Source organism: Elgaria multicarinata, chromosome 7 (genome assembly GCF_023053635.1).
Source record: "Elgaria multicarinata webbii isolate HBS135686 ecotype San Diego chromosome 7, rElgMul1.1.pri, whole genome shotgun sequence".
Lineage (NCBI taxonomy): Eukaryota > Metazoa > Chordata > Lepidosauria > Squamata > Anguidae > Elgaria > Elgaria multicarinata.
The window spans coordinates 43,168,055-43,456,412 of NC_086177.1; the positions used below are offsets into that span (position 1 = coordinate 43,168,055).

The following is a 288,358-nucleotide window of genomic DNA, read 5'->3' on the forward strand; positions in this document are numbered from 1 at the left end:
TTTGAGTTCTGTTTTCTTTTCTCTGGATCCACTTCCAGCTGTTTATCCGCCTGACTGCAAGCGTTCAACAGAACCTTGGTCCTGATCCTGGGGGCTTTATTGTCGTCCATCACTAACCCTTATTTATTTACTTATTTATTTATTGTATTTCTATACTGCCCAATAGCCAAAGTTCTCTGGGCAGTTCGCAACAATTAAAACCATAAAATCCAACATAGAATACACTATAAAGGTTTAAAACTACAGCATAAAATAAAACCCAAAATAAACCTAGCAGCTATGCAAAGATTTAAAATGCAGTAAGAGATTTAAAAAAGAAATAAAGAAAATGAAAGATTAAAATGCTTGGAAAAATAAGGTTTTACCTGATGCCAAAAAGAGCCTCTCTAGGAAGCTCATTCCATGATCCAAGCTCAATTGAGCTGGCACATCCCTGGCAGGCAACTGTTTTCCTGTATAATATTGCCAGGATTCGATCATTTTTGTCTGTCTCTTCCGCCAAGACGCTTGTTCATGCACTGGTTATTTCACGGTTGGACTACTGCAACCTTCTTCTCTCTGGCCTTCCTTCTTCTCACATCTGTCCGTTGGTTTCTGTTCACCACTCCACTGCAAAGATCATCTTCTTGGCTCGCCGCTCTGACCATGTTACTCCACTTCTGAAATCTCTTCATTGGCTTCCAATGAATCCAATATAAACTTCTCCTGTTAACCTTCAAAGCTTTTCACGGTCTAGCTCCTTCCTATCTCTCCTCTCTCATCTCACACTATTGCCCCGCTCGTGCTCTTCGCTCCTCTGATGCCATGTTTCTCACCTGCCCAAGGGCCTCTACTTCCCTTGCTCGGCTCCGTCCATTTTCTTCTGCTGCCCCTTACGCCTGGAACGCTCTTCCAGAACATTTGAGAACTACAAGTTCAATCGCAGCTTTTAAAGCTCAACTAAAAACTTTTCTTTTTCCTAAAGCTTTTAAAACTTGATGTTGTGCAGACCTTTATACTGTTAGTTTTACCCTACCCTGTGCCTGCTTACCCTACCTTGTGCCTGTTTGCATTCTCTTCCCCTCCTTATTGTTTTACTAGGATTTTATTAGATTGTAAGCCTATGCGGCAGAGTCTTGCTATTTACTGTTTTATTCTGTACAGCACCATGTACATTGATGGTGCTATATAAATAAATAAATAATAATAATAATAATAATAATAATAATAATAATAATGGTGTTAAGGTTTTCCTGATTCCAGAGCTACCAGTGATGTAGGAATACTGCCTGATTCTTGCCTATGTAATAACTTTATGTGCTTTATTTAGGGCTTCCCTTGAGACTGATCCAGAAACTTCAGCTAGTGCAGAACTTGATGGTCAGATTTTGAGAGTGGCAGCCTATCACAAGCATGTTACACCTTTGCTCAAAGAACAGCACGGGTTGTCACTATAGATGTCTCCGTGCCAGGCTTTTATCCCGCAATCAAGATTGGTTACTCAAGGATGTCTGTGGGTCTTTACATGACATTGTCAACCTTCAGGGCCTCTCCCATGCTTTGTGACCATTTCTGTGGCTTTATTTGTAACGGGGGAAATGTATTATTTTAAAATGCCAGTTTGAATCGCTCTGTGTAATTATGGAGTTTTGCTATAACTGCAGTTGTGCCACAGTGCCATCTAGTGGCTGTACAGTGAAATATATAGAAAATGCAGAGAAAGGAAATGCCCTCTGCCGGGGGAGGAGGGGGAAGCGCATGTAAAGAGTCCGGGAGCAGAAACCCCAGTAAAGTTGCAGGATAAAAAGCCCAAAGTTCAAGGTGATGTTATTGATATATAAGGCTTTAAACAACTTGGGTCCAGTTACCTGAAGGAGCGCCCTCTCTCATATCATACTGCCCATTCATTGAAATCTACAGATCAGGCTTCCTGGCTGTTCTGTCATCTGCATATGTACATTTGATGGCAACCAGGGGGAAGGACCCTTTTAGCTGAAGTGCCTCACCATTGGAATTCTCAGCCCACTGCTCTTTCATAGAATCATAGAATAGTAGAGTTGGAAGGGGCCTATAAGGCCATCGAGTCAGGTACCAGCCCTGATGTTGTTTCAGTGCCTCTTAAAAACAGTTTTGTTTAAGCATGAGCCAGGGTAATAATTCAAGCACTGCTGTAGCTTGTTATATTGTCCGAACCAGGGTGGCACGGGTTATAAAAAAAATAATAAGAAATGAAAGATATATTATGTGATAAACAATCCATGATTTGCTATAGGATTATTTGAGGATTTAACCCTCAAACAACCCCTGCTGTCCAGCTTTGTATATGGCTTGTACTGATGTAGCTGTGGCTGATTCAAAGGAATAGGTTGAGTTATTTTGAGCTTGCTTACTTAGAAAAAAAATCCACTAGCAAAAACTGTAGGACTCGTCTCTAATTAAATATGTTCAGGATCCCAACATAATGCAGTGAATCAAGCAAAAGCCCCAGTGTCCAATGTCCAAATCTTTCCACACAATCTCCTAGCAGCTGCCAAACAAAGATTGTCTCTCCACCAGCCCTGGTCCAGAGGGAATAAAAGCTAATTAAAGTGAGTGTATTAATATTACACGGAAAGCGCAGTATGGATGAGTCTGACGTTGATCAGTTGCAGGCTTTTGGCCCCATAAGTCTCAACTGTTATGAAAATGGAATACGCTTCTGCTGCTGCTTTGTTTTAAACAACTATAGTATCAGATCATATAAGCCAAATACCTCATTTAAGAGCCTGCCTTCTTACAAGGCAGGCAAGCTTGTAATTCAGGTTTCTAAACCAAATACTGATTCTGAAGTGATTTGAGTTTTCTATTGTTCCCTTTGCCCGTTATAAATATTGACACTTTCTAGCATATTGACAATACCATACAAAGAGGAAGTGTAGCCTTTCATTCTTTGAGCACTAACTCTGAACAGGGGACTGTCAGCACACCAGGAAGAATATTGCACTGCTGGTCGAATGATTTATGCAAAAGACAGTTATATGTGCCCGCAGAAATGCGTCATCTCTGTAGCTCAAGTCTTCTTATTTGTATAAATCGTCTGATCACAACAGCTCTGCAGTGTGGTGCTCCAAAACATGTCAATAAAAACTGTGACACTGCATAACCCAAAAGCAAAAAAAAGTCTTTCTTATCTTCATCAATAGTATTTGATTGATTTGGAAGCATTAGACCACTGTATGTTGAAGCTAAGAAAGTATTTTTTGTTTTTGGGTTATGTATATACTCCATTAGTAAATGCATGCTTGTTTGGTGTAGGTTTTTATTTTTTTAACTTGCTGTACTTTTTCTGGTGTGTAGTGAATCTGTACCTTAATAGTGGGCGTTTACCCTGCAGTGAGAATTATGTGGCTTGCAAATTTTTGCTTTTTTACTTGGGAATGGGATCACATAACCTTGACAGTGCACATTTAGGAAATTTTAGTATTTTTGTAATGAGATGTCTGACAAGAAAAGTAATATCCCCTTAATTTTTTTTTTTAAAAAATGTACAGGAATCACACTACTCCTGAAGGACTCGGTCTAGTCATCAGATTTTTTTTAATCATTATGTATTTATTCATTTTAAACTGCCCAGTTACCAAAATTCTCTGGCCAGTGTACAGTACATTAAAACATACACAAACATTAAAACAACAGCAGCAAATTATTACAACATCAGAAAACCAAGATAAAACCAGCAGCAGAATAGAGTAATAAAAGCACCAAAAACAGTGCTAATTGCATGAAGGTGGCATCATGGAATTACTGCAATCCTCTGTTTGATAGAGGATCCCTACCACTTTTTTAACCCATGAAGAACCATAATATTATCATGCCCTGCTAATGTCCCTGTAGTGAGGTTATGGATCCATTGTAACTGTGAGTGCAAGGTTTCAGATCCATTCAGACCCATTGTTCTGTAACTGGTCATTTATACAAGACCGCAAAGACAAGTACCACCACCTAGTGAACTATTTTCTTCTCAAATGTTGGAAGATAGGGAATATGTGGAAGTTTGGTTATACTAAAAATGTTTTTCTTGGAAAATACATTTATCAGACCTGTCATTGCCCTTAAACAAGAACTGAATGTGAAAAGCTTCATACAGGAAGAGAACTCAAGAAATCCTGAAGCTGCTCAAGAGCCAATTAATTTTCTAAAGAAGATGCAATTTTTCTGTCTCCCAGGAGATGGCATCCAACTTCTAGAAAAATAAGTCTTGCTGAAATTGTCTTGTAAATTCCACAATGGTCAAAATTTGAGGGAAAATCCACCATTGAACAGTGACCATTCTTTTCTTTTTTAATATAAATCCTTAAATTTCACAATCTATCAAATTAATGATCGGCAATAAACAAGCACATACAGTAGGAAAATGAAATGTCAATTGTGCTGTTTTGCCTCTGAAATGTAAGTGGATCAAGTTCAGTGTTGCATCAGTGCTTTTTAGGCAGTCATGAAATTCTTTTAAGGCATTCATTAAAAGTATACTTTGGAAACACTTTGGTTGACAATGTTTACTACAAGAAGATGAAAAGTAATACTTACGACAATTGTATTTTAACTTTTTCAGAGGTTTTGCTCCATTTACCAGTCTAAACATTTGAACTTCTAGTTTTGGAAGCTGTTTTGAACAATTTATTTTCCTGACTTCACAGACAATTAGGACACAATCCTAGGCATGTTTAGACATTTAAAATAAAAGTCCTACAACTCCTAGCATGCATGTTGGGAGTTGTAGGGCTTTTTTCTGCCTCAACATGCCCGGGATTGTGCCCTTAGAGAGAGAGCCTTGCAGGAGCTACACTACTGCTTTATAATGGTTTATACTGATTATAACAGTAGTGACAACTGTTTAGGCCCAGGACACACTACATATACAGTTTTCAAAATGTTTTCAAAGTATTATATCCTGCTTGGTGTAGATCTGGCCCCTAGATTTCATCTGAGGGACCATAGCGACCTTTTCAGCCATCCTCACAATGATGAGGCCTTGCTATCCTTGCAGATGCCTGAGGTGGTGAAACGTTCACATACAGGCTTCTATTCATGATGGGTTCCTCATATTCTGGAACCCTGTGCAGCTGTTGGAGAAACCTGTGCATCTTCAGGGCTGGGGTCAAAGGGGCAGCCCACTGGCTTTTTCCTAGCTGTTTTGCCCCTTCATGTGAGTACCATGTGAAGGTACGTGCATTGCCTTAGACTGGCTTCTCACTATTTTTGTGCTCTTATTAGGTATAGGTCAAACAGACAAAAGTCTGACCAATATCTAATGAGAACTCAGAAATAGTGAGAAACTATTCTGCTACACAAGACAGCCTGTGTACCTTGCCAAGCAGAAAGCAATGTAATACACAAGTTTTCAACAGGACTTATAGTTCTTGGTGATTAAGTATATGCAGGGCTACCATGTCCAAGAAATGTAGTCTGCAGGAAGAAAACAAACAAAGCAAGTTAGGGCTACCATCTTTTAACCTGGCAAATAATGTGCAGTTCAGGCATTTGACTTGGGACATGATAGGCAATTGATTTAAGGGAGGGGAAGGAAGGAAGCAAGCAAGCAAGCAAGCAAGCAAGCAAGCAAGCTAGGAAGCTTAGTTTTTTAATGGGAAGAGCCTGGGAGGAGGAAAGACTGGAGGAAGGCACATCTCTCAGATAGACAGACAGACAGACAGACAGACAGATATCTTGGGGTGGGGATTCTTGAAGGATGTTCTGTGGCAATAAATTTGGACAAAGTAGTAAGGGGGTAATTGTGGGAAAATAGGAAGTGCTAAATAGACTGGAAATTGATTCAGCGGAGAGCTTTTGTGAGGGAAGGAGGGAAGGAAAGGACTTCAACCGATGGAGTGAAAATCAGGAGTAGGTGCACTTCATTAGCGAATATTTCTTTAAGAAGTCATTTTAGGGCTTAAGCGTGATAGAAGGCAAAAGGGCAGAAACACTTTGAAAATGCAGTCATTTAACTTGAATTTATTGGATTTGGAAAAAATACATGTAAATAAATTGACACGATTATTTCTTTTGAGCTTATTTCGTAAGTTTCATGGTTTTACAAATGTTTAAACTTGTCCTTTTGGAGAAAAACGGTGGTGGGGACAAAGATCAAATGCTTTCATTTGATCATTCAAATGCTTTGAATGCTATCAAAGATCAAAGATGCTTTCAAGATGCAGCAGAACAGCCATCTGTCAGGGATGCTTCAAGGTAGATTCCTGCATTAAGCAAGGGGTTGGACTCGATGGCCTTATAGGCCCCTTCCAACTCTACTATTCTATGATTCTATGATCAGCGGATGTATAAAATATCTTTTTTTTCCCCCTTCTGTACAAATGACAGTTGGGGATCTGAGGGTGGTTGGACCCAAGCCAAGGAAGGGGTAAATATTAGATCCTTAGCTAAAATTAGGACCTGGATGCATAACTGGATTTGAGGCATATGATGTCATACGGTTGGTCAAGAGGCTCATAGCAAAACAGAAGCAGGAATGAGGTGAAGGATCAGCATGAAGTTTGGCCCAAAGAACTCCTTGCTTATAAGCTTCACTTCCTTTCTAGGCACAGTAGTTATTCAGAAATGGCTTCAGTATGGAAGCCCACTGGCTGTACTGGTATCTTCCTCCTCACTTGGCAAAGTACCAACAGACAGGGTGGAACTTCTTCTCAAGTCAAAAACAGTTTCCACAGAAGAATTAGCCATTTTTATATCCCTTCTCCTGCATACCCAAAGCCTACACATGTGATTCTTCTATAGATCAAACATAGGAAGCTGCCTTATATAGTCAGGCCATTTGTCCATCTAACTCTGTATTGCCAATACTGACTGGCAGTGGCTCTCCATGTTTTTAGGCTGGATTCTTTCTCAGCCCTACCTGGATTGATCCTGGGATCTTCTGCACACAAAGAAGGTGCTCTACGACTAAGCTATGTCCCCTGCCCTGAGGGAGGGTCAACTACAGCTGGCCTACATGGTAGGGAAAGGAATGACAAGAAAACTTCTACCAACAGTTAAAGTATGCTGAGTAGTATTACTTTTTTATTTACTTACTTATTTATCCATCCAGATATTTATATATCACTTTTCAAGGCCACAAAACAGCACACAATATATTAAAGGACAATCCAATCCAACCTTTAAAAACTATGATAATAAACACACAATTATGTATCTAAAACTGCAATGAATTTATGATGGCTGCATCCATAGTTTATGAAGCTGTGGGATGCCGTGGCTGCATATTCCTCCTTTGCGCCTCCCCTTTGTTCTTCCATCATGTATTGACTTTGGCGCAGAAATCCCGGTGGGCATTAAGCTAGAGTTCCTTCTAAACCAGAAAACACTGGTTCAGAAGGAACCTAATCAGAGAACACTGGTTTAATTATCCTGGGTTGTTAACTGACATTAAGGCCACAGCTAGACCTAAGGTTTATCCTGGGATCATCCAGGGTTCACCACTGCCTGAACACTGAATCCCCTGTGTGTCACCTAGATGAACAGGTTTGACCCCTGGACGATCCAGGGATAAACCTTAGGTCTAGCTATGGCCTAAGTCAAGATTTCCTCGATTCAGATGTAACAGGGAACTCCGGCTAATGCAAGCCAAGGTCTCCTCATAAGGCGAACTCCTGTCATGCACCAATGAGAGGGGATGGTGCATGAGGGGAGGAGCGGAGGGGAAGAGTGAGGATGCATGCGTATCTATAGAACTTGAAGGTGTAGGGCAGGTAAGTTGGATTGAGTACAGTTAAACAGAAGCGTATTGGTGTCAAAGAAAGTTGGAAACTGGTCTGGGAGGTAATAATGATTCTATTTATACGGTGGCCTCATCATCAGCTGACACTCATGGTGCTTTTTAAACAATAAAATATTCAGAGCACTTACATATAATACTAAAATCACTTCAGATATTTATTTATTTATTGCATTTTTATACCGCCCAATAGCTGAAGTTCAATATTGAAACATGTTGTTAAGTGGTCCTTGTTTCTCTAAGGAAAGAGTATTTCAGAACAGCACTGAAGGATTTAATTTCCTCTGGATAAGAGAGAGAGGACTGGAGTTTTATGGCAGCTTTATAATATCTGTTTATCTACAAATATAGAAAAACGGGGGATTCCTACAGCAGAAAGTACCACAGATAAGCCTGCAAGATGTTTCACTTTTAGCCAATTCCAGTTAAATGCACCCCTCACCTGCCTTCTGTGCCTACCACTCAAATGCTACTCACTTTCTCTCTACTCTTCACATTAGCTGCAGGGTATATCACCACCTAAAGAGAAATCTCCAGACATCAGGGAATGGCTGATTTTTATTGTTTGTTCTTTTGTTAACAGGGCCCCTTGAATTAAGACAACCAGCCAAACCCACAACATTATTTTTAAAGGGGAAATCAGCTGTGAATCCCTAATAGCACCTAGGAAATGTTTCAGGTAAATTTGAAAGGCAAGATAAAAAATAAAACAAAAACTAAAGTGAATGGTGACAAAGCAAATTCCACATTGTATTATGTATTTATTACATTTTTATACTGCCCAATAGCCAAGTTCACAGTTACACAATTGTAGGATATGTGACCTGTTCAGACAAAATGCTAAGCCAGTGTGGTTAAGCATTTTAAGCTAAACATAATGGCTTAGCATGTCGTGTGAACCATTCCTAACTATGGTGGCTATATAAGATTTAGTGGCTTAATCATGGCTTAGTGTGTTGTCTGAACAGAACCTATCCACACACAAATACCAACCAGTGGTATGTCACCCTCTGTCCTATTTGTTTATTTGTTACATTTATACCCTGCCTTTTTTCCAAGAAGCCAAAAGCAGTGAACATGACCCTACTCTTCATTTTATCCTCACAACAGCCCTGTGAGGTAGGCTAGGCTGAGAGTCTGTGACTCATCCAGTGAGCTTCATGGCCAAGTGGGTACAACACTTCAACCATTAAAGCACACTAGTTTACACCTTGAGGCAAAGCTGTAGGGCCCCAAAACAAAAGATAGCATCTGAGCATGTTGAGATCCCAGGTCCACATCTCAAATGCCCTTAAACAAGATGCTTTAATATCTCAAGTCAAGGACTTAGCCCTAGAATTGAAAAGAGGTTCTCCAGTGAGGGAAAAGCTTGGCTACAAATTGAGGGTAGGATCTATGAACTGACACACGGAGGGAATGGGCAATGTCACCAGCTCTTAGTCACAGTTCATTTAAGTTTAGCCTTCAGGCCACCACTTGGCAGATGCAACATAACCACTCAAAAGAGACTCCTAAATAAATCCTGGAGCCTCTTGACAGCATATTTCCCAGGCTGAACTCTTAGCCTTCTTTTGTTCCATTATGTCCAAGACAATGAGTGTGAAGGAGGCCGTGGTGAAGGACAGTGCTGAGACAGCCACCAAGCACAAACAAGCAAACAACAAAACAGCCAGGTGAGGGCCAAAGACAATACCCTGCACTCAACTCAGGATCCTCAGTTCACACAATTCAGATGAAATTCCTGAATGCACATGTGAAATGGATGAGGAATGGATGACAGCAAAGAGAGAGAGAGACGAGACGAGACGAGACAGAGAGAGTAATAGCAAGTCAACATAATTGAAAGAGAGAGAAAAAAATATAATTTTTTTTACAGAAAAAAAAGTCCTACAACTCCTAGCTGGTAGTGCTGGGAGTTGTAGGACTTTTTTCTGTCTAAACTTACATAGGATTGCATCCTAAATGTTTCTTTAATCACCATCGCTGCCGTCCCAGATTGAAAACTGCAGTCCCGCCAAAGCCTGCATATGCAAGAGCAGACAAGACGAGGAGTTTGTGCATGTTTTTATGGAATTACCCTCAGTCTGTGGTTGTCAGCTGCAACACGGGGCAGTCGGCAAGAGGCCTGGCCATTATCAAGTCGGATTCATTTCAAGAGTGAAAGCATTTACCTATTTTTTGAGCCTTCTTGCTACTCTATAGATTCCTCACACGATCTGTTATTCTGAGAAACATTCATTTCTATCTGTCTGGAATTTCTGTATCAGAAGGAGGAGGAGGAGGAGGAGGAGGAGGAGGCGGCAGAGGAAGAGGCCACCTCAAATGTGATCTCAACAGTTATTTTTTCCTGTCTCAACTTCTACTTCATGGCAGAAAGAAATGTATCCTGCTTGTGGGTCCCTGGCTGACAGCTGGTTGGCCACTGTGTGAACAGAGCGCTGGGCTAGATGGCCCCTTGGTCTGATCCAGCATGGCTCTTCTTATGTTCTTGTGTTCTTATCCTTTCAGCATGCTGAAGTGTGGTAAACTCAGCATTTTTTACAAGTATGCAGTGATCTGAACTATGTTGGAAAGGGTTATGCCAGCCTCCGCCAGCTGGTGCCCACTTTCTGTTTTGGTCAGCAATGCTTATCCTTCCCAGCCAGCATAGCTACTGGTCATGCTGGCCAGGAATACTGGGACATATAAAGGACACCAGGTTGGGGAAGGCTGATTTCTTCTTGGGATTCTCTCCTGGTGTAAACAAAGATGCATAATGAGACAGTGATAGAGGGTCAAACTACCCTTGAGATGGGAGTTCTGTGATTGGAAATTCCTGAATATCTTTATTTAGGATCAGGGTCACAGCCTAGCTGGGAAGCGGTTTGACAAGGTAGCATATCCTCATCTGTATACCCTCCCAGCAGCCTCAGCTGAAGGCATTGGAGATCGTCACAAGCTGTCTGGGGTTTGGACTCTTTGCCCTGGAATTTAGAAATCCATTCAGTATCTTTCTAACACGAGCAACCGTGAGGACACTGATGCCAAACAGCTACGGCAATGCTAGTAGGAAGGAAGACTTTCTGTCATTCAAGGACCAAGGTAACTCAACCACCACCTACGGAAAGAGGAAGAGAAGCATGTTGGAAGTTGGGAACTCCCTACTGAGAAATACAGAGGCAGCTGTATGCACTGAGTGATAACTGGACCAGTGAACATTAACTCATAAAGTATGATACTTCCCCAGTGCACATAACCATGATTTGATGACCAGGTTTCCAAGACTGATTATTATCCCCTTGCTCATCCACAGCCATCTTGTGTTGAGTTGGGTTCGGGTTCTACCAGGTCCAAGTAATCAATCAGCTTCTTTTGGTTATCAAGATGAAACAAAGATAACAGATGTGCAAAAAGATAACAGTTTATTGATGGAAAATGGATGCAAGATATTTAAGTTACCACCTCCTTCCAGCTAATCAAGCTTTCATAGCTGGGTGTCTGTTGCTTCCCTCCCCCCAGGATAGATAGAAGCTGTCCTTCTGAGCCACAGCAGGAGCTGACAGGCTGCATCCCTCCCCCCTCTCAGAAGAAGCAGGTTCACAAAGCATTTAAACTTGGGAAATTAATTGCGTTTTCTAGTGCCTCGTAAGGAGTGAAAACCTCCCAGGTCATCCTGAGATAAGACTGTATGAGAAAAGGATGGCATAACTATGAGAGGCCCATCCAGGGAATGTGCCCTGTTCTTATCAGCTAAAGCCTGCTAAAATGTACTCACTGTGTTCAACTACGCAAGACTCTTAGCAGCATTTTCTAACTCTGTGAAGTCCATATTTCTGCTCACTAACAAACTCACTACATATCTGTTGGGGATAGTCTAGTTTTAGATTTCCTGCATCTGGCAGGGGTTTGGACCACAAGTCTACAGACAACCCACCCACCCTCAGCTCTGTGATTCCCTTTGCTCCTGTGGCACAATAAAAATCAAAACTCCTGTTAGCCATAGAGAGGGAAACATACAGGTTTCACAGCTTAAGAACGCATGAAGGTCCACATCTCAGTCATGGAAGGTCCACATCTCACAAGCAGTGAACAGATTTCTACAGGTTTTAGAAGCTTGAAAGAGCCACGGATGGCCCAAGACATTTTGCTGCTCTCCCATCTACCAAAGTCAACGGCATAGTACCAAAGCCAGCCAAGATATTTTGGTAAATGAGGCAAAAAAATCCCATAAATATCTCTCCCTGTCACGGCAGTAGAAATACAATAAAACCAAAGTAAATGACTAACAATTTTCTGTGATTTCATAACACTCAAAATATGCTGCCTGAGACAACTGCCTCACTCTGCCTTATGATAGGGCCAGTTCTGAAAAGAGCTATGGAGGAAAGGATTGGATACAAGAAAATATGGTGGGAAAGGAAAAATTAACCCCTTCCTTCCAGCAGTTTCCCCAATCCAACACCCTCCTCCCACAAGTTAGAAGCCAAAACATCTGGCAGGCCCCAGGTTGCCCACCCCTGCTGTCAACTATATGTGGTTCACCAAGAATGTATAATCAATCCATATCTGATCCACTATTTCCCTTTGGCCTGGTTCAGGCAACACACTAAACCATGCTGCTTAACCACAAAATGGTTAAGAGAACGCATTCCATTAACCATTTTGTGGTTAAGCAGCATGATTTATTATTATTATTATTATTTATTTATATAGCACCATCCGTGTTACCTGAACCAGGCCACAGATGTCTGGACAGCATCGTCCTGAGGGAAATACTGATGATGGAGAATGTAGCAATAATAACTGTCAAGTGCATTTTATAGCCAGATTTCTTTTGTCTTCAGAGGAAATCAGCATGAGCAATTCAAATACTGTTTGCTGCATCTTGCATTTCAAGGGTTGATAGGGGGATGATAAAGTTATTGATAGGCAGATCTCCTTTACAGTTCTTCAACTATGAAAGCTTTGACATTTATCTTTCAAACTAAAAAAAAAAAAATGTGTGAGATATGAATGTTCCTTGACAAGACAAATATTTATGTTTAATAGTACTGACAGCCTTATTAACTGTGAATAGCATTATACAGACTTAATCAATGCTTATCAGTAATTTAGGGGTACCAACCACTAGTTAGTTTCTAGAGAAACGTTTCTGGAGAAAATCCTAGCCAAAGTTTATAGCACATTCGCCTTCTCATGGCTTTGATATAGGACAGGCTCCTTTTTTTAGAGCTTCCATTAAACTCCTTAAAACCTAGTTACTGTGTTTTCCAAGTAGTCCATCACATCGGCAGGCCAACTTCCAGCCTAGGCAAGAGAATCAAATCAACTCCAACCAACCAGAAAAAAGCTGAAAATGATCAGTTGGTTTAAAAAAAAAAAAAAAAAAAATCAAACTAGCTCACCAAGCCTTCCTTATCAAGATCCTAAGAGTAATTCACCAAAGCAGTTTATAGGGTGGTGGGAAGACCCTGGGGCTAAAGTATTTCTGTGGAGCTGGGGGGTGGGTTTCCCAGGGAGGGAAATTCAAACTGACCAATATCCTGGGAAGACCTGATCCCACATACTCCAAGTGTTTTCTACACCAGAAGGAAAGTCTCCAGATGTTTCAGCTTCCAGAAGTCTGTGCCAGCATGGCCAGTGATCAAGAAGATTGAGAGTGGAAGTCCAAAATATCTGGAAATCTATGCTCTGAGCAACCTGACTTTGCAGTACTTCTAACTTACAAGCTGAGTAATGGGGAAGGGGTAGGTGAAGCTAGAGAGTCAGCCTGGAATGTATAGAGATGTAAATTTGCATGTTGAAGTTGCCCATGTTCTTTGTTCAGACATATTTCTAGAAAGATGAGTGGGGGCAGGCAAAAAGGATGAGTGAAGCTTAGTTCAACACTTATGAAAAGACAGAATTCCACCCACCCACCCACTTGACAGCAGAAGGCTAGCACAGGTGGTAAACGTCAGGCAGTGTGGCACACACAGCTCTGTTCTGAGTACCTCGCTGCCACTTGCTGCCTGCTTGCTGAGCGCTCAAACAATTTAGAAGCAGCAGTGCTGCTGGTATGTGTCACTTGCACAGGGCATGTGCCTGCACAATCCCTGCTGGAGTATGTGGTCTGGGCTGGCTGCCACCCTGCCTGCCTGCCTGCTTGCTTGCTTGCTCACAGTTTTTCCCAGTGGGGTTGTTTGTGATGCGTTGGGAAAAGATGACTAGGCGAAATAACCAGCCCAGGCCAGCAACAAGCAACCATTGCCATTGTCGAGGACACCAGTTTAGGAGAATGGGAAAGCCCAGAAGGAATGGCTTGGAGTAGTGCCAGTGCTGCTGCCATTTACCAGCATTTGCTGCCTGAGGCAACTGCCTCACTCTGCTTAATGATGGAGGTGTGCCTATAACAGTCATGTCCAACTTCTTTATTCTAAGCCTTCAGGTCAGGATGTGTGTGTCTGCATGTGGAGGGGAGTGGGTGTGTATGCATGTGCTGTGTATTTGTGTGCATGAGTGTGTGTAGATGCGTGCATGAGCGACCCCTCATACAAGATGCCCACTGGTGTTCTAAGGGATCATTTTATTTCCAGACATTACTCGAGCCGCTAGACCAGGGGCATCAAAATTCAATTTCAGAAAAACTTTCAGGAGCCACATTCTGGTTGAGGGTGGGGAGGCAAAGGGGTTGGGGACCAAAAATACAACAAGCCCCTGGAATATTTTAGCTTAAATCTCTTACTGTGACTAACTTCATTTTAGGAAAGGCATTTCAATTTTTTAGAATGGGGAAAACCCTATGCAAAAGCTGGGAATGCACTGAATGGTTCGGCACAAGGAAAATGCTAGAAGACCGGATTGGGACCCCAGGTAGGCCAAATTTGGCCCACAGGCCTGATGTTCAACACTCCTGCACTACACTTATTCAGTGCTCTTATTGGGTCTATAATAACCATTTGCATTACCTTTATCGGGATGGAACACACACCTTCACTTAGTCATCCCTTTGGGTGGGGTGCTGCCTGAACAACAATGGTGCTTCCTGGCAAAACCCGCAATTGGCAGTGCCCTTTGCTTTTCCAGAGCGTGCACAAAATGGCAAAACAATGACATTTCTGTGACTGTGACACATGGCATCCCAGTTGTTGTTTTGGCCAGTGAGAGCTTTGGCTATTGGGCGGTATAAAAATGTAATAAATAAATAAATAAATTTCCATTACAGTTGAAACTGAGGAATTATTTTTACCACACCTTACCTTTTATGATTGTCTTGGCTATTGCTTTAGAAGCCTACAGGTTGAACCATAATTAGGCTAAAACTGGAGTCGGGGGCAGGCTTGTAAATTTTATCAAGATCACCTCCATGATACCTCACACACCCCTCAAATTCAAGAACTCTTCTTAACCTTAAGGGCCCTGCATTCAGACCTTGCATGTGGGCCAATAGCTAGCATTTCCTATATGATTAATACACTGTGAAACAATACTATTTTTTTCAGATTTTAAACTGTGGCCACAAAAACATTGTTCTCAACAAACCAGATTTTGGCAGCAAACAGTATATTATTACGGGTCCTTTTTTCTTATTGCATCTTTGGGGTCAGTTGGCTGAAAGTTCAGATGGACATATGATCGAATATTAAAATTAAGGGGAGCATGTGCCCTCTTTTACAGAGCACAGTCCTCTCTATATAAAGTGCTGCTAGAGGACTGTCCTGTACTTGAAGGTGTCCATTATTTGAAAGGCTGTTCTGTCCACCTCTGGTTCAAAAATAAAGAAGCATAAGCACTGTTGTCCATCAACAGCCCCTGGGCAGCAGACTGAAGAGGCAGGCACACCGGCCACCCAGCCACAGCCCTCCACACTATGGTGAGATGTACTTTCCTACTTAAACTATAATAATTCTTTCTAAATTTCCATATTCAGATCTAAATTATCATATGCAAATGTTATGCAAATCTGTGTCCTCTTTTATCCTCTTTTTTTTTTTTTGATGATGCATTTCCACTTTTTTTTAATTTTATTTTGGGGGGCAATTCATAAGTGGCTACTGTATTAGCTGGGCAGTGCTAAACTGAAAATAGTGGTAACCTTGATGAGAAATGGCCATTTTGAAAGAGGTTTCTGAGTTTCTGCAGAACGCTATTATCAATTGTCTTTGCACCGTACAAACTGAAAGAGTGACTGTGCATTTCAGATCTCAGACAGTGCACTAGTTTCCGCTATGTTTTATCCAATGTCTATAAAGAGCGGAAAGGGTTGGCCAAGTCCCACTGATTTGAAGTGAACAGGATTTAGAAGTGTCAAGGTTGGATCATGCCCATGATCATGCCCATGATTTGTAGTGGACTGTATAAACACAGGTGTGGACTGATACAGATCATGAATCTCACACCGGAACTATCATTCCTTCCCATGAGCTATGCACAAACACATTCAATATCCCTGGCACAAATAAGAAGGATAACAAACATTTACCTGATATGCAGCAACTCTTCCCTGTGTTCTTTTCTTGTAAGCAAACAAGATCTGTATTTCAAAGGACTATCTTCTCACACGTGGAAATGCTTATTTCCTAAGAACTGAAGCTGTGCCAGGAAATATTAGAGGAGCCTGCCTTCATCGTTTTAAAAGCAAATTGCTTCAGCGTTTACTTGTATCTAACCGTCAGCTTCCTGGTGCGTCTTTCTACCCATCTTTCACAAGTTCATCCGTTTTCCCACAGAGTGGAAATGACTGAAATATAGCAGCACATCTGAGCACGGGGTGCATTTAGCAATGCCAGCTTGACTAACAAGTAAACATAAACGGTGTGCTTCAGTGCTTTGGGGCTATTTGTTAAAGGTTTCCAGGATGAAACCTCACTTTTGGAATGAACTGCTGGTATCAGCGTGAAAGCCAAGGTTCTTGACAACGACAATATTGATAGGACAAATAACAGAAGGGGAGATTCCCCCTTTAAAATGAACTTGAGATTCGCTGCATTCCATTAATTTATGGCACAGTGGTGCTAGGAGGGCTGCCATTCCTCTGGTGGATTGGGCTTTTTCATTATAAATACTGACATTTAAACATCTCAGCAGCATTCTTTAATCATCATATTGAGCTGAGACCTATATATTTTTTTCAGCTGGAGAGGAAACTCATATGCATCCTTTTAGAAAACACTTAATCATTTTTCATTGCTGTGAAGCCATACACTAATATTATCACCCAGGCTGTATTTTAAAACATTTTAAAAAATCATTTAATAGAGAAGGTTTTCTTCTTTATACCGTAGTATTGGGTTTTCATCTGTGCTAAGCAATCCTAGTATGTGTGAGGTTTGGCTTTATATGTGTGTGTGTGCGTGTAGGTAGGTAGGAAAAACGGATACATGAATTCATGTAGGCAAATGTTGCTTTGCACCTGCATGATGTAATACTTTTAAACAGGACCAGCTCTAAGCCATATGAGTTCCTGGTTTGGGGCCCAGCATGCTCACACTAGGAATGTAGTTGTCCACACCAGAAGGCACTGCCCTGCATTCATACTTTTTCTGAAGGTCGCCATACTTTCTTAACTATGGTTAGAGGATTAGCAATGAAAATACTCTGATTTTAGGGTATTTTTATCCCACCTTTCTTCCTTCATAGAACTCGATGCAGCATACATGGAGTTCCTAAGTAATCTCTTATCTTGGTACTAAGCAGATCCAGACTTATGTAGCAAGCTGGCTGTATCATGTGCTCTCAGACCATGCCTCAGGACAAATGCCCTATTTGCCCAATGGGTGGGTCAGCCCTGTTTTCAAAAAATGGTTGGGAATCTCAAGGAGTACATTTGCTATCGAGGATGTAAGCTGAAATCTTCATTTGGGCTGAAAAAACAAAGAATTAATTTGTGACATTATTCAAACCAGTGGTGGAGCATGCCTTTTCTGTAATTCATGATGTCATAGTTCACTTTTTCTTTTGTATAATAAATGCTGTTATTTGGTTTCGGTTATCCTGTTGTTCTAATTTTTATTTTTATCATTGTTGCACAGCTTTGTTGCTCTTTATCTTCCAAGAAATATCCAAGACTCTCTCAAAATATATAGGAAGCAAGAACATTAAAAAAACTAATAATATATAACAGGTTTATATTAAATGCTGCCCAAGAAATCTCAGCACTTTTTTAATTTAAAAAATAAATAAATCCTGATGGCCTACAAGAGCGTCTTCCAGTCTTCTAGTAAGGGATGCACATAACTTCAAAGCGAAAAAGAAACAACAAAACTTTTGCACTTTGTAGTCTAGCATATCTACTCAAGAAACAGCCTGTAAACAAAAAGAAATAAAGCTTCTAGAAAGCTTACTTTTGAAAGAACAGGGGAAAAATTAACAGCCTAGAAGTAGAAGGCAGTGTTACGAAATCCATACCACTCTCCCTTTGCCTTCCTAAACCTTTGTTAATACAATTGGTTCAAGGCCATTTTCTTTCAAATGGCCCCAAATATATGACATCAACCTTTGTTTCATGCAACTGATGGGAAAGTTTTGACAGCAAGAGTACTGAATTCTTCAACCAAGAAGTTCCCTTTATAGAACCAACTCAGAGAATATTTATACACACTTAAGATACGATAAGCCCTAAATTCCTACATGAGAGCTACTATTAATACAGATCTTAGCTTTTTCTTACAAATTTCTCTTCTTCCCAAGCCATTGTTTTCAGGTGCCTGCTTTCATGTACATTACTCTGACATGACTAGGTGAAATATAGCTGCAGGCAAGCAAGCAAGCCAGAAAAATCTAGGTATTTTTCATTCTCACAGAAATTGCCTTTAGTGGCAAAAAAGAAAATGAGAAGATGACAATGCATCCTGCTAATTCTATCAAGAAGAGAACAGCTTTATAGGTGCCTCTGTCCAGATCAAGTACCTCTGGTATTTGACTATAACTGCTAGTCTTATATAAAATGTTACTTTGATAGTAAGAACTGCCTATTCCACTTACGGAAGGAAGTCTCTCTTGATTGCATCAGGCACTCAGCAACATTTCATGGACAACCCAAATTCATTCTAGATATAGATTTCGTTTGTGTTTAAGGCTATATCAGAAGAGACTTGACTTTCTATAGACCCTGGCTGTCACCCCAAAAGTGCCTCAGATATTTGAGGATTTGAAAAGCTCTATCATAGCAACTTAACATGTGGCCAATGCACCACCTGACAATAATTACTGGGCCAAACTAGTCATGGCAAAGAAGATCCACAATCAGATCAGCTGACTACTTCAGAGCAGTTTGGGAATGTGGCTACTAATTTGAATAAGAAAGCATCGCTGAGGGAAATAGGATTAATCCTTTGTTATTAGCTCTAGTGAGTGGGGGAAAAGACAGTTGTTCCTTAATCCAGGATGGCCCTGTTTAGACAACATGCCAAGCCATGATGGTTAAACATTTTGAGCTAACCAAGATGCCTTAGTGTATCGCGTGAACAGCATTTTCCCTAACCACAGTGACTACTTAATAACCACGGTTTAAGCATGCTCACTAACCACTTGCTGAAAAAGGGTTAGCAGCCCTAACCATGGCTTAGCGTGTTGTCTGAACAGACCTGAGGCAAGGAAGGAGTTGATATATATCATTAGCCTTTGGGAATGGTATAGCTGCTCCAGATCTACATTTCCTCAACCCTGAACCACAGTGAAAGTAAGATGTTGGATTAATGGAAACAAATGCATCTACCGGAAGTATTGAAGACCTTGCTGTGAATGTGATTTCTGATGCCGTTGGCAAATAGACAATGAGCCTTACAGCCTTTCTGCACAAGGCATTTATTCTGAATTTGTGATTCCTCACTCACAGTAGTCTGCAGCTGTTTTACACGTGTTGCCATCTTCCCCGTCCTCTCCTGCACTTTACAATCCATTATATAACTAGGGAAGTCTAGTATTATTGTGAATGCTGGCATGAAACCCTAGTGTATTTGTGCAATTCTGCTATATAACAGTGCTACCAAGCGGTTGTGTAATGGAATGTATAGAAAGGTAGAGGGGGGAAGCCAAAAGCTGATCTTAATCTCACAAAAGATGAACTTGTTAAGAAGCTGATCTTAATTTCACAAAGAATCCAGGAGCAGAAGCCTCAGTAAAATGGTGGGTTAAAATAGGAAAAGGAGGACAGGGCTTCTGTTTTTTTAACAGTTGTATCATTTGTATGCATGCAGCACCTGCTGAAATTTCCTCTTTGTCACAACAGTTAAAGCTGCAGGAGCCCAGCTTTATAACTCCTGCAGCTTTAACTGTTCTGATGAAGAGGGAATTTCACCAGGTGTTCCATGCATTCCAATGACAACTGCGGAAATTCCTTTTTCAATGCAACTGTTAAGGCTAGAGGAGCCCTGTCCTCCTTTTCATATGGTCACCCTAGTTAAAAAGCCTCATGTAGAAAAGTCCTTAGATGGTTGAATGTATTACAATATTTCATCTCTTTTGGGCGTCAGTAGCTGTGGCCCCATACATGAGACAAGTTTTTCTGTGAGGACTATAGAGTGCCTTTCCCAATGGCTGTGCTGACAGGGGATGATGGGAGTTGTATTCCAATACATCTGGAGGCCACCAGGCTGGGGAAGGCTGATCAACATCAGGAGGCTGTGCATTGTTATTTGAACCTGTCCCTTTGCAATGAGGTTTCCTCTGTGCACAATATGCATTTGTATCTAGGTACCATTGTGATTTTCTTTCTGAATGGTTTCCACCCTTTTCCCTGTATGACAGCCAGAGCCAATGAATAATAAGGCTGCATTTCCATGGCATTTGCTTAGCCTCCTGAAAAATCAAACCGGTCATAAAATTTCCATGCGAATCCCACAAAGATAACAGAACACTTTCCTTCAACAATTTATTATTTTCTTCTGACTCATTATAACAACTTCTTTAGTATATAGCTGAAACCCAGCCCTGGCTCTTTTTATGGACCTTGGAACCTAATTCCTAAGGTAGATTGCCATGGATTTGCATAGAAAGCATGCGTGTTTGTTAGTCTAAAAAACACACGTATGTAATGGAGGCCAGAAATATCTTGCATGCTGATTATGTGCAGGAGCTTACTTGAACACCTAATTTTCTGTTATTCACACACACACAGAGTCTTGTTATTTCCATGGAAACTGACATGTTTCTGTAGCAATACCTTTGGAAACACTCACACCAATACAATCCTTTGGATTTCCCCCTCCCCCTTCGCTTTTTATTATATCAAGTTAAACCTGGTGTCCTGTCAAGTTAATACACATCCCAAAAAAAGAAAAGAAGGAACAATGTGCTATAGGGGTCAACTCACTCTTAGGAGGTCTGAAAATAGATGATCAAAAGAATTCAACAAAATTCAAGGTCAGAACAAAAAAGGAGTTAGGCTGAGATTCAGCTTCCAAAAGCTCCATTTAGGTGTACTGACGTAAGTGCAGACTCCTGCAACCTGGTACCTTCCATGTGTTGGACCAATGACCATGCTGGCTGGGAATGATGGGAAGTGAAGTTCAACAGATCTGGAGGGCCACCATGTGGGGGAAGGCTGATTCAGGCAGGATCTACACTACTGGTTTAAAATGGTTTATAACAGTAGTGACAACTGTTGGGGCCCAGGACACACTCCATATGCAGTTTTCAAACAGTTTTCATTGGGCTCATCTACACCTACCAGCTATCCAGGACAGGCAGGCGGGTGGGGGAGGATCCCTGGATTTCCCACTTCTGGGATCATCCACCATCATACACACACTAGCGCAACATCCCAGAAATCAGGAGGGATGCTCCAGCGCTGCGCGTGTTTCTTTAAAGCAGGAGCTGGTTGTGCTACTGCGCAGGTGGGATTCTGCACAAAATGCAAGTAAAAAACAAAACAAAAACACCAAAACTCAGCGCCGAAAAGCACCAGCAGCCATCTTGGGGATGGCGAAACTCCTCCCCCCAACTATGGGCATGGAGCCTTCCCCCATGCAGCTCCATGCCCATTTGCAAAGCCCCACTACTTGTGGGGAGGATTGAGACCTGGGAGCCTGCACCACACCGCCTGCAGTCTTCAGGGTTGTCCCAGGACCGTGGGAAAAACCAGGACAAGTGCCGTCCATTTTATCCCGGGGAAAGTGAGAGGTCGTCCCCGGGATCAGCTGTGCATCATTTGGATGCACAGGGATGTCCTCAAGCTGATCCCGGGGTAAATGGATGGTGTAGACATGCCCAAAGTGTCACCTCCTGCTTGGTCTAGATCAGTGGTTCCCAAAGTGGGCAGTATTGCCCCCCTGGGGGCGGTGGGATTGCATAGGGGGGCGTTAAGAGGCAAAGGGATGGCAGGGGGGCACTGGCAGGGGGCACTAACAGGCAAAGGGGTGGCAGGGGGGGGCGCTCAAGGTGGTTTCTCCAGAAGGTCCTAAAACCCAGGGACCGAGCAGGAAAGAGCGGCAAATTCAGCTGCTCTCCCCACACCGCTCCTGCTCAGAAAGGACTTTCTCACTCACACAGCCGCTCTCTCCTCCTATCTCAAGCCCACAGCGGCCCCACCAGAAGTAGAGGGTGGGGGAAACGCCCACAGGAGGCAGCAGAGCAGGAAAGAGCGGCAAATTCAGCTGCTCTGCCCACTCTTCTCCTGCCTAGGAGGGCCCAGGGCTTCTTTCCTGCTGGAGCCACCGCCGCCAGCTCCCTCGCTCTTTCTGCCAGAGCTGCTCCCTCCTACAAGCTGCCCCGGCAGACCTCTCACGATAGTTGCGGCACAAGGCGGGAGCAGCAGCCGTGTGGCGGAGAGAAAGAAGCATGTGGAGGACGGCAGAGCAGCTGCCAAGAACAACAGTCAGCCGGCAGGCTGAGTGGGGAGCAGGACTGCTTGTGCTGCTGCAAGGTATCACCAGGCTCCCTTCCCCCATCAGGAGTTGCAGATTGGGGCCATCTCCCCTCTGAGCTGCTGCCCTCCTGTCGTAATCAGCCCGGCAGCTTTTGTGAGGCTTGGGGGAGGGGGGGTTGGAGGGGGGGAGAGAGAGAGAGAGAGAGAGAGAGAGAGAGAGAGAGAGAGAGAGAGGCTGTGTGTCTCTGTGTGTGTGCTCCCACCCCCCAAAAAATCTGGACTACAACAGGATTGAGAGAGAAAAGAAAAGGGGGAGGGAGAGAGAATGGCAATTCCCCAGGTCCTTCCTGGCTAAAGAAGATTCAGCAGCACCTTTTTCCAGAATGCTTGCTGAAACCATTCCTATCTGCCCTTGCTTATTTCAGGGTGTCCAACCCCCTTTTTTCAAGCGTTCTTTTGGTAAACATGGTATGTGTGTATCTTGTGTCACCATAAAAACAGAGCTGCAACACAATCCTAAGTATGTCTACTCAGAAGTAAGCCCCACTGAGATCAATAGAACGTACTCTGAGGTAAATGTGCATAGGATTCAGCCTGAAAACCAAGAGAGGGTGAAGAAAAGACAGGAGAAAATGAATTGTAGAAATAAAATAGCAAGGTAACTGTGGGATATTTAACCATATTTAAAGACAGTAAGTACAGTAAAATTAGTGCCCCTCTACTTCAGTCCCATCCAGATTTTCCATAGGAAAACTCTGTACCAGGTGGCAGATAATTATTTTAAAATTTTAATTAAAACACAGTATCCTTTCTTATAACAAAATGTTGCTTACTCCTAAGTAAGTGTGTTCCACTGAAGAAGGAAATCCTATTTGATTCCTGTTTTCATGCTAGTGTGACATGATAAGTTAAAGGCACAATTTTATGCATGTTTAGATAGAAAAAAGTCCTTCAACTCCTAGAATCCCCTCTAAATGGGAAGCACCCGCCCCAGGCTTGCCAAAGGAGGGAGGGAAAAGAGAGTGAACACTTCTGTTTGCAGCCAGCATGGCAGGACACACCAATTGGATTTTGAATAAAGTATTCAATTAATTGTTACTGTTTTGAATTTTATTGTTGTTATCTTCCTTGGTGGGTCATTGAAAACCGCTATTCTGAATAATGATTTTGATAGTGTAGGGTAGGGGGGCGCTGGGCATGAGTTTGTGGAACCAAGGGGGCGGTGACCTGAAAAAGTTTGGGAACCACTGGTCTAGATCTTGCCCTAGTGTGTTGATGGATTTTCACAGATATAGCTGGGAATGGATGAAAGATGATTCCCGCCCCCCCCCCCCCGAAATACACTTTTGGGCATGCACATTTCTTATTCCTTCTGAATACAACTGGTAGTTTAAGATGGTGGAACCAGAACAGGGACCAGAGTCATGTTTATCCCCTAGTAAAGGTAAACTTGAGGACATCTGCCAAAAAACCCTCAAACACTAGCAGAAGCAAGAGCTTTAGGGTGAGGATTTAGTAAGAAAACGATTGAAAATAAATCAGCACAAAACATAATATCATTATGCAAATCTATGGCACAGACCCATTTGCAATACTCAAGGACATCCAAAGAGAAAGATTAGCAGTATACTGGCGACAGCCAAAAGGCAGCACATCTTCACATAATGTAAAATTAACCTCTGCGAAGAGACAAGAACCAATGGGTGGAAATTAGGAAGGGACATATCGGTCAATTTTGGTTGCTCTCAATTTCTCTTTTTTTTTCCAGTCTTAAGTTTGGTTTGCCTCAGACTCTGAGAATTTCTCCAGTTTTTGGTTCATCCTGAACTTTTTTTTTTAAAAAAAAGATGTTTGCATAAGAATTTGCAAGCATTTCTGTGCACATATTTCCCAAAACATGTATTTATTTATTTATTTAAAACATTTCTTGGCAACCTTTCAGGACAGGAGCCCTCCTAGGCAATAAAACACATAATAAAGACAGTAGAAACACAGTATAAGCAGCCACTGCAGCAAACATTCGAAGAAGAAGAAGAAGAAGAAGAAGAAGAAGAAGAAGAAGAAGAAGAAGAAGAAGAAGAAGAAGAAGAAGACACAGACAATGAGAACAAGTGTGGTGTAGTGGACTGTGTTTAGGGAGATCTGGGTTCAAGTCCTCACTCAGCCATGAAGCTCACAGGGTAAATTTGGCCTAGTTACTCACCCTCAGCCTAACCTACCTCTCACAGAGTTGTTGTGAGGATAAAATGGAAAGGAAGAAGACCATGTATTGTAAACCACCTTAGGTTCCTTGCAAGAAGAAATAAGTTGGGATATAAATGCAGTAATAATAGGACAGTCTGATAAAACAGTATGATAAAACATAATGAGGAGAAGGCCAGAGCAAAAGACAGAGTACATTTTCAGGGCCTTCTTAAAAGCCCACAATGACAACCCTCACAGGAGAGCAAATGAGAAAGGTCTCTTGCTGATCTTAAAATATGGGCTGATATGCATTTTTGCCTCATTTATATATTTCAGCAAGTAAGTTTCCTAATATAATGCATTTTAATGTTTTGTACACATGTTTTGATTGGTGAACTCCTTTGCAAAATGTGAAGGAGTGTGAATTTCAAAACTGAGTGTCAGTTCACATAGTGCTTCAACTGTTCCTAGTGGAAATTACAAGGAAACAGATTCTGGCTAAGGGATACGAGTGGCATCCTAATTACAAGGGCCGTTCATCAGTGGAGCAGACTGTTTTGGGAAGTGGTAGGATCTCCTGCTCTGAAAATATTCAAGCAGAGGTTGGACGGCCATCTGTCGGGACCCTGTGTTTGCATCCTGCATTGCAATCCTACATTCGCCATACCAAGCAGAACATTTATCATGCCTCCCCGCTTAGTAGTGTTCCTTCTAAGGTCAAAATCTCCAAATGCTTTAGCCTTTGCTCATTGGGACATTGCTCCATTCTTTGAATTTTGAAGTTGGCTATGGCCAAAGCTAGATGGGGCGAAATCCCAGAATCGTCCCTGTGTGTCCACATGACGCACAGGGGATCCTGGGATCAGGGAGGGACAATTCCTCCCTTGCCCCAGGATCTCGCACTCCCCTTTAGCCCCAGTTTTTCCATGGTCTCGGGAGACCACGGAATGTGTGGCCAGGCGCTGCGGGTTGACCCGGCTCCTCGCGATTCCTTGCGAGGAGCCGGGAGCCACTGCACCCATCGGGGATAGGGTGGGGAGAGCGGGGGAAATAATTTAAATAGGGTGACCATATTTTGGAAACCAAAAAGGAGGACAACATGGTCAGCCCCCAAGGGGGCGTGTCCAGCACCAAGGGGCGTGCCCACCCGAACATAGCCTTGGTCACATGTCTGATTTTACAACACACATTAAAGACAAATCTGTTCTACATAACGTCTTAATGTTAAAATCACTGAAATAAAGAACAAGTGAGAGATTCAATGTACCTGAAATTAACTTCACTCACTCCTACTTTTGTAGGTTTTGCTGTACTTTGAACCTTTTGCTATACTCTGTGTGTTACATTCTCCCCTTCCCTCAAATATCTTTTCTGACTGTATCTCCACTCATTGCAAGCTGCTGCTGTTGTTAACAGGGTTTGCTACTGGCCACCAGATGGCTGGCTTTTTTTAATTTCAATTTTTTTAAAAAAAAAAAAGCTTGCGTGTAATTGTCACAAGTTTCTCTACTCTAACTTTAGGGTGGGTGTTGTGGCAGCGAACACTACTTTGCCCATCCACCCTTCTCACTTATATACATTAGCTTCTCAAGGCTTGTGTGTTGGCACCACTTCGCACATCCAGATTTAGAGCTCCTGTCTACTTCCTGCACAAACATGTGACTCTGAGACCTTCTTCCTAATGCCCTGCGTTTCATGCCAGCACCATGGGGCTAAGTTACAATAGATGTCTCTGGGTTGTCTGTGCAGCCTCTGTTGTCTCTCACTCTAAGTCATTGCAGACAAACCAAAGCCTCCAGCCTCAAACAATCTCTCTCTCTCTCTCTCTCTCTCCCCCCACAAAGTCTCCCAATGGTCCAGCTAGGCTGCACACTTGTGGCTTGGGATATTGCTTATTGCAGGTTATTGCTTGGTCATGTCTGGTGACTCTTATATTATTATTATTATTATTATTATTATTATTATTATTATTATTATTATATCCCGCCTTTTGCCCAATACTTTAAGAACCTCTGCCACCAGCTGCCTCCACCTCCTCTCCTCCTGCACAACTTTGATGCACTCTTAAAACACTCTGCGTGGCAAGCCAGCCTCAGGGTCAAGCTACAGGTGCATCTGGGTTGCCTTCAGCCTCTCTCTGCCTTATACCAGCCAGCCAATATCTCCACCCTCAAATAATCCCCCACCCTCCTCTCTCTCTGCCAAAATCTCCCAACGATCCAGCCAGGCTGTGCACTTGTACCCTGTGGCTGGGGGTAGGGCAACAGCTTATATCTTGGTCGTATCTGGTGACTCTTGTTTTTTTAAAAAAACTTCATTACCAGCCGCCTCTGCCTGCACCAAAACTGGACTCAGAGACACTCTTAAAAAGGCTCTGTGTGGTACAGCAGCCTCTCAGGGCTCAGCTACAGCCATCTCTGAGTTGTGTCTTCAGTCTAACTCTGTCTCTAAGAGATATGCCAGCCAGCCAAAGCCACAAATCTATTTTTCTCTGGAATGCACTTCAAATGTTCTGCATTGCATCCCAGCAGTGCAGTCAGAGCCTAGCTCACAAGTGTACAAAGGGAAGTAGAAGGGAAGTGGTAGCAAAGCAAAGCAATGATATGCCAGGTTCCAACATTTGCAGCAACAGGGCATCCACAAAGAAGAGAGCCTCTATCTCGACTGGCACCTTACTGTTGGTCGTGAGAGTTTTTCTCTAAAGATGACCCTTCATCGCCCATGATGTAGAAATTTGAGAAAAAGGCCTCTGGCCCATTCTGTTTTGCCCTTTGGGCTGCTTTGACTGACCTCTCCTTTCCCACATTTTTATTTGTGGATGCCTTGCCTCTGCTGAGCTCCAGGTACCCGACTGCACACCAAATCTGCAACAGGAAAGATGCCCTGCTTGCCCAGGACTTCTTACTTAAAGACTGGAGATCCCCTTAATGCCAAGCGCTGAAACTGCTCAGTGTGCAACACTCCAAAGAAGAGGTTTGACAACCTGAGTTTGAAGGATATGTCTCCAGCAGTTTTAAAAAAACAATAATGTTAAAATATTGAACTTTTAAAAAAATCCTAAAAAAAATATGGATGAACAGATCTGATTCAAACTTGGCATGGCTAAATCTCTCCTTAGGAGCTATCATGGTGCCAACTTTCAGCCCTTTATCTTTAAAAATGTCATTTTTAAAAAATAATTTTAAAACCTCAAACTTAAAAAAAACCCCTAAAACTTAATGGATGAACAGATCTGTTTCAAACTTGGCATAGCTAAAGTCCTTGTTAAGAGCAATCATGGTGCCAAGTTTCATCTCCTTATCTTTAAAAATAAACATTTAAAATAATAATAATTTTAAATCCTCAAATTTAAAAAAAATTCCTAAAAATCTATGGATAAACGGATCTGTTTCAAATTTGGTATGACTAAAGCTCTACCTAAAACCTATCATGGTGTCGTGTTTCATCTCTTTATCTTTAAAAATGATGATTTTAAAAATAATAACTTTAAAACCTCAGTTTTTAAAAGAGCCTAAAAAATCAATGAATGAACATATCTGTTTAAAATTTGGTATGACTAAAGCCCTACCTATGAGCTACCATCATGCCAAGTTTCATGTCTTTAGCTTTAAAAATGACAGAGTTATAAGCATTTTTGTTAATTCCCATTAGAGCTGCTCTTCGGCTGGGGAAGATTAGAAAAATCCGGATTTCCCCTCCCCCTCCCAGATTTGGCACCAAAAACCCAGGCAAATCCGGACAAATCCGGTCATATGGTCACCCTAAATGCACGAGCGTTCGTGCACTGTTGGCCCTTTAATAAAAAAAAATGGCGGGCGTGACGCCTCTCCTTCTGAGGTTGTCGCGTGTAAACAGAGGAGGGATCTCGTGATAAACACATTACAAGATCTTCCTCCTCCGTTGCGTGCTAACAGGTAGGTCTAGCTAAGGCCCCTATTTCTGTCAGTCTAGCTATCTACACATATTTACCTCAAATCCATGCTATTTATGAATAAATACACACATTTGAGCAATCACTTTCCCTTTACTTTCCCCCAAACTCAGCTCTCTCTCTCTCCCTCTCTCTCTCTCCATTAAATATCATAATACTGTTATTATTGTCCCATTAATACATTGATTCATTGATTTAACAAACCTCCTTTAATTTGAAGCCAGCCCTTGACAGAGATTAATAAATATCATAAATCAGCAAATACAAGATGGACTATGCATCTGGTTTTCTGGTTGCAGGGAGTTAGAAAGTGCACATGCAGTGTAATTGCTCAGGAAGCTTATCCAGGATAAAGGGAATAAGCTGCAGCGCACTTTGATGATTCATTAACAAATGTTTTAGCAGAGGCAAAACTGCCCTGTGCCAGCACTTAGCAGGAGGCATGCATCTTTGTTTGGTGCTTATTCTGCCATGCTAGTGTGGGGTGTGGAGGGGGGCGGGGCAGGGGGAGAATACATTTCCACCACAGGGACTGTGAGCATATGCAGTGCAAATATTTTGACAGTGAATATAAACAGCTTTGCTGCATTTTAAACTACTAAATCAAGGGCACAAACCCCCATGCGTTTGCAGATTACAATCTTCAGTGAAGATGGCCTAGCATCTGTTTTGCATTTGTGATTATTTGTGATTTCATAGTGTACTGTCTGGGTAATTATTATTTTTAAAACCAAAACATTTTTGTGATTTATTTGGTTGTCATGGACACACTGCGGCCATACTTGAAAATGCAGATTGTGGCAATTCAGTAAGAGACTTTGTACCAATGCCTTGTATCAATAAGCAAAGTAATTTAATGAAGATACATAGATATATATCTAATAATCAACTGGGATCATTATGGGCCTATCAGTTTGGAAGCAAAATAGGAAGTGGCTTCTATATAGTTGAGGACCCACCCACCCAGACATGGCGAAGAATGTACATTTCTAAATTACCAGAAAGGGAATTGAAAATAAAAATGTATTGACAAGGCCTAGGAGCTTGAATACTGATGCCAGTTGAACATATAGGAATAGGAAAAACTAAAGTAATGTACTCTAGAGATGGAAATGCTGTGTTCACATTGAAAATGAAAGCTGGGAATTCCTGTCCTTATTGCTATCTTCGTTTGGGTGAAAGGACATGCTGCAGTCCCATCAGCTATGCTAAAATTCTGGATTTCTCCTTTGTGAGTAACTCTAAGGCCTTAGCTAGACCTAAGGTTTGCTCCCGGGCTGTCCTGTGTGTCATTTACATAAACAGGGATGACCCCGGGACGATCCCGGGATAAACCTTAGGTCTAGCTAAGGCTTTACTTCCTGTCCAGGGAAGGTGTGTGTGTCTAAAAATAACTAGAAACTCAGAGCAGCTGTGATTTCTCCAAAAGAGGAAATGTCATCACCAAAAAAATAGGACAGCATTTCACACACAAAAAATTGCAAATGCCCCAGCCCCTTTTCCCCAAACACTGATAACTTTGTGGTTTCCCAGAATTTTTGTGGGTTCCCCCCTCTCCTAAAAGGTTGCAATACCTCTCCTTAGACATAGGTACTAGCTGTAAGAACTTTCAGCTAAAATATGCTGATATTTCAGGTTTTGGGGCCCTGTTCTTTTTGCCTTTGGCCACATGCAACACTGGAATGCAGCTCCCAAGTCCTGCCCAGTAATGGGATTTAAATAGAAATACAGTCCGTCTCACCACAGTAAGGACGAATGGAACCTGAAGTCCTGTATGCATGCCTGCTCAGTCAACGGTCCATGCCCTATTTAGCCTGTTCAGCTTTCTAGGAAATAGAACACCTCTTGGCACACTGTGTTTTTCTAATGAATAGTTTTAATATCATGTTTCATTCTTGTTATCTTTTGTTCATTTTGTCTCTTGTTGTTCACTGCACTGGAATCTCTAGATGTGGAGCATTATACAAAAGTTGTAAATAAATGAATGAATAAACACCTGAATAGGGCTCATTTGCTTCCTCTAATATGGAAGTCAGGTGGTCCCATGACGACTATCAGTATGGAAGCAAAATGGAGCCAACCAAAAATATGGTAGGGGTTTCTGGATACTGAGGGGACACAGAAGTATATCCATTTGCAAATTGAAAGAAAATGGAAGTAAAAAAACTTTCAGTTTATTAGACCTTTGGAATGTTCAGAGGAGTTGGGGGGAAAAAGAAAAATGGAAGGGGGACAGAGCGAATTGGCCTGCTAGAGCCCCTCAGTTTATAATTTCCTACAAGTGGGGATTAAGGCTGAGAAGATGTGCATCATGGGCTTAAATCCACCTTATCCTTTCCTCCTGTTCTTCAGAAACTCCAGCCCCCAACGCTATAGCAGTGAAGTGCTTCGATTTAAAGCTAGCAGCCATTCCAAAGCCGGAGCCCAGGGGGGAGTTTTTGTTGTTGATTTTATATGGGGCCTGTGCTACTCCTCAAAGGAGCTCGGTGTGTCGTACATGATGCCATCCTCTCTCCTCCCCCACCCCGAATTTATCCTCATAACAATCCTGTGAGGTAGGTTAGGTTGAAAGAGTGCAAGTGAGCCAAAGTCACCCGGGAAGTTTCATGGCTTGGGATTTAAATCTGCCTCTTCTTAATCCTAAACTGAAACTTTAGCTGCTACACCTGAAGTGCACGATCTTTGATTCTGAGGTAGGACAGTGAATGTGGAAGTAGCCCAATAGCTCTCTGCTGGAAAAATGCTTCTCTAGCACCGAGGGAAGGGTTGCAAACCCGTGTCTCTGGAAAGGAAGGCGAAAGGAGATTAGCATCACCCCCTATAGCAACAACAACCTCCCCAAAACCGGTATCTATACTTGATTAATGGTTTAATTTGTTTTTAGCTGTGTATATTTATTGTTTTATATTGTATGATTTTATCTGTATGCTGCCCTGAGATACTAGTGATATAGGGTGGGATACAAATGTTTTAAATAAATAAACAAATGCTCTATTAACCCCATAGTGGCTGCGCAGTGGCACTGCATTGTTTAAATGACGCAGCCACCAACTCGCAGCCACATCAGAGTTTTGCCTTCAAAACTGCGCTTTTCTGCGGTGTCTTTTTACCATGTCTTTTCTGTTTGCTCCGATGCCACCACATTGTTTCTCCTATCTGTCAGTGGTGACTTATTTATTTTTTATTTATTTATTACATTTCTATACCGCCCAATAGCCGGAGCTCTCTGGGCGGTTCTACTTTAATGTTGCTTTTTGTGTCTGCCAGAATGTGTATATTATTGTGGTCAGTTTGGGGGCATTCCTAGGGGTGGTTCCCAGTGCAGGGTAAGCCTGGGAATGCAGGGCATTGGGCATTGGGAGCAGGCTTGACAAGCAGGACGGCCTCCAGATATCCTGCACTCCTTCCTGCCACCTGGATTTAGCATTCTCACCTGCAGTACTGATGCTGGGGTTTTGGGGGAGACGCTACAGCAAAGCAACATTGTATAGACACCCCCCAGATGTGTCAGTCTACAATGCCCAGCATTCCTCAGACAGCATGACTCTTGTCTAACACATCTGGAGAGCACCGAGTTGGGGAAGGCTGCCCAACAACACGCTATCCCTCACATCTTACCGCCTCCTGTTGCAACATCTGCCCTTCCATTGACATTAAGACCTTCTTCTTTTTAGGCAAGGCTTTGGGGGAAGGCGATAGCTGCATGTTCTGCAGGATTCTTGATAGTGTTAGAAAACCTTTCTACTCATTTTTAGTCTAGTGTTGCCAATGGAGGCTGGTGGCTCCGATTCCGGTGGGGCTGTGAATCCATCCTGGGTTTCAGTAAAAACCAGCCAGAACTCTAAAGGGCCTATCCAAAGTGCTGAATCAATTTGGGGGATAGGGTTAAGCACTTTGGGTAGCTCCTTTAGAGTTCTGGCTGGTTCTGACTGAAACCCAGAATGGATTCAGAGCCCCACCAAGATTGGAGCCACCAGCCTCTACTGATTGAGGATACTTTACGGTTGGGCATTTTAGATGGTGATGAAGATGATGATCATGATGATGATTGTGATTATGTCTTATTCTATTTATTGTCAATATGTCTCTATTGTAATTGTCCTTGGAGACCTGTTGTCAGACAGAAAACTGGTATATAAACAAGTTTTAAATAGCAGGGTTAATTCATTAGACAGTGAGATGGCTTCACTTATCAGAATTCTTTTTTCATTCCTCTGAAAGAACTCTGAAGCACAACATCAACTCTCAGAGGGTGGCATATAAAATATATGGTTTGCTTGCTTGTAAATCTAACACACACACAAACAAAATCATGTCTTTAAGCACATCCCTTATGCTATGTGGCAAAGAAAAAACAAGACACTCTTGTATGAGCATGAAAGAAGAGGTATTGCAATGATGTCATGTTTGTTGGAGGAGCTGAGCTGTGTTTACCTTCAAGGGCTGCTGCAGCGCGACCTCCCTAGCTGCCTGTGATCTGAATCAGCAACACTGAAGGGCAGAGAGATCCCATCCCTCCAGCCTTGCTACCACCTTCTCTTGGGATTTTCAGATCCCCTCTGATAGAGGTAACACTTCTCTAGTTTAATTAAATTTCCTTCTGCAGTCAACATTTATAACATAAAAAGTTCACAGTTTTATCTTTTGGAAACTTGGCTTGGGAGTTTTAAGCACCCCCTGAAGAATATGCAGGAAAATCCTGCACTGATGGAAGTAATCAAGGATGGACCCCCTGCATCCAGCTCACTGAGCAACAAACTCAATGCAGGTAACAGCCAGAAATTAACTTTTCAATACCTACCATGCCCTTTCTCTTCCCAATATATATTTGAGAGCTCATGCTTCATGGTCCATCACGGGCTGTGTATCAGCTCTTTTGGTTAAGAAGGTGTTGCCAATTGACGCTTTTATTGTGCAATTGCTCTGCCTTATTGATGGATTTTTACTAGGGTTCACACAAGGTCATCTTCCATTTGTAACCTTCCCATTTATTCGTCTCCTTTTTCTTATCAGAGAACCTAAGAAGAACCATGCTGGATCAGATCAAGGGCCCATCTAGTCCAGCATTTTGTTCACACAGTGGCCAACTAGCTGCCCACAGGAAACCCACAAGCAGGACATGCAATGGCACTCTACCAGTCATATTCCCCAGCAACTAGTGTGAAAAGGCACACTGCTTGTGATACCGGAAATAGCATATAGCCATCAGAGCTACTAGATATTGATAGCCTTCTCCTCCAGAAATGTTTCTAACCCCCTTTTAAAGCCATCCAAATTGGTGGCCATCACTATGCTTGTGGTAGCAAATTCCAAAGTTTAACTATGTGCTGTGTGAAGAAGTACTTCCTTTTATCTGTCCTGATGCTCTCAGTTTTGGGGTGACCCCAGATTCTAGTGTGACAGAGGGAGAAAAATGTCCATCAGCCCTAGTAGCCAGCATAATCAATGGTGATTTCTTTGCCAAAAAGGGGCACAAGTTGCCCAGGCCTGGACTAGGAGGACAAAAGTCCTTCTTTAGAAAGATTTTTAAAGCATGGAGTTCAATGTGGGGTTTAATTTATTTTGATGATTAATTTAAATCACCAAAGCTTGTCTTAGGCAGGACAAACAGGGAAGGACTTGGCAAATCAATTTCAAAATAACAAAGCAAAGTTCTCCTTCAGAAAACCTCTTGGGTTTGAATGCAAATTCCACTGAAGTCAATGACACTTCAGCGTGATAAGTGCCCCATGGGTTTAAGGACTTGATTCTTGAAAACCCCATGGACAGCAACTTCCAAGCTAGTTACACTACAGTAGGGTACGTGGGCCTACTAAAGTCTTTCAGATTAAGCTGCTATAGGAACATTTTGTGTGTGTGTGGGGTGTTGTTTGTTTTCTTAGGTGGAGAACATTTATTTCATTACAAGTCAAGGGCTTGCAACAAGAACATGATGGGTGCTCCAATGTGTAAACAAGCTTTCACATGCATTCACTTCACTGGCAGTGCAGCTTCCAAAAATGTGCACGCTGTCAAGACATATGGTTTTCCTAAATATTCAGAGTGCTCAACGAGTCCAAAAAGCGGAAGAAGCCATTTTTAAAAAGAGGGGGCAGAATCAGTGCAATTCTTTGATACTTCTTTCACAATCAGCCCTGCACCGATACTGAATAGCAAAGAGGAGGGAGAGGGTGCATTATCTCCAGTACTTCTGAAAGAGAGGGCTTACAGTTATGCAATGTCATACAGGAAAGGAGCTGCTATAGCACAAAAGTGTGTAGTATCTTCTCCTCTGCACCTCACCGATATTTGGTATTGCATTAGGAAGCAGCAATATTTGGTATTGTATTAGTAGCAATATTTGGTATTGTATTTGGAGGCAGCAAGAGGACAGTCCTCTATTTGAAGAGCTGCCAGAGGACTGCCCTCTATTTTGAAGGTGTCCAGTGTTTTTATATTTAATTCCAGATTAAATATAAAGAACCATCAGAAGGAAGTGCTGGTCCGTGAAGTTGCCCATCAGCAACACTTGGACAGAAGAGTAAATATGCAACCCCTGCTGAGAGGTTGCCGTGTCCTGTGAACACAGCCAGTGAGGGTTATGTGAAGGTTGTTTAACCCTTGCATAACCCTCTGAGGCTGGTTGCGCATAACACGGCAAGCCCTGCCTGGGAGTTGCATGTTCATAATGTCACAGCATGTCATGCAAACTGGCCCAGGACTGTGTCGGTGCAACAGGGTGGCCACTTATGAGTCACCCAAAAATAGGAAATGCATTACAAAAAAAGACAATGGTTTGCATAAAATGTGCATATGCTAACTTATATGTATAGATGCAAATCTAGAAATGATGACTAGGATTTAAATAGAAATACAGTACATCTTCTACATAGAGTGGAAAACGGTTTCCAGGTGACCAGGGTGCCTTGCTCAGCCTGCTCTCCCAATAAGCCCGCTGTGTCATGAGAACCAGGTCATTGCTACATGATGTAATTAGCATGGGAGTGTTAGGTTACTTTCAGAGGTACAGAAAGAATAAATGGCATTCACCAAAGCAGTTATTTTGGATCCTGAAATATTATTGTCATTGAGCTGAATTCAGGAAATAACCCTCTAAATTTTTAAACTATCTAGTAATAATTTGGACTTTATTCTCCTGAAGGTATCCGCTCTTTAAGAGATGTTTCAGCAACATTACTGAAAATAAGATATTCAGGCTTCCTTCCTAGGGGCTGGGGTAGCCTCACCCAGTCTTGTGGTTGTGGTGAATTAAGAGTGGGGGGGGGAGAGAGAGAGACTGTTCTGTATGTTTATAATGCCATGGAGATGTATGAAATTCAACAAGTACTCTCTTGTGAAAATGCCCTTCCTTTATTTCATAGCTGTTGCAGGGTTCTGTTGCAAAATATCCAACGTACAAGCCAGCACACAATCAAACTTGCTTAAATTCCACTAAAATCAATGGCAATTACATGCAGTTAATTCTTTCCGGATTTGGTGGAAATCTAGGGAAATATTTACAGTGTTCATTATTGGGAAGGCCCAGAAGCTGTTTAAAACATTGGCTAGCTGATGCTAGATCTGCTAGGATACCACTTACATTTTGCAGCAGTCGTGTTTGCCTAACACATTACAGAAATTCATGCTCTGTATCCACATACTGCAGCTTCCTTTAGAATGCAAGATCCTGGTAGTGAGTACTATGTAAACTAATGATTCAGCTGAAAACAGGCCTGGCACGAGATCTCTCACTGCTTGTGCTGCTGCTGCATTACATCCCCCTCCTTTACCTTTTTCATAGGTGTCACTGCTGCTGCATTGGCTCTGTAGATAGCTGTGCGGCAGGAAGCCCTGCCGCCCAGTGTTTTCAAGAGTTCATGTGGCCACACAACGAGGCAGGGAGAGGGTGGGTGCCTCTTCCACAGAAGTCCTGCCAGCCACTGTCTTACTGTGGCAAATGCCACCGTGGGAGAGGGCCTGGTGGGGGTATTTGGAGCACCCAATGGGCATGACAGTGAGCCCTCCTGGTGTGGGTGGGAGCAGCACAATTCATTGCTGCTCCCTCTTCATCACCTCATCTAGCCACCTCATGGATGAACTGACCTTTCAGCCAGGACACTCTACCATAGCATTCTACAAGCTGATACCATTCAAGTGTTTTAGACTAAAATTCCCATTAGCCCTAGTTAACATGGCCAAAAGTGAGAGAGTACTGGAACCGTACTCCAAAACATTTATACTGTGGTGGGAAACTTGTGGCCCTCCAGACATCTAGGCCTTTTTCCTGACTCAGGTAGCTCCATCTATTACTATGCATTACTGTACTATTACTTTCATTAAACCCTTTTCTATACAAATAATATTTTGCAAGATTATTCTTGGTTCCGCCCCTGGCTTGTTTTTTCACTCCCTCAAGGGCTTTCCCTTCTCTTCCTGCATCTTTCGCAGAATAGGCCACCTGGTGAGGAAATGAGAAGATAATGGCTGAGTCCAGATTTTGTATTCCACAACTGCAGTGCCACCACTGAAAAGGCCCACTCCTTAGCAGCAGCCCACCTCCATTTGGAAGGGCACCCAGAGGAGGTCTCTGAGAACAAACTTAGGGTCCAGACAGGTATAAATTAGGGTGACCAACTGTCAGGATTTCCCCGGATTTGTCCTGGTTTTTGTTCTTTCCATGGTGTCAGGGAGGATTTTCTATAATTTTCAATAATGTCCTGGAATGACACACCTTCCCCTTTAAGGCTGTCATTAGCATGGCAGGAATGACATGCTTTCTTGAGGCACATCATTCCCCCACCCTGAGCTCCAATTGAGGTCTTAAAGGGGAAAGTGGGTCATTCGTGGACATTATAGAAAAGGCCCCAATTGGAGTGGATGGTAGTGGTGCAGAATGAAATCCTTTCCCCTCCTCCACTCCAATCGGGTTCTTTAAGGTGGCAGGGGAATAACGTACTTTCTGCAGGACTCAGAAAGCTGCTTCCCCCACACACACACTAGGTGTCCTCTTTTTTGGTTTCCCAAATATGGTCACCCTAGTATAAATGGGAGGAGTAATTTGACTCTAAGCCATTTAGGGCTTTGAAAATTAATTCTAACACTTTGAATTGGGCCTGGAACCAGACTAGAAGACAGTGCAGATCACAAAGCACTGCTGTAATATGTTTAGCTTTTTATAGCTTGAGTTTCAGCCTATCCGTATTCAGTCCACCCATTAAGGGCAGACACTGTTTTGTTGAAGTCAAATCAATTTCCGCTACAATAACAAGTCTCTCCCCCTCTCCGCCCACTTTTCTGTAGGTTACATGCTAACAAAGTCAATGCACTTGTTTGCACAATGGCATATTTCCCCTGCCACACATACGGAGGACTTTGCATAATTACCTTCACCAGCACAGCTTGCTGTGTCATGCAAACCTCAGGGGCTTGTTACCATGGTTAACAAGCCACCCCAGTACCCTACAAGTGCTCTACAACCACAGCAACAAGCCACCCTTGCCAGCTTTGCATGACACAGCAAGCCACACTGGCAAGGGTAATTATGCAATTCTTCCCAGCATGCAAATAGCACACACAGCAGGGGAAATAAGCCACCATGGGTTATTTCCTGCTCCCTGCTAATGTGACCCTAGTCAATGGCTCCATATACTGCACAAGTTGTGGAAGGTCTAGGAATGTTGTGTTATCAAAGTTTCTCAGGATCACAGTTAAGCACCCAGCTCTGTGTATGCATATAAGCTAGATATGCATAATAAAGGCTGATGAGTTCACAACAAGCTGAGGCCTGTGGATTTCTTTCACAATAATTCCTTGTGTCTTAACAAAAGACAGCCAGTGTGGTGTAGTGGCTGGGGTGTCGGACTGGGAGTCGGTAGATCCGGGTTCCCAGATCCCAGACTGGGGATCTTCCATCCCCAGTCAGCCATGGAAGTTCACTGGGTGACTTTGGGGTGGTCACAGACTCTCACAGGGTTGTTGTTGTAAGTAAAAAAAAATGGAGAAGAGGAGGATTATGTATGCTGCCTTCGGTTCCTTGGAGGAAAAAAGGAGGGATATAAATGTAGTAAATAAATAAAATAACAAAGGTAATTCATTACTATTGCCCTGTGTCCACCCTGCCACCGTTTTTGTTTATTTTCTACTTCATTCTTCACATTTATCCTCTTTATAGCATTCCCATATAGGTCAGACTGCTGGGATCTGATTTTTTTTTTTTTAAGCTTTTCTCATCTTAGCAGTCCAGACTTATAGCCTGTGGTCTCTCCTGGTCTGCACAGTTGATAGGAACCATCCAGAATTTAGTAAAGCTGTTACATCTACAAAGCCGTCTTCCCAGGCTGATGTTAGGCATAACATAGGGAGTAAAATACTCCCATATTGAAGAGATACCCCCAAAGAAGTCATTTCCCATGTTGAATGGGGAAGATGCCTATCAAGTTGGAGGAGCTAGAGGCTTTCAGATGTTGTTGGACCAACTCCAATCAGCTCCAGTCCAGCAATATCTGAAGGAACAAAGATTCCCCAACCCTACTCTAAACCATGGCATACAAATATGGGCCTATTTATATTTAAACTATGTTAAGACTAAATTGTTCTGAGTGCAAGTATGCCTTTCTAAATGATCTGTAGAGTGCACTGAATTTTGCAGAAAAGCAAAGGACTTTGCAATTACCTATTACAAATTCCCAGTTGAGTTCCCGCTGGCCCAGGATGTCACCAGTCAGTCATATGAATAGTTCTGGACAAGAAGGTGGCCCCCATCATGTGAATGTATTGTTTGTTTTATATATTCAATTATCAGATTGCACCCATCCTTTCATCCAATTAGCTCATGCATGGGGCATTCCCATTTACCTTCACAACAATGCTGTAGTGTAGGTCAGGATAATAACTTGCCCAAGTTGTAGGGCTGTCGCTCAGTGGCAGGGTATATGCTTATTGTGAAGATGGCCCTAGGTTCAACATTTGGAATCCTTAGCTAAAGCAGGGATGGGGAACATGAGGCCCTTCAGATCTTGTTGGATTTTGGACCTGGCCCATGGTGAGGGATGGTGGAAGTTGCAGTACAACAACGTCTTGAGGGCTGCACATTCCCTATCCCTGATTTTTGGGAAAGACCCATTCCTAAGAGCTAAGAGAGCTTTGGCCACTTAAAACAGATAAGGGATGAGAAACGTGTGGCCCTCCAGATGTTGTTGGATTACAACTCCTTTCATCCCTCACCATTGGCCATGCTGACTCAGCCTGGTGGGTGTTGCAGCCCAGCAACATCTGGATGACCAGACGTTCCCTATCAGGAATAGACATTTAGCTAGATCCACCAATGGTATAAAGGAGCTTCATATTTCACTGATTTGCATGGCTCAGTGGAGATTTGAACTCAGATTTCCAAGTCCAGTGCTCTATTCACTGCTGATTGGCTAGTTCAATCTCATATTTCACTTACAGCTGCTGTATGTGAGATTTAATCCAGCAGGTGGCAATTGTTGCTCCTTATGATTTCCTGCTGTCTGTGGCTTTTAAACAGGTCCCTTGTTTATTTCATACTCCCCATGAACTGAAATCTCCTAGACGTTTTCAGTTCCTCCTCAAAGCTTCCTTCTGAAACAAAGCACTTCATGAATCATTCTAGCATTCTATGATGCCACAGGACATGGACGGAAAACATGGGGCATGTAGAAAAGAAAGCATGTGTGTACAGGAGGAGAATAAGGCACACCCTCCCGAATAACCCTTGCTGAAACAAGTGATGCTGTTGCCCTTGTTCATGTAGATGCAGGCAAAGCGAGCTGTTGACACAACCCATGTGTAGGCCATACACTTAACCTAACGCTAAAGCAGACCAAAACAGATCATGTAAATGGTCACATGTTAGCTTTCTTAGACTGGATGATGCGTTGAAATGGGGGAAAGGCATGAATGCTGCTGTGGGGTGGGACGAATAGGAGGGCACCGTCTCTCTGACATGAATGAAAGGAACAGCCCATTCTTCTGGAGGTCAATGGGTTAGCTGTTCGGAGCATCTCGAGATTGTTTTAAGCAATGTGTTCTTGTATGCAAGCCACTTAACCGGAAGGATGAGACAACGAAGGCAGTGTGTGGATGAGAGTTTGTATGCACGGCAACCAGGAGCGCAGGTCACGCCTGCAGCTACCTTGTTTAAATGGCTGCTGTCAAATTCTCATTTTTCAGAGAGGGGCTTTTCAGCTGTCAGGTAGTCCAAAGGTGTTCCTGGTTACCTCTTCCTTCCCCTGTGACCAAGTTTTATTGCATATTCTCTCAGTCTGCAACGTCAGCAAAGCAAACAAAGTGGCATCTATATTTCACTTCCCCCACACATTCTCCTGCTTGCATTTATTTTTGCTTGAACTTGTTATCCCGTCATCTTCTTAATCTCGTTCCACCACACCACTCCTCACTCTCCAGCAATATTGTCTTCCCTTTTGCTTCTGCTTCTGCTCATTGCTCCCCTCCCCCCGCCCTTCCTCCTTTTATTCTTAACCTTCTCTTCTTTTTCTCTTTGGTGTCTTAGCAGGAAGGATATAATACAATCGTTTCTACGCAGTAACAAAAGTAAATATGTAGCGCTGAGGGAGTGCAATGAAGCCGGACAGACCTTTTGCTATATGATACTGAGCCCAGTTTCTAGGCTAGAGAAAGTTTCTTGAATACTAAACAGCATTGCAGCTCTCACTTGGATCATGTTGTGTGTAGAAGCTTACCCCCCCCTTCTGTGTTTTGCGCAGTCCTTTTAATCTGCTCTAGTTTTTGAAATACCTTGCAGACAAGATGCAAGCTATGAAGAGAAAAATGTTCTTAATGTCATTCCTTCTAGATAAGTGCAGCATAGCATTCTTTTCTAAGCAGTCAGAACCCCTGGCAAATACAATTCAGTTATTTATTTATTTATTACATATCCATACTCCCCCATAGCCAAAATTATTATAAACCATCTTCTTACAAAATCCATCCAGATGGCAGCAAAATATTAAGGCAACTCTCTGGACCAGGAAGTGTTCTTGCTTTGAAACCCACCACCACCACAATTCTAAATATTATTATTTAATTTTTGTGAGGGCTAGTTATGAGGATTATGTAAAACAGATGGTTTCATTAGACAGCGACAAGATAATTTATGAGAAGTCATGAGGTAATTCACTAGACCAGGAGGGCTCAAGGCAAGGCCTAGAAATGGTGTCCAGCCTCCACCGTTCTTCCAGGCCGCAGCCATGAGCCCCTACACTGCTCCCAGGGCGCTTATAGTACATATGTGCTATTGTTTGAATTACATGTGGCCTAATCATATGCTAATGATGGGAATAGCAATCATGTTTGTGTGGGGAGCGGCGGTGGGATGAGGGACTAATAATCATCTTCATTTCCAGTGCAAGGGGAGGGATGATCTAAGCCTGCCCTCCCAGCTGTGATATAGTAATCCCCCCACCCATGCTAATTACTTTACCGGGGGGGGGGGTTGTTGTTACTGAGACTGGGGTAATTATCAGCCCACCCCTCCCACGCCTGTTATTTTATTTTTTAAAGCCACCCGCATTATTGCTAATCATGTGGGCAGTGTTGTGTATAGTTCGGCCCACTGAACAATGCTTTTTCTCTGGTGAACAGGACAGCCTCAACTGTCCTTCTTTTCTGCTCCCAGTCCCTGGTAAATCACGATCTCTGCTTTTGTCCCAATACTTGCCTTGTTCACATTTGTAGCTTGAGTTCCAAGACTTGTACTTGTACTGTATTGAATCATTAACTTATAATGCATTAAATTATCCTTACTCGGATCATTTTTTGAAAAAGGATCACTATACTTAAGGAACCGGTGGCAACCCTACACATATCCCCCCAAACCCCTTTTTCTGTTCTTTTTCCTCTTTTTATCTCCCCCCTCTTGTTTTATAGTTCATTCTGTTGTTTAAGTTTTTAACATGTGTTGAATTTGTTGCTACAAATTATGTTAATAGAAAGCTCACAAAACATAACATCAAAAAAGCCAATGATAGTGATACCTGATGCCAGTGGGAAGAGACAGAGCCAAGATTTTTATTTTTTTATTTTAATGTCCCATTAAAACAAAACAAAACAAAACAGGCCACACAGTCACGGCTCAGAGCCCAGCTGCCTACAAGAGAATCGAAGCCGACTGACCCTCTCTTTCCTCTCCTGTAGTCTGAGCAACTGAAAAGAAACTACATTTAAAATAGGTCAAGAGTTCATGATTTTGAAATGCTGCTTCATGGACTATGGGCCACTTGAGGTAAATACACTTTTAAAATAGCATAGCTGTATTTGTATTTGCATACATTTTTGGTAAAAAAAAATACATACCTAAGAAGCCACTTTAAAACACACAGGACTGTTTGAAACAAGTTAAAACTTCACAAACACTGCTGAATACAGCTTTCTGCAAAGAATCCGCCTGTTTTTATGATTCAGGATGAAGGATACAAATGGAATCAAATCTAGATCAATAAAGCAGAGTGTGAAATGTCAGGACTTGGCCTGGGTCAAAGTTTGCATTTTCATGGAGGAGTTTGTTTAAACAACATCTCTTGTCTTTACCCTGTTTTTAGAGCAGGCTTTTTTTTTAAAATAGGAGTTGCTCTCATACTTCCGTACGCCTTAGATCCAAGCAAAATTAATTACAGGCACAATGGAACCAAAATGACTAGGAATAATTCCCGATTCCTCAAAATTCACATGAACCCCTACATATATTTTGTAAATCTGTACTGGTTGAGTATTAAATCGGCACAATTTACTTGAAAGGTTGCTAAATCTGAATTGAATCTCTCGGTTAATCTAGTTTGAACTTTAACCTTATAATCAAACCTCAACAAAGAATGTTTGGAGGGGATGACCTCTGTTTTACAAGGTCAAATTCTGCTGAAGTCAATAAGAGCAGGCACAGCAGGGACCAGACATACCCAAACTGTGACCTGGGAACACAGCACCAAGGAAGCTGTTAGTGTAGAGTCCCCTTGAACACAACAATCCAGTCCTTGTATGGAGACAAGCTGACCAATTATAGATGCAGACTGTGCATCTACCTGTTGCACTTCCACCTCACTTCACCTCTGATGATTTGCTAAGGCTACAGACCACAGAAGCTGACCAGACTGGCAACTGAAACTTACTTCAGCACTTGCAAGGGGATAGTGATCCTTAGCACACCTGAGGCAGCAGGCTAGTTTTGGGGCAGAGGTTTTCAGGAGAGGTTCTGTGGCAAAGAGAGTTCTGACTTCTAACAGAGGGAGACAATGTGGACTTCAGAAGGAATCGCCTGGAGGCTGCCACTGGAGCCATCCCCCTCCCAGCATCTGTCGCCTGAGGTGATTGCTTCACTCTGCATAATAGTAGGGCTGGCTCTGAGCAGGGCTGGTAGGCATAGTCATGCTACCCCTCTTTGAGTCAAATGTATGCATTTTTAAAATTTATTATTTATTTATTATTGCATTTATATCCCACCTTTTTTCCTCCAAGGAACCCAAGGCAGCATAATCCTCCTCCTCTCCATTTTATACTCACAACAACAACCCTGAGAGGTGGGTGGAGCTGAGAGTCTGGGCAGAAGTGGGGCCAGTTGGGATGGGCCTATGATTTTGAAGGGGGCCTACTCCGAGTCCCCCTGGGCAAAGCTGCTTGATTTTTCTGTTGTTGATGATGAATTTGCCCAAAGAAAAGCACATAAAGCATTTCTGAATGTGAAGTAGTGATGTCTTATATACATCTTGAATAAAAGTGCTTGCCATTACCTTTTTTTTATAAATCGTTCTGGTTCATATGTATTTAGAACTGATTAAAAATACTTAATGAGCAGTTTGTAATGGGGCCTACATTTCCCATCTGGCCTGGGCCTACTACTAGCTTTGCCCGGCCCTGAGTCTGTGACTAGCCCGGCCCTGAGTCTGTGACTCGGCCATGGAAGTGAGCTTCCATGGCCGAGTGGGGACTAGAACCCAGATCTCCTGACTCTTTAACCACTATACCACACTGGCTCTGAATTGGAGGCACATTGGAACATCTGTCTTGAAATATAGCTTCTCAGCTATTAGAACTACATATTTTGTTTGTTTAAATGAAGCTGAGGTTTTCTGGATGTTCTGACTTGCACGAATACTACATTCTATACTTGCACAGTGTAATCACGGAATTACGGCACGTGCACAGTTTTGCTCATGCTGCAGTCTGAGCAATGGTACAACCAGTCATAAGGGAAGGAAGTGCACATGTACACCAGAGCAAAACAGACAGACAGATGGTGGACATATGCCTCAGTAAGAAAATAGACCAAAGGGAAGATGCATGGAAAAATTACAGAGCTGATTGGTAAGCTGAGGGTTAATGTAGACTTTCCATCCACTTTATTGTTGTGTGTGTTTTTAACATCAGTGTTAATTCAGCAGGGACGTTTGCCTCTTTTAAAAGAAGAATTTCAGAAAATACAAGGCAATTTCCTACCATGCTTACACTGTTTGCCAGATGTTTTCAGTGGAGGCACTGCAGATCAGCTGTGCATGAAATCAGCTAGAACTAAGCACTGACCTCTGCTAAACTAATAAGTGTAGACAAGCCCTTACACTACTACTGCACCTTCCTAATGATCTTTATCTAGTTTATACTATGTATTTCATAGTTTGACTTCAGTGGAGTTGTTGGCAGAAGGCAGGCTGGACTGATTCCTTTCTGTTATACAAAGTTAATCCTGTAATGTTTTCCACAGTTAAATGATACGCTGTAATGTTGTTGCAGAATATAATAATTGGCTCCTTGCTTATAGAATTATAACCTTCTTGAAACTATCATTAAGGTGTGGCAGAGGGGGGGACAGGTAATCATCACCAATCAGCGATAGCACAAAGTGTTTGCCTTCTAAATAAAAAGATTCTCAAAACACGTGGTTCGTGTTAAAAGCTACTCCAGGCCTGGCACCACGTGCTGTATTGCAAGTGAGTTGTTAGATCTTTGGGGGCCTGTTATGTGGCACCCATGGGTGCCATTGTTCATCGTGGGTTAAATAACCCATGCCAAGCTGTTATGTTGTCAAAGCTGGTCAATACAGTTTTGGTCATGAAACTAAAAAAAGATATTGTAGAGCTGGAAAAAGAGCAGAGAAGGGTTGCCTGCTTGTTCACTGGCTCTTTACTTGGCAAGCAAGCAGTTGAGGCCCAGTATTGAGGAAAAGGCGGGATACTACTACTACTGCTACTACTACTACTACTACTAATAATAATAATAATAATAATAATAGCAATGATGAGAAAAAGTAGGAAGAGGAGCAACATCAGCTACTGCCAATGGTTGTGAAAAGATAGACTTCACTAAGGATGTTGCCCAAGCACCCCCAAATACCTGGAGTACTGCATTGGTGGGCAGCAGGCTCCCTTTGAGATGAATAGCAAGCCCCATGGTACACACAGATGAGTCTTCCAACACCTTGTCACTGCTCAGTCACCTCTCTGCTTGGCACCTGCTTCTTGCCTTCTCAAACAAATGCTGCAAAGCAGCAGAGGTGGCCCCAGAGTGCATCACATAAGCAGAGCAATGCATGCACATGGACGATGCTTGCTCGCTTGCGTTGTCTGAGCTGGCTGCCTTTCTCTGCTTGCTCACTCAGTTGGGGGGCCTTTCCCAATGGTGCTGCCTGCGATGCAAACCAGCCCAGGCCCATAATCAGCAAGCATTTTGCCACCAGGTCACTGGCTAAGGAAAAGTTCAGAGGATACACCCCCCCCACTACCTCCCCCCAGCTTCAGCTGCCTGAAGCAGGAACCTCACTCTGCCTAATGGTAGGGCTGGCCATAGATAAAGCTGTTGTGTGAGACAACCCTCTGCTCTCTGTGCTGAATACCAAGCCCATCCAAAATAAAAATCTCTCTCATGTATGATTTAATAGCAGATGACAAGGCTGATCTGCATTCCTGAGAGCTTGGCAGGAGAACAGGAAGGAGTTACTTTCTTCCAGTTGTGTCCTCCTGGGTACTTGGCGCAACACCAACATAGACTTGGGGCCAGGTTACCTAAAGGAGTGTCTCCTCCCATATTTCCCTACATGGATCCTAAGATCTTCATCAGAAGCCCTCCTCCAGGTGCAAAGGGCAAATGAGGTGAGTGAAAGGAAGCCTTTCAGCGGTGGCACTCTGCTTATCAATGCCTTCCCCAGAAAGGCTCACCTGGTGCCCACATCTATGTGATGGTCTTTTTGGCACCAGAAGAAGACCTTTTTATTGTTCTGGGCATTTAACTATGATTTTGTTCTTTAAGATCAACACATTGTTCTATGTTGCTCCTTGTTTTACTTTGGTTTTATTATTTGCTGCATTGTGTTTACTCCTTGATGCTGATTTTATTATATGTTGTTTTATTATCACTGTTTTATTCTTATTTTGTATTTTTATTTACCTGTTACACTATGGAAAGAACTTTGGTTACTGGGTAATCAAAAAATGTAGTCAATCAATAAACAATTAGGTAAGAATGTATATTATTGTGGAGTAGTGATGTTCATCTCCAAAGCTCTTTTAAGCCTTGATGATCTCTTGAATAAACATATTTTGCCTTTTTGGAATAAAGCAGCCTTTATTCCATCTAGCCTTGAGATGTCAGGGGTGATTCACCTTTTCTTTCTAAATTTACACCATCCATCACCTTTTTCAATAGCAATAGCAATTAAAAATGCTGAGAAATGCAGCAACCTGCAGTAATGCAGCGAAGAAATGCAGCAAAAAGACCAGCAGCAGATTAGAGTACAACCATACAAATTATCTTGGAGAAGTTTGGGCATCTCATTATAGGTCTTTGACCATAATCCCGTACATTGATAGGTTGCCTTGAGGCCAATGAGAATTAAAGCAGCTTAATTATGAAACGGATTGTACATTTCCACCATATATATATATATATATATATACTTCAGATTCAAGCCCCAGCACTCAAAAATGTTAGCCAATGTGTCAAAAGATGATATCTATCTAATATGGAAATTAATGTTATGTAGAAAGAAAGAGATGTTTTGTTCAGTTCATATAGTGCTCCAGCAGGTTCTAATGAAAATAGGGATGATTTAGCACTTTAAGGACAATCACTCTGCCCTGAACTTTAGATAGCTGTCTTATTGTTAATGAAGAAATGGGACATCAAACAATCAAAGAGCCAGTGCAAGTAATGAATCAGTGAACATTTCTTTCCTTTTAGCTTGAAAACACTCTACATATTGTTATGTGTGCAATTCACACCGCCTGACCCTTCAGCAATGGGGTAACATACCTTTGCACAAGGGAAATGTTCTCTACAAAAAAGGGGGGAAAAATAAGCATACAAATTCTCTTTGAGTTTCTACAAATTAAAGCTATGATCCATCTATTGAGAATATGCCATTTTCTTTCCTGGTTCCTTACATGAAATAAACATTCTATTCCACACATTAATTCTTGTAGCAAACAAGATTAGGTCAGGAGTTTTTTAAAAAAATATTTTTGTTTATTTGCATTTTTTAAAGAGCAAAGTTATGTCTGTTCTGGTTAAAAGGAATGCTGATTAAATTCCAGGGGAGACTGAAAGAGCAATGTAAATATTTTATAAACAACTACAAGGGCATTATCAGTAAAAAGCAAAAGCCAATGCCTTTTTCAAGAATAATTATTTTTGTAATCATACAAGTGATGTAAGATTTTAATATTAGTTAAAAGCAGTAATGTTGATTGTTTCACTGAGAATTCTCAGCTTTATTGGGCTACAGAAAAAACATGTCTTGTCTAGCTGTTTGACTATAAAATCCAGCTTTTGTTCACACAGTCTATGAAGAATGTTGGTGCCTTTTCTGGGTAGGGCAAATTCACTTTGTAAAAGTATTTCCCTCAGCTTTCTGTCTTATCCCATGATCTCATGATCATTCACTTTAAATATCAGCTGGAAGGTGAATTATGAAATGCCAGCTGACCTAGTTCCCCACCACAGCCTCAAAGAGATTTAATTTTTGATGCAAGGCATTTAGCAAGATTACATCAGGTACACTGGTAACTTGCCTGGCCTGTTAGGCCTTCAGAGTTATTCAGAACTGTTTAAAACAAGTGTATGTTTCTTAAGAGAAATGTCCAACTCACCCACACAAGCTCTATTAAGGGTCAGTCTGTAGTAAGGGACGTAGCTAGGGGGCAGAGGGCCTTTTTGGCTGTAGGGCATTGCTTGTAAACTCCTCCATAGGGGGGGTTCATCTGGGACCTAAGTAATGCCTTTTGAGTGCCAGGCAAAAAAAAACTTTTCTTTTCCCAGTCTTGATGTCATGCTGGATGAATCTTCTGAAGAGAAGCTAGAGCTTCCAGAGACAGACAATGCCAGAGACAGACATGTCAGGAAATCTGGGTGAGCCTGGGACCTCACCGCTAGTCCATCCCTGCAAAGGGGAGCTACTGTAGAGGCAACCACCCAGCCCCTGAAGGAATCACTTGTCTCAAGAGGCAGGCCAAGGAGTACTCAATTATGAAAAAGGACTCCTCAGGAGCAAAGCCCTTCTCCTGAGTTGGACTTTTGCAAGAGGGCCTGTAACGCACTGCAGCTGAGCCTTGGGTGGCGCTCAGAAAGCTCTGGCTATATAAACCTTGGCTGCTGCCTAGCCAGTGGTGGAATAGCATTGTTCATCAGTGTCTATGCCTTGTAGTATGCTTTTTGGACCTTGCCTTGCAACTGACTACAGACCCTTGAATTCCTTGATTCTGCTGCTGTACTGCGTATGGTAACTTTGCTTTGACTTTTGCTTGTATCTGGACCACTTCTGCTTTTGCCTGATCTCATAATGGGCTAGGACATTTGTGCATGACCACTTCCCTCCTTTGTTGCCTTGCCTTTTGAATTGCTCCAATAATTTCCTCTAATGCTGGGTCTGATTCAGCCACAGCAGGACAGTTTTAGCCTCTGATGGATTCCTGCTCCCTTTGCTGGGATTGTGTTTAGTACTGCAATTGTGTGTGTTTTATTGGTTTTGATCCAGAGATGAATTTCCTGCCCCCTTCTTAACCTGTAGGTCAATGGAGAGCATATCCTAAGGGTCAGGGGACTCTCCTGACTAGGATGGAGTATGGCAGGGGGGGCTGAGGGTGAAGGAGGGGTCTCTGGAAGTTGAGTGGTGGTACCTTATAAATTTCATATTTACATTTCTATACCACTCAAAAGCCAAAGAAATGAATACAAGAGAGGATTTGGAAGAGGCTTTAAAAGATAAAAAAATAACTTGGTTAAATTATTGGCAATTAGAACAGTGGACCAAAAAGTGGGTAAGAGAAAATGGAGATTGTAGAGAATTGATGAAGTTTGAGGAATTAATAGTTAAAAAAGAAAATGATAAGGGAAAAAGAACAGCGTCAAAAGGGTTAATGAGTGAAATATATAGAATATTGTTGGAGAAAGGGTCGATGGATAGTTCAGGTAAAATGGTTTGGGAGACAGATTTGAATGTACAAATAGGACAACAGAGCTGGGAGGGACTATGGAAACAAAGAGCATTGAGAAATATGTCAGTAAGAATAAAAGAGAATTACTTTAAAATTATATGGAGGTGGTGCCTAACCCCGGTTAGATTAAATAAGATAAATAATCAGCACTCAGCAAATTGTTGGAGAGGATGTGGGGGAAAAGGAACGTATTTACATATGTGGTGGGAATGCAAATATGTTCAAAAATTGTGGAAGATGGTGTTTTTGGAGATTGAAGAAATTGTGGGAATGAAGATAGAACGAACACCAAAAGTTGCATTACTGTCACTATTTGAAGATTTAAAATGTAAAAAAGAAATTAAGGAATTGATAACGAATTTGCTGACTGCAGCAAGATTGATTGTAGCTAGGAACTGGAAGATTCAAGGGGATTATTGTATTGAAGAATGGTATAAAGAAGTATGGGACATAGCTATTAATGATAATTTGACTTGTAATATTAAATTCAGAAGAGGTATAGCTAAAACAAATGATTTTGAAGGAATCTGGAAACAGTTCCTAATATTTGTGTTTTCTAAGGGTAGTAGGAAACCACCAGCAGAAGAAAGTATGAGATTTTGGAATCAGGAATGAGAGCCCGAGGTGGGGGGTGCACTTATATGTTAAGTTTGATCATGTTATATAGATATGATATTGATGTTATTCAACATTTATGTAGTATGTTGTTTCTTTAATTGTAATGGTGTATGTTTAAGTATTGTAGAAAATAAAAATATTAAAAAAAAAAAAAAAGCCAAAGCTCTTCATGAGTGGATCCCCATTTTCCTTAAGTCTTCTTTGCCACAGCCCACCCCATTCGGAGAGTCCCTTGCTCCTCATAAGAGGATTTTTTGGAGGGTGCTGGGGGGAAATGGGACTGGAAAAGTCACTTTTCACTGACCCCCTTCCAGCCAGCACTTTTCTGGATCCAAGCCATTGTGTTTTTATTCATTGTTGTAAACTGCTCTGGAAATTTTGAATTGAATAGAACGTTTAAAATAAGTAGATAGAGTAGACAGCTAAAATAACCAGGTAGTCCATTTTAGAAGCCAGAGAAGAAAAGGACTGGAGTTACAAGTAGCTAATTTTTTATACCTTCCAATAACTTGATAACATGATAAAATGGATAAACAGTCCCATTATGGCACAGGAGGGAGCATTTATGTTTTTGGCAGAGATACCTAGAACACAGAGCCATTTAAAATTTTGCAGTGATTTGCACTGGGTGTAGAAAGGCAGGCCACTTGAGTGGTGGCTTCATCCCTATAGGATGTCTTCTCAGGAGATGTGTGATTAACCCCCTCATTTTGTGAGTTTTCAGTGCGCCTTAAAGATCTTCTGTGAGTTTTCAGTGTGCCTTAAAGACCTAGGTATTCTGGTTCACTTTCAGCTATGTTATTGGCCTGAAAAGTGTTAAACCTCTGTTGTTGTTGTTGTTTGTATGATATTATACTGGGTGGTTTTTTATTTTCTTTCTATTTTTGTGTTTAATTTGGATTTTTTGGGGTTGTTTTTTTAAATGGTGAACTGCTTGGAAGGGTCTCCAAAATACATAATCAATGGTTTAGCCAGAAATAAAGGAGTTCCTGGGGAATACACTTCCTCTCCTGTCCTCATTATAGTCACACAGAATAATACCATGCAGGGAAATCGTTATATTTTTAGAAATAGCAGAAATATTTCCAACAGTATTAGTCCATTTCTTCTTTTATCTAGTGTATTAGTAAAATTGGCAGCAATTTGAAACCCAAAGTAGTTTTGCTCAATACAAAACTGAATATACATTTCTTATGGTTGATATTTTGTATAAAGCAAGTCATATCCTAATGAAATATTTGGGGTAAAAAAAGTTCTCTATTTGCAACAATCTTGCCATACAGATGATTTGAAGTGTTAAAAAAAGCAGCACCTACGTTGTTTTTAAATGTCTGAAAGTCCAAAGGGGGATTTCTTTCTTTTGCTGCCAACTACTTTTTATTTGTATTGTATCATCAATGTATGTGGTGCTTTGCTTAGGTAAGAAAAAACAAACAAATCCCCAACAAACAAAATGGTAAATCCTCAAAACAAGGATTTCAATCTAAACTTCAGCATTGGAGAATGTGGAAACATATACAATGTAAGAATGGGTATTTCATAACACAATCACCACATTTTGGTTTACTTTTTCCTCTTTTCCGGCTAATACTTTTCTTCTTTACACCTGTACTATCACTTACACTAAAAATAAATTAATAAATCATAGCTACTATAAAGATTTTTCAATTACAAAGCAGCAATGCACTAAATAATATTTCATACCCTTATTTCAGAGGGACCCAATTATGAATTACATATTTTATTTACCAGAGATTAAACTTATCCACTCACACAATACACATTCTACTCACACATACAAACACACTACCGTTTATGCACATTCAGAGACTGAAAAAAAGTCTCATATAATCTCAGCAGGCTGCCCAGTACAAGCCACAGGCACTTAGCTTTGGAGTGTGGGGCAAACGATGAGGGGTGAGGCTGTGGGTTTGCTACCCATGATGTAGACCAGGGGTGCACAACCTTTTTGGCCTTTGGGGGTGGTTGCACCTGTGTGCATATATGATGCACACTATATCTATACACAGTCCCTGGGGTTGGGGCAGGGGAGAGTGCTTCGGGGGTGGCTGAAGGAGAGAGAAGCTAAAGCCTCCTCCACCCCCACCCCCACCCCCACCACCCATCACCCAAAAGCCATTTTGGGCATTTGCTTTTGCACTGCCATTAACAGCATGGAAGCAGCAATTCCAGTCTGGGTTACTGGGAGGTGGAGGAGGTTTTGAGTTTCCTCCCCTTCCCAGTGCCCCAGACTGGAATTGCTGCACCATTAGCAGTGCAGAAGCAGTGGTGCCGATCAACTAGGGAGCGGGGGGTGGGGAGGAATTTAGTGGGGGCATGGAGCATGCACAGGAGGCCTCCAGGGGGCGCATGTAGCCTGAAGAGCACTGATGTAGTGCTGGTGTAGCCAATATTGAGCTGGATGGTCTGACTCAGTATAAAAGCAACTTCCTATGTACATTTTGCTCGTTATCCTCAGAAATGCTAATTGGGAATTAGGATGAATAAAGGATACAAACTGGAACATTTTGGAGAATGCTAGCTTGTGTCTGTGCATGCACAGAGTATGCTACCTTCATAATTACTTCCCTGCTTCTGCTCAGTCGTACCATCTTTCTTCACATGTACGTATGTTGGAATCTCATATTTCTCACAATTATCTGTTCTTCAAACACCATCCTCTTCCTGGGGGTTACCCACCATTGCAAAATGCATTGCGCTATTTAACACTGTAGTATAAAATCCATTTTCCAGTTATACATGTACAGAACCTCTCTTGAACAAATAGCCTAATTCTGTATACATAAGCAAGTTTTTAATGGAATTCTACAACAGCTGAAAATTACCATATAATTTTTCAAACCTATTCGCTCAGGCCCATTATTAAACTTTTAATAAAAACATGAAGTTGAGCTATTATAACAGAAATTGCCCTTCTTTCGTTTGTATTAAATATGGGATCCTGATCATTTTGTAGTATTGGAGACCATTTAAGCACACACAATGCCTGTGTTTATTTCTGTATTTAATATTAAAGCCAAACTGCACATCGAATTAAGAGCCTGTACCTCTTGGCTGGCTACAGAAGGGCCTCCTTTGCACAGGAAAGACTAAATGAACCAAGACAGGGCTGCACCAAGGCCTTTTTTTCTACCTGAGGTGATAGAATGGGAGAGGCCACCATCTTGTCTGCATACAAAAGCTTACCAGATTAACAACTGGATTTTACTTCAACCATGGGGAAGCATCTTCAACCCCACCTGAGGGCAGCAGGCTAGCCTATGTATTATTATTATTTTATTTATTTGTATCCTACCTGTAGTCCAAGGCTGGGCCTCAAGGCGGCGTTACAAAATTTAAAACATATACAGTTAAAACCCATAAATAGAAATATGCAAAAGTTAAAAAAATTTTTAAATACGCTCCAATATTAAAACATTTAAACTACATGACAATTTTAATACAGAGCAGGTTGCATGGTATACACAGTTCTATCCTCCCAGCACCTTGCTGTTGCTGCAGTTCCCTGCCTCTCAGTCTCTGCTGCCCAAGGCAGATGGCCCATTTGGCCTTGGCCCAAGAGGTGGATCTTTGGATCAGTGAGATTGTGCAATTGCAAAAGAGTTCAGAGATCTGAAGTTTCTAGGGAGCAAAATAGAAGTATGTTTGGGCAAAACACACCAAGATCCCATTGTGAAACAGCTGCATACAGCTGATAGTTGGCACTGTGGAGGGGGGTTCATGCAACTCACAAGTACATTTTAAAGTGCACTGACACAAGAGCTGAATTCAAGTATAATGCCAAACCAGGGTTTGTGGAGTGATGTCCAACCCAATGACAACTCATTACGGTGGTTTGAGGGCAGCCACCAAACCAGGGGCTAAAATCAGAGTGGCTTGTAACAGGTCAGATGTCGAATGAATATTTTTCATTTGTATGGATGCTAGAACTTAAAATATTCAACATAATCATAAATATATTTTTTTAAACACTTACTTGAAAATCTAGTGAAAACTGGGGCTGTGCACAGCTTCCAAATTGGCCCCATTCGACCGGCTCTGGATCTGGAGTGAGATTCAGATGTCAGAATTATTTGGACATTGAATGGGCCAAACAGATGGCTTTCGTGGGTGTCCGCTGAGGGTCTGAATCAGTCTGAAGCACTTTGCCTCGCTTTGGTTCCAGCCCTGTTGGCCTCCAGATTTGGGTAATTGCAATATATTGGTTCCAAACATGGAGAACCAGAAGGGTTAACCAAGCTGACCTGCATAACCAGGTCGACATGATGTGGCCTTGATCCAGGAAACCCCCAGTTATTTCATTTGCTGAAGGAAGACAGGAGGCGGTGTGGGATGGTGCATACCATTTGTGAATTTATCAAATGGGTAATAAAAGAAATGAAAGAAAATAAATAAATATCTTCAATAATATTAATAAAAGATGGGAAGGAGAGAGGAATAGTTAAATCTAGCGACAGTTCTGACTAGAGCTGTGCACAATGGTCTCTCAAAATTCTCCATCCTATTTGTGGGCAGAGACAATGGGAGGACAATCTTGCCAAATTTCGAGAAAAGGAAATTCTTCAACAGAGTCTCACAGGTAAAGTTCAGAAGTTGTAGCACAGCTTCTTTCTTTTTTCCTAAGGGTTTTGTTTTAGTTTTTGTGGCAAGTGGCAACAGCATCAGCTGTGTTGGTAGCCTATCCCCTGCCATTTTGCATCCTCCACAATGCAGGTGTGAGGGGAGCAGTATTGTGTCCAGCTCCAGGGAAGAGGTGAAGTTAGCACTGTGCCAAAATTTGCCCCCCAGTTTCCTGAAAGTTTTCTTCTCCCTTGAAAAGGGCTTCAGTTTTCTACTTCCTTCTCATGGAGTTTTGTAATTTATTTTGCATTTATTTTGGTGGTGTTTTTGAGCTTTCCTAATCACTGCAAAGTAGCCAAGGGTGCTGGGTTGTTTTATCTTTCTATTATCCATCTCTCCATTGCTCTGCAGCCTCCCAGGTTGCCTGTGCTTCCTGATCTGAAAAAGCCCGATGGGAAGATTTACCTCTTGATGCCTTCCCCTGGACTTTAATTGAAGTGCAGGAAATCAAGGAGGCTACAGCTTGCTAGAGAGACGGATATACAATGGAAGACAGGTCACTCACAAACATTCCTCGGCCACCTCGTAATAATTTCTCTGAAATTTTCTTCTCTTTTGAATTTCTTTTTGAAAACAATTTCCTTTCTATGAAATTGAATGAGAATAGTTGAAAGAAACGTGGAAGAAATTTTGGGCCTAGCACTAGGTCGGACTCAGTCAATCAAGCTGTTTTGGACTGAAGAATCAACCTAGGCTTACCTGTTCTGTTATTTAATTTGTCTTAAATGATGGGTGTGGAGAATGCTGAATACCTGATTTGCACATTAAAAGCTGGTCATTAATCCCGTATTTTTACTGCACAATTGTCAACAGCTATTATTTCCCAGAGAGTCTGACAGTTCCATGGATAAACTCGAGTTAAGTCCCATTATAAGGTTCTGTGAATAGGCAACAGGACAGTTTGCACAGCAAACCCCAAAGGCTGTTAAATGTGATACTGCATCAATTCACAGCTAAATCAAAGATGAGGGACGTGAAAAGTACGACAGATTCCTGCAAAACAGGAAATGTATCTCATAGAAGACTTGGGTGCAGGGGTGGGGGCATGCAATTAAGCATGCTGAGGAAAATGTATTTTAAACTTCCATTGATCCCTCCCCACTACACACACACATACACACACACACTGGCCCAGTGCTTGAAAAACTGTTAGCTGCATACATATTGAGCTAAGTGGTGAAATATCGTTTTCAGAATGTTTTTTTCAGGAGACTCTGAGGTAAACTCATAGGCGAGGTGACTATTTTATAAACCTTTTATGAAAGTCAGCAGACAAAATAAATATATCCCAAGCACATTTTTCTCAATATCTTTTCCCCCAAACAAAGTGGTGCTTTTTGTGACAGGACACCCTGCTGTCTTTTATCTAAGCTCATTAGGGCTTTAAAGCTGGAATCTAGTAATGCTATGTGGGGGTGGGGGTGGGAGTGGGGGCAGTGGGCGGTAAAGAACACCTAACAACATGTAAAACCAAATAAGGGAGATATTGTACTTAAGCTTAACGTAAGGTTAGCTGTGAAATCCGTTCAAAGCTGCGGTTCTAGATACATTCATTCTGTTGTACTCCTTAGGACTTGCATCCAAGGGGAGTAATTGCCACCCGTCTGGTTATGTACCTTATTCATATTTAATATTGCACCAAATGGTTATTTGTGCACCGTCATTATGGGAAGATACGTGAACTAGATATGCACATAGAATTCATGCATATCACTTTGCAGTAGAGTACTTAGAGAATACAGAATGTTTCATGCCCTGACAGAGATCTTAACTGAAACGCCTTTGCCAAATAAATAAATTATATTTTTGTGCAGCTAAGAAGTTTACTCTCCTTTTGTAGCTTATATCCGGGGCCAGGGCGCATTGAATGTTTACATTACTGGGGGGAGTTGATGAGCTTGCCTCTTCTCATCCCATATCCTAAGCCATGGGTGGGAACTCTACTGAATATCACCTGTTGTGGGGCAAGGTTAAAGCCTTCGCCCCACAGCATTGATCTTCAGGAAGAAGCTTGTATGAATGCACATATTAATGTGTATGCGTGAATGCTTGTGCGAGAGTGTGTATATCTGTATGCCTTCTTCTCTTGACAATTGCTATGTGGATGGGTGTTTTTGTTTTGCTTTTAGCACTGGGCCAATCTACATCTCATGGGTTAGGATGGTGTCTGAACCTAGGACATTTTCCACAGTGTGACTTGTCAACCATGTGTGGCTTATTTTTCTTGAATAAGCCACCTTGGCCATTTCTACACCAGCCCGATAGTCCAGCCTGTTCACGGCCAAGTCCCGGTGTATCCAGGGATTTCCGGGGGAATGAGGAGACAAGCATGGGTTTTCCCAGAGATATATAAACCCTGGGAAAACATGATTTTTCCTGCTGTCTCATGATTGTCCCGGGACCACAGGAGGTATGTGGCCACCTGCCCCTGCTTTGTCCCACCTCCTTGCGAGTAAACTCGAGGCAGGAAACGACCATGGGGCAAGGAGCTCTTCAGGCACTCCATGCCCTTCGTGGGTAGGGGGGGAATTGGGATTTTTTTAAAAACTTAGTTTTGTTGGAGGACAAGTGTGCTCATCTCTACTTTTTTTAAAAAAAAAAAATGGCGGGCGCATCATCCCTCCTTCCTCCCAGGATGTCACATGCCATGTGTGAATTCAGTGGGAGGATCTCGTGAGCAGAATATCATGAGATCCTCCCCTTCCCTTCCGGATGGCCGGGAGGTGTGGAAAGGCCCCTTGAGAACCCATGGTTTGTTGGGATGTTCAGATTGGTTAACAAGCCACACAGCAGAAAGTGTCCTGGGTTCAGACAACAAGGTTCGATAAGACATGAGATGACCTGGCCCATGCAAAAACAAACAAACAAAAAACTCCATATAGCAATTGTCAAGAGAAGAAGGCATACAGATATGTTAACAAACAACCCACAGTTCAAGAACAACCCACACTCAACTAAGGAGTGTGGGTCAGCATGTTTTGTGGTCAGCCCTATTGACTTTGCTGTATTTTGGATACAGAATAAAAAGCAGGAAATAACACTAGAAAAGCAGTATATGGACTACAACATGCGCCCCAACAATTATCAGTCCAATTCCAATACTGATAAAAAGCACTAGTGTAGATCTAGCACTGCTGTGGTCCAAGCAAACACAATGTAAGTTGTTTTTGAATACCTCCCATATGATATTTATTTCCTGTTCTGTTTCACAATCATCTTGGCATGCAGATGGCTGAATGGAAAGAAAGTAAAACTCTGGCTGTGCTGAAATCTCTGACAAAACTTCATTTCTATCAGTAAAGCAAGGATTTAAACATTGTATGTGCAATTACGCACACCCCTCTGTGCATTCACAGACAAAACTGGCAGGGTTTGGCTGAACAGTGGGAACAGGATAATCGTACCCATAATCTTATTAGAGGAAAATAGGTTCACAAATAGTGTTCCACTTTTGTTACCAGCATCAATGGCAGGGAATGGGTTGTGTATACTTTGCAATAATAATTAGTCATTTTAATTGTAAAAGTGTTTTGATGCATTAAAAAAACCTGATTGTCACTATTGAATCAAAATAAAAAGAAGAGACAATCCTTCAAAGGCAAAAGCATTTGAAGACACAAGCAATGTATAGCTGACACACATCAGCTTTTGTTTCTCTGCCTCTCAAAGGAGTCAATTTTTATTCTCTGTAGAAATCTAAATTGTAATCACTGTTAAAGGAAACTGTTGAGTTGCCGTTGCATTGGGAAAACCAACTGTGATGTGTATGAAATGTAATAATATCTTTGTCAACTCTGTTCTTACAGAGCTGTCGATTTGCATAAAAATAGCACTAACCAATGGAAAGCTGTATAGGGTTTTTTCTTAAAAAAAATAAAAAAATCAAACAACCTTTTCTGCCACCCAGCCTCTGTCTGCTGAAAGAGAGTTTTTGGTTTCATGGAGCAAATAAAGCATGAAGCTAAATAATTAAAACCTGGCATTATGGGACAATGTAATTTGTAATTATCTGGAAAGTATTTGTGCATTACTGACAATGCTTATTTTGAACGATTAAACACACACACACACATTTTCCTAACAGAAAAGATAGTCATTTGAAGCATTTAGAAAAATGTGTGCTACCTCTGAAAGGAAAAACCCATACAGAGCACATCTGCTTACTTGAAACTTAATACTGTTATTCTAAGGTTTTGTATAACTCACTTCCTGTCCTTATACTTACACAACAGGATATTTAAATTACAAGGACAGAGGAATGAGGCAAAAGATACCACTTACTGTTATTGATAACAAATATAGAGTGTCTGATTAAATACTCACTTTTATGAGAAAAGTCACTTTCAGAAATAATAAGGGACCACAAGGTTACTCCGTAATTAAACAAACCTCTGCAATTAAAATCAGATTTGCTATATATTAGCTGTTTTATTGTGCTGCTGAAAAAACAGGGAACTTTTTATAGTGGCAACAACTAGTTATGCTACACAGTCAAATCTTATCAACATTTCTGTTAATATTGTCTTTGGGATTTCATATCACAGATTTCAACCTGGTTAGGGTGACCATATGCAAAGGAGGTCAGGGCTCCTATATCTTGAACAGTTGCTTAGAAAATGGAATTTCAGCAGGTGTCCTTTGTATGCATGCAGTCACCTGGTGAAATTCCTTCCTCATCAAAACAGTTAAAGCTGCAGGAGCACTGCTCTCTTTTGTATCTGGTCACTAGAATAAATACATCATGTGTTCATTCTGCATTGATATGGGTTTATGGAAGCATACAATCTACAGAGGGATATGTAAAAGTATATGAATATCCTCTGGATTGAAACCTGGCATCTGTGTGAACAGCTGCTGGCTGCTTCATACATTACCCTGTGTGGGGGGACGGGGGACAAATGGGTCCCTGACCCATGCACATTCATTTGAAGGCTAAAATTGGACCTTGACTTCCAATGTGTGCAGCTTCTTCCATGTGTGTTCACTTACCATGGAGAGAATGTCTGAAATGTGTGAATTACTTCAGTCTAATTGTTGTGGTGAAAGTCCCTAACACTTGTTTATTCCTATACTTAAACGTGAGGAAAGAACAGAAAAACACATGCCTCTTTTAAAGAGTAATATTCTTACACTTCAATTGCTTCTTCACAAGAACATCGCAAGTGTAGTGTCCACCCTTCACTTTCCCAGGATGCTTCTATCCACCTCAGAGAGCGTAGCTATTTGAGCTATACAAAATGCAGCAAAAAGAAGTGTGGGAAACCCCCACATCACCAATTGCTAAGATCATCTTCAAAGGCTGTTTTCTGGATGCTGTGTCCCACAATGGTGTGACATGTGCATACCAGGGAAGGAGCCTTGACTGTAGTGCCCCTCCCATCTCTGGATTGCCATTCCCAGGGAGATCTGCCTAGTATTTATTTTATTACTTATTTATTAATTACATTTCTATACCGCCCAATAGCCGGAGCTCTCTGGGCGGTTCACAAAAATTTAAAATATTCAAAGTATAAAACAACAGTATAAAACCATAATATAAAATACAATATAAAAGCTCAACCAGATAAAAACAGCAGCAATGCAAAATTACAAACTTAAACCACCAAGTTAAAATTTATTTATAGACAGTTAAAATGCTGGGAGAATAAAAAGGTCTTCACCTGGCGTCTAAAAGCATATAATGTAAGTGCCAAGCGAACCTCATTAGGGAGCTCATTCCACAGCCGGGGTGCCACAGCAGAGAAGGCCCTCCTCCTGGTAGCCACCTGCCTCACTTCCTTTGGCAGGGGCTCGCGGAGAAGGACCCCTGAGGTTGACCTTAGGGTCTGGGCAGGTACATATGGGAGGAGGCGTTCCTTCAGATAGCCTGGCCCCAAGCCGTTTAGGGCTTTAAATGTTAATACCAGCACTTTGAATCGGGCCTGTAGCTGGACTCTCAGCCAATGAAGCTGGAAAAGGACTGGCGTGATGTGGTCTCGTCAGACAGTCCCTGTTACTAACCGTGCTGCCCTGTTTTGTACCAGCTGAAGTTTCCGGACCGTTTTCAAAGGCAGCCCCATTGCAGTAATCCAAACGAGAGGTTATCACAGCATGAATAACTATAGCTAGGCTATCTCTGTCCAGATAAGGCGCAGTTGGCATATCAGCCTAAGCTGATAAAAGGTGCTCTTTGCCACAGAGTTCACCTGTGCCTCAAGTGACAGTTCTGAATCCAAGAGCACCCCTAATCTACGGACCCGATCCTTTAGGGAGAGTGCAACCCCATTCAGGACAGGGGAAACATCACCTCGCCGGACAAATTAACCACCTGCTAACAGTACCTCCGTCTTGTCTGGATTGAGTCTCAGTTTATTAGCCCTCATCCAGTTCATTACTGTGCCCTGGCACTGGTTCAGAACAGCCACTGCCTCACCTGGGTTTGATGAAAAGGAAAGGTAGAGCTGGGTATCATCCGCATATTGATTACACTTCAGTCCATATCTCCGGATAACCTCCCCCAGCGGCTTCATGTATATGTTAAACAGCATATGGGATAACATAGAGCCCTGTGGAACCCCATGGTTTAGGAGCCACGGCACAGAGCAATAATCCCCCAGCATCACCTTCTGGAATCGGCCATCCAAGTAGGAGCGGAACCACTGCAACGCAGTACCTCCAACTCCCAGCTCAGACAATCTATCCAGAAGGATACCATGGTCGATGGTATCGAAAGCCACTGAGAGGCCCAGGAGAACCAACAGGGTCACACTCGCCCATCTTTCTCCCGACAGAGGTCATCCCACAGGGCGACCAAGGCAGTTTCCATTCCAAAACCAGGCCTGAAACCCGATTGAAATGGATCTAGATAATCCGTTTCATTCAAGAGTGCCTGGAGTTGTCCTGCAACCACCCGCTCAAGCACCTTGCCCAGGAAAGGGATATTAGCCACCGGCCTGTAGTTGTTAACAGCCTTTGGGTCCAGGTTAGGCTTCTTCAGGAGTGGTCAAATTACCGCCTCTTTTAAAGAGGCCGGCACCACTCCCTCTCTCAAGGAGGCATTTACAACCTCTTGGACCCAGCCGGCGATCCCCTCCTTATTTGATGTAATGAGCCATGAGGGGCAAGGGGCAAGCACACAGGTGATCGACCGGACTTGGCCAAGCACCTTGTCCACATCCTCGGGCCTCACTAACTGAAACTCATCCAAGAAAACTGAACCGGACGGCGCTCTGAACGCCTCTACTAGTGGAGCTGCATTAAGTGTGGTGTCCAATTCATGATGAATCTGAGCGACTTTATCTTCAAAGTGCCGTGCAAATTTGTCACATAGCGTGCTACCGAGGGTTCCACAATCTCTCACCCTGGCCCAGAGTGTAACAGGCCACGAACCTCATGGAAGAGCTCCACTGGATGACACTGAGAAGATGCTGGTGGAAAAGAACTGTCTCTTTGCCACCCTCACTGCCACAGAATAGGCTCGATAGTGAGCTCTAACCTGTGTTCGATCAGACTCAGCACGAGTTTTCCTCCACCTGCGTTCTAGCCGTCTCCCCTCTTGCTTCATTGCCCTCAGCTCAGGTGTATACCAAGGAGCTGACCGGGCTCTGTTCAGAGGGAGAGGGCGCTTGGGCGCGATCGTGTCAACCGCCCAAGTCATCTCTTCATTCCATAGAGCAACCTGGGCTTCAACAGGCGCACTGGCCATACCAGCAGGAAAATCCCCCAGAGCCCTCTGGAATCCATCGGAGTCCATTAGCCTCTGGGGGTGGACCATTTTAATAGGCACCCACCCACCCTTGCAGAGGGGAAAGGCTGCCGAAAGTCTAAACCTCAATAGGAAGTGATCTGACCATGACAAGGGGGTAGATGTTAGTTCCCCCACTTTCAGATCACCATCCTCCTGCCCAGTCGAGAAAACCAAGTCAAGTGTGTGTCCCTTTGCATGTGTTGGGTTGAAGACATGTGACAGCCCCATGGTTGTCATGGCAGCTATGAAGTCCTGAGCCGCCCCGGATACAGGAGCTTCAGCATGGAAGTTGAGATCCCCCAGAGCCATCATCCTGGGGGTCCTCAACACCAGATCCGAGACAACCTCCGTCACCTCAGGCAGGGGACTGTTGGGCAGCGGGATGGATGGTACACCAGCAGAATCCCTAATCTCTCTCAAGTACCCAACACAAAGTACAAACACCAAACCAGCACTCGACTGAACAGGAAGCCTAGAGAGGGAGATTGTATTTCTATAGACCACGGCAAACCCCCCCCCTCCCCAGCCCTCAAGTCGGTACTGGTGCTGCACCCAATACCCAGGAGGGCAAAGCTGGGTGAGAGTAACCCCTCCCAGTTCACCCACCCAGGTCTCCGTGATACATACCACGTCAGCCACCTCATCCATAAACAAATCATGGATGAGGGAGGTTTTATTTTGGACTGACCTGGCGTTCAGCAGAAGCACAACCAAACCCAAGGGCAAGCTGGTAAGGCTGCCAGGAACCATTTGGTTGGGGGAAAAACCAGAAGAGAGGATAGCTGTAAGAAATCTAGCCCCTCTTCTCCTCATCTGGCCTGTCATTCCCCCATCGCCATACCTCCCCTTACCCGTGACCACAGCTGTGTGAGCACCCCCTTGCCCCCCTGAGCTCCCCAGGCATATATTTAAAAATACAAATAGTAAAAAAAAGAAGAAGAAAGAGATAAAATGCCACAACTTGCTGCTGTTAATCTGGTTGTTAACCAAAGGTAGCAGGACTGGTATCTTCTCTCCTCTGCTGCTGCTCATTGCGATGCTAAGTGCAACACTGCTGCTCTTTACTGTATACTTTTAGATGCCAGGTTAAGATCTTCCTCTTCTAACAAGCATTTAATCTTTAGTCTGTTGCTCTGATGATTATCTTTACTGATGGCTCTTCAATATTTTTAATGCTTCAACATTTTAATATGTTGATCTTTTTATTGTTGTATCTATTGCTGTTGCTGTTGTATTTTTATTAGGCGTGGGCAGAGCGGGTCTGCTCCTCCCCAGAATTTGGGGTGGAACTCCATTGAGGGGGTTTACTCTGATTTTCAGAGGGTGGTCCGTCTCTCTGCACCACTGGATTACTCATTGGAAAACTGCTCTCTTTTTGGAGAACCGCTATTATCGTCAATGGGAATTAACAAAAATGCATACATCTCCATCATTTTTAAAGTTAAAGAGATGAAACTTGGCACCCTGGTTGCTCTTAAGTAGGCCTTTAGCCATGCCAAGTTTAAAGCAGTTCCCATTCATCCCTTGATTTTTATGAATCTTTTTAAAAAACATTCCCCATCAAACCATTCCCTCCCCTCCCCTCCCCTCCCCCCAGACACACTCACCAACAAAGTGGGATTGTGGGACGGGGTGAACAAACACTGACTGAGATAGACAGGCTGGGATTTAAAGAAACGTTGGAAAGATAAAGGATTCAAGTAACAAGAACACACACACACACACACACACACTCAATAACAGGCAAGCATGGGGTGGTACTACAAGAAACAATGGTGCTATATAAATAAATAATAATAAATAAAGGCAGACAGACACACAGAGCAAAAAGCAACCCAGCAAAAAAAAAAAAAAAAGGAAGCAGGAGCCGAGCTGCTAGAAATGAAGGAGTCAGTGTAAGCACAGCTAACAAACTGAGAGCTCGCTCTCTTTCTCTCAGAATCTCTCCTCCTTTCTTCCAAACACTTCACGAGGAATGAATTCTAGGACAAGAACAAATTGATTTTATCATTTGAAATCCCTCCCCCTAAGCAACGAGATTGGAGGGGGACAGGGAGGAGACAGGGGCTATTGGTTAGCCACAGATGTCAACCTCAAAACTATCCCCTCTCACCATCTTCCTAATATGGAAGTGTTCAGTTAGTTGTCCATCAACATGAAACAAGCCCTCATGTCGCCTAAAAAACCTTCGGATACCTACGGATCCATTTGGGGCTCTGAACAGTCTCCTAACCGCACTACTGTTTTCCGGATGGCTTTAAAACCGCCTCCTAACCTCACCGTGATTTTGGAGGTCCATTGGACCCCTTGATTTTCAGTGCAGAGCACACATCCCTATTGTTTATTATTGTAAACCAAGGGCATCTGCCAGCTTGATGGCATACAAATTTGATGAATAAACATGTGTGAACTGCTCAGCAGGAATAGACTACCGAATAACTCCTTGTCATAGAAACCAGACATATTAGCAAAGTAATTATTCCACATCCCAGGTATGACTTTCTAAACAGTGAGCAGCAGAAAAGAAAATGGCTAACCAGCTTTAAAGTTTACACCCAATTCCAGTGTTAATTGTTCGATTTCTGAGCAAAATATTGGTGAGGATGATGACTTCTCAGCTGTAAACAGTTTGGATTATACTGATTATTGGGATAGATTCCAATCTGGCTTCAGACATGGTTTAGCAATGGGAATAGCCTCAGTCACCATGGTGGATTAAATGCACTGGGCCATGGTTGGAGGGGAATACAACCGTGCTGGTTTTCCTGGCTTTTGATACCTTCTGAGCCGTTTGCCAAAAGAGGTCTGGAAAGCATGCAGTGGTTTTCTTCATTGTTGAGGGAATGGATGCTGAATGTGGTGCTTTCTATTCTATCTCATGGCCTATCTCGCAGGGTTCCATTTTGACACACACACACACACCATGCTTTTCAACATCTAATCAGGTATGGGCAATATATGGGCCGCATGTTGTCCCCATGGCTGTTTTTGCACCTCACTTTGCTGTTATGGAAGTGGCAGAAAAATATGTCAATTTTGGAAGAAAACAAGGCACAGGGAGCTCACACTTTGTATGGAAACAGAATTGAGCTCCCAGTGGCAAATTCAGCTCTCTCCCAAGGGATATATTATGTTTGAGTACATCTTTACCAGCTTTTAAACAGACTCTGAAACCACTTTTGTTTTTGACTGGGTTTAGATGATATGATAACCCATGATGGGTTAAATAATCCATGGTTGGTTATTTAATCCACCATGGGTTATCACATTGTGTGGCGGGATTTTTTTAATCCACAGTGGTTATTTTTGTTGGCTACAGAGTCATTAGGCAAGAGTGGTCAAAGTGGCCGCTCTACTTGAGCTGGCAGAACTCTATTTCAGCAGCAAGGGATGATGGGATAAAAGTGGGAGGACTGAGAGGAGGAGGGTGGGCGTGGGATGAGTTAGTCAATAAACTGTGGATTAATAATCCACTAACTGTTGCTTATAACTAACTCAAGTTTGGTTAATTCTCTATCGTGTGGGGAGTACTCACAAAATAACCAACTATGAGCTGACTATTAACCCATTGTTTACTATCGTGGCATCCGAATGTGGCCTTTATCTGCTTTTAGTTAAAATGTTGAGCTAGGTATTTTAATCATTTAAACTATTGCTGCTTCTATTTTAAATTGTTGCATTTGTTTTATCTGATTTGTTGTGTTGGCCTGTAAAGTATTTTCAATTCCTGTTTTAGTTTTGTAATTATAAGGATATTATTTTAGTTGTATTTTTGATGTTTATTTCATGCACGTGAGCCTCACTCAGAAAGCTTGCCCTGAAAGAGGGCATAGAAATATTGAAAATAAATAATAATATAATAATAATAATAATAATAATAATAATAATAATTTTATTTCTTACCTGCCGAGGTGGGGAACGCCAGTAAGTATAAATTACACAATTTTCAGTAGGGTGGGATCAGAAATGGTAAAGGCAAGTGTGATTTAGGCCAACATATTTATCTTCATGTCTACTTTAGTTTAGCCCCTATGTGAGTGTTTGCCATTCATTCCTATGAAGAATAGGTATGATGGACATGTGTCCCACTTTTCAGAGGACAGACCATTGTTTGAAAGCATCCTCTATTTGAAGGGCCAGGTTTAAAGTCAAAGAACCATAAAGAGGGAGAGCTAAGAGACCTTAAAGTTGCCCAGCAGCAGACCCAGCAGGTCACCTGGGCGCCTTCCCACTTTGGTGAGATGCATTATATTTCTGTTTTAAGTCATAGTAATTATTTTCAAATTTGCATCTATCCATATACATTAGCGCATGCAAATTGCATGCAACTCTATTCTCCTTTGTCCTCTTCTTTGGCGGTGGGGTGTATATCCTCTTTCTTGATGATGCATCAGTGATCATCCTAAGAATTCCTACTTTGCCTCAGTCTTCTCCCAAAAGCTGGTCTATGACCCCCCTGGAAAAAGTGAAGCAGAAGTTGAGGGTGCAGGATTACAGTTTGAGATTGATAAACAAATGGTCAAAGAACACCTAATTTCCTTGAATGAGTTCAAATCTCCAGGGCTTGATGAACTGCATCCTAGAGTAATGAAGGAGCTAACGGAAGAACTCTCAGAACCTTTGTCTATTATCTTTGCAAAATCATGGAAGACGGGTGAGGTGCCGGACGACTGGAGGAGGGCTAACGTTGTCCCTATCTTCAAAAAGGGCAAAAAGGAGGAACCTGGGAACTACAGACCAGTCAGTCTGACATCCATCCCTGGGAAAATTCTGGAGCAGATTATAAAGAAGTCAATCTGTAAACACCTTGAAATCAATGCAGTGATTACGAGAAGCCAACATGGATTTGTCAGGAACAAATCCTGTCAGACTAATTTGATCTCATGTTTTGATAGGATAACCTCCCTTGTGGACTGTGGGAATGCTGTGGACGTCATATGTCTTGACTTCAGCAAAGCTTTTGACAAAGTGCCCCATGATATTCTGATTAACAAACTAGCTAAAAGTGGGCTAGATGGAACAACTATTAGGTGGATTCACAGTTGGCTACAGAATCGGACTCAAAGAGTACTTATCAATGGAACCTTTTCAAACTGGGGAGAGGCAACGAGTGGGGTACCACAGGGCTCAGTCCTGGGCCCAGTGCTCTTCAACATTTTTATTAATGATCTGGATGAGGAGGTGCAGGGAACGCTGATCAAATTTGCAGATGACACCAAATTGGGTGGGATAGCTAATACCCTGGAAGACAGAAACAAACTTCAAAGTGATCTTGATAGGCTAGAGTGCTGGGCTGAAAACAACAGAATGAAATTTAATAGGGATAAATGCCAAGTTCTACATTTAGGAAATAGAAACCAAATGCACAGTTACAAGATGGGGGATACTTGGCTCAGCAATACTATAAATGAGAAGGATCTTGGAATTGTTGTAGATTGCAAGCTGAATATGAGCCAACAGTGCGATATGGCTGCAAGAAAGGCAAATGTTATTTTGCGCTGCGTTAATAGAAGTATAGCTTCCAAATCACGTGAGGTACTGGTTCCTCTCTATTCGGCCCTGGTTAGGCCTCATCTAGAGTATTGCGTCCAGTTCTGGGCTCCACAATTCAAGAAGGACGCAGACAAGCTGGAGCATGTTTAGACAAGGGCAACCAGGATGATCAGGGATCTGGAAACAAAGCCCTATGAAGAGTGACTGAAAGAACTGGGCATGATTAGCCTGGAGAAGGGAAGATTGAGGGGAGACATGATAGCACTCTTCAAATACTGAAAAGGTTGTCACACAGAGGAGGGCCAGGAGCTCTTCTCGATCCTCCCAGAGTGCAGGACACGGAATAACGGGCTCAAGTTAAAGGAAGCTAGATTCCGGCTGGACATCAGGAAAAACTTCCTGACTGTTAGAGCAGTACGACAATGGAATCAGTTACCTAGGGAGGTTGTGGGCTCTCCCACACTAAAGGCATTCAAGAGGCAGCTGGACAACCATCTGTCAGGGATGCTTTAGGATGGATTCCTGCATTGAGCAGGGGTTGGACTCGATGGCCTTGTAGGCCCCTTCCAACTCTGCTATTCTATGATTCTATGATTCTATGAATAGGTCCATGTTGCACTTAGGGACAATTTGGCCTCTACTTGTAGACACAAAGGAACATTGTGTTGCTTTTTAGTCCCTGAAGTTCCATGTTGCATTGCTTTTAAACTTAGGAGGCTATCTATGGTGTGCTACTTTAGATTATCCAATGGTGTTGTTCTTTTCATATACATGGTCTATTTAAAAAAAAAATATAACTGTGATGCCTATTTCTAAAAATATATATAATTTTGATGTGAGCATGTGCACACACATGAACACATGCTTACATTTCCAGAAGGAAATGAGGTCTGAGTGAGTACAAAGTCTCTCCTGCTATCAGTACTAGGCCAATGCAGCTTAACTAATCCTCAGAAATGAATGTAATGAATCTAAACACCCAGGGAACAATAATACAGTCCACATTATGGTTCAAAAGTATTGTAATATGAATATATGCACATATTGCAATTACAAACAAAGGTAAATAAAACTGAAATAAGGTCCATATAACTTCTTGAAATGAAGATCAATCACTTGTTATGTTAAAACTGCACCTTGGAGCCTTGACCCAGTGGTGAAGCTTGGCCTGGACGTCCCTGAGGCCAAAGTCCAGGGTTCAAAGTCCTGGACCCTGCACTCCATGCAGCCCTCCCCCAAATGATCAGTCAAGGAGTGGCAGGTGATGAGGGAATCAGAGCAACAGAAGCAAGCTCCATTTTATTTCTGTCAGTGCTCTGGCTTAAATATGAGTGTTATTATTATTTTTATCTCCCTTGACATCCAGTTTTGTTGTTGTTCTAATATATCTGGAATGCAGAAGCAGTTGTAAAGCATGGGATGGCAGTGGAGGAGGGAAGATAATAGAAATGTCAATTGTGTGTTTCAAAACTGAAGTATCAATATGGCCATCTAAAGGAAGCCCCCATATGCCCAGTAAGTCCAGGGTCGAAAATTATCTAGCTATACCACTTCCTTGATGAGACACAGGGAGGAGGTTTTGCAGTAATGTATGTGTTTGGCCTGAGTTTGTTTTGATTACAGCTTCCATGATATTCCAGGTATTTCTTTTCCTGGGGCCCAGAGGATTCTGCCTTCCAGGGCCAGATCTACACTATTGCTTTAAAGCACTTTATAACAGTTTTATAGCGCTTTAAAGCAGTTAAAGCGCTTTATAACTGTTATAAAGCGCTTTAAAGCAGTAGTGTAGATCCTGCCCAGGTTAGGGGTCTTTGACATGAAGTATTGTGATGTCCTAGCACAGCTCCTCTGAATCTTTACATTGTGCAAGCAGTTGTGCATTACACTTGAGCAAACGTAATGCACAATCAACAGTATTATATCAACCATATAACCATATTATATCAACCATATAATGTGCAAACTGTTGTGGAACTGTGCTTGCACAAACCTAACTTTAGTTAGATTCTCCTCTTGCGCATGGTCCGGAAACTACTTTCCGCTAGCATAACGTCATTAGCCCTAGCGGAATGTTATAATTGGATACTGCCCACTGTGTAATACGGAGAAGATTGTTGCTAGAGCTGTTGTCCATGTAACCCACCCAGGGGGTCCATGGCACCATTCACATATTCACCATTCATTTCTGGAGTCCACTGACGACGAATTCCTACCAGAAGTAAAATATAACATCACTGTGCACCTGCGTGATTTAGCGACTAGCTTCAGAGATTTCTTCCTTGCACCTAATCCTGAAAACTCATGGATAAAGAATCCTTTTGAATGTGGATGTACATTGATGTACAACTAACAACTCTATCTGCGGAAGAGCAAGATGCACTTGTTGGCGTGACTTGTGATGGTTCATTGAAATCATTTTTCAAAGAATGTAGACTGAACCAATTGTGGGTGAAGGTTTTTCCTGATTATACAAAGTTAGGTGAAAAAGCTTTGAAACATCTAGTTCCCGTTTGTTCCACATATCTTTGTGAACAAACATTTTCGACATTTTGTTATATGAAGAACAAGCATAGAAATTGGATCAATGTTGCTCCAGATTTGAGATCTGGGTACCTCCTGGGTACTCGGTGCAGCACCAGCACCGACTCGAGGGTCGGGGAGGGGGGATTGCTGTGGTCTATAGAAATACAATCTCTTGTTCATTCGAGTGCTGATCTTGAGTGTTTGTACTTTGTGTTGGGTACTTGAGACAGATTAGGGATTCTGCTGGTGTACCGTCCACCCCGCTGCCCAATAGTCTCCCTGCCTGAGCTGACGGAGGTTGTCTCGGACCTGGTGTTGAGAACGCCCAGGATGGTGGTTCTGGGGGATCTCAACTTCCATGCCAAGGCTGCTGTATCAGGAGCGGCTCAGGACTTCATGGCTGCCATGACAACCATGGGGCTGTCTCAACATGTCACTGGCCCAACGCATGTAAAAGGACACATGTTTGATCTGGTTTTCTCAATTGGACAGGAGGATGGTGATCTGGAAGTGGGGGAACTAACATCCACCCCCTTGTCATGGTCAGATCATTTCCTATTGAGGTTTAGACTCTCGGTGGCCTTTCCCCTCTGCAAGGGTGGGAGGCCTATTAAAATGGTCTGCCCCCGGAGGCTAATGGACTCCGATGGATTCCAGAGGGCTCTGGGGGATTTTCCTGCTCCTGTCGAATGCAGAGGTCGCACTGTGGAATGCAGAGATGACTCGGGTGGTTGACACGATCGCGCCCAAGCGCCCTCTCCCACTGAGCAGAGCCCGGTCAGTTCCTTGGTATACACCTGAGCTGAGGGCAATGAAGCAAGAGGGGAGACGGCTAGAACGCAGGTGGAGGAAAACTCGTGCTGGGTCTGATCGAACACGGGTTAGAGCTCACTGTCGAGCCTACTCTGTGACGGTGAGGGTGGTAAAGAGACAGTTCTTTTACACCAGCATTGCATCTTCTCAGTGTCATCCGGCAGAGCTTTTCCGGGAGGTTCATGGCCTGTTACACTCTGGGCCAGGGCGTGAGATAGTTGAACCCTCTGTAGCACGCTGTGACAAGTTTGCACGGCACTTTGAAGATAAAATCGTTCAGATTTGTCATGAATTGGACACCACACTTAATGCAGCTCCACTAGTTCAGAGCACTGTCCAGTTCAGTTTTATTGGATGAGTTTCAGTTAGTGAGGCCCGAGGATGTGGACAAGGTGCTTGGCCAAGTCCAGTCGACCACCTGTGTGCTTGCCCCTTGCCCCTCATGGCTCATAACATCAAATAAGGAGGGGATCGCTGGCTGGGTCCAGGAGGTTGTAAATGCCTCCTTGAGAGAGGGAGTGGTGCCGGCCTCTTTAAAAGAGGCGGTAATTAGACCACTCCTGAAGAAGCCTAACCTGGACCCGGAGGATGTTAACAACTACAGGCCGGTGGCTAATATCCTTTTCCTGGGCAAGGTGCTTGAGCGGGTGGTTGCAGGACAACTCCAGGCACTCTTGAATGAAACAGATTATCTAGATCCATTTCAATCGGGTTTCAGGCCTGGTTTTGGAACGGAAACTGCCTTGGCCACTCTGTGGGATGACCTTTGCCTGGAGAGAGACAGGGGGAGTGCGACCTTGTTGGTTCTCCTGGACCTCTCAGTGACTTTCTATACCATCGACCATGGTATCCTTCTGGATAGGTTGTCTGAGCTGGGAGTTGGAGGTACTGCGTTGCAGTGGTTCTGCTCCTACTTGGATGGCCAATTCCAGAAGGTGGTGCTGGGGGATTATTGCTCTGTGCTGTGGCTCCTAAGCCATGGGGTTCCACAGGGCTCTATCTTATCCCCTATGCTATTTAACATATACATGAAGCCGCTGGGGGAGGTTATCCGGAGATGTGGACTGAGGTGTCATCAATATGCGGATGATACCCAGCTCTACCTTTCCTTTTCATCAAACCCAGGTGAGGCAGTGGCTGTTCTGAACCAATGTCTGGGCACGGTAATGGACTGGATGAGGGCTAACAAACTGAGTCTCATTCCAGACAAGACGGAGGTACTGTTAGCGGGTGGTTCATCTGTCCGGCGAGGTGATGTTTTCCCTGTCCTGGACGGGGTTGCACTCTCCCTAAAGGATCGAGTCCGTAGTTTGGGGGTGCTCTTGGATCCAGAACTATCACTTGAGGCACAGTTGAACTCAGTGGCAAAGAGCACCTTTTATCAGCTTAGGTTTATATACCAACTACGCCCTTATCTGGGCAGAGATAGTCTAGCTACAGTTATCCATGCTCTGATAACCTCTCGTTTGGATTACTGCAATGCGTTATACGTGGGGCTGCCTTTGAAAACAGTCCGGAAGCTTCAACTGGTACAAAACGGGGCAGCTCGTTTACTAACAGGGACTGGCCGGCGAGATCACATTACGCCAGTTCTTTTACAACTTCATTGGCTGCCAGTCCAGGTCCGGGCCCTATTCAAGGTGCTGGTATTGACATTTAAATCCCTAAATGGTTTGGGGCCAGGTTATTTGAAGGAACGCCTCCTCCCATATGTGCCTGCCCGGACCTTAAGATCATCTACAGGGGCCCTTCTCCGTGAGCCCCTGCCAAAGGAAGTGAGGCAGGTGGCTACTAGGAGGAGGGCAATCTCCGCCGTGGCACCCTGGTTGTGGAATGAGCTCCCCAGAGAGGTCTGCCTGGCGCCTACACTGTACTCTTTTCATTGCCAGATGAAGACCTTTTTATTCACTCAGTATTTTAACACTTAATTTTAACTTAAATTTAAATTTTACTGTTCTAACTCTGTATCTTATATCAATTTTGCTGCGTGGTTTTATCCTGGTTGTGCTTTTTATACTGTATTTTATATTTGTGTTTTTAACCTTTTGGTTGTTCTATTATGGTTTTAATTTTTGTGAACCGCCCAGAGAGCTTTGGCTATTGGGCGGTATAAAAATGTAATAAATAAATAAAAATAAATTAAAAGTAGGAAATATTGAACCGGATGTGGAAGGGATTGTTCGGGACACAAAAAGGCATGATTTCTACCATCACAGTTAGGTTTAGTAGCTGCTAGACATGTCATAATTTGTTCAATTGTAAACTAGACATTAGTAAAATTAAATTCGTTTTTATATTCCTAACTAAATCATTGTCATTTTTTGCATGGTAATATCACAAATATCACAAATTTTATGGTCTGTTTTTTAGTATACCTAAAATCCTTTGCTTATTAAGGGCTACCCCTTATTTTCTCCAAAAAAAATGTTTCACACAGGTAGCTACCATAGAGATAACAATTTTTTCAAAAGTAAGGGTTCCATGGCTTGGCATTTGAAAAACAAGGAGTCCACAGTACTTAGCTAATTGGAAACCACTGGTCCAAACCAATCATTTTATTATAAAAAAACCTTTTTTTCTTTAGCTGAAATGAATAAGACATTATACCAATGCTTTTGATGTGTGTGTTGTCAAAATAATACACAGCTACATTGTGCCTGCAAGTCACATCATAAGTTCCAATAATATTTTATAAATAAGTCACTTGGTAGTGGTTTTACATGGTGTTTTGTTTTAACACACAACAAAAAATAAATATCCTTCATAGCAAAATAAATATCCGTCCTTAAACGTCTTCCACTCTCACTGATGCCTCAATAGAAATACTTCTTGTAGTCATGTCAACCATTACACTGTCCTTAGGGACACTGGGAGATCATGAATTAAAAGCAAGTTAAACACTGAATATTAGCGTTATTGAGGTAGATTTTAGTATTTCTCTATGAAAACTTTTGTGCTTAATAGTCAGCTGTCCCACAGAGTTACTCACAGTATAATACATCTTTTCTGCACAGATTTTAAAGGCATACTATAAAGAAAGTAAAGGGGATTAAATTGTAGATTTTAAAAAAAGCTGAAGAGCATGTTCAACTGCTGTGTTTGTGGTATAGTACTAAAATATCTTCAGATCCTCACCACAAGTTTCTTAAAGTTCTGCTGCCTCTAAGTAAGGCCTTTGTTGATATGAGTACTTCACTTGTTACAGAATGCTCAAGTTTATTAGTTTTGGAGTTTAACAGGGGGGGAAATAGCAAAGTGTTCCCAAATTTTGCAGTAGGCACAGCCCATAATAGCCTAGTTTGGCTTACAATGCTAAATGAAAATTACTGTTTAGGGTGGGGAGAATCATATGATATTTATTTACAATAATAGTGTATCTGAACCCTAGTTATTTGCTAGACTACCACACTAATTATTTGTTTCAGCTCCTTTTAGATAGCTTATAGATCCCAGTGCTTTACATAAAATACAGATTATGTATAATTTATGTATATTAGGAGTATAGCCCCTTTGGCATATGCACATTGATAGGGAAAACAATCTATCAAACATTAAAGCAAAAGGAATGAGTGTGTGATTTTTAGAATATTCCGTTACCAATACACTACTGGCCTCTAAATATGCACATATTCATGGGCTGAGATTGCTGGGGATGACAACTAATTTATAATACAAATGTATTCAATATTTTTCCTCTAAATGTAATTTAAGTAATTTAAATAAATGACACATGGAAGCCAAATCCACTTGATAGCATGTGGAAACTATGTGCCAAGTTTGTTTGCCCAGTGGTGGGAAAAGTTATTCTCCATCCTTATCCAAATACTTTTGGAATCAAAAGTGGCAGGAAGATGACTAAAGCACATGTGCAGAACTCTGGTAACCCTTGGCCATGCTTGTATACTGCATGATCAGCAGTGGATGGGACTAGATTTTAAACCACAACAACCAAGAAGCCAACCAACACATTAGGCCACTTTCAAAGTCCACTAAGGAATAACATAGCATACTTATTCAGAGTTGAGCATTGAACATATTTCTGTTAATTGGTTGTTGTTTTGACATACACATGACACACACATGAATTTGTATATATACATACATGAATAGATATGAAATGCATATATGTGAAAATACAGTTTTCTAGCAATTGCACATAGGCTTCAACAAAAGCAGACCAGATATCCAAATAAGCATCCATTTGAAGGTGGCATCTATATGCCACCTGTTCAAATGTTGAAGGCACTATAAAGTCCTCAATCCATTGTATTTTGGAAGTGAGCGTTTATCCTCCCAGTGTTGCAATATCAGTCTTTAGCTGCCAAGAGACCACAGAAAATCCATTTACGCCGACCATTCGTTAATTTTCATAAACAGGTAAGTAATTTAAAAGAGTATGTACCCCAGTGAATACTAAAGTTTGTTCTAGTACAAAAATTATACATATAATAACCTCTTCCCAAAAAGAAGAAACTACGGTGCATTGCTAAAACATATGTTTAAAAGAATTTCTGTGAATTGTAATGGTAGCAGAAAGCCTATGCAAGTTCCACTGCAGTGAACAGAAGTTTATTTATATATTGCATTTCTATTCCGCCCAATAGCCGAAGTTAAGCAAGATGATGCTATACATGCAAGAGTCAGGCATAGGACAATCCCTTTTGCACCTAGCTTGGGAAGCATCTGGGCAGTTTTCAGGGAGTGGGTGAGAAAGAGATAAGCACTGAATATGGGTTGCAATAAAACCATTTTGCCATGTAAGTTTACTTGTGAAGATTCATGACAGAACATATGAAGGGTTGAGATTCTGTGATTCTATGAAGTATGCAGCTCATTGTCCCTCCAACCATTCTACAGCACTCCCTGCCCTTAAATATCTGCCATCTGAGACAGTTGCCAAACTCTGCCTTATGGTAGGGCTGGCTCACTTTACTATCTTTATATATACTCACATGGTCAGAGAACGTCCATAGATTACGTCCATAGAAGAGCAAAGATTACTGCTTTGCATACAAAATGTCCCAAGTTCAGCTGGAAATGGTCAGGTATCAGTTGACTGATGAGACCTCTATCAGAAATCACGAAGATCCACTGCCAGTCAGGGAAAACGATACTGGGGGAGATAAAGGGTCTGAATCAATGTAAGTCAGCTTCATATGTCCATATAACCGTAGCAGAGTTACTCTGAACTTGCGCTGGAAATGAATCATGATGCGTATACGACAGTTTTTGTATTAATGTTTGCTATTGTAAAGATACAACAACATTACTTGGACTTGGCATTTTGGGGATGGTGAATCTTGCAAGAAGCGCCTTAATAGGCCAACTTTAGACTGCCACGCAGTTAGAAATATTAGAGTTTAATAGTTAGCTGTCAATATGAAAGGAAAATAAACTGACCACCAAAGATAGGATTTGTTTCAATACAGAACTTATTGAATTGGTCTCCTCTTTAAAAATAACTGTATTCTGTGGCTTAATTCTTTTCATTACTTAGGCTATGATAGACTATATATGTAGAATTCTATGTGAATTCTTCTAAACCAGCTACTATTGAGATTCTTTCAGTTCAGGCTGAAATTAAGAACAGTTTCCTTGGATTTTCTACCTGCTGAGAATTCATGATGTAATTCATATTGATTCTGCAACATTCCGTTTTTTTTAATGTTTTTATCATATTTATTTTGTAGCCTTCAGTTTTTCTAATGTTTATATCATATATATCCTCCAAACTTCAGTTTTTCTAAAGTTTGCATAAAATAAAAGTACTCATTATTATTATTAAGTGTAATATGGTGGTTAGATTGAGCTTTAGGTTTCAAGTTGCAAAACTTAGGTTAAAATTCCTGCTTGACTATGAAAGACACTAGGTGGCTTTGGGCAAATCACTAAAATTAAGTCTAACCTACCTACTTTGGTTGTTGTTAAGCTGCCACTTTGGGGTACTTGAAAGCATGGTCGAATACAAGTGTAATAAATCATTTTCTGCATTGATTGTCAGTGTAGTAACTGAAACAGAATGCATGTCTAGACCTCCCAGCTTTTCAGGAGGGAGGGGGAGGATCTCCTAGTATTATGCTTGCAAAATCCTCCCCTCAGTCTACACGTGGTGCGCGACATCCCAGGAGGACGTAGGACATTGAGCCCACCATTTTGTTTTTTAATGAAAATGAACGCTCGAACGAAAAAGTGAGTGTGTTTTTTTGCTCCCCTCCTTCCTGCTCCCCCCACCCCCAATGGGCACGGAGCTCCAGAAGAACTCCGTGCCCAGTTCTTGGGTCTTTGCGGTTACTTGCAAGGAGCCGAGACGAAACTGGGACCGCCGGCTACATGTCCCGTGGTCTTGGGACAAGCCTAAGACTGCGGAAAAAACAGGATTAAAGGGTATGCCAATATCCAGGGGAAAGGGAGGGATCATCCCTCCATGCTCCCAGGATCCCCTGTGCATCATGTGGATGCACAGGGATGATCCCGGAGCGATTCCCGGGATATCGGCAGGTCTAGACATGCCCAGAGAGAAAAATCGAAAAGTGTATTTTGAATTATGAGAGAGACAATGCTACCACAGATTTGAATTATTTATTCAATTATTTATTTGTACTTTTATTAAATAGGGAGGCCATGTGTCCTTCTTTACACAGGGTGATTCTTTATTTGAAGACATCCTCTATTTGAAGACCTTTCTGGTCCAAGTCCAGTTTAAAGAACCATCAGAAAGCAGAACAGGGGCCTTGAAACTGCCCATCAAGTGATGGTGGTATTATTATTACTATTATTATTATTATTATTATTATTATTATTATTATTATTATTATTATTGCATTTTTATACCGCCTAACAGCTGAAGCTCCCTGGTAGCAGCTGGACAGCAGGCTCAGCAGGAACATAGTTCATCTGGACAATCTTTCCTACTATGGTGAGATGTATTATATTTCTGTTTAAATCAGAGTAATTACTTTCAACATCTAAATTAGCATATGAAATATGGATATTTTCTTTTTTTCTTTCTTTTAAATTGTTCAGGAACTCAGTTAAAATAATCATCAGCTTGGTAGGCCAAGTGCTGGAAAAGAAAGGTCTTCATGATACAATGTCAGCACATTGTTCTTCAACGAGCTTCACATACATCGTGCACGTGTGTGTGTGTGTGTGTGTGTGTGTGTGTGTATCTTTTTCAGTTGCTGAATATGGATCTGGGAAGGTGAGAGGGGGGGAAATGTATTTTTTCCCCAAAGATTGGATATACTTTCCCCTAATGTTTTAATCCCAAACATTAAAAGCCACAACTTTCTTTTGAAATAAGTTTACTGGTATCGGTTTATGGGTAGTTTGTTGTGAAAGACATATGTTATATAATATTAGCAGCAAAATATTTCAAAGGGGGAAAGTGACATCCATTATGTCTATTTTCACTTGATTCATTTACCCAAAAAATTAGAACACTATCAGGATACGGCACCACAATCCTATACATCTCTACTCAGAAGTAAGTGTTCAGGTAAGTAGGTATAGGTTTGCAGCCATAATCTCTTTAAAAGATCCTAAAATATTTTCTTGTTGCCAGAAGCAATAGCTACATAACAGGCTGGAAATCTAAAAAGGTTAAAAACTTACTTTATGTTTGCCCATTGAAAAGAAAAGGCATTGTTTCCCATTTTCTGGATTTATGCATGACAAGGCACAACAGATTGACCCTAGAGTTTGTAGATGCAAAGAACATCAGTATATAAAGCTATACTGGATAGAAATGAAGGAATTGCCCTTATGCTCATTTTACTGTTGCTCTAATACCTTATGGCCTCAAAAGAATGTTGGTAGAAGGGTAGGAGATTTACTTTTACAACATGATTATAGAATTTCAAACGAGAATCAAGCCATTGTTGCCTCCTTTGATTCTTTTGTACTTTGCATAGAAATCTGCCTTAAGTAAACGTAAGGGGAAAATGAAATTTTAATTTTTAAGGCATGTTTAGATAAAACTTCATAGGAGATTCCGCAAGAACTACCACCTGTAGCAAATTTGGAGATGCACGTCTAAGCTCTATGGAAAACTGATGCTTGCAATCCTGTGCACATTTTCATGGGTGCAAGTTCATTGAAATTAAGGGAGTTTATTTCCAAGTAAACATATATAACATTAAGCTGCAAAGGCCTGAAAATAGTCCTTTTTCACAGTACTTGTTGATATTAAAATGCAATTAAAAATAATAAACACATTTGACAGTATCAAACTAAATAATGTCCATTTCACATACAATGGAAACTAAAACAAATGCATGCACCATATATGTTGTAGTGCAGGTGCACACGCACACGCGCGCGCGCACACACACACACACACACACACACACACACACACACATTGTATGTTTCAGTACCTTTGCCTGCCTTTGAAAATGCTAGATACAGCCTTTTATTCCCAACCGGGTGCTTCTCAGGACTTTTCCTTATCTAAACTTCTACCAATCATTCTTAAGGCTAAGTTATGCAGGCAAGTCTTGGAAGATTTTCATCAAAATGCCATTTTCCTGCACTTGAGAAAGTCTAGTCCCAAACGTTGAAAAAATAATTTATTCGACTATAACAAAGGCAAATAAATGTTTTTCTGCTTGTTGTATTTCATTAGGCAGAATTATTATACATAGTAAACTATAAATAGCAAAACATGTATTGAGCTATTAATATCAGTGACATTCTCATACAGAGTACTGTAATTTAACAAAAGAATTTCAAATTGGAGTACTCCTGCAAGATTTCATTGAAACAGAGAATGGGAAATATAGTGCCTTTAAAGAAGATGGCTCAAATGAGGTTGTGGTATGTTAATTTTTTTTATTTATTTTTTATTCCTATTATAATTTCATGTTATAAAACAAGAAATAGTAGAATACTCCATAGGAATGTAAACAAACAAACAAACAAAACATATGGATTGACATTGTTTAGACCAATTAACTTTATGTTGCTCTGCAAAATACATATAGATTGACATTGTTTGGACCAATTAACTCTATATTGCTCTGCATAATACATATCTTTACTGATATGTATTATGACATAATACATATCAGTAGAAGTCAGTTCTGCTGACTTTGATGGAATTACTCTCAAGTAAATACACATAAGAGTGCAGCCTCCATTCTGTTCAGTGGAAATTTTAATTAAGGATATGTGTCTTTTTCTCAGATTTCTTTTTATCACAAATCCTTTTTAGCAAATTATGGGCCCAAATCTTAAGCAGTCTTTGGTTAAGATAAACTTTTTATTTTATTGCATGTGACGATGTGCTCTGTGATACACATTTTAGAAGACTGCATTATGATATCGGTTGCAATCTTCTACACACTTACCTAAGGATAAATCCCATTGAAGACAATGGGGCTTACTTTTGAGCAGGCATATATAGAATTGCACTGATAGTACTTTTAATTCCAAATGAAATTCTGCATTATGTTCAGATCTTCCAGTCATTTGTCTGACATTTGGTGTGCCATCATGGTTTGTGCTGAAAAGCTGTTACTGCATTTAGTGAACAGAGCATCCAAAATATTTACCGGCTGGCAGAACAAGGCTCAGAAGCAGGCCACAAATGAAAGACATCAGTCATAAAATTCACATAAAGTGGAAAAGTTTGGGAATCCTCTCCACTTTTCATTCCACTAAGGCGTCAATTTTCCACTTATGAAAATTATTAGCCCCATATTATAGTTTTAAATATTGCCCAGGGAACCTAGTGTGCAATGGATGCTTTACATTATAGTATACACTATAAAGTTTAGAGAATTTGCTCACTGCGATGTGGCCAGGAAGAAAATGCTATTCTTGATCTTCACCTGGTGTAAAGCAGGAACTGCAACAGGAGTGTATGATAAAGAGAACAAGTAGCTAGAACCTGGTTTAAAAACACCCATCCTCATCAAAAAAAAACCCATACAGGAATGATGAAACAGCAAAAAACATCCTTTGGAATATAGTTTAACTAGCATTAAAAAAAAAGACATTGAAAATGAATCAGTATTAATGTGCATTGAAATAGGCTGTGTATAAACTGAATTATACAATCCACTCTGTGATTTGGAGTAAAATAAGAATGTCTCAAAATGTATCCTGCTCAGGCTTTCATGCTGAAACTAGCTACAATTGTCAATGACCTTTAACACATTTACTTTCAAATTAGTGCAGATTATGAATCACACACAGCATACATTTTACATGTGTAAATATGTGTGCTTTATTACAAACTTTCCTCCCTTCTTTCTTCTCCTCTTCTTTATCCCAAAGTGCTTTCTGCTTCAAAGTATTTATTTATGAGTTGGGTTGTTACAAATAACTCTCACACCACCACCCCGCCCAGTGTCTCAACTTATTACGGAGTAGATCCTGTTGCAAATGGGAAGAAGTTGGAGAACGGTGACACAGCAGTGTCAGACATAATGTGCACTAAATACCAGAGCACTAGGTAACCGTTTAAACTGCAGCAGTGCTATCCTTGATTATCTGGCAAGCAAAGAACCAAGTTGGAGAGATTTGGACAGTGTGTTCCTTTTAACTGCTCAGTAATCCTGTCTGGGTGGAGAGAGGGGGAAGAGGAATAATGCAATAGGAGGAAGACAGCCTCAACCTTCCTCATAAGGTTTACAGTGCCAATTCTACCTCATCACAAGGGAAGACTAAAACAAAGCCCCAAACTTGCCTCAGTGCTTCCAATGTCTAGCACCAAGATTTAGAAGATTCATTAAAGGTTAGTACTGCAGCTTCAGACTAAGCATATCTCAGCTGCATATTTGGGATGATTAAAGTGAGCTTCTGTGAGCTTTACGAAACACACTGGAAAATATGATGTGAACTTTGAAAGTTATATTTTTTTATAAAGGTATACGACAGATTTGTTCAGAGGCGTTTCAGCTCTTTCCACCATTTTGGAGTGTTGCCCTCTTAAGGCTGCTAGTAAAAATTGGGGGAAGGGCTGAAGTAAGCTTATTAATAGTAAGCTTCTAGTAGGCAACTCAACTTACTACGAATTTGCTACATGGGTTCCACTTGTGTTTAGGAAATTCCACGCAAATTCCATGCAAAACATGCAGCAGCTGCACCACGATGTTGCTTTTTTTCCTCCTGAAAGGAGGAAACGCAGCTTACATGGTCCTCCTCCTCCTCTTATTTATTTATTTATTGCATTTCTATACTGCCCAATAGCCAAAGCTCTCTGGGTGGTTTACAAATTTAAGACAATTCAAAACAAAACAATAGTATAAAACCATAATATAAAATACAATATAAAAGCACAACCAAGATAAAAACAGCAGCAATGCAAAAATACAAATTTAAAACAGCAAAGTTAAAATTAATTTATAGACTGTTAAAATATTGGGAGAATAAAAAGGTCTTCACTTGGCGTCTAAAAGAATATAATGTAGGTGCCAAGTGAACCTCCTTAGGGAGCTCCTTCCACATTCATTTTATCCCCACCACAACCCAGTGGGATGGGTTGGGTTGAGAATCAGTGACTGGCTCAAAGTCACCCTGTGAGCTTTATGGCTGAGTCAGGAATAGAACCTGGATCTCCCAAGTCCCAGCCCAATGCTCTAACTGCTACATCACACTGTCTCTCAGATATTTCTCTCTCTCTCTGTAAACATACTGCAGGCAATTCCAATTATGTAATCACATTTTTAGTTCAAAGTTGAGATACCAGGAGGATAAGTGTGTGTAGTTGATAATACATAATTGTGATAATATATAATATATACCTTTAATAATGTGTGCATATATAAATAGATACCAGTATCACATGAGATGACTACACTCAGGTTACATATCTGTACACATGCTAGAAAGCTGTGGTTGTACAGTATGCACATGTGATTTGGTAGATACAAGTTCAATTGTCAGCATACCTGTGGCAGTCTACACAGTTTGCATGGAACATGTTGAATAAAAAATCATAATAAAAGTGGTCCTTTACAGAACCTGTGCACTTAAAGAAATAATAATAATAATAATAATAATAATAATAATAATAATAATGTGTAAATGGAACAATCGCAAATTGCACAATACATTTTTAATTTAAAATTTGAGATACTTTTGAGGAAGAGGTGTGTGTGTGTGTATATATATATATATATATATATATATATATATATATATATATATAATATTATATGTAATAGCTTCCAGTACTTCCATCTATTTAGTCATTTGGCAAAAGCTGAGATGAATAACAGATCTGCTAATGAATCAGTGCTATTAGTGGAATAATTGTTTTTATGTGACTCATTTTTGGCCATCTAGACTTTCCCTGCATTATACAAGAACTTTGTGCTGATGAGACAATAGTAGACAGTGTGTGCATTTAATATAGAACAGTCCATTCTCCCGGCTGGGGGAATACACCCACCTATACATTGAAGGAGGAAGAGGGAAAAGCCAAAGAAGGGGATTCCCCCAGTCGTACTCCAACCCGGGTCTATAAAAGGATTCCCAGGCGGGCCAAAGGGCGATGGAAAGTTTGGAGCTGGCGGACCCCTCGCTCGGGGCTTGGCGGAGAGGGGTGTAGAGACGCCCCCTCCCTGCTCGCCGGAGTGGAGCTGGCGCAGTGAATCATGTGCAGTCCTTTCCTTATTGCATTCAGCGCATGGTTTCACCTTCAGGTTCTTGTTTGTCTGTGTCCTTCTAAAATCGCATCACCTTAACTGTAGCAAGGTAGGGCATTTGGAAGAGATTTCCAAGGGGCTGATTTCTTTCTCTGGAGGTATCGGGGAAGGAGATCGCGGAAGGAATGGGGAGGAGGGGAGGGCGGCGGAAGAAATGAGAATAATCTTCCTACGCCCGTGGGAAAAACTTCGCGGTTCCAATTAATAGTTAATCTCGCCCAGTAATTGAAGGGACTTTCTCCAGAAACGATCAGTTTGAAATGAAACAATAAAAGGAGGATTATTATTTTTGCTCTCGCTGAGGCGGGTGCTGCTGCTGTGTGAATTGTTGGCGTGTGGATTTCTGGACGATGTGAACCTTTGGGGCATTGTACACTCCGTCGAAGGCGGGGTGGGAGGCGGAAATCTTGAATGTAATGCCTCTCCATTAAGAAAAGGAAAAGAGAGAGCGAGCAAACGGCCTGTCTTCCAAATGAAATGCTTTTGGCTGAGAAGGGTAGCTGATGGTTCTCCAAGCCGGTCCAGCTTGGTAAGGAGCCACTTAAATTATTAAGAGTGTTTTGCAGATTGTATTGATTGAATGCTGAGAGCGAGAGTGTCTCCCGTCCCCCCCCCTCTGCTCTTTAAAAAACAACAACAAAAAACTGTCCTCTGAATTAAAGGACATAGTTGGGTCTTAAGAAAGTTGAGGGCTATAAATGCTAAACATTGTTCACTTAAGGAAGACAGAAAAGGGAGTCCTCGAAGGGCTATAACCATGGATGAGTCTTGCTCATTTGATGTGTGTTGAATGTATACATTGAGGAGGAGGAAGAAGAAGAGGGAGAGAGAGGGAGGGAGGACTGCCTAGCGTGGGGGGGGGGGAGAAGAAGAGAAATAATGCAGACATTTTGTCCTATGAAACCCTCCTCCTCCTCCGCCCCCTCCCAACTCCACCCAGAATTAGCATAATAGTTGCAACCGTCATTTGAATTAAGCTGTTTCGACAAGTTGAAGAAACTTTAGAAGGAATCGGGCAGAGTTAGTTGTGAGCTCTCGGAGTGGAAAGAGTATTATCAAGCACTCTCGCGTGTAAGGTGACGCGAAGATGTTTCATTTTGGTGGTGGTGGTCGCTTGCTCATCGGCTGACCTCTGCAGCCAAACGCTCCAGAAAACCCGACCCCCTTCCCCCCGGCAAATGTCTTGGGCTAGAAACGTTAACGTTTGGGAGCGTTGATCAAACACCCAGCAGTAGATAAGCCTGTTCCAGAGAATGGGCAGTGTGTATGTGTGTGTGTTGGGGGCGCGCGGGTGTCCATGTCGTATTCATTCCATTACGCAGAGAGATGGTTTTAAAAAGGCGTTTGGAATCTCGATGGAGAAACACATATTTGTTGTTGCCTCTGCAAGACTTTTGGAAACCTATTAATTCTGTGTCTTTATTTAATCCAGATGTACCCTTATTCCCCCGCCTTCCTCAATCCACATTTACTACCTTATTGTTGGTTTACATTTGTGTGTGCGCGCGCGCGTGTGTGTAAAAGGCAATTGGTGTAACCTGTGGAATTTGAAATGCAAATAAAAAGCCTGTGGGAGTTGAGGCAGAACAAATCAGCATTTATAAAGTAGGGGAAAGATTTAATGTCTTTGAAAGCATTGGGCGGATTCTCTCTCCCCCCCCCCTTAAAAACAACACAAAGTATTCAATACTGACGTCAGTTCATCTCTCTCTCTCTCTCTCTCTCTCTCTGTGTGTTTATGTATGTATGCGTGTGTGGTTGTTAATGTCTCAAATACGGGTATGCGAAGTGCTTACAGGAAAACAGATTACAAGATTAACATCTGTTAACATGATCGTTTATCTCCAGCCAAAAATAGGTCAGTCCTTTCTTAAGGAAGCACGATTGCTAGGCACATGATTAAATAATGAAATTAGACTAATGAGTCCATAAATTAGATAGAGTTTGGGGGGCTGTTATAATCCAACTGGCTTGCTATAAAAAATGTACTAAACTCAGAGAGTTTCAGAGATCGATGTAAGGTCAAAGCCCTTTTCAACGGAGCCTCACAACTCCTTCTCTCACCTAACCTTCACAGTCCCTTCCTCCTCCTCCTCCTCCTCTCTATGCTTTCCGGCTAATAGTGTATTCCAGTCTCCAGTTCTTGCTTTTCCATCTCCCACTGAAGCAATGCATAAATATTTTCCATCCCAGGGCTATTGGTTAAGGAGATCAACTCCTTCCATGGAAATGGATGTTTGTTTCCTAAACTCTGTGCTTTTTTTTTTTTTTTTTTTTTGGTCATTAAGTGACTCAGTGGCAAAGAAGAATGGGAAACACCGATGCAAAATAGCTCTCTTTTGCCTGCCTCTAGTAGAGACTGGCAGTTTAATCCTCCAATCACCAGCTCTTACTGCTTACTGTGTTTGCATTGGAACTCCACAGTACAGCCTCGGAAGAACTGTGCCCTTGTATTTTTTTTCTACATGCATTTGTCTTTGTTGGGATACATGCCAATATCTGGATAGGTAAATGAATACCTTCGCTCCATCTCCACCCTCCATCTGTTGTGAACCAAAATCCAGTCCTTTGGACCAGAAGAACTCTAATCATGAATAGAGTTATCATAAGGAAGGGGTTTCAAGTATCAAGTTGAGAACTGCTGAAGGCATGGAAGTGTACAATGAGCTATGGGTGTATTTTAACGATGTGGCGGACTTGCTTATCTGAGCAGGGGAAAGGTGGAGAGGAGGGGAAGGAGGAGTGTATCCAAAAATTACATTCATTTTCCCTCCAATAATGTAATTATTTATATCTGTTTGAGTCATTGCTATAAAAGGATTTTTGTTGGGGGGGAGGGTTTCAGAATCACATTGATCTCATAACACAATAGGGAGTTTGAATTCTTCATGGTTTTCAAAGGAGACTGCTTTGTAGCCCCACCCACCCCACCTCAAAGCTTGATTTTCTAGTGGGTAAGGCAATCTACTCTTGATTCTTTCTGCCTGGGCTGTGTTTTTAAGTATGCACACATATAATTTTAAAAAATAAAATAAAAGTTCACTTTAGCAAATGTCAGACTTAACTGTCCTGGCACAACAGAAGAACTGTTGGTCACTATACTCCATGAATGCTATGAATAATGGTCATTTCTACACCACACAATAAGCACATTCACTAAATGAATGGCTGTAATGGCCCCTGCCTATCATGGATCCTGTCCTGTTTTGTACTTAATAAATTCTTCCCTGTGCAATTCCATCTATTTGTCCCTAATATTGATATTTTATAACTCATTCAGGTTTTGTTTCAGGAACATACACTGCCTGTTAGCATATTGATTGTTTGGGGGCAATTAAGATTGCAGTGTTTTCCACGATAAATTGTTGATTTCTTGGATACTTTTATCTTCTATATTTGGATGAAGGGGGTGGGATGGACAATTAAATGACTAAATGCAACCTTTTGTGTAGAAGCCAACTGCCCACTTCACTCTGAAGATGGTCTGAACTATTTCTTGTTACAAAGAAACCCGAGCATGTTCAAAGAGTCCTTTATGCTTTGGCCTTGTGCCACATACTTTATTTCATAGCTGCTTTGCTAAATGAGTTAACAACCAAAGAGTTTTTCATTAACTCACTTGGCAGCCATATATTTAACTTTTTGAAAGAGCATAACTTAAAAGAGGGCAGAACGCCACACTAGGAACATTTAACTATTCAGTTACATGGTTTTAGAACAGATTGTGTGTGTGTGTGTGTGTTTTACCCATTTCCTTCTACCCTTCTTCTTCATCCCAACCTGGGGAAAGTATGTGTGTGTATGAAGGGGGAGAGGCTGTCTATCAATATTTCAGCAGCTTGTTGCCACAAGCAAGCAGAAATTGAATATAGTAATAGTACTATGCCTTGAACTTCAGTGGCATTAGTCCTCTGTATTTTATTAGCTCTGGGTTGCACTCATTGTTAGACATTATGGTGTCAGTAAGATCATTGTTCATATTACAGAACCGTTTATGACAGGGGTGATGTTGTGGTGTGTTCACCAACAGCCCAATCCTATGTACATTTACTTCAAAGTAAGTTAAGGCGACAGTCCCCTGTTCACATGAGAAGGTCCTGCTGAATTCAGTGGGATTTACTCCTGAGTAAATAACTGGGGAAGATCAGGCTGCATAAGCACAACCGCATTTCCCACATCTGTGATGCAAAAAGAAAATCCATGCTGGCTAGAATGTGCATCCAATTTAAAAATATTTCTCCTGATTTTGGTCTTGCATGCACACAGATAGTGCTAGAGAGGTTCAAAGGTGCATTTACAGGCGAATCATATTCATGTTTACTCAGAAGTTAGTTTCTTCCTCGCCACCTCCAATGGGAATTAACATGATTACTCCAAAGTAATTAAATGATTATTCAGAAGTAACCCCTATTGAGTTCAAGGGGACTTACTTCCAGGTCAGTGTGTATAGGATTGAAGTCACTTAGTTCAGTGGAGTTTACTACTGAGTAGACCATGTGTGGGATTGCACTGTCATGGGAATGCCCTTAGACAATATTGGTGCCTGTATTTGGCAAACATGGTGGCATTTGGTTGCACTAACATTGCAATTGTTAAACATAATGGTGTTTGGAGTGCCATTGTAGCGTGGTGTCAGGAGTGGCACTGTGTACTACCCGTTGCGGCAGTGTCAGGTTTTATTCTCTGCCAGGACTACAATTAACTATCCCAGGAGGAGCAGAAAAGAATCAGGATAATGAAATAAAACGGTGTTTACGGGAGATATTTTGAGCGGGGTTTGTAGTTGCTACTGAGATTGGAAAAAGGGCAGAGGATTGTACCTGTGTGGGAAGAGAGCCAAACCTCTATTTTTTTTCTTCTCTCCCCCCTCCCCTCTTCTCAACAGCTTGTTGCTGTGTGTTAGTCCTGAGGAGGGAGGAGACAGCAGCAACGCAAAGAAGGGAGGAGTTTCGCTCTGGCAGGCGGCTCTCTCACACTCAGTTGTTTTCTCCCTCTTTTCATGTAGCCAGAAACGTCACACAGCCATGTAACTGTAATACAAGAAGTGAAAGAGGCAGAGTGAACAGGCAAGGCTCAACTTCTAACCCTTAACAAAGGCAAAAAGGATTTCTCAAGGCGCTACCAAAAAAGAAAAAGCAGGGCGGGTGGGGCGGGGGGAGAGAGAGTGGAGGTGGAGAAAGGCTACAGCCTGTGATAATCAGACGAGGCTCAATTTCTGGAGGACGAGAAGCAGCTCAGGAGGTTATAGCGCTGCCCTATTGGATTATGTGGGGCTCTGGCTGGCGGAGTACACTGGCTCGGAAGGTAATTGCTTTCTATTTTCAACTTCAGTTTGTTATTGTTGAAAAGGAAGGGAGAAAGGGAGTGTTGCAAGGCGTGGCGAGCCCAGCAATCATTGCATAAGTATGAAAAAAGAAAAGGCATTAGGTGCACTAGATTTAGGTGAAAGAGAAATATGTATGGTACATCTCTCTCTATTTCTCTAGGCAGAGATAGAGATATTCCCCCAAACAGTGTGGGGAACCTTTCCCCCACACACCTCAAACATAACTGGAAAGCTTTTCTTGGAAGAAGAGGGTGCACTGGAAGGGGGTTAAAGGAGGAGATCCCTCAAGTCTGGAAAAAACTTTAGTAGAAACCCCGATGTATTTCTTGGGTGTAAGATTAATGCAGCTCAGTTCTGCATAACAAAGGGATGGAACCTGAATTCCTGTTCTCGTATAATCTCTCGTTCTTCTGGGCTTTCTGGGGGGAAAACCCTCACAACCCTCTGTGTATTGACCCGAATTTTGATTAGTGCAACTTTGAGTGGGATGGTGGGGGCAAATTAATGTCCTGCTGCATCTTAATCATTGGGCAGGAAGGTTTTTTGAACAGAAATGCCCTCCAGAGTTCTCTAAAACTTAAAAGAGTTTAAAAGTTGAAACCAGGCCTTATATTGTTAGAGCGGATTTTCTCTGCTGTGTAATCAACAGCTGCATTTAAATATGAAACAAATCCCACAAAAATGTTTTCACAAACTATCAAGTGCCTCAGTCCTCAGAGTGATGTCACTCTGAAATAAAAATATTTTAGCAACTATGTGAATATTATATTTTTCATTTGTGTGTGTGTATGGGAGAAAGGAATCCTGTTTTGCAAGGTTTGCTTCCTTTTCTGTCAATATGACATTTAATTGTATCCTATCAAAAATTCGGAGATGTCATGTTGCTACTTGCATATATATAATTGAATGCTCTCTATCAGGTTGGTAGGGGAAGGAATTTATGCGCAGGTTTTCAGAACTGGAGACTGGGGTTGCATAGGAACACTTGTGGTGTAATTAGTATTACAGCTCAGCTATTCAAGGAGACATCTTTAGTTTCACAAGAGTAACTGCCATAGCCATCTTGAGTAAGCTCTGAGTAATAAAGTCACCTTCATTTCTGTTTGTTCTGCCTTGAGTCATTACTATTAAGCATATCTTCATTTAGGCTTAGACAATATAGAAGATGTATAGAGTAACCGTCTCATTCATTTGCAGGGCCATAATCTTGAAAGACCCCATGGTTAGCCATTCTGGATAATATTCTGCACCAGTAGGGTTTTTTTTTAAAAAAAATATATATACTCAAACGTTTGAGCACCTCATTAGAGTCTATTTAAGGCATGCAGCTCAAGGCTGTTTAAATAAAATCTGAAATGCAAAACTGATGACAAACTGAACATGAATGTGTTTTTAAAGGCTTCTCCAGTTCACACAAAATTAAGAACATAAGAAGAGCCCTGCTGGATGAAATCAAAGGTCTGTCTAGTCGAGCATCCTGTTTCCCACGGTGGCCAGCCAGATGCCTCTGAGTAACCCACAAGGAGGTTCAGAGCAGCTGCCCCTGCTGTTGATTTCCACAACTAGTATTAATTATGCCGTGGTATACTGCATTGGAACATGGAGGTTTCATAGAACCATAACAGGACATAGCTTTTGACAAGACCTATCTTCCATGGATTTGTCTAAATCTCTTTCTGTGATGAAATCCAATGCATATTTAGATAGAAGGAAATCCTACAGTTCCCAGCATTCCCCAGCCAGCCATTTTTTTGTATCTAAACTATTTTTTGTATCTAAACATGCATAGGATTGTGCGCTAAAGCTATCTAACCACCCCAATTCGGGTTCTGCATTGTGAATTGACAATCTTATACTTCAAGAAAAGTGGCGATCATTAAAAAAAATAAGCATGGTTTATTTCCTAAAACCTGTATTAAGTGAGCACAACCTTTTAAATTATGTCACATTTTGTATCGTTAGCTTATTGGAAATATTTTTCATTTACCCTCCCCCCCCCCCAGATATAATAATAGTTTCTATCAGTAGCATAACTTGGTTGTGGTATCAGGTGCAACTTCTATAGGGATGCACAATGAGTCTCTACTGTTGTGGAATGTAGGCATAATTATTTATATGTCTCAAAACTGAAAAAAACATAATTCACATGTTTCAGGGCCAGACGAAAAGCCAGAGATCAACTTCTTGGGAGGCTTTAGTAAAGCAGGCAGGCAGCCATATAGGGTAGCTGTCTCATACTTTTTCATTGGCTCCATGCCTACTGCTTAACACAGTGGGCCTTACTTCTGAGTGAATAAAATGTAGGATTGGGCAGCAGTGCAAATTCACATTGTCATCCTAAGCATGTTTATTCAGATGTTGGTCTTAACAAGATCAACTTACTGCCTGCCAGAGCCTTCCCAGCTTGGTGCCCTCCAGATATATTGGACTATAACCCCCCATAATCACCAGCCATTGGCCGGGGATGGTGGGAATTGTAGTCTAACACATCTGGGGGAGACCAGGCTGGAGAAGTCAGTGTGTTTAAGATTGTAGCCTGAACAATACTGCTGTTGAGGGAGAAGATTATCGGAGACATATTCCTTGGGCTGCTAATGCTGATTCGACTACAGCCATCAGCATCCCTGACACCACGCCTTTTACTAGTAAAGGCTCTGGAGTTGCTTCACTATAGAGTTGCAGGCAACAGGAGCTCCCCCATCCCATGTAAGCACTAAGCATGTGAGGGTTCCAGCAGCAGGGCCCTTGAAGGTATGCAACCTTTCTTGACTCACTCCTCACCTGATAGTTGTCCAGTCTCTTCGCATATGGCTCAGTCTAGGAGTAATAATGGTTTTCTATGTTGTCTTCATTATCTATTGCATGTAACAATGATACTGATGCCGCAGAAAGAATCTTGATATCCTTGGGGAGGTAAGGAATCTTGGTGGAGTTTGGGGAGATAAGGGAGTGAGGGAGGGGAATGTAAGCCTGCCCTAGGCACAAAGCTCCCTAGCTATGGCACACCAACAACCTGTTGCTTGAATCTAGTTTCTAGTTCAGGTACTGTGGTGGTTGCAGTGACATTTGACCAGCCAACCTCTGTGTCAGTGAAATAACATCTAATTTCAAAACAAGAAGCCCAGGTATATCATGCACTGCTGCCAGAAAATTTTAAGACCGATTATTAGGATTAAAGCATTAAAAGAACAGATGAAAACAACTGTGTCATCATTCTAAATCTTTGCTTGTCTTGCTGACTTGAGCTTTCCATTTTAAATTACAATTTGTATTATTTATTTATGTACTTATTTATTTTATTCTCCATTTATATGCCACACACAAAACAACTAAGAGTTACCAGGATGGCTAATAATAACACATAAAAGCATAAAATAAAGAGAAGGTTAACAAGCTAAGTGATGCTAGTATCTTTTTTTTAAATGTTATTTCTGAGATATGAAGGGTGTATACGTGACATTGGAGAAGGTATAAGCTTGTAACAAGATGCAGAAAACTCCTTGTCAAGCCCTTCTATAGTTTGCTTGGATTGGGCTAGATAAAGAGTGCCAATCTTTTACCACAGTCCAGTGAAGTGTAATAATGCAAAAGGTTTCAGGCCTGCTAATTCCTTAGTCTTCCAAATGTACACCGTATGTATGGAATTGCCATGGGACCAACGTAGTTCGCCCCAATGGCCATACTCTGCCCATACCTCCTGACAACTGCATATTCAGTGCAAGAGTTTATAGATGTTTGCATATACTGCTGTAAGCACATAACCTCTCCTTTTGAACACAGGGTCCCTTTTCTGACATTCCCGTGACTATCCAGACACTGGGCCTGTTTGGATGTAAGGAAAGATGAGCAGGACCATGTTCTCTGGCTATTCGTTGTCCAGCATTGCCCTCCAATGACCCCGTATTATTATTATTATTATTATTATTATTATTATTATTATTTATATAGCACCATCAATGTACATGGTGCTGTACAGAGTAAAACAGTAAATAGCAAGACCCTGCCGCATAGGCTTACATTCTAATAAAACCATAATAAAACAATAAGGAGGGGAAGAGAAAGCAAACAGGCACAGGGTAGGGTAAACAGGCACTGGGTAGGGTAAAACTAACAGTATAAAGTCAGAACAAAATCAAGTTTTAAAAGCTTTAGGAAAAAGAAAAGTTTTTAGCTGAGCTTTAAAAGCTGCGGTTGAACTTGTAGTTCTCAAATGTTCTGGAAGAGCGTTCCAGGCATAAGGGGCAGCAGAAGAAAATGGACGAAGCCGAGAAGGGAAGTAGAGACCCTTGGGCAGGCGAGAAACATGGCATCAGAGGAGCGAAGAGCACGAGCGGGGCAGTAGTGTGAGATGAGAGAGGAGAGATAGGAAGGAGCTAGACAGTGAAAAGCTTTGTAGGTCAACAGGAGAAGTTTATATTGGATTCTGAAGTGAATTGAAAGCCAATGAAGAGATTTCAGAAGTGGAGTTACATGGTCAGAGCGGCCATGTAATGGTGGCGTCAGGTGGCAATTTGTGGGTTAATTAACCCACGAATTGCAGGGGCTTTCTCATTCCTGGAACAACAATCCCATGGTTTAACCCACGAACAACCCCAATGCCTCCTATCACAGAAACAACCTACAAATATTGCTTTTGTAGGTTGTTTCAGGAAAGGGGAAGTGCAGTGTGTGTCTCCACAATTCATGGGTTAAATAAACTATGAATTGCTACCATACCCTGCCGTTACGTCTGAACAGGGTCAATGGGCAGTGGGTGGCCAGAGGATATGGGCCTGAACATCCTTCTGTGCATTTGGTATTTGGAATGCTCATGGAGTGGTAAAGAGTGAAACGTTGAGGACTTGATATGGGAAATGTTTCAGAATATGGAACATCTTAAAGTATTTTGTCCAGAAGTGAAGTCTGGGAATTTGCACAGCTTATTGTTTTTACAACATGTTAGCAATGTCCTAGTACAACACAGTCTCTGATACCTTTTGCCCCAGATACTTTAATCAAGTTAAATAATGAAAATAGAAACTTGTAATCAAGGAAAAAAATAACATGTGAAAAGAAAATACTTCAGAAACATATTTCAGTTCATGAAAAGCTTCAGAAAGCATTTTCTGAAGTCCAGGAAACTCAAAGGTGAATGTTTAGAATCAGAAGTAAAGATCTATTCAGATGATCCTCCAAACCAGTTAAAGAGTATCAGTAGATTTGAATACTTGGTTAAACTGTAATAGCATTGAACTATTCAATAGTATTTTATTATTGTACACAACAAAGTTTGTAGTGTATGTGTGTGTGTACGTATATAATGTACTCTCCATTCTCTCCCCTATCCCAATTCTCTCATTTACTTTCTGGTTTAAGCAATCTATATTATGTCGTGAAATCGTCATTGGGCAAATCATGGCTTATGTGAGCCATAATTTATCCAATTTGGACTTCACAACAAACTGTAGTTTCCTCAAACCAGGAAGTGAGTAAGAGTATTTGAACAGGTGAGTGTCGAAGGCAGTGTGTGAGCCCAAAGCTTACTGGGATAGTACAGGCTATAAATAAAATAAGGGTCAAACATGAAACCATAGCTTATGCTATCCATAATTAAGAAGCCACACCATGGTTTGAGCTTTCAGACATAGAGCAGACGAACCCTGATTTAAAGCTGCTTGTCTGCTTTTTGTACACAAGTCTCTTGAGACAGAGCAGAGGTCCCATTTGTGGTTTGTCAGTGATCTGTAAATTCAGACATAACAGCAAACTACAATGTGCACATATCATAGTTTGTGAAACAGCTTCAATTGTAGTTTCAAATTACCCCCCCCCCCACTACCACCACCCATGCTTTGTGGGTAGGCTGGGATTCAACATTAAAACAAATCATAGTTTAATTAAATAAGCCATGTTTTTACTTATGTCTAAATCCAATGATTTTTGTTTATTATGACACGTTCCTGTGTATGATTTATGGACTCCAGATACCTTTAGATTCTTTACCTTGAATGTGATTCTATATTGCTGAATTTTACATTATTGGTAAAGAACGTGATCTAAAGAGGTAATCCTTCTGTTAACTAAGCATTTTCCAACAGTCATGGAAGGGTCTTTTCAGACCTGTTCAGATGCTCAGTAATGAACATGCGAAGCAGCTTTCAAGAGCACACTGGCTAGCCCTCCCCCTAGATGCAGGGGACATCATCTTATTGGCATTTGTTTGAAGCCCCCCATTTCCTGAATGTGCATTGGGCTCCCATAATGAATCAATCAAAGGGGTCTGTATGCGCATATATCTACACATTTACAGCCTCCTTCAGACTGATCATGTGTCAGTGTTTGGGGATCTGGCTTGCCAGTTTGCTCTCAGAAGCTTCTTCACACATACAATACCTATAAGTTCCAAACAATTGAAGAAGGCTTTTAAAAAATTAATACTTATACATTTAGGATTACTGTCTTACATTATTGTATGAACCCATTGTTGTGCTTAATGAAACTACGGTTTCATCTCATTCACTGTTCTGAAGGGAACCCCTTGCTGAAGATTTGACGTGTGTGTGTGTCAGTTGTTGCAGGATTGGGCGTTACTTGAAACATCATACTTGGTGGGGAAGAGAATTCATGTTGTTGAGCTGCGTTAGTCTTAACTCCATCATAAAGAGCTGAAATAGCATCCAGGAAGAAAACGTTTAATTTGTCAATTGTTCTTCTACTAGAAAGTATATTTATGTTTCTACCACAGAATTAATTATCAGGAAAGTAATTAATATTATTATTGTGGTTCTTGTGGTGTTTGTCAAAAAGCTTGATCACATTTTATGGTAGCAGTGTAATGCATTTTGATATCATTGGGTGTGTGCATTTTCACTTAAATTGGGAGCCTGAACTTATTGAATCCTTATTCAATAAATAACTTATTGAATCCAGTATGAGAGCTATTAACCCCTTTTATTCTAATGTATTGTTTTTAAGTGTGGACTAAGTAAGTTCCAGTTTTGTATTCTGAAAGGCGGTGGTTTTGGAAGATTCATGTTCAGTTAATGTAAGTTTAAAAATAGACAGGTCACAGAATCTTTGTGAGAAAGATGCTCTTGTTATCTTTTGAAACTAGACCTATTTTCCTCCTTATGGCAGACTACAATCTTACATTCAGATTAAATTTTGAAGTTGTGGTCCATGGTGGAATCCTGACAGAGTAGGGCCCTACAAATATAAACTGTAAAATACCATTAAAATCTATAGTAGTAATGCAGTGACCCCATGGGCAGAGTATTCCCCCATGTTTTACCTTTAGATAGAACACTTGTATCTTGGAAGACTGGAATTGAGTGAAGTTTGTGAAGAAGGTATATATGTATATGTATAATTCTTTCATTACTTCAGGTATGACTTGTGAGTGTGCCCCAGTATAATTAAAAAATATGTCAGAAGTGGACTTAAGGGCCATGTCTCTTCTGACACTTAACGCACAGAATATCAGTAAGAGCTGGGTATGTTTGTGTGAGAGTGGAGCTGCTTCGATCATTATGGAATGTCTTAATCTCTTTTTGAACACTGATAGCTGAAGAATTGCAATCTTAGTTCCACATTGGAGAAAGAAAATGTTCGACTGCATTCAAAAATTAATGGCAGGATAGCAAAACTGAGCCGAAAGGCCCATTTATTTGAGTTGACATCTTCAGTATAAATATTTGTACCTTCTAGCAGCATTCCTTTTTCAAAGCAGACATCTTGCATATTGTAAATGTTTATACTTTTTCCGTTTAAGGTTAAAGCTGTTATGACTCGCTTACGGCAAAATACTGATCTCTGCTTCAATGGTGTAATAATCTTCATTATTCCACTGGCATGCCAGTTTTGCATTAGTGCAAAAATATTGACCTAGTTCACACATAATGCTAATCCAGAGTATAGGCTGTTGAATTTTTTATTCAATACCCTGGGTTGTCAAGAGGTAAGCATCTTGTGTCGTTTTGCTAGGCTATGGTAAGAAAACCACTAGTAACTCTGCATGCTAGTACTACTGCACCACAAATGCATTTGCAGTAGAGGGAGGGAGGGAATAGGTGAAGGAGGAGGGAAACAAACAATTAAGGAATTGAGAAAACAAACCAGAATTTATTCGATCATCAGTCTTCATTTAATTTTTTTACTCTTAACACTCCTATTCTCCAAGATTATTTTTAAACTAAAATTACTTAATTGGGAATCATTGCAGTTAGCATAGTTTTACAAGGTAAAATGTTAAATGATCTGAGTAATTTTTTTTAATGTAATTAACACTGCTGTAACTTCCATTAGTGTCGTCTCAGAGCAAGTGTATACTTCATTGGGTATTTGACATCCAGCAAGTGTGCTGTCTCACAGTTCAGTGAACCTGGCTTCCTGTTTCAGGCTCAGTAGTCTTTTGGGAGGTGGAGCCTGGTATAATAGTTTCTCTACACACATAATTGCTTAGTTTTGACTACATTTCAGTTGCTTTTTATTGTATGCCTTTAGTTGGAGATCAATAGAGCTACATCAGCCCCGATTACATCCTTGCAATTGCTAGTTTATCCTTGCATTCTTGAAGTTTGATTACAGCAACAGTTGTTTATGCCAACAATGTTGAGATACGTTCATGTGTGCTGAGACGTGCTTAGTACAAGGACAGAAGAAAAAAATCAATCTGTTTAGTAGCTGCCAAATAACTTATTACCCAATAGGTTTGTACCAGTAATGTTTTGTACTATATGATTTGTGGATTTACTGTTTCTTAGCTATGAGGTAATCACTTGAATATTAAGTTTTGCAAGCCAGCTTACTTTCTAGCCTAGCTTAGTCAGTCAGTGTCACAGGGTTCTCCTCTAAAAGTGCAATACAATCTAGGCTGCTTCCAGACAACACTTTTGTGTGTGTATATGTGTGGACGAATGAGGAGGAGGGATTTTTTTTATTGGTTTATCACTGTGTGACAACAACATCAACAATCAGTGTAATGGCCCTGTTCAGACAACATGCTAAAACATAATGGTTAAGCATTTTGAGCTAAAGTTTATGGCTTAGCATGTCATGTGAACCATGGCTTAGTTTGTTGTGCGAACCATTTCTAACCATGGTGGCTACCACGGTTTAAACACACTAACCATTGCTGCGAAAGGCTTAGTGGCCTAACCATGGCTTACTGTGTTGTCTGAAAAGGCCCAATAAAAATAAGGAAATAAATAAACAGCGTTATCTTCACTGTGGCCTTAGCTAGACCTACCTTATAGTCCACGACGGAGGAGGGAAGATCTTGCATTGTGATTAACGCGAGATCCCTCCTCTGTTTACATGTAAGGCGCTACAACCTCAGGAAGAGAGGCGTCATGCTGCCATTTTTTAAGAAAAGAAACAGGAGCGCACAAACAGTCATGCGCAAAGGTAGGTCCTTTTTTAGAAAATAATTTAATTTCCCCGCTCCCCCCTCCCTACCCTATGGGCGCAGCTCCTGGCTCCATGGCAACAGGCCACATGTTCCGTGGTCTCGGGCTCAGCCCAGGACTGCAGAAAAAGCGGGCCCAAAGGGGAGGACAAGATCCTGGGGTAAGGGAGGGATCATCCTTTCCTGATCCCGGGATCCCCTGTGCGTCATATGGACACACAGGGACGATCCCGGGGTTTGCCCCGGGATTTTGCCCGGTCTAGCTAAGGCCTGTGTGAGTGTGTTACATTTTGTTTCTTGATAGTTTATTTCATCAAAGTCTTCTGTTACAAACATGTTACACATTCCTTACCAGGTCTATCCAGAAAGATTTCTTTTGCACAATCACCCTGCCTCATTCATGGAATTTTATGGGTGATGGTGGTTTTTTGATGACATCTTCCATTTGTAAGACACACACGTTTTCCCACTGCTTCTTTCATCTTTTTTCTTACCTTCTAATTGCTAGTGTTAGGAGTTGTTCATCTGGAAGCACCATAAGGTGCAAAAGACATATGCTTAGAACTAAAGAATTCTGAGACTTGTAATTTATTTTGAGTACCAGAAGTAAACAGAAGTCCCTCCTTCCATACAAAAATCTAATACTGGTTATCCCTTCCCTCCCTTCAGCTTTCTTAATCTTGGTAAACCGCCCAGAGAGCTTCAGCTATGGGGTGGTATATAAATGCAATAAATAATAATAATTTCTTCATTTCAGCAGTATAATTTATGGTGCAGGAGAGTCATTTTGTTGATGCTAATGTTGAACAATTGGAAGTAAGAAATACTTGCCAATTGACTGCAAATCTTCCAGAAATCCTAACCTACCTTCTGCCTACCTCTGCGGTAAACTCTCTAAATGTTTACAATAGAGATTATTCTCTTTCCATCTTTTAAAAGTGTACAATCTATTACTTACACAGGGGAGGGAGATCTCTTCATAGAATGTTCTTAAACATACTTTCCCCAATCCAATAGTAACATAAGATGTTCAGGACCTTCAATATGCATCTATAGCTCTGTAAATTCAGGGGCTTTGCAGGCACAATAGAAAGATCTCTGTGAATGTCTGAAACACTTCTTGTCACAGAAACCCTTTCCCCAACTTGGTGCCCTCCATAATTCCCGTCACTCCCCAGCCAGCCATATTCACTGCAAGGACATGGGAGAGGGTGGGAGAAGATGGACTATCCAACTTTTTCTTTCTCTCCAACCATTGCTTGCTTGCCCAAAGAGACAATTCTGTGCTCCCTCCCTTCCCCTATACACTTTCCATTTTCCTTGCTCGTATGATATGGTCACATGAGCAATGTTGCTTAAAAAGTTACCAAATGAAGAGCGGATGCTTTTACTGTGGTTTTTTTAATGATTTGCATTTATTGAAGTCATTCTTGTTTTTAAAGCATTTTGCTAAACTTGCCTTAGAATCAGTACATTCTGGATAAAATTTAAATTAGTAAAATAAATGAGTAGTAGGTAACCTCTGCCCTCTTGATAAATGTGTTGATAATTCTACCACTACAGATCACTGAAAGTTATAAGGAATTCTGTTAATTTCAGAGGATTTGTTTAGGAATAAACCAGTGCATAGGAGCAGAATGGAGCGTTGTGCATAGCTTTTCATTATTGATACAAAAGCAAACTTTAGTTTATCAACTGTAGATATTTATTCTTCCTTGGCTTTCCTTTCATCCTCTATACAGCAGATAAAGCTGCAGTCCTATACCCACCTGGGAGTAAGCCCATTTAAGTCAAGGGGGCTTACTTTTAAGACACATATAGGATTGTCCTATAAGTTATTCCTTCCATGCTGGTGTTGTCAGAGGAAATGTTTTCAAGCACTATGATATGTTTTAAATATTTAAGTGCAGTTTCCAAATTTTCCTAGCTTTTAATCTTGTTCTCATAGTGAAATGGTAACTACAGAGCTTATGCAATTGCAACATAATAGTTTTAAATAGTCCGGCTTATTTCAGATATTTTCTAACAAAGACAAATAATTAACAAACCTGGGAATGTCTAGAAACAGGAAATCTTAAACTTTTAAAATTATCTGGTTATTCTGCATCTACTTCATATATACTGTAGATCATTATAAACCCTAGCTATTATTATTCTGATACGGCTTTTGTGATGTGGTGTCCAATAACTTTATATGTATTATTAAATTACTTTAAGGAATAGCGATACTTCTCTGCATCAAACAGTTCTGAACATCTGTTGGGAAAAGTAAGATATATTATACCATATGGAAGATCCAGCCCAATATATTTATTGGGCTGGATCCAGATTTAGGATGCAATCCTATGCATGTTTAGATGGGAAAAAGTCCTATAACTCCCAACATTCCCCAGCCAGCATGGCTCATTGGGGATTTCTGGGAGTTGTAGGTCATTTCCCCCCCCCCCCTTTCTAAACATGCATAGGATTATATACTTAGTCATTTCAATGGATGTATTCCAAGTATAACTAACTTGTCTCATTGATTTCAGTGGATCTACTCTCAGGATAACTAAGTCTGGACCCAACTCTATGTGTATAATGCACCTTGTAAGGATTTTATGCCCAAATTGATAGAATGAAGGCTAAGAGGCTGCAGCCAAAGCTTTCTTCGGTTACCTGTTTCTTGCTGCCTACCCAATAGTCCTAACAATCGTGCCACTACCCTTCATCCCCTTGGCTTCCCAAATATCAGTGTGTTCTTTTCAGTAAATTTTCCTATCTTAGCCTACACAGACCTCCTTATCCCGTTGATGTGTCTGAGGTATTAATCCCTGCTAATTTTACAACAGTCATTTCTATTATAGAAGGTGTACTGTGAACTTGCTGTTAATGTTCGTTCCCTAAGCAGTTGGAAAGTTTGAGAACACTTTGTGATATTGCATCAGCTCAGGCAGTCGGTTTCAGAGGCCACAGAGCAAAAAAAACAAAACAATCTAGTATAGATGATGAAGGTGGATTGTCACTGTTCCTTCATTGCAGGAAATTGTTTTTGTCAGATCAGATTCCTTGATTTAGCTGCCCTATAATTATTCTTTTGCTTGGCTCATTTAAAAATATGGTATGTAGAGACCATGCTTGTGGCATTAAGTTTCAGGAAGTATTGAGGCACACAGGGTGGTGGGAAAGTATGATGCTGATTTAGGTGTTTACTCATTATGATTTACAACCATTGAAGACTTCCGAATTTATTCCTGTACAAAATGTGGCAAGATCAAAGTGGCATTTTTAAAAGCCACCTTTATCTTTAGTTCTTTTTGCACTTAACACTCTTCCCCTTCCCTGTAACTCCTCAAGAATTTTAAAGGATTTCCCCCTTAGTCTTCCATACAGTAAGATTGTACCCACTCATGCTCTGTGAATAAATTGTTCTTTTCCAAACTCTAATAAAGTTGTGCAATGGATCTGTGGGTTTAACAGTTATCATGTTCCTGGCTGAATGAGTAAGCACCATTTTATATTTTTACCAGATTTTTTTGGGTACAATACTCAAAAGTATTGAATATTGAAATATATGTGGCAAATTTATTCGTATGAACCACTGGCAGAATATGGCATATTTGAGAGCACTAGCACTAAATGAGTGCTCTTACAAGTTGAAACAAGGCCGTTTTGGAAAGCAAGAGAGCAACTTTCCTAAAAGTATGTATTTTTTAAAGTATTGATATTCTGCCTTTCCAACAGAATATTGCTCGAGGTGGCTTGAGCAATAAAAAAAGAAAAGAAAAAAATCAATCCAAATACAAACCAAAAATAGTTTTTAAAATACACCATAAAAATTAAAAACCACAATCCAGAGAAATAAGCACCACTAAAAAAAACCAGAAGACAGGACTACCAATATTTACAAGAAGCAGAAATTAATATCAGCTGATAGGCCAAAAGTCAACCAAATACCATCAAAGAGGGTGTCTTTCTGAGGACAGAACTCCAAATCTGGGTGTAGCCACTGAAAAGGGTCTGTTTCATGTTCCTGCCAAAATGATCTAAAATATTGTTTATATATTATTGAAATGACCTTGTAGTAGTTACATTTTATCTCATTTATAGGACAGAAAATATGATGCGACAGTCCCTGCAGCATGACTCGGCAGCTTCTGCAGATAAATTAAGCCACTGTGGGCTGTCATGTCATGCGAACCAGGTCATTAGGAGTGTTTCATCTTTTGCAAATTGTTCTTAAGATGCAGTAGGATTCAGGGAGAAGGCTATCTGATCACTTCTGGCCACAACTCTGTATGAAGTTACAGAATCATCTGATGAGATATTAGTGGGGTTTGTTTAAGGTGGTTTTTAAAAGGTAAACAACCTCAAAAGTGGGTGGAGTCATGAGCATGTTCCTGGAAAAAGCTACTGCACATCATGAAGCACACGGAAATGCATAGCCTTCATTTGCACATAACAATAAGCTTACTCTGGCTTAGTATGAACGAGCAGCATGCTGGTGTATGCAACCTATTCATTCCTGTTTTGCTCCTTCCATTTGCACATTCATTGGAAGCGGATGGACAGGGCCGGCCATAAAGCGGCGGAGGATGGGAAGATCACTGTTCTCCCCCTCCCAAGGTTCTGCTGCTGCTTGGTCCTGCTGGCCATGCAGGCAGCCAGCAGGACTGAGAAACAGCAGCTGTCCGCTCAGTTGCCCTCACTTCATGCCTCCCCCGGTCACTGCCTTGCCGTGCCCCCCCCCCCCCCCCCGCTGCTGGCTTATTTCTCCTAGTGTGGGTCCACACAGTGCATGTAAGCTCTTTTGCCTTCAGGAGCCACACTGCACCTGTGTGAAGTTGGGCAATCACGAGAAGTCCCAGAAGTTCTCTTGCAATATTTTGCTGGATGCACAGGTGTTACGCAGCTCCCGAAGCCAAAAATACCCTACAGGCAGCATGTGGGCCTGTGCTAGGGAAGTAAGCCAACAAGGAGGCAGAGGACAAGTGAGTGGCTGCTTCTTGGGGAGGGGAGGAGGCTGTGGGGTGTGGGGAGAAGAGGAGGAGGTTGTGTGTGGGGGGGGGAGTAGAAGAGGAGGCCAGGGCAGATCCTGCTTCAAGCGGTGATCTGCCTTGAGCCAGGCTTGTGGCTGGAAGTCCTAATTTTTTTTTTAAGCCATTCCAGCTGCCAGTAAGAAAATTTGTTATTTTTTTTCAAAAAAATTAAAGTGGAGGACTAAGGCACTTTAGTAGGTACCAAGAAAGTTGTCTGGTGCACACTGGTCCTCATGCACACCATGATGCCTATCAGAGAAATGTAAGAATTACCTTTCTGGATCAAATACCCATCTGGTCCAGCATTCTGGAAAACCAGATACTTCTTGGAAAGCTCAGAAGTATAGTATGGTAGCAAAAGCTATCCCATGTCATTTACATCTGGCATCTTTTAATCATAAGTGCTCCTGCTTCTGAACATGGGTGTTGTATTCTGCTTTCATAGCTAAGTGTGATTCACTTATGTATCCAATGTGGATGATTTATAATAATAGTTCAGTTCAGACATGGGAAAGCCATAGTGAGCCTCAGGCTTAAAACACTTTCCTGTTTTCCTCCTTTTGTGCTCTAGAAGAAGGAATTGGAAGCATCCACTTCCAGTTTTAAACTAACCACTGGACTCATGATGTCTAAAATTGGTGGACAAGCTAGGATCTTAAACCATGGTTTGATCCTGGTTTGTTGTGAATAATTATAGTTTAAACAAGCAACCATAATTTATAACTTAGTTTTAAAAATCATAAGAAATTTGCAGTTAGTTTAAAACTAGAAGTGGATACAAAAGAGGAGGAGACGGCAGCGGGCATTGTGCAACCCTGAGACTTGCTGCTGCTCATTCATGTGGTGGGAAACCACATCTGATCCAGGCCAGTGTCTTGGCCTGTCTTCAGTGATGAACTTCATGTGGCCTTAGATTGTGTGCATGCTACTCTAACAAGAAATCTCTCGTGCTTGCTTTGAATAACTGCAGTATTTTAAAAAGATGTGCTTGGAGATGTGAGTTTTTAGCTTACTTTTTGTGTTAGTGAATGGGACATGATAATTAGATTTGCATATGCTTTTTAGATGCTATCATTTATAGAATTCTGTATTATTCTGCAAACCTCAGTCAGTCACATTTTATTGGTATCTCTTTGAATTCAGTTAGATGTTTCATACTTGCTTTCACCTGGTCCCTGGAAAACTGTATGTATAGTAGCTCTCTCCATGGTTGATTAACATCAGTCCCTTGCTGACATTTTAATTAATGGCTATGCTAATATATTTATAAGAAAAGAAGGCATGTGTATTTGCAGATACGTAGGCAAAACCTACAAAGATGGGATGCTAGATTCAGACTAGGTCTTGATTCTAGATGAATTTTAATGCTGTGAGTTAATGTCATGATGTGTAATGCATAATTTATATTGTCATTAACAGGGATGTTAGGGAAGTGTTTTCATGCCAGGTTAAGAAAACAGTGCAGTTAACATTAGCAACTGTAGTCAGAAAATATTTAAACTGGTATTGCTGGAGATGCCAAGGCCAGAGTGATATAATAGAATAATTCATGCCTTTTCTTAATGGGGTAGGTTTAGAAGAATTGATAATATGAAAACTGCTCACAAGGTTCCAGTGATTGGCCCCGCATAAAGCTTTGATTTGAAATTGTTTTCTGGGGTTGACTGTGATGGGAGCGATGCTCCCTGAATTCCTTAACATGAGCAAATATTTAAATCAATCAATCAATATTTACTAACAGCCAACAAAATTCATTGGTAGACTCAATAAGAAATATGCAACATTACTGTCTTTGGATGAATGAGTTCATGTCAAGGATAAAAATGTGGTCTCCATAAACATCTGTTGTTGTTTTTACCATCAGATTGATCAGCAATTTTCTTGGATGTGCACAAGTTATCAGGAAGGCTAGATATAATCCGTGAGAGCTCACTTTCCAGCATTTGGAATATGATACAGAATTTGTTATATGTAGCCCTAGTACAGGTTTCTGTATTCTCTATCTTCATGGAGAAAACAATGGGGGAAAAATGGATGAAAGAATGGAGAAACGGAGTCTGGAATTCCACTAAGTTCCTGGCCCTTCCAGTGGTCCTAAATCCTTCCCCCAGAAATAGCTTTTTTCAGTGAAAGTGAATTAAACAAATATATTTTTCATAAAATATGTACTGTGTACCATATATTTTTAATCCCAGAAATTTGATTTCTATATGGTGTGCTTTTGTTTTACTGGAGTTTTTTGTGTGTGCCAGATGTATGTATACATAAAACATGTTTGAACCTTTTAGAAAATAATACATATATAGCCCCCATGATTTGTAGAAATATCTTTAAAAATATGGTGGTCATTGAAGGCTCATTATGATTTTCAGATTTCATGTTTTCCAAATCCATGTACACTGATAGCACTATATAACTAAAGAATGTAATGATGTTTTGAGCAAATGATGTGAGTTAAATGTAATAAATAATTAATAAATAAACCCAATTGCTAGGAAAATTATTACAAAATATGTAAATCATGTTCTTGTAATTGAAGAGGAAAATTTAACAATAGTTTGTTCATTATCTACTTCTTTTATGTCCTTTGGTGGAAAAAAATCCTTCTCTTTTTCTAAATGATGGGGAAGAGTCTATATGCTTGCTGAAAATTAGGAATCCTGTTTTAAGAAATAGCCTTGGACTGTGTTATGATCTTCAGATATTATACCATGCTTATTTAGTGTTAGCATTTTTGAACAGTAATGGTTCATTTCATGTATTGTGTTTTTCCTACATAGACATTCTGCAAGCTCCACTGATATGTCCTATTATGGGAACAAGTGTTTCTACTAGTTTCTGGGGTTGCTTTCTGAAGTGGTAGTTCCTGTTGCACTAGTGGTAGGTCTCACAGGTACAATTGAACTAGGGCTGTGCAAGGCCCCCCCCCCAACCACTTTGGATGCCGATCTGGACCTTCCGGATCGTGTCTGAACCAGTTCGGGTCAATCTGCTCCCCCGACCCGCTCTGGAACTGGATCTGGAGCAAGATCTGGGGGTCCAGATCAACATTCGGACACCATTTTGCTCCCCTTCCCCACTTACCTGCCTCAGCGGCGCGTGGCGGAGGCAGGTAAGGGGGGACAAAATGGCATCCGAATAAGCCCCCCTCCCCCCTTACCTAGCTCCTCTGTCCGCCGCTGCAGTGGCAGCGGATGACAGAGCCAGGTAAGCCCCCCTTACCTGGTGGTAAGCCCCCCTCCCCACTTACCTGGCTTCGATGCTTTGGAATGGTCCAAATTGATTTGGACCGTTCCGAACTGCTTCGAGTCAATCCAGACCTTCCCCGATCCGCTCCAGAACTGGGTTTAGGAGGTCCAGATCAGCCCACTCCGCTTAGGATTTGGGGATCCGAAACAGAGCGGAGCACACCCCTAAATCGAACTATCAGACATGCAATGGCAAAAATATGCAATGTCTCTCTTGAAGTGGGGATGCTGTTGTGTTTTTTTAAGTGTCAGAGCAATGTGCAACTCTTAGTGTTAAAGATGTGACCCCCCCATATTTTGCCGAATCTTTGTATGCCCAATATTATATGCCCAATATTATCCATAGCATACCTTGAATAGCTCTGAAGTTGCATTTTTCAAATATCCCTATAAAATGTTCTCATTCTTTTTTGGGAGTTTCTACGTTTACGGCAGCATGGCCTGAGATGACCCTGGGGAACTTAACTGTAAGGCTTTTCAAGCTATAAGCTGGTTGACAAGAAGTGTTTTGAAAGTAATGCAGTCGTTGGGAGCTGAAGGAGAAATTAGGTGAAGGGACATAGCTTAGTGGCAGAGACCATGTTTTGTATGCAGAAAATTCCAGGTTCAAACCATAAAATCTCCTGGTAAGGCTGTGAAAGATTCTTGACAAGTCAGTTTATATTCAGTACTGAGTTAGGTGGATCAGTGGTCTGACACAGTAACAAGACAGTTTCTTACACCTAAGTTACAGAGCACCTGTAAATATCTAGCACTTGCACCTCATGAGACACATAATATTTATACTTCCTCCTCCTGTTTGGGAGAAAAATGGGTCCTTTTTGATTGGGCCATTACATCAATATTTGCATAAATGGAAAGACATCAAAAAAGGGACATGACATCATCTTAACTTAGTTGTTTTGCATGCCAGTTGAGAACCCAATGGACACAATTAGAAATGCTTCTTCTTTTGATAAACTGCTCCTGGGATTACAAGAGAAAGTGCAGCTGAATTTAGGCTCAAGTCCTACCTGTTCCAAATTGCTGGGGTCAGCTCTATACTAATCTTGTCAGTTTGTTCTAAGGCAGTTGGAAATAATGCTAATAGGTTGTTTCAAACCAGTCTTTCCATAGACACCAGCCAAAAAGACTCCTGCCTTTTGTTATCCATTTGCAAAGATGCTTTGTTAACAAAGTAAAGAAAGAAAAAGAAAATGAAGAGAGATGTGCCTGGAATTAATCGACTTTTTAAAAAAATCCTCTTTTGGTTGATATAAATGTTTTGTACTGTAGAATGATTGCCAAAACTCCAGTACCTGAACTGCAGTTTTTGTACTTGATTACCAAATATAATGGAAGTATATCAAAGTTCACTTTCAAAATTGATAAGACACTTATAAAGGCAGTAATCTGAGTGTCTTTTTAAAATACTCCTTTTTGTGGCTGCAATCCAAATGCACTTACCTGGAACTGAGTCCCATTGTGTGCCAAGTCATCAGAGATAAAGGGAAGGGAGCTGGTGAAGGAGAAGAGAAACGATTGACCCAGGAATTGAGAAAACAAACTGCAGTTGTTCAATTGTCTGCTATACAAACCCTGGGTAGAGCAGCAAGCGATAAATTAACCATGAATTAAATAAACCAATCAACCAACCATGGGTTAGAATGGTGTGCAAACCAGATTATTGGGTGTCCTGCATTGGCTGTAGCAGTCTCAGTTATAGTGCTGACCACAAGTAATCACCCAGGCTAATGTTCCAGGAGACAGGTTTCTGTTCAAGGGAGTTCAGGAAAAGTCGGAGTGGTCAAACAGACAAAGGGTCAAGCACAGTTAGGTAGACCAGTTCATACACAATCAGTAGCAGAGTCAAGCAGGAATCCAATCTCGTAGCACAGAAGTTCAAGCACAAGGCAGCATCAGGAAACCAGGAGAAGCTGGTGAGACTTTGTTTCCAGCAACAAGCAAGCTCTAACTGCACAAAGGATGCTGAGCAACACCCAGACTCACAAAGGATGCTGAGCAACACCCAGACTCAGTCTACTACGAGTGGGTAACCAAATCAGGCATGGATAGCATAGCATTACCTCTGAATTAATAGCTTTTGTGCCCAAACAAGACAGGCTCATAAACTAGCTTTAAATCAGGGTTTGTTGTTGGCTTACAAATCCTGGCTTGTTTGGGTGAAATAAGCCATGATCCAGGGTTCAGACATAATGGTAAGCTATCCATGCCTGATTAATTTACCTACTCATGTGAGCAGGAGAAGCAAAGCAGGAGTGAAAGGGCTGCACACATGAGCACACAGCTTGTCAGTATTGCAGTTTGATAGGAATCCTGGCTTAAAGTGATGTGTGAATACAGCCATAGACCTACCGTAGTACAAAATGTATAAACAAAATCCTTGTTAAAATTGAAATTGAAACCGGAAGTCACCAAAATTCCCACCGGCCTCCACAAAGTATGCACAACCTTCTCAGTCAGCACGCTGTATTTCATATAGAGGAATCCCATACTCTCTCCTGCTCCCTATTACTTGTTCTTTCATGGGAGAAAAGTAGCTAGCCCCCTAGCCAATTATCCCTATTTAACCTTAATGTATTTTACCATTCTTGTGGATCCTTTTGTTGCTCCTAGCTTGCTACTAGCCTCTGTGTCCCGATTAAGTGCAAACATAATAGTAATAATGGACCATCCCAAAGAATATCTTCAGTGATGTGTGCCCTTATAGAAGGCACTAGCCCTCGGAAATTGCTCATAATACATCTAACTTTATAAAAGGTAAGAGAGGAGGACCACCCCTACAAGCTCCATACAGACATCTGGCCAAACTATGGTTAAGGAAGTTTAACTAGGGTTTGCTATGATGTCTGAATTGAAAAAAAAAAGATAATATTAGCCTCCAAAAACCTCTGCACCTATTAACTGGAATGCTGAGCAAATGGAAAAAGAAATCAAAACAAGTAGCTCTAAAACATGGTTTGGGCTTTAAAGCATAGTTAGTCCAACCTCTGCTTTGGTTTAATGTCATTCAGAGCTCTTTATCCCCAGAGAAACCTATTCCTCTTTCTCAAAATATACTTGATGAATATATTTTATTATCTTGATTCAGAACCAAATTAGCTGAACTGAAGAAATCTCTCAACTAATTTAAATGCTAGTGGAGCTGGGCTTGGGATAATTGTAAGTAATTATGTTTACTTATTAAAGCCACAGTCTTGAGACTACTTACAAGCTTATTAAATCTTGCTGATTCCAGAGTTCAAGTCTAAATGGTGACTTTTAGTTTTAACCTGTATTTAAGATGATTAGAGATTAACAGTCCAACCCACATCATGTTATTTTTTCTTTTCTATCATGATGGTCATGTTCACCATGACTCTGTATGGAGCTGTATGCATTCAAAGCATATGTAGAGAGGAGACGTTTTCATTGCTTGCAGTTATGTAAAGTTGCCTTTGTATCATTTCACACACCTCTTGGTTAAACTCTGAAAATCTATAAACGCTTTCAGAATGTAACTTTGAACTGTCTGTAAATTTTGCAATGAACAAATATACTTCATAGTCCATAGCATTCTATGTTTTTTTTAGTCGCATTTCTAGCACCTTGATGTGTATAATGTGATACCTTAAGTAAAGTCGAGACACAATTAGCAACTTGAAAACAGACATATCTCAAAACATGTCTTCTTTTATATGGTTCTGTTAGTGGCTCATAACTGTTTTCTAAAATAAAATGATATAGTCTTGACAGAAAAAAAAATCACCTTAAATCACCTTAATATCTTAATATATTAAGATTTAAGATAACTAGACTATTTGGGGGAAGACAATAAGTTTTTTCCCCATAGAATGTTTTAGTGTTGCTTAGAAATATGTAGAGAGAAAATCTGTTTTTAGTCATGAAAATTAAAATAATAGTTGCAAAGTAAATGCAATATGTACACAGGGGAATGTTATTAATTCCTTGGTATACCCAGAAGCCACTTGGGGCTGGGATGACATTGCAGCTAGAATGCATAATTATTATGTAAGACTGCTGTGAACAAAACTTTATTTATTTATTACATTTCTATATTGCCCAATAGCCAAAGCTCTCTGGGCGGTTTACAAAAATTAGTTTTCTTTATGTGGTTGATCAGTCCCTTGGATTTTTTTCCTATTTTTTAAAATCTTTATGGATGTTTGTATAGATACTAGAAAATGTCGTTGGGTATTTTTTTACCATTGTTATAATTATTTGTTTCAAACTTAGGATAAATAGCTTTCTGTCAAATTGTTTTATTTTTCCTAAATCAAACATGCTTCTTAAAGTGTATGATTACAGAAGCATTTAAGATACCTTCACATTCCTAACATACTGTAAAAAGAACCATGAAAATCAATGCTTTGACTGTAAGAGTTTTTAGACAGACTGCAAAAGTCAGTCACAGCTATATATTAGTTAAGCTAATTTAGTATATGTGTAGTTACTATCAACGCAGAAGCCCTATGGAATTAGGGATTCATGTTCTCAGTAGGGTGAAACAAAACACTAATTCCTGGAACATAAAAAGCAAAATTGCTGTGTTCATTTATTCGTCTTTTAGAATTTCATGAGGTTTAGCTGAGCATGGGCTTTGGTCTTCATTTTGAGTAGAGAAATGTTTGTAGTGAGAGTTATTGCTTAAAACATTTTTAGTGTCAGACTTGCTTTTAGATAATTCGGTTTGGGCAGCAACAGTGCCTATACCATCACATCATGATGGCTCTCTTCTTCTATTACAATAATTAGCACCAACATATCCTTTGGGGGATTTGTTTCTACAAGAAACAAGGGCCCATCCATGGTGTGTCATGTCTACCTTGTGTGTCTGCTTTGTATAAACCCTTCAAGGGAGTCCATATTGTGTTTTGACAGCACCTAATAAATGGGGTTCTGTTTTTGTTGGAAGCCTTCCATTATTCACAAAACAACAAACATCCTGTTCTCTGACTGGATTCATAGGTGCAAGAAGCTGGATTCATAGGTGGCAGCTTGAAACACGACATGCAGAAATGCTTTATGGACCTGCTTGCACTGACCCTGTTCAGATTACATGCTAAGCCACAGTTGTTAAACATTTTGAGCTAAACGTTATGGCTTAGTGTGACGTGTGAACCATTCCTAATCATGGTGGCTACATAACCAGGGTTCAAGCCAATGGTTGAAAAAGGGTTATCGGCCTAACCATGGCTTAGCGTGTTGTCTGAACAGGGTCTATGGGGAGGAAAAAAAGGGGGAGGAGGGAAGAAAGCTGGAGGGGCCTTGGGATAGCTCATATCTCTGCCTCTCCAATCCCCTCTCCACCCATCCTATGCATGTTTAGTCAAGAAGTAGTAGTAGTAGTAATAGTAGTAGTCCTAGAACTCATAGCATTCCCCAGTCATCCATGCTGGCTGGAGAATGCTGACAGTTGTAGGGGTCCCCCCCCCCAGTCTAAATATGCATAGGATTGCTCCCTTAATATATAAAAGAGCTATGTGAATATTGTGGATTATTTCTGCAAGGTGTTGAACTAAAAATTATCCTCTGCATTTTACATTCACTTGTAAGTTCAATTAACTACACTTGGAAAAGTTTTGTGTTTAAAATAGTTTGTATTTTGTTGTCCTGGAATGGAATCCTGATAAAGCTTAAAAACAAGTTTTTTCTCTGACCTTGAGTTGCATTTGTTTTCATTGGCATAACTAGAAAAAGAAAGTTAGAACACACTTGATGGTGATATATAGGCACACTATAAAAATCTTGTATTTGCCCTTTGAGCATAAAAGTTGCTGTTTATTCCTTTTCAGAATTACTTTTTGAAAGGGGAATAAAAGCTTTGTGAAGCTAATTTGTGAAGCTACTCTTCTTTAGAAATGCTGCAATTAATGAGAAAAGGACCTCTAATATATACAGTATGCATCGTATGTATGCTTCATCAAGTTGGCAATTCCTCCAGAAATTGAACTATGTATATAATTCATTGTTCAGGTGGTTGTGGTCTTTTCATTCTTATTTTGCAAGGCACTTGGGGTTATCTATAGTGCTTCCCCCATTAAGTATGTTGTAAGACTAGCACAATAGCAGTTGTAATAATATGAGCATTTCTAAATATTTCTAATAATATGAGCATTTCTAAATGTTTCTTCCTTACTTTATGGATGCAACAGGCTGGAGAAAGGGGAACACAGACTTGTAAAACAATAAGAAAATGTCTAATAAGAAAACTTTTTGGAGAGGAAAAGGAGCACGTTTTCAGAATTTGTGCATAAATCAGGGGGTTGGATCCAGACTTAGTCATACTTGGAGAAGGCCCATTGAAAGCAGTGAGACTTTGTGACTAACAAGCCTGGATCCAACCAAGTTATACTATTAGTGAATGGTGATAGGTAAAATACCAAACAAGACCAAATGAAATTGTATTCCATGATCAAATAAAGCTTAGGAAAAATGAAAACATATGGAAAAGTATTACATGTTTTCCTTAGGCATTGTATGATGTTCCTTGGAATTCTGTGAATAGTATTATACAATGTTCCATAAAAAAAAGGACAGGAAAAATGAAAGAAATAAGCTAAAATATATGTGATTAAATATTACACGCGGTTCTCCTTCCCTCTTTATTGTTTACTACAACTTATTAGATTGTAAGCCTACGCGGCAGGGCCCTGCTATTTATTGTGTTATCTGTACAGCACCATGTACATTGATGGTGCTATATAAATAAATAAATAATAATAATAATAATAATAATAATAATAATAATAATAACTATAATTGAACCAAATACTAATGTGTAAAAGATGAATGATCTAATCAGGCTTCAGACATGCAACATGTGTAATTGTAACATGGATTATTTGTTACAACATGACCAACCTGCATGGTGCTTCGACTGACACAGAACATTCGTTTTAAGACAAAATGCCTTTGACTTTGGCAGCTGGTCTTGAAATTGTGTTTCTTGACACCTTCAATCAGTTGTTCTGCAGCCACAGAGGATCACAATGACAGCTCTTTATCTTTGGGATGTCACCCGTATTTTATGAAATACATGTTTACATTTTTATCTCCAACTATGCAATCCTTTGCCTGTCTACTTAAAAGTAAATCCCATTGCTTTCAACGTAAGACATTCTATGGAATGCTTGGATGCAATGTGTGGGAGAAGAGACATTTAGTACTTTGCCTGGTGTTTATTTGTGGTAGGTTATTGTTAATTTCCTAGGTATTATTTAGCTTACCTGGACTGGAACTTTTAGCATGTACATCACCCACAAATATAAGTATAATATATAGAACTACGAAGTGGCACAAACTGGTCTCTTTCAGCTCATGTAAGTGCATATATGCAACAGGACAGGGTCATTTTAAGGGTGCGTGAAGTATTTTCATTTGGCAGAAAGGCATTGTACCCAGTACAACTAACAAGCGAGTGAATATAGATGGATGTTCTTGCAATGAGAGTTGCTATAGTATAATATAGCACACGCTACAGCCTAGCAACAGTTCAATATTAACATTGTTCATTGCCTTAATTAGCTGCTCAGGCCTAGATACGGCTGTTAAAGGCTCTGTGGTGTCACTCATTGGTCTTGTGTCATTGTAGGTCTAGCAAACATGAGAATAAATGACTAGTTTAAAAAGTCACTGTAAGTGTCAAATTTCTACGCATGCAAAATAATGTACAATTTATTTTGTCTCCGCTTTTAAATATATTTGCAGGGGAACAGCAAGGAGGGTAGTAATTATTGCTTCCTAGAATTTATGGCGCACGTTTTGACCTTAAACCCAAAGGAATAGCAGCTAAACTAATCACAGTTATGTGTTGCTAAGAATATATGCCTATCCCACTACAATATTTGGAAGATTGGTATAGATGTTCTGTTTTGAAGATAAATTATTCATTTGGGGAGCAGAAAGGGTAACTTCACATAATCCATTGTTAAAATGAATGAGGCCATGTTGCAATTTGACACTGTTGGCCACCATATTGCCTAATACTATCACACTGATAGCCCCTGTTCCCATTGTTCGAAAGTAACAGCAATGATGCGTGAACAATCGCCATCCATTGCTGCCCTTGCAAAATTATGCAGCATCTTTGGAAGACATAATCAACATTGCTGAATGGTGCAGATGTTTCTAAAGATGTTTGATAATATACTGCATTCTAATGACTTTTAAATTAGTGAAAATGCACAATTAAGTATAGAGTTAAACCATAAAGTTAGGACTAATTTAAGCGGAGAAAGCATACAAATTGAAATACAACAATGTTGTCGAGGTAAGTAACTAGCAGATTTTAGTTAACCCCACACTGTAATATAAAATTGTCAAAACAATATAGAGGATTTTGTAGCTGACCCCTTGAGCTATTCATCTGTTACACAATTCAACAATATTTATGTCTGCTTAAACTTATTTTGCATTCAGTGGTCTTAAGCATACCTGTTTATGTTGAATTGTGGCCTGTTTATATAAGAGTTACAAATATTTAAACAATTTAAAGTGGAATCCTACTCAGAAGTAAGTCTCAATGAATTCAGTGGGATTTACTCCTAGGTAAGTGGGGCATAGGATTTCAGTCTTGATGGTTAAATGTAGGTGCTTCCCTCTCTAGCTCCATGCTTTGACTGCATGGAATGTAACCAAGTATCTTATTTCTATGCTTTCTCGTTTTTGTGTGTCTGTAAGACAGCTGCACACTTGGGTTTGTAGAGATTTAGGTTTTGTTTAAAGCTCAAGCATTTAGATGCCATTGGTACATAAGTTTATAATTTATGTGGCAACACGTAGCCCTGCAGCACTTTTATGAGCCCCTAAGGATTTTTTAAAAAAGAAGTATACTAATCTGATTTGTCTTTTAAATGCTTTGTCTAGTCCACGTTGTAGAAGTTTGAAAGGTGACAATATGCTTTGGAAGTTTTAAAACAAAAAAGCAAGCAGAGTCTAAACTCTTATTCATGGCTTTTAAAGCTTTACTCAGCATTTTTGGTCCTTGTTGACATTAAACAAGGATTCAATGGCAAAAGCATAACAGCAGCCTCTTGGTATTTGAATACTATCCAGGTGGTAGGCATGTAGGCATGTTCACGACATATTTCTAAAGACTGAAAATTAGTTGAGGCTTTAGAGTTAATCAGACATTTCCAGTGTAGTCCTTCAGATCTGAATGTGCTGTTGCAGGGAAATCACTAATAGGGTGTTTTGTTTTGTTTTAAGTTATAAAGCCAGACTTGTTTGGTATTCGTGCACAAACACTTTGTAAAGAAGTAATTCAGGGTAAAAAACATAGCAAGTGACCAAAGCATTTTTTTAAATGAGATTTGGACTAGACGCTTTCCTGGTGAATGAAGGCTCCAATAAATAGACTGTTTAGCAGGTAAACATTAGCCCTACTTTCCAGTGTAAACCCATCTAAGATGAAGCACTGAAATAATTTCAGAATGAATATTTGTTCTGAAATCCTAGACACTAGAATATTAGTTTGCGCAGTGCTGCAAAAAAATAAGTAAACAAACAAAAAACCAACACCAAATAAAACCATCTGTCCACAAAATGATTTACCATTTCACGAAGTTTTGCAAGCACCTTTTGCAGGTGTGGAAGATTTGCTGAAAAGGAAATGGTATTAGTTACAAGTGAATGGGCAAGTAGTGACCTGTGATGCAGGCTGTATTAGTGTATTACAAACAGATCCAGGAGTTACTTTTAAATCCAAGCTACAACATGGAGAATATCTATCTGTGTGGCAGTGCTCCGTTTTTAATCTGCATGATTATATATGTTAACTTCTGTGACACAAGGGAGTGTCAATAGAAGCGTGTAAGCACAAATGCTATGTGGAAGTCAGTAAGACTTTTTGAGTATGAGAATTCTTAAGGACTCTGAATGGCTTTGTGGTAGTTTGCATTCTAAAAATTTAACAGATATAGTACTGGTTTTATGCTTAAGGCATCAAAGTTTCAAGGTATAGTTCAGAACATATATTAACGTTCTTACAGTGAAAAGACATGACCACACCAGTTTACTGGAGAAAGAGAGAACGACAGTAGAGGACTTGACACTTCAGGCACACAGGCTAAAGCAGCCTTCTCCAACTGGTGCTCCAATCCCCATATTGGTTGAGAATTATGGGACTTGCAGTTTAAAGCATCTGGAGGGTACCAAGTTGGGGTCAGCTGAGCAAAGGTAGTCAAAGCTAAAGGGGTTGTTATGTGCATGCGTGTGTGGAGAATTTGAAAGCTTGGAGAATGGCTACCATTTTCTTTAATAATATTATAGATTTTTAAATAAAATAGTGCACAACAGGACCTGTAACATTTTCAAACGTATATCTAAAAGCAGCGGAACAAGTTGTACCATTAAATGTTCAACAATTGGAACACACTGAAGCAATGCTATCATTTCAACAGCTATGGCTACGCCTTGCTTTATGCAAGGTTCTTTGTCTCCCCCCACCCCCACCCCGCCTACCCCAGCTGAATTTTAGAAGCAAGTGACCAAGGGGCAAGTGAACCTTTGGGAAAGGGAGAAGGTTTATGGGTGCAGCTGGATGTCTTGGAGCAAGGTCAAATCACACTGACTAGATCAGACAGCATGGTTCATTTGTGTAGCAAAACTGAGTGGGAACAAGTTTTTAAAAAGACTCTAACCTCATCCAGTTTCAGCAGTTGCTGCATAGTGTGAACTGCAGATAAGAATATGGGCTTGAGTACTCCTTTCGATGTGAACTCACACACTGTTCTGGGAAGTCAGTATTACATGATATGTTGCATCATCTTGCAGAATTGGTCACACTGCAAAGCTGATCTTTCAAGAAAGGTAATAACCTTTTTCTGAAGATGGGAAAATTTGACCCCAACATTCCTGGACTAAGCCGATTTGAATATAGTTTCTTTGTAAACATAATTGTTTATATAACTAAAGAGGATGTATAACGAATGAGATACATGCTGCAAACTATTAGGGTATGTAATACTAAATAGCATCATTACATACACTTCAATAGTTTTGAGACATTTTGCATTAGGAACTGCCACCACAGAACTGCAAACCACTTCTTAAATCTCCCTGGATTTAAAAACCTGAGGACTCTAGAGAATTATCTTTAGAAGAAGTTCCAGAGAGATATCACAGATGCACCAACTGCAGACACTTCCTTTTAAAAATGTTCTTACACCAGATTTACAATTGCCTTCAGGACTTAGAAGGGAGAGCATTAAGATTATTTTATTTTTGGGGTGGGCTTATGTGAAGGCAGCTGTGGAGAGGGAAATAGAAAGCATTGGATTAATATCATGTACATTGCACCTATGGATTATGATCATCATAATTGTTCCCTCTAATAACAAACTCAGATGATTGAGTGCTGACAGGATGAGAACCAAAACTATCCCACAGAGAAGCAAGAAGGCTGAGCCCAAAAATATGCAGAGTACAAAACTTTTTCAAGAATGTAAAAGATAACAATCGCAATTCAAAACAACAAAACAACAAACTTTACCCCAATGAAGACTGAGCCTTCTCAGCCTTTTCTAGCACCTGTGAATGTTGAGTGTCATGTTGAAAAGAAATAAAACAGAAAATGGGGGAGGGAAAGTGAATTAAACTACTTGAGCCCCTTACAGTTTATATTATAATCCAATCCTATTATTATAACATCCTAGAGGAGGGCATGGTTGCCTGCCTGCCTGCCTGCCTGGAACCCTGAACAAGAGCACTCTTATTTTATTTATTTATTTATTTATTACACTTATATACCACCCCCATAGCCAGGGCTCTCTGGGCGGTTTCCAGGAATACTAAAATTAAGATAAAAACGAGTATACAAAATTTAAAGTTCTAAAACACAGAACATATACACATAAAGCATTAAAAACTGTTAGTGAGTGACCTGCAACATTTTTTCCTTCTAATAGCAAATTAACAAATCTAATAGCTTGGGAAATGATGCTCTACTCTCCAAATGGAAAGAAATTTCAGAACTTTGATGCCCTAATTAAAAGGTTAGGCTACCCTGTGGAACCTCAGATGGCAGAAGTTCATGAAACAGGGCCTCACTGTAAATATGCTCCACTTTGTTCAACTGGCTCTTTTTTTTTCAGGTTTATTGATTATCTGCCGTGTTTTAGGTTTTTGATACTTTGTGCTTCATTTTCTTTTTTCCCCTCTAGCCACCTTGAGCACCATTTGGTGGAAATGTGGGATACAAAATTAACCAACGAACACCTGAGTAGTCAGGAACATTTATGTGCTCTTAATTGTATCCCAGCATCAGACCATTTAGTGCTTTAAAGGTCAAAATCAAAGATAGGCCTTTTATTAAAAAAGGATAATTCATTACGAGCCACTGAGGCACCTTCCATTTCCCATCAAGAATGAGAGTGGAACAGATCCTTTACGACACACTGGTTCGCGTATTAATGAAAACTATGGTTAACACTGGAAAGAAAAGTGAGGTGGGCATGGAGCCAATTAGGCACTCCAAAGATAGGTAGAAGAGTTGATGATATCAAGGAATTGCCAAATGAACCCTGCAGCCTGTTTATTTTAGTATTTCATTATATTACTATTTTTAGGGAAGAAGAGTTACATCAATACTGGGCCTGAAAAAATGATAAGAGTTTTCCCGCCAAAGCTCATCCCCACCAATCTCAGAATAGGTATTCATTCATTCATTCATTCCATTCCATTCCATTTCTAATCACCCAATAGCCAAAGGTGTCCGGGCAATTCACAAAAATTACAACCCCCAAAATACATGGTCTTAATGGTCAATGACCTAAATAGGTTGCAAGTACTACTGAAGGATGCTGGTCTATCCTGTTCCTTTTAATTCATTTTATAAGTATTATGTGAGCCATGTGAGCCATGTCAATAACCATTTCAAACAATTTCTCATACAGGCAGATGTCTTGGTCTTTATAGAGTAATCCTCAAATATGGACTGGAGAATTGAAAAAAAAACCCACCCACATTTGTATGAAAGCTGATCTAGTTGTAAGTTATAAGAAAATGAAAGGCTTTTATTTGGGGACCACCCCTTTTCTATAGAGCTTCGGCTATTGGGTGGTATAAAAATGTAATAAATAAATAACTGCTACAATAACAGCCAGAACATTGATTCAATTTAGACCTTTTACATAGAAGGGTACATATATTAGAGGTCGACATCCTTGAACTGTACATTTCCAGGTCTCATGATTTAGAACAGAGAACGTTGCCTTACAGACCCTTTTTCATTTTACAAAACAGAAGTGGAATAATTTGGATGTTTAGTGCTAATACTTTCTCATTTACAACATAGAAGATATTGGAGATATGGGGCCACTGTGATGTTAAGGCTTTGAAAACAAAACATAGTAAGGTTTTAAGACCTATATTATGCCTTTTAAAAGGTATTCTGTATCAATCTTCAAGATAAATCTTGCTTCTCAAAGCTTGCTTATTTTAGTCTATTTATATTTCTTATTCTATTCATAGTGGCATATGTTGTATTCCTAGGTAGTCTCCCATTTAGACACTGGCCAAACCCAAAGGTCAGCAAGGTGGCAGAATATGATGTAAGAACTTGTTTTGTTCACATAGATTCCTGGATTAAGGTTGCAATCCTGCTGCACTTTCCTGGGACAGAATATGAAAAAAGACCTTGTTTTGTTCACATAGATTCCTGGATTACGATTGTAATCCTGTTGTACTTTCCTGGGAGTAAGCCTCATTGAACTCAATAGTACTTATTTCTGAGTAGTCATGCATAGTACTGCATTTTAAATGATCAGTCATTTGCTTGAAACCAATGTCACGTAACTAGAAGCCCCCGTGCACCCCGAGTCTAATGCTGAACTTCCCTCAACCCTCCAGAACAGATTTGGGGGTGCATGGGGGCCTGCGGGCAGGAAGGAGAAGAGAAAATCCATGCTGCCAATGGTTTCCTTCTGTTTGCAGAACCACACTACTGTATCTAACCTAGCCTCCAGCTATATGGAGGTGCTTTGGCGCCGGGAGGCATCTTACACCCGCATTTGCCTTCCTTCCCAGGGGTTTCATGGGAAGGAAGGCAAGTGCGATTTTTCAGATGGGGGTTGACCGGTCCTCCCAACTCATCCTGCCCGGTGCTTCTTGAAAACTTAAAAAAAGAAGAAAGAAATGGGGTGGGGAAGAAAGGAGCGGGGCCGTTTCTCCCCAGGGGAAGGAGGAAAGGAACACGGCCGTCTCTCCCCCCCTTTTTAATTTAAAGATCCCAATATGCAGAGCTCCACATATTTAGATAGGGGTTGACTGGTCCTCCCATTTATATTTATATTTGTTTCTGCAGAGTTCTGGAGATTTAGATGATAAAAATAAAAAGGGGGGAGATGAACGGCACTGCTCCTTTACTCTCCCCCCCTTTTATGTTTTTTTTTTAAAAAAAATAGTTTTTAGGAGCCTTAGAGCCACCTCCACTGCCAAAAAAGCCAGGATAAATGCCCGACTTTTTTGGAGCGTATTTTCCAGGGTTTGCCCTTGCATGGCTTCGCATTTGCGGCTGCGTCATCTGTTCGAAAATGCAAAGATGCGCATTTACGGTGGTGTAAACAGCCGTATGGACAAGCCTCTAGTGATATCAACAGATTACTCTGAATAAAAATGAGGTTAAATTGGGGGCTGATTTTAAATTATCTTCTTTTCTCAATTATATATTTAAGACAGATGCATATGGCTTTCTCAATATCTCAAGTCAAAGCTGGAATTCAGAAGTTCAAAAATGGGTTTTGAATATGGATTTCAGAATGCTTTGAGTGATCATTATGTTTTGAGTTGTAGAGAGCTTTTACTTTGCCTCCAAATAATACTTAGTATGGAAACAGAGAAATACCCTACTAATGCTTCTTATGGCACTAGCTGAAAATCTGTGGCATTGGCTATTCTTTATATAAACAAACAGTGGTAGGTTGGCTATCTATAACCAGAATTTTGTCGCACTCAGGAGCTGACATGTGGGTAAAATGTGTGGTCAAATGCCTGTCTGTATGGACTCAGTGGGAAGGATCTGATGGAGTCACTGTCCTAACGTTAGTTCACGCTAGCTCTGTGTCAATAGCACTCGCAATGTGACACAATTGAATCTTTCTCAATGTGTCTCTCTCTCCATGAGTTAAACTTAGTATCTACATAAAGAATCTACATGTGTTAAACTCAGAAAACCTGGGTTTGGCTACCAGAAAGGAACTGCTGAAATCAGCTGTCGAAATAAGATTTGTTAGAAATGTTATAAAATTATTTATTTAATCTTACTGGACTATTTGCATTGCGGTTAGGTTTTGTTTTTATTTTTCTTTGCATTTTCTTTTATATTAAGAGGTTTAAAATGTATTGATTCAGAATGTATGCCCTGGTATAGATTGATTGGCATTTACCATGGATTGAGCACCATTACTCTGTGTGAAAAATAAAGGGCTGTTAGTCATTAAATTCCTAGTTAGAAATGTTGATTTCCCATTTTTAGTGGAAATTTAAAATGCATTATACTGGATAATTTAAAGCCACATGATGGCAACAGCTTCAGCAAGACACTGGAGTGCCAACATAACTCTAAACTCTGCCTTGCTTCCAGTATTCTGTGGGTATCAGCAGTTTTTTTTTTTAACAAACAGGGTAATAAAATAAAATGCAGCGTCATATACACAAAGTATGCAAAGTGCTTCCAGAATTTCCTCTGTTCCTCTGCTTCTGCAGCTGCTATGGAAAATGGAACAGAAGTGCTCCTAAAACTTCTATTGCTCTAAAGATTCCCTAAGATAACAGTCAAGCTTATGCTGTCACTATGACATGGCCATATGAGGGACTTGTATGTCTTTGGTTTCATGGTCTTTGAATAACTAACCTTGTCTGTACCACCTGTGCTGTGTACTGTTTTTCAGCAACTGACTGCTAGAAAAAAGAAAGTATGTCTATTCATAGCTGGTGAGGATAGCATTAGGATGTGTCTCTATACTGAAAGAGGGATCAAATGAGAGACTAAAAAAATAATAATTAGTGTTTGTGGTTACTTCCCCATGTAAAGCAGGGCTATTGAGACAGTGAAAGAAGTTTTGAGAAGGTTATTGCTAAGAAATAAGCAATACTTTTCTTTGTGTCATTGTGCAGGGTGACGTATTCTACCAAAATAAGACAGACCAGGGTGACAGCTGAAAGGTTTGATTTTGGGGTTGATTTCTCCTCTCCAGGGATTACTATGCCTAGCTGCTTTTGAAATTCAAAATACTCAGCTTAGGTTTCAGGTTTTATTTGCTACACAGAACTATTACCTTCTAAATTGTCTCACCCCATTTTGGGGTGTGTGCTTATTTGTTTGCTTTATTTAGGGTAGCTCACTGTAGTGAATAATGCTTATATATGTTGCCCTACAGAGCTGAAGGGAAACACACTCTATCCTCATCCATCAGCCAAGGGCTTCAAGTCCTTCCTCCCAGAAAGAATATCATGGCAAGAGGGAGAGCCACTTTACCCAAACTTGTAAAGGAACAGCTGCAGGGAGCTTGCTTTCTAGCAAAGAACACCTGTAAGAACTTAATTGTGTGGCCATGGGTCCAATGGAAAAGTCTCACATAGACAAATTATAGCAATGACAAAAGGCAAAAATGGATTGCCCATTTCTGGTGGGATTGCAAACTCTTCAGTACAAGAGGCTCACAGCTTTGGTTGGCTGTTCCATTCAATGTTATTTTTTGACATCACAGATAGGAATTGATAGCTGGAGATATATTTAATACTTCTGTCTGACACACAGAATGTAGGCCTACCTAGAATGTAGGATTGGCAACCCTTGCTCTCTTTCTTGAAATGTCCACGACGAATTTCAATGAAAAAATGGGATCCAGAGAGTTCTGAGAAACACTGAAAGCTGGTTGACTTTTCCTTCTGGAAGCCCACTCATGTTATATAAATTTAGTTATTTATTTATTTTGCAAATCTCTATGTGAGATTTGTATTTGAGTTTTTAACCTGTTGGTTGTTTTATTATGGTTTTAATTTTTGTGAACCGCCCACAAAATTGGGCGGTATAAAAATGTAATAAATAATAAATAAATATGTTGCTCTTCAGCTCCCAGAGAGGCTAACAAAACAAAAAGAACTTAAAACAACACAAATTAACCACAATAAAACAGCATGTCAGCTAAGGTGTAAAATAGCAAATTCAGCTGAGCTAAGTAGCCACCTGCCCAGCCTTCAAAGGTAGGGATACAAAAGAAGATGCCATATACAATTGGTCCATATAGATCAGTTTTATCTGTACTGACTAGAAGTATCTTTTCAAGGTTTCAAACAGGAGTTTTTCCTAGTTGCTCTGTTTTGTGCTAGTACTTTCCAAGCAGTCTTCCAAGGCACCCCCACATACAATGAATTCCAGTAGTCTAACCTAGAAATTATAAAACTAGGCTATCTTTCTCTTGGAAAGGGCACAACTAGTGCACCAGCCTTAATTGGTGGAAGCGTTCCATATCATGTAACCCATTTGTATTTCCAAATCTGACTGGTTTCAACCTGAGCATTCCCACCTCCACCTCCATCTGGAAAGAGGATAACACCACCTTCTTGGGCAGTTGAACTACCTACTAACAGTATTTCTCTTGACGGAAGTGAATTTTAATTTATTGGCTCTCTTCTAACCCATTACTGATCCCAGGCACGAGTTTAGTATTTCTATTATCCCACATAATTTGGATGTCAAAGAGATATAGACCTGGGTTTTCTCAGCATACTGCTGATGTCTTACTCTAAAACCTCAAATGGCCTCTGCGGTTTTATGGAACCCTGTGGGACAATATTGAACCCTGTGGGACATTGTAACATAAAGCCTACACAACCAAGGACTACACTATCAGCACCACCTTCTGAGGGCCAAACTAAGCATTTGACTAATCGTGCATAGTGGAGTTACGTGTGATAGTTTCATTTATGTTTGTGTAAGTATGCATGGACCCATTTCAGATCTGGTCCATGGCATTCTGGAACGGTGGATTTAAACCTTCCCCTGCCTATTTTCTTCCTGAAATTTTATGTAGGGTGGGGCGGGGGTTAAAAATGAAAGAAAAAAAGTCTCAACTGACTCCAAAGGTAGCATTGGTAGCAGGAAATAATTGTTTCCTAGCCACTATCACCACAGTTCTTACCTGTGTTCAGGCAGATTCATACTGAATGTTCTTCCACTACTTCAGGTCATCTCTATTGCTTCATAGTGCCAAGCTGCCTAATAAACCAGGGAGTCAAACTCTGCTTGGTAGGAGAGGGCACTTAGGATTGTGTTTCTGCATCCCACAGGGGAACTGGGGTTTTAACAAGGGTGTCAAACATGCTGATTAGAAACTCCTGGAATCATTAGATTCTAGAAGCCTATGTGGGAGATCCATTCTAATCTGTCTACAACCCAAATCAAAAGTGTGACCTTTCACAAGTATGGGGCTGATGACAAGTTGTGATAGCCTCCTGGTTGTCATGGCAGCCATGCCATTTTGAGCTGTACCAGAAAAGGCAGCTTCAGCATGATGTTGGGATCCCCAAGAACAACCATCTGGGGACTGTCAGCATTGACAGGGAGAGTGATGGACAGCAGGCCTGTTGGCAGGTACAAACACTCTAAAATGGAACCTACATCTGGAGATGAAGATGAAACTCCTATACACAATGGGTGGAGTATCCAATCCTCAGCCACTGTGATGTAGTGGCTAGAGTATAAACCTGTTTACTGGGTAGCACAGACATTAAATAGGTTGTGTGGGTTTCGATTCAACCTTTTTTTTAAAGTAATGGCTGCTATTTTGTTTTGTTCAGAATGCCCTGTTCTGTGGTGCTTTTTGGGAAATTCAGAAAGCATCTGCCATAGACAATGACTACATCCATTGCTACTCATGGAGTTTTTTTTATAATGGACAGCAATTGAATATCTACCAAAGAACTCACAATTTTACAGTCCATTTTATTTGAGAAATACAATGTTGAAAACAATTGTTCAAAGAAAGAGCAGGGTTGAAGAAAGTTTATTAAAAATATAAATTCACACAGTTCTAATTTTAAACCTGAAAACTAGGAAAAAGCATTTTTTTAAACATTTGGATTTATTTTCTTTGTTGTTATTTTAATAAATATGTTTTGTTTAAAAGCAGCCCCAAAGGTTTAAAACACCTGGGGGATTGGGTTGTTGAACGATGAGGGGAATGAGAGATTGAGATTGGGAATGGGGGAATGAGAGATTAACACGACGATTCCATGCGTGTCTACTAAGAAGTTATTTCTGTTGTATTCAATGGGCTTTTCTCCTACATGGGTGAATAGGAGAAAAGCAACCTTAATCCCCAGCCAAGAAACATATTGATTTTAAAAGTATTATGTATGTGTGTGGGGAGGGGGGGATTGAAAAATATGTACTCTGGAGGATTTAGCAATTAAATACCTCTTCAAGGAGTAGGTGTAGCATTAAAAACTAAAGTAGACGCAGTTGAGAAAGACATACTTCTCACAGCTGGTCTCCCCAGGTCTCTGTAATCCAGGACAGGTCTTGTTATGGATGCTTCTCTGGGGGGCCTGACTGTGGGTGGGGCTTTTGGGAGCCCAGAAGGCTGCCACCAGCAGGGAAGGAGTGTAAAAGCTTGTGGGGAAACTGCACATGGTGCTGTGGACCCTAGCTAGTTGTCATGTAGATAGGGCTGCTCTTGAAAATTGTTTGGAAACTTGAATTAATGCATCATCATCAATAATATATTAATAATTATTTTGAATCAGTTTATTAATTCAAGAACAGGAGAAATACCAAAACTATTTTAAAATGTCATCTGTGTTAGTGGTGTTTTTTTTTAATGATTTAAAGTGTAATATATTTGTATTTAATGTTAGAAAATGCTATAAAAAGTGATAAATCACTTGCAAGCTGTCCAGAACATATTTTGATTATGTGGTTAAAAATTGATAGTAAAGTTTGAAGTCTGCTCAAATTACTCTTACCAGTTGCATCCCAAAGTTACCAATAATATCTTCAATACATCAAGTAAACACATTAGCATTCCAAAATATATCAAAATGTGGCTGGCAAAAATTGCAGAACTTAAGTTCTTAGCATTTTGAATCTTATAATAGCATCCCCCACCCCCTCATTAGTCTATAAGGTCAGCTTTAACTAGTAACCTTATATTACAGATAATAAAACTGATGACTTGATGCATGATTAACCCTTTGATGCATATGATTAAACATTCACTATTTAGCTGTGTTTCTATTGTTTATTTCACTCATTCTTGTTTATTTCACTCATTTTCATTTGATAACTATTTATTTTTAAAGCTATGTTGGCCAACAATAAATGCAAGAAAAATAGCATAATTTACATTCACATAAAAGTTAAAAGAAGATGACAATTATTTTTCACCCACTTGGAAATGTTAACATGCCTTTTCTTTGTCCGGCATGTATAGCAAGACACTAATTGTGAAAGTAGTTTTTCATCTGTGCCATGGATTGTGAGTGCATATTCATGGGTGTGAAATATTTTTTAAAACACACAGACACAGAAGGTTCTTGAGATAAAGGGTTATGGAAAAGGGTACTGTAAATAGTTTTGTCAGTGTTATGTATGACCAATCATGTCAGTCTTGTGATGGAAGCATTTCGTGTGTGGGAGTTATAGCATTATTATTATTATTATTATTATTATTATTATTATTATTATTATTTTCTGTCCATGGAATAACTGCTAATACTGGCAGACCTTTTATTCTTCATATTAGAGTGGAAATGTAGTTTGGACATAATGGATTATTGATTGGTCTGAGAACAGCAGAAGCCCCAAGGCCTTGTCATCAATGGTACTTACTCTCCCATTAGAGAATGCATCACTTCATGCTGCTATTCGGGATCCAGATCTGTAGAATATAAGCTTATAATTGTTGATCTTGTAACAGAACGGTTTTTAGGGCAGGGAGCTCTTCATTGTTGTTGTGGGCTCTCCCCCCCTCCCCCCCTTGCCCATTTGTTCAAAGAATAGCTTCTTTGTTTGGGTAGTAAGATAAGCTGGGGCAGGATGTTAATGATGTATTTTAATTCATTCCTTATAGTGCTACAGTATAACCAATAAAATACATTTCTTTGTCTCTGGGAGGACAAACATGGCCAGTATGCTGAAGCACAAAATATGTACTGAGTGGGTGATAGGCCAGCGTTTTCCAACATACCCTGTAGAAGTGAACCAGAATAACCCCTTCGTAGAACCCCTTTAGAACGTGCTTTGTGACTTGCGTTATCCTATTTTTCTTTTAAGAGCCCTCCCATCATTGTAGATTTGCCTTTGCCAGGGTGTTGTACTTGTTTAATGTAGGTGCTTATGGGTGTGTTTTGTCTTTCCATAAGGGTTATTGTCTGAGGTGCTGTTTCAGAACAGCATAATTGTTTTCTCAGGGGGTTCGGAGCCCATTTAGAATATCATCATTAGATCAAAGGAGGGAGGGGGGAGAGAGGGGGAGAATAAAGGTGGTCAAGGAATCTCAGAATAACATTGTAGGGTTAACAGTTGCAAATCTGAAAAGGATGTATCCCAAGACATGAAAAGGAGCAGACCTCTGTTTACCACAAAGTTAAACATACTACTGTTGTGGGTTTTAAAACAGAAGCAAGCTGAATTTAAAGAGTGCATTCCCATTTTGTCTTAGTAACATTCTCCCCCTTTTCACGTCTACCTCTCTGCTTTGGTGGCTCCTGCTTTAATTTATTTGGTAATTAAGTCACTATTCCAGATTAACAACAAGAAGAACAAAAAACCTGGCAGAATTTAGCTTCAATGCCTCTTGGAAAAAATCAAGGCAAAGTCATGCTGACTTTTTCCTAATGCCTGTATTTACTTTGAAGGACGTAGTCTGCTAGGATTTCCTGTGAATTCAAGGATATGCTTTCTATTTAAAGACAGGCAGCCCCCCCCTCCGCCTCCTTCATCTTCCTGCCCCTGTGCATTAGCTGCTCAAGAATTACAGAACAGTTGTGTTATCTTTGGAAGTAAGCAGTATAAAGGTGAATGAAGTTGTCCATAAAAGGACTAAAGAAAAGCACTTCTGTAGGATAGAGCAAGGACTGGTCATGTAGAAGAGTTACAGTTTTACATAAAATTATAATTCCCTGACAGTATGGGAGTTTTGTTTTTTTTAATGTTGGGAAAGGAGAACTGCAATAGACTGTTGGAAATGGAACAGAAAGATTTGGGATCAAATTCTAGGGCAGCCATAGATTCTCTGGGTCGCCTTGAAGACTGTGCCACTCCTGTAATGTTAGTTACATTGACTTCTGTGCAATGCATTTCTAAGTAAGCATGCATAGGATCATAACTTTGTAAATGTATTTCAGTTCTTTTTTAAAAAAAATGTGCCCAAAATATTGACATCTGGTCAAAAGCATTTTGGCTGTTCCTCTTTGGGCTGCAGGGATTGCTGTGCAAAACTTGGAATTCTCATTTCAGAACCAAACATTTATTATAAAAATTGCTTCGTTGCTTGGGTAACTCTCTTTTCTGCACAATCTCCTGTCTGATCAGAACTCATTTCAAGGTGATCTGCTGTTGAAATCACGAAAGCCTAGGTTCTTAACATGTTTCTATATTAGAATATCTTGAAGTATGGGAAGCAGAAATGGATGCATTCAGTGTTTATTTTAACTAAGTGAATGCTTAAATGTAATAAGGGTAATGTTAGGGACATCTGGTGTGATGAGCTGTGATTGTTAAGTCAACTGCTTAAAGCTACATTTATTTTGAAACAAATGGATTGTCTCTCATAAAATGTGCCATATGTAAAACAATAAAATAAAATAAAATAAACAATACATCGACACTGAGAAAATACTCTTTAAAAGAGCAAAGGAAGTTAGGTGGCTGGCTGAGAGAGCCTTCTCAGTTGTGGAACCCTGTTTATGGAATGCCCTCACCAAAGAGGTTTGGCCAGCACCTGCACTGTTAGCTTTTGAGCACTAGGCAAAGACATTTCTCCCACACATTTTCAATTTTTATATGTTTTAGATTGTTTTTTCTGTGCTGTTTTTGTATGTCCTTTGCTGTATAAAATCTGCCCAGAGAGCTTTTGTTATTGGGCGGATAAAAATAAATAAATAAACCCGTTACAGTAGAAATATTCCTGTGCATAGGAGTGGGGGTGCAGACTGCAATCAAAAGACAATCTTGATTAAAGGTACTAGAACAGGACAACTTTCCAATTTGAGAGTTGTTCTGAACCATCTGCAGTGGGAACTCAAGGTAGGACAATGATTGCAGCACCATGGGAAGATCCAAGTTAGCAACTTCCTTCAACAAAGGCTGTCAGTGGACTGAGGCCTATTGAATACCCTCCACACAGCTGACCTGTCCTAAGTTTCACTCTCTGGTCTGAAGCAAATGAAACCTTAAAGAGTCTCACAGACACACATCAACCCCTGACAAGTACTTTGCCTCATTTCTGTAGTCTCTTTCCTAGTGTTCTTCCTATGATGTTGAGTAGGCATGGTGGTGCAGAAGGGAATAGACACTTTAGGTGAATAGGACCTGGGCGATGGCATCTGTGAGGGTGGTAGCTCAGGCTCTGCTGGCTCATGACCATTAGCTGCAGGTTCATTATCACAAAGCTGTTCCTCTTCTCAGCCAGACTAGCCTGGCTCATCCACCACTTTGAGCTCGAGGCCAGAGCCGTGACAGTAGTGAACTTTAGTAAACAATTCCATAGGGCTCATCTACACCAAGCAGGATATTCCACTATGAAAGTGGTATGAAAGCAGCATATAAAAGGCAGTATATAAAAGTGCTTTGAAGTGCACTGACAACGGTTGGGGCCCATTGACACAGACCATATACCACTTTCATAGTGTTATATCCTGCTTGGTACGGATGTGTCATGGGCCCCAACCGCTGTCATTGCACTTCAGTACCACTATAAAGCAGTAGTGTAGATCCTACAGTGCACTTCAATACTACTATAAAGCAGCAGTGTGGCTCCTGCCTTTTATATACCACTTTCATATCACTTTCATAGTGGAATATCTTGCTTGGTGTAGATGAGCCCATAGTCAACATATTAACAAGTTCGAAATTAAATGCATTAGTAGGTACCTGAAAGATAGAATAAGGAAAGCCAGGCCCTACAATGGTGGGCAAAGCATGGCCCTCAAGATGATGTTGGACTGCAACTTCTATCATCTCTCACCACTAGGTATGTTGGTTAGGGCAGATTGGAATTGCAGTCCAACAACATCTGGAGAGCCACAAGTTGCTCACCCCTAACCTAGGCTTATGTCATGTTTAAAAAGAAGCATGTAACCTAGTGATTAGCAAGATGGGAGTGATACACACCTTTAGTATGGACACTTTCCACTGAAGTGGGAGCTGCCGCTCCTCCATTGGGTTTCTTAACTGGGGGTAGAATGAGAAATATGAAACATTTCTCAGTGCAATAAAAGGATCTGTATGTTTGTATTGCATAATACTCCCGCTGCAGATGTTGAGAGAGTCTCTTCATCATCATGTCTTTTACTTTTCAGGCTGCTTACTCATTTCAAAACTTCAAATTTCTGCAATCCGTTCAAATATTCTGTTGATACACAGAACAAGCAGGCAGCCATTTTAATTCTCAGTGTATCTAGTGATGAAGAAGTACATCTTTTCAGAGCATAATCTCAATATTAAAATTAACATGCTCTAAACGCAATACATAATGTGTGGACTTCCTCCTGTGTATGTTCATAGTTAAAACGGATAATGCAAGTGACTAGCCATTTACAGTGGTAAATAGATTCAACTGGTATGAATCCAGTTGATCAAAGAAAGCACATGACCCTACAACTTCCTGTATTGAAAGTGAATGTGCAAGATTAGGCCTGAGTACTCTTGTTGACAACCTAACGTTAAGACCTATGGTACACATCGTTATTCTGAGCTAGTAATGGAAGTTCAGGGATGTTGAGAGGATCTGTCACACTAGTAATAGTTATCACTACTGGATGTAGCAGAGTCTCATTGCCCACTGCTCTTCAGTGGCATGTAACTGAGCAGTGAAGAAAGACACAAAACAATTATGATACCATTTTAGTATCAAGAGAGTACATTGTTCTCAGTGCAGTAAGAATATCCTTTGCAAGTACTATTCTGTGTGGCTGATCCACAGCTCTGGAGCTCTTTTTCCTGGTTAGTTGCCCAATCCTGAAATCTTTTTTGAGTACTGCATTATTCACACATTCATGTTAATCACTTGGTGGCTATATACACAGGGAACAGCTGATTCAGGGCAACAGACTCTTAATAAGCCCCAACTCATGTTGTTTCTTCCTGAGAGAGGAACTAAAGTAAGGAAGGGCCGGAATAGAGATGCCTCTTGGAACGTAAAAGTGAAGCCTCCTTCTGAAATGTTGGGCATGCAGATATTACCACTAGAGGCCCATAGGATTGCCCAGAAGATGTCTCTTCACCAACAAAGCAAAGAAGAGCAGAGGCACTTCACTAAACATGATTGTACCTGCAGTCAAAAAGTGGAAATGTAATCCTGTGCAATGGGATTTAAGCAGCCTAGGTTTGTAGTCTGTGTGAGCAGGGCAGAAATGAAGCCAGTCTTCCATACCAAATGTAGTTCCTGTTGAATTCTATTTCCAACCTGCCCAACAATCTCCCACTGATTTTAATGTAGTACAATTTCTGCCTGAACTTGTTTAACTTGTTCATGTGAACATTCCCCCTCTAATCCTTCTTCCAAGTCTACATCAGCATTTGCAAGGTATTAGTACTATTGCCAATTTAATTGGCCTATGTAGTGATCTTATTTTGCTGCATTGTTGCTTCCAGTTAAATATAATATACTATGCACCCTTTTCTGTCTGTGTACAGAAAAATGCCAAAGATGTCTTTTTCAGCAAGGATAGAGCACTGTACTCGACAAAAATCTTTTATCTCTAAGCAAACAAAAGTTTGGCTGTTTTTCCATGAAATTATACCTGTCTATAAAACCACAGATTTAAAATATTACAGCTACTTCAAGAAAGGGCTTATTCACTTGAAACTATATACACACTTTTTGGGGGGGATTTGGAAACAGAAATTAAGTGTTTCTGAGACATATATTCTTATTTTTAGTAAATACCAATTACATATACACGCATACTCAGTCTCCCAGTGTCTGAAACTACTTTTTCATAGGTATGTATGAATTCTCCTACTGAACTTTCAGTTTCATGAACTACAGTAACATTCAAGTTAGGTTTAATACAACATAAGTTACCATTTTCATACAGGTGAAAATAAAATCTTGATAGAGACCTTTGCAAGAGGTCAAACAAAAGGTGTTTTTCTTTTTTAAAAAATAATGAAAAAGTTTGCCTTTAGTAATGCTGTGTTGTGTCCTTTTTTGGTTCCAGGTCCAGTTTGCCTTCTGACTCAAAAACACCAATGAGCACATATATCTGGAATGCTTTCGAACAGCTAAAGGAAAAACTGAATACGAGAATGAAGAGATAAAGTCTCAGTCAGCAGAAATTCATGATTGAAACAGCAACATAATTTCCCAGTCCCGGACAGGTTTTTTACCTTTTGACTGATGTTGCTGTAGTACAGATGGATTGTACTGTAGATACAAACATGGAATTACGAAGAGCTTCCAGTCCTCACAAGACGAACAAGAATGACATGGATGTGGATAAGTTGGTATTGCACAGCTGCTGCATATGCGGGAAAAGTTTTCCTTTCCAGAGCTCATTATCACAGCACATGAGGAAGCACACTGGGGAGAAGCCATACAAGTGCCCTTATTGTGACCACAGAGCTTCTCAGAAGGGCAACTTAAAGATACATATTCGGAGTCACAGAACAGGCACTATCAGTCAGGGGAATGAAGCGGAGATGGGAGGAGAGGCACAACTTAGTGAGATGAGAGTCTCAGAAGGCCTTGAAGGTTGCACCAGCCCTACCAAAAGCACATCTGCCTGCAACAAGATATTGAATGGAGCAACTCCCACAGAAGATGGCAAGATTTTGCTCAGAAGCAGCAAGAAAGAGATGGTTGCAGGAGCAGCTGTTGGAGAAGATGTTAAATTATGCAGTTTTCAGTGCACGTTCTGCAAAAACAAGTTTGAAGGGAAGAAAGAATTGGAGCAGCATATACATCAGGTCCACAAACCTTTCAAATGTAGGCTGTGCAACTACATGACATTAAGACAGGAGACACTGTTAAACCACATAGAGCGAGACCATATTACTACTCAGATTCCAAATGGGGAAACATACGCTGAAAACTACAAGACTGAGTCGAATGCAGGGGAGTTTCCTTGTGAAGTATGTGGTCAGGCCTTTAGTCAAACGTGGTTCCTCAAAGCTCACATGAAGAAGCATCGAGGGTCGTTTGACCATGGATGTCACATTTGTGGCCGGAAATTTAAGGAACCCTGGTTCCTCAAAAATCACATGAAATCCCATGGCCCAAAATCTGGGAGCAAAAACAAGCCAAAAAACGATTTGGAGCCTATGGCCACTATTAATGATGTAATTCAAGAGGAGACCATCGTGACTGGTTTGTCGCTGTATGAAGTTTGTACCAAGTGTGGAAACCTGTTTACAAATATGGAAAGCCTAAAATCACATAATTCTGTACATTGCAGATCTCAAGGAGCCCGTAATGAGCAGAGAGCTGAGAGGCTAGTTGATGGAAGCCTTGACCCATCTATAGCAAAGCAATTTTTCCTCCAGTATCTGAATTTGAGGCCGTCTGCAGGGGTTGATGGTATTCCAAGGGGCCAGTTGGGAAAAAGAGTAGCTGAGCTGGATCCAGTCAATAGTTATCAGGCTTGGCACCTGGCTACCAAAGGAAAAGTTGCAGAACCTTCTGAATATGTGAAGTATTTAGGTTGGGATGAAGTCCTGGCAGATGCTGATGTCACTTACGACCGGGACAAAAGAGAATACATTCTTGTCAGTCAAGAAAAGCGAAAACAAGAGCAAGACTCGTCAAGCTCTTCCAATCATCCGAAGAAGAAGAACTGTAGCAGTGGGCGTTCAGAGAAAAGCAACAGTACACAGTCAGGGGACAACTGCATCCTTGGCCAAGATGACCTAGAGTACAGACCATCCTCACGTCAGAGCAGAAGGGCATCACAGAACAAGTCTACTGAATGCTTTGAGTGTGGCAAGATCTTCCGCACTTATCACCAAATGGTGCTTCATTCCCGTGTGCACAGGAAAGACCGCAGAAGCTGCAGTGAGGGTGGGGCAGCAGCTCAACAAGATCGATATGGCTCAATCAGCGAGGATGGCGATTCTGGGTCTGTCAGTGGGCCAAGCACACCAAGTTCTGCTTCTGCCCCTGAAGATTCGGTCACCTCTGGAGTGGGTGAGGAGGGGCCTGATGATAGTTCAGAGGAAGGAGCACATGAGCCGTCACCATGTAAGTGTCTACAATTTTCTTACTTTCCCTTTAAGGGCATTGTTCTTTGCATGTTTAGACAGAAAAAGTCCTACAACTCCCACCATTCACCAGCAAGCATTCCTGGTACTTCTTCACACAGTGCATAGTTAAATTATGGAACTCACTACCACAAGATGTAGGATTGGGCCACCAATTTGGATGGCTTTAAAAGGGGGTTGGATAAATTCCTGGAGACAAAGGCTATCAATGGCTACTAGCCCTGATGGTTGTGTGCTATCTCCAGTATTCGAGGCAGCCAGCCTGTGTGCACCAGTTGCTGGGGAACATGGGTGGGAGGGTGCTGTAGCACCATGTCCTGCTTGTTCATCCCTGGCTGATGGCTGGTTGGCCGCTGTGTGAACAGAGTGCTGGAATAGATGGACCCTTGGTCTGATCCAGCATCAGGGCACTTCTTATGTTCTTAATGCTGGGAGTTGTAGGACTTTTTTCTGTCTAAACATGCCTAAGATTGTGCCTTTAATTATTTAGCTTTGTTTCTTGTAAAGCTACAGCAGTTCATGGGCTTTTCAACTGCCTCTGACACATAGTCACATTGGTTAGAGAAAAGAGAAACGGGTTCTCAGGATGCAAAATATTTATTTCCACAATGTCCAACGTGTTTCGGCCTGTACTTTATTCAGAGGCCTTCCTCAGGGGGCTGTAACATTAATAATACAATAAAATACATTAAGATAATGCGTAATATTAAAATATGTTTTTACTGTTAGGTTAATTAGGCACATTGCCACAAGGGCCTATACCCATATGTGAGTATTAAAAACCTGTTAACATAACAAGGTGCCACCAGGGCCTATGCATCTATAGTATTAATTAAATTCATATCAAACTGATCTATAACAAAAGTATAATATACAAATCCTTACTTGTTAGAAGGTAGCGTCTGCAGAATTTCCTCTAGCAAAACAATTGTCTCCTGTAATAATCTATGGTGACTGAAAAGAGTTATCTTCAAATCCATCCTTATATTCTTAGTTCATTTTTTTTGGCTCTGCCAGGTGTTTCCATGTAGTTGTGATATGTCCAAGGTCTCATAGTGAGACACTGCTGCTATTGTAGGGGTGTTTGCAAATAGTTCCTAAGTCACAGGAGTGGTAAAAATTCCAGATCTTCACTCAGGCCACTCGGATTCAGAGTTTTGAATTTCAGAATCCACTCTATTTCCCTTCTTAGTAGCTGTTTGTCATCCTGTGTATTAAGTCTAAAAAGCCCCAAATTTCAAATTTGTATAGGAATGCTATTGTTCTACAAAATGCTTTACTAACGGAGCACCTGGCCTGTTGTTTTTCATATTCCTCAGGTGCTCTCCTTTGTGTCTTTTTAAGGGGTCTGATTGTCTTTCCTACATAAATCTTAGGGCATTTACACAGGATAGCATAAATGACAGAAGCACTGCTACGGGTGGTGTATCTGCTGGTCAGAGGGCTTTGTGAATTCCCTGACTTTGGAGGTGTATTTGCAATAGCAGCAGTGTCGATATGGATAGTGACCCTTAGGCATGGTGGCACCAGGTAAAATATTGGGTAAACTTCTGTCATGTTCTTTAAATTCACTCTTTATCTGTAAATTTCTTACATTCCTGGTTCTTTTAAAGAGACTTTTGTCCATAATCACATTGAACAGCAGATCTTTAAAACAAAGGAGATGTCTGGATAACATGTAAGAATCTTACTATATCTTGAACCTCGCCAAAGGCTTTTGGACCATGGGTTGATCAAATTAAAGTTAGTTGCACTGATATCATATTGATATAGGTGTGAAAAATGAGTCGTGCCAAATTGCAGTTCTGTTGATTTGAATGGGAATTGTGACTAACTTTAGCTCAACTGGAGCATTTAATCCTATGTGATTGGAATTGTATGAGAGGGAGAGTGGGGAGGTGATTCTTGGTTCTTCCCCTGGCGCCCACCTCTGTTGCCCTGGTGGGGAGCCTGCTCTGCCCATCTAGGCTCTCCCTCCACAATTTAGACCAATGGGGCTTATGCAGGTACACTAGGCTACCTTGTTTAGACTTTCTCCACTGCTTCGAGGTTGTTGGAAATGGGATGGAAAGGATGGAGTCAACGAGTGTGGCAATGCTGTCTCCCTTATGTTCCAGGGCTAAAATAGAAAGCGAAACTGCTCATTTGAGTTAAAGCATTCATCCTCTAGTTTTAAAGATGTATTCCAAAACCAAACTAATTAAGTTATTAAACTCAAATTTGCATGTGCAATCTGGGCGTGGATTTTGAAATTCAGGTTTTTGAAATACAAATTGCAGTGAGCAACTTGATATCTAGCTGATATCTAAGGGATGTGATTGTAAAGAGCAAATATTTCAGTGACATCATGCAAATGTATGAAACAGAACTTGAGCAGTAGCACAAAATCTCCATTTTCAAAATTCAAAATGTGCTCTTTAAAATTTGAGTTGTGTAAATATTGAAATTCAGTCATTTTGAATTTCTATAACATAGTTAAGTTTGAAATATTTTTTGATCCATCTGTAGTTCGACGCAGAAGTGAGCCTGCTTGTATTGTGTAAGCCTATGCGGCAGGGTCTTGCTATTTACTGTTTTACTCTGTACAGCACCATGTACATTGATGGTGCTATATAAATAATAATAATAATAATAATAATAATAATAATAATAATTGCTGTCAGGTTTCTATTACGAATTAATGAATTATTGAACCATAAGGGGATGACCACTTTTGCGGACCTGTTCCATTTGACCAGGACCCTCCCTTCCGCTGAAGTGCCAATCATGTGGGCAGGGCTGGGAATTAACCCTGCCCACATGATTGATTCCCGCCCACTCCCTGGTGGCATTGACTTGCACCACATGAAAACAGCCCCCACACTGCTGCCTGTGTTAGTGAAGGGGTCCGTCTATGTGGTTAAAGATACTAAGGTTCTTTATTTGGTATTATTAGCTTGAATCTGCAACTTAGCATGAGATAGTTTACAATTGCAATTTAGCCTCTCAACTATGATTACAAATCCAGGACTGGAGGCAGCTATCTGATTGCTGCCTTGAATGTGTTAAGAAGCCAAAGGCTTGCTTATAGCAGCTATATGTAAATAGCATTTATAAAATCCTAATAGGCCTTAGCTTGCCTGAAATAAAAGCAGTAGAAGGTTCCTGATTGGTGGCAGACCCAAAAATCAAGGTGGTGGCAGACCCAAAAAGTTAGAATATGATCCTCTGTCAGATTCCTATAAGGAATGATTGGGAATAATTTAAAGCAAGAAAGGGCAGGTTTATTTAATTTAATTTTAAATATTGCTTGGTCGCCTTTCAGGGCAGAAGTCTTCACAAGGCAGGTTACAACAATAAAATACATAAAAACAGTTAAAATATTAAAAGCAATAAAAACATAATCACAGTAAAATAGGACTTAAAACCAACAAAACCAACAATAAAACCAGAAAGAACAACAATAGCAGCAATTACAGTACTCATCATGGGAAGGCCACAGGAAAATAAAATGTTTTTAAGGCCTTCTTAAAAACTTGCAAAGATGGTGCATGGCGGACCTCCAATGAGAGTTTGTTCCACAGGTTTGGGGACACTTCAGAGAAGGCCCTCTCCCATGTGGACACACACCTAATTGCTCTCACAGGTGACCAAATGAGAAGGTGAGGAGAGGTGCTGAATTCTATGCTCACCTACAATTATCCCCTTGAAACTGCGTCCTCTCAACTGTTTTTTCTTTCCTGGTGAAGCTCAAGTAACTTCTGCTGGTGGTTAGGAAGAGGGTGGGATTTTTTCGAGGGGGTGGGATAGTGAAGTGTGTAAAAATGAAGAGTTCATTATCCACTTCTTACCCACAACTTCTGCACTTTAAGTTATACTCCCCTTATAGGAATTCAATATTGTCTGCATTCTTCCTCATGGGTCATACCACTGCGATATGTCATTAGCCTCTTAGAAGTGTTGTTTTGATGTGAGTTCCAATACGGTTAGGATATATCTTTAGGATGTCAGTGTCCCTGAGAGACACTGTGGTCTGTGTTATCAGTTCATGCACACCACCACTTGCTGAATATCTTTTGGGTCCCAAAATTGCTTTCATTTATGAAATACTCTCCTTGATTCAGAAACGGCAGTCCGTTTTCACTGCTAGCAACCCTTAAAGCACCTAGATTGGTTAACAACCATCAAGGAGATAAGCATACGTTCTTCTCTTCTTTTTCCTTTTGATCCTGTGCCTTCAAAAGTTGTACTCGAAGAACACCAAGGCTGTAATTAATCTCTGTGGATTACTGCAGTCCTCAGAGTCTGACTCTGGTTAAATGGAACAAATTATTCTCCAAATAGAAGCAATGTAAATATTTGAAAGGAAACTACTGTGACTGCTTTTGTATCATTTTCCCCATTTTTCATTGTTGATTTTTCTTTGTTCATAAGGTTCTTTCAAATTTTGAGAAAAGAGAATTTCTTTCCTACAACTTGTTTATATTTTTCTTGTTGGTAGAACAATTGTTTCCTACTGTCATTCTTTTTCCCCTTGAGAATTAGCTGATTTGAGTTTTGAGGTTTTTTAGCGTGCTGTAAGAAGCATTGCTGAAGAAATAATCAGCACAGTTACGAAGGAAATTTAGCTAACATTTTCTGTTCTTTTACTGAGGAACATTTCACACATTAAGAAGAGGCAAATCTAACTTTTCAACCTAATTTGTATTTGACAAAGAGCTGAAACTGATCACAGCTCCCTCAGGAGTGCAATGTACTTGTATCATCCACCACTTACAAATATGTTTGTTGCTTTTATGAATTAAATTTTGGTGTACACCTTAAATTGTATGTGCATAATAGCCCAAAGTCTCATATTGCATCATCATGAATTAGCTTATTTTTCTTTTATCTTCAACGCTGTAATAATGTGATCACTGTTTTGACAAGGGCATTCCCAGATCACTATGGTGTTCTTGAAAGTGAGGTGTGCATTTATTTAAATTTCTATCCCACCCCATCCTTACATTTTAGAGCTGTTTATGATCATTTAGAGCACATATACAGACAGATGATGCAAATATATTGATATAACCCATTTATATCTATGATATTAACATTACAAACAAATTATTGGCAAACATTTTTGCCAAAGCTACAGCTGTTCCCATGTTTTAAGAAAGAAGAACATCGATCCAAAGAGTGATTGTGAGTGAATTTGCCAAGTATTGATAAGACCCTGGTTAAAAAAGAAAAGAAAGAAGCCAGAAGACCCCCAAAGTTACATAGGAAGATAGATTTTACTTAATAAATCAATGGAGCGGCAAGAAGTGATTATTTAATGAAAACTCAGGAGTGAATTATTCATGTGAGTTGGATGGCATATTGAAAGAAAACTTCAATTTTTTAGTTTGCCCTCTCCAGTTGAGATATTATGGTCACAATCCTATATCCACTTACCTGGATTAGGTCCATTGAACTCCGTGGAATTTACTTTTGACTAGACGTGCATAGGATTGCACGGTTAAAAATTAAACATACAGACTACATATGGCGTCATAGGTTAAAAAGCTGCAATGACGTATATTTTTGGGAAGTTTCTTCATTCATGATCCACCCACCCATCTTTGAGATCAACCAATGAGAGACTACAATGTCCTTTATGGTTTTCGGGTTGTCATCTGAAGAGAAATATCTATTCTGTAGTAGCTCCAGGACCATAGAATGCTCTCCTGTGGGAAGTTAATTTCTCCCAAGTGAATATATATCTATTGTGTAAAAACAAGTGAAAATATATCTATTGCATGAAACTTTGGGGAGCTGAGATTATCTTCCTTGTGCTCTGGATAGGTTTTATGTTTTAAATTGTTTTACAGAGGGTTTTTTCATTTGTAATGGTGGTTTTTTTAAAATGTAAACTCCCTTTCAAAATTATGGAAGATAATTTTCAGATAGAGATTAATCCTATGAAAAGAGCAATGAAACTAAAAGAAGGTATGGCCTTGGTATTTGTAGATGCTTTGGATTCAGGTAAATAATCTTTAATCAATTTTTAAGGCTCATAAACTGAGGGAAACATTAAAATAATAGATTGTGTCATTGTGTAAGAATCCATTAGAAGACATTTACATGAATAATTGTTTCTCAGTTATTGAGAATGTGAAATACAAGACAAGATTTTGCCCTTTTACACCAGCTTTTTGAAGTATTTATTGATCCATGTGCTGCTAATTGGGCCAAATAGAGAAGTGCATGAGATATCCATGTAAAAACTGAAATTCAGGATAAATCTGTATGAGAATAATGTGGTGTTGAAAATGACAAATTAATTACAGTTAAACTTTGGGAAAGATTGAGTCAGATGCACCGATAGTGTGTTCAGTTTGTTATATTCTCCACAATTTCAGGTTTGAAACATATTGAATGTATTGTAGAAATAAGGATGTTTTTGAATGTTTAAAGTGCTTTGATGTTAGCACCCCCTATTTACAGTTTATATATGCTAACAACTGCAATTAAGTTGTCATTATAAAGACTAAGATAATAAAACGTTTTTTTTGCCAAAATTAGTGTATAAAGTGTAACCTGTTTTTAGCAGTATAAGAGAACAATCTTATGGCTCCTAGACAGCGTCTGAGGGGTCATAGGAAGCTGTCGATTTGGGGTGCATAAGAAGGCATAGAGTAGGCCCAATAATGGACTTTCATTCATGTTTGAGCAGACTCCGCCATTTCACCTAAACAGCTCAAGAGACCCAGTACAGTACTAAATTCCTACAACTCCCAGGATGCACTGCCTGGGAGAGAGGGACCTACCAGGAGCCCAGGAACAGTGCATAGTCGTGTCTTCGTTGCTGCGATTGCCACTGCTGCGATCATCTGGGCACCACAGCAGTTGCTCAGCTGCCACAGTGATTGCCCAGCCACTCACGTGCTTCAGGATGTGCATGTCCCTGGATGGGGCACTACATGTTCTGCAAGCATCCCCAGGGTACACAGGTGGCTGGGTGGTCACTGCGGTGCCCAGATGATTGCAGCAGTAGCAGTGGTGATCGCAGCAATGAAGATGTGACCGTGCGCTGTTCCTGGGGCCCTAGTAGGTCCCACTGTCCCAGGCAGTGCATCCTGGGAGTTGTAGGAATTTACTACAATACCAGATCCCTTGATCTGTGCAGGGAAAATGGCTGTCGGGATTTGGAATTTTGAAGCTGAATCTAGAAGCTTGCACAGCCCTATTAAAACGCCACTTCAGATCCTTATCCTCCTTTCTGATTGAGAGAACCAAATCTAGAGTGTGTCCTGATTTATTTGTTGGACCAGAGACATGTAAGGACAGTCCCAAGATTGTCATGGTGCCTATGAAGTACTAAGCTGCCCCAGACAAGGTGGTCCCACCATGGATGTTGAAGGCCTTCCAGACTATCATCCTGGGAGTTTTCAACACCAAATCTGAGACCATTTCCGTTAGAGTGGCAGGAAGAAAGCTGCCTGGTGCTCCAGCAGAATCACCAAATTGTCCTGAGCACTCAACACATGGTGCAACATTCCCAATTAGTACTTACACAGACTAGAGACCTGGAGAGGGAGATAGAACTGCAATAGACAGCAATTCTCTCTCACTGTACCTTTAGTCTATGCTGATGTGGCACTAAATACCCAGGCAGGCACAGCTAGGAGAACCCAACTCATTCCAGCTTTCCACCGAGGTCAATGATAAAAACTAGCCCAGTCCCCCTTTCCAGTATTAAATCACGGATGATACAGGTTTTGTTTTTGACTGACCTGGCATTCAACAGCAGCCCCAGCAGGCCAGAGGACAGGCTGATATAACAACAAAGAACCTTCTTGTTAGGAAAATGGCCAGAACAGGTGTGAGATTTTAAATTCCTCTTTGCCAGCTTATCTGAATCCCACCATCCTATCTCTCCCTACCCATAACCATTCTTATAGGAGCATCCCCTCCCCTCCCCTCCCCTCCCCTCTGTAGATTAACTCACTCACCCAGGCAAATAATTAAAAGAAATAAAACAAGCAAAATAACACCCTACCCTCTTGGTTCCCAAAGGGAAATCCCAATTGCTGCCCTTAGCTGATGACTCTGGGGTGGTAGCAGACCCACCTACCTAGGTGCCCCAGGAAGCTAATGCAACTAGACAGGATGCAGCAGGAAACTGCTGAATCAGGCCTTGGCCCCTTTAGGAGCCAAAACTTTCTAGGCAGCAAGTGTCTTCCTGGAGAAGCTGCAGGTAGGCAGGCAGCAGATTCAGGCCCATAGCCAGAGCTAGGCTAGTGGGGGAGCTACATTTGCTCTGCCCCCCCCCTTTTAGAAACAAATAATTAAAGAACAGTTTACAATCTTGTCTTCAACAGGCCTGCAAACCGGCAGAACTGCCTTTCTGCTTTTTTTGGTACCCTGCTCCAAAACGAACCTGAACAGATTGCAAGATGCACCTCCATGTACACCTGGGTTGATGGTCTCCCCTTCTTCCTCTCCTGTTGGTGTGTGTGTGTGCATACTTGCACTCCGGAGCCTAAGACAGTACTCCACTAAGGTCCTGCCCCAGGAAACTGATGTAAGCAGGCAGGAGACTGCTGGAAACTGTGGAGTCAGGCCTTGGCTTTCTAGGAGGCAAATGTCTCTCTGGAGAAGCCGCAGGCAGGCGGCAGATGGTTAAGCGCAGTCACAATTTCAATCTTTGTCAGGGACTGTGTAAGACAAGCAAAAGCCATGTGTGTGTGTTTCGGTTACAAAGTGATTGAGAACACCTCAGGTCTCTTCTTCCTTCATCAGTGCTTTTCCTTCTTTTCTCCTCTGTTGCCATCACCATAACCAAACGGACAATACAATTCAAAGGCTGATTTTCATTTGCTCATCTTTCATTTTATCTTCAGGGTTTGTAGTCTGCAACCTGCTGTTGAGGTTCATTTGTTAACTAGCAAGCTAGAATTTTAAGTGGTTGACCTTTTCAGTCAAAAGGAAAACGACTCTAGTTAGAACTTCAACAACATTGGCTAAAAAGAACACTGTTTTGGAACTCCTCATCATACTCTTGCCACTTGATTAAAAAAAACCTTCAAATATAGTTGGGAACAATTTTTAGTGGTCCTTTAGGTATTGTCAGTGTTGTTTTATATACCACTTGTTTTATATACCATTCATTCATTTTTTAAAAATAACTTGAGCTGTATGTATACATTGTTGTCCCATTAGGCATTTAGGATGCAATCCTATACTTGTATTATGCTGGATGGATGGCGGTAAGAGTTGGCGTAAGCCCTGCTATGGCAGTAGAACACCAGTTAAACTACCACCGTGACAGATACATTGATAGAAAATGTCAGATGTGTGGAACACTTAGCAAAAGAGTCATTCCCTCCCTGATGGCTCTTGAACTCTTGCACAGGGAGCTATGTGTTGTGTTGGCCCTTCCTTGCCTTTGCATGTGTTGTGTTTCTAAACAATGCTTGTGAGTGGGATGAGAGCATTTGAACCCCTGCCTGAAGGGATCCCCATGGACTGGTGACAGTGGGGTTGTTGCTGGCTGTGCTAGTGGGGCTGATAGAGTAGTTGCATTGTAGTGCTGTGTGTGTGTGTGGTAATGCTGGGGTGTGTGTTTTCTCTTTCTTGTGAATTTGCTGGCTTCTTCGATGTTTGGGCAGCATGTGAGCATCATTTTCCATTTCTGTGCCTCCCCCCCCCCCAAGTGGGTGTTTTCTCCCTTCATCTCCCAGGCTGAGCATGCATTCAATGTGGTAGCATTTCCATCATTGTAAATACAGTGTGTCTCTTGCCCCCACTCCTGGTGTAATGTGAATGTAGGGTTGGTCTGCCCATCTGTTAAGGAACGTGTAATGGGATTTAAAGCAAGTTGGCTTCAATTTAGGTATATTATGTATTTGGTTTGGAGCACTTTCCAGGTCAAAAGAAGTAAGATGTGTTACTGAGAATACAATAAGTTAAAATAACTCCTAGTACAAATAGTTCATTCTAGCATTTCTGAGTCACTGGGAAACTGCCTAGATTTCGGTTCAGCTTGATGTTTGCCTTCAGGGCTTAATATGCAGGTAACATATGATTACCCAAGTTAGTCATGATGTCCTAATTCATGTAACTTAGCATGTTGAAGTAGATAGATGTTGACTCCAAAGGCTTACAGTTAGTGGTAGATCTGTGCATGATAGTGGAAATGCATGAGAAGAGTTGCCTTGGACACTGAAATCAATGGAAAAATCCTAACTTAGTTTGCATCAGAGCTCCTTCGCTCATATGGATCCCCTTGATTAGGGCAGCCTGAGTTAGTTCCATGCCTTAGAGATAACTTACTCTCTTGTGACTTGTTGTAATCTGCTGCACTCAGCTGGAAGCAGCCTTTTGATGCTTTATGGATCACGGATAATTGAGAGGGACAGAGAATAAAAGAGACTTTTCCAGTGGCATTTCCCCTATGCCATTCCTCTGGGGCTTTCCTGCTTATTTTTGGGGAGGTAATGTGAAATGTTTTTATTTCACTGTTGGAATCAGTGGATGGATTTTTAAAAAAGAAATCACATACTGTTGCATATTTATATCTTGTATGATTCCATAATTCTCATTTTGCTGTTCGCTGCTGATAGTTCTTCTCCAATAGCTATATAGGTGTTTTTTTTTGCAAATCCCATTTGGTATTTAGTCCAGGGCTGCCTAGGGGTGGTGACGGTGGAAATTCAGGCATGTTGTTATCAGTATCAACTTCATAGGTGCCTGTGTAAGCCTGAAATAAATATTCCAGTTTTAGGACTGAGGAGTTCAGATGTCTGGAATTTTTCTATCTTTATGTATGCCACAAGTTTCCAAAGTGAAGTAAATATATATATTTTAAATAGGAACAGTTTGTGCTTTTTCACTTTATTTACTAGCTGCTGGCATTGATATATACTAGATTCTGAACATTTTAGCATTAGTTATAGGATGTTCTGAAGAATTTGTGGTATTTAATTAAATATAAACGTATGCTGTTTTAGAATGGTTGTGAAATTGTTTTGGGGTTGGATACACTGTTTTAGAATGGCTGAAAAATTGGGTTGGATCCATATTTAGCCAAACTTAGAGTAGACCTATTAAAATCAATGAGACTATTGGTTTCACAGGATCTAGTTTAAGTATGACTAAATCTGGATCCAGCCCTTTGTCTGAAGTTGGGATTTGCAAAATTCTTTTATGGCGTGTGCCACTTAGATGCCATGAAAGCAATTTCTTGTGCCACCTTCTTTCTATCTTGCTGTAAATAACTATTCTCCTATTGATGTATCTATCCTCATCTGACAGATGTTGGAAGCTTTGTGTCATAACACAAACATTTCCAAAGGGAAGGCAACCTGGTGCCCTCCAGATGTTTGGGACTATTACTCCCATAATCAGTGGTCATTGGTCATACTTTCTGGGGCTGATGGGAGTTATAGTCCAAAACATCTGGAGAGCACCAGGTTGTCTACACTTGAAATATCACTCCTCTGTGAAAAGAGTTACTTTGGTTGCTACAAGACTATTTTACTTGTGTAGAGCAGAAGTTTTCAAACTATCAGTGGGCACATAAGAATAACCGTAAGCTCAGAATTGCTGGCTGAACCTTGATTACTCTGAACGGTGATGGTGCATGCATCCCATTGTTCCTCTCTTCATGTAAAAAGAAACAGGAAGCGTTAAATTCATATAAAACTAATGAGGAAACATTAACTCTGAAACAAGCCACAATTCAGAAACCATCAACAAGCCTTACTCCTTGTTTATGAGCTTGTCTTGTTTGGGAACAGCAAACCAAGAACCCGGATTTGGATGTCATACTAAGCAGCCTTCTCCAACCTGTTGCCTCTAGATGTTTTAGACTTCAGCTGCCGGCATCCCTTGAATTGAAATCCAAAGGGCAACAGGTTTGAGAAGGCTGCACTACGCTAATTATTCCTGATTAGTTTTATGTATGAATTGAGGAGCAAAGTAGGAGAGAACAAGCTGGATGCCCCAACATGCTGCTTTTTCACAGTAAAACCAAAATAAGTCAGCAATTCTGGCTTATTGTTAAGTGCAAAAACATGTGTTTGCCATGAAACCCCTGCATGTTGAAGAGGATTCTGGGGAATGTTCTAGGATGCACAGAATGTAACGCATGAAACTATTGCCCTTTTGTAGCCATCCTGCAGAAATGACACAATTCTGTCTTGTTAAAAAACAAATAATAGGATAACGTTTTCATTATGACTACATTTGAAGCTGCTTCAGTAGGTGCTAACAGCTGTTGCTCAGTTTTTTACTGACCTTGGTCTTTTTTCCTCCCCCTTAAATATATTCAGTCTCAACTGAAAATGTCATATTGGGGAGTCATTAATCACTTAATTTACAAAACATTCACAGTGGAAGAGACTTTATTTTTATCTCAATGTACCAAAACATTTTTAATGAGAAAAGGAAAAAGCCAGGGTGGAGGAAAGGCAAGAAGAATTAAAAGCAGATCTTTGGATTCCTTACACAAGTAGTATTATAAATCAGAAAATGGATAGTAAGAGACAAAAATATCAGCAAAATTGTTCGACATATCAAGATTGTTACAGAAATAGACTGAAATATGTGAATATGCCAGTCAGTCCTTTCTCCATATTGTAAAGTAACACTATAATTTGGAAATGGCCAGGTTTTTTTTGTAGAAGCAGCAAGGAGGCTGTTGAGGGAAGGGCTGTAATTCCATGTTGCTTCCTTGCACAATGGCCATTCATTTAACTTGCGTAGAAAAACGTTGTCATTGAATGACACTCCAGAATTTTATAACATCTAGGTTTCCCCAGTGAATAGTTACAGTCATTATTACTTCTTTTCCCCCTGAAAGTCCTTCTTTCCATTTTCGAATATGGCCTGTTATCAAAATAGACAATGTGGCACTTTTTTAGCTGTAAAGTTTTGAATTTTCTTTACTGTTCATCTGTAAAGGATATTAAAGTTATATCAAGCTTATTAGAATTCACACGAGCTGTTAAACTGATAGTCTTATACTGACAGAAAAAAACAGAATTTGTTAATGAATTTAATTCAGATTTCAAATGCTTGTTCTGATACTCAAGTTTTTCCACATTTAAATTTCACTTCTAGCATTTCTGATTTGCCAGATACAGTTGATTCCATGTAGATTAGGGTGACCATATGAAAAGGAGGACAGGACGCCTGTATCTTTAACCATTATATTGAAAAGGAAATTTCAGTAGGTGTCATTTGTATATATGAAGAACCTGGTGAAATTTCCTCTTCATCATAACAGTTAAAGCTGCAGGTGCCCTGCCCTCGTTTAAATCTGGTCACTCTAGTATAGCTCCTGCAGCTTTAACTGTTGTGATGAAGAGGGAATTTCACCAGGTTCTCCATATATACAAATGACACCTGCTGAAATTCCCTTTTCAATACAACTGTTAAAGATACAGGAGCCCTGTCCTCCTTTTCATATGGTCACCCTAATGTAGATTGAAAACATTTTGGCCTTGGCCGGAGCAGCCGTCTAAACTTCAAAAACAATGAGGACACACAACACCCTTTCTACCAGCTAAAATAGATGCAGACCTAAGAATATGTTTTCAAAATATACCCAGCATTGCCCAGATATCTGAATAACATATAGTAGGGAAGCAGATCTACCATCTTAAAGTAGCAGGCCTGTGCTAGGCCTATGAGTTAACCTTTAAACAAATTAAATTCATTTCCCCCCCCTCTTTTACCCTCACAATAACCCTGCAAGCTAGGCCTGTCTGTGAGGTAACTTTAAAACAAATTAAATTAGTTTTCTCTCTCCCTCTCCCTCTCTCCCTCAGTGCCTGGCCAGGGCTGTCTTGAAGTTGTCATCATGATTTTCCTTGTCCCCACAGAAAACAAAAATGACAACTCCCAGCATGCCTTTTGCCCAGAGCTGCGACCTCCTTCCCTTCTGCTCCCGATGGGGCCTAGTAACTGAGGCAGCCAACCCAGGCACTCTCCCTTCAGGCCCAGGATGGCGAGCCACTTCCAGATGATGGCTGCCACAGCCTGATAAATCTTCCCTCCCATCCGAGGCTATTGAAACAGAAGAGTGAATGGAGGAATGACGGACAACTAAGGCTAGAATGGAATGGTAGGCGGAGTTAGTAGCAGTTGGGGAAAGTCAGTCAGTGGGGGCTGAGTTAAGACTGAGAGATAGTGATGCCAGTACTACACCTCCCAGCATGCCTTTGGCAGCCCTCAGGTGCCCATGTCCTCTGAGAGGCACTTTCCTCCTCTCGTGGCTGATGCTGCTCCTTAAAATAGCGCCCATGAGTAGCATCGCCAAGGAGGGGAGGTAAGCGGTTGTCAGTGGACACGTACAACTCCAGCCAAATCCTGCTGCGATTGCCTCAGCCCACACTTTTCACCCACAAAGTGCTCCATCAGGGGCTGGGACTGGGCAGGGCACTTGCCCCCTTTGTCAAGCCTGTTTCTGGCCATGCACGGAGTGCTTCCCTTTCCTCCCTCCCTCCCTTTCTCTTAAGGGTGAAGGCTGCGTTTGTGCTTCCCTCAGTTTCTGAGAAAATCAGTATCAGGACAGGGTGCCTTTGAGCATATCCAGAGTTCGGCCTCTCAAAGATATGCTGTTGTATCCAGTTATGATTTTCAAACCACACATGGCAGGTGGGAGGAGGCACTGCAAATGGATGCAGCCATTTGGACGTTAAGGTCCAAAGGCAGGTAGCGCTCAAGGGTTTTGTGATTTGTTGTTGTTGTTGCCGTCAGAGTGCTACTTTGTGAGAAAACACACAGACACACACAATGAATAATAGAAATTGTAGTCCAACACGTTTGGAGGGCACACGATTGTGGGAGGCAGCTTTAGAAAGACAGTAACAGATTTATTGTGGCATACTTTTCATAGACGACAGCCTGCTTCATTAAAGTTAGATCACAATATATCTTTTAATCTTTAAGGCACCACATGACTATTCTTTGTGTTTGTTGCAACAGAGTAACTTGACTACAAATATATGGGTTAAATGTAAAGGTTAAAGACTTGATCAGTACATGACAGCTAAATCTGATTTTAAGTGTACAATCCTATGCATATTTAGAGCGCAATCCTATCCAGAGTTGCCTGTCTCCAAAATCAGAGGTTGCCAACTATTCTATGCAGGGCATCTGGAGTGCAGAGGGGGGATCCTCTCCTCTGTGCTCCAGCCTCCCTGAATGTTTGCCTATACGGGCAATTTAATAAAGAACATGGGATAAAACCTTAAACTCTGAACTTCATTGTTTCAAATGGTAATATATTTCCAAACTTTCTGTTATGGTAAGACAACATTTAATTAAACTGTCTGAAGGCATAACTCTACCTGACAGCCATCAGAGATGTATGTATTCCCAAACAATGAATGCTTCATTGGTCAGCATTGAAATATGACTCAGGTGGTGATATTATTAATAATAATTAGATTTCCTAGACACCTTTCTCAAAAAAGGACTCAAGGCGACTCACAACAGAATTAAATCATATGAAATTTAAAGTAGCTACAAACAATTATCCATTAAAATACCCCTCCCAATAAAACAACTAAAGCATCAGTGACAACTGTAAACAATTCGATTGATGCATTAAACTATTAATAACAAAAAAGAGCCCATCATACGCCATCAAATGCCTGGAAAGAAAATCTTACTCCATTACATTACATTCCTCCAAAATTTATATAAAGGCATCATGAGCACGTTCTGTAAGCTTAATTGTGCTAACAAGTTGACATCTAATTTCTTTGGTTTAGGAAAACTTAGGTAATTTTTCACTCTTTGTTTTCATAATATGTTATTGGGATTGTAATAATAAATGAGGCAATATGCAGTACTTTATTAATATCCTGCTATTCCTCCAAGAGGTTCACACATGGATAAAACCATATTTTATCCTCACAGGAACCCTGCGAGATTGATTAGGCTAGGAGAGAATGACATGGTCACCTTGTGAGCCTCATGGCCAAGTGAGAGTCTGATCCAAGGTCTCCAGTCCTAGTCCAACCGTGGCATGGCCAGTTTTCAGGGATCCCTCTCTTCTCTTCAACCCTCTACAGTACAGCTTACCCCATTCAGCAGGGTCCCTTGACCCTCTGGGTAGAATTTTCAGGGAGCTATAATGGCTGCTGTGGTAAACAGCAGTTTGTTTTCCTCTAGCCCTGTTCCATGTGCCTAAATCTAGATCGAATCCTATGTTTTTAATGTTCAGCAAATATGTTTATTTGTCATTAAAGAAAATTACAGTTTACTTGGCTGCCTTTGGTCAGCTCAGTTACAAAATGTACCCTCAAAATATTCCCTCTGAAGATGCTATATACTGAAGATTTCAGTATATAGGAATGTTCAATCTGCCAAACTCATTCCAGAGTATAATATTCTGTGAGATTGATTCCATGCACAAAATAATTCTGCTAAGTATTTCTTTGGTCAAAATCCAGGTTTAGTGCTTGCTTCTGAGACTTCCCAAAGTAGAAGAGGAAATGGAGTGATATTGTAGATGTGCTGTTGATGTGTTTAATGAAAGCTGTGTTTTTTATATATAAAAACATAAGTATTGTATGGGGGTTCTTACATGTGTTTTTTATCTTGAAATATAAGTGAAACGTTTTATTAAATTTGTTCATTATTAATTTGGTTGACTCTGTGAGGTCCATACAAACCTCTCTAGGTTATTATTTACTATGAGCAAAAGATGCAGAGGAAAAAACAGTGTTGAAAAATTCCTTTATAAAATATAGGCATATTTGTTGAACATTAAAAACATTTATGTAATCACATATCTAATAAAAGTAAGTAATATGGATTCAGTCAGAAAACAGGCGTACAGTGTCAGGAAAGGTGAGTAATCTTGAAATATCAGACATATGGACAAATTAGGTTTATGATTACTGTTAAAGTTATAGGAAAAATCTTAATCTGAACATGTCATTATATAAACAACAAAAAACAAACACTCAGCCCGACCTAAAAGTAATTCAGACTGAGGTTTTTGGATCAAAACTGGTGTACATGCTGATTTTTGGCTTTAAACTGATGTAATGGAAGAATTATTCCATTTTTCACAAGTGTTGCACAAAGTTTCCATTGCACAAGTGTTGTATAAGATTGTCCTAGGCCTTAGCTCGATCTAAGGTTTATCCCGGGATCGTTCCTGCCTGCTCCCGGGATCCCTTGTGTGTCATTTACATGAACAGGGATGACACCGGGACGATCCCGGGATAAACCTTAGGTCTACCTAAGGCCCTAGTATCATTTTATGAGGGTATGCATGATAGCCCAACAACCTGCTTTTCTTGATAAACCCTTATGGCCCGAGAGGCCCATAAATTAGTGGTAAGATTAAATCATACACATGAGACATATATTTTAAGCATCATGGAAATGGTTCAAACACACACCATTTCTATAGGGAAAAAAGCATACACACATGTAGCAAATGTGCTCTAACCACTTTCACCAACTTACCTGTTTTGCACATAATGATAACCCATGGTTTATTTAACCCATGGTTGACTCATGGTTTGTTGCCCTACCCAGACAATAAAACAAACTGTAATTTGTTTTTTTCAATCCCTGCATTGTTTCATTACCTCCTCATTTCTCCACACTCTTGTTGTATCCCAAATGCTTGGCATATAGAACAGCTGGACCACTTAGGGGTGTGTTCATATATTGACCTGGTTTGTGTGTAACAATCCATCAGTTAAAAAGCTGATGAGTTGTTGTGCACAAACAGTGCACCCAGCTCTTTGGCTTTACCGCACAAACCACAATTGGCTACTTCATAGGTTGTGCAGTGTGACATGCAAACTTGGAGCACTGGGTTGTTTAGGAGTAACCCAAAGTTTGTTGTTGGATTTTTAAACCACTGGGTTGTTGTTACGTGCAAATAATCCCATCATGACAATGCAGAATTCAACAACTATGGGTTAGTATCATGTCTGTCTTTCTTCACGAGTAGGGGAGATGCTTTGAGTATAGAAGGTCTCTGCAGGGCTAGGAAAGACATCTACATAACCTGCACGATACTTTGGAGAACTGTTCACTGAATTTGTTTTTTTATATATATACTATGTATTACAGCTGTGCACAAGTGGCGTCTCAAAATTCTCCACTCTATTTGTAGGCAGAGAAATTGGGGAGACAATTTCTCCGAAATTCTCCAGTGGGAGGAGAAAATCTCTGATAATTTCTCTCAGGTATGCATCACCATTGGCAAGGGTTGTAGAACAGCTTCTTTCTTTTTTCCCTATAGGTTTTTGGTTATTCTGCACTGCCACTGCAAGTGGCAACAGCATCTACTGTGTTGGCAGCCTAGCCCCTGTTTCGCTTCCTCCAGAATCCCTCATATACCTAGAGCATGGCAGGGGGTGGGGAAGGGAATGTAGCCACCACAATAAAAAAAATAATGGTGAAGAAAATTTGGAGAAAATTCTATGGTATCCTTTCATTTCTAGGGGGCAAGGAAAGAAACATCTTTGTTTTTCTGAGAGACATGTATTCTGAGAAATTTTGGCTCAGCCATTTATTTATTTATTATTACATTTCTATACTTCCCCATAGCCAAAGCTTGCTGGGCTGGTTACAGGGTCTTCTATATGTTACATTTCTGCGGGATGATTGCGGATAGATATTGTCTCTAATGCAGGTGCTGGCAACAACACTCCTTTCCTTTAAAGCCTAGTAGCAGGTTGTAGGGGGCCGTGTTGCATCCAGCTCCAGAAAACGGGTGGAGTTAACGCTGTGCCAAAATCTGTCCTCCAATTTCCTGAAAGTCTTCTTCCCCTTGGAAGAGGCTTCCATTTTTCTCCCTCATTCTCAGGGCTTTTTATAATTCATTTTGAATGTGTGTTGGTGGCATTTTTGACTGTGAGAAGGTTGGGGTTACTGTTTGTGTTTTTCTTTCTATTGCATCTCACCATTGCTCTGCAGCCTCCCAGCCTGCCTGCACTTCCTTATCTGAAAAGGCATTATGGGAGGAATACATTCATGATGTCTTCTCCTGGGCAGGAAGTATGGGAAGCCAAGGAGGCTACAGGCTGTGAGAGAGATAGTTGTACAATGAAAGACAGGACAACCATACACACTCCTTCTCATAAGTAAGACAAGTCCAAGAACTCTCAACCAAACCCATGAGAATTTCTTCTCCTTTGAATTTCTTTTCAAAAGCAATTTCTTTTCTATCAGATTTAATGAGAATGGTCGAAATTCCCATGGGAGAAACTTTCGACACAGCACTACTATACATACACACACAAACTTGCTGTAAGTGTCCGGTGAACCATTCATAAGAATAGAATGTAAACTCTCAAAGATCACCTCTCAACGGGAAAACTCCCCATAATGTCATTCTATTTTTTCTTGCAAAAGAGGAAATGGGTTAATGTCTCCCTCCGCATCTTTTGTGATAAAACTGACTTTCCGATTCAGGTAGTTTTATTTCACAGAATGAAGTGACATAACAATGTGAAGTGGTTTAACAAAGATCATTGCAGTCATGGATAATTCTAGACTTCTCATTCTAGTATATTCTTGTATTTAATGTACTGTTTTTTGTTTGGTTAGTAGGAGCCTTTTGTTTCTTAGCAACCATCTGTTCCTTCAGTTTATTTCACTCCCCGAAGTTGTAATCCTTAGTTTGCAACATCACAAGTGATTACTGTGGAATTGATTATGGGCTGACTGCCGGTGGGGAAGGTGAGGGGAAGCATTTATTTACTTTCTATTAAGGTACACCTGAAGTTCCCATTAATTTTAATGTACTGCACGTATCATGCATATGATATTTGAATTACATTTTATAAAATTTCTACTTGATTTTACCAGGATTAAAAATGAAAGTGGAGCAGAGAATCTCAGTTCTTGTTGAAGCTTGGAGAAGAGGAGGCTGAGGGGAGATATGATAGAGGTGTACAAAATTATGCATGGTATGGAGAATGTGGATAGGGAGACATTTTTCTCCCTCTCTCAAAATACTAGAACCCAGGGTCATCCCATGAAGCTGATTGGTGGGAGATTCAGGACAAATAAAAGAAAGTACTCCTTCACACAGTGCATAGTTAAATTATGGAACTCACTACCACAAGATGAAGTGATGGCCACCAATTTGGATGGCTTTAAAAGGGGGTTGGATAAATTCCCGGAGGCAAAGGCTATCAATGGCTACTAGCCCTGATGGTTGTGTGCTATCTCCAGTATTTGAGGCAGTAATCCTGTGTGCACCAGTTGCTGGGGAACATGGGTGGGAGGGTGCTGTTGCACCATGTCCTGCTTGTTCATCCATGGCCAATGGCTGGTGGGCCACTGTGTGAACTGAGTGCTGGACTAGATGGACCCGTGGTCTGATCCAGCAGGGCACTTCTTATGTTCTTATGTAATATTTTGTTTTCATCACAAGATTACCTTTTAAAGTGTAACAAGATGATGTTTTATAATGGTTTTAATTTTTGTGAACCGCCCAGAGAGCTTCGGCTATTGGGCGGTATAAAAATGTAATAAATAAATAAATAAATAAATAAACAAGATAAGGAAAAAATATTTTTTTCAGATCACTGAAATAAGAATGATGCTGTAGTTCTGAACTGCAGTTTTTTTAAAAAATAACTTGTTTGAAACTTAATTATATCCCTCTTTTCTTTAAAAGAAAAACTTTTAATATTCTGAATCACTTATCCTTTTGGCAAGACATTTTTCTAATAAAGTTCTTTTCAAAAGGCAAGATATTTTACCAAGATTTTTTTTATTTATTTGTTTAAGGGATTAACCTGGCCCGCAGAGCTTCTGGAACACTGCTAAAGCTGAGATGCAAAAGCTAAAAGTGCTAGTGTAAACTAGATTTTCTGTTGTTTTAAATTGAGGCATCTAACCTGATTGGAGAAGATAGCAACTGTCACATCTATGCAGCTTAATCCAGAATGAGAGGCTGAATTTATCTCCTGCTTTCTGGCATCTAACTGCCATTAGGTCCCAGCCAGCTGCTCTTTATGAGCATTGTCACTTGGACATATTTACATTTTAAAAAAAGTTGTAGCCTTGGTCAAATATGTTGTTTGAGAGGGATAGCAAAATAGGCCATAACCTACTCCATGGTATTGCTATATTTATCTGCTCAAAGATTCTATAGGCAATATACGTATATTGTTCTCTGATGATGTTACTATCCACTTCTATTTATTAGAAAGACATAAAGCAAATAGGTTTGGTTCAGACAACATGCTAAACCATGCTGCTTAACCCCAAAATGGTTAATGGAATGCATTGACCTTAATGCATTCCATTAACAATTTTGTGGTTAAGCAGCATGGTTTATAGTGTTGTCTGAGCCAGGCCAACGTTTACCAAGCTTTATTTATTAATTAATTTATTTCATTTCATTTCATTTCTATACCGCCCAATAGCCGAAGCTCTCTGGGCGGTTCACAAAAATTAAAACCATGAAGAGCATAATAAAACAACCAACAATTTAAAAACACAAATACAAAATACAATATAAAAAGCACGACCAGGATAAAACCACACAGCAAAAATTGATATAGGTGGTATAGAAAAAGGATTTACTTCCAAGTATTTCCCCAATAACAGCAGTGATAATGTTAGGAAATTTTTCAGGGAACCTAAAAGATAAATTGGGGAAAATTTTAATAGAGAGGGATATAATGAAGCTAAAAAATTGGTTAAGGAGGATGAACACTCGAGAAGAATTAGAAGGGGTATTAAAGGAGAAGAATTTATCGTGGTTAAATTAGAACAGTGTACGAAGAAATGGTTAAAGGACAACGGAGAGTGTAGAGAAATGACGAAATTTGAGGAGTTGGTTTTAAGGAGAGAAGTTGAGAAGGGAGAAAATAAAATGGTAAAAGGTTTAACGAGTGAAATATATAGAATATTGGTTGGGAAGGGGGAGTCAGAAAATATGGGCAAGTTGGTGTGGGAAACTGACCTGAAGGTACAAATAGGGCAACAGAGTTGGGAGGAATATGGAGACAAAGAGTGTTGAGAAACATGTCAGTGAGGATAAAAGAGAATTACTATAAGATTATATGGAGGTGGTATCTAACCCCGGCGAGATTAAATAAAATAAATAAGCTGTACTCAGCAAATTGCTGGAGAGGATGTCAAAAAAGGAACGTATTTACATATGTGGTGGGAATGTGAATTTGTTCAAAAATTGTGGAAAATGGTGTTTAAAGAGATAAAAGATATTGTTGGAATGGAGATTGAAGAGACGCCTATAGTGGCATTGCTATCATTATATGGAGAATTAAATTGTAATAAAGAAACAAAAGAACTGATAACGAATTTGCTGACAGCAGCAAGGTTGATCGTATCTAGGAACTGGAAGGTACAAGGAGATTATCATGTCGAAGATTGGTATAAAGAGATTTGGGATATTGCTATAAATGATAAATTGACATGTAATATAAAAGTAAGAAGAGGGATAACAAAAAAGAATGATTTTGAGGGAATCTGGAATCAGTTCCTAGAATATGCATTATCTAACCACCTCCAGAAGAAACAATGAGATTTTGGAAACAGGAATAGATCCCGGGGTGGGGGGGTGCACTTTATGTTATGGGATGATGTCAAAATATTAAATTAGAGATGTTATAAGGTCATTCAATTCTATGTATTATGATTTTAATTTGTAAAAAAATTTTTTTGTTATGATGTATAAGTTTAATAAAAATATTAATAAAAAAAGAGGGGGAAAGTGGGATAAAATATAAAAGAATTATTTAATTAAAAATAAAAAATGATATAGGTTAAAATATGAGATTAAAACAGCAGAGTTTAAATTTAAGTTAAATTAGGTGTTAAAATACTGAGAAAATAAAAAGGTCTTTAGCTGGCAATGAAAGAAAAACAATGTAGGCACCAAGCGAACTTCTCTGGGGAGCTCATTCCACAACCGGGGTGCCACAGCACAGAAAGCCCTCCTCCTCGTAGCCACCTGCCTCACTTCCTTTGGCAGGGGCTTAAGGTCCGGGCAGGCACATATGGGAGGAGGCGTTCCTTCAAATAACCTGGCCTCAAGCCATTTAGGTCTTTGAATGTTAATACCAGCACTTTGAATCGGGCCTGGACCTGGACTGGCAGCCAATGAAGTTGTAGAAGGACTGGCGTGATATGATCTTGTCGGCCAGTCCCTGTTAGTAGGCGGGCTGCCCTGTTTTGTACCAGCTGAAGTTTCCGGACCGTTTTCAAAGGCAGCCCCACGTATAACGCATTGCAGTAATCCAAACGAGAGGTTATCAGAGCATGGATAACTGTAGCTAGGCTATCTCTGTCCAGATAAGGGCGTAGTTGGTATATCAGCCTGAGCTGATAAAAGGTGCTCTTTGCCACTGAGTTCACCTGTGCCTCAAGTGACAGTTCTAGATCCAAGAGCACCCCCAAACTACGGACCCGATCCTTTAGGGAGAGTGCAACCCCGTCCAGGACAGGGCAAACATCACCTTGCTGGACAGATGAACAACCCGCTAACAGTTATGAAATCACTGTTATGAAATCACACTTTCCCAACTTATTGGGAAACCACCACCACCACCAAGTAATCTTTGTTAGGTAATCCTACCAGGCTTCCCATAGGCACTGTGCCATCTTGTCCCTAATCATCTCATTTCCCACCTTTGCTGCTTTACCTCCTCCGCAAGTCCATTTCTCCCCCTCAGGGTTCTTTACACCCTTCTCCCTAGTACCTTGTTTCCAGCCTGAATAGCTAGGCCTGTACAGGCAGGCCCAAGACATTTTCGCCAAGTCAAGGTGCATAATACCCAAGCCCAACCAAGTTACTTTGGCATCAGAGGCAATCTCTCTATCCACATGTGCCCGTTCTTATTCCTGGCAGTAAATATAGAATAATAACATATTAATAATTAACTATTGGCTACCTTTCCTTGACACCAAAAATCTGCGGCTTGAGGTGGCTGCCTTATTCTGCCTAATGGTAGGGCCAGCCCTGGGCCTTTAGCACTTATAAACACAAAACACGCCCATCTCCTCATTACATTTGGTGATCATATGGCTTTGTAAATCATAGGGAACCATGATCTGGTTAATAGACTATAACCAATAAGACATATGGTTGCCTGTACATCAAGTTTCCTGTCGGAAGCCCTTCTCTAGCTCCACCCCCTCTTCGGATGTTGGGTGGATAACAACTGGGGGAAGAGCAGGCCAAGGCTTGCTCTTCTTTCCCCGAAAGCGCTCGAAGTGCAAAAAGGCTCTCTCTGTCTTGACCTTTTGAGGAAGAATGCTCCAACAGTTATGTTTGATAACCTGAAACAATCTTGAGGTTTTCTAAATTAAAAATGAATATCAGTTTTTAATATAATATGTTCAAATTTATACATGACTTCTATGAATCAGTGCACTGCTACATGTGGCCAACACAAACAAATTGTTTCAAATCTTTGTGCATGTGTGTTATATTAAAACTCTCTTAAATGTCACATCTGTATGGTCGTTCCAGGCTATGTTGGTGTTTTTAATTATTTTATTTATTGTGTTTCACACTGTGCTTAGATAGAAACATTATTTTGATTGTCTGCACAGGGGCACACGTTTGCCATGTCCTGTACTTCGAAATCTGAAGATGATCACTATGAATTAACCCGTACATTTGGTGTTTGTAAGGAAAAAATGTACAATTGTTGCAACATTTTGGACTATGACAGCAGACTTTTGCACATTACACTGCTTTATCCCCTTTGTAGATGGGTATTTTGCTTAGAATCTGAGTTTGTAATCTTCTTTTGGAATGGACAATGCACTGTTTGATAAGGACTATATAATCCTGGAAGTGAGTTGCACAGGAAATTAGTTCCATTGATTATGTAGGGGATGAGCAGCTTGGTTTGCTATCCATTACTTTCTCCTCATACTGCACAACAGAAATATTGTTCACTGCATTTCTGATATGTGATGAGCCTTGATGCCATCCCACCGCCGCGTCTCAGTACGTTTTACCTCAGAACTTGCCAAAAGGCTTGCCTAAACATTTCAGTGTGCTTCAGATGTTGTAAGAAATATTTGGCTGTGTAGTTTTAATTCAAACATTTTGCTCAGCACAACGTCTGTCATTCTGACTTCCCTGAGCAATCATTTTAATATAACCCAAATGCCTCTGAATTTGTAACACTTTTGTAGTGTGTGCTTTTACTGTTGAAGATGCTGTCATTTTTAATTCACTGGCTGTGAATTTCAAATGCATCGTAATACCTAAAGATGATTGCTAGCAGTTGAAAAAATGTCGCTGGCATTATGCGTTGATTCCTGTCAGTCTCGAGGGGTGAAATCCTATGCAAGTTTTGACAGAAAAAAGGCCTCAAACTCCTAGCATGTCTCAGCCAGCCATTCTGGGAATTGTAGACCTTTTTTCTGTCTAAACATGCATAGGATTGCATCTTAAGTTATGTTATCACTTTTTGTCCGGAGAATAAAACTGGCAGAATAAGTTAGCCAAGTATAATTTACACACATAATGAATATCATCTAGGCTATCTTTTTTTCAGATTTCAATTGCTAAATAATCTGGTCTCATTTGAGTATTATGATTTCCTAATCTATGTATCATTAGCCTATTTCTGGTAATGTCTTAAATTTGTAAGCTACAGGTATATAACTAAAGAAGTAGCATAAAGTGGAGAACATAAGCAGGAATTCACTTGAGCTTTGCAACTCATGAATAACAAGGCTTTTAATGAAAGCTGAGAATGAAATATCAAACTTTAGATATAGCTGCTGGTTCCCTCCTTCCCTCCCCCCACCTCTCTCTCTCTCTCTCTCTCTCGTGCTTTCTTGCTTGATTCTGCTCCAAGATGGTCTCCAGGGTTTTAAATAAAACTTCAGCTTTTTTTGCGAGGGAATTTTCCTAGAGAGAACTTGGAATAAATCTGGCCTATATTGGACATGATTGCTAAGATGTGGCCAGCTTGATACTGGCAGTTTTCATTTTAAGAGGGCAAAACTTCCTAACTAAGCTTGAAAAGCGGTTATCTATTGTATGTGTGTTTACCCAGCTCCAATGTATTACAGCATTCATGACTTCCCTAGGGCCCTGGAAGCACATAGTCCTCATTCATTTACCAAGGTGGGATTAGAAGATTTTTTAAAAAAGTTTGTGTGTAGGGTGAGGATGTGGGGGTGGGATCATTTGGAACTTTTCTCTCTCTCCTTTATGCTGTCCCTTTGAAATCTATGCAAGTGACATGAAGCTTTTTACAAGTTGCTTCTAGTCTAGGATCCTCTAGAAACAGTCCTTGGCCTCATCTACACCAAGCAAGATACTGCACTATGAAAGCAGTATGAAAGCAGTATATAAAAGGCAGGAGCCACACTACTGCTTTATAGCGGTATTGAAGTGCACTGACAAGAGTTGGGGCCCATTGACACATACCATATACCACTTTTGTAGTGCTACAAAAGTGCTTGGTGTGGCTGCTACCTTTTATATACCTACTGCTTTCACACCACTTTCATAGTGCAATATCCTGCTTGGTGTAGATGAGGCCCTTGTTGGGATGTTAAGGCTTTGTATAACAGACTGTGTCAGAACTGGGGAAGAGAGGGTTATCCCCCCAAATCTTTCCCTCCTAATGCAGAAATTAGGTTTGATTTCCGCTCCAAATCTAATTATTTGTGTGTGTGTGTGTGTGGCTTTGATCCTACCTACTTTTGACTTTGGCTCATCCATCTCTGGCAAGAGGCCCCCGGAAGGTACCCTCAACAGAATGTGGTCCTTGGGATGAAAAAGCTTCCATATCCCAGATGTATAGGATTACGCTATCAAATCCCAAAAGGGCTTTCTCTGTAGCAGCACCCATTACATGGAACTCCTCTTCCCAAAAGGTTAGCTTATCTTCCTCTCTCTTTATCTTCTGCCTTTAACTGAGGATATATATATATTTAAAAAGATTTTGATTCTTTAGATGCTTAATTTAATTTATTGATTATCATTTAACTTTTGTAAACCACCCAGAGAGCTTCAGCTATGGGGCGGTATATAAATGTAATAAATAAATAAAATAAATAAATATCAGTATGGGCTCTCTGTATTCTTGCTTTCTGATTCTGCCTAAATTCTGCTAATTGTGTTTTAATGATTGATAGTGGTTATTTTCATGCACATTTTATATTCTGTAAGATGCTTTGAGTGACTCCTTTTTTGTGGTGGTGGGTGTAGCAAGGTTTACATTTTTGTATGAATATTTGTTCAGACATGCCATGTTAGTTCTGTAATTTAAAAAAAGGTTTTATAAGTTTTAGTAGTTAGATAATGTGTGCTTCCCCACTGCCTGCAGCTCAATGCCATGCAGCAGATGTATGGGGATTTTCAAAAGTGAAGCTCTGACGACGACGACGATGACGAAGAAGAAGAAGAACTTATTGCACTAATGCTGTTATGTAGGGAAGAGAACCTCACTTGTTGAAGTATGAACAGTTAAACTGTGAAAGACCTTGAGAAATGATAAAAAGAGTTCATGCATTCTGTAGTGTTGCTAGTCTTCTGCTTGTCATGTTACACATCCAAGACGTGATAGGCCGATATTGGAAGAATGTGGAAGAAAGAAGGTAATACTCAGAGGACACCTAATATTAATTGTAGTTTGTCCACATAGTTCTAATTTTGTGAAATAGTATCATAAAGCATTGCTAGGGCATATATTATAATCATACTATATGATATGCAGAGAGCTACCATGAGACAGAGAGTGCCATTCTTTGTATAGCCTTAGACTGTGTCAGAACTGGGGAAGGGAGGGTTATCCCCCCCACATCTTTTCCTCCTAATGCACATGGGAAGTTTCCACATCACCAACAGTCCATGTCAGAATGTTGACTGGCTATAGAAACTCACGTCAGTGGTGGGAAATATGTTGCCCTTCAGATGTTGTTGGATGGCAGCTCCCATTAATTGCAGTTCAACAACATCTGGAGTGTTCCCCATCCCTGCTTTACATGATGGTGAAAATCATTAGTGACTCGTGATGTACTTTTGAAATGTGAAATATTTTGAAAGAGGAACAAGGGATTCACTAATCATACATATTTATCTGTACTATCATTGTGGCATCTTGAGTTCCTGCTTCGAGATATTTGAAGTTGTTCTTTGACTCTTAGGTTATGCAGTTTTCAGACCATGTGAGAAATAGAACAGAACAACAGTAGTAACTAGTACAGTTGGCAGTTCTGAGCCTGGAAGGATAATACGAGAAGACTGATTAAGAAAGGAAGGTGATTAGGTTGTAGATTTTTAGGGACATTTCTCAATACATTGCCCTGTTGATGTAATCCAGATAAGATTTGCAGCATCACCCAGCTCTAGAGAATGCTCATATTCTCCAGTGGCTCCAAATATGTGTGTCTAATCAGACATCATAAACTCATGTGGTAATTATTCAAGGTCTAATTTATAAGAGTGGGAGAAGAGGCTTGGATATGAATGAATTAAGAACATTTTGCTCAACAATTCAAGTCAACTCCCTTAATTTTGAAATACAGAAGTTGACCTGGTAGAGTAACTGGTGATACCAGCAGGGATCCTTACTTCCATTTTTTTAAAAAGTATATCTGCATCTGCATTCTTCTCAGAAGAAATCTAGCACAAATAATTTATATTTTCCTGCAGTTTTGTTTTATTTTATTCCAACTCGTGTATATGCATGTGAGTTGTGCAATATTACTTCTTTGTAAACTTTTTCTGAACTTAGTAACATGGTGAGTCAGAAAAACAATTTCTGGATAGTTAAGTGGATTGTTTTTTTTAACTCCTCCTGACTGTTAAAATGTAGTTTGACTCTTATCTTTATAGCCAGATGCTTGTCAGCATCTGAATTATTTTCAGACTTCTGCTGTACAAGACACTAAATCAGTTTTCTATCTGCTGTTAAACCCTTGGTAATTAGAATTCAACATTTGGCAAACTTTTGTTTTGTTTACTGTACTACTATTACTAGGCTTCCTTATTAATGAAAGCTTCTGTATTTTTCTGTTTATTTCATTAATAATTTTACCATTTTCCAGCGATTCCAGTTACAGTTATTCCTCTAATATCAGTTATTCAGGATTGTCTGTTTTAATACCCTGATGTCTTGCATTAGCATAACATAACTTCTGCTCTTATCCTTTAAATTGGAAGTAATCTCCACTGAATGCTTTTTAGTATCACAATTTCCCCCCTAACTCCTAATCAATCATTAACTTAAGCTCTGTAACAGCCTTCCCCAACCTGGTGTTCTCCAGATGATATTGACTACAACTCTCAGCATTCTTGTCCATTGACCATGCTGGCTGTTGCTGGCACTTACTTTGCCCAGATAAAACTCTGCCCAGAAACTTCAGTTTCCAAAACCATCCAGGAATCCTGGCATCTAGCCCTTCTCCCTCATCTAATCCAGTTTTTAGGGGAGGAATTAAAAGAGTGGGAAAATCCTCTAGGATATAGTTCCTTCCCATGCGTAGAGTGTCCTAAGTAGCAGGGAGGAGCCTCAAGCACCATTTCTTAGGACACTCTGGGGATGCTCTAGGAAAGAGGCTTCTATGACAGAGAACCTGTTCCTAGAGTGTTTTTCCTTTCCCCCCTCCTGGTTTCTTTTTTTCGGGTTGGGGCACCAAACAGACCTTGGCATCTTCCTGTGGTCCACGGGCTGCCCTTTTGTACCCCTCACATACATATAGGGGTGTGTGTGTGAGTGTGCATGCACTCATGTACCACGTAACCTTTTCACGTTAATAATATTTGCTTCAGGCCTAATGTCTTTCCAAAGCATAGTAAAAAGCATTGCAATAACTGACTTCACAATGAAGGCGCTGATGTTACTTTTGTACACTCCTCTGAAACTGCTGTAAATCAGGCACAATTCCCATGCACGAGGAGTGTGGGAAACGGTTTTACACTTCAAAAGAAATGGTTGCACACTTCAGGAAAAACGGTTGCACACTTCAAGAGCTTACAGTATACTGCCATTATTATTATCATCAAACTTGAAAGATATTTCTTATTTCTTGCCAATTCACTTAACGGGAGCATCTTTCACAATTGTACAGATGACAGTACACCATATAAGATAACATCAGAAAGAGTGTAATAGCTTTAAAGGCACTTTAAAGCTTAGAAATCATGATTCAGCCCTGGTGTACTGGGAATGCACCTAATTTCTTGATTTGCTTCTTCCTGGATTGAGGGTTTTATTAAATATACCTACTCTTTTCAGTGGTCATCTTTGTATTTTTTCTTTTACAGCAACAAGAAAATAAAATTATATACAAATGGGCCTGCATTGCATTTAAAATTGAAGATTCTATTTAAAACAAAATAGCTACTAAATCCATAGGGATTTAGGACAGGAGTGAGAGAGTGATTGTAAAGCAAGTGTTCTGGACTACAACTCTCATAATCCCCTACCATTGGGTATTGTAGTCTAAAACTTCTAGAGGGCAGCATTGATCCACTTTTCCTGTATTGCAAATGGATTTCTGTGTTGGCAGCAATCTGTTTCTCCATCTACCAATGAAATCCTCTACGCTAATGGAAGAAACAAAGAGTTGATAGAAACTATATTGCCTACTTACTCACATCCGAAAGTTGTTTTAGTCACCTGCAATTTTATTTCCCCTCTCTTCGTTCTACATTTCCCCCCTGTTAGGATCTAGGTTACAAACTAGTTAGCTGACCACCATAGATGAGAAAGCCCTTAATATTAAGACCTTAATTTTGGGCAGATGGACAAGAAAAAGTAATTCTTAAGTTGTATGGGCCTCAAACCATTGGCAAACTTTAAAGCAGTAGTTCCCCGCTTTTTTTGCAGCCATGGGCATATTTGAGAATTTGAAAAACCTGCTGTGGGCATCACCACAAAATGGCTCCCCTGGAGGATGTGGGTAGGCACATAATGGCTGCTGCGAGTCTGGCTAGTCAAAAGTGAGCTGAAGAGGATGGGGGAATAAGTGCGGCTAGAGGCTGGGGAGGAATGGAGAAAGAACACGGCAGAGGGGTCAGGAAGACCAAGGTCAGAGGCTAGAAAGAGAGAAAGAAGACTGCCCTAACATTTTCCAACATTTTTCTTAAACAATTTTTTTGAAGGTGGCAGGGAAGTGGGCCTTTGTTAGAGGTCCTCATGGGTGCCATGTTGGGGACCCCTGCTTTAAAGGTTAAAACTGGCAACTTAAATTGACCTCAGAAACAATCTGTTTACTAATGTAAGGCTGCAATTCTATACCCACTTCTCTGGAATCAAGTTCCACTGAATAGGACTTACCTCTGAATAGATATGTATTTAGGCTAGCACTACCCATCTCTCAAAAGTGGTGAGATGTTCCTGGCGAGATAAAATCTGCCTGCAGTCACCACCTTTACAGTACAGCAAACATAAATGGTGCAAATAGAGATGTGAAACCCCGGAAAAACACGGAAAATTCCGGAAAAGAAACGGGTCCTGCCCGTCCCCCAGGCTTTTTTCCAAGGATCTTTGGGAGGGATTTTCCTGAAAAATTGAACAATTTTGGATTTATATGAATAAAATGTTTAAGACAGGGTGTTCACATATTGCAATATGTCCTTGAAGTTTTAGAAATCAAAATGATTTCTAAAAATTATAATAGACAGACTTTTATAGGAAGAGATGTAAGATTTCTGTAAATTTTGAAGCCATGAGGAAAAAATCAATCTAAGTTTCTCAACACTTATTTCTTCCATTCCTTATTAAAAGATATTTCTTTTTCATGGTCTCTATGTATCACACATTTGGGATACTCCTATAGCTGAGTAACTTTGGTGGAAACCCTTCCCCCACCATCTCAGTGCTCAGTGCGCATGTCGCTACCGGGTTCCCAGTTAGGGATGCTCCAAGTCATGTAAAGCGTTCCCAACGTGTGACTAGAGTTATTTTATTAGGGTCTATGGCACTCATTGCCGCAGTTTTTAGTAAAGTTCCCAGTTAGACTTCAGTGTTAACTGCCCTAGCATTAAAATATTCACCCACTGCTACCAAAATAAATCCTTTATACCTATCAACTCAGTAGCTTTGTTCCTTTCACCCAAGGAGCTGTTACATCAAAATCCTAGCTGATATATTTTGAACTTGTTGCAGCATCTTAGCCATCTCCAAGAACAGCCCCACCTGCAACACATTACAGTAATCTAAACGGGGTGTTACCAGACTATGGATGACTATTGCCAGACTTTCCCAGTCTAGGACATGGTAGCAGCTGTCAGAGTAGCCTAAGCTGGTAGAAAGCCCTCTGTATCACTGAGGAAACCTGTAGTTCAAGTGACAAAGCAGGGTCAAGGAATACTCTCAGGCTTTGAACATGTTCGTATCCAAAACAAGTTGAATCCCCGCTCCTTTTCATAGACATTGCACCCACAGCACTTCCATCTTATTATGATTGGGTTTGTTTATTTGCCCTCAACCAGCCGTTACATAGTTCAGACAGTGATTCATTTCTTCTCTCAACCCACCTGATTTAGATGATAGAGAAATAGAGCTGTATGTGATCCGTGTATTGATGATGCTTATCCCCACATCCCTGGATTACTAACAATTGTCCCTGGTTTGTTGTTGCATTAGCTCTGTGTTGTTTACTCACTAAACAACCCAGAGTTCCAGGTTTGGACGTCATGATAACAACCCAGGAACGGGGCATTCCTGGGCTGCCAATTGAAAGTGGAAGCGACCAGCAAATGGGAGGCGGCAGCACTTGCTCAGCCATGGCTAAACAAGCCAGGAATTGCCACGACGTGCAAACTGGGTCATAATCTGTTTTGCATGGCTGTTCTTAAACACATCATCTGTTCTTTACAGCAATGGTTTTCAACTGGTTCAGACTTCCAACCTGCAACATGGGACCGACTTTCACAATTGCCACACATGGTGGCAAAGGCTTTGCCGCAACCCATCTGAACTGATCTCGCAACCCACTTTTGTTCAACAAACCCACCAGTTGAACACCACTGCTTTACAGGAATGTTAATTAAATAGCATTTTAGAATGAAAAGAATAACACATACTGTTTTTTCCAAAATTCCTAACAGAAAGAGGGTGTGAGTTTGCTTAATTTGGAATACCATAGGAATGATTGGTGAGAATTTCTCTCTCCCTCCCTCTACTCTAGATTTGCTTGAAAATTCCTTTTTTGGAAATTTCTGTAAAGTTTGGGTTGTGTGAACTTGTTGAGGAATGTGGAGAATTGGGAGGCGGTGGAGGAATTGAATTAAGAAATGTCACCTTAAAATCAATACCTAGAATATATGGATGTCTTTGGAATTTTGAAGGTTTTTCTTGCTTATAAGATAGCAGTAGCGACTGTGAAAATGTGACAGGTTCTTTCCAGTTCCTATCGATTGGTCAAAGCTTGACATACTTTAATGGAACTTCAGACCACACATCATGCAAATAGAAAGGCTGCTGTTGGGATTATAAATTGTGAATAGGTGCCATCTAGTGGTTTCCTGGGTACAATGCAGTCCCATTTGAATAAATTTGAGGCAGCTGTCCTGTGAATGAATGCCAGTGTCTTATTGTATTACATTCTTAACAAAGATTTCTTATGTTCTGAATGTTTTTTTTTTCTCTGTGTGCGCAGTGGCATGCATTATGCACATTTAGCAGTTCATTTTTTAAAAAAGCTTATCAAGAAAGGAATAAGCCCTTTAAAAATAGAGGTTAATTGTTATCTTTCAGGAGATTTTAAAAAGGAATAAACTTGTTTCAGTACATGCAAACAATTAACAACATGTTCAGAAAGGTTTTTTTTAAAAAACAACAACAACACAAGGTCACTTTTCTGTTGTGTGTATCAATGATTTCTTTGTACCCCACAGCAATATACTGAAACATTATGCCACAAAGAATCTTGCATACATAGAAATCCTACCTTTAAAAAAAAAAAAAAAGTCAGCGTTTTAGTGACAAACACATGGAGTTTTAAGATTTCCATATTACTAGTTAAGCAAGGGAATTTAGATAGCGGATGCAATGATTAGACAATTTTAGCTGTTTATAAACCATAGCAATTGCAGTAAGAATTCTACGCACACTCTGAAATTCACTTTCAGGAACAGGGAAGTAATTGAAGCGTGGCAGATTTTCCTCTATGAACTTCTACAAAAGTGTTATTTCCAGAAAGAAAGTTAATAGCAGCCTTTGATTGTAGGGTTTGGAAGTAGATGAAAAGGTTCTCCCTACCCTGGTCCTTAACCTTCTTCTTTCTCTCCCTTTTTAGCTTTTAATTTAGCTTTTTCCTCTCCCTCCCATCCCTTAGTTTTACTAAGGTTTACGGCTGCTAGGGCATTTGGGATACTGGAAGAAGAGGTGGGGGCAAACAAAACTAGAAACTGTCCAAACCACCTGTAATTGCTTTGCTTGTCTGGAAGACTGTCTTTGACTTGTTCAACAACCCTTTGTTAAATCAAATCTTGGCTTAGTGTTATGTGCAAATGCAGCCAACTGTGAGCGTGGAAGAGACAAGTACTATGCAAGCAGAATGGACACTCCACAAAGAGGAAGCGTATTTTCCAGATTACTGGCCAAGGGATCAGTGGTATGTAAAACTTAAAATGTGTAAGTGGCTGACAGGACGTTTTTCTTGCGATATTGTGGGGAAGTTGGGACCAACAAAGATACAAGGCCTAAAATGTGCAAGTGAAAACAGAAGCTGAATATCTTTCCCAAAAGGAGCACCATATTATTTGTTATTTTTATATATAAGGATTTATATCTCAACTTTTATTTCACAATACTATTCCATAAAAATAACAAAAATAACAAGCAGAGTGGTTCAGCAGACAAATATAGACATTGAATAGGAAATTATCTGCCTGATAATTGCCAGAATACATTTTTTTTGTTTTTACCATCTGGCAGAACACAGCAAGAGAGGGAGCCAACAGAGCCTCATGGGCGAAAGAATTTCATAATTTGGGTGTAACCACTGAGAAGGCCCCTTTTCTTATCCTTATTAACTGAGCCTTCATCATAGACTGAAAGCACATACTACTTTAAATGTGCTTTTTACTTTAGAGTAAGCACAGTAGCCCCAATATTTGGACCATAGTCGAGATCATAGAGAAGCCATGTAGGGCTTTAAAGGTAATGATCCTGAAGCCATGTAGGGCTTTAAAGGTAATCACCAACACTTTGCATTGGGCCCAGAAACAGATGGATAACCAGTGCAGCTATTGCAGGACATGTATGATATAATCTCATGACTGAATGCCAACTAACAGAATTGCTGCTGCACTCTGGCCCAGTTGAAGTTCCCAAAGCTCCTCCAAAGTGTAGGCCAGAAGTTTATTTAAAACAAGGATTGGGAAAGGGATAGCATCAAGCTGACTATTCGTCTTGCCCTGCCACTGCATTGAGAAAGTACCTACACATTTATGCAATGAGAATATCTGGAAACTTCTTTTTTCTTTTCTTTTTAAAATTATGTCATGCCTAATATTAGGCCATCATTCATTAATGGTTTGGGCTTCGTTGACTCACATTATACTTTCCATGGTAATGATTGATCAGTGATTGTCATTATTTCAAAGTGTGAATGTGCTTATTCAAGCTGGTTTGCAAAACTTTTACGAGGTTATTAAGATGGCGAATGGACTACACTACAGGCTAAATTGAGCCTAGCCCCATATGAAATGAAACATTCCTACTTCCTCACTCACTTCAAGCGTTAAGTAGATATTCTTCCCACAGTAGCCATTCTGCCTTGCTTTATGTAGAAATGTTAATATTCTCTTCCCTCAACACTTTTGCTCAGTATAGTCACCTACTCTCTCTACCCCCCCCACTTCAGACTGAAATCACCTGCGAAAAGCTGTTTGATAAATGTGGCTCTCATCAGATTCCTGCATAATTCCCCTAATCATACCCTTCTGTTTTAATATTTATTTACAGATTTTCTATTTGTATTTCTTTGCTTGTGGGTGCTTACTTTTTCTTAGGAGAAAAGCAGCTCAACTGACTTGAAAGTGGAGTGACTTTTCAAAACAAAAACTGATCCAACACCTGAATTTCACAGGGGGGTTAGCTTTGGGTATCTGTAATAATCCCTTCCTTTTGAAGTATACGTATAAAAACATTTTGTATTGCCATTATATTTCTGAGAATGATAACATATAATGGGCATAGTAATAATAGGTTTTGTTTATCCCAGCACAGTCATGTGATGAATAAAATGTCTAAACTGTGCTGTTGAATAAGCTATTAAAACAGCTACTACTTTCGTCATTGTCTACAGTACTAAATACAGTGTCTTGCAGATGGACTGAAAATAATAAAATATAAAGCCTAGCAGCATTTAACTGCAATTCAGAACTGACTTTACTATGGCTTGGTCATAAGAAAAGGTTACCATGCTAAGAACACGGCATAATTTATGTACAGCTGCATAAATTAATTACGTACATAGATTTGGATTGCTCACTCTTCAGGCACATTTGCTGATACACTTCTGTCTTGACTAGTAAGAAAAATTATGCCAATAACCCAGTGGGATAATATGAGTTACTGCTTCAATCTTGTATGGACTAAGGCAGGTAGATGATGAAACAAAACAGATTGAAGAGGTTCAAATAGGTATGTCAGGGAAATTTTCAATGGAACTAAATGAGTTTGGAGTTTTATGAATCTGACTGGATTCCACAATGGACTAGTTTTTCATGTCAAGCAGAGTTCGCGGGCTTAAGGGACATTCTTCTAACTATTGGAAACTTTACACAAATTTCATCATAGGAGAGTACACAGGAGCACGCGTGCACACACACACATAGAGGGCCAAAAGTGTGCATTTCCCCCATAGTTTTAAGTGTGAAAATGCGTGTTTGGGCGGAATTTCATCTACATGCACATTTGTGCAAATTTGCATTTCTGCAAATTTGGAAACAGAAAAAAATTCAATTCCATCAATGGGCAGATAACAGAATGAATGGTGAAAGAACAACCCAGGAAACAAACAGAACAGATTTTGCACAATCAGTACATCCCTAGGTCCAATGAGATAGTTTTAATATAACTATAAATTTGATTTAATATTTAATATTCACTTATTTAGGTAACTATTTGCTTGTAAATTTCTTTATCAGTGCAGTCCTATACATTTCCTTTTGAAATAGGTTCTACTGAGCTTGCTCCCACATAAATAGGTATTGGATTGCAGTGTAAGACAATTTATAATCTTATATGTGACATAAAGACAATATGGCCAATTTATTAGGGACACCTTATAATAGATGTATTACACTTTGATTCAGATTTCATTGACTCGGCCCCATTCTTTTCATTGAAACTTGATGGCATTTTATATTTGAGTTTGCAAACTGAATCATCCTTCTCTGTGGAAAATACCTGTTGTTTTGTTTGCATGTAGCCCACCAAGTCTGCAGTCTTTAGAACAGCATAACCCACTGAGCATAGTGAGCATGAAATGGTAATGTAATGAATGAAGATACAAAGTTTTTGTTTTCACTGGATAAGATGGTATTTGAGAATCTAGTCTCTTCTCTGGTTGACATTGCGATACGATAAATATTTATTGCATCATAATAAAAAACGTCTACAACACAGACATAAAATATAACCAATTAAGCTTTCCGATTCTCATTTAATGTGCAAAGCATTGCTAAAATAAATCCTTTCTAATAACTCCTGAATTTTTTTAACTTAATTTATTCACATTAGTGAATCACCTTTATAGTCCAATAACGTTTTTATTATTTTTTAAACCACATAGATTTTCTTTGCAGTAGTTGCAAGTGATACAACTTTTTAAGATATGCACTCATATTTCACTGGGAGTAAATATGCCACTATGATCATATGTTGACTACCCCAGTGTATTGAGTCACATAATAAGATGACAGTATCATTTTGGAACAGGAATAAACGGTTGACCTTAAAGAAACATTTCTACTTCTACTATGGGGCGGATGCTTTTCACTTGTTTGTTAGGAAAGGGCCATAGCTCAATCATAATGCACTGAGAGTTGAAACATCTGTGAGTTGAAGTTCAAAACATCTGGAGATCTAGCTTCTGCCCGCCCCCATTGTAAACAATATACAGCTCTATAGACCAGTGGTTGGACTTTATATACTGAAGCATCTTGTGTTCTGTATTGTAGAATCTACAAACCTTGCACCATTTGGGATGTAAAAACAAAGCATATTTTTGGCACAGTGGTGTGTGTGTGTGCGCTCATACGCATATGGTAGTAAATGGGTTAGGGATAGAAAGAGCTTTGAATTTTCTCTCTTTTTTTCTCTTCCTCAAAGAGTAGAACTTCCAAAATGAGCCAGGCTGTGGCAGTGTCTTTCAGCATTTTCTTTGTGTGTTCCAAATTGCCTATTTTTCCACACTGTTTCTAATTTGAATCCTTTGTAAAAGAAAAAAAAACACCTCTCCAAGAAACTTGCATTGTAAATCAAACAGTGAAATATCTGTACAATATTAACAACACCCTTTCCCATCCCCTAAAATGAGTGTGCAGTGTGTAAGTCACTGTGACTCACCAATGCTCTGTAGAATCAATACTGCATGCGGATGAATGTACTTTAATGACAATGCTTTTAAAAGGGGTTTCGCCTCCTTTGCAACGGCAAAAATTCAGGTTGTTTGCCTTCTTTCGTTTATTGACAACTATGCATATCTACTCAGAAGTAAGCCCCACTGAGTTCAATGGGGCTTACTCCCAGGTAACTGTGTACAGCATTGTAGCCTAAAATTTTTAGTACCGCTATTATGAAAAAATCTTCTGGATGGGTGCTTTGTGAAATGAATGCCCTCCAGTTTCCCTTGCTATCATGTAGGAGGGCCCCTCTACTCTTAAAATAAATCTGCTCTGACATTTTGGTATTGATTGGTGTCGCCTCCTCCTCCTCCCCCTCCCCTCTTTAAGCTTTATTCATTCTTCCATTGATCTGCGTTATTTGGGCTGCTTCATCTTTTTTTTATAAGAAATCCAACACTGTATGAATTAGGAAGTGCGGAGAGGTTATTTTCTAAGAAAAAGTTGTCTGTTCACATCTGTAAGACATTCTTTTTCTCTGTGATTTCTGGAGTATTAAGCACTAAATAAATCTTTCCTCTTGTGAGCTTTAAAAGTCCAGGCCATTTTAAAAGCATTATAATGAGGTTGATAGCTTTAGAGGCCAGTGCACCCAGGAGTGGAACCCCCCCTCCCTCTCCGTCTCCCCCTTTCCTTTTTCAAGGAGGATTCTCTCATAGATTTGTTGTCCCATTGACTCTTAAAGGAGTTTATTGAAGTTGCCAGTAAATGGCTGATGTCTTTGGCGTTCATAGCCAGGCTGTCACAGGACTGTTTTGTAGTAGGCCTTGAAAGCCGTTCACTTTCCCCCCTCAAATGCCACACATAGTTATTGTTGTTTTTCTCAGTTCTTGTACAAAGGAGAAAATGAAGGACACAGCAAAGAAAGGAAAAGGAAATGCAGCTTTATATAGTGTTTATTCAACCCGAGAACTTATTAGCACAGCAGGTCATCTGGACAGATCCTCTGACCATTTTTTTAAAAAAGTTGAGATTTGTATAGGGACGGTGGAATGCTCCAGAGATTTCACCGTATTGATTCCTAGAATAGCACAGAAAGTTTTATCAGCTCTTGGCCACAGGTTGAAAAGTACAACTTAATTGACCATCAGAGCTATTTTACAGCAAGGAAAGCCATGAAGCCCTAAACTCCGTGCCCCTTCTCGTAGCTGTAGTTGTGCATATTCTTCCCGTGTTACCTTTCCCTTCTTTTTTCAAGACAAACATTTCTGTTTGGGGTTCAAACACAAGCTCATCTCCTTCCCCAATTTATTGGAGAAGAGATACAAAATGCATTGCAGTGCAGTATCTGAAGTGAGACATTTCAACGTTGTGCTTACAGACACTATGGGAGCAATCCTACGGACCAAATATTTCACTTTAGAGCTAGTGACAAAATGCTCTTATATTAGTTGATTAGAGAAACTAAACTACTTCACACATGACTAAGGACTAATTCACACATGATCAGCAACCTACTCCGGGTGAAAGACAGGGCGAGTGCTACCCTGTTGATCTTCCTGGATCTCTCAGCAGCTTTTGATACCATTGATCATGGTATCTTACTGGATCGGCCTGCGAGATGGGAGTAGGAGGCACTGTGTTACATCCCACAAAGACCATATAACACCAGTCTTAATGGAATTGCACTGGCTGCCTATTTATTTATTTATTTATTTATATAGATTTTTATACCGCCCAATAGCCAAAGCTCTCTGGGCGGTTCACAAAAATTAAAACCATAATAAAACAACCAACAGGTTAAAAGCACAAATACAAAATACAATATAAAAAGCACAACCAGGATAAAATCATGCAGCAAAATTGATATAAGATTAAAATACAGAGTTAAAACAGTAAAATTTAAATTTAAGTTAAAATTAAGTGTTAAAATACTGAGAGAATAAAAAGGTCTTCAGCTGGTGACGAAAGGAGTACAGTGTAGGCGCCAGGCGGACCTCTCTGGGGAGCTCATTCCACAACCGGGGTGCCACAGCGGAGAAAGCCCTCCTCCTAGTAGCCTATTCGCTTCTGGTCAGAATTCAAGGTGTTGGCAATGACATTTAAAGCTTAGTCAGCATTTGGGACAAAGTATGCAGCCCAAAACTGCAAACATGATTGGTCTGCTGGTTGTCAGTTCATGGTTTTCATTGCCCAGATTGTAAGGGTTGTTGTTGTTATTATTATTATTATTATTATTATTATTATTATTATTATTAATTTATTTATTTATATAGCACCATCAATGTACATGGTGCTGTACAGAGTAAAACAGTAAATAGCAAGGCCCTGCCGCATAGGCTTACAATCTAGGTTTTGTTTTTCCAAGCACCTGGTGTTCACTTAGATAGAGCTGAAGAGATTACTCCTACGGATGTATACTCAGAAGTACGTCCTATTGAATTCAGTGGGATTTACTCCCAGGTAAGTGTGCATAGGATTGCAGCCCAAGACCTAACCCTAACCCTAGGAATAAGCCCCATTGTCTACAACAGGATGTACTGTTGAGTAAGCGTGCTATAATCCTCTGCAGTTTGGGGAGTAAACATTGAACTCAGTGGGACTTTCTTCTGACTGGAGCTGTATAGGACTAAACAATAATAACATACGTTACGAGTTGTAAATCACTTTTGGAGTGTTTGGTTCATTTTCATTTCCTGTATTGTTTCATGAGTGTGGTAACGGCAGAATGGCAGTAGAACATTTTTACTGTAATTGTATTTAAAAAACAGAAACAATTTAGATGTGAGGCGCTCTTTGGTATCTTAACTTCACAAGGGGTGTTTTAACTTGCGGATGGTGAAATGGCAAAATAGCCCTGAAGGTCTTCTAGAGCAGATCCTTTGGCTATCCTTAAGAGAAAGGAAGCATGAGTAAACATGAGCGTGAAGTACAGCACTATTATTATTATTATTTTAAAAAAAGGATTTCCAGTTATAGGGGATGAACAAAGAATTATAATATTTTGTGTATCCACTCCTGGCATACAACGGACAGCTACATACGTGCTTTGCTGGAGGAAGGATCCTGGAGTAATTTACTCTTCACTGCATTCTTTCTCCTCTCAATTGCTGTTAATTTAGGCTACACTTACTCTTACTTTCACTTACACACCTGGGACTAAGTCCCACTGAACCCAATGTAGCAGTTTCTGAGTAGACATGTAGGATTGTACTTGTGAGTTTTAAATTCATCACTAATAGCATCTTCATCTATTCTTCCTCATCCCAGTCTTTTTATGCAGCTAATTTATACTTGATTTATTAATTTACTTCTTCCTCAATGCACAACTACTCATTTTTAACATAATTAACATAACCAGCGAGTGCATCCCTGATCTCCCTCACACCCACACAAAAATGATTTTAAATTCAGGTTAAAGATCAGAAGATGTAATTTGATTTATTTGATCCAGGGCTGTTTCACATAATAAGGTCAAATTCTAGACTCATTCAAGCCTCCACCACATCATTTCCTTCCCATCCTAAGGCAGGCAGAGGTGATTGACTAGGACCTTAATGCTCCAGACTGATCCACCAAACTGAACAGAAGCTATTCCAAGCGTAGAGAGAAGTTGCTTTGGTCCTCTTCTCCTGCCTGTTACTTGCTTTTTCCAGTTCAGTATAGACTGTTATCTATACTAAGGATGAGCAATTTCTTTTTTCACTCATTTTCAATTTGCCAACTGTATGTTCATTTTGACCCATTTCAACGTCAGTCTGTGAAGTTGGCAAAATAAATAAATAAAAAAAATTACATGAATATTTGTATGTATTTTTGTGCACACTTCTTAAAATGCGTACCTTTTGCAAACAATGTTGGTGTGTGGTCCATGGGATGGTGCTGCACCGCCCGCCTGCCCCCCGGTCCAGCCGGGCTCTCTGCTGCACCAAAGAGGCTTGGTTTGTGTCCAGGACGGAAAAGACCTCGTCCCCTTTCACCTGCCCCCACTCAACATCTCTGTCCTGGAGGGCCTGTCGGACAACTACATCTGCATAGACTGTGTGATCAGGAACCGAGAGAAACCCAAGTGATGTCTCCTGTGCCAGCAAGTACAGGGGAAATATAATGGGACCCACTTGTCCCAGAATGCCTTAAGGAGCCTGAGCCCTGTTCAGAATGGTGCGTCTCAGCCGTTGCTCCTTTCAACTGGTTCCTCTAAAGACAAAAGACGGTCAATAGAGATTAGGAAATTGTACCAGCCCCAGGAAGACCAGGCTTATGCCCAGCGGGTAGATGGGATCCTTTCCCAGATGGCCCGTGGAGAGGTCGGAATGGACTGAGCTTTGCGTGCCCTCCAGCCCCTGGTTTTCCATTCTCCAGCTCTTTTCAATAGATGATATTTGTATGTAGAAGGTGGGTAGGAACTGGCAAAAGGACTGAGCGAAGAGCCAAGAGAAATGCTATCTCATGTTTTAAATGGATATTGGGTTTTTTTATACTTTTGGTGGTTTTTAAATTTTGTATATCTGTTTTTAATGTTCATTGTTTTTAACTTTTGTAAGCCACCCAGAGAGCTTCGGCTATGGAGTGGTATATAAATGTAATAAATAATAATAATAATTATAATAATAAATATAATAAATGTGTGTGCCCCCTCCCAATATAATGGATTTTGTGCATACCTTTCCCTAATATACACATTTTTGTATCCAATTTTTGTTAATATATGCATTTTAGGGCACATTTTTCTGAGTTGCAAACTGTATCACAAAATTCTGAGAGGTGTGGATTTTATTGTGGAAGAGCGTTCCAGTCTGAATATGTATTCTAGCGGTATGAACTGGGTGAATTTGTATAAAATATTGAACCAAAGCAATTTCTCCATCCCTAATTTCTCCAACATCCCTAATATTCTTGAATATTAACAAGGGCTCACCATAACAAATAAATAAATGCATAGTCTTTATGGGGGATATGCCTTGTTGGCTTGACCAAATAACTGTTTAGGTCCTTCCCTTCGCTCTCTCTATGAAAGATAAAGAGGAATCTGGATGTCCCAACATTATATAACTATGAGTGATGCTTTGTTTAACCTTTAAAATGGGAACTGGACATGGGTAGGGAAAATGAAGGACAAATATTCTTAAACTCGTATTTCTCTTAATTTGAAGGAACACTATTTGGGGTGGGGGAGGGGGACTGCCCTGTCCTGCTTTCCCACTTACTCAGCTTAGGACAGCTACCCCCCAACTTGTTGCCTTCCAGCTATTTTGAACTTTAACTCCCATCAGCCCCAGCTAACATGGCCAATGTTCAGAAGTACTGGGAGTTGTAGTCCAAAACATCTGAAAGGCAAGAAGTTGGGGAAGGCTAGTTTAAGGTGACCCAAAATTGTGGTTTCTGTTTACACTTGATGACATTATTTAAATGTGATGGCTCTTTAGCAAAACTAACTAAAATTCTATGTAACTATATTTGGAAAAAATTAAACTTTCTGGGAACAAACTACAAGAATTGAAAAGCAACTAACTTAATCTGATATATTTTACAGTTTTACAGGTGGTTTTTTATGTTTTTCTATTTCAAAATAAGGGATTCATGTAAGATTTAACAAGCTTTTCAGGATGTATTACACTCCATTTTAATATTGTGCTTTGAATAAATAAATAAAAACACCCATCAAAACAAAGCCATAGGTCTAGCAATAAATATAAAACAACTAAAAGTCCATGTAATACAAACCAGAACTGATTGTACAATGGGTAGGAAATCAGTTGGAGGAGAAGTATTAGAACTTACCCTGAGGTTCTTTGCGGGATTGCAGTTGACTAGGTAATGCACCTTTACTGAATAGTGACTTGAGCTTTCAGTCAAACTTGTTTGACTAAACTAGACGTCCATCAGTGTGTCTCTCCATAAGACATTACATGTTGAATTGGACATCCAATTATTATGTCAGTAACCACTGTTTTTGTTTTGTTTTGTTTTGAACTGTAAGACCATATCTAATACCAATTTCAGCAGGAAGCATAAGTTGGGGTAAAATTGATTAAATATCACCTCCAGAAATTGTAGCCACCATGCAAGGAATAGTTTTAGCTAGTTGTCCTACATGGCCTAGTATCATGTAAGATTATAACCACCACCTCAGCTGAATGTATGTAACAAGCTTGCTTTTGCCAACAGATACTAAGTTCACATGATAAGCAAGTTTTATCCACAATAGCTGATCTAAAATAGTGGATCACTATTGCAATTATCCTGTGATAAGTATGATTCTGTAAATCTTCTCTAAATATTTGGCACAGTAGAAGTACACTCTGACCTGTTTAGACAATTTAGCAATTTGTAGGCTAAGTCTGATTATTGGTTACTATACACATAGGTGAAAAATATGAAGAAACACATCAAGTATGTTTTGATGAATTTCCCAAAGTGCTTTTTCTAAACTTTTATATGCCCCCCCCTAGCATTTCTGTAACTTCTCAAAGTATTGTGCAATGCCCTTGTACTGAAACAGTGGTTGGTATGCTGTATCCTACAAATGCAGCAGGACAGAGAAAACTTTATGATGCTTTACCCTGGGATTGAATTATGTGTAGTTCTGCATGGCAAAGACAGATTTCACACTGGCATCAATGACCTCCTGCCAGACATCAGGATGTGTTGAAGACACCAAGTGAAGACAGTTACCAGCTGCCTCCAAATGATGTTGATAAAACATGCTTATTTCATAGAATGCACCGTTTAGTTTTTCCTTTAATAAGCTTAAGGAATTTGTGGTGCATTGCCACCACCATTGAATTAAGGCCGTGGGACACAGAAATGGGCCCATGCTAGGGAAAGGAAGGTGAAAGACTGACTAGACTGATGAACAGCAAAAGAAACAGGCACCCAGCTGTGGAGGCATCAAGTAACTACAGACTAGTTAGACTTAATGAATTTGGCTTAACAAAGCATAAACTATTCAGCTGAGAATTTGCATTGGGCTTGCACACCCCCTCCGTCATTCCCTCCATTTACCTTTAGTGCTCTTATCCCGTACTCTTTAAACCAGAGTGTACTATTACATCCAAAGTGAGAAACTATGGTTTAATTGCTGACTTACAAAGCAGGACGGGATAATAGAATTTGGGCTCAGGGTGCATATAGGCCTGGTGATCTTTTTCAGCTTAATAAGCTATTGTTAATTAAGTCAAGTTTGGTATTGAACCATCCCATTGTCTTCTCAACAGCTGACTCAGGAAGAGTGTGGGACTGTCAGACGGGAACAGTACTTGCAGTCCAGATGTCCCCAACTTGGTGCCTTCCAGATGTTTTGGACCTCAACCCAGCCAGCATGGCCAATGATCAGGAATACTGGGAGTTGTCATCCAAAACATCTGTAAGGCACCAGGTTGGGGAAGGCTGCTTTAGTCTGTTCCAGACCAAAGATCTATTTGTGAGCAAGGCTCTCCTCATAGGTATGAAGAGAGTGTGGAACACGAAATGGGCGAGCCTTGGAAAGGTGCTTGTAAGATGGTTGCTTCGGCCAGCCATTTATCATGTTGCACCAGAGGCCTCAAAACTTGCACACAGACTCAGCTCCTATCATTAGTGTATGAGAACACACATGTACACACACACACACCTGCACGTAAGACCAGGCAGTGCATTCATACAATCAGGATCCTGTTATTTTTTATCATGTGTTCTTAATGCTCCAATTATTTCATCTCCATAGTTTGAAACTCTAAGGCTCATTAAGCAGGCATGTGGATGTCACACCACAGCCTTGGTACTTGGCTGAAGGTGCTGGAGTGAGCTTTAGGAATTAAAAGACGGTGGAAATGTGCCCTCCACATCCCTCTGGAGTTATGCCTCTCGCAAGACAGAGCTGAGCTTTCCCAACATCCTGAAATATTCTACATTTCCACATGTTCATAGTCGATACATTTTCCCCTCCTGGCTGCTGTTACCAACTCTTTCCTGACAGTAGGTCTCTTGATTGGTCAATAAAAAGCGAACTCTTAGTATTAATACCAGGGGCACGCTTAAAACAGTTCATTAAAAAATTATACTCGGAAGCACCTCCAGCAACTTCTTGACATCAGTGACGAGTTGTGGGAGCGAGGGAGCGAGGGGCTGTGGCTTGGAAAGTATCAAGGCACTTCTCAAGCGGCGCCTCGATGCTTCCTTTCGTTCTGAAATTAATTGCCCAAGTTAAAGCTGATCATTTTAAATATGGAAGTGTGACGTTATTATTTTCAGTTGCACGTTTTCTCTGCATGTGGCCTAATCCAGGTCTTCTACTGTTGAGTCACGACCCAAAAGTGGGTCACAAGATCAGTCCGGATGGGTCGCGGCAAAGCTGTTGCTGCCATGTTGGGCCTGGACAAAACTGAAATTAGGTCCCATATTGCAGGTTGGGACCCAACGTGGGTCTCATGGCTGGACCAGTTGAAAACACTGGTCTAGATACTGACATTGAAATCAGAGGTCTTAAGAGCTAATTCACCATCTAGAAACTGCGTGGAAAAGGCCAGTGTGTGATCTTTCAGCCCATGATATGGCATGGCTGGGTATTTGGCATTAATTGGGGAAGGAGTGCAATTAGTCCATGTTGGTGCATAGGGTGCAAACTAGTGGTAATATTCAGTTATGCCCCAGTGGTAGCACTAATTACAGTGCACTGGCATTAAAAAAAAACACCCTCCACTTGCATGACACGACTGGTACATTCTAGAGAAAAGTGACAATTTGCTGCTGAAATTTGGTGGGAGATCATCACTTTCCCCCATTACCCCAGCAAGTGCTAGTTATATTGCACAAACATTGGTTTACGCTAGTGCAATGTCATTGGCGCTGGGGCACATACGGATACGATCCTAGGCATTGAACTACTAGCTCGACCAGTTGCGCATCCATGAAAGTCAGGAGAAAGATAGTGTGCAGTCCATCATTCTTAGTTATTTATTTGATTAAAACACACACACACACACACACTGACTAATTTGTTTCCTTTGTGCATGTATGCATACTGGTCCAGGCTACCTGCTGTATTACAGTTGACCTGGAGTGTACATAATTTACTTCTCTGTGTATTGTTTAACATTTTAAGCAAACGAACTCAACCACATGAAATGCAGTGAAGACTTAGAATTCTTCTAATGACACAAACATTGTGCTGTGCCTGTGACAGATGTGCTTTGAAAAGAACGCAGATGTGCAGCATCAAATTTCACAATGCTGTGCAACCCTTTTGATTCAAAGTGTGGGTTTAACTAGTAGTGTTGGGCATGTGATTTCAGGAAGTCTTAACTTCTTGTAAAGCAGGAAAAACACTTTAAATACAAAGGGCCTTGTCCCATTGAGAATTTGAAAAGAAAATGATCTTAACGGAGTGAGTATTCAACCCTGTTAGACAGCAAATCTATGGGTTATTTTTAAGCTAATTACTCAGAATTAAACAAAGGCTTAAGGCTTTTTGCCTGAACTGGAGCTGAAGCCAAATTAAATTGAAGCTGAGACATTGTTTTTGTTGAAAATTCAGCCTAGAACAGATCACATTTGGCAGGCTTGGAATAGTGCCTGTGGTACCAAAGTTATACTAAGCAACCGTGATGTGTTTGACTTTCCAAAACACTTGCTTTTAGAGTTATTGCTGAGAGGAAATGCAGATATAGAAAAGATCACTTAGGGTCTGTTTTCTCAACTCTCATTAGTTCTGAGCACTCTGATATAGTTGTAAGGTAACTCTTTACTAGTATTCCTGGACATTATACACATATTAACTGACCAGAGGAACCACAATTCAATAAAAAGTGAACTAAATGCATTATAGAAAGTTAACATAGGCAGTACAAAGTGTGACGTAAATATATTACAAAAAGTTAACATGGGCAGACACCCATGGTATACATTGTGGAGTGTGGTAGCAGGAAGCAATAAAAAAGAGATTACTCAGTTTGAACACAGATGCTTGTGTTCACACACAAGCGTATTAGAATCTAACTGCTGTCTCTCTCTCTCTCTCTCGCTCTCTCTCTCTCTCAAATTTTGCCTGTTCACTGTTCATTATATATGATGTTTTGCAATGTTAGAGGAAAATTATATGGGACAAAGCAAGAAGAAATGATAGAAATGTATTATTATTATTATTATTATTATTATTATTATTATTATTATTTCTGTACCGCCGCATAGCTGAAGCTCTCTGGCTGGTTTACAAAAGTTAAAAACAATGAACATTAAAAAGAAATGTTATACAAAGGTTCTATAGCAACATCAGCAAGTAATACAGGGGTGTAGAACTGAGGGCCAAAACAGGCCCTCCTGGGATTTCAATGCGGCCCTCCAGGATTTCCCAGAAGGCCATGCTACCATTCCTCACCCCCTTTCCCCCATCCACTGAGCACTGGGTGGTTTTCCAGGTTTTATGCAATTTTTTTCCTATCCAAAATTTCCTCCCATATGTCTTAGTTACTAGCAGCAAGAGCTTTTTTATTGTTAAGTTTCAGCAAAGCAAAAGAATAAAACAACAAAAGAATACATACTTTAAAGGCCTCACTTTCAAATATTACTACATTCTAAAAAAGAAAAAAGGAGTAAATTACACATAATCTGCAGTAAAGACAGAGCAGATATCCAAATATGTCCATTCATGAATCGCACCTATGTACCAGTCTTTCAAATATTGCTAGCATAGTTAGGTCTTCAGTCCATATAGGTGGTGAGCTTTTTTCTTTCAAATATTAGATCAATAGTCAAGAAGGTGCAAAAGATCCATTTTTGCTGTCCATGTGTTACATTCCAAGACGCAGGTACATAATTTAAGGGAACATGTTCATCAAAAAATATTAAAGAGCTTTCCAATACAATGTTTATCTGCCTGATGAGTTCCTCCCAAAAGGAGGCAACTATTGGGCATTTCCAGAACATATGGACAAAAGAAAAATTGGCTGTATGACACCTCCAATGATTAGCCGAGTTAGACAAACCTTTGTTAAGGAAATGTTGTGCCGTCCAATACGCCTGAAACAACACTGGCAGCAAGAGCTTTACTCTAAGATATGCTGGTGTTTCTGGCCCCATCTCTTACATTAGGCTGCACACCCCGGTTGCATTTGGTCTCACTTGAATGCAGCCCCTAATAACTTCTACGAAATGGAATTTGGTTTAACTTGTGTCAATGGGGGTCTTTTGTACTTCTATAGTAAACTATTTCTGTGCCCTGTAACCCCACAGAGATCCTGTGCAAATGAGGCTTTCCCATTCTTTTCAATGGGGGCAGTTCTTTGAGCACAAAGCAAAAGAAGTCTTGGGAGTGGGAGAGGACTCTTGTGTGCATGGGAGTTCACCACACCTGTAGCGACACATTGTTGGGATGGTGCTCTTTGAGTACAAGCTTGGCAATTTTTCAACCCTTTCTCCCCTTGTCTTAGCTTTCACCTTGAAAATTGACATCTTGTTTGTATTGCCTTCATATTAATTTTGTTTTCATGTCTGCTCTGCAGGTAAAAAGCCATACCTCTGCAGTTTTTCTGAAGAAGACACACCTGTGGCAGCTCTACAGTTCAGTCATGGAAGAAACAATGCAACAGAAAAAAATGCCACTGAAACTAAACCAGAGATGCCAACTGCAGCATCGACAACAGAAAACAAGATCAAACAACCCTTTCAGAAATACGTGGAGTGCAAAATTTCCTCAGAAGCAAAGAGGTCGACGTTTCAGCAAAGCTGCGATCTCCCTTGCACCAGTAGGACTGTTGACTTTGCTTCCAGTATCAGCCAAACAGGTTCAGATGTAAGACTGGATTTGCAAGCCCCACTGCAAATTCAGGACAAGTCCTCTAAAGAGAATCCACTTGAGATGCATGAGCACTCTGTCTTCAGTAACGATGCACATGTACCAGAGAAAGCTCCCTTAGATCTAAGTGAGAAGTCAACTAGGGCTGAATCATGCAATACGAGTTTTACCTCAACCTTGCAGGCTGCTTTGATTGTCCACCCATGTCCTTACTGCAGTCATAAGACCTATTACCCAGAAGTCCTGTGGATGCACAAAAGAATTTGGCACAAGGTCAGTTGTAACTCTGTGGCTCCTCCTTGGGTTCTTCAAAATGGATTCAAGAGTATAAAACACAATTCAGTTTTCATGGCGAGAAGTGGGCGCACTGGACCCCCTCCTGCTCTTGGTGGTAAAGAATGCCAACCCTTGCCTATAGCCAGATTTACACGTACTCAGGTGCCGAGCAGGCTGCCAGGATCCAAAAACAATTCTTCTGGTCTTGCTGTAACAGCTAAGCCTGGTGTTATGCCTAAAGATGCACTATCCACTGGTAACTATGGCCCACGATCATCAGGTATTGATGGGTACAGGCAGCCCAAGCTGAACCACACCCATGAAGAATATAGCACAGTAGCCCAACAGCACCAGCTGAAAGCAAAGTACGACGTGAACTCCAAGTTGATGCAAGCAGGAAGCTTTTGCAGAAGTTCAACACCTTCCCAAACAGTTGTATCTAAACCCAACTCACAGCCATCCAACAGCAAACAAGCGGAGAAGTATATAGTTCCCCAGGTAAATGCTGTGTTTGCCCCTTTAAGTAAGCATTGTACTTCAGACCCAAGGAAGGCCAAATTTTTCTGTCCACCTCAGTACCACCCTCCGTGTAAAACTGAGCCATACGTTACTCAAGAAGATCCGCCAGTGCCTCAGCAGGAACCTACTAACAAGAGAGAGAACGAGGCGAGGGCATTGACAAATTGTACGGCTGGATCCAGAGTAAGTCCTCTGACACAACCTCAGCCTAACGCAGCAGGACCTCCTCCAACTGTACATTCCACCAAACAGGAGCCACCGCCTGAGGGGCATGAGAAGTGTTTGGATATTTTAAACATCTTTAAGACCTCCATTCCAAAGGATCTGGCTACTCTCTACCAAACATGGGGTGCTAATAGCCCTGTAGTGGACCATGCGGGTAAGAATCCAAGAACTGCCTTTCCAGACTATTTTTAAATTAATAACTATTGCTGGTATTATTTTTCCTTGAAATGGTATATTAATAATGTCTATGTTTGACTAGATTATATCTCTTATTTAACTGCACCAAGTCAGTTAGCCTGCAGTCCTGTACCCCACATACTTGGGGGTAAGCCCCCATTGAACTTGGTGGGACTTACTTCTGAGTAGACATATATAGAATTGCACTGTTAGTCCCATATCTTCAGCTACATGTTTTTTCCTTATTTTGTGCATAAAAAACAGTTTTTGTGTTTTTAGGGTATATGATGCTTTGAAAATCTTGTGGAAGTTTCATCTACCTGTTGGCTTCCAAAGTTAAGGTAGCAATATCAGTGTTCTTTCCAAAGGAAAGAAAATTGTAATTAGCAATCCGTGTTAGCAATTGTTATTTTAGGGTTGGGGGGATGCTTTTGCTGGAGTTTTGTGTGTAAGGGATGTTCAGAACGCAATGGTAAGGCGACGCATTGTGTTGTAGAGTTGATTGCAAAACATTGAAGGCAGAGTGATGGCAGAGCAAGTGCCGTCTCTGGGGGCTCATAGATGGGGGGGGGGAGCGGCAGCAGCACAAAAGTCTTTATCAGTCTAGCTTTAAAATTTATTGGCTTTTCAGAAGCCAATTCCAGTTACCTGTTAGAATGCAGTTTTACTGGCTGAGTTGGTACAATAATGCCCATTTCTCAAAACCCGCATTCCCAGTGAGGGGTTTGCTTTTGGATCTTGGAGATTTTGGAATTCAGGGAGGGGAGTGTTTGCCCCTTGTCTTCGTACTTCCAAAATCCATTGCTGCCATCAACTTTGCACCATTATTGTACTTTGTTTTTGCTATACTGCAAGTTGTAAAATGTATCTGAATGTAAAATGTAAGTGAAACCACTAGGGAAACATTAACCCCCACCCCCAGCATTTGGCTTTAGACATCAGACTGCTCATGCTGCCCCCCAAACACATATGAATTGAAAGTTTAGTAGGGAAGGAAAGTAGGAAAAAGTATGTAGGCTGAATGGGTTTTCAAACATATGACTGTAGACTCTGGTCTCAACGTTCATGGATGTCAAACTCTTCGAGCAAAATAGTTAAAGCAAAGCAGGATAGGAGCTTCATCTTCCCATATTTTCTAAGCAGGCGTACGACTGAAGAAGTTGTTTTTATTAGGATATTTTCTACAGCACAATTTGCACTGCACTGTCAAATTGCTGGGTGTGACATTCCCAACGCACTTGGATTTTGTCAGCCCTAAGAATAAATCCTAGGAATTCAAAAATTTTGCCTCTAAGTTGGTTTACCTTTCATTTTCTTTTCTGACCTTTGTATTGAATCCAGTGGTGGTGTGGACAATTACGGTACACGATACTTGCTTGCACAGCCGAAGTGATTGCAGGATTCATTCCAGCAGAACAGTTCAATTATTATATTTCTATCCAGCCTGGAGATTCAGATTAATAGGAATTCAGAATTCTTTTAACGTGCGTTCCCTGGAATTGTAGCACTTTGTCCAGATCACCTTGTTTTGGTTTTGGTTTAGATCACGCACAGACACTCCGTCCCCCCCCCCCCCCACTCTCGCATGCACACTTAGGAGCATTATTCATCTTCTAATTTTGAATATTCAGTATACTTCTCTGTTACAGTAGATCTTTATTGGTCCCAGTAGAGCATTCCCTTATGAATGCTTTAGTATGCAGTGGAATTGGGGCAGGTTTGGAGCTTTGGCTTTTACATTTTAAATTGGCCCTCTGTTCTCAGGAGACAAGTGCACAGTTTTGTTTCCTTCTAGTAACACAGTGATTTTCCAATCCCTTTGAGAAATAGTTACAAGTACGGCCAGAATATCAGTGCGAGCTATTAGCATTTGTATTATGTCAGGCATTCAGTAGCTTAAGAATTCCTAAAACAGCAACAACAACAGCAACAAAACCCACCTCAAATCTGTAGAGGTTATTTTTTCTATTTGAATATTGGTGTTATTTACAGCTATCGTATTAAATATGACACTAGAAGCATGGTAATTACCCCTTCTGGTTTCACAGGAATTCCTCTGCATGATTAGAAATTGAAATTTATGTAAATAAAAGTGGCTAATATTTGTATACATCTACACCCTCTTAATATAATACAGTTTATCCAGAGAGAGAATGCCACAAAGGTGGTATTGTGATAAAGCCCTTTGCAAAAAAAGATTTGGGGATGCCAAATGTGAATGTTGTATGTATTCAAGAGTTAGCAAAGAGTATACAGTCTAAGCATATAATCTATCTTGGACTAGTCCAACCCACCACTAATTCCTTTCTGCACATAGTTGTGCAGAAATATTTCTGCACTTGTGTTTGTACAAGTCAAACACATGTCAAGAGTGAAATCTGACAGAAAGCATTGTATTAATAGATGGTGCAGCTGAGCATTCCAGATTTTTACAAATCGCTGTGGTGGTTATTCCCTATGGCCGAAATCCAGTGTTGTGCAAGAGAAATTCCACTCATGGAACTGGACTTTCCCTTCCTGTCCTTCCCCCTGCAGCTCCCCACACTTTCCCAAAATCTACCCCAGGGGGAATTCTAACCATTTGGCTACATGGGGGAGAGGAAATCCCAACCACTCCCCATTTGGTAGCCATTACTTCAGCAGGAAAGGCTAATTGTTTACAATCCTGTATGAATTAGGGCCAATTTAGTTGCTGTTTTCTGTTCTACACCACTGCTTCATTGTGATATACTAATTTTTAGTATTTTTATAGCACTTTTCAGGTGGTTCAGAACACTCCATATACTTTATCTCAGTCAGTTGTGAGATCCCCATGCAGCAGGGGTTTTGAACCCTTTCTGCATCAATGTGTCCAGACTTTGCCCATGGGTGATACAGCAAACTCTGCACCTTAAAATGCACCCTTAGTTCAGTTCATGGGTTTGGCAGTGCCATTGCCCTGTATCAGCTGAACGGCTTCATAGATTGCTCGGTTTTTCAAGAAAGCTCATTGAAAGACACTGAGAACCTTCTAAGAAACCACAGGGTTTCCCAGAGCACAGTTGAAAACCATTTCCTTAGAGGGTTGTCTGTGAATGCTTCCAGTGTGGTTAAGATTCTCTACCACGAACTCAAGAATTAGATTTCCCAGGTATGTGGTGGTAGGAGAACCCAAACATATTCAGAAGATGCTGTCTGTATGGATTGCATGTGTGTGTGTTTGTGTGTGTGTGTGTAACCAAGTTGGCAGCATTTGTATTTCACAAGAAGAAATATTGTTCTAGGACTTCTGTTATAGAGGTGTTAAGCATCATTTTAAAACACTACCATGCTTGATGCTTCCTTTTCCATTAGAACATTCCATTATTTTTTTAAAAAGAATTTACTAAAATTTGACCTGGTGCAGGATGAAAACAAGTTGAAGAAAACCAGAAAAAAACTGGAAATTAAGCTGCATGGTATAAAAGTCTTTCTTCACTGCTAGCTAAAGGTCTGCCTGCTAAAGACCTAAGATGAGGAAGAAATATGGCCACTTCTAGACTCCCCCCCCCAAGTTTATTGCTTTAAATCTCTTTGCTCATTTCCCACCCTCCTAGTCATGATTTTTAGACCTTTGGCACAGGGAGAGGGGTGTGTTGGAGCTAGGCCTGCTTTTCCAAACCTTGCCCTGCCTTCCAGTTCCCTCTGGCTAAACCAGATCTAGACCATCTCCTTCAAACCAAGAAGCTGCATTTGAAGTTGAATTGTGAAAAGAACTAATACCTCTTTTACTAATTTTGTACTCATTTTTCCCCATGTTTAAAGGGAGCTTAAACATGTTTAAGGGGAGCTTAAACATGACTTTTGGGAGTATTTGATGGATGGGAGTGTTGTAAACCTGATGCCTTTTTTCTTGCATCTCTGGCATCATCTTTCAGAAGGCAGAGAAGGGTCATCACACCTCGACTGCAGGGTTGGTGGGGAGTGAAGGATATCACGTATATGGGAGAGAGCAAAGGCAGCACTGAAGGACACAGCAGGAGAGGACTTGGTTTGCATGACACAATGGGTTGTCACGTCCAAACCTGAAGCATTTTTTTCATTGTGGGTTGAGCCCAACCCATGGCTTGTTGTTGGGTTGTTCAAGGTCGCTTGTTTTCATGGTGGTTTATTGTGACATATGAACCCATCAGGATGACTTCATTGTGGGTTGTTGGGAACAGCTTGAGAGACATCCAGCAAGAGTGATGAAAGCTCCTGCCAATCCTCACGCTTTTGCTAATACCACTGTCATCCTACCTCACCTTTGTCAGTGCCTTCTGCCCCATTCTCCTAAAAAACAAGAAGAAAGGAAAACAGAGAATGCATTCAAACCCTTATTTTTTTTAAGGGGTTGAATGCATTTGGGACACATTCAAAAGTCCACTGCTATGAAATTTATGTATATACCAATTCCCTCACTTGTCTGCCTTGAAAATTGCACATTTTTTAAAAAAATACCCTGCCCTGCCTTGAAACTCATGGTAGGTGGTCAATGGCAGCCTACCCCGAGCTCTGTATTTTGTTCATGCTAAAATTAGATCAAATCCTGAGAATTGGGTTTATATATATTCCTACAATACATTTTGGTACTGGATGGAGTTTGCAAATTACAGATCTAGCCAGTGGAGCCTCCTCCCTCCTCCTCCTCCTCCTCCTCCTCCTGCTTCTGCTTCTTCTTCTTCTTCTTCTTCTTCTTCTTCTTCTTCTTCTTCTTCTTCTTCTAAAAAGAGCCTATCGATGCCCCTGGAAATGACCTTATATAATGACGTGGCATCATTCCCATTATACTACTCTATTTTCAGTGAAGAATGCCACTGGGCCTATGCTTATTTAAGCTCTGCTGCTACTTGCCGCAATGCTTTTTTATCTGTAAAAGAATGACTGCAACCTTCTGCTGCCTTATCTCTTAACATGGAAAGCTGCCACCTTTTCCAAAAAAATAAATAAATAGAATTTTGCCCACCTCCAAAAAGTCTCTGAACCCTTCCTTCCGCCTCCCTCCCCACTCAAGATAGAAAAATGAATCCCTAAAAAGGGCGGGGCATTTTAGGCCAGGATTACTTTCAACATGTATTCCTGGACAGATGTTAATACAATTGCCTGTGGTCCCTTAGAATATTTTTCTCCTCACAAGGCTGCTGAGAAGCAAGAAGTGGAGGCTGGAGAGGGAAGGCTTGTCAGTGAGAGGATCAGAGAAAAACGCCTCTTGTCAGGTAGAATAAGGAAAGTAAGGCAAGGTCTGGCATGTGAGCGGTTTTGTTTTCTAACTGCTCTTGCCTCACGTCTTTTTAACCAGGCTTAATTCTACTTGAAGTTCTGAGATGAAGTGCTGAAAGAAACTAGGATTAAGCCAGGATAGCGGGTGCAGATGTAATGACAAACCTTGGTTAAGATTCATAGCCAACTTGAAACCATGGCCACAAATACAGTATTGTTATTTGGTTGGGGCTGGTTCAGATGAAGAAACAAACAACATCTAAGCTAAACAAACTATCATCTTGTATACCTAACTGGTAGAAAAGCAAAATAAATATATACACACTGAAGCTATGTTCCCCACCACTTGTTTAATGTTGCATCTGAATGTGTCAATGTGTTTTTTTATATTTAATATTTTTGAATTGCTTTGGCTTTTTTACCAGTTAGGTGTTGAAGGTCATATATTTTCACTTTCAGTGTGAAAGTGAAAATACCTATTTTGGCATTATCATTTTCTGTTCCTGACAGAAAATTAAATTAACCAAATTCTAAATTCTATTATTTTAGCCTTCATCCTTTCCCTGGCCTCCAAAGCATTTTGGTGGCTTCAAAATCTTGAAAGTTCACTGACAACCCTCAGATGAGATCTCTCTCTCTCTCTCTCTCTCTCTCTCTCTCTCTCACAGCTGGACATGCTAATGGCAAATAAAAACCTTTTTTTCCACCCCTTTTGTGAAGACTGTCTTACCAAAAATAGCAAAGAAGATACGCAAATATTTTGAGAAAATAAGTAACCCAATAAAAGTCAAACGTGTCCTTTCTGATCAGCAGTAAAAAGACAAAGACCAGCCCTTTAAGTCAGATACTGTAAACTGACCTTTGGAAAAAAAGAAGAGGGTTGAGTCGTTTTCCTCAAATGCTAATGGCCTAGAAAACATGTTTATCGAGGGCTGGCAGAAGACTGCTGTGTTGCTACTATCTCAAAATGTCCGTAATGACACTTTGATTCACAGATGTCTCCCATCTGTGCCTCAGAGGTCTGGGGTCAAAGCTGCACCGGCAGGCAGGTAAGGCAGGGCTAAAGGTTTGATCCGTTTGTGATGGCTCCACTCACTCTGCATTTGTCTCCAAGGTATTGCAGCCCGGGGGGGACAGTCGGGCTCTGGTTCTACTCACTTCCTATTATCCATGTGACTTGTCTCCGCCACGCTGGAGTCACTTTGATTTGCCTGATGTACTGCTTGACAAAGCTGGGTGATGGCTGAAAAGTGGATCCAGCTGCTATGAAAAGCGCACACCTGACATGCCAGTCCTGGTGCGGGCACATCATGGGGAGCATTTTTTAATTCAATGTAATTTATGCATTCTTGCAGTCCTGTGTGTGCCTGGCCTGTCAGCCAGTGCCTAGATGAAGGCTGACAGTTGTCATCCAGGGCCTGAAGGTAGCCTCACATAATGACACATTAGACATACTAATGATGTTTTCCTCTGGCATAATGTTTTCTTCTCAACTTTCCTTACTCCTCTCTCCTCCCTCCTCCCCTTCTCTCTCCACCACAGGGATGCTTAGGACACAAACACGCCAAGGAGACTATCTCTGCAAAGAATGTGGGAAGGGCTTTAGCCAACCTAGCCACCTCAGGACCCACATGAGGTCTCACACAGGTACATTTTCTTTTGTCAGTCTTTAAAGAGGGGCGGGAGAAACCCCCTACTAACAATTATCGACCAGATTCCTAATCCGCTTTACTAACCGAAATGATTTTTGAAAGCTTTCCCATTTTGCAGCATTTCAAATTTGATTAGCATTGCTCTTGTTCCATTTCAGGTACCTGATTTCTCCCCACCTCCCTTGCATAGCATTGTATCGCAATTGAAATAAGCTTATTTGTAGTTCCTTTTTTTAAACACACACACACAATTTTAATTAGAGAGACTACTCCGGAATGAATATGCTAATGAATTCTGTTGCCACCAGCACAAATTGAAATCAAAGAAGCTTTTTGAACTAAACGTAAAGCTTTGTTTCTCTTTCTCCTTGCTATGAACTGAAAGAAACCTGTTTTCCCCCCTTAATAATCTAAATCCTACTTAGCCTGGACAGTGATAAACTCTCAATCCTGGCCCTTTTAAAGCTAGAAGGTGATATACTGTGGAGAACCTAGCAAGCTAAAGCTACTAGTGCATCAAGATACCACAATGACATTACATGAGACAATGAGACTCCCTCCCCCCCCCTTTTTTTTGGAGAAGTGTGAATGATGCATACATAAGCCAGTCTGATGTAAAATGACAGAGGCCAAATGGTAAGTAATTCAAGAAGAGGGTCCCTTTACACATACACTGATAATTAATGTTGTCAGTGATTGCTTTCTTCAGCACTGAAGTCTGAATTAAAAAGGGCAGTGGCCTTAGGCTGCCATTAGCACACTCTCTTACAGTAAGTGTTACGGTAAATTGGTATTTTCCGGCTATGGGCGAGGAACTGGTGTCTTTGCTTTACCCCCCACCCTCCCCCAAATGTGGTTAATCTGTAATGGACTCAAATAATGTACACACACTAACGAAGCTTGAATGTTCATCTGTTAACAAGCCCCCTTGTTCCCACAGTGGTATTTGAGTCTAATGGACTCCGAGGTACTGAAGTTCACACCACCTCCGCAGATGCCCCAAAACAAGTATGTTTTACAATTAATTGGGTATTTGGTTTTTAATGTGGTAGCTGGGGGAAAAAAAGTTGCACGGTGATACTCATCAGTAAAGCACTAACTCTTTAGATAGATACCGTGTAAACAGTCATAATGCTGTGCTTGTTTTAGATCCTAAAATTTATGGGAAGCTCTTACACAAATGAGGCAATTTATTAATGAGTGTGAGCAAAAAATGCTAATAATATATTGATAAGGAAGCTGGGAAGGTAATTTTTGTAAAACGCACTAAAATAGCATGTAAAATTGTAAAAATGGCACGTCAAATTGTTTCACTAAATAGTTCTTCAGTTCTTCACTTCTCTACTTTCTGAAATGAGGCGCCAATAACACTAATCCATACCCTGTGTTTTTCTGAAGAGTATTCCTATCACAGCATTCCATAGCTCTTATCTTTGAAAGACGCTTATCTTTCAATCTCTGTGGACTCTGTGTGGTGGTGTGTGGTTTCCTCTCTTGACAAGAACTTGGCTGTCCACTAAATGTTCGTATTTTCACTAATGCTGTAAGCTGTCCTGAACATTCTTCTTACTTTTTCTTCCTCCCTGATGTTAGTGGGTTTTATTTTATGGCCGGTCAGTTCTAGACCATGTAGTTATTACCAACCCCTCCATGCATAGGATGGACCTAACAACTTGCAGATGCAAGTTCCATGGCTTTTTCTAGCTCTTAAGCCAACCCCTATTAAGACATTACTGAATAAGTGACGTTTGTGTAAGTATTTCAACCTATCCGAGGAATGTATTTTATTTACTATTACAACATATCCATCATTAATTTCAGTGTGGCAGCAGGGCTTGATGAATTGTGCCAAGATCCTGAACATAGCATATGGAACAAGTAATTGACATTGAGATGCCTGTAAAAATGGCTTATCTGTGTCACCCCCTGCCCCATCCATAACATTGGGAAAGGGAATCACATTGAAATTCACATTGAGAATTTCCACTCCCCTGAGAGTTACTCTCAGGAGTGAAAGGACCCCATTGTATCGAAGGATCATTATCTAACAGGGCTTAGATTTTCTGGAACTCTGAATCTTTAAGGGGTGGGGAACCTACTAACTTGGTTTGTCCTTTGAAATTAAGAGATCCAAAGTGGTTCCTTGAATGCTCTAGAGGATGTTCTGTCCTCTAGAGTTGGTGATCCAATTTAAGCCCTGGTTGACCTTTGGAAATGGAGAGATGACCCGAGTCATAGATATTCATTCCTAAGGATCCTTGGCTTGGGTGCAGGACATGAGTTCTTCGGTTTTCTGAAAAGCTTATTGCAATGAAGTTCCTGGACAGATGACTAGAATGACAGTGGAGAAAAACTTGGGCAGAACCTTAATGAACATTGGTTCAACTGCCTGTCAGGGCTGATTCCATAGCAGTGAGGGCAGCCAGCGCTTCCTCCATAGCATCAGCATCCAGCACAACTATTTTGGTGGTTAAAGGGTTATATTATATTCCAGACCCCGGGGTACTGAGACCTATGATGTGTTTACAAGACACTTTGCTGATAAGTTTTGGCTGGTGTGTACCAGTTGTACCCACTTTTGGGGGAAGACATAACTTGCCACACTGATCCATGCCCTAGTTGACTCTCATCTAGATTACTATAACATATTGTACATGGGGCTGCCCTTGAAAAATGTCCAAAAACTACTGTTTGTAAAAAATGTGGTAGCTAATCTTTTGTTTGGTGTGCATTTTACAGACCTTATAATACCGGTCCTCACTTCGTTGACTTCTGGTTTGTTTCTGTACCTAATTCAAGGTACTGATTCATACCTATAAGGCTCTAAATGGCTTAGGACCAGGATACCTGAAAGATCACCTGCCCATGATGAATCTGCTCATAACTTATGCTTGTCATCAGAGACCCTGTTATATGTACCATCACCTAGAAACTTTAGGTTGGTGAGTACACAAGACAGGGCACAAGCAGCACCCCAACTTTGGAATTCCCTGCCTAGGGACACTAAATTAGTACCCTCTTTGCCCTGCTTCAAACAGGCAGTGAAGACTATTGTTATTTCAAGCTTTTAATGGATTCTAACGTTTCTCCCTGTTTTATCTAAAAAAAGATGCATTCTTGTTTTATTATTATTGTTTTATTCAGCACCTGTTGGTTGGAGAAGGGATTCATAAATATGTCAAACAAACAAACTGAATTAGGATTGATTTTAGTAGGAAGGAATGCATAATTATGTACAGGATTACAGCTTATCTATTGTTGAAGAGGGAACAGAATTTCTGAAAACATTCCTTACCGTTAAGCAGAATGACTTGGAGGGCAAGGAAGTGTTGGAGGACAGAACTGTATATGCCATATGGCCTGCCCTGCATCTCCTAAATTATTCTGATGTGTTGGAGGACTCTGTCCCACTACCATTGTTGAAGTAAGATTCAACTGCTAGTCTGGTCAGCTTCTGTTGAAAAGGAGTATCCTTTTCCTCATGCAGCAAAATATTTTGGGCCAGCCCTGCAGCTGAGAGACCCTTGTCAATCTACTGTGAATTAGGGCTGTGCACTGCCTCGAGCCGAATCTCTGGATCCAAGGTGGGCCGATTTGGCCCGCCTCCGCCTAATTCCAAAGCAGTACTGGGTCAGCCCAAAGCTGAGGCAGACCAGTATTGAAGCTTCAGGGGCACCTCGGGGCGATGCTGGGCCGTTCTCCCCACCTCTCCGCCCAGGAAAGACAGCGCAAGGGGAAATGGCCCTTTATGGCCACTGTAGTTTACAGCCGTAGATAAAATAAAAACAGAGAGCCCTTGCAATAAGTTTAAATTGCGGCCTGGCTTTCAGCAGGAGGATGCGTATCAGGTAAGTCCCGGCAGTGGTGGCTCTGGGTTGGGGGTGGCGAGGGGAGGAACAGTCATTCAGTAATCCAGTGGACTCCCAGTCAACCGTGCTTCTGGCTTTCCTGGGTGCTGTCTGGTTGCTGTAGTGTCATGCCTGAATTTCCAAACTCTTTTCCCATCTCAGATCATCACAGGTGTTTAGGAATAACTGAAATGAGTTTTGCAAATAGTTATGTTTTGCATTTCTACAATTCTTCAGCATTCTGAAGAGCAGATGTTAAATCAAGATTAGGTTGTTTTACCATAATGGCGCTTAACACTGTAGCTACAACTATACTACTTCCATAGAATCTATGAGAGCCATAAAAATCCCAGATGGTCCCAATTGTGTCCGAAGAGGAGCTTCTTGTATCCTTGGAGGCTCCCCACGTGATAAAGGACTCTAAAACCACGGATTCAGGAGGCTTTCCTTTTCGGGGCGGAGGAAACACACGAGGAGGGGAAAGAAGCTAGAGTGCTCCTTCTTCTTAACATTTAGGAAACTCTGTTTAGTAACACCTGAACAGATCTATTGCCTTGTTAGATTTTTAATTTGATTGTAGTGAAGGAAATATGATAGTCACGTCTTGAAGCACTATGCAAAAACTCAGTTTTTGTGTAATCTAAATTATGATTCAGAATAGGTTATTGGACACTCTGGATTCCCAAAACACAACTGTAGTGCCAGAATGTTGATTGGAGCAAATTTGTGGGAATTCTTACAATTGGTTGCTAGTCTGTTCCCAGCACAATTCAGTGCTCTAGGACTACAATATCTAAAGGATTGTCTCTTCCCCTATGAGCCTGCCCGTCCACTGAGATCAGCTGGAAAGGTTTTTATCTCTATTCCATTGATAGCTGAGGGTGACGGGAATGTGGAAGACAGTCTTCTCTGTCACCATGCATACTCTGCGAAACTCCCCACCAAGAGATGGTTGTCTTGCTCCTTCTCTGATGGTCTTATTCTGTCTTGCAAATACTTTCCTTTTTTTTGACAGGCCGATCCCTTGGATAATATTTTTTATATGTTTGGTCTGCTGCACTCCTGTCTTTTCGAATTGTCATTTTTAAATTTTTTTTTTTCAAATGTTGTAAGTTGCCTTAATTGAAGATGATGTCAAAATGTGCTTGCTGCAATGTCACATCTGAATTTCCAAACTCTTTCCCCATATTTTTAAGAATGGAAAGGTATCAATGGTTTAATCAGTGTGAGCCAGTGTGGTGTAGTGGCTAGAGTGTTGGACTGGGAGTCAGGAGATCTGGGTTCTAGTGCCCACTCGGCTATGGAAGCTCTCTGGGTGACTTTGGCCAGTCATAAACTCTCAGCCCAACCTACCTCATAGGGTTTTTGTTGTGAGGATAAAATGGAGAGAAGGATTATGTATGCTACCTTGGGTTCCTTGGGGGAGGGGAGGGGAGGGAAGGCTGAATATAAATATAATAAATAAATAAAAATAAATAAAACAAATAATCAATATATAATACCCCTATCCAATTATCTCTTTCTGGTGTGGGAATGTCTGATGTTGGCACTAGCTTCTCCTATATACTTTAATGGAAGCAACAGCATTATGTATGTGAAGATATGTGAAAAGAGCTGTCCCTCGCCATAGAGATGAATGAAGTCCTCACACCAGAAACTCTGGGTACACACTGGAGTGTATATTTGGCTCCAGAATGGCCGCATTCAACCGATTTCAGTGGAACTGGTTAGTTATTGAAAGATTCTGTAGATTTGGTCAAGAGACTGTAGTATTTGCTACCAGTCTCTAAATTCATAGAAAAATGTACCATGAAGGAATATATCTTTATGTGTGCAAGTCATACAGTAATTCAAAGGCATGTAATACAGTTTTCAAAAATTCTTCCAGTGAAAAGTTTGAAATAAATGTTAACAAAAAAAATTACATGCCTTAAACATTTTTAAATAGACAGTTTTTTTTAAAAAAAAGGCTGATTGCAAAGATGAATACACTTATAATACATCCAAATGTCCATGTGTTTCAGAAAGAATAGGAAAAAAATGTGATCAAAGGGAAAATGCGGCAAATACTACTACAGCAAGATCTTATTTTTTGACATTTTTTTTTACTAACATACCAAGGAATCAAATTCCAATTGAAAATATAATAAAACTACCAACTTCAATATCTTCAGCTAAAAGCCCTGTTTATGACATTTCACTGACATGTAGTATAATATGATATCTGCTCTCTTTTAGTTTTTTTAATCTCATGATTAATAGTTTATTTCTGATTATTGCAAATGTTATTTTTAAATAGTTATGTGGAGCTCAAGAATTCCATTAATCAAAATAATACACGATGAACAAATAAATGGCAATCTAATTTGTCTCCTTCACAGCTATGAATGTTATAGTACAAACAATTAAGGAACAGGTAGGTTTATGTTTGAACAGGAGTGTTATGTTTCTGCCTTTTAGGTCACAGATGATGCACAACTACATTCCAGCAAACTTTAATTGTTAGATGAATTTGCACACATCCACCCATTCACATCCTTTATTATCATAGTTTTTTTTAAAAAAGATGCAATTAAGATGAATAGCTTTGGCCTGGCTGAGCGTTTTTTTAAAAATGTTATAAATGTTAGCTGTTTTTATGTTTTTAAATTTTGTATATTGCTTTTTAATGTTCAGTCTTTTTAATCTTTGTAAACCACCCAGAGAGCTTCGGCTATTTATAAATGTAATAAATAAATATAACATAGAGACATCACTAATTTTTTCTGCAAATTTATTTGAGGGAGAGGAGAGAGACTCACTTGGGCACCACAGATCATTTACTGACTACAGAAATTTCATGAAATTTCATGACTCTCTTTTTATTCCCCGTTGCACCGGGGAATAGGTGCAGTTGTACATATTCAGTGCCATTTTAAACAAACACAGTTTCCCCGAAGAACCCATAGAGTTTACAGTGTTGATTGGAGAGGGAACTATGGTATGGAAAAACACGAGGCTCATGTACACCAAGCAGGATATTTCACTATGAAAGCGGTATATGGCATGTGTCAATGGGCCCCAACAGTTGTCAGTGCACTTCAATATCTCTATAAAGCAATAGTGTGGCTCCTGCCTTTTATGTACTGTTTTCATACTGCTTTCATAGTGGAATACCCAGCTTGGTGTAGATGAGCCTACAATGTAAGAAGGACACACTGAAGTGAGACTAAATAAAATGCAAAACTGGTTTGATAACAGATCTCATGAGCAGAGTTCCATTCATGGAACCTTTCATTGACAAAAATGGAAAGACTCAGTTTTCACAGATTCCCCCTTCCTCATGCAGCCCATGCACCCACCACTTGAAAATCTGCTTTGGAAGGTTGGAGGACTCTCTGGGCAATTGTAGGAGATGCCTCAAGAGACTGCAGGGTGAAAATTGCCTTCTCTCCCCTTTCCATGAGTGGCAACATTTGCTGCATCACCAGCCCTTCCTTGAACAGAAGGGACAATCTGGATCCAAGCTTGTAAGCTTTGATTGAATTTTTGTATGCAGACAAGATTTTGTAGAAGCAAACTTCTTCTTTTACTTAAGAAAAGCTCTCCTCTTTTTCACTAGATCAGTTATTTTCATGTTTTTTTCTTGGTGTCAATTAACTGAAGCATTTTATCACATCTGGAAGTGGGTCATAATGGGTTTTTCACCATGAAGAAAGATTGGCTTGATTGCACTAGTAACAGGAGCTTGTTCAGGCAGTAAAGCAATGTGGAATCTAAGAAATCTATGTTTTTGCAAGAGATTCAGTGGCACAACTCTCGCCTTGTGCAATATAGCAGCTTAAGCCGCTTATATCTTCGATTGGCCCTGCAGGCAGCATCATGTTTTTGCTTGGCCTACTAAAGGTCTCTAAGTTCATTGTAATACCATGATCTTTACCCCATGGCAATTCTTTCTAACAAGCAAAATGATCACTCGAGTAATTTCAACTCATTTCTAAATATATGCCAACGCAATTGGGTGGATTGGACCTCAGAAAGGCAGTTGTGATGAGCCAAACTTTGAAAAACTGCAACACCAACAGTGTAGAATATAATGTTCCCATCTTTTATTTGCAAAAATGTGTTGTTTAATCATAGGCAGACACATTTGGGTTGGACAAAAACAGATGTTTTAATGCTTACCTGCAGTATATGCAGGCAGGGTTTTTTTTATGAACATGCAACCAAATAATTGATGTGAAATTGTTTGGTTTGAAGACAGTTAAAATAGCCTCTGTTACTTGGCATCTTTATAGCTTAGTGGAGTTTTAGTATCTCCTGTAATGGTTGCAGTTCATCTCTTCTTTCACATAACCGGGAAACTTTTCCTCAAACTTTCTTTTTAAACCCTTTTACCCTCATGCTTCTTTTAGCACTTTCCTTTATGATAATGGAGACATTCACACAAGATAATTACATATTCTAATTTAGCACAGGGAGCTCTGTTCCCATTATAGTAACACCAGTGTGGAAAAGTTTTGCTCTTAGCTATGGCCTTCTCCTCCAGTGTTGTACCCAGAGAGAATTCGACTTAACTTGGTCTGCTTCTAGAATAATTCTCGCCCCCTCCCCCTTGTCTTAGCCCCTGGCCTTCTCTTCGCTCTTAATGTTGTGGGACAACGATAACCCCTTTCATGTTTCTCTGCTATGTGTGATTCTCCTCTGTGGGTGAATTACAACTGGATCTTTAGGGCAAGCCTCCCCAAGAAATCACTGATTATGATGGCTGTCCCACATAAACACCCTAATTACACCCTTAGGCCATGGTCCTTTATGCCATTCCTATCTCTATCTCTCTCCCCCGCGCCCTAACAATTCTTAACCAGTGAAACTGAAATAACCGGTTCCTTTTCCCTCTCACCACAAAGAGTCTTATGATGTCCTCTAGTGTAGACTGTTCAGAATGTGTGTGTGTGTGTGTGTGTGTGTGTGTGCAATGTGTTGTGTTGTGTTGTAGCAGGGTGTTTCTTTTTTAATTCAATGATAAACTTTTCCCTCTTGGAATTGTGTGTCTGTATCTTAGGCATGATGTAGCCATGCAAAAATATAAGACATATTTCTTAGTTTACTGCAAGAAAGCCAGCGTCCAACTAAAGAAGTTTTATCACATCTCTCACTCAGTTACCGTTTCCTACATTTCAAATTTACTGCAGTCTGTACAGCGGCTTTCCCACTTGTCCCCTTTTAATTTTGTTGCAAATCTTCCTTCCTCGCAGCAGACTTTGACTGGTAAATGTCGTGAATCCTGGGCCAGTCTTAATTAGTATTTTTCTAAATCTATTAACAAAGGAGAGATACTTAATACATTATGTCAAACAACACTGGCTTTTTCTTCAGCTTTTTCCAGGACTGCCATAGGCACAGTTTGAAATTTACTGGGAATATTTTCACATGGATGTTACGTCTGCTGTTGTGTTAATTTAAAATGGTCTGTTTCCCTTCATCAAGGCTTTGGCTTAAGGTTAATGTATGAATGTAAGATGCAGCTTGCCATGAAGCTGTAGCCATCAGGATTGTAAGCCACATTGTTCAGACAGTGCTGCTCAGAAAGCCATTGCCTGGGAGCCTGAGACTGCCATTTATTCAGGACTTTATATTGAGGTTCACTTGGGTTTAGAATAGCCCCTTGTGCTTTCTACCATGGTAATTCCCTTTTATAGAAATTGGCCAAAATTCTAAAATTTTGACATGCTGTCGTGAACGCTCTGCTTTATTTCACTTCGTAGCTGCCAAACCAGGGTTGGTTTTGACCGTCACAACAAGCTGTCTTTGACAGAAAGAGGTGTTTATTTTTTATTATGAAATGGGCTGTCCAGGCCAAGTCCAGTTTAAAGGTAAAGGAAGCCAGAAGTTGCCCATCAATACCTGGAAAGCAGATTGGGCAGGCACACACCGTTCAGTTGGTTAGTGTCTTCTTGCTATGGCAGTGTATTTCTGTTTAAATGATACTAATTGTTTAAATCTACAGAAGTGCAAATAAGCACATGGAAAGTTTACACAATTCTGTGTCCTCCTTTTTGGTGATGCCATCATACTTAATTAAATTGGCCAGAGATGTTATTACGGTAAAATGAAGATTTAGTTCATAGAGACAGCCATCAGTAAGCTGCTGGTTAAAAGCTACTTCATCCATGCAGCCAGCACTGTGGATGGTCATTTGAGAAAATGGCCTGGTTCAGACAACACGCTAAACCATGCTGCTTAACTACAAAATGGTTAAGGGAGTGCATGCATTCCGTTAACCATTTTGTGGTTAAGCAGCATGGTTTAGTGTGTTGTCTGAACCAGGCCACAATGACTTGGAGGTTATTCCATGTAACCACACAAGTAATGGAAGGCAGTAGTTATTAAGTAGTACTATATAAAGTGCCCAAAAGGCACACAACTACTCCAAACACCATTAGTTGTATGCCTTTTTGGCACTTTATATAGTGCTATTCCATGTAACCAGTCATTTGTGTAATTTCACTTTCCAACTGCATTTGAATGCAAACTCTGCCTTTTGGGGTTCTGAGGTTAAAAATATCTGGGACCTTACTTGAAACAATTCTGTTTCAAGCAAGCAACCACTCAGCCTTTCATATATGCATGAGTAGGGGTGGGTCTTTTTGCAGGAGCAGGACAACATGTCTTTAAAACAGATCATTAAACAGAATGTGTGTGTCCTAGTTCATTAAAAGGCATGTGTTTCCTTCCTTTCCTCCATTCTTTTCATTAGAGCCAAAAAGGCAGCCTTTGCTATCTCGTTAAGGAGGATGAAGAGTGTAAGTACATAGAGTTCAAAGCAAATTTAGGGCTCTTGCTTTGCTGCCATGATCAGAGAACCAGAGTGTAAAGAATGGGCCCATCCTGCTGCTTCATTCATTCATTCATTCATCATGCCTTTTTCCCACTTGCAAGGAACCTAAGGTGGCTTACATGGTCCTCCTTCTCTCTATTTTATCCTCACAACAACCATGTGAGGTAGGTAAAGCTGAGAATCAGTGACTGGCCCAGTGACCTTCAGGGCCAAGTGGGGACTGGAACTTGCATCTCTTGCGTCCCAGTCCACTACACCACACTGGCTCAATTCAACTTCAAGCTTGTTTAAACAGCTCACAGTTCAGAGCAGGGAAGGGGAATCTTTTTCAGCCCGAAGGCCAAATTATATTTCATAAAAGTTCTTGGGGGCTTCATTCAAGTGTGTGTGTGTGGGGGGGGACGAACACAAAGGCATTAAAAAAAAAAGAATAGCAGCACAATGTAGCTTAAACTCTTATTACCAGTAACTAAGCCTTGGGAGAGGCATTTCAACCTTTCAGAATAGGGAAAAATCTTCACAAATGCTGAGAAACCACCAAATGATTGATGGGTGATGGAAAGCAGGTGCGTCATATGGGAAAACCTGGAGGGGCAGATTTAGCGCCTGGGCCTGAGGTTTCCAACCCACGGACCAGAGCATGATGACTCTTTTCTTGTCACTTGAGCCGTGTTTACACTTGAGAAATGTTGTGTACTAGTAGGCTGCCCAGCATGAAGAGCTTAAGGAGTTTGTACACTTGTTGGTGTAGTGGGATTTTGCATGTCTTTATACTGGGATGGCTGCTTCTTTCTATCCCTGTGACTACGGGAAGAGGAAGAAGTGCAGCATAAGACATTTTGAGAACCTGAATATAGGGGTTACCATACAGCTCCTGTGAACTTTAATCCAGTACTGCCACCAAAATCAATTTAAAAAATACCCTATCATTCAGTTATAAATCCCCTCGGTCACCATAAAATTTTGCTTCCCCCCTTCCCTCTAGTCTTTTCCTCCTTCTTCTAGCCATTCTTAACCTTTTCTTAAATGCTCCTTCAGTCACTATTATTTGCTATTCTAGTATGTCATAGAGTTTATAGGAACCTGACGTGCTGTGCCCTCACTGGAGATGATTAAAAATAACTCTTTGTGATGTATTAGGTCAACGCTCATGTGCATAATGCTAATAAAAAGGTAGGTAGGGCCAGTAAAAATGTAAAATGGCTCACATGCTCTAGTTTAGGAATGGAAGCGGGAATAAAAGCTGTGACTAGGACTTAAGAATAATAAGACGTTTTCCCTCCTTCCCTATTCTGTTCTCTCTTTTTGTTTGTTTAGGTGAGAGACCATTCCAATGCAGATATTGTCCATACAGTGCCTCTCAGAAAGGGAACCTAAAAACACATGTCCAGTGTGTACACCGGGTACCCTTTGACAACAGCCAGTACCCTGACCGGCGGTTCCAACAGCCTCCGCATAATTATTCTATGGAAGAACAGCTGGAAAACGTCCTTGCAATCCATCCAGTCCCTGGAGCCACTGTGTTATAGCGAGACCTGTGCTCTGTGCTTTGCGAGAAGAGTGATGCCTCTGAACTGTTAATCATTTTAAAATAAATGAAGAAGCTACACAAGATATATACAAATTGACGTACTAATCAGTCCCCACGGTTCCTTATTTCCTTTATAATAAACAGTGGAGTTGGCAAGCTTTGTGGTGGTGCAAGGCATCTATATTAATCAAGATAACTTTTTTAGACACTGGAAAAAATTAAACTTTATATGATTTGGAGGGTGGCACTGCAACAAAATCCTCCCTCGCGGTTGTTTTGATATGTTTTATTTTTATTCTTTTTAAACCAGGGTGGATTTGGGAATGTGGGAAGGAGTGATTAATGAAGCTGTCATGCCGGAAAAAACCACAACTCCTTTTTAAAAAAAAAGGAAAGAAGAAGGAAGGCAGGAAGCAAAATGGAGGAGTCATTCAGTGCTGTGAAAGCCAAACTTGATGAAGGACAGAAGGGACTAAAAGGGGAGAGGCAGGCCATCATTCTGCAGTGAGGTTCTTTCACGATAATTTGGGGACCACTTGCATTTCCAGTGGGCTTATCCTTGACTGCACCCATTAATAGTATGTGAATATGGAAATTGAAACACTTCTTAAGAAATGCTTCTCTCCTCACTTTGGAAAGAAAGAAAACAGCTAGTCAAACACTAAGAAGAAGAAAACAGGCTTCTGTGTGTGTGTTGTTGTTGTTTTTTTACTCTCAGGGCCTTTGTATTTGTTTGTTTATTCTGCTTTTCCTTCCTTTAACACTGCTACGTTCTGTGACCTGATCACAAAGGAAATGTGCATGCTTTTAAAAAGAAAATTAAAAGGAGAAAAATATATATATTCGATTCAGCTGTTTAAAGCTGCTGATTTGTATGCTTTTAATAGAAGAAAGAGGTGGTGTGGGGAGAGGAGTTCAGGCAGACCTAGGCCTTTAGGGTACAGTGTACGCGCCTGTATTTTTGTGCAGCAAGCCAGTTACCCTTTCTGGGCCCTGGTGACATTTTGAAAAAAGATGAATAACTTCTTTTGTGGTGGCAGGTCAGTGTTCATCTAATGTGTCATGTCTTGTACGTGGTAATCGCTGGGATGAGGGGCAGAGAAAGGAAGCTTTATATACCTCTTCTACAGTAACTCTTTTAAATGCAAGTTTTCAAGGTAGGGGGTGAGGGTGGCAGGTGGTTAACCATGCAGTGTCTGCAATTTATTAAAAAAAATGTATTCCACAGGTATAAATATTTTCTTTTCCTTTATTGCTGTGACACTGTGTGTGATGGTAATAATTCAGAGTTTCAGGTTTTGCACATATAATTTCATGCATCATCATAAAAAAAATGCTGCCTTGAAAAAAAATTCTGTGAATTTCTTTTGCAAAAAAAAAAAAAAGAAGAAGAAGAAGAAGAAAAGAAGAAGAAGAAGCTTTACTAGTTTTTTTTAATTGTAACGGTTTTGTAAAGGCAGGAAATGGATTTTTTCTTAAAAAACTAGCATGCTAATTATATTTTTCAACAAAGCAATAATTTTACATGTACAGAAATGGCGCTAACCTTTTAATACTGATCGAGAGCAACCGTTTACTTTCTACAATAATGGGATAGTGCTGTTTTTGTAGTAAATGGGCTTCTTACACAAAGATTTTTAATATGTAATTTGTTTCTGGTCTAATTTTGTTTTTGTCTGTATTTGATTTGGGATACTACTTGTTGCAAATTACTTGACTGTTCTTGCTTTGCAGTTGTTGACAATAATGCAATTGTAACTTTCATATGTAATTTGCTGGTTTGGGATTTTCATTTTATTCCACATACTTGTACACCAGCTGTATGCCAGCTGTAATCCTGGTGTAGCTAAGAATGTCTGTGCAAATGCCTATATAAGTGATTGTAATCAGCTTTCTTTTGAAGTTATCTTGCAGAAATTCAAATAGACACAATTCCACACTCCTCCTCTTTCCTCCCCCATATCCCACTCCGTCCTCATCTTTCCATCTCTCCCCACCCTCCATCCCTTCATCCCTTTTTCTGTGTTGAATAACAATTTATCAATTTGGGATTCACACTCAAGTGCTATTCCCCCCCCCCTTTTATTGAGCACTTATTTCCCTTGTTTGAAGTAAACAGGTGAGGATTTGGGAATGCACAAAGGTAACTTATTTGCCTGTTTGTGTGTCTGTGGTTATTAAAATCCCTTCTGTACCCCTCAAAAGTTATACAAGTGTCATGTACAGCTATAATTACTTTTTTGTTGGATTATTTGTGTATGCGAGCATGTGTGTGTGTGTGTGTGTTTATTGTGTTTTGGGAGTGGGTGGTTTTTGTTTTTTTGGTAAGCTGATATGGAAGGATCTTAGTTAATATTTAGAGTTTAAAAGCTCTTCCTGAAGACTGTTTACTTCAGGACTGTCTGACAGAGAGAGAGAGAAAGAGAGAGAGAGAGAGGAAAGTGCTGTCACTGCCATTACCAGGGTACTAATCAGCAAAGTTTACAATCATAATTTAGCTACATGAAGAACAACAGCAGGGGAAATCAGTTTAAATAATTATATGCTGTGTATAGCACAGAAATGAGATTTTCACTTAATTAAACAAGAAATGGGGAGGGGGAGGGGGAGCCGTCATTAAAGACCAGCCGTTTTCACGTGTGAATCCCAAGCTTTGTAATTTCCTCCTTTATCATCCATATTGTATTGATTTGTTAATTCAGTTAGACCCTAGTGCTTAGTATGATTTGTGTTCTTATTTATTTAGTTCTTTGGGTTTCAAATAGCTTTTTTTTTTAAAGGAAACTTGATCATTTTGTAGCATGACACACTTTGTAAGCCATCTTCTGACTGTTACAGAGATTTTCTACTACCTCTATCAATCTGTTTCTTTTCCTTAACAGGTTTTCTACAGTGTTGCAGTCTAATGTACCTTAGACAATAAAGGGTTCGATTATGAGCACTGCAGATGGTGTATCAGACATCCCTTTTTCTATTTCTCCTTTCATTTTGCTTCCACTTTTTGCTCTCCAGTAAAGAAGTGAGCTGCCCATCCATAGCAATTCCCCCTCCCCCCACATTAAAATATTGTACGTTAACAAAAACCAATACCTTGGAGTAATGGTATATTTCAAAGCTACTAGGTTTGTTTTCATTTTTATATTCCTAAGATTATTTCCATTGCAAATCAATAGCTAAATTCTTATGTTCTTGAAAAACGAGAGAGAGAGAGAGAGAGAGAGAGAGAGAGAGAGAGAGAGAGAGAGATTGCCTAGGGTGGGGGTAGCTTTGAGCTTTTAAAACCACTTCAGAGCATTTAAAAAAATAAAGCAGGAGGAACAAGACACGAGTTGTCATAATTTCAGAACAGCCAGATGCAAGTTTGAGATGTAGAAAATGGAAGCTTTGAAAATGCAGAAAATGGAGTCTTTGTAATGCAGTATGTCTCATACATTGCATTACAATAGCTCTTTTGCAGCCCTGTACATCCCATCATGGAGGCATGAATAAGGTACATGCAGAAAGGAAGAATGGCCAAGGGTCCTTTCGTAGGGATGGTGAAATCATTCAGAAATAATTTTGTAAAACAAACTAGATAGCTGAAGCCACATAGCCAAGCAACTTGCTTGCAATTATATAATGGAACTATACTAGTACTAATATTCCAGTAAAAGCTAATACTAATAAGTATGAACATTTTATTGAATTTTGACAGGAAGTTAACACATATTTCTCTGGTAGAACTTTAAATGGACAAATATTGCCCAGGTAAGCATAACTTCGCTACCCAATTACCCCAAATTGAATATAATCAGCTGCAAGAGATAAATAATTTAATTTTCTTTAAAAAGCTATGTGTGAAAAATCAACATTAAATTAGAGAACATATCTAGCAATCATTTACAATGTTTGCATGATTTCTCTGACTTACCACTCTGGTACATTTTTTTCTTTAATGAAAACAATATAAAAGGTTTTCAATACAACATTCTATTGTAGATTAAGATAGTGATTTCATTGATACAGTTTGCTTTGCCAGATGTGATGCTATGACAATCCAAAGTGCAACAGATTTGGGAAATGCCCAAATCACTGGGATGTGAAATTCCAATTTAAAATACAACATCAAATTGATTAAATGAATGACATTTCCCCCAAAATAGTCCATGACAGGGCGCCTCCAAACATTTGTACTAGGTTTGCATGTGAGGTGCTACACGTTTAGCACTTACCATTCTGTAAAATGCCAAATCAAAACTTTTGATTTGAATCAATGAGTATAAGTGCAGACCTCAATTTTCTACTGAAAAAGCCTGAGTTGTAGGATGATGAGCAGATTCATTTAAGGGCAGACCTTGTTTGCCATTTGTGTATTATGTGTAATGGAATTTCCATGCCTTTCTTATGACTGTGGTCCAGTTTACATGGCATGATAGCCCATCATGGATTATTTAACCTCCAATGAGCCACAGTGTGTGCCAGCTGCCATTTTGAATATGCAAGCCCCAACTGGGGAGTTGTCCAAACTTAGCTCTTGGGTGTTGTGACAGGATTGAACTACCGTAGCGTAATCCTTGGTTTGCTGTAGCATTATTTAATCCTCGCATAACCCCTGATGGCTAGATTTGCATGACACAACAACTCCCAATAGAGGGTTTCATATTCAAGTCATACCCGGCACGTGTTGTGGCTCATCGTGGTATAAATAACCCACAGTGAGCCCCAGTGTGTCATGTGAATGGAGTCACTGTGTCATTATTGCGATTAGAAAGAAAAAAACATTCATAAAAACTGAAAATCCTACTTCTGTTATGCTCATCCATCTACAAAAGAGCATAAATAACTATCATAACCTTCCTAATACGATGCTAAATATTTTGGACCAGCATTCCTGACCATAGGTCATGCTGTCTGGGGTGTGATGGGAGTTGTAGTCCAAAATATCTGGAGAACAGCAGGTTGACGAAAACTGCACTAGTATGTCTTTAACAACAAATCCTGCTTGTTATATGGGTAACAGTGGAATGTTCGGTCATTCAAGATTTAAATTATAAATATTTTAATGACTTTGAAAAAGCAGTAAAAATCAATGAAAAAACAACAACTGAGTATTAATAAGTTAACTTAAAACCTTCATGTTCTCTCCTACTAGTTATGCATAGAACTGGCATATCGATGTGAAAATAGTGGAAGATCAAACTTGATATCCCCCATTGATTGGATGTAATCTACTGGACACATACTACTCATCGCATGCTTCCTTGAACATGTGCTGCAACAACAAAAACATATAGAAGGGCAAAGCAAAAGGAGACTGATGTGACTCACTAGAATCCAAACGTACATCAGTCTATAAGAGGCCAGCCTGCTGAAAATTGACATTGACCATGAGAAATAGCAGTAAGAAAATTGAATTGGATGGTGAATGGGGGAAAATAATTATGGGTGGGGCCAAATGAAGAAGGAAACAAGGACTGTTTATTGAAACAGTCCTGTCAGGCCCTAATTTTGGCTCTTGTTTCATTGTTTGCCATGTCTTCTGAAGTTATTGCCGTTTATAGTCAACGGCAGCCTCACATCTTTATAGAACACACAGGTGGCAAGACACCTTTTTGCAAAGCGTTCTGAAAATGATGTTCTCACATTATACTATACAAACTGGTTTTCTGCATAAGCAGGAGGTTCACTATTATTTCTTTTCTAAGCAGATGCTTTGCTACAGCAGTCCTTTGAGGTTGCTGAAGGGCTTGTACATAGAGCACTCCCCAGTACATGGTTTGTATACTTCAACATTCTGCAGTGGATTACAGTAAAGGGGCGGTGGTGCCCTAAGCCTTCGTGAAAGCACATTTAATATTTAAATAGCTTCATGAATTTCTGATGACTGCTTTGAATATATTTCTACCAAAAGTTGAATATCATAGTAGCTGAAACAAAAGTTGGCTTTACATTTCTCCTATTGGAAGGGTGTTCTGCCTAACAGGTCATCGCACCTACCTTCAAAGCGGTATTGCTCCTAAAGAAATTAAAAGACTTAAGAAGAAAATCTAGCTGGTTCCCTTGATTTGTTTCTGTAAGATAAGCTCATGCTCTGTCATCTGTTATCTCCATCATCATGAGTGCAATGCCATAAAATGTCCTCAAGGGAGTAGAGTTATTCTGAGAAGTGGAAAACGATTTATTAGCCTTATGACTACCCCATTCTCTTGCATGCTGTAGATTAGAAGACGTAAGAGGAACACACTCCGCTCTCTAGCTTGAGGTTTATAATCCAGGATGAGTGTGGTCCACATCACAGTTCTGCTATGGAAGCCAGAGACTAAACTATCAGCCAATAAAACACAAATTTTGAATAAATTCTGGAAATTACAGAATTTGATGCTCTGAGGAAAGGGTAAACTAACAGACATCAAGGGGAAAATGTGAGCATAACCTGGGCATCGTGGTAGGTAGTACCTCAAAATGTTTGCAGAAATATAGGGGTCGAGTTCTGTGGGTAGGGTAAAGCATAACCTTTTACTCATTTAATTGAAAACAACAGAATGAAATTTAATAGGGATAAATGCCAAGTTCTACACCGAGGAAAAAGAAACCAAATGCACAGTTACAAGATGGGGGATACTTGGCTCAGCAATACTACAAATGAGAAGGATCTTGGAATTGTTTTAGATGACAAGCTGAATATGAGCCAACAGTGTGATGTAGCTGCAAAAAAAAAGCAAGTGCTATTTTGCGCTGCATTAATAGAAGTATAGCTTCCAAATCACTTGAGGTACTGGTTTCCCTCTATTCAGCACTGGTTAGGCCTAATCTTGAGTATTGTGTCCAGTTCTGGGCTCCACACTTCAAGAAGGACGCAAACAAGCTGAAGTGTGTTCAGAAGAGGGCAACAAGGATGATCAGGGGCCTGAAAAGAAAGCCCTATGAGGAGAGACTGAAAGAACTGGGCATGTTTAGCCTGAAGAAGAGAAGATTGAGGGGAGAAATAATAGCACTCTTCAAATACTTAAAAGGTTGTCACACAGATGAGGGCCAGCTTCTCTTTCTGATCCTCCCAGAGTGCAGGACACAGAATAATGGGCTCAAGTTACAGGAAGCCAGATTCTGGCTGGACATCAGGAAAAACTTCCTGACTGTTAGAGCAGTACAATACTGGAACCAATTACCTAGGGAGGTTGTGGGCTCTCCCACACTAGAGGCAATCAAGAGGCATCTGGACAGCCATCTGTCGGGTATGCTTTAAGGTGGATTCTTGCAATGAGCAGGGGGTTGGACTCAATGGCCTTGTAGGCCCCTTCCAACTCTACTATTCTATGATTCTAATCAAGGGTAGGCAATCTGGCACCTTCCAAGTGTTTTAGACTACAATGCCTATTCTCAACTAGCATAACCAATGGTTAGGGATTATTGGAATTTTAGTCTGAAATAAAAGGTTGCCTACCCCTGCTATAAATATTGTAGTGTAAAAGTGAACTGTGGGTCTAATAATAGAAATGTGTGCCTCCCATATAAGAAGTCTCATCCTAGCCTAGGGATGTCAGAGGAACCTGCAATGGATTCAAATGAGTTCAGATTCCGCAGCAGACCATTTTTTTCTGAGTCACACGGACTTGCAGACTCACTTTTGGCAGGGATTTTTGCTAAGTCACGTGTGCACTAGCAGTAATGTGCACTTGTGCAAATGCACTAACCTCATTAGTTAATGAGCATTAACACTAACATAAATTAGTTGTAAAATGAAAATCCAGTTTTTTAAAAATCTGGTTCACTGAGTGGATGACAGGATGAAATCTGGTCATACCTATTCTAGACCTTGTACTGCCTCTTTTATTTTACCACCCCCTTTTAATAACAGTGTTCCCTTACTGTACCGAATAGCCTAACCTTCCTTCTAAGCTTATACTCACACTTATTTGTAATCAAGCTGTAAGCTGCATTTAAAACTGCATTGCAATTTTATAATTATAAATGGGACAAAAAAGTGGCTGTGTTGGCCATAAGCAAAATTCATAGAACTATAGAATAGTAGAGCTGGAAGGGGCCTATAAAGACCATTGAGTCCAACCCCCTGCTCAATGCAGGAATCCACATGAGGGCAATACCTTCATTAGGCCAACTCAAAAGTTACAAAAAGTGTGCGTGCAGTTGACTTCTCACAAAGACTTCTCCAGAACTCTTCAACAGGCTAGTTGGTTAATAAGTAAAAGGCAGAGTATTGGCTGACGTTGAAGCCATTTGAGTCTGAATTTAGTCAGACTTACAATGGAACATGAGAAGAAGCTGTAATTTAGGGTTAAACTCTACCAGGTGCTGTGCTGCTTTTTGGTTGAAACTAGGACTGTCTGTAGGATTGCTGGGATGAAGAAACAGACAGACAGTAGTTGATCCCACATGTTTCAAAATACAGAATTCAGCTGTTACTCAGAACTCTCTCCATAAATGAGAGGGTTGTCCTCCGGCTCTTTTTTCCATATGTAATAGATTGTCTACATTTGCATGCAATAAAGTACTCCACTCCACTATTCAAATTTTTGACATTCATGCATATTCTTCAGGTTTCCAATGCCAATAGTACAGCAATTGCAGTTGAAGAAACTTCCTAGGTGAGTCCACCAGTTGTGTGACACGTGAGGGGGCAGAGGAATTCCAGTCCATATGTTTTGGCACTGAGTTCTGCTGCTGAGGTTGGCAGCCTGCGTGCACACCAGGGCAATGATTCCTTCAGAAAACATGCACTTAGTACTAGGTGTGGCATTCTGACCTCCACATCCTGGCACAGAAAGGTAAGGAAGAAAATCCAAACCCCGTATCGCTACAAAGCAGCCATCTTCGATTTCACCTAGTTCACCACCTCAAAGCTATTGCCAATTTTCCTCACTAGGAGGCCCTGAAACATTTCCAGCTGGGGCCTCGAAATGCACAAAGAATTGAGTTCCTCAAAATCTTCAGAAAGTTCTAGAACTTCCTCACCAAGCCTAAGTATGGGTATTTTAAATGTGTTTGAATTTTTAGTGTCAGATTCTGTGTGTGCATGTCTAATAGCAACATTGAAAAGTTCAGAAATTTTAACGTGCTTATACTGTAATTAAGATCTTCTTTAAATAGTACCTTCCTAAGTTACATTTAACGCACCCTATGCCACTAAGTTTTTAACCAGAAAACATCACCCTCAAATGGAAGTTGCTATGTCACAAATTAAAAGACTTTGTTTTTAAATATTCTTAGTTGGAGCAGTATACCCATTGACTCCGTTCTGACTACAACCCTACAGTTACCTTTTTAGCTCTTTTGTGTATCAGTCTTAGCTTTAAAAGTAGAGATGGAAGAGTTTCCTTCTCTCACTCTTTATCAGTTTGGCTTGGAAATGAGCTGAATTATTTCCAAAACAGAAAGATTTTAGGGGTCATAAAGCTCACCTGCCCTTTGAGACAAACCTTATCAGCCCCCAAAGTTTGTATCTGAGCCCAAAGCATGTAACTTCACCAGCACCTCTTTTTAAAAGAGGCAGGGGCTGCTGTGAAGACACCATTCTTCTATCAGCTGTAAGTTAAAGCAGTAGTTCTACTTTACACTTGATACAGTCATTATATAACTAGGGGTTGTGTGTGTGTGTAGAGGTGTGTGCGCTATCCCCACAGAATATCGTCCAAGGGCAGATGCAGACTACAACTTTGGTGGAAAGGCATGGTATAAACCAACTCAGACAATAACTCCAAAACATAGGAAGAAGCTGGGCAGATAAGCGATTACATAGAGATCTAATTGCATTCTTGTCCTAACACTATACTCTTTGTTTCCACATCAAATGAAATAGTGGATACATAGACTTCATTTTTATTTTTCTCATTGGCTTTTGCTTTGTGGCTTAGCATGTCTCTTCATTTGTAACACTAGCTAGCCTCATCAACCAGTAACGTTTGGCATTTCACTGGGGCCATTGCTAGACGAGGGTTTAGCCTGGGCTGATGATGCACAGGGGATCCCGGGGTCAGCCCGGGCTAAACCCTCCCTTGACCTGGGATAACTGGATCCACTTGTGGCCCGGTATTTCCGCAGCCCTGGGCTGAGCCCGGGGCTGCAGGAGGTCTAGCTGATTCGGCAGCTTTTCCCAGCTATGCGGCTTACTCGCGAGTAGCCGGGAGAAGCCAGTGCATTGGGCTGGGGGGGAAATCACGGGGGAGAGATATGGGGGTCCAGGGGGAGGAAGAGCGGACCCGGCAGGAGAGAAGGGGGGAAGAGCAGAGCCAGGGTGGGGAGATTGCGGCCGGGGGGCGGGATCGGAGATCGTGGCTGGGGTGGTGGTGGAGGGGGCATCAGACATGGCAAGCGGGGGGACCGGGCAGGCGAGTGGGGGAGCTGGACGGGGGAGCGGGCAGGCAAGCGAGTGGGGGGTGGACAGGCGAGCGGGTGGGGGGCATCAGACATTGTGGGGGGAAATCAGGGGCAGGGGGAGCGGGGAAACCTTTTTTTTTTTTTAAAAAAAAGACTTACCTTATAGTTGGTACGCTCCTGCGCACATGGCCCCTTTAAGTTTTTTTAAAAATGGCCGACACGACGGTGCTTTCCCTTACCCCATTGCGTGTCACGTGTAGACTTGGGCAATGGCCCACATTAGCTGCAGCGCGGCCTCGCCCCCACTCCCCACCAGATTAACAGGTAGGTTTAGCAAGGCCCTGGGTTTCTCTGCAACCACCCCCTTTACTTCATCTTTTCCATGGGTCCTTGTACTCTTATGAAGAAGCCAACTGCACCATGATTGATCCACATTTAATTTAGAAATAATTCCTTCAAACTAGAACTGAACTAAATGGACCTCTGTTCAAGGGCAGCAAAATGGGAAGAGCCATTTCAGTTGTTTTTTGTGTGAAGTGTTTTTCAAAAGTAGCGGGGTCCATTCCTTAAGTGCTTGCTCCCCACCCCCCTCCTGCTGCTGCCATCAACTTCTGGATAAAACAGATGAGTAGTTATCTGCACACCATGCACATTTCTTTGGGCTGATAAAATTAAATAGTGTGTCAACAGTTTTCAGTATCTTTCTCCCCCTCCCCTTTAAATTTAAGTAATGTAAGGGAAGTAGATGCTATCATCATAATTTTTTTACAAATCTTCAAACAAACAAAAAATCTACATAATATAACATTTATATTACGTTAAGTGTGTTTTTATTTCCCCCTCAAGTATTTCTGCTCAAATAATTGTGGTGTATTCAAACAAAAAAATGAACATGAGACACTTTTTTTTTTTTGCTTATTTAATACATGTAAAACAAACATGCTAAATTAAATCACTCTAGGACAGGGTAGGGCAACTTGTGGCCATTCATCTGGTTTGGCTCTAGCCAGCTTAACCAGTGGTGAGGGCTGGTGGAAGTTGTAGGCCAAAACTTCTGGAGGGCCACAAGAGGGCTACCCTTGCTCTGAGGCAGCAGAACATTTTCTGAGGCAAACTGGGAATAGGAGTGTATTGGAAAAATCCCCCCAAACAAACATCTTTTCCTATGCAAATAGCCATATGCAAATTCACCTAATTTGCATTGGAAATGTTTCCAAATTTTCTGGAAAACCCACACCACTGGAAACCAGGGCTCCCGATCATATGAAAGAGCCATATGCACCTACAACTGTGTCATTAACGTTGTATGGGTAGTTGCTTGAGGGATGTGGCCAGCGGAACCCTAATTTGGGGAGGGGTTATTGGGGATGATTCCATTCTCCCCTCATGTTCAGCGAATATGGGGAAAGTAGGGTGACCCTATGAAAAGGAGTACAGGGCCCCTGTATCTTTAACAGTTGAATTGAAAAAGGAATTTCAGCAAGTGTCATTTGTAAATATGGAGAACATGGTGAAATTTCCTCTTCATCACAACAGTTAAAGCTGCAGGTGCCCTGCCCTCTTTTAAATCTGGCCACGCTAGTATAGCTCCTGCACTTTAACTGTTGTGATGAAGAGGGAATTTCACCAGGTTCTCCATATATACAAATGACACCTGCTGAAATTCCCTTTTCTATGCAACTGTTTAAGATACAGGAGCCCTGTTCTCCTTTTCATATGGTCACCCTAGGGGAAAGGGGTTAGACGTTTTACACCTGTGTGTTGGTGCTGTTCAACCATGGCACATGGATAGATCAGGCAGGAGGGTACTCTTAGTTATCTTTAAAAGGGAGGTGGATGCTAAAGGAAATGTGCATTAAAATGACTTCACGCCCCAATTAGACGTGAAGAAAGTGAACAAAATATGAATAAAAGCTGAACAGAATTTAGATAAACTAGGCCTGGAATCATGGAACTGCTGAAGATCCACTGAACCTTGAGTGACAGTCCAACTGATCAAGGACTTTCCTATCCTTCTGCCCAGTGGAGGCTGGTGGCTCCGAAGTCAATGGGGCTGAGAATCCGCTCCAGATTTCAGTCAGGACCAGTCAGAACTCTGAAGGAGCTATACAAGGTGCAAAGCACCAGAGTAAAATTCAGTCAGCTGAGCTTTGGCTTGTAGTTTGAATGCTACAAGGCAGACACAGGTTTACCACCTCAGAGAGAACCAGCGGCCGTATGCCCCGCAACTCTATAATTTATTTATTTATTTATTTTAGAGTATTTTTATCAGCCAAAAGGCTCTCGGAGCAGCTTACAATTTATCAATAAAGAAGACAGTCCCTACCCTCAGACTTACATTCTAAAAAAGACAAGACACACAAGGAAAAGGGGATGTGGAGGGAAGAGGGAGAAAATAAAAAGAAATTAAGGAGACTGTTTAGGCTGGTGGGAAGGCCTTGCTCTGTCCTCTCATCTCCCAATGGAGGGGCAAACCAACAGCTCCTCCTTCTTCCCTACAAGATGATGATGTTAGCCCTGTGGGGGGCGGGTGTCCAACTGAAGCAGGCTCTATAAGTGGCAAGGCTCGAAGGATACTACTAATAACCTGCAATTTTGTCATCCTAATCTGACATCTGCCCATGATTGTTAGCCCCACCAACCTGGGAGCTACGATGAAAGTATCTGGACTCACACCTAGCTTCCCAAAGTTTTGCCATCATTTCCCTTCCTTCAGGGGACTTTTCAGTATCACAACGATTATTTTATTTTATAATAGACATTAACCTGAAACCTTTGGGATGATTCAATGACATAGTAAGATAAGAGAATGGATTTAATTGCTGCTCTCAAAAGAAATCAGTTTCTTACAATTATTTGGTTGTAGTTCTCATCTATGCATGTTATGTTCACATACAAGGATTTGACAAAGTACTACAGTATAATCTTCTAATAATAACCGTTTTGTCCCATAAAATTATTATATGCAGCCTTAAAATGTTAAATATGTCACTATTAGGCTAGAGTAGCATAGAATTCAGTTTATAATATTAAATGTCCCCAAATGACACAATGTTATCAATCATGCACTCTGGCAATATTCAAGTTTCCTCCTTTTTCTTTAATTTTGCATTTTTAGTTGAACAAATTGAGATTAAATCTGCCACAGACTTCTGCTCAAGGTCTCCTGGTGGTGAGTGGTAGTTAAGTTCCAAGTAAAGCAGTGGGAAAACAAATCACACTGAAGCCTAATATTTAATAACATTCCAGGCAGAGTACAAAGATTTAAGATTCTGAACTGCAATCAGCATTGGATCAGCAGAGGCCTAGTAGCAATTATAGAGGATACAATTTTTGAAATGAATGTAGATCTTCACCAATAGGCTCAGAACAAATTGAATCGCTGAAAAAATCCATTTGTTTTGTTTTTGAATGATTCTTTCCCTCCCTTTGGTCTTTTTGGACTTTTAACTCATAAGACACTGATGACAAAGGGCTCTGAAGTCTGTTTTCACTTTTTTCTTCCTAACAGTGTTTTAAAATGTATTTCTGTTTACAGGAATGGGGAACTCGTTCCCATCAAGATGTTTTTGAACTACAGTTCCCTTCATCCCTGACCAAAGCTCTTGCTGCCAGTAACTAAAGCCTCAGCTAGACCTACAGGTCTAGCGCGACGGAGGCGTGAGGATCTCATGATATTTTTATCACGAGATCTCCCCCTCTGTTTACACGTGGCGCACGACGGCCTTGGAAGAACAGGACGTCACACCTGCCATTTTTTTCTTAAAGGAGATGAGAGCATGAGCACTCGTGTGCAAAAGGTGAGTTTATTTTTAACATTTTTTCTCGCTCCCCCCACCTCACCCCCAATGGGCACAGAGTAACCATGAGGAGCCAGGGCAAACTGCGACGCCCACCCACATGCTCCACAGTCTCAGGATCATCCCGAGACCGCGGAAAAAGCAAGCTGAAAGGGTGGAGCGATATCTCGGGGAAAGGGAGGGATAATCTCTCCCTGCTCCTGGGATCCCATGTGCATCATGTGGATGTACAGGGACGATCCCGGGGATTGCCGCGGGATATCGCCCCATCTAGCTATGGCCTAAGACTTAGGAGAGGCATTTCAACCTTTTAGAAAATGGGGAAACCATCAAATGATTGGCAGGAGAAAGAAGGTGGAGCCAAGGGAAGGGTTCTGGCTATCTGGGAAAGCCCAGAGAACTGGATTGGGTCCCCAGGCAGGCCTGATTTGGCCCACAGACCTGAGGTTCAGCACCCCAGATCTACACATAGTAAACTCACATCAGAAGTGGCAATCTCCATGCAGAATGAAGGGTGTCGCCGCCACAGCAGTGCTTTCCACGTAGGAAAAATGTCAAGTATGAAGCATCCATTAGTGGTTCTCCAACTGCAGCCTTTTAAAATATTATCTGGCCACAGGTGTGCAGCTTGGCACAATCTGACAAAACTTACTTCCGTGGAGGGAGTGGCCATGCCAGAGGATGGGAAGCAGGGAGGACAAACTATCAGCACAACCAATGGTGGCAACCAAGGCTGAGAACCCCATTCCCTGGAGTTTTCATATCTTGTCACACTAGTCATTAAGAGAATGAGAATACATGCATAGCACTGCTATTTAGGAATCGGGGGGGGGGGGCGTGTTCAACAAGTAATCCCTGTCAGTTCATGATGGGTGATTTCTGCAACAAGAGAAGAAGAGGCTTCCCTTTGCTCCCCCTTCCTTTCAAGATGGAGATGGAGACGCTGTAGTGGACCTCATGACACCCTAAGCTCAATGTTCTGTTTACTGGGGTAGAAATTTACTGCAACACATTCCTATGCTCACCAGCATTTAAAAAAGGAAAAAGCGCACATAGCAACAAGCTGAAGGTGAAGTTCTACAATAAAGAAGAAAGAGGAGGAGGAGGAAGAGGAGGAGGTACAATTCAGTTAACCAGTCTCTCTCTTTGCACATAATGTACATATCAATTGTTTAGCGATGCATTATATAGCATAATCTAATTCAGTATGTCAAACTTTTCAATCCAATTTATACATTGAGCTGCATGAGTCTCTGCATCATTTACACTGAGTAATGTTTTAGCTGCTCAGAAGAACCTGGGTAGATTTATGGGATGCATTATACTCGGGGACCTCCAGTGAGCAAAATGAATGAAGCCGACCCTGCATAGAGGTACCAGATTATTGTGTGTTATATTTTGTTCAGGGAATTTTCTCTCTCTTTATTTTCCCTATTCGTACCTCCCCCCACGCCCCCCAACCCCGGCAATAGAGCTATCCAGCCTTCAACATGTCAGTATGTCTTGAATTTGCAGTTGCATTTGGAGCACAATGTCTTTGAACTGCTCAATGGTGCTTTGCATTTCTTTGAGAGCTTGTATGGTGAAGAAACAGAATGTGGACTAAAATGCTGTGAAGTTGTCTCATTATTTCTCTTCTCTCTTTTTTTTTCTTTTTTTAAAGAAGTTCAACGTAGGCAGATAATGTAGACTCCATCACTTATTATATAGGGCATATACTATGCATGTTTCTTCTCTTCTTATATGCCAGCCATGACACCATCATGATTTTAGATGGCTAAGACAGTGGTGATATAACTCTCTAAAACAAAGAAATGCAAAGCTCAACCGCCTATTTTTCACTTGATCTATCCTTTAAAAAAATTGTACGTCACAACTCCAAATGATGCCACAAGATGCCCATATGACCATTCACAGTGTTGTAGCTGTAGCCCAAAATCTATTGGTGAGCTAGGCTGCTGCACACTGCCCAATTGCCAGCCCAAAAGAATTTTGAAAGGAGGCATATGTGCATCCTGCGCAACGTTTTCCCACGTTATGGGCATGCTCACTCAGCATGTGCAGAGACTGTCCCATTCCCATCTAGATGACTCAGTGCGTCACACTTTGATGGAAATTCTCGTTGTATATGTTGAGCATTTTTCCCACTGTGCTGTAGCCAAAAGTGGAATGGATACCACTAGCAGATCAAATTTCCCTTTATTTCATTTTTTAATTTATTACATTTATATCCCACCTTCCCCTCCTCCGCAAAGAACCCAAGGTGGTGTACATATTGTGTACATTTATTGTTTTGTAATGTATGTTTTTATCTGTACGCCGCCCTGAGATCTTAGTGATATAGGGCAGGATATAAATATTTTAAATAAATAAATAAATAAATAAATAAAACAATCCTCCTCCTCTCCATGTTATCCTCACAACAACAACCCTGTGAGGTAGGTTGGGCTGAGAGTCTGTGACTGGCCCAAAGTCACCCAGTGGGTTTCCATGGCCGAGTGGGGACTAGAACCTGGATCTCCCGACTCCCAGTCCAACACCTTAGCTGCTACACCACACTGGCTCTCTTCAACCCCTTTGCATCCTCCAAATTTGCTCCAAAGAATAGGGGGGATCTTCCAGAGTAGGTTTATGGGGGAGCTGCACGGGGGGAGGAGGGTAAGAAAAACTCCCATTGCACGAGTGGGCATCTGCTTGCACAATATGGGTTTTAAGCCATGGTATACATTGGGCAGTGACTGCGCACATGCAGTTCCGCGACCATGTTGGTTCCCCTCCGTGCTTGCTAGAACAAGTCTGTGTTTTGAGAATCCCAGAGGCTGTTCTGCAATGGAACAGAGCTAGCGTTGTGTGATGCAGAACAATGGTGTCACTATCAAATAGTGTAGCAATTGAAGGGCCGTCCAATCCAAGTCTGGTTTAAAGAGAAAGGACCACACAAAGGGAGAGCAGGGGCCGTGACACTGACCATCAACAGTTAGCAACTTGACAGCAGACTGAGCAGGCACACAGGTCACCTGTTTACATCCCTCCCCCCACTATGGTGAAACCTATTATATTTCTATTGAAATTATAGTAATTATTTTAAAATTTCCATCTATCCATATAAATCAGAATATGCTAACGTTGCATTCTTTTGGGAAGGTACATTTCCTCTTTTTTTCTTTTTCTAGTGTTGTGTAAGTGGCCACCAGTCTTGTTCAGCCCTTTGTGAATCAGACAATTGAGAGATTTTATAAAGGGTCATTCTGCTGAACAGGCCAATGTAACTCAGATGGAGCCCATTTTCATATTAACAACGAAGGTTAGTACCTCAGTTCCTCATGGTTGGGTCCCATGTCATCTTGGTAATGTATGACTGACATAGAGCTTTGAATCATATTATGACCACACTCTATGACACAGGGCCAAACCCCAGCATATAAACATGTACCAGTAATGTGAGGATGAGGCCACATAGGAGACAAAGATCTCACTGCAGATGAATGGAGAGAGAGAGAGGTTCAAGGTTTAAAGTCCTGGTTTTGAATGTATTCAATATTCCATGGCAAAAAGACTGTATATTTTAACATCACATAAGATTCCTTTTTATACCTCATAGTAATTAAAACAGGGCTGTCAGATTAAAGAGTGCTGACTCTGCTCTTTTCTTCTTTTTTGGGGAAGAGGGCCTTTTATGTGCGCCCATTGTATTGGCCCATTTAATGTGGGACATGGGTGGGGGTGGGAGGGTGCTGTTGCACCATGTCCTGCTTGTTCATCCCTGGCTGATGGCTGGTTGGCCACTGTGTGAACAGAGTGCTGGACTAGGTGGACCCTTGGTCTGATCCAGCCTGGCACTTCTTATGTTCATATGTGCAATCCTATACATGTCTACTCAGAAGTAAGCCTCATTGTGTATAATAAGACTTACTCTCAGGTAAGTACATCTAGGAGTTTAGCCTTAGTTATTTATCATAACAATACAGCACCAGCCTAAAGGCTGAGCAAGAAATCGTGACCCAGCCTAGTTTGATAGTACCCAAGGTTGGTTATGTTATTTTGGCACCTGAGGCAGAAAATCCCACAAGTGTCTCTCTTTCTCTCTCCCAGTAAAAATACAATAATAAATTAAATAACTAGCAATTTGCTGCCCTATTATGACAAACAGAATCAGCTGCCAGAGGCGGCCACCTCACTTTGTCTAATAATAGGGTCGGCCCTGCAACAACAATTGCCTGGAGAGCAGAACCAATGTGTTGACCAAAGAGATAAATTCTCTTCAGGAATAATGTTACATGTGGTCTGAAACACCAGGAGGTGGAGTGTAAAAGAGTCTGTTGCCTTCCCTATTGGATGCCCCCAAAAGCTGGTAATATGGTTACTTTTAACTGAATCAAGAGTTAAGCATATTTTATTTCTTGATGTGCTGAGGAGAAATGAAAAGGTGTACAAGGCTTCGGTTTTTTTTTTTTAAAGAAATGTACAGTCATTTCTTACAGTTGCAGTTAAAACTCTTTTGCTTCACAACTGTAGTGCAGGCCTCTTTAAAAGTGTTAAGGGATCTGCATTTACTACATCGGTTAATACTTTGCAATAACACTTATAAATAAAATGTAATATGTGGAACACATTATTTTTTAATCTATTTTGCAGGTGTCAGTCTTCTGGGAACATTATGTAAACAGATTGGGCTTTTTATACAATTTGGGGCACAGCCTCTGACATGCAGTCTTTTATAACTTCAAGTAAATGTATTGATGTAAAATGTCAGATTCTATACCTGCGATTTCATTCAGCGCACTTAGCTAAAAGAAATGGTGACCAGTTGCAGAATCATCCTGCTTTGTGTGGCAGTTTTATTAGTAGTAAATTTGTCTAAGGCTCACTCAAGAGAATACTTCAGGAGAAGGAAAAGATGGAAATGCATAATAACATTTGCATGGGTTAGTTTTAAAATTTGAGACAAGGCACAATCCAATCTGATAGTCTTCCTCAATATGAAGCCCTCCAGATAGTTTCAACTACAACTCCCAGCATTCCTCACATTGGTTATGCTGGCTGCGGCTGACAGGAGCTGAAATCCAAAATGTCTGGAGGGAACGAGGTTCAGGAAAGCTGCACTAGGATATTATTGTCCAGTGTATGTTTCACTCATAAGAACATAAGAAGGGTCTTGATGCTGGATCAGACCAAGGGTCCACCTAGTCCAGCACTCTGTTCACACAGTGGCCAACCAGCCATCGGCCAGGGATGAACAAGCAGGACATGGTGCAACAGCACCCTCCCATCCATGTTCCCCAGCAACTGGTGCACACAGGCTTACTGCCTCGAATACTGGAGATAGCACGCAACCATCAGGGCTAGTAGCCATTGATAGCCTTTGCCTCCAGGAATTTATCCAACCCCCTTTTAAAGCCATCCAAATTGGTGGCCAATCCTACATCTTGTGGTAGTGAATTCCATAATTTAACTATGCGCTGTGTGAAGAACTACTTCCTTTTATTTGTCCTGGATCTCCCACCAATCAGTTTCTGGGATGACCCTGGGTTCTAGTATTTTGAGAGAGGGAGAAAAATGTCTCCCTATCCACATTCTCCATACCATGCATTATTTTGTACACCTCTATTATGTCTCCCCTTAGCCTCCTTTTTTCCAAGCTAAACAATCCCAGCTGATGTAACCTTCCCTCATAGGGGGAAATTGAGTAAGGCCTGCATAAGGATAGGAGACATTCTTTCAATGTTGTTTTCTCAAGGTAACTTCCGAGTGGATTGTTCCCAGGCAGATCTGAAATAGTGGTTCAGTGAAAGAATAATTGTTTTCCTGACTGCTAATGTGCCACTCAAATATTAAGCTATGCAGGACTTTCCATGTACTGTATAATGCCAATAATCATTAAAACCTTTTCCTCTCCATCCCTTTGGTTTTTACAAAAAAATTAATGTCCTGCTACTTTTATCAAACCCATATGGAATACTCAACCCAGGCACACTTTCATTTGAAAGCCAGGGCTACAGAAAAATAATAATACTTTATGGGGTTAAAGGAAATATTTGACTGGGCTCCAACTTAAATAGGAAAAGAGGGAAATGGTACATATCAACTTAGTTTGACTGTCTGTGCCAGAACAGGGGCTGTCTATAGGCACAGAGAGAGAGAGAGAGAGAGAGAGAGAGAGAATTCTACTCCAAATTTCTGCTGGTGCAAGGAATAAATATCTAAGTTCACTCTATCCATAAAAGCATTGCCTTCTCCCATATGTCAAACACCTTCCAAACAGTTTGACTTGGAGCTTTTAAAACATCTGTTTCTTTTCTCCTCTTTCCGCACCAAATCATTGAGCTTTTTAACTAATGTGGTCGAAGGGGAAACAGCTTTGTAACAATCAAGACTTGCTGCCATTATCCTTCTCCCTAACATAATAAAACAGGAAGGACTTTCACCCACTGTGGATCCGTTGTCCCTCAACGTGGCCATTTCATGCCCATGATCGGTGCAGATGAAGTGTGGTAAATTGTCTCCCACCTCTTTCTCCCAAGGAGCAATTTTAAGGAAGGTGGGTTTTTTCTTCTTCATACATTCAGGCAAATTTTCATGGTAGTGGCTGTTTAAAAGACTGAGCTATGAATCAGGAAGTCTCTGGTTTGAATCTTGCCTCTGCCAAGAACTCACCACTTTGCCTTAAGCAACTTAAGCCTCTCTTTCTCTCAGCCACAGCCTCACATTTGCAATATGGAGAGTAATAATACTGACTTATCATAAAGAGTTGTTGCAGGGCTTACAACTAGACAATGCATAGATGGCCAGTGTCAGAGGTAAGCATCGTTGGGCATCTGCTGAGGGTCCATGTCCAGGAGAGGCCCCACTTGAACTTGCTCCTCCTCTTCACTATTGCAACCTGCTTGTTCACCTCTCACTCTGGCCAAGGTGAGTGGTGAGGAGAAGCTATAGATGTTTGCTCATTAGCTCCCTGACTGTCAAGCAAATGGTAGCAATGATGAGAAAGAGGAGGAGGAGGAGGAGCAATATCACTTGGTGGCACTTGGAGTGAGTAGGTAGACTCACTGAGGGAGAGGACCCATTGAGGGTGTCTTGCCCAATAATGTTAAAAAATCTGGATACATGTGAAGTGTTGTTGTTGTTGTTGTTGTTGTTGTTGTTATTAATAATAATAATATTATCCAATATTATTATGCCTGCTTCACAGTCCACTGTGGGCCTTGTTGGTCAGCCCACAGGCTAACATGGTCATGTATACCATGGTTTTAGGGGTTACGCTTACAGCAGGTCAAATGGTGATCTGAGAAGATGTCACATAGGGATTACATTTATGCATCACAACTGGAACTGAGTTTCTGCGGTGTCGAAAACCCAAGTGAAAGAGGGAGAAGGCTGCTCTCTTTCATATCATTAATAGTTCTGATTGTGACATCACCATATGTATTTTTTAACAGACTGCCCAGTTCTGAGGAGCATTTCCATGAGGAAATAGCACCTTTTTCTAGAGGGCAACATTTTTTTTCCTCTCAGACTGTCCCTCAGAACAGGGCCCAGTTGGAAAAAGAAAATGGTGACCATTAGTCAATCAAAAGGGCAGGGGAGCTTTGATGGAGTTTTGTCCCCTGAAAATTGCAGCTCCCCGATAAACATATGAAAGAAAAATGTGGGGGTTTGCCCCCAAATTCAGGCTAAAATCTCAAGAGTTTGAAAAGCTAACTCAGCCTTAGTGTGGTCTAGTGCATGGCATGTAGCCCTCAGAGACCTTGGTTCAAAGCCATGTATTTACTGGAGATGTTGAACTACTCATTCATCCACAGCTTACAAGGCAGCTTACAAAAGATCCCTCAAATCATAAAACAATTTAAAAGACATAAAACAATCCAATTACAAACATTAAACACAGCAGCAGTTTAAAATGTAATTCTTACAACACTTTTAAGAGAATGCAATTTGCAACATTTAAGTTTGAAATGTCTATTTAACAACGCACAACATTTTTCCTTAGTTGCACGCACGCACGCACACACACACCCCTTATAAAAAAAATTGGTGGTCCCAATGTTGTGGCATATGGTAACAGAAATGGAGGAAGGGATTTCAACCCACTTCATATCACAACCCACTTTTGAATATAGGAGCCAACTACAGGGAAACTAGGAACCAGGATGCCCATATGTCCAGGATGCTCTTTTATAGAGGACAGTTCTCTATTTGAAGGGCTGCCAAAGGACTGTCCTCTACTTTGAAGGTGTCCAATCCAAGTCCAGGGTTCCAGTCCAAGTCCAGATAAAGAACCATCAGATGAAGCAGCTAGGTCTTGAAGATGTCCACCTATAGCACATGGACAGCAGAGTGAGCAAAGCCTCCTCACCATCTTCTATCCTCTGGTGAGATGTATAGTATTTATATTTGAATTATAAATATTTCTAAATTGGCATCTATACATATGAAGTAGCATGGGCAAATTTATGCAAATTGGCATCCTCTTTTTTTGGTGACACATTTCCTCTTTTTTGGCAATTCTTAAGTGGCCACCCTACCAGGAACACCAGCTAAAGAAACCTTGCTGCACTAAAAGGCCAGGGCAAGTCAGGCAATGGTCTCGGACAACTATTGAAACTTCCAGGTCAGTTTGCTCACTGGTAAGTGCAACTGGCAGCCCAGGGCCGGATCTACACTACTGCTTTAAAGCGCTTTATAACAGTTATAAAGCGCTTTAACTGCTTTAAAGCGCTATAAAACTGTTATAAAGCGCTTTAAAGCAGTAGTGTAGATCCAGCCTAGTTCTGGATGAATATGAAGGCTGCCTTCACCTGCAGCTGCACTGTGGCTTGATTCAAGCCCGGGCCCGGCCATGACGGAGCAGGTAAGTGGGGGGGGGGGCTTGCAGCGGCAGGTCCAGGTAAGGGGCCAGGCAGGACGGGGGAGGGGCTTACCTGCTCCATCAGTGCCGGGCCCAGGCTTTAATCGAGCCCCCGGGTCCACCCAGAAGCAAGGCTGCAGGTGCGGCTTTGCTTCTGGGTGGAGCAGGGCACTTAGTTCAAGCCCGGGCCCAGTGACGATGGAGCAGGTAAGTGGGGTGGGGTGGGGGCTTGCCTTGAGTCGCTGCCACTGCCGCACATTCCCCATCCTGCTATCCCAGCATTCCTGACCATGGAACATATTGACTTGCAATGATGGGAGTTGTAGTCCAACACCTTTGGAGGGCACCAGGTTGGGGAAGGGCTGCTCTAAACAAAAAAAGAAGTAGGTGGCTCTAAGTTGTTTGTCATCAGTTTTCCACAACCCCACAGTTACCTCTGCATATCCTATTCTCCATCCTGTCCTCATGGTTTATCTGCTTTGGGAGAATGAGAATTTCACTGGTACTTTCTGCTTCCTTAGGGAGGATGTGGCATTAAGGCTTGTGAGCCTTAACTCCCAATTTCCCCGCTTTTTGGTGCTTGGTGGAAAACTAAATCCTTAACGTTGTTTTGTAAACTGTAGGTTTTTTGTTTATTGAATCATAATATTGAAAGGCATCTTCCCCCTACTCTTTCAATGGAAGTGAAAGTTTTAAGGGGGAGGGAGCTGGCCAGAGTCTTGTTTTTGTGGGGAGAATCTTTCTGCATTTGTGAGAAGAAGGGAACTGAACTGCTCTGTGGAGAAAGAGAGGCCTTTCAATTTTCGAACTATTTGGCTTGTGAAATAATGTTTCTCCCTTGCTTGTTCACTGTATGAACATTCTATAGCTAGATATTTAAGTGCTGTATTTATTATCGTCATTTTGTTTGTTTGTTTGTATGAATCTCTCAAACGAGAGAGACACTCTAGCAACCAGATACTGGCTTCTTATTCTGTCTGTCACAGAGGCAACTGGCCAGAAGATGGAGCTGCAACTACACAGTGCCTATTTTCCGCAGGCTCTTGGGCACAGCTGAAGCTGGCTGTAGGAGCTACTGACAAAGCAAGTCTACTTTCTGCTCAACCCAGGCTAAGCCCTGCTAAACTCAGCTGCCTGTCAGGTGACATAGGCCGTTTCTACACCTGCCTTTTTTCTAGGGCTTGTTCCAGGATCATCCCTGTGCATGCAAATGACACACAGGGGATCCCGGGAACAGGCAAGGATGATCCCTCCATTTTCCTGGGATAATCCTTAGGTGTAGAAAGGGCCATAGAGAACCAGTGCTATTTTGTCATGCAACATCAAAGCCTGAGTTGGATCTTAATTCTGAGCCATTGACCTGTTCAGCAAGGACCAAGCTTTTGCTTTCCTATCTCCCCAATATCTTTCTATGGCCTTCCATTAGGCAGAGTGAGGCAGTTACTTCAGGCGGCAGATGCTTGGTGATGTGACCACAGCAGTGGAAGACTTCTGGTCATTCCTTCTGCTAGAGGACAGAATGGTGTGTTCCAGGCAGCCTACCCTGCTCTCCCTGAGCTAACCTGCTATCCTCCCGTGAAGTAGAAGATACTGTCCCATCAACCAGTGCTGAGTTAAAAACTCAACTGCCAAGCTTCTGTAGGTGGAATGTGGGGGGAGCATCTTCGGCCAGTTCTGATGTCTACCCACCTATCTGCTCATCTGGTCCCCTTATTCATCTCACCCTGCCCACCTCCATTTCCTGCTCACCCCTCTTTGGTCCTCTGTTTATTTATTATTTAAATGTATAGCCCACCCTTCACGTTACGGTCCCAGGGTGAGATACGTATATGTGGATAAACAGTGAAAAAAAATCTACTGAAAACCACCACCAAACATTTAATTTGTATGAATTTTGTTCTGACTCCCTGTTTGATTTGGCTGAATTTCCCTTCCCACAATCTTTATTCTGCTTTAGCGTATGACCTGACTACCTACCAAACCTGGCAATATGAATACTTTTGCATAGGGGTTAAAAAGAGTGCAGCCCCTGAACAGCAAAATTCCCAGTGGTAATGATAGTACTTAAATAATGCCAGCATACAGAAGTTGAAATCCAGGACACATTGAACCCATTTATATATATGTAAAAAAATCCCATGAATTCCATTGAGCAATATTCTTCTTGTCTATCTGCTTTACATACCCACCCCCTTGGAAAATGCTGTTTTAAGTAATGCAAATGATAGAAGCCATTGGTGAGCGATAGAATTATTTTTAGTCCTCCTGCCTCTCCTCTTTAACAAAACCAAATGTCAGTTAAATGTAGTCATGGTATAATTTTCCAGCTGTAGGCACAGAATCTGTTGTGGCATAGGCTTGCCTATGTTTAAAAAGAAAAGAGCTATAAACTTAAGGAATGATGGTATCAGATTTATTATTACAGGCAGAAGCACAATGCACCCTTTTCCAAGTGCTGAAAATCAGACAAATGAATAAAAATGGTAGCATTACGTCTGTCATGGAATCTCTTGGCTATGTCAATTCAGGGAACATCATTAGTAATAAAAAACGTAATAGAACCATGATTTTCTTTGCGTGTGTTTTTTATCAATTACATTAGCAGTTTGAAAGTGGGAGTGTAATATTTTAGTCATTTATTTTAGAACTTCCATTCAGTTAGGTACCTGCAAATTACAATTGCATACATAAATCAAAATACAGACTTGTAGCGTCTTTAGCACTTTTCGTTATGAAAGGATTAACACATGTCTTGTGTGTGCACTTAGGTAGAATATGGCAGTGCCAAGGAAGGGTGACCTGCTGATCTTTAAGTAGAGAATGAACCTGGGTCCATTTGCATGGGAGGTACGTGCTCTGAGCCACAGTCCCTCCCTCTTGGAGGAGCCACTCAGAAGAATCCAGAAAAGATGGCCAGAAACCACTCTAAGGGAATTCACATACTTACACAAGCACAATAGTTTAGGCTGAGGCTAGAAAAGTAGTTAAGGTAAACTATAACTTCAGGCATTCTTAACCAAGTAGGTTGAGGGAGAGAGAGAATAAAAGTTGTCCCTGCTTTCCCACCAATAAACAAATCTCAACAGCCCATCAAATTAATATAAAACATCCCATCCTCCACAGTCACCAGCCAGAGCCAAGTACCATATGAAGAGTGAGTTGTGAAGCCTGCCTGTTTGGATTAGACCAGGGCCCATTTTATGTCACTGTTGAGAGACAGACTACTAGATTTCTTCTCTTAACTTTCCCCAGTGCCACAGTGAAGCCATGGGAATCTGAGGCCATCTTTTGGTTGCCAGATTAATTCACTGATTTAGAAGACTGGAAGACACATTGCCACTGTTTTCAACCAAAAGTAACCACTTCTGTGAGTTTATTTCAGTCTGAGCCAAAATCAAGTTTTTAAAAAAGAAAGATGAATGGATGCTCACCGTCTCTTTCAGTTATGTCCCATAGAAAACTTTCCACTTGCTTACCTGAGACAGGTCACATTCAGTTTGAAACACATGAGCATCTGGGAAATTATATGAATTTCATGAATATACCAACCAGGCGATTGCATTAAGATTCAATAATAGTATCTCCACATTGTTGTTTTAAAAAGGAATATTGTCAATTGGGTTAATTTTTGAATTCAAACAAAAATAAATAAATACTGTATTGATTCAGCAATGCAAATGAATGGCTCTCCCATGTTATTGAAAAAGATAATGCATGATTCTTGATTTCTTCCTAGTGTTGCTGATACAATAATTCAGTGATGTTCTAACAACTTCCAGTAAATTTTCACCCCGTGGATTCCCTGCTGGGGCCTTTAAATCAAGCTTGCTACAGGCATGAATATTTCTTTGCTGGGGAAAAAACATGCAAAAGGGATTACTGCACTCAAGTTAGATGGTGTATGCTTTTGCCTGCTAATTGTACTGGCCACTGTTATTTCTACTCCATTAGGAGTCCATTTTGAAAGGGCAGTCTGTCTTCAATGGGTTAACTGGTAGCACATTAACAGAGCAGCTATAACATGAGGAACAAATATAGTTTAATGCACCCTACTTTGAATTCAGAGTCCATTCATATTCCAGACAAAAGGCCAAACAAATTTACAAGACTTCATGCATTTCTACAGAGCTACATTTTTTTTCTGAAGGATATGTAAATATTGCACTAATCAGAGGTTCTAGAATTCCAAATGCCACAAAAGGTTATGACCTGAAGCCCTGCTAATAGATGGCTGAGGGCGTAGACTAAGTCGCTCTGAGTGACAGCAACCACAGGGTGTTTTGCATGAAAATCAGCCTCTAATAAATGACCTCTGCTTTTTTCTTTTCAAACCTATGACAGTAATGAATATGAAAGGGGGAGCTTCCTGCACATCAAGTATTATTTACACCTAAACAGAGGAGAAAATGGAGTATGGTGTACAGTAGAGGCTAGTCCAGAACAGTGTTTGCTTCTGTCTTTCTTTATTTTTTACTATATTTCTGCAACAGAAGTCTACATCAACAAAGTCCCCTCCTCCCACTGTCTTTTTAAGAAAAGAAAAATTAAGACCACAAATAGAGGCGCATTTAGTTATGAAGAATTTTGCCTCTGTTTTAGAAAATGCTTTTGAACTTTCATAGAGACATTGTGTTGGCAAAATGGAGATGATTTCAATGGCAGCCTTCAGTGAACAGAGATCAGAGCGAGAATTACACAAACACTGGAGCAGCACATGTGCTGCCAGAAAGGAGGTGACTCTTGCCATCTAAGCATAAGGGCGAATTTACACGAGAATATCATACATATTCCTCATTCAGCAATCATTGGTTGATAATTCATGGAAGGCTGATTCACACATACAAGACAGGTTATTTTCTTTTCACAATTGTTTCCTTGTCAGGGAGAGAAACCTTAGTGTCACTGTTACAGTCACTAGCAGCCATTTCCATGAGCATAGTAGCTGGAAAACACACCCTAGACACAAGTATCGGTCAATGTGAGCTGTATCTCCATCGCCTAATTCATATTATGCCCTATGCAATTCCATCCGTAACTGCATTTGTATTGAGAAAAACCGCGACTGATCTATATCTGGGATTTCTAAATGATGTTCAGCAAAATTCTGGTATCTAAACGTATCCAAAAGGTTAAGCTCTGTGACTTCGATCCAGAATTAGCGTGCCCAAGCATGGAGCCTAGTGGAGTCAAAGGGTGGAAAAGAAGCACCTGTGGCAGAATCAGAGCAATAAAAAAGTGCCACTGAGTTGTGAACGGGTGGAGCCCGCAGAAAACTCCCCATTCAACTAAGATGTACAGGTATTTCATGTGCTTACAAGTTCCCTGGGACCAAGCAATTTATTCATATATTATATATGTAGGGTGACCATATTTTGGAAACCAAAAAGGAGGACAATGTGGCCATCCCAAGGGGGCGTGCCCACCAACATGTAGAGCCTCCAGGGGGCGTGCCCACCCGAACATGGCCTTGGTCAAATGTCTGATTTCACAGCACACAATTAAGACAAACCTATTCTACATAACATCTTAATGTTAAAAACACTGAGATAAAGAACAAGTGAGACATTCAATGTATCTGAAATTAACTTCACTCACTCTTATTTTTGTAGCTTTTGCTGTACTTTGAAGCTTTTGCTATTCTCTGTGCGATACAGTCTCCCCTTCCCTCAAATAACTTTTCTCACTGCAAATCCTTCACTGGATGACCATAGTCGTACCTTTCCTAACATTTAACACTCTTTCCCCATCACCTTTCTCATATCCATACTCACAGATTTAGCATACTGATACCACTGAACAAAGAAAGCAATTGACAAGTGCAGAAAAATCTAGTACAACAAACTAGCAACCTAGCATTCAGAAAGAGTGTAAAATACTATTACACTGCAAACATTAGTCATGGAACAAAATGAACTAAAGGCATGTTGCAGTCACTTCACACTAGAACCTCTTAGCTTGTTCTAACTTCTGGCTTATCAATGAGAAACTAATCTAAAAAAATTGACATTATACCTCTGGTTCATTAGCCATGCAAACAAGACCATCATTGATAGAAATACAAAGGAAGGCCAGAATGGATGCCCATTATCACAGTGCTGGACAAAGTTCTTTCTCTTCTTTTATCCAAATAGCTCCTGAATTTACACTGTCTCAATGTGCAGAGAACAGAAATCCCAATCAGGGACCCAAAGAAAACTGCCCAAAGAAACCTCAGAAACAACTCCCATTGATTTCAATAAAGCTTACTATCAATATAAATGAATATAGGACTGCAGCCTCTTCACAACTGTTCACCTTACTCTAGCAAGTGCAAGCCCCTCCTGTCAAGAACAACTGTGTACTCACCAGATCCTGGCCTTGTGGATCATGCAACCAGGAGGTGCTCTCCAGAAAGATGCTTTTAGAGCCTAGGAGATCCAGATACACTCAGACAAGGCAAGGCAAGGCAAGCTACACTATGCACTAACATATTATCTTGCTGGAACATAACAATTCTGGGACAAGACAATACTTTGTAATCAACCAGATGTAACAGTCATAAACAAAAAAGAAAAACACACCTACCTCATTGACATAGCCATACCTAATGACAAAAATGTTGCAGAAAAGGAAGAGGAAAAGGGAGGAAAATATATACCACCGCCTATGGAAGTTAAAGAACTATGGTAACAGGAAAAGGTTACAGTTATTCCGTTAATCACATCAGTCACCGGCATCACATCAAAAAAATTTTTTTTCCAAAAAACCTTCAGAAACTAGGCCTACTAAAATACATCCACACCAATATCCAGAAAGCAGTAATACTTAAAACATGTTCAATACTCAGGAAATTTCTGAATCAGTACTTGGCAACGCCTGTCATGTTCACCTAGAAAAACCACTACGAGCAAGGAAAGAGATTAATAATAATAATAATAATAATAATAATAATAATAATAATAGCAACCCTGTTTATTTTTTAAAAAGATTTTTTTAAGGATGAACAATTATCAGCAATTGTTACACAATATATGTCATGCCAATTATATCAAAGAAAATTGGAGACGGTCTATGGGTCAAAATGCATTATTTTAAAAAAAGGGAATCACTATCTTCTAGCACCAGCCAGAGACCCACTTCTTCCTTTGCACTATGGAGCAAGTAAGCACAAATAACTCAAGCAAGTGAGCTAAACCACATACCACAACTATCTATGTTGGGAAAGAATTTCCTTCATGACTCAAAATTCCTGATCCCAAGTATGATGACCCAATAGGAGATCTGAATGACAATCAGCAAATCTGTGGCTGAGAGCAGAAACTCATGGAAAGCAGAACAGGCAAGGAAGTAATCCAAAACCCAATACATCAAGTGAACTCATGGAGAAAAAACCTCAAATTCCACCATGAACAGATCAATCAACTAAATTAGCCAACTCTCCCATGTGTATATTTACACAAATCTCTCATTCATACACCCATGCACCTCAATCTCTCTCCCTTTCTTATCCTTCCTTTCTCAACCTGTCTCAGCTCCCTCCCTTACACACACACACACACACACACACACACACACACACACACGACACATATGTGTCCCTCCCCATGCTGTGCTCAGTCCGCATGCTGGGGCTGCCATTCAAAGCTGTGAGTGAATCAGACAGACTCAGGGCAGTGGGCTGGGATCAGGCACCAGGTTACTGTTGGAGTAGCCTGCCAGCAACACTACATTTTGTGGTAGCATTGGCTGCCACCACCTCCCAATACAGTTGGCTGGAACCAGGCTGCCACTGGCACCATCAAGACAGGGCAGCTGCTGCAGCTTACATACTAATACAAGCCCTGCATAAGATGCGGTGTTGCCGGGCCGCAGTCTAAAATGTATTACAGCAATACAGGTTGCAGCAGTAATGATCACTTCCGTCTCTGCCCACCACAGTATCTAAACAGGAGAGGAGTTCCATATCTGGGCCTTTCAGCTGTCCAGTACCCAGGCATGTACAAACACAAAATCAAATGAAAATATAATAAATATGGGGGAAACCTGAGTGCCGAAAGCCAGTCTCCCTCATCAAACAATGAAACCCTATGGTGGCCATGAGTGACTTGGCCACGAGTGATAAGATATGCAGTGATGTAGAAGCATGTATGAATAATCTGTAATGGCCATTGATGGAGAAAGAAGAGGGGGAGGCAGCCATAAGAAGGATTATACAGGAGGTAGCACTGTCAGGTTAAGAGAAGAGAAAGGAAAGCTGTAAATCCGTTAAGTGGCTTTTTAGGAGGGAAGAAACTTTGAATAGCAATACCTTGAAAGAAGGATTGAATACAACTCATAATGGAAGATCTAGACTTTTGAAATTTGCATCCTACAGGCTGATTTTGGCCAAGTGTTTATTTCTGGAAGGTGATGTTATATTTTTGGTGTGAATGAGACAGCATTGTCTAAGACCAAAACAGAAAGTACTCACCAAAATAATAATAATAATAATAATAATAATAATAATAATAATAATAATTGTTTTCAATTCAGACATTTAACCATAGAAATTAAAATGTGGCACTTTGAATAAATTAAACAAATTGTTGCATATAGTTTATTTATTTATTTGATTTGATTTGATTTGTAACCCTCCTTTCTACCAAGAAAACTGGTACTCAAGTTAATATATATTACTTTCAGAATCCAGGAAAAAAATGGACATCTTGGCAACTTACAGAGGGTAAAGGGTACAGAGGGTAAAGAGAAAGAGTAATGGGGAGAAAGAGAGAGGAATATAGGCAGACTAGGGCCTGATCTACACCAAGCAGGATATTGCACTATGAAGTGGTATGAAAGCAGTATATAAAAGGCAGGAGCCACACTACTGTTTTATAGCGGTATTGAAGTGCACTGACAACTGTTGGGGTCTATTGATACATACCATATGCTGCTTTCATACCACTATATCCTGCTCGGTGTAGATTAAGCCTAGGACTATTAGCCGTGGGAGAAGGGTTAGGGAGCTGTGCGTGGCAAATTTGCTGTGCTTTGTTATGCCCCTTCAAGCTAGGTTTTCTAGGAACAGTTGAGAATAGAATATGAATACACAAGTAGGTGAAGAGATGGCATTTAATGTGCTGTCACACCATCTCCATATATATCCCAGTGAAGATTTTCTTTGGTTTTGTTGTTCATATAACATAACTATGCAAGGAATTGTTTTCAATACAACTAATTACAGATGCATTCTTACCATCTATTATATGTACCCAAGTCCCATTGATCTGACTATCTAAGCACAAGATTTACGAGCTCCTGCCTCAAATCTGCCAGCCGCTGACCTCGGCCAATCACCATCAGCTCAGTCTTCTCCGGGTTAAGCTTTAGTTTACTCCTAGACATCCAATTACAGATCTCAGCCAGGCACCAAGACAGAATAGTAACTGCCTCGCCGAGGTCAGACCCCACCGAGATGCACACATATGGTACCTCTAATTAACTCTGCCAGTGGCCTCACATATACATTGAACATGAAAGGTGAGAGGATGGAACCCTGTGGAACTCCACAGGGGAAGGCTGTGGGGGTAGATGTACAGGTGCCCATGGTAACCTCCTGAGCCCTTCCATCCAAGTAGGACTGGAACCAGGCAAGAGCCAGGCCCTCCAGTCCCACCTGGGTCTTCAACAATTCATGATCCACTGTGTCGAAGGCCGCTGAAAGCCTAAGACATCTTGGTCTTTTTCACATGAACCGTCTTCCCCAACCTATACTTGTGTCTTTCATTTTTTGAATCTAAATGCAAGACCTTTATTTATTTATTTACCACATTTCTATACCACCTAATAGCTGGAGCTCTTTGGGCGGTTCACAAAAATTAAAACCATTCATAATATAAAACAACAGTATAAAACAATAATATAAAATACAATAAAAAAGCTCAACCAGATAAAAACAGCAGCAATGCAGAATTACAAATTTAAAACACCATGTTAAAATGTATTAAATGTTGGGAGAATAAAAAGGTCTTCACCTGGCGTCTAAAAGCATATAATGTAGGTGCCAAGCGAACCTCCTTAGGGAGCTCATTCCACAGCCAGAGTGCCACAGCAGAGAAGGCCCTCCTCCTGGTAGCCACCTGCCTCACTTCCTTTGGCAGGAGCTCACGGAGAAGGACCCCTGAAGATGACCTTAGGGTCCGGGCAGGTACATATGGGAGGAGGCGTTCCTTCAGATAACCTGGCCCCAAGCCGTTTAGGGCTTTAAATGTTAATACCAGCACTTTGAATCAGGCCCGGACCTGGACTGGCAGCCAATGAAGCTGGAAAAGGACTGGCGTAATGTGGTCTCGTCGGCCAGTCCCTGTTAGTAAGCGTGCTGCCCTGTTTTGTACCAGTTGAAGTTTCCGGACCGTTTTCAAAGGCAGCCCCACATATAACGCATTGCAGTAATCCAAACGAGAGGTTTTATTCCTGGTTGTGCTTTTTATATTGTATTTTGTATTTGTGTTTTTAACTTGTTGGTTGTTTTATGATGGTTTTAATTTTTGTGAACCGCCCAGAGAGCTTCGGCTATTGGGCAGTATAAAAATGTAATAATAAATAAATAAATAAATAAATAAATATCAGAGCATGGATAACTGTAGCTAGGCTATCTCTGTCCAGATAAGGGCGCAGCTGGTATATCAGCCTAAGCTGGTAAAAGGTGCTCTTTGCCACTGAGTTCACCTGTGCCTCAAGTGACAGTTCTGGATCCAAGAGCACCCCCAAACTACGGACCCGATCCTTTAGGGAGAGTGCAACCCCATCCAGGACAGGGCAAACATCACCTCGCCGGACAGATGAACCACCCGCTAACAGTACCTCCGTCTTGTCTGGATTGAGTTTCAGTTTATTAGCCCTCATCCAGTCCATTACCGTGCCCAGGCACTGGTTCAGAACAGCCACTGCCTCACCTGGGTTTGATGAAAAGGAAAGGTAGAGCTGGGTGTCATCCGCATATTGATGACACCTCAGTCCACATCTCCGGATAACCTCCCCCAGCGGCTTCATGTATATGTTAAACAGCATAGGGGATAAAATAGAGCCCTGCGGAACCCCATGGCTTAGGAGCCACGGCACAGAGCAATAATCCCCCAGCACCACCTTCTGGAATCGGCCATCCAAGTAGGAGCGGAACCACTGCAACGCAGTACCTCCAACTCCCAGCTCAGACAACCTATCCAGAAGGATACCATGGTCGATGGTATCGAAGGCCGCTGAGAGGTCCAGGAGAACCAACAGGGTCGCACTCCCCCTGTCTCTCTCCCGGCAGAGGTCAAACCACAGGGCGACCAAGGCAGTTTATTTATTTTTACGTACATATCCCACCTTTTTCCTCTCTTGAATGGAACCCCTGGTGTCTTACATTGTCCTCTGTTGTCCATTTTATCCTCACAACAATTCTCTGAGGTAGTTAGGCTGAGAGTCAGTGACTGGCCCAAAGTCACCCAATGAGCTTCAAGGCCAAGTGAAACAAGAACACAGATCTCCCATGTTCTAGTCCAACACTCTAGCCTTTACACCACACTGGTTCTCATTTATCTCTGTTGAAACTCAGCTTGTTAGATTTGGCCCAAAGTCCAATCCCATCTAGATCTTTTTGTATCTTGGTCCTGTCTTCTAGGGTAATGACTGCCCTTCCTTGCTTTGTATTATCTATAAAATTGATATGCAATCGTTTACATCCTCATCCACATCATTTATAAAAATGTACATTTGTTTGGGGAAACAGTGACTAGTGGTAGACCACACTGTGAACTTCAAAACGGAGGCAGGATTTGATCCCGTGCAAAGTCTTCCATTTACACACAACTTTTGCTTCCTACATGCACAACATTATTCAACTGATTCCTATGCAGAGCATATGCCCAATATTATTCAAAATAATTTTTAACCACAGGAAGAAGATATTTCATTCTGGGCTTGAAAGATTGTTCGCAGTGTTCCACTGCCTCACACGACTCCCTCCTTTACGAAAGTTAGTTCTTATATTATATCGTTCTTGAGACTGCTACTGAGAGCAAAACCTAAATTGACTATTTATTACACAGAGTCTATTTCTGTGAGGGAAATCTTCCAGCACAGAAATAATTTGGATCTACTAGATTATTTTTCCAAATTCTGCCAGACGCTTAGTTTGTTGATCTGATTTTATCAACAAGAGAGGATCAAACAGCTGTTAACAAGTACTAAAGTAAAACCAAGAAGACAGCTGTGGGTGTGGGAGACCATTTCTTTTATTTCTAACTTGTTTCTAGGGTAACTCTTTCTCAAGTGTCAGAACTGTATAAATAAACCAAGACAGTTGGAATATGTTCATCACTACGAGTTACTAGAGGGTGATTAATTAAACAATCCCTTTGTTCCTACACAACTGTACCCACTAGGCCTACGGGCTGGCACACTGACAGGAGTCAATGCTGAAAATCAACATTATCTCTATAGCCATTACAACAACTCTGTAAGGTTGGCAGGTATTTTCATCCCCCTATGTCAGATGGAGAGGCGAGCAGATGCTCGGGAATAATAGCTTGGTGCAGGCCATCCAGTGAGTTCATGTTGAAGTAAGATTCTACTTATCTAACTAACAGCATATTTAACTACAGATGGCAGAACCTGTCCATCTTGATTTGGAATGGGCTTGCTATTTCAAAACTTTTCCATCTAATTCTTGGGAAAAGCTGGGGATTTTTCAGAGGTTTCTTTGAAACCTCAGAAAGCTCCCAGTCTTTCAGTTTACTGTTACTGAATTTGTTATTCTATTGTGTGAACTGCTTTGGGAGTTTAAAAAACAAAATGAAAGGTAGTATGCAAAATTTCTAAAAGAACAAAATAAATGCTTATATTTATATTTATAAAACATAATCCCCAGCAGCAGCAACTAATGGGGATCACCAGGAAAGGCAGGGCTGCTCCTTACCAACAGAACATTCCAAGTGCAAAGATCCCAGGGGATGTTACTTTGCAAGGCTTTAAGCCCTTACTAGGCCTAGAAGCTTGAGGAACCACAATGCCCAGGAATGTCCTGGGAATTTCCTGTTGGTAAGCCTTTATTGCCTAATGAAGGCCAAAGAAGCAACATACTGCTGCTGGAAGGTAAATGTTTAGGAAAGGGGGGAAAGGAGTAATTTGGAACAGGCCAAACTTACTTAGAAGCCAAGTTGGAGCAGTCTGCATGGCTTGTAAATTAGTTCAGTATATTTGGATTGGGAAGTTGTTTCTAAACTATCTCCCCCTGCCCCCAATTCCAAACCTTAGCAGCATCAATACTCCTAATACTATTTCATTTATATCCTGCCTTTTCTCAAAGGACAACAACCCTGTGAGGTAAGTTAGGCTGGAACTCTGTGAGTGGTCCCAGACCCTTGGAATTAAGTCCTGCACTTAAATGGCCTGTTAACTTTTTGTTGTACTGGGCCAGCGGTTCTCAACCTGTGGGTCGGGACCCCTTTGGGGGTCGAACGACCCTTTCACAGGGGTCGCCTAAGACCATTGGAAAACACATATTTCCGATGGTCTTAGGAAACTGTATTGACTGAACTATGTCATGTATCATCTTTTGTATTATTAAAGCTATTGTTATGTATTATTTTCATTAGCAAACCATCCCATGACAATGGATCACGTAGAGAAGAACGAAAATAATTTTATGGTTGGGGTTCACCACAACATGAGGAACTGTATTAAAAGGTCGCGGCATTAGGAAGGTTGAGAACCACTGTACTGGGCACTGGCTTTCCTCTCTCTCTCTCTCTCCAGTATGACATCCCAACTTCTCTCTGCCAACCAGCACTTAAGCTGCTATCCCCTTCACTACTGGCAGTGATACAGGGTAGGGTGGTGGTGGAACAAATGGGAAGTGGGATATGAGGCTATGGGGTGCCAAATTGTTAACCCCTGTACTGCTGGCTTTCCCTAAGCTGTTTTCACTCAGGCATGAGGGGGCAACTATGACTTGGCATGCATAATATCTCACAGGTCTGCGCCCTCAGGCTGTTGACTGATAGGTCCCAGAGTCCTGTGGTTCAATGGTCACATGGGCATCCCAACGGTCTCCAGCCCAGCACTTTCCACACATGCGCCGGTCCCTTTGCCCAAGGCGGCTTGTGGTTTGAAAGGGGGCTGGATACAGTTGAAAAAAATGAATTCCCAGCTTTTGTGTGTTCAGTTCAACCGTAACTCACGAACTACCGTAGGTTTTGCCACTACTGTATTTCTTCGTTTGTAAGACGCCATCGATTGTAAGATGCACACTAATTTCAGTACCACCAACAGAAAAAAAAAACCTAAGACACACCCGCGATTCTAAGACGTACCCCATTTTTAGAGATGTTTATATGGGGGGGGGAAAGTGTGTCTTAGAATCGAAGAAATAGGGTAATTGCTCTTTAGAAAACTTCTGCATACTACATCCATATATGCTGTATGAACACAGAAATCATTGTCTAATTTTTCCAAATAAAACCTCCCTCCAAGCACAACCCAAAATGCCCTTTCAATCTAAAAGCAGATCAAATCAATTCAGTCTGTGTACTCTGGAGTGGCCCGACTCTTGGAGCCAATGGGATTGCTTTGAAGTCATGAAAAAAGAAGCCGCACAACCTTATGGCTTCCATACTTTCCATACCCTGAAAGTCATCGCCTTAGAACTTGCGATGAGTTTCCCTGAGACGCAAAAGGAATTGCCAGATTAAAAACTGTGCCTAGGAATATCTTATCTACTGCTAACTTAACCAAGTAACAACTGCAATTCATTGGGGTAGTGGCGGAACTTGAGGTGGGGGTGGGCGGAGAAAAGCAAGTTTCCAGTTCAAGAGGTTTTTGGAACGAAACGAAAACCTGGCACTGAATGATTGTGTGTCACAGCCAAGAACAGAGGGGGAGGGGTGGCGGGAGAGGGAGAGAAGTTAAAGCAGTCTGCGTTATTACATTCTGGCAGCAGTTATCAAAATCCCAGATGTCTCTTTGCTGATGTATGAGTAATGACATGGCTTGATGTTTATGGACAGCTTGTGTTCTCATAGAGAAGGTGTAAAGAAGAGCTGTCACTCTCTTCTACCACAAGATGTCACTAGTACTGCTTGGGTGCTGGATCTGTATTGACAACATGTCACTGCTCATATTATGCGCAGGGCACATTTCATTTTTCTCCCCTCTGTTTTGTAGGTAGCATTGCAATCGTTGTTGCTGTTGTTGACATAATTCCACAAGGGGGAAAAATCTTTCTCTTTTTCCAAAAAGTTTTGCTGAGTTTGTTTGAACTACCGCTAGGGACTTTAAGTTCAAATGAGAGTGAAGAGGGGACTGGCAAACTAAGCCATGGTCTGTGTAAATGTGCTAATGATTACAAGAAGAAGAAGCCACAATGTCATAGCATTGCATCTGAGAAATCCTGTAGGAGATGGAGAGGGAGGTACCGAAGCAGGAGAACCACCTATTCAAGTACTTGTGCCCTCTTGGCGTTTTTCCGTTTTACTTGGCTGTTTTCAGTTGTTTCCTTTCTTTTTAAAAACTTTCCCCTCCCATTGATTTCATTGGGGTCATGGGATAATTTTGGATTATGCAGATCCGCAGCCACTCCTGGCAAGTTCCTGGCATACCCCAGAACACCTCCTTTTTGTCCTCTCTGGCTTGGAGTTCCGAAATCAGAGAAGCACTGGCTGCAGACTTTTCCACAGCCACACACACACTTTTTTTTTGCATATTTTATATTGCATATATATCACAGCATGATCCCACAATAGTCAGAAATTAGCTCTCCCGATTACATCCAGTACGCATACGTAGGATTGAAGCCTAAGAGTTGTTATTACATATTGCCATTTTGAAAAATACTCTGTGTATGTGTAAGCTCAAAGAAAGGCATTTCATTTTAGGCCATAGCTAGAACTAAGGTTTATCCCTGGATTGTCCAGGGGTCAAACCTGTTCATCTAGGTGACACACAGGGGATCCAGTGCTCAGGCAGGGGCGAACCCTGGATGATCCCAGGATAAACCTTAGGTCTAGCTGCGGCCTTAGATACATCATCATTACTATTATTATTTTAAACAGATTTATGCCCAGCCTTCTTGGAGCATCATCACACGGGAGGAAATCATGTTTCCTTACTGTCGCTTCTCCATCCCCACGGTTGTCCCTCATTACTTCCTCTTCTGCCCGGATGGGAAAGAGGAAGTAAACAAAGACCATGTGGTTCATTCAGGGGCTGTTTTGATAGAACCACTTTCCCTGCACACAGCAGATCATGGCACATTCTGTGTTTTTTTAAAAAAAGTGGATTAAAAGGGGTCTATTTTGTAATGGAAAAAGGAGCGGAAGGCGCGCAGGAGGCAGACATTGTCTAAAGGACGCACACACATCTGTAAGTGGTCAGTAGCAAGCGTGTGATAAAATGCTCATCTGATGAACCTCCTAATCATTCAAACATTGGGAGCTTCCTCTTTCCCATGAGTCATCTTTAAGGGGGTTGTTTCTGCAGCCTGCAACTCCGTTGCATCCTCCAAGATGAGTTTCCCTTCGGGCTTCCAAGCGTTCAGATGGAAGACTCAAAAGGGCCTGATTTATTTTCAGGGTAGTCACAAGGCTGACAGACATAGAAGAAACCTGCCTCTGTTCTGAGCTTGGAGGATTGCACCCAGTGTTTTAATTTTGTTAAAAAAATTCTGGCATTCACATGCTGCAATGCACACTGAAGTTCCATTCCAAGATTACGTCCTCTTAGGACAGATGTGAGACAGCAGCATGCCAAGCCCTGCAGCATAGGAGGAAACAATGGTGCACTGTTGAAAAGATGGCAGTAAAACCAGTAATGAATGGGCCTCCAGTGAGGGCCAGCTAAAAATTGGCCCACAGCATGTGGCAAATCCAATGCATGTAACAGCTGGCTATACAGGGAAACAATCGTACCAGTAATCTGCCGCACACTCCAGATTGCTGTGTTCAGCACATGATGAGGTGAAGAAATTGTGGGTCATATGACCACTTGACCGTCGTACTTGCTAAGGGCCAGTTTTGGATTGTGTGAATTAGCCCTGGAAGAGGCTATGAAGATAAGGACCAGTTATTATCATTTTGTGTTGCAATTTCTGGTTATATTTGAAGATGTATCCTCCTTTTAAGAAACTCTCTTAAGAACTAAGACAAAAATAGAAACAAAATCAAAACAGATGTTTATAATTAGCATGTGCTGACCCTCAGCTTTATGGAAAACACATCAACTTTAGGATTGTCTGCCTCGATTCTAAAAATTAAAATTTCAGATCACAGAAGTTTAGCAATTTCTTCTGGGGGTAAAATCACTAGGTACCATCCAGCCAAAGTAAAACATTTTCAGGGAGTGCAATTCATTCTAATAAGAGAGAGTTAAGTGAGTGCTTAACTCTCCTGCTGAAATCAATGAGACTTAGAAATACTTAACTTGGTTGGATTGTGTCCACTAACCTTTATCTCTTCATTCTGGAGTGCTTTAAACTTAGTCCTCAAAAATCCTTCCTCATGCAAATAGCCCTTACCTAACTAGGCATGTAGCCATACAGTAAATCCTGTGGGGCAGCTAATTTGAATTAAGTGTAATAATATTGAGAAAAATGTGATACAGGAAATATGAGTAAATGAAGAACTTTGGATTCTATAGACAGGCTGCTGTGTCTGGTTTAGCTCTCAGCTGCATTAGCATGTCCATTACTTAAGTGGGTGAGATAACGGGTCTGTACTCAAGGCATAACATTCTGACTTACTATCCCATTAGGCTAGGTCTGGTCAGTTTGTTACTTCATTCCCCGTATAGCAGCCTCTGGGATAGAGGAAGGGGATTAGCCTGCCAGAGTTTATTTCCAAGGAGCTGGATTTTCTAAATGTGGCCACTAGATAGCACAATAAACTTTCTTCATCTCCTGTTGGGAGAAAGGGGGGAAAACTTTTTTCCTCCCACCCAAAGAGCCATTAGACTTCCAGGCTCAGAGTAATGGGTTTTCAGGAAAAGATCAAAGTTTTCCAGATAAGTATTCCTTTACACAATGTTACTGACACTCCACTTTGTAAACAGTTTCCCCCCTCCTTTCCTCCTCTTTTTTTGGTGTGTGTGGTTAAAAAGGACATATAAACATGCCAAGTGAGATAGATAGACTGTCACTTTTTCTTTTTCTTTCTTGCTTTGTATGTGAGTTAACTGCTCAGTGAGTATCATGGTTGGGCTGTAGTGATATAAATGAACCCAGGCCTGTCTTTTGTATAAACAGTCAAATAAAAAATGAAGGGCATATGAAATAATGCCAAGCACGAATTGTGTTTCAGGAACATTGTTACAAACTTTGATCTCTCTCTTTTTTTTAAAGGCCTTTGATGGGAATGGGCTGTCTTGTCCCTTGGAAAGGGGAGTTTGAACTAGTCTGTACTAATAAAGTGAATGTCCTGATGCAGATGAGCTTTTAGATCCTTCTCTTAAACAACCATGGAATAATGAAAGTAGGGGTGCAATCCTGTGCATGTTTAGCCAGGAAAAAAGGCCTAAACTCCCAACATTCCCCAGCCAGTTCTAGGACTTCTTTCTGTCGAAACATGCACAGGATTGCACCCTAGATGTCTGAGAAGAAGCAATGAAATGTGGCCGGCCATTCCCTCCTCCAGGATATACCATTCCATTCCTGCCTCCCAGTTTTCATTTTTTCCCATTTTTGACTGATGCTCAACATTTCATGGTTACTCAGTATGCTCAGTACTCATTAGGCTGTGTTTTAGAGAGAGGTGGTTTTTTTTTACCCCTTTAGGTTTTTTGAAAAAAACATTTTTCAAGATGTATTGTACTTCTCCAAACCCAGGGGTTTTCCTCAGAATGGTGGTACTCGCATCTTGTTTCTCAGTGGCTCTGTTTTGGGTCCAGTCCTGTTGCCAGTGGCACTCAACCACCTGAGTTGACTATTAGAGGGAGTGCCACTAGATGTATTTGATGATACATGGGTTGTAAGGCTCACTCAGATGGTGGATTCAAATGGGCATCTCAGAGAGTACCTGGCATGATAAAGTTATTAGGGAATGTTTTTTGGCTGTGATAGTAATTTAAATATTTTGATGTGTCGCAAATATGGAGTGAGACTCTGATAATCAGGAACCACTAGTGATATATAACAAACTCCCCTTGGCTCAGTTCAGAATTGGGTCAGAAATCATTATCAGAGAATGTTTAAAATTATTGTATTCTCTTGAGAGACAGAGAGAGAGAGTTGTAAACTAACTGTTGTTTGCACCTTACATTGCCTCATTATTTTTAAAGGCAGTTTATAATTTTATCTACTTTCTTTTTTAAAGACCTTTTAAGACCTTTCTTTTAAGACCTTTCTCTTTTCTCAGGCATTTGGCAGCATCTGATGTGTTTTAATCAGGTCCTGGATTCGTCTTATGATCGATTGCTTAAAGTTGCTTTTAGATATATGTTGTCTCTGTGTGTAACTGCCTGTTTGTGTGTTTTGATATGTTTGTTTGTTTGTTTTTAAAAAAGCTTTGTATACTGTATCTTTAATGTGTGTTTTTTAATTATTATAAACCACCCAGAGAGCTTCAGCTAATAATAATTAAGACTAATAATTCCTCAGGTTATGGACACCAATCCCAGCTGAGACAAGATCCCTGTTCACGCATTACTTGCATAAATGGGGTAAGCATGGTGAAAGGGGGCAGTGTGCCCACATATTTAGCCCCACCCCCAAAGTTGTGCTGCTGCTCCCAAACCTGCTGTCACCATGTTCAACATAACTTCTGAAGCAGGGAATCTCCTGTAGGACCCTGCATGAACTAGAGGTTCTACACAAGAAGCCTCCACAGGTACAGGAGGTTTACTAGTTCAGAAGTTATGCTGAGCTCAGTGATGGTGGGAGGAGAAGGTTTGCTCTCACCATACACTGAAGCGTTAAAGAAAACAACAAACAGAAAAGCTGATAGGGAAGATATAAAGAGTTTCTGAGTAGACTCTAACTTGTTCAAATCAAGAAGTCTCTTTCTACTAAACCAGAGAAGCTGATGGATTACACAGTTACCTTGTTGCCACATCTATGGAACATCCTGACGATTGCTGCAGCTCCATGGAATATTTTTTTGGGGGAGGGGGGATAGTTTAAGGTGTTTCCTTAGCTCTAACCTGTGATTTATAAGAAGGCATAGGTCCAGCCCCCCTGTCCTGAAGTTGAGCACTTTTGCCTTCTGTGGCCTTCTGCCTGGTGGAGTGGGAGGTATTTAGGTGACTCAGGCTTGGGGTCAGGAGTCCTGGTTTGGATTCTGCAGGAACACGACCACTAGCCTCATGTTCAGTATCAGGAACCTGGCCCTGTTCCCCAGGCAGTAGTAGAGCAGCCCCAACTTCAAATGGTTCCCCCTTCTCTGACTCTGAGCTCGAGGCCGGGGGTGTGATATCTTCCAGCCGCTTAGCCTGTAGTCCTGCATTGCTGCTTGGTTTTATTATTTATTTATTTATTTATTTATTTATTTTATTACATTTATATACCGCCCCACAGCTGAAGCTCTCTGGGCGGTTTACAATTCTGGTTGTACTTTTGCATTGTGGTTTTATATTGTAGTTTTAAGCTTTCATATTTTATGCTGTACTTACGCTTTTAATTTTTGTGAACCCCCCAAAGAGCTTTGGCTATTGGGCAGTATAGAAATGAAATAAATATATGTGTTTACCTGGAAGTAAGCCTCACTGAATTCAACAGCATTTCTGAGTAGACATGCATAGGACTCTGCTGTGAGAAACTTTGCATAGAGAGCAAGGAAGGCTAAGTTGAGCTGTATGATTGAAGACTACAAATGAGTCTCTACGTGAGCAGAACTCCCTTTCGGAACTTTTCTGATTCAACATGGCAAGGTCCGAACTGAGGGGCCTGGGCCCGTGCGCCCAGAGATGTAGGGGTTAGGGCCAGTATGTCCAGGTATATAGGGAACGGAGTCAGTGTGCAATTTAAGCTGTCATGTGTTAACAGGACTACTGATTTCTGGGGAGTTGTTGGAAACTCTGTGGTGAGCTAGGAAGTATCGATCTCAGTTCTGCTTAATGTCTGTGAACTGTCAGAGCATTCTAATAACAGGTCATCTTGTTCCACTTGTCAGCCTCCAACACCCAAATCATCCTTTAATGCATGGGTTGAGAACCTAAGTTAATGGAGTTTACTTCTGAGTAGACATCCATAGCTGTTACAGTAATTAAACATGAATACATGTGCTTTAGGCAGTAATGAAGTGAATATTCCAAAGTTATATCTTCCAAAATGGTTTAATAAGGTATGCCAGACACTGGACCCCATCTAAACAGCTAGCACATGTTTGCTCAGTAATCTACATGATAAAATACTCCCTCTTTCACAATAAAACATATGCACCTATTTTCATTGACAAATGTTGTAGAACATGGTACAGCTTGCCAAATGAGGTTGGACTTCAATATGCAAGTTTTATACACAGATGTTGTCTTAGAATAGATATGGGCACAGATAAATACACAGGTAGATTTGCAAATATTATCCTTCAAAGATTAAGAACCCCAAAAGGCAAAATATATATTTTAGTTTTGAACTGGTTGTTAAAATATACAGTATTCTACTGGAGGATATTTTAAATATTGTTAATGCATGAGAGTATGCATGCTATAGATTATTTCAATCTTCTTTGCAGATTTTTACTAATATTATTGCAGCCTATTTCCCTAATGCATTTCTAGGAAAAGAACTGCACTTCTGAAATAAAGAAAACCCTCATCTTTCTACTCTGGATTTAAAACTTATAGGAGGCTAATTTTTAGATAGCATTCTCCTTCCCCATGGTAACTTTCCTTAGAAGCATTGGCAATATGCCTTTTAATTGGGACATCCGATCCAATGAAGGACCTTTTGCTGAGTTTCTTATGAAAATCCCTCCCTCCCCCCTGCTCCAAGGAATGTAGTTGCTGAATGAGCAAAGCATGAACTGGCTTCTCACCACTGGGATTTCCTCCCGCCCAGCTCGCAGCCTTGAGAAAAATGAGCTGGATCATCTCAGCTTAGTCCCTGATGAGCAGTAGCAGTAGATCACTTTGCAAAAACTAGCCACGCATAATTTGGCACCATTGATGGAAACCTCTGCAGCAAGAGGCACTGTGCTTGCAGGCCTGAGATAATGTGCAGCTAAAAATCACCTTTTGACCTCACTGAAACGGTGATACTGGGTTACGATGGAGAAAGTTGTGGGCTCCTGAAATAATGTATTTGTGGGCAGAGAAATTTCACCAAATTTCTACAGTGAGAGGAGAAATTCTCCAACAGTAAATAGGTGGAGCTAGTGCTGTGCCAAAATCTGCCCTCCAGTATCTGCCACCATGAAAGAGATTTCAGTTTTTCTGCCTGCATTTCCTGATCTGAAAAAGCCCTATGGGAAGAATCACCTCATTTTGCCTTCCCGGGGGCTTTCATTGAAGTGTGAAAAGCTGAGGAGGCTATTGGAGAGATAATTGTGCAATGAAAGACTAGACACTCACACATACTTCTCAGTCACCTGATAAGTAAGGTAAACACAAGAACCCCAAACACAACCCATAAGAATTTCGCTGAAATTTTCCTCTTTGAATTTCCCCCCGAAAAACAATTTCTTTTCTATCAAATTGAATGAGAACGGTCGAAAAAATGTGGAAGAAACTTTGGGCACAGCAGTAGTGTATCTACTAGCTTCTCTAACTGCACAGTGGGCAAAGAAGTGTCCCTCTATTACAGGGGTGCTTTCTGCCTAAAGGCCAAATTCCATTTCAGAGAATCTAAATCTCCCTAGTCTAACTCAGGAGAAAGCAACCTGGTGCTCTCCAGATGTTTTGGAGAGCACCAGGCCAGCATGGCCCATGGTCAGAGTTTGTAGTCCAAAACATCTGGAGAGCACCAGGTTGTCTACCCATGTTATAACCGTTACATCCTTGTTTACCCGCATTCTTCAAGTATCCCACCATGGTGAAATTCTGGCCCTGGTGGAGAGCAAAAGGTGGATGTGCTGGCAAAGCAAATCGAACTTTGGGACAAACAACCATAAATCAGGCCTGTTCTCCTGATTAAATCAGGCATAGCTGGCAAGTCAGTTATTAGCTGCCTGAAAAACTAAGTGTGATACAGAGTCACTCAATTTTGCTGTGTCTTTCACAGTTGTGATGGGAAACAGCTGCAAGACCCAACGAAGAGGAAGATTGGGGAGAGGAAAAATATGCAAAGCTTTAGATGCAGAATCCTATGTTGTCTGTATCTCTTTCACAAAAGCTTTTCACTTCACTCGGCAATTACTCTCAGCAAGAGGGTATATAATTGTATATTCCACTTATATAAGCGGCATATAAGTGTAATAAATAAACAAATAAGAGGGTGGGGTCTACTCAGGACAAGCGTTTAATGTGCATAAATCAAAAGGGAGGGGAAAGTCAGAAAGAAAGTAATGCCGTTTTTCTTACTGGCATGCAAAAAAGTAGTTTTAACACAGGTTAGAAATGATAAAAGCTTGGCTAGGATCATTGCTAGATCATACAACTTCATGTATAAAGTTAAGAAAAATTGCAAGGGATTCTACCACTTCTGCTACTACAGAAGGAATTGTAGTCACAATAGGAACCAAAATGTTCAGTGAATGTGAGGATGCAGTTCTGTGAAACATCAGCAGAGAACCGAAACCTACGATACAGAGTTGTTGTTGTTGTTGTTGTTTATTCGTTCAGTCGCTTCCGACTCTTTGTGACTTCATGGACCAGCCCACGCCAGAGCTTTCTGTCGGCTGTCGCCACCCCTAGCTCCCCCAAGGTCAAGTCTGTCACCTCCAGAACATCATCCATCCATCTTGCCCTTGGTTGGCCCCTCTTCCTTTTGCCTTCCACTTTCCCTAGCATCAGCCTCTTCTCCAGGGTATCCTGTCTTCTCATTATGTGACCAAAGTACTTCAGTTTTGCCTTTAATACCATTCCCTCAAGTGAGCAGTCTGGCTTTATTTCCTGGAGTATGGACTGGTTTGATCTTCTTGCAGTCCAAGGCACTCTCAGAATTTTCCTCCACAGTTCAAAAGCATCTATCTTCCTTTGCTCAGCTTTCCTTATGGTCCAGCTCTCGCAGCCATAGGTTACTACAGGGAATACCATTGCTTTAACTATGCAGACCTTTGTTGTCAGTGTGGTGTCTCTGCTCTTAACTATTTTATCAAGATTTGTCATTGCTCTCCTCCCAAGAAGTAAACGTCTTCTGATTTCCTGGTTGCAGTCAGCGTCTGCAGTAATCTTTGCACCCAGAAATACAAAGTCTGTCACTGCCTCCACGTTTTTTAGTTTTCCCCAACTTGGTCCCCTCCAGATGTGTTGGACTACAACTCCCAGCATCCCCCAAGCTTCATGGAGCTTACTGTTTAAATGTTGACAACCTGCAGAATAATGTGGCCGAATAATGTGGGCGGAGTGCAGGAAGGGATAGCCAACACTAAAGGGGGGAATACGCACAATTGCAGTCCCATGTTCTTGGGCTTCACATCATTTGGAGGTCAGCTGGAGAAGTAAGGGGTCAAGCCGACAGGATTAAGCATTGCGATCTGCAATGCAGAAATTTGGGGAGTGGGGCATACAGTGAAGGAGTGCAATGCTCCATGCTTTTGACATGTGCCAGCACCTCTTCCATAGCTAAAACTACAGTCAAGGAACATATTTGTAATGCATGTAGAAGGTGTGATCTGTATTCTTGACCTGGAATAAATTGTGACAGGCATATAGTGTGCCAAGGCTTTGAACTCTGTTCTGCTTCCCTGCCCTCATCTAACAGTGATCATATCTGGCAATAGTATAGTACCGTCGTCACTTTGTTTCGTCTCTCAGGGAAAAGACTATAGGAAACCATTATTTCATCAAAATAGTGGGCTTAAGTTGGGGGAGATAATATGCATTCTTCTAGTGATAACCACATTCTTTTATTCCAGATTCATTCATTTGTGTATAGCTCTTTTGCCAGTGCCAGCAGATGGCAATAGTAGCAAGAAGGGGTGCCTTCACAAATGAGGACAACGGTTTGGGGATAAATAATTTTGGACATGAACAAGGTCCCACTTGTACCTGATCTTCTTCTTCCCCTTCCAGGGCAAAATCAATCTGTAGGAAATGGCCAAAAAAAACTTCTCCCTGAACCTGACATTTCTATTTCTGGATCCCAGAAGAGCCAACCCTCACCATGAAGAAAAGGATTATGGATCACGAGCTGTTTAGAAGGGAGATGACTTATTTAGAATTTTGTTTTAAGCGAATCAGTCTGGTATGGAAGTTTGGAGGGGCAATTAGACCCTTTCTTAGCTTGCTGTGACCCCTGATTCAGATGTAATTATATGGGAATGTCCTCAATGTGTTCAATGGACCACGCTCCCTTAAAAGATCACTTTAATTGTACTACTTTGTTACCATACAATAAACCAACCATGGTATGATTCCAACATGAATGAGAAAAGCGGTGTACAATTATGCACTGAAAAAAGGATGTTAAAAGATGTTACATGTTAAAAACTAGCAGCAGTAAAAGTAAAAGATGTTCTACATTAAAAGCCCATTGAAATAAAACGTCTCCACTTTCTGGCAAAGAGACCCCAAAGGGTAGATGTTGATGGGGAGAGCATTCCAGAGCTGCCACAGAGAAGGCCTTGTCTCACCTGGCCACTTCTTGGACCAGTTCAAACTTCTGGACTGTCTTCAGGGATAAAGAGATTTATAATAGTTCAGCCTGAAGGTAACTGAAGCATGGATGGCCAAGGCCAACTTCTCCAGAAGAGATTGCAGCGGGTGGATCTTCTGGACATGATAAAAGGCAGCTGTAGCAACTGCTGCCGCCTGAGCATCCAGAGAAAGCAACAGGTTGAGGAGTGCCCTGAAGATATGTCCCTGTTCTTTCAGAGGAAATGTCACCACATCCAGGACTAGCTGAACTCCCAGACTTGCATCATCAGTATTCTTTACTAACAGAACCTCTGCCTTTTGTGGATTAAATTTCACCCCCATCCACTCCAGAACTGAATCCAGACAAGTTAATAACTTCCACGCCTCCTCGGGATTGGAAGACGTAAATGAAAGGTGGAACTGTGTGTCATGCATTTGATAGAAACACCTCAGCTCCAAACTCTGGATGACTTCACCCAGCAATTTTGTGTAGGTGTTAAGAGCATGAGAGAGAGGATAGAACCCACAGTCCAGGAGCTATCGGTAGAAGAGAGGTCTCCCAGCACCTCCTTCTGGGTCCAGCTTTCCAGATAGGAATGGAATCACTAAAAAGCTGTATCATGTATCATCATTCCAGTCAGACGACCATGGTAGAACACCTCTTGCACCCCCAAGATGTTCTGCTACAGGGATGGGGCACCTCAGGTCAGGGTGCCGAATCGAGCCCTTCTGAGGTCTCAATCCTGCCCTCTGGGTCAGGTGCCCTTCCCGCACTATGTTGCAGTTTTTCCTCATTTTAAAACTTGAAATTTCTCTCCTAAGGCTTAGTTAAGAGCTGTAAGGTAAAATATGGCAGTATTTTTGGCACGTTGGCCCAACCCCTTTTGTCTTCGGTCCTGCTCACCACTGGAATGTGGCCCCTGAAAGCTTCTTGGAAATGGAATTCAGCCCACGGGCTAAAAGAGGTTCAAATCATTTTCTTTGGCCAAGCAGCACAAAGGCATGGCCTCCTGAAATAAGGTGACGTATATTCTCCCAAGGGGTTGCCAGTACCAATGATAGGTTGTTTCTGGGAACGGCACGCTCAATATTTAATGTTTATCTGTTATGAAGTACTCACTCAACCATAACGAAGAGTATTGCTGACAAAGGTTTCAGTTCATATTCAATATCAGGCTACACAAGTCTTGCATAATATTGCTGACTAGTTTTTGTTTTGTTTTGGCTTTTAAAGAAAACTGGCAAAATGGTACAAAACTCAGGCTTGTTTAGTACAGGTTTTCAGAACTTCAAGAGAATTAGTGCCATAATAAAAGATATTTATAACATATGGTTCCAAACTATGCAGATTTAGGTGCTAGGTATATAGTGGTGCAATTTGATCATTCTAGACCCTGGACGTAATGGTCTTATGAGAGCCCGCCCTTGAGAAGATAAGGTGTATTACTTCACTTTCTTCAAATAGCTTTACAGATCTCCCCTCTTTAGATTAAATGTGAATATGTATTGTGCCACTTCAGTGCAGGCTGTTGGCTCCAATTTTGGTCAGGCCGTGAGTCCATTTGGATTCAATCAGAACCAGCTAGAATTCTTAAGACACTATCTAAGGTCCTGAATCCTGGCTGGAGCTAGTGTTCAGCATCTTGGATAGCTCCTTTACAGTTCTTGCTGGTTCACACTAAAACCGAGAATGGAATGACAACCCCACCGAAATCAGAGCAACCAGCCTCCAGATGCTGGGAGGAGGGAGAAGTTGCGAGGTGCTGTAGGCAGAGCGGTTGGTGCCATGCAACCTCTTACTTCAAAATGTGGCAAGCCAGCCCTGCTGCATTTAGGGCCTTCCTGCTCATTCTGCTGAGTAGGACCCTGGATTTCTGCCCCAAAGTCCTGCCCTGGCAACACCATTGCTTGTATATAATATCTGACGGAAACTGGGAATTACTGTGGGAAAACGATGGTATCAGCATCTTTTAGGGAGCACATTATGTAATGTGACTTCACATTGCTTATTGAGCAGGTCCGGCCCTGACATTTGGCAGAGTAAGGTGGCCTCCGTTGGCAGCTGTTGGGAGGAGGGAGAAGTTGCAAGGTGGTATAGGCAGAGCGGTTGGTGCCATGCAACCTTCCCTGTGCCCCTCTAAGCTACCCTGCTGCCCTCATGTGAGCGGAGCATGCTGTCCTGTCACCATCATTGATGTAAGAATCAACTGGCAGTTCAATTGGCTTTTGTATGTTGAATGGGAGAGGGGCACCTTGTCCTTCACTTCAGCAGCAAAACATCTTTTTGCTGGGGAGCTGCCTGACATCAGGGGGAAGGGGAAGGCCCTTTTCCCCAAAGCCCTGCGCCCTGACATCATGGGGCTCCCTTTCTCTGTGTGGAGAGAAGCATGGAGCAATTGCTCTTGCCTCTCTTTGCCTAGAGGAAATGACTGCCCTATGACTTTTTAATAGATTTTAATAGCCTTTGACGTTGGTTGCTTGGAATGCTCTCTTTTCAGAGTGGAAAAGTAGAGTAGAAATGTTCAAATAAATAAATTATCTTGACCACTGTGAAGGTTTGAGGCCTACAGAGGCAAGGTAATAAACTCAGGCCTAGAGGCCTGGAGTTTTCTGTTGGGAGTAGTTTCATTTCTTCAGTTAAGGTTCGTTCTCTGGTAAAGTTTCAATTCTCCAGTTAAGGTTCATTTCTTCAAAGGGAGATCTTTACTTTCTGTTCTGTGGGAAGAGAATATAAAAGAGTGAGACAGACCAAAGCCAGGAGCAGAGCCAAGCCAGAGAAAGACCAGAGCTTATGGAAGGAGCAGAAAGAAGCAGCTTAAGGGAAAAGAAATTGCATTTGCGCAACTCTTATTTTCTTTTAATGCCTTTGTATCACTCAGCTCTGTTGACTAAATAGCTTTAGTTGCAATTTGCTTGTTTTACTTTACTACTAAACTTTTGGGTTAAGCCACAAACGTCTTGAGTGTTACTGAAGCCACATCTACAGCCTACATCCCACGTTGCAGGGAAGGGGAAGGATAAAAAAGGAAGATGCGACTCTTAAGGATGCATAGATACTTAAAAGTTGCTAAGGGAGTCCAGCTCATAGAAGAAACCCTGACAACCATTTTAAAATATATGTCACTATCACACTATATGTGCATTTGCAACTGCTTATATACCGGAGTGTGTTGTGTTGTGATGTTTTCTTTAAAATGCCTTTCCCTTTGTTGTGTTTCCGCACCACACTCCCTTTCAAATGCATTGGACAATGGGCATTTTTGAAAAAGAAATAGATTGGAAATAGCTCTTTAACATTGCTTAGGAATGTGGATGGGTGCTTATAGCATGCATCCATCACATGATTTCGATTTCATCAGGATCTTAGGCACACAGGCCTTTTAAGCATGTATGGCAGCTAGATTGACAAGACAGACCATGATGGCTCCAAAGGGTCAATAAAACATGTGCCATGAAGGATTTACACAATAGACAGTAATGGCTTCTTTGGAGCTGTTACGGTCTATTGGGTCAATAATAATCCACTTTTTAAAGAGTGCCAAAATATGAATTTACGCAGCAGGCCGCACTGTCTTCTGATCTATCAGATAAATGATATGAATTATCAACATTACTGCCCACACTGCCCTGCACACCTAGTGACTGAAGCGTAGAGAGTACATTGTACAAAATAAATAATGTATGTTACAAAATATATAGGGCATGATCCAATGAAAGTTATTTTATATCATGTTAATTTTACAGTTAATCATGTGTTTCTCTCTTATCCACTGAAATTAAAAAATCATGTAGTTAACTTTGGCAAGATCATGCCCAGATTAGATTGTGAAAAACTTAATAAGGAGGAAATACTTTTTGAAAATCTGTAAATCAAAACTAATGTAATGAATGATTGCGGTGAAGACACAGCAAGCGGCTAAAGGTTATAGCTCAATTTCCAGCTCCAGGACTTTGTTCCTAAACTTATGGGGTTAGATCCAATGTTGTGCAAGTAGAAGTCAATTCACACAATGGGACTTCTCCACCTTTTCATTACCCTGCAGCCCCATGCAAGCCACAAAATTTGCTCCGGAGGTTCCCCAACCCTCTAGAGCAGACTTGGGGTGTGTTAGAGGGCTACATGGGGACTAAAAATATGTCCCTCCAGTGCTTTCTCTTCTGCTGGTGGAACAACACCATTGGACTCAATCCAGGATGTGAAACTGACTCCCATTAACCTTGCTGGAATGTTCTTCTACATTATGGATGTAACTAAAGAAGGCTAGATGGGAACCAACAACACAGTTAATGCATATGACCTATTCGTTCCAAGAGGATATTGACCCACTAAATTAGTATTTAGTATTGAAATGTACGTTACAGCCAGTACTAAGTTGAAATATTTTGTGCACCCTTTGGGGACACATTTGTGGGTGGGTAGAAGGATGGCCATGTATCCTGTTTTAAAGAGGACAGTCCTCTATTTGAAGGGCTGTCAGAGGAAAGTCCAGTTTGAAGCTGGCCTTTACTTGAAGTCCAAGTCTGGTTTAAAGATTAAAAAACAAAACATAAGAAGGGAGAGTAGGTGAAATTGCCCATCAAGTGTTACACACAGCATACAGGTCACCTGGCCCCAGTTGTTTTCACTACGATGAGATGTACTGCATTTCTTCTTCTGTACATATAAATTAGCATATGCAAATTTCATGCACGTCTTTTGGGGAGATGGATTGTCTCCTTTTTTGTACGTGTTGCATAAATAGTCACCCTAGTGGGAAGTGAACATTTCAGTGGGAACCCAGTGCTTACTCCCCTGCTTTTCCCCCCTTTAAAAGTAATGAGGCTGCCTCTCCATTTATAAAGCTTCACTGTGCTCTACATCCTCTTTAGCGATTCCTTTAAACAGAGCTAGAATGCCTCCGGAAATGGTATGTGATGATGTAGAATCATTCCCAGGGTCATTCCGGGGGCAAACAAGATGGCTGTTCCAATGGGCTTCCCCCAGTGGGTCTGATAAGCCTAGGCCTCAGCTAGACCAGGGGTTTTTACAGCAACAATCTCATGATTTTATGATTGTGAGATCGTCACCCTGGTCTACATGTGGTGCCCGCCATTTTGTGTCTTTTGTTAAAGCAGATGGAGCAGTCATGCGAAAAATGGTGAGCTTTTTTTTAAAAAAAATCCATTTTCCCCGCTCCCCCCACCCCACCCCTGATGGGGTGGGGCGAGCTCAGAGCCCCTGAGGAGCTCTGTGCCCCATGTGTGGTTCCCGGCTCCTCACAGTTACTTGCGAGGAGCCAGGACAAACCGTGACACCCGCCCACACGTTCCGCAGTCGCGGGATCAGCCCAAGACCATGGAAAAAGCAGCCTAGAAGTGTAGGATGAGATCCCGGGGAAAGGGAGGGATCATCCTTCCCTGCTCCTGGGATCCCCTGTGCATCTTGTGAACGCACAGGGATGATTCCACGGCTATCCCCAGGATATCGCCCCGTCTAGCTATGGCCCTGGGCATTTGCTTATTCACTATGCTGAGTTGCCACCAGAGAGCTGAGAATGCCTGGCTTAGTTTTGTCAAGTAAGCGTCATGATCATAATGATCAGTGCAGAGCTAGTGATACACAGCGTGTAGTTGTAGAATATGGATTTTATTATGCGCTTTGCATGGTAGCGGGGAAAGTGGAAGTACGCGTAGCCATAAATAGCTTCTTGTATTAGGCAGTTTTTGTTTTTTTAATGTAGTGGGTGGACACAAGGATAATGGTTCCAAGTGAGCCAGTCAGTCAGTCAGTCAAGCTCCTTGAGGGAAAATGACTGCTGCTGTCAAGTGTGGAGACCACTTTAAAATCTCATACTCACGGGCTGGTAGCACTTACACACACAATCTTTCGTGTCTCTCTGCCCCATGTGTGTGCAATATACATGTGTAACAAAGGAAACAGCCATTTTTTAAAAAAAACCAAAATGTTCAAAATAGATTAACAGGATGGAAAACTAGGTGTGGGCAGCGATACCTGCTTTCCCATTGATGGAAGCCTGCCCTCCCAGTGATGGCAACCATTGGCTCAGACAACCAAAACCCAAATGGGCCCTTTCCCCCAGTCCATTGGTGACCCTAATTGTAGTCCTGTCACTTTCAAAGACTGCACACATTACAACCTGCTTTTTCATTAAGAAAAAAAATAGCACTTTGCATTTTGGCAGAGCAGTGGTGTAGGGATTATGTTCAGGAAAAGAAAACCCAAAACCCAGCTGCATACATCAGTTCGTTGTGTGTGGGTAATGGAGCTTGCTGGATTGCATCCTTCAAGGATAGTAACCTAGTGAAATACAGACCTTGACTTGCTCAGTAGAGAGCAGAGAACAGAATGACAATAAAGAAGCACCAGGATCCACTACCAGGATTCCCCACCTCCACCCCCTTCTATTGCCTGCCTTTGTGGTGTCTGTTTTTAGTGAATATCTCCCATCTACAGTATTGACTGGTTTATCAGGCAGCAGGTATCTCTATCAGTCTATCTTGAATTGTTATCCAACAGAAGATTAAACGCTGCTGCCTGCTCCTTGTGATTTTCAGTCTTCATGTCGCAATGTTTTCAATCAAATTTCAGTGGTGTACGTTTAGCTTAGAGAACTCCAAGGACTTATCTTGCTAAAGCAGGTGATTTAGGCCATATTTACCTTGTACAGTTCCAAGATATCGCTATCCGCTGCATTTAGGCTTCGAAATGGTTCTCAAGCCCGTTCCCCATGCTTTGCCTCCTGTTTCTCCACAGCCAATCTTCCAGCCAAACAAGGATTTAGGGATATGTTTTTTGTAGGGGGAGGTGGAGGGAATAAATGCGACAAAGCCCTGACTAACAGACATGTGCCAGTTTTCAGAAGACTTATCACAATACTGCAACCTTGTGTTCTTAGTTTTGAAAATGAAAGCAGTGGATCTACAGACGACATTGTTCTAAATACCTCCCTCATTAATAATCTTTTGAATGCACTTATCACAGCTGTGATTCAGCTCATGAATCAGGCCAGCTTTATGACGGATGTCAGCTGCACACACATTTCTTGGTTTGCATAGGATGCTTTAGGACGTTGTGGACTATTAAAGCATGCTGAAAAATAAACGCCTCCTTGTTTGAAAGAAATTTACCATGAACAATTTGTCACTTAAAATGAGAAGAGGAGGGGGGATCATTTCTTGTTGTTTTCTGGAGAAATTCAGTGGACTTCATAATTTTCTACAGTGTTATTCAACTAAAGAATCACCAAACTCTCGGTACCACAAGGGTGTGTTTGAAGAGTGACTTTATTTCCCCCCCCCATCCTGCTGCTCAACCCTGAAGTGTTGCACAAGGGGCTAACAAATCGAGATAAAAACATCTGAATAGAATATCTGAATAAAACAGGGATTAATTAAAAAAGATTGAACAGTAAAACCAAGTATGCAAATCAGATATAAACCAGGGCCAAGTAAGATGATGATGATGATGATGATGAAACTTAAAACAGCCATCTAAAGAGGCTGAGCAAATAAAATGGTCTTTACTTGCCTGGTGCCAAAAAGATAACAAAGTCTGTACCTGGTAAGCCTTCCTGGGAAGGCCTTTCTAAAGATGGAGTCTTACCACCAAAAAGATCCTGTTTTGGTCTGCTTCACTTCTGATGGAAGAACCTGCCTAAGATGCGTTGATGCCTGAGGAAGAACAGCAACTGTTGCTCCTCCCCTCCCCCATACCCAGTCAAGGTGCATATTGCCCAAGGTAATTTTAGCACCTGAGGAAGAAAATCTCACAGGTGCCTCTCCCCATTCCTGGCAGTAATATGTTAACAACACTTAGCTTACCTTTCATGACACTCAAAATCAGCTACCTGGGGTGGTTGCCTCACTCTGCCTAAGGGTAGGGCTGTCCTGGGGTCCCAAGGAAGGCCCTCTGAGAAAGATCTCAAGAACTGCACAGGTAGACATGGTAGTAAGTGTTCCTTGAGGCACATGGGTGCTGCCAGAGTTTTCACCGAGTGTGGGTGTGCCTTGGAGCAAGCAAAGGGCTTAATCAGACGGTCGTTTTATTGTACACTCGTTACTGGGCAGATTTTTCACAGGTCCTGTTCATGACGTCGTCTGCATCCCACTGCCTCCCACCACTTCTAGCCTTCTTCGTGTGACAAAAAAAAAGATCCTGGTAAATCTGAATTATTTTTAAAGACAGACATTGCCTCTATCTCCTGCTATGTGCAGGAGAAGCAGTGCAATCAAAACTGCCCATTAAATGGGCCACGTGTACATTGTTTACTTCCCATTTGCTCCCTGAGAAAGAGGAAGTAATGAGGAATAAAAGTGTGGGTGGAGAAGCGATGGTAAGGAAATGCGATTTCCCCTCATGTTATGATGCTCGAAGAGGATCTAACATGGAAGATCCCCATTAGAGCCCTTGACACTAGCCTGTTTTCACTTCATCATTTCTGTCTTCGTAAGATGAGGCTAGGAGTACTTTCATTTCTTGGTAATTTCATATTTTGGTGAATTCAAGAGCAAAGATAAAAAGGTAAAAGGCATGAGAGACCCTCACAGTAATTAAATTACAATTCTTGTCAGTAATTCAGGGCATAATGCTTTAGAGCCAAGGAGTGATTCTCAGGAGTACCGCAAATGCAGGATGAAGAATAAAAAGGACCCATTTCCCAGTACCAAATTATCTGCAATAAAAGGTGAGGGAACTAGTCCAATGCCTGGTAGGAAGAACCCTTACCACCACCATCAGTTCTTTGAAATGTCTTCGGACTTAATTTTAAAATCTCTAGTTCTAGCACCAGAGAGAAAGAGCAGCTCCCAAGGGCAGCCTTGAGGAAAGGAGTGGTTTTTTTTTTTATTTGAAGAATTATTGCTTGGAGTGTGGTGGTGGTGGTGGGCTTGAAGGGATTATAAGAATTTTGGTGGATAGTACTGACCTCATCTTCACCCTCCTTCACTCCCCATTTCAACAGGCTAAAACCGAGGGCTAAACTGCACCCTACATTAAATGCATAGCATGTTGCTGATCTTAATGTCTTCTTTTTTAACTTTAGTGTAAGCATGCATGCTTCTGATCTGGACTGGGACCTCCACACACTAGTAAGGAAGTTTAAATCTCCCCCCAGTGCTATGATCGGGGGGGGCATACATACAGGGTTAAAGAAAAAAATGGCACCAATAGTTGAGATCGAACCAGCTCAAAACATTGGTATTGGTTTGTATAAAATCTATTTAGAGATTTTTTTATATATATATTTACCAGTATATGTTTCAATAATAAATAAATAATAGCAGATTTGGGGGCTTGTAGCTAGCACTCCTCATATAAAGAATTTCTTGCACGCTGACAGAGAGAAGCAGAATTTTTCCTCCTGGCAGCCTGTGGACTTCACTGGGATGGTTTTGGGGGGTGGGGATGAAAGGCTGCTGTTAGAAGAGCAGGCTGAAAAGCCCACCCACCCAGCCCTATGCATGCAAAACGCTGCGTTAGATGGTTTGGATCTTGGTGCTTGATCACTTTCTTCTTTGTCTATCAAGGAATGACTATTCCTTCCCCTACACACACACGCACACACATTCATCCCAGTTAGCCAAATGCATCGAACAGATGGGGAACAGTCACACAGCAGAAATATTATCGTCATGTACTAAGAGTGTGATCTCAGTTCTCTGAGCACCAGTCATTACTTAGCTGAAACAGCACCATCGCTGAACAAGAAGGGAGGTATCAGCTGATTTGGGGGAAAATAAAACTTAAGGCGTGGGGACCCCTAAACAGGCCAATGAAGACAGGGTATTCTCATTGGCCACAGAATGCCAACTGATGGCTGGGGAAGACGGGGAATGAAAGAGATGCTGCCATATTTTATTGCAGGTTTCAGCCATAGGAATGAAACCTGTCATTAAACACTGCCCAGATTGCAAGCTTTGAGGTATTTATTATGTGCTCATGATTCCTTACTCATGGTAGTTTGCAGGTGCTTTACAGGATATCATCCTCTAGAACCTCTCCTATTCTTTGGATCCATTTTAGTGGTGGTGGTTTCCGAACCAGGAAAGTCTGGTATATCCGTGAATGGCAGCACAAAACCATAGTGTATTTGTGCAATTCCACTATTCCACATCACCACCTAGTGGTTGTGTAATGGAACATATAGAAAGGCAGAGAAATAAAAACACTGGAAAAATGTGTAAAGCAGCTGATCTTAATCCCACAAAGAACCCAGAAGCAGAAGCCTCCATAAAGTGGTGAGTTAAAAGCCTTATGCAGAAAAACCCTTTATTTTAAATACCTGTGGTGTGTAAGGTGATAAACTCATATCCTGAAAAGTAGGTGCATGGTGGATGAACTCACATTAATAAACATTTCTTTGCCATGTAGGGTTTAGAGAGTGAAGTTCCTCTTTTAGTAAATACCTGGCAATAATAAGTGTGAGCACCACCGTTTTTTGAGACCAACATATAGTAGATGCATGACAACAAAACACAACTTTAGATGCCATTTATATAGATGTTTAGGGCAAAGAACTGATACACTCCTAGTTCTCCACTCATTAGACTAGACCTCGATTTGTCAAACTAGATTTGATTGCTGTCAAACTAGATTTGACAGCAATGCCAATGCAACTTTATGGAAAAGACATTTTCTTTGGATAAGAACTATGCCCCAGTCCTAAGTATTCCTGTGCTAAAGTTGCATTAAGCACAAGAAGACACTGCAATCTGGAACTTGAGTTCTGTGGGGAGACAAGTGCTGATACTGCATGCTTCATTTTCAAAATATTAACTTGCATTTCTGAACATGAGGCTTTGTGAGGTTTCATGGGGTTCATAGCATTTAACAATCAGATGGGACAGATGAGCTCCAGCTAAGCAATACTGCAAAGTTCCATTTGGGTTTCTAGTAGAGTTAAGAGCTTTAACAAGAATGAATATCCAAGGAAGGAGTGTGGAATATGAATAGGAAAAACCATCATGAAAGGAATAGGAGCGACCACAGGAATGAATTCATTCCGTTACTAAAATCTGTGGAGTCGAGAGTATTGTTGTTTTGTTTGTGTTTCCTTATGGAATTTGCTCACACAATCCTTAATTTTGGAAAAATGGGAAATCCTTTATCATCCATGTATGTCTATTTGTTTGGCTTTATATGGAATTCAAGAGGAAGTCATACAACTAAATTTGTGTTTTAAGAAAAGAATGCTGAAAAGAAAAGAGCTTACTTAACCCAGTGAATCCATGAAGAGATTGACCTGGGGTCATGTGATTACTTTCACCATGTACCTGGTTTATAACTTAACCAATATTTACTATGTTACAGCTGAACTGACTTTAGACTGCAATCCTATGCACAATTACTTGGGAGCAAGTCTCATTGAACTCAATGAGGCTTCCTTCTGAGTAGACATCTATAAGATTGTTACTATGTTCTTGTTGGGTGGTTTTTTAATCACATGGTAAATGTGGGTTGACATGAACAGAAGGCATTTCATCACAGGGTAAACTCTACATGGATCCAATAAAACCATATTCAAAGTTTTGGTTTTGAGCTATAAAAGGCCTTGATAGTCCAGAGCAAGGGTGTCCGAACAATTGCCTGTCCATACACTAAGGTCTTCAGCAAAGGTCCTTCTCTGGATACTGGCCACACATCTGAAGTGAGAGAGGTGTTTACTGGGCAGGGACATGATCTTTTTGGTGGTAGCACCCCAACTATAGAATGTTCTTCTCCAGAGGGTTTCCCCAGTACCTACTGTATTTTATTTATTTATTTATTTAAAATTATTTATTTAAATTTATTTCTAGGCTGCATTTAAGGGTAGAAGCATATATTGATATCATTTTGGTGCCAAGTGAATAATTATTTTATTTTCCAGCACTTTGTTTTATCTCTGCTGATTATCTTATGATGGTGATTATTGTTATTATCTGCCGTTTATAAGTGTCCTCTGTGTAGAATTTTTCTCAGTTTTGAAGTGGTCCTTAATACTCTCCCCTGGCATGGTAAATATACCAGGTGTCACTACATTAGTGAGAGGGAACAGAGCTTAAATGTTTCCCTATGAAACTGATGGGGGGAGATCTGTGAATAACGTCAAGAAACAATGTGCAAAAAATCAGCTTTAAGTCTGAACATGAAAATATACATTAAATATCCACTTCAGAAAGAATTCACTTTATTTGATACACATGATATATGCATTTGACGGCCATGATTGTGTTTCTCTCAAACATAGAAAATAACATCATTATTTGCACTCACTCCTTTCAGACTGACTCGGTGAATTCATCAGCTTTCCTCCAATCAGAGAGACAATCCCAAACATTTCTGGGTATATGTATGAGTCACATAATTGCATAAAACTGTCCTAAAACCTTTAGGCAATGTTTGTCACACTGGCACTGTAATGGCAAGCAGTGGTGTGTGAAAGGAATGTGTGAAAAGCATCACTCCATGAGGTAGGATGGAGAGAAAGGGATTGTCAATTGACACTTCCAATCAGACCAGTGTTCACAGGCTGGGCTATCTTCATTCTTACTGAGCTGGAAACACAAAAAGGAGCAAATTGATTTACAGTGCAATCCTATACAGGTCTACTCAGAAGGTAGTCCCACTGCGTTCAGTGGAGTTTGCTCCTAGGTAAGCAGATATAATAATATTGTAGCCTAAGTGTGCAGTCCTATGCATGTTTACACGGTAAAAAGTCTTACAACTTTCAGCATTCCCCAGCAAGCAGGACTTTTCTCTCTCTAAACATGCGTAGGATTGCATCCTTAAATAGAAATACAATACATCTCACCATAGTGAGGAGGATTGTGACCAGGTGACCCATGTACCTGCCTTTTCAGTCTGCTGGCCAGGTGCTAACTGTTGATGGGCAAGCGTTTTTATGGTTCTTTACCTTTTCATCGGACGATCAGGGGATCTACACTATTGCTTTTAAAGCGCTTTAAAGCACTTTATAGCACTTTGAAAATGTTTTGAAAACTGTATATGCAGTGTGTCCTGGGCCCCAACAGTTGTCAAAACTGTTATAAAGCGCTTTAAAGCGTTTTAAAGCAGTAGTGTAGATCAGACAGCTCTTCAAATAGAGGATGCTTTCAAACAGAGGGTGGGCCTCTAGCAGCCCTTTACAGGCACATGGCCACCTAGAACAAGAAACTAAATTATTTCCTACAGCAAGGAAGCAGGCTCACAGAATTTCAGGATAGGACACCCTAGGCAGAGCAATCCTAAAAGTCATCCTGGGCAAACTCCCAGTTCCAAACACCGCAGGCTCTGTTAAGGGGTAGCATTTTTCTTCCCACTTTCCACTAGAGGTTTTTTGTTTTGTTTTTCTTTTCTTTTTTTAAACCAACCAACAAACCTCTCCCATTGAAACTAATGAGATGAACATATCTTCCAGCAGTTCAGGCGTAAGTAAGGGGCATGATCCAGAGATCCGGCACTGGAATGCCCTATTTTGGGGCCTACTGCCAGCAGAAGCAGCACCAGCAGTAATCCTATGCCCATGGTGCTTTGTGCAGGCATACAAGGGAGCTCTGGGTCCTGCCAGCAGAGGTCCTGTCCACCAGCATCCTAACCCCCCTCCGCTGCCTGTGGGGATGGGTTATATTTGCATTCTTAGTGGAGATGCAGATGGAATTCTATTTCAAAGACAAAAGTTCTAGATGCCATGGCATAAGGGAAATCTCTCTCTCTCTCTCTCTCTCTCTCTCTCTCTCTCTCACACACACACACACACACACACACACACACGTGCAGAAAAGTTCTTGTTTTCAAATTCTCTTCTTCTTGCTGCCTATTAAGACAGTCCCTTTAAAGTAGGGGTGACAGACTTTGTTCAGCTCAAAGACTGCATTTGTGTGTATGGGTGTACAGGACTCACACGTCAGTGCTGGGTCAGCCCAAAGCAATATTAGCTCCCCATCCCTCTTCTCTTTCTGTATCCCCCCTTTTTTCTGATCTCTTCCGGCAGGCTTACCCAGATGAATTTTAAGATGTCTGATTGTTGTCTTAATATTGTATCAGTGTTATATGTTTTTAAATCGGTTTTATGCATTTTATGGCATTTTTGTATTTAATGTTCCCTGCCTCGATCCAGAGGGAGAGGCGGTTAATAAGTAAATGATTATTATTATTATTATTATTATTATTATTATTATTATTATTAATTTATTAGTTCTCTTCCCTTCTCTATCTCCTTTTTCTCTCTTCCCCCTTCTATCCTCCTATCCTGAGTGTGGCAATTAGCCTTAGAACATAGGACTCATACAAGTGACCTATTTTCTAAGGGTAATTGCTATGTATCCCCCCCTCAACGATTTCCCTGGCATCCCCCTGAAAATTGCTCCTCCTCACCAGTCATCAATTAGCCTTAGAAAATAACTCCCTTTGTGTGAATAGAGCCCTTTTTCATAAGGCTAATTGCTTGCTAGGGACATGGCTGAGGAGGCAGGCAGTGGGCTGGGTCCAAAACCTCTGCCGGCCATCTCTGGCCCTCAGGCTGGGGGTTGTTCACCCCTACTTTCAAAGAATACACCTATTGTCACATAAGCAGTGTGTATTTCCCAGGGAGCCAGAGTGCAAAATTAACTGAAGCAGTTTCCCAGATAAGTCTTTCAAACATCTCTTGGTAGTTTAAAACGTAATAGAAACTTATGTTCATATAAGAAAGCAGTCCTTTGAAATGAATTGGGAACTGTAAAGCTGTTACGGAAATGTGTTATTATTGGAGAATATTCTATTGAAAAGATTCACAGCATATATGTTCAGAAAAATGATTTAAATGTTTATAGCTCTTGTAATTGATCTCTTTCAGTTTAAAGACATACGCTTTTAAAAGCCAGATACCATTTTTCTGCCTCAATTTGTCTACAGTGCCATTAATGATGTCCGTTTCTCAATTGCAGAGGGTATTAAATGGGAAAGTGATGTCTTTAAGAAAATGCATCGCTAAAGTATGATTGCATTCTGCTTCATCTGTTCATCCGTTAATCTTCAGCAATAGGAAAGAATGACCAGTGTTTTGCCTAAGAGTTAGCACTACTATGAAATGTTGAGAGCACAGATAATAAAAATGTAAAATTTTGTATGAGTGACGTTATATTACAAATGAAAATACTCAAACTAAATTCTGAGCTGGATGGAAACTTTAGAACTACATTTCAGAATACAAAGAGGGCAATATAATCCAGCTTTCTCCAACTGGCTGCCGTCTGGATGTGCTGGACTACAACTCCCGTAACCACCTGCTGAGGTTGATGGGAGTTGTATTCAAGAACATCTGGAGACCACCAGAGTTTGGGGGAGGCAGAACTAATCTATTGCTGGTTCTTTCACTTCCCGTAGTTGCTGCTCTGCTAACTGGAACTATCTAATGCTAAACCTTCTTGATCTCCATCCCCCCCACAACTCCTCGCAAGTAGAACCTTGTGCCGGATCGTGTGCTGGATTGTCCCCCCAAATGTGAAACTGCTGAAACATATTTTGAATTTGAATCAGGAGTTCTGTGAATCTAATAACAAGTCATATTCCAAATGCTAACACAATCTTTGGGATCAGGATTAAATTTCCTGATGGAAGTATGGTCCGGCCCTTCTTGGAAAACCTGCAGTGAAGTTTCAAGATTGCCTCCATAGCTCCTACCTGATCTTGCTGAGGCCTTCTTTATTTATTAATCTCACAACAATCCTGTGAGGTAGGTTATATGCTGTCGACCTGGTTTCTTTCAGCTACTCATTATTATTATTATTATTATTAGTAGTAGTAGTAGTAGTAGTAACAACAGTATTTATAAGTCACTTTTCTGATCAGTGGGGCTCTCAATTTGAAACTATAAAATAGAATAAAACTAGAAACAAAACATTCTTTAAAACAAAACCAAAAACTATATTGAAATCATTCAAAGTCCTGGTGAAAAAGTTCAGTTTTTTACTGCCTGTCTAAAACTCAATAGGGATGGAGCCCTGCTGAGGTGCTGCTACAGAACAGGCTCAGTGTCATGTAACCATTAACCAATCCTCTCTCCATGGGTGGAACTTACAACAGGGCCTCTGATCAAGACTGCATATATCAGGTAGATGACAGAGGTTGTTATGAAAATGAGATATTTTCAGGCCTAACTGATAAAACTCAGGACATTGCATGTACCTCTCATTATAAAGAGCAAGACATTATAATAAGCAAGCAAAACTATACATGGAATGGTATGTTGAGCTGTGGGAAACAGCATGCCCGGGGTGGGGAGGGGGAGGATTTCCCATGGCAGCCAAGAACGTTTATGCAGAATGCAAGCTAACTTTTCTAGTGAGCTATATATATATACCCATGTATGTCTTTTCATATAGTACCTGTCAATCAAGTCACATGTTAATTCCCTCCCCCCACCTTCTATTATTTCCTTTTATCATGTTAAACTAGAGCTTTAGGTTTTGTTCTAGCTGTAAAAGCACATAACAGATGTTTCCTCATTTCTTTTCAAAATACCCTGGGAAAGGGTGTTTTACCTTTTCCTTTGTAAGTTAACATAAGTAGAAATTGTCACTTTGAAATTGACAGGTTTTCGTTACAGTCAACAATGCATTGTTCATACTTTGGTTCACCCACCAACACAGGCACTGTCTGTCAGGTTGTCACAACAGTGTGGAAACTTATTAAACTATAAAGAGCTATACTATAATATAAGGAATCACGGGTAAAAATCTAAAATTGTCTCAGTTGGCTTGAGCTAGTGAAGTCTGTCCTTAGCTACACTGTCATAGCTCTTTTAACTGCCTGTATCAGTGTCGCTGTTAAGTTTTAGGAGAATTTCTGCAGCTAAAGGGATGGTCATTGTACTGACCATGGACTATGAAGGAAGGAAGAGCGACTGCAGCCCTTTCCAGGTGATCTTCCTCCCACATTGAAACGTGTGAGGACAGGAGCACTGCAGCCCACCCACCCCCGTCATTGCATTCGTGCCCCTGTACATATGGAGGGCCACAGTCTGAAAAGGAGAGCCTCTGCATCTGTGGAGACTCTCTACACAAGAATCCTGGAAAATCATGGTCTCTGAACAGAACCGCACATGATCTCTTGCCATTCATAGAATCATAGAATAGTAGAGTTGGAAAGGGCCTATAAGGCCATTGAGTCCAACCCCCTGGTCAGTGCAGGAATCCACCTTAAAACATGCCTGACGTTGTTCCTAGGGGTTATTTCTTTGCCATCGCTAGCCTGAATACAACTACTAGATTTTATTTTATTTTATGTGTGAATATCAACAAACAGAACAGAAAATACAGCGTGGAAACGGGATGGGGGGGGGAAGCATTAGAAAACGGGATGGGGAAGCATTAGAATGCTTCTAATCCAGCATTCTGTTCAATGACATTGTAGATCCGCCAATGATTGGATTGAGGAGTTGCATCTTGACTGCATTGTGTTGTTCCCACGGATGGTGACATCATCCAAACATGCCCAAACCTAATGTAAGAAGGAGGAAAAGGAAAGGAACCTTCACGTGCAAGCACTGAGTCATTACTGACTCTTGGAGGGACGCCAGCTTTCGCTGACGTTTTCTTGGCAGGCCTTATAGCGGGGTGGTTTGCCATTGCCTTCCCCAGCCATTATTACCTTTCCCCCAGCTAACTGGGTACTCATTTTACTGACCTCGGGAGGATGGACCCGAGCCGGCTGCCTGAAACCAGCTTCCGCTGGGATCGAACTCAGGCCATGGGGAGAGTTTCATCTGCAGAAACTGCTGCTTTACGATCAACTGTTTCCCCACCTCCCCACCCCAAATGGCACCTGGGTGGATGCTATTATTTATCAATGTACTAATCATTTCTAAGTTGCCATCCAAAGGCACCTGAGGTAATGTACAGCATTAACCAATCAGCAAATACCATTTTAAGTTCCATTAATATCCAATGCCTAGAGTATTTATGGAATGAAGGAGTACAATGAGAGCTACTGTAGTGCAGTGGTTAACGGGTTGTATTACGACTAAGAATTCAAAACCCCATTCACTCTCATCCTCAGTCTGGCTGACCTCACAGGGTTATTGTAGGGATACTGGAATGGCGGTGGTGGTGGTGGTGGTGGTGGTGGTGGATGACAGGCATGTACACTGCCGTGAGTTCTTTGGAGGGCGGGCGGCGTGAAACATGTAATAATCAACTTTTAAAATTGGAGCACTGGAGAGATCTGCTGGATCACCAAAAATATGAATAAAATAAAAATTAGAACTTGATGAGTTATTTCTGAAATAAGGGACACCCATGTTTATTTATTTGTTTATTAATTGCATTTCTATATCACCCAATAACTAAAGCTCTCTGGGTGGTTCATAAAAAAAATAACCCTAAAATGAAACATGATGTATCATAATATAAAAACTTTAAAACCTAACACGTTTTAAGTTAACCAAATATAGGTCAAAACAGAGATGTCCTCATATAAGGGAGAATCCGTTAGTGGAAGGTCAGATGGTTTGGATGATGTGGCTGCTCATGGTGCCAAGAATCAGGGTACCGAGTGGCAAATGGCTGGTTGTGAAGATAACCGAGATAAAGAGGCACACGATGCACCTTATGACTAGGCAGAGCTGGGGAAAGGTGAAATCTGAGAAGGGGCAGACGCAAATCTACCTGCATGGCATCACAAGGGCATCTTGGCTACTCCAGATTAACACTTACCATTCATGTTTGTTTGTAAACATCATGCGGAAGAGAAGAGGCGTTGAGAGGGAGTCCAGCCAAACTGGCCTGCCTCCTTTTCTAAAGAGAGGATATTGCTTTAACCACATGAGTGCAAGCCATGGTGTGCACCATCACAGCTACATGTATCTGTAGCACTGAGTTGCCAGCCATATAAAGGATGCTCAGTCCACTCGCTATTTGTCTAGCTATAGAGCCTCCATCAAATACAAATGTAAAATGCACGACACTCCTTCATCCCAACTCTAACCTAGATGGTTATCCATATAACAAATAGGCAGGCGCAGAATCAAGAAAGGATAAGAAAAATGATAAGCAAACACTAAAAAGAACAAAAACTGTTGTTGATGATCTTGTGAGACACTGCTTGATACAGTTCCCTTAAGATTTTGTATCTTAACATCAGAGTGAGTCTGACAGTCTAGAAGCATTTAGGGGGGGAATACAAATGAGAGGACATGCTTTTCAGACCATGTACTCAGCATCATCTAGAATAATGTTGTCATAGAGATTCAATACTATTTAGATCCCCATGTCTGTGTAAAGCAACATTTCTGACCACATATTCCCCTTTTCTGAGATCAGGGCCCCATCTTGACTTTGGTGCGTTGGCGCCACAAGGCCTCAAGCTCCCGCATTGGTGCTCCTTCCTGGCATCTGCACAGGAAGGAGCACCAATGCAGAGTTGCCGATGCTGTCGGGCTGAATGGGGAGGAACAGGGCAGCCAGCTCTCCTCCCTTTTACCTCCCTCTAGCTGCCCCACATCTACAGATTAAAAAAATGGCAGGGGGAGGAATGGAGCAGCCACAGGAAGGTCAGAGGAACGAGAGCTGGTTCAGGCACCACAATCCTTCTCTTACTCCCCCTCTGGCTGCCCTGTTCCTTCCCTCTTTCCATTTTTTAAAAATCTGTAGATGTGAAGGTTTGCCTCTACAGATTAAAAAGATAAAAAATTAAAAAGGGGCGAAGCAACGGGGCAGCCAGAGGGAGAAGAAGAGAGGGACGCCCAGTGCCTGAACCGGCCCTCCTCCAGACAATGGCAACTAATCAGGGGGCGCCATCGGCTGTGGCACACCTCCACCCGACTTCTTTAAAGTGGAGTTTAGGGGGTTTGCCCATGGATGGCTTCGGGATGGCGGCTGCATCATATAGATGACCTGCCACCACTCCAATTACACTCCAGGGCAAACCCTTCATCAAGACAGGCCTCAGATGAGACAGTGGTAAGGAAGGAATAGCCAATCTTCTAGGAGATGTTGGTGGTGGGAGTCAGGTGGCTATTATCCATAGCTTAATTTGATCTGGAGCTACACCATAGAGCAGGGATGGGAAACCTCTTTCAGCCCGAAGGCCGAATTCAATTTTGGAAAAGCTCTTGGGGGCACATTCCAGTGGTAGGTGTGGCCAAAGGTAAAAGGGGTGGAGCCAAATACAACCCCACCACCACCACCATATTTTAGTTTGAAGCTCTTACTAAATTAGGATGACCATATGAAAAGGAGGACAGGGCTCCTGTAACTTTAACAGTTTTATTGAAAAGGAAATTTCAGCAGGTGTCATTTGTATATATAGAGAACCTGGGGAAATTTCCTCTTTATCACAGCAGTTAAAGCTGCAGGTGCCCTACCCTCTTTTAAATCTGGTCACTCTAGTATAGCTCCTGCAGCTTTAACTGTTGTGATGAAGAGGGGATTTCACCAGGTTCTCCATATATACAAATGACACCTGCTGAAATTCCCTTTTCTATGCAACTGTTAAAGATACAGGAGCCCTGTCCTCCTTTTCATATGGTCACCCTAACTAAATAAGCCTTAGGAGGCTCTGTATTTAAACCTTAGAAACCAGGCCTCTGCATTTCAGCCTTTCAGAGTGGGGGACAATGGCGGCGCAGAAGCTCAATTTTTTTCCCACATGATCAGAAGGGATGTGGCCAGAAAAAGGGGTGTGGCCACCAGGAAAACCCCAGAGGGTCAGACTGCGACCCCAGGAGGGAGGTGTTTGGCCCAAGGGCGTCCATTCCAGTGAGAGAGCTCATTAAAATGGATCCTATGCTAGCAGGGCCATGCTCCGAAAAGCAGAAAAGAGGGAAGGAGATAACAGTTTTATCCTGATTTTGGCCAGCTGTGAAGTTTTGTAAACACAGAAAACACTCACAGCAGGCTCTTGTCCCTCCAAAATGTGAGGCCTTGCTCTAGGGTGACCATATGAAAAGGAGGACAGGGCTCCTGTAACTTTAACAGTACTGTAGAAAAGGGAATTTCAGCAGCTGTCAATTGAAGAGGGTGAAATTCTCTCTTCATCACAACAGTTAAAGCTACACTAGCTATAGTAGAGTGGCCAGATACAAAAGAGGGCAGGGCTTCTGCAGCTTTAAGTGTTGTGATGAAGAGGGAATTTCAGCCTCTTCAATTCACACCTGCTGAAATTCCCTTTTCTATATTACTGTTAAAAATACAGGAGCCCTGTCCTCCTTTTCATATGGTCACCCTACCTTGCTCTGTTATGCCACAGCACCATGGGCCCTGCTCTGTTTTGACAAGGTGCTGTGTGTGTCAGTTTGAGCCTTTGTAAATGCTTTCCATGAGGGCAGTAGGCAGTGTTGAGAATCAGTAAAATATTTCACTGTCACGTGGCATTTTATCCTTCCACACCCTGTAGGCCACTGTAAACTCAACATCTGGTATTTTCTGTGCAAGACTGGGAAGTTTGTGGATGTATACATGCTTTTGCTTCTTGCCACAGTTACAAGTGTAGAGAAAGGGAAAAGATCCACCAACACTCTTGAAGTTGAGCGCACAATATATAGGGAGCCCAAAGTGTTATGCATATACAAAAAGCCTCAATGCGATTAAACCAAGCCAGAAGTTATATAGTAAGTGTCAATGGACATTTAGCAAACATTTAATAAACATTTAGCAAAGTTACAGGTGATTAATAAGGACAAACACGTGTCATAAACATGAAAATATATAAACAGGGGAAAACATATAAATGTAATATTAAACGATGACTCTGGATTGTATGCACCATTTCCAACTTTGTCAGTAATACATGAATGGTATTTCACCACAAGGCCTCAGACTCTCGCATTGGCACTCCTTCCCTGCATCTCAGATGACGCTTTATAGAAGGCAAGTTTTCTACTATCTGTGATGCAGTTTGAAAGAATACTCAGGAACACCTGAGTCTGGAAAATGGAAGTTCTGACGTAGGAAGGTTAAGGAGAGGCACAAAACAGAACTCAGCCCCATCCATGAATTTGGATGAGTGAACAGCACCAGAAAGTGAGGACATGGGAACCAGAATCTGTTGAAAAGCATGGGGAAAAGGGCCCAACCTAAGGACTTCAGCTCTTATCTCTGGGTGATGAATAGGGGGGGGGGATTTACACACCTCCCAAAAGAGGAAATTACATCGCCAAAAACAAAGATAAAAGAGTATGTCAATTTGAATAACATTTGTACACATGCACATTTATATCTGTAGGTGCAAATTTAGACATAATTACTATAATTTAAAGGGAAATACAGTAAAGCTTACCATGGCGGAGAAGTCTGACCAAGTGGCATGTGTGCTTATTTAGGCTGCTGTCCAGGTACTGACAGATGAGCAATTTCAAGGCTCTCCTTCCTTAAGGTTCTGGACAGCGCATCAAATAATAGAGGAGTTTCGTCTGCCAGCTCTCTAAAACAGAGGAGTTTCTTCTGTAAGGTAGGACACTGGCCACCCTAAAGTTGGAATGGATGCACAGTTAATTCTAAAGAAAGATTTTTTTTTGAAGTCCCAGAAGCCAGCTATCCAGGTAAGGTGGCTTAAGTCAGGCTTTAAGGCCTAATTTCAAGGGCACATGACCTCTAACTTCTGCATCTAAAGGTAACCTCTAGATAAGGGCACTCTTGAGGCAAACCACATATAGGACACTTCATATTATGCACTGTATACTGGCAAGTATGATGTTGATGAATTATGTGAGGTTTCATCCATATTCAGGTGTATGTATGTATTTTTCCTTCCACCATATATCAGGCACTCTCAAATAAATTCTTTCAGAGTTCATAACACTTCCCAGTTCATGGCAATTTCCCTTTCCCTCACTGCCACCTTGCTTATACAAACAAACAGATTTTGGAATATGGCTAAGGGGATTTGTAATATACGCCGAGTTAATTCAGACAGCCGGCTCATCCCCCTCAACAAAACTATGGCCCATATACAAGTCAAATCTGTTTCTTTCCTTGGGCAATGATTTATTTCCCTCTTAAATTGGCTGGACCAGTTAGTTTTTTATTTTTATTAAGTCACACTATTCTTAAATGAAACTATTGATTTAAAGTCAGCTTAGTGAGGATTTAATTTGTTTTCAGGGGATTAGAGCAGGTAACATGGGATAATTTTACAATAAAGTGGAATAGAAGCATTCCTTCACGTTACCCTCACCTCTTTTTTTTGTTGCCAAGCTGCAAAGACATTACAAATTTTCAAGTAAATTGTGAAAATACATTCATAAATCAGTCCTAATTCCACTGTCTGCTTAGAAGCCATTCTAAAGAATATTTTCCTCTGACCTTGTCCCTGTTTGTCCTTCTATTGATAGGCTATACATCTGATGATTAACACACAAACACAGAAGCACACACACACACACACACACACACACACACTATAGTGGTGGGGGAATCATTTCTGAAAACTTTGGATAAAGACGTGTACAGTGCTTTTTATTTGCTTCTCTGCAACTCTGAAGTAACATATCTGTAACAAATGTAGTGAAAATAGAAATTTAAAAATTGCAAACCCACAACTAACAAAAATAGGAATAATCTCTCTTAAATTTGACATGGATTTTCCCTCATAAACAAGCTGTTTTCTGAGCTAAATGGTAGAGTAGATTATCTCTGTTTTGCGGCAATATCATACAGCATGAGGTCTCTCTTCTGCATTCAGTGATTCATGGTTTCTTTACCATATCAAGGATGTGCAGAATGAACGGCCGCAATCCAGATAAGTATGCACCCTGATGCATGTGGATAGTTTTACACATTTGGGCAAAAGGCAGTACCAGCAACAGTCCTATGAATGCAGGCTCGGTTTATTGTTACTAGATACAAAGGAGGGCAGGGCTTCCGTAACTTAAAAAACTGTGTAGTAGAAGGGATTTTGGCAGGTGTGCTATTCCCCCCTGCCATGGCATTATCTGATGATGGACGTTCAACCAGAAAGATAGGTTTTGCTATCAGGCAAAATGTTAGCCTACAGAGCATCTTTTCTTGTGCTTTTATATCTCACTTATGTTTGGAACATTGTGTAGTTCAGCTAATTTTCATACACATTTTTACCATTTTGGAATCTGCTTTTTAATTAAGGGCCTCCCATTTCCCTTGTGTTCATATGTCTATACATATTTTTGAAAATGTCTGGAAGGGAGGGCAAGATGTGGTTAGGAATAGTGGACTTCTTTAGGTTAAGGGGAAATCACATTGCCTTGCTGGGGTTTTACTTCCTGCTTCTCTTGCGAAATTGCAATGAGCTTCATTACGTGGGAGGAGAGGGGTGACCATGTGGCCTATAATTGAAATCTTCCCCTCTTCATGATCATAGCCTTGAATGGGAGAGCACCCTCTAGTGGGTGCTTTGTAGTGCAACTTCAGCTGTACCTGGTAGGAAATCAAGCAATATTTCAGAAGAATCGGGATATCCGTGTGTGTGTGTGTGTGTTAGTGGGATTACTGGGGGAAGGAATAGGAGATGTGCAGGATGATGTTGATGATAAACTTCCATGAGTGGCCACTCATGAGCCTGTCTTATTTCACTTGTGTGAAGAGCCTCTATGATTCTGAATATCTACTTGCTCTCCCCCTACCCCGTAATACCAAGCTGAACTTGCCATTGTATAACAACCCTGATGAATCCCAAAGTGGTTGCTCTAGTGAGGTGTAACACGTTGCATGTAAAGAATGGAATGGGATTAATGGAAAGGAAAATGGAATGAATGAATGAATGAATACCGTGTTGCCACCCATGTGTCAAAACATGTAATGTGGTATAAACCAATGCCATCCAAGCTGCTACACTACTAATTTAAAGTGCTTTAAAGTGCTTTATAACAGTTTTGACAACTGTATATGGAGTGTGTCCTGGGCCCCAACAGTTGTCAAAACTGTTATAAAGTGCTTTAAAGCAGTAGTGTAGATCCTACCCTAATTGCATAAATCAGGGTGGGGTAAAAAAATGCTTTCTCTTTCATTCTCTGCAAGGCCTAATAAGAAGAAAAGGAAAAAAAGAAAAAATTGAGGGAACAAGAAATAAAGCAATTTCGTGAAATATTTACTTTCACAATGGAGATCTGAAAATAATAAATTCAGGCTGTTTCTGCACAAACATTAATTTCTTTTGTATGTGCCCGATAGTAATAGAATAATAGTATCGGAAGAGAGCAAAATTTTCATCCCTACTGTAAGCCAAGGGAGAACCTCTCTCTCTCTCTCTTCCTCCATAAAACAATGTGCACAATGTACTGTAAGGGGAGACAGAGGCACAGCACAAGATGCTTGCTGAAAACAATTCTAGATTCTTTCCTTATATTTGTGTCCAACCTATTCCATAGATTCGAGGTAGAAGAAGACCCAAGCAAGTGAGCCAAGCTACATAGACACATTCCTTCCTTCCTGAAAGTCACTAGTCTATTTGGGGTGGGGGGGAAGGAGGGGGGGAAGAAGAATTTCTTCCTAATCCCACCAGTAAAAAATAAAATAAAATCTGTTGAATTTCCCCAGGAGAACTGTTGCAATATCACAGCAAGTCTGTTTCACGTTTTATTTTTGAGCACCACTAATATATAAAAAGAACATTAGTATTGTTAATCAAGTAAATACTGCAGCAATTTCTCATTTTTCAAACATTTCCAGTTAAAGGAGAGAGAGAGAGAGAGAGAGAGAGAGAGAGAGAGAGAGAGAGAGAGGTGCTATTTCCCCATAGAATTGTATTTTATTTTGAAATAAAGTTAAAAATACAGACACCAAAGCAGTTGCATACTGTAGTGGCTTTGGCACACGAAGACCTGGTGAGGAGTCTGGTGAGTTTTCCACAGCCACTCCCTGCAGTTTATTAAATGTATAATGGCCTGTTTAGTTTAGAATAAAGGGCAGTTTCTTCCTTCTCAGAATAGCCCCCACATATTTTGTAGACTTTTGTAGGCTTCTCATAGATTGGTATCAAACAGGCACCAAGGCATATGTTAACAATTGCTAGGTGCCTGACGCTGATAAGGGTTTAATTCTCATGTCAACAGTTACATAGCTGCCTAACTTCTGCCTGTTTGCTTCACCTTTCTACGTGATAAGAATGTAATGTTTTGTCCCATTTGGGAAGAACAAGAAGGTTTCTCCCCCCCCCCCCCCATTGAAATGTTGGGACCTTTTAGTCATAGGAGAGTTAAATTATTTCCCTGCCTGAGATGCTTTTCATCTTGGTCATATTCAAGGAGATGAGCCTGATAAAAAAACACATGAGATCTTCCTTGCCCTGTCTACTGAAAAACCAAATGCTCATAGTACAGCACATTCATTCATGGCCCACCATCGCTAGCAGGAAGAGAGGAACTGGCAGGCTTCTCATCTGAAACGCCTAACCTTCAGCTTTGGATAATGCCTGCCAATTCATTTCTTACAGGCAAAAGCCAAAAATAGCTGGCTGCATCATTTTTGTTCTGGAGTGTTCTGTTTTGGAGTGACCATTAACACTGTTATTGATATCAGGGGAGTACTCCCTCACCTACAAAGGAGATGTTTGGAGATCTTGAGAAATCTGGATGTGGTAATTGGGGCGGGGAATGTTGGAAGTGGAGTGAAAGAAGCTATGGCATCTAGGCTAAGTGGAAACCCAATTGGGTGGCAGGAGGAACAGTAAGAAACACATGCAGATTATGTTTAGAAGAGGCTGCGGCCTATAGGGGATGAGAAGAGGTAAGAAAGGACTCTATTGTGGCACAGATCTTTTGTATTTTGTATCTAAGAAGCCTCTCATGTTCTTACAGCCTTGCCCTGTGCTCTAAAATGCTTGGTCACATGGGGTGCAATCCAAGGCACATGTGTGCTAAATCTGTACATGCACTAGACTTTTTCATGCAATTCCTGTCAAGCAGTGCCACAAGAAAAGAAAAGAAAAACCCCAACCCCCCCCAACCCTTCTCAAAGTCCACTTTTCAAATAGCTCCATCGTTAAAACAAAATTGTTTGGGGATTTAGTGTGGGAGCTGCTGCTCAGGAAGTTGTCAGAGAACGGCTGGTGCATGCAAGTACATCAAGTCGTTAGATTGTAGCCACCGCCAGAAATCCTTTCTACATTTGCTTAAAATTAAATTCCATTGATCTCAATGAGATTTACGACTCACATCACATGCTGAACATTGATCTGGCCATGACATGGAGTAATCAGTCAACTCCTTCACTTGTGGTCAGTTATACTAGGAGCGTAGGAAGCTGCCTTTGACTGAGTCAGACAATGAGTCCATCTCACTTAGTATTGTTTAGACAGACTGGCACAGCTCCAGGGCAAATGCCCAAAGACATTTTGCTGCCTGGGGCAAAGGACAAAAGGTCCATTCCATGTATAGAAGACGACTGGACTGCCAGTTGAATCTTACTTCCACACTGGTAATTGGGCAGCGTCCTTCACTGCACCTCAGTGCAGCAGGCAAGTTCAGAACAGGCCATGTGACACACACAACTCTGTCCCCTTATACAGGGGAATGGCTGCAGAACAACCTGTCAGAGAGTTGCCACTGCTGCCCCCCCCCCCCGCATCTGCCACCTGAGGTGGTTGCCTCACTATATCTAATGGTCAGCAACTCTCCAAGGTTTCAGACCAGAATCTTTCTCAGCCCTGGGTACATCTATCCAGCTTCTTTAACGCGACATAATTGCTCATGTTCACGTTTAAGGACACATGATGCAGCCACCCACTTGCCGCAGTGCCCTATGTGGAGATGCCAGGTACTGCACCTGGGAGCTTCTGTATACAAAGCATGTGCTCTGTCCGTGAGCCACAACCTTTCCCCAGAGATGAATGTGGCTGATATGGATGGTCATTACCCTCATGTTTTGTAAAGCTGTACACATGTTCATGATGACTTTACTAGTTTTGTCAGTTGTATTTTCTTCAGTAATCTTTTACTGATACTTAAACAGCTAAACATATCTGCTCTCTCATGAAACAGAAGGCTCATAGATACACTATCCTGGGGTAAAGGGACTTAAAAAGCAAGATGGAATTCTATACTCCAAAACTACTTGGATAAACCTTAAATCTTGCATCAGAATTCGTTGATCCCTTCCTTATCTAGCTACTAGACATTACTAAGAGTTTGTTGAAAACTATATTGTTTCAATAAATTCAGAATGATTCTCTACAGACAACTTAAAAATTCAAAAGGAAAAGAAGGCAAATATTGCTGTTCATACTATGTGTGGTGGGCATTTTTAATCAGACATTTAAGGATATAAGCAGGATTTATGGCTCAAATCTCTCTGCTAGATCTTTTTCTTCTTTCAAATACTTGACTTAGAGTGCAGTCCTACCTGGATAGCTGCCAACCTCTGAAATTTGAGGCTGCTGATTGCCCAATGCAGGTTGGCTGAAAAACGGAGGGGATCCTCTCCTCAGTGCTCTGTCTACCCTGCATTTGTGACTAGACAGTGATTTTGTCCATCTAGGTGCAGCTTCGGGAAATGGGAGGGAAATTGCTTGGAGACCTGCTAGGAAACTGTGTAAAGCAGCTTCCATGGTTTCCTCCCCTTCCCCACCCCAGGACCATCCCCTTTCTGTCCTCTCTGTATTCTGTTTCCAAGCGTGGAGACATATCCAGTGCAGCAAGAACTGGGCCGTATCTACACTTCTGCACTTTATAACAGTTTTGACAACAGTATATGGTGTGTGTCCTGGGCCCAACTGTTGTCAAAACTGTTATAAAGTGTTTTAAAGCAGTAGTGTAGATCCTGCCCTGCTCTGGCTACAAGGGGATAAGGTGGGGGTGGGGAGAGTGGTTCCTGGGCTCTGAGGTCAGAGTCCCTGGTTCCAATCTCAGTTCCCAGAAACTGAAGGATCCTATCTAGACAGTGTCTTCCTCAAATGAAGAAAATGTTTACTATTGGGAATGGGTTTACAAATTGCAACTCATGCTACATTTGTCAGATGTAACAGACAATATTTTACAAGGCACACATGGGCCCAGCTATTTGTTTCTATACAATCCCTGTGCAGCAGTTTGGAATAACCAGATATTTGTTGTCTTATTTCAAGTCCACGCAAGCAACTCTGGTTTGAAATTATCACAGTTTACCTTATATAATAAGGTTGTATTTTTGAGAAGTATCTTCTGGACACAAAAGAAGAAAAAAGCAGAGGAAAAGTTACATTCTAAAATCAGGTTTAAAACTGCAGGTGTCATTCACTGGTAACATGCAACACGTAGAAATTGTCTGGATTATGGAGAGAGAGAGAGTTTAGAGATCCAATGAAAAGAAAATAATGTGAGTCAAATAAGGGTGTGATGGTGCTCAATATGAAACTCACTTTGGTAATTTTCATGCTTGCTACACACAACTGCTTATATGGATTGTAATGACTAGCACATTGTTGGCTTTTATGAATCTGCAGGGATGCAACTGGTATATCAAGGCTTGTTCTAAATCACCTACAGGAACTTGCCTTATACTAAGGCCATGGCTAGACCAGACCTATATCCCGGGATTGTCCCGGGATCATCCCTGTGCATCCAAATGACACACAGGGGATCCCGGGAGCAGGCAGGGACGACCCCTCCATTTGCCTTGGATAATCCTTAGGTCTATCTAAGGCCTAAATCAGACTGTTGGTCAATTTAACTCAGTATTGTTTACACTGAATGGCAGCAGCAATCCTGGCTTTCAGACAGAGGTCTTTCCCTAGAGATGTGAGGATTCAAACCAGAAATCTTCTGTATGCAAGCCACTGAGCTATGACCCTTCCAAAGGACTGTAAATAGGTGGAAATCAATCCTGTCAAGGAGCCTGTTATGTCGAATTCATATGACCGGAATCTGAGCTAACGTTCCCACTGTTATTATGCAACATTTCACCTGTGTTTCAGCCTTAGTGTATAGGTGCTATAATGCATCTGTCAGAATGGCCATTGGTGGCATTGCAGCGCTGACCATCATAGCCATGATGCTTTGGCTAGGGGCTTCCTTCACATTTTATAGCATCAATGGCATCATTTATTGGCGGTGGGCTATAGAACGGGCATCAAAGTTACTACTTACATTCTTATAATGGACCACAGAGAATTCACTACATCATCCTTGAGGGGGATTGAATGTGATAAGGGCCTTGCTTACATGTAGGGGTGGTGAGAAAGCTTGAATCTGGATTCCAGGTCAATTGCGGATATCACAGACTATCTGGTAACAGCTGGAATTTATACACAGAAGAATTAAATCAGTATAAATAACACATATATGGAAACTTCTTCAGGTAAATGTCTAGAGTCTTTATGAGTAACCGTATAGCATTAGTTCATTTTTTATAAAAGCAGCTGTGTTAGTCAAAGAGGAAAAAAACATCCCAAAATTCAGAGTTGGGCAATACCTTTGTTTGGACTAGCCACAATTCCACAAAACCGCGTGAGCTTTGGAGTACCCCAGGACTTTTCATCAGGTAAAAAAAGCAGGGAATAGGGAAGAAAGAAGGTAAAAAAAATTGACCAGGGTTTATGGCCATGATGTCTGCAGTTTTGATAGACCCAGATCAAAATGGATATTTGCAGTGTGAATGAATTAACCAGTGCTAGGTGTTGCAAGTATCAGATTACACTCAGCAATGCATTTTGGGAAGCAGGAACAATGGCTGATCCCCATTTGTGAAAACACAAGGTCCAGCTGTAACTCTAATCTACCACTTGCCTTGAGGTGGCAGAAGTGCAAATAAACATGACCATCCTTATATTCATAAAGCCGGAGTTTAATTTTAAGTGTAGCATTTGTTTCTTCTTTTGGTAGGTTATTCACAGTGAGCCATTCCCAACTTCACATGCTTCCCCTTGTGTGGTCAGAACTGAACCAGATTGGTTCCTGTACTTCTAGCCCCTTCCTGCATGTGCAGAGCTGTGCACATAAATCTTTTCATAACGACTATAAGTGGTAAACCACTTACTTCAGAGTAGTTCCACTTGCTTTGGTACAGTATTTCACATTTTCATGCACACTGTGACCCTGTTCAGACGCCACACTAAACCACAGTAGTTAAGCATTTTAAAATAAACATTATGGCTTAGCGTGTTGTGTGAACCATGACTTAAAGTGTCGGGTGAACCATTCCTAACCATGGTGGCTACATAACCATGGTTTAAACACGTTCACTAACCATTTGCTGCAAAATTAGCAGCCAACAATGTGGTCTGAAGAGGCCCTGTCTTAATAGTTCTCCCCTCCCTGCCCTAGCTGGAAACCAAATACTTAGATATTTACTTTAATTTATATATAACATATTCCAGATTGGCCTCCTCAGGCTAAGAAATATAAGCATATTTTTTGTATGAGGGGTGAAACTATTATCTCTTTTACATACACACACACATGATGTACTGCTTTTCTGAACCTTCAAGTTTGCTGTTTTCGAAATTCCGCACAAGGGATTCCTCATCCTGCATCCTCAGTAGCCACTTTCCTTTCTGTTTATGTACAATAATTATACTGAAGGATAAAAGCAGTGAGTTATGCTTTTCGTAAACGAAAGCATGCAGCAACACTTTGCCGTCTTACTACCTGATGTAGTATTGTGTATCTGTAGTTTTTAATTGTGCATTACATTAATCAAACAGCAATAACGTCTACAGCCTTCCCTTGCTATCTATTCTTCCTCCCCACCTCGGTCCTGCCCAGAAGCATTTTAAGTTAAAAGATCCGAAGCTTAGCCCCCCCTCCCCACCCCTGGGATTTTCCCTATTGTCTTGTGTTTTAGCTTTCTTTCCAGAAAGCATTAAATAGCTAGAACAAGAAAGAAAAATGGAACTCATTGGGTAAGGGGGTGGGTGGGCGGTTTCTGTATGCACAGAGAGAAAGAAACACATAAAAATTAAAGGGAAGAGGGGGGAGGGAAATAAAGGCCAGAGGTAAAATCATTTAATTGTGTGAGAGCTGCTCTTTCTCTGTTGGTTCCTGCCAGCTGCTGCTTCTATTGCTCCCTTCCTGTTTTAAGATGAAAGCAATGATGGTAGACACGTGCAGACACACAAAAGAACCTATTTGGACTGGCATGTCAGCTCATCTTTATCAAATGTTGCACAGGTATATTTTGTTGCCATGCTTCATTACCCCAGAATGGCGTGCCTGAAATGTTTGTCTCTTCTATAAACCCAATAGCTTTCCCACCGAGTCACATTTGACAGAGCAATAGACGGGTATTCAGTTGCCGGCATCCATTTGGAAAGCCACAGCAATTATATATACTCTGTGTGTGTGTGTGTGTGTGTGTGTGTGTGTGTGTTCGCACACATCACATATGTGTGTGAGCGTCTGTTCACAAAAGATGCAAACTACAAATAATCAAAGGAAACTAGGGGGTGGGTAATCAAATAAAGTTTGGGTGGGGGAACAATCTCAGCTGAAAGAGACGTCGGATTTGATCTCCAACTGTATGAAACAGTGAATGTTACATCGTTAATATGAGTAAAATTCTCTGCAACTGTGATGGAAGAAGTGGTAGGGGAGGAAAGAAATATTGTTTCTGGGCACCATGGTGGGGAGAGGGGAGAGCTCATTTCTTTTCAATTTGCAAACAGGTGCAGCGGTGGCCCCCTTTAAGGGTTCATGCTCAAGTGAGTTGACCAAGAACTACAATGTAACAGTATTCAATAGCAGACACTTCTAAATGGTCACCACAACAGAAGCTCAAGTAGCCTATTTCTGTTTATTTCTGAAAAACCCGTTTGGACAACACACAATCTAAACTGGAGACAGTAGGGAGGTAGAAACTGGAAAGTCTCTAGATTTTTCATTCGATTTTTCAGCATTTTAAACCATGAAATTGCTTTATCTTTTATGAATTCTTTGAAGTATCTGCTCCCTTTCAAAACCCTACATTCCATAAAGAACATTCATTTTGGTAAAGGGGCGATATAGGAACCTAAGGACCTAAGAAGCACCCTGCTGGATCAGACCAAAGGCCTAATTATTCCAGTCTCCTGTCTCCCACAGTAAACAGCCTATGCGAAGCCCACAAGCAGGACATGAGGGCAATAGTCCTCTCCAGCTGTTGTTCTCTAGCAACTGGAGTCAGAGGCATGGTGCCTCTGATCCTGAAGGTAGTTTATAGCCATCATGGTAACTAGACATTGATAGCACTATTTTCCATGTTTGTGTCTAATTTCCTTTAAAGCCATCTAAGTTGGTGGTCATCACCACACGTTGAGGTAGCAAATTCCATGATCTAACTATGTGCAATGGGGGGGAGGGGGGTTGTGGTGGAAGGAAGGCTTAACAAAACCCAACCTGCCCCCTGTAGTCCCATGTCTCCTTTGAGTCTCCTACTCATTTGTCTAAATTGATTTAAGCCGCTTCAAGAGATGCATTCAT

General features: G+C 40.9%; 1 protein-coding gene across 2 annotated transcripts; it reads left to right on the forward strand.

The window, feature by feature from the left end:
- Window positions 1–84,468: 84,468 nt before the first annotated feature.
- On the forward strand, window positions 84,469–206,386 carry ZNF516 (zinc finger protein 516). 2 transcript variants are annotated; one of them, XM_063130495.1, is made up of 6 exons: window positions 84,469–84,576; window positions 133,893–135,910; window positions 185,887–187,353; window positions 194,136–194,252; window positions 195,186–195,253; window positions 206,231–206,386. In XM_063130495.1, exons 2-6 carry the CDS (start codon window positions 134,089–134,091, stop codon window positions 206,288–206,290), a joined length of 3,534 nt encoding a protein of 1,177 aa, XP_062986565.1. In that variant the 5' UTR covers window positions 84,469–84,576; window positions 133,893–134,088; the 3' UTR covers window positions 206,291–206,386. The 2 variants fall into 2 exon arrangements, with proteins under 2 accessions (XP_062986565.1, XP_062986566.1); XM_063130496.1 differs by having other exon boundaries at window positions 194,136–194,240.
- The last annotated feature ends 81,972 nt before the right edge of the window (window positions 206,387–288,358 follow it).

Excerpts from the sequence above, each read along its gene's own strand:
- ZNF516 (XM_063130495.1), top strand. The coding sequence starts at position 134,089 with ATGGATTGTACTGTAGATACAAACATGGAATTACGAAGAGCTTCCAGT. Across the intron at positions 187,354-194,135 it reads CCCTGTAGTGGACCATGCGG|GGATGCTTAGGACACAAACA; the intron begins GTAAGAATCCAA and ends TCTCCACCACAG. Across the intron at positions 194,253-195,185 it reads TCACACAGGTACATTTTCTT|TGGTATTTGAGTCTAATGGA; the intron begins TTGTCAGTCTTT and ends TTGTTCCCACAG.